We start from the raw sequence: 288,358 nt of genomic DNA, 5'->3' as shown, positions 1-288,358 counted from the left end.
AAGTAAATTAATTAAATTTTTAAATGATACAAATTTATATAGAACTATTTATGTTTTTCCTTAATTCAGTTTATATATGTCTATTTAAATAAATTGCTTAATTATCTAGTATATGATTTAATAGTCCTAACATAGTAGCATCCAATATAGCACACGCCTTTTTAAAATTTTTATATAATATACTCTATTTTTAATGTAAAATAAAAGAATTGTGAAAATTTTCACGAGATAAAAATATAAAATTTTTAAAACTTTTGAGTAATGAAATTTTGAATTATTATTGCATTAATATTTCCGCCCGTACTCTAATTGCATTATATATTTTCTGTTTTGTTTTATAGAATCAATAAATTTAAATATAATTTGGTGTGCTACCATAACTAGATTTTTAAAGCATTATGAAAGCCCACAACATTATTGATCATATAGTTGTTAGGATATCATTGAGTTCTTCGGTCTTCTATTTTATTATCAATAAAATATAAATAATTGTTTACTTGGAACATTTTTAATTATTTTTGAATGTTAACTTTAAATTATTTCAAATTATACTTGAATACAAAAATAATATATTTATTTTGGTTGATTTCGTCTAATAAATCCCCAACTGGGTTTATTTTTAAGCCAATTAAATAGTTCATATTTGCTATTTCTAAGTAATACGTGTATCAGCTTAAACCTTTAAGTGTTGAGAAGAAACATAGCTATGCTAGGTTTTCCTCAAATCCATCAAACTGGATGTTTAATACAGAGGGAAAAATTAGAAGTACTTCACACGTTTGTGGGCAAGCCATATAAGTGTATGTATAATTTAAAGGACAACGATTTTAGAGATTAAATTGAAATTTAAAAATCATCTGCTTTAAAATTTTAATATAAAATAGAAAAGATTATAAATGCCATTCGAAATTGTTTTAAAGTAGCTATCTGCTATGTTTTCACTTGTTTTTTGACAGAATGCCAATCTTCTAGTTTTTGAAAATCCGCATATTCTGATTATTTATTGGACCAGGAAACCATTCACCCTTAGGTTATAATACAAAAACGTAATATATTATTAATTTAAAAAAAAATTATTTAAATAAATAATAAGATTTTATTTTTTAGGAAGTCATTATTAGATTAAATTTATTATGTACTGCTAAAATTTATTTTATTTTTATTATATTAATATAATAAATAAAAATAATGGATCATATTCATTATATACTGTATAAGTATCGCTGTATATAAACCTTTTTACTAATTATTTATGTAATTATAGGTTTTTATAGAATTTAAATTGTAATAATTTTTATTATATTATACATAAGCTTAAATTTGCTACAAAAAATTGATTTAATCAGATATACATAATGGTTTATATTAAGTCATTATTTAATAGTCCCTTCAATTCAAAATAATTAATCAAACTTAACATTTATTTAATCAAAATATTTACAATCTTCTCCCCCTTTCTTTTTATAGGGTTTGTTCAATAGGCTTATTATAAAATTAATTTACAAAAGAGATTGAACTGTTATTTTTCATATTTCTATACATTGTTTTAACATAAATTTTTTCCCAATTGTTTATTTTTAATAAAAATAATTATGTGAAATATTTTTTTGAGTAAAACATTTTTGAATATATGACCTATGAAGGTTTTTTTAGGAAATATGTATTATATGTTATGAAAGACATATCAAAATTGGAGGTTTTTACTAAAATTATTTTAAGTGAAAAAATTAAACATGGCTAAATATTGCTGTTACTAACTTGTGAATTATATATTGAGCTAATATGAATAAAACCAACCAAAAATCATTATCTAAAAATTTTTTATCCCTCTTTATATGAAAAATTATTAATTTTATTGTTAAAAAGACAATATTGAGGCACTCTACAAAGTTCCATTGAGTATATCTAGAAAATGACATTACCAAAAGTGCTTATCCAAGCAAACAATCAATTTGGATTTGAAACATTATGTACTTATGATAATTTCCAAATATCATCAATACAAAAAAGGACTGTCAAAATCATCAATAGTGCCGTAAAGTAATGTATTTACTAATGTCATTACTTTTTTATAAGAAGAACACCATTTGTTACCTTCTTCTAGGGGTAATGGTTACATGTTTCTTTTTTGTGATTCAAATTTTTCTTATAAAATATGGAAAAAAGAATCCTGGAAAAAAAAGGAAAAAATCCCCAGTAAAAAAAACCCCTGAAAAAAACTCCTGGATTTTTTTTCATATTTATAGAATATACTTAAGACCTAATAATATAGATATATTTTTATTTAAATTATAAAAGATATACTCATATTTATAATTCTTTTTTTCTCTTTAGCTTTCACCTTTTCTGGTGGAGAACCTTCATCTCTCTCAACTTTATGTTATTCATACAATCTCTTTTATCTAATTTATACTTCTTTATATTGGCTCTAAATTTATGGCCCCATTGAAGTTTTGGCCTTCCTCTTTTACGTTTGCTCATCACTAACAAACTCTCAACCTTATTTCCTATGTAGTTCATAGGCCTTCTCATTGTGTGCCCATACCACCTAAGTCTGTTTACCATTAACTTAGTCTTAATACAATCATCCTCAGCATTCTCATCTCTATAGTTTGTAGACTTCTCTCGTCTAATTCCTTGGTTGGCCATGTTTCCGAACTATATAGAATAGTTGATTGTACTATGGAACTGTAAATTTTTCCCTTTAATTTGTGTAGGATTCTTTTGTCAAATAGCACTCCAGATAAAGATATCCACTTTAGCCACCCTTGATTAATCTTACTCTTTATCTCTTTTTCTATTGTACCATTTGTTTCTATAGTGGAGCCCAAATATTTGCAGCTTTCAATTTCCGATATCTGCCATTCATTTATATCAATACTCTCTGTTTCATCTCCTCCTATCACCATATATTTTTCATTTCTCTATTTACTTTTAGTCTGTGCTTTTCTTCTAGTTTATTTATCCAACTCACTAATCTTTCTTTCATTTCATCCTTGGATTCGGCAAGTATCACAATATCATCTGCAAATATCATATTCCATGGGACTGTTTGAAGTATAGACTGTGCTAATACATCTATTACTGTAATGAAGAGAAGAGGGCTTAGAGCCGACCCTTGATGAACTCCTTTGGCTATTGTGAAACCTGCTGAAGTACCTGTTGTGCTATGGACCATTGTTGTATGGTCCATATACATATATCGTATTATTCTTGTATATTTTTCGGGAACCTTTTTGTGGCGTAGCGCCCACCAGATAAGTTTTCTTGGGATTTTATCAAAGGCCTTTTCTAGATCGAGAAACACCATGTGTAGCTTTTTGTTCTTTTCCCTGTATTTTTCACTCATTTGCCTAATTACGTGGATATCATCAGTTGTTGATCTTCCAGGCATAAATCCAAACTGAGTATCTCCTATTTCGATTATGTCTCTTAATCTTTTTTCTATTATTTTTTCGTATAGGTTTAGGCAGTGTGACATTAGTTTTATGCCCCTGTAATTTTGACAATTGTGTGGGTCCCCTTTATTTTTGAAGATAGGAACTAGATAGCTCTGCCATTTTTGAGGAACCTCTTCATTTCCAAGTATTTTATTGTATAGATTTGTGAGAAAATGTATTCCATCATCTCCTAGTGCTTTAAGGCTTTTTATTGGAATATCGTCTGGACCCCTAGCTTATGATTATCTCTTGTTCTGTTATTGGATAAGGTTTTGACATGGGGAATGTTCATCTAAATGTAGTATGTGGGGATTAAAGTTGAGAAGCTCCTGAAAATATTCTTTCCATCTATTTATTATTTCTTTTTCCTTTATTATCAATTTGCCATCTTTATTCTTGATTACTTTTGGAGCTCCGTTTATAACCCTAGAATTCATTTCTCGCTGTTTGGCTAATCTGTATATTTTATTTTGCCCTTCTTTGGTATGTAGTTCTTCATACATGTCATCGTATGGCATAGCTTTGGCCCTAGCCACCGCCTTTTTAGCTATTCTCTTGGATTTTTTGTAATTTGTCTTGTCATCTGGGTTTTTGGATTTGTACCATATTAAAGGGCTTTTTTCTCCTGTATAGTGATTAGTACCTCTTCATTCCACCACCATAGTTCTTTGTATGATTTGTTACCTCCCCTTGTCAAGCCTAGTGTTGATTTGGCAGTGTCATTAATCTGGATGAAAGGTCTGTCCACATTTTTTCACTGACTTGTGAGGAATATATTGTTTGAATGTTTGCATTCATTGCAAAGGCATCTGTCATTGTTTTTAATCTACCCCATTTGATGCATGGTTCCAGTTTTATCTTGTTTTGAGTGGATTTAATTGTGATGTGTAAATCCATGACTAGTAGCTTGTGTTGCACGGCTATATCTTCTCCTGGGATGAATTTGCAGTCTATTACATCTTTTAAACTTCTGCGAGAGATAATTATGTAATCTATCTGTGTTTTCCTTGTACTACTTTCATATGTTATTAAATGACTGTCTTTTTATCTATAGTAGGTGTTGGTTAAGGCAAGGTCGAAGACTTGCACAAATTTCAGTACATGCTCTCCTTCATCATTCCTTTCTCCATATCCAAAACCACCATGATGCCTTTTGTAGCTATCTCTTGTTTTTCCCACATGCACATTTAAGTCACCACCTATTATGACTTGGTCATCCTTAGGGATTTCCATTACAGCTTCATCGAGGATAGCTCTAAAATCATCTTTCTCTTCTTCCTTGCAACCCGTTTGAGGAGCATATACTGAAAGGATGTGTAGTATTGATTGACCAATGCATAGTTTTATCTTCATTAATCTATCAGAGATCCTGTTGACTTCTACAACTGAGGAGGTTAGATCTTGACTGAGGATGATGCCGACACCGTTCCTATTGCTAACAATTCCATTATAGTACAATTTATACCCATCCCCAATCATTAAAGTCTTCTGACCTTTCCATTTCGTCTCTTGTATGCACGCTATATCAACTTTTCTCTTGTTCAACATTGATGCCAATTCTCTCGTTTTACCTTTAAGTGTCCCAACATTCAAACTTGCTAACCTTGTCTTCTTTGCTTTGGCCTTTATTTTACTTTTCGCAGGATGGAGGTCTACACCCTGCACGTCGCTTGGAGAGAACGCCCAAGCTTTCATATTCATATTTTCATTTGTTTCATTCATTTTGTTTAATGGACAAGTATCCTTAGCACCCGGCTGTTCAGACCTGTCAGTGACCGGGGTGTCATCTCTAAGCTCCAAAATTCATCTTACCATATGTCTTTACACATCAGTCATCGAAGAAAAACCTGAAAGTTTTTATGCTCCTTGCCAGGATTGAACTTTGCATCCTTCTGTTTCCAAGCATACATCTAACCCATTAGGCCACCCCGATTTATAATATATAGATAAATTAATCTTTTTAAAAAAAAATATATTAATGAGCTAAATTTTTTTAGGCCCTAGTGTGCACAAATTGAACGTTAAGAGCGTTTCAAAACGCATATAAAAAAATGTAAACCCAGCCATGTTTAAATTGATGTGTTAAGTTTTATTTTTTCAATATGAAGCATTTAAATTTAAAACATTAAGACAAAAAATCACTATAAAACCTTTCTTGCATAGCAGGGAAAATAATTCTACTTCAAAGGAATCAAAAATTCTTTAGACAAATTTAAAAATTTTATAAATTAATAAATTTTTATATTTGGGTGATTCCACGTCAAATCGACCAAAAAATGAGATTTTCGGCCGACCATCTCAAAAATGAATGAAACTTGGCATGTTAGTTATTTATGTTGTAAATGTTAATAAAATTAAAATTTTAGAGTGCTAGCTAAACCAAAGATATACACCTTCAAAGATGAAAATCGCGAAGTGCGTGATTTCATTAAATCTTGTTATTTTAAAAAATACTTAAGATAGAGTTACAATTATATATCATTTTATAGCCCTTAAAATTTTACGTTGGAAAATATTAAAAAATTTCAAGTGTTTTCTTATTTCCGGTAAAAATAAAAAATTAACATTTTTAGGAAGGGATTTTTTTTGGGTGTTAATATTCACTAAAAATATTTATTACCTTTATATTAAACGTATTAATAAAAAATCTCGATAGCCATTTTTGTTTTTTTAATTTTATTTGAATTTTTATTATTTTTATAAATAAAAAATGCAATATAGATGGCGTTATATCCAAGCTTCATTCATTTTTGAGATGGTCGGCCTAATCGCTGGTCGATTTATCATGGAATTACCCATTTATATTGTATTAAATTTATTTATGGAAAGATTTTATATTAAATTATGTTACATATTTAATTTTTATAGACAATTATGTTATTAAATGTTATAAATAAATTGAATATTAAGAAAAATTTAATTGATATATCACTTAATTTCTATTGTTAATTTGAACACTATTCTAGATGTAGCCCATTGAGCTATTTTAAAGCTTGTGGAATGAACTTCAAACTTAAAATAATATTAATTCTATTCTCTTATAACTTGATACAATTGAAATTTTCATAGAAATTAAGACATATAATTTATATAGTGTAAAAACTATACCTAAATAAGATTTATCTGTAGCTTTTATAAATATATTTTCAATATCAACCATAGTAATTAAAAGATATAACTAAATTAACTGAATATTAAGAAAAATTAAATTGATATATCTAGTAAACATGAAAATAGAGACAAATATAAATATATAAAAATTATATTAAAAGAATATAATGTCAATATAAAATACAAAATATATTTTTATAATAAATAAATAATTTATATAATGCTATTAAATATGTCAATGCATATTTATTTGTAGGGGTTGGTAAGGTACCATTTGTCTTCAGATAGTGTAGAAATTTTAAAACCTCAGTTATAAACAGCACTTAGTTGTTAAACTTAAGATTTCAGCATCCTCTACAAGGCTATCCATAAAAAGTCTAAATAAAATATTAATAAATTATAGATAAAAATTAGCTTTACTGAACCTATATGGCTTTTCTTCCAAAATTTATAACCTATTAAATTCATTCAGTACTTTAGGTTTTTTTGTTGTTGAGAGTTCCACATGAAAATTAACATTTCAAATATTTTAAATGAGGAAATTAACTTTTTGAGAATAAATAAAACAAAATACACTTATAATTTTAAAAATCAATATAAATTTTGGATCAGTATTGGATAGGCTTTGTAGTATTATCAGAACAGAATTTGTGGATTGGCAGAGCCCTACTCTTTATTTTCCAAGTAGTTATTATCAATTTACCAATAAAATAAATAACATGTTAATTAAGTAGGTTTTCCTAATTAATCTAATATATATAATCTCCATAATCAATCCAAGTAGTTATTATCAATTTACCAATAAAATAAATAACATGAATATTTAATTAAGTAGGTTTTCCTAATTAATCTAATATATATAATCTCCATAATCAAAACATGATCGTTTTCAAATGTATTTAAAATTTAAGGAGACTATAGTGTAATGTTATTTTTTTTGCTCTCTACGAGAGTCGAACCACAAACCTCCCGTTTCAAAGTCGTATGTTTTAAGCAAGTACCTACTTGAATATAATTAAATTTAAAATATTAATTATATATATATTTAAAAAGAGGCGGTGAAACTGTTATCCATTTTTCGATCAAATTGAAAAGTATTTGCTCGCTGATATTTTTAAAATTCTGCCGTTTATTACCATATTAGCTGACGGGGTTGAAGGGTAATGATTTAGCTTGTGTGTATGGTACTAAATATACTTTATTAAAATTTTTATATAAATATTAAAATTTAGGAGAAAAAGAGGTAAAATTGTTGCAATGTATACCGTGAGCATATATTAGATATCATAATTTAAATTTGTGATGGAAATCATAATGGATAAAATTTAAAATAGAGATGCTTTAAGATTTTTGAATTTTAAATATGGGTTATACATTGGCCTGAAAATTTTTTTTTGCAATAGCCAGGCCTGATCAAGAAACCAAGTCCATGCAACTTTCATATTCTGATTTTATTTTTAAATGAATTATGACTTATATATTTTATTTCAGTTCTCTACTAACAAAATTATTATGGTCTTTGGCGGCCTTGAGAAAATTTTCCCAACAATATGGTTTTCAGATATTTACCTATCTATAGACTTGGGAAAAAATTACAAAATTATTATAGGTTGGCCAGGTTCGAGAAAAAAAAATTTCAGGCCAATGTCTGGTCCATATTAAAAATTAAAAAATTTTCAAGCATATCCTTTTAAATTTTACCCAATATGATTTCTATCACAAATTTAAATTTTATTCTAAATATAAAATTAAATTTAAGATATTGTTTAAATTACAAATTCTATATTTCTAATATTAAATTGATATCGGCCGATTACCGATCCGATCCGATATCATATCTAATTCTGTATTCTGTAAAGATATCAATGGTTTTAATTTTTTATACTTTTTATTATTATAACATCTATAATTTAACTATAACATAACTTATGTCATTTAAATATATTATAATGATCAGTTATAGTTTATATTCAATTCAATTGCAATTCTAAAAGTGTATAAAATATTTTTATTGTTAAATCACTTTTATATAATAAGTAGTACATTAATCTATATACATAATAAGTAATAAACAAATTTATATGAAATTAGAAATAAATATTTAAAATAATATTTAACATTAATATATCGAAGATTTCTTTTTAGAAATACCAAAATTTCCAATTTATCAGAGGTCAGCCTTCGGCGAAGGTAACTGTCAATATCACCAGCTTCACTAAAATCTGATTCTGAAGAGATTATCGCACAATTTTATAAACAGAATGCGCAAAAAAATAATAATAATTATTATTTAAAAAATATAAATAAAAATGGATTTCGATTTTATAAAAATAAATGATTTTAGATAAACATTTTTAAAATTTTTACATTTTATTTTTGTTATAGAGGCCATTTTATGTCGGGGAAATTTTTTCAGGGTTTAACATTTGCTCAAAATTAAAAAATCTTCATAGATCGTAGCTCTTTTGAAGATCAAAAAATGCGAAGATTTTTTCGCTAAAAAAATTTTGAGCTTGCTCAAAGAAAAAGAAAATTTTTGAGCAAAATAAAAAATGTTTTTTTGTAATAAAATCTTCATTTGAGAAATAATTTTTGGAATTTTATAATATGATAAAATCTTTATTATAATAAAACATTTTTGATCCAAAAATTTTTTGTACAAATATTTTGTGATTTTTTAAAAATAAAATTTTTGAGATTGCTTTTATTTTATTTTTTGATCTAAGAAAAATATTATTTTTCATAAGTTGTAAATGTGAGAATTTAACGATTACATATTTTTTAATAATTAGTGTTTTGTCATAATTAATTTATATTTAATGTAAAGTATAAAAGTGACATACTCATCTCAGAACCTTTAAAAATAATTTTTTAAAATAAGCTAGTTGAGCATGTTTCAAGATAGTTTCAGTGATTGTAAAGGATATAAAGGTGACAATTGTCATAATCGTTAATTATCAACATTTTTAAATTTTTTTTAAAGCAAATAAATAAAAATATGTTTTGTAAACATGTTAAATTAAAATTTCAGTGAAGATGTACCATAGAAAAGAGACAATTGTCATAATCGATAATTATCAACATTTTTAAATTTTTTTAAAGCAAATAAGTAAAATGTTTTGTAAACATGTTAAATTAAAATTTCAATGAAGATGTACCATAGAAAAGTGAAAATTGTCATAATCGTTAATTATCAACATTTTTAAATTTTTTTAAAGCAAATAAGTAAAAATATGTTTTGTAAACATGTTAAATTAAAATTTCAGTGAAGATGTACCATAGAAAAGTGACAATTGTCATAATCGTTAATTATCAACAAATTTTTTTAAAGCAAATAAGTAAAAATATGTTTTGTAAACATGTTAAATTAAAATTTCAGTGAAGATGTACCATAGAACAGTGACAATTGTCATAATCCATAATTATGAATATTTTTTAAAAGTAAATAGGTAAAAATATTTTTTATAAGTGACATTGTTATTATTAAGCTTTTTCTAATTTTTGGTAGTAATGAGCTTACTACCTATAAAGGTGACAATTGTCTTATTACTCATTTTATATATTTTTAATTAAACAAACGTAAAAATATTTTGATATAATTTTAAACTAGATAATTATCTAATTCTCAACTCCATTGCAGATGATAATAGTATTATATATGTTAAATTTTTAGATGCTAGAATGGAGTTCAACTAAAAAGATGCACTAAATAAACATATCTTTACGACAAAAACATTTAAAAATATTAAATAAATTTTTGATCTTAGAAATTACTATTTGGATAATTCTAGTAAAATATGCCCCATCTGATTATACTAATCGTACAAAAAATCTATTTATTTTGTTATCATCCAAATCAATCCTTTTATATGAATTTTTATTTATTAAAATTTCAATGTAAATTATAACTATGTAATGAAATAGGTTATATAAATAATAATTTAAAATATCACATTATTTAACAATGTACGATTTAGTTTTATTATTAAAATATCATCAAGTGTATCTTTATCTAATCTTGTCCTTAGAGAGGTTACAGTTATGCTAATGCACTAAATGCTCTCTCAACTGAGACCTGAGCGCAAGGAGCAGCGAGAATTACTTGAGACAATTTAAATAAATCTGTATCTTGGTGTTTTCGTGAAAGCCAATATTGTAAAATATCTTGGTTGGATAGTAGTCTTTTGTTGTATAAGAGAGACTCTATTTTAAGTTTGATATCACTATTCCCCTCTTCATAATAAACAGGCACTTTTTTGCAATCACGCTCGATATAGAGATCAAGTTTGGTTTTTTTATAATCTTTTGTAGGAGGCAAAATCAAGGTTGGATGTTCTTTATATGGGTCAATAATTTGCAATTGTTTCCAGGTTGCAAATATATGTTCCTAAAATAAAAAAGATGTATATTATAAGTTTATTAATTTACCCTGGCCAATACTTTATCGTCTTTCGAAAAATATTTCCCATTTTCATAATGGAATCTTGGATCCATATAAATAGCACTTCGAAATGCATCATTTTGAAAGAGAAAACTTTCTCTCATGTTCAAACACTCTAACATATTTTTAGATAACTGATTATCCATTTCTTCAGTTCCATTTTGCATTCTAGCCAAGAAGCAAAATAATCACCAATTACAATATTTTTTTTGTAATTTCAGATTAAATAAGTATAATGGCATTAGTATAGAAGTGCCAAATTGAATTATATCCCATAAATCCAAACTAATCAAAGTTTCTGGGTATAACTCACCCATTTTAACATAAAATTCTTTATTATCTATAAGATTTTTTAACATGAGATATGTACTATTCCACCTAGTAATAGTATCTAGAGTGGGTTTGGTAACTTTATCCATTATAAATAAATTTTTATATTTTTGAGATTTTATTTATTTTATGATGTCCCGAATTTTGACTAAATCCAATTTTAAATATGTTTTTTAGTATGAGCTGAACATCTTATACAGCTTAGACCAAAGCTTTTGCTCATATCATCTAATATTTTGTCTGTATTATCATAATATTCGTCAATACCCTCTGGTATTTCTTCATCAGAGAAAACTGAAATGTTTTCATCAATACATATATCAGAGACCTGCAGAGGCACCATTTGCACGGCCCGGCCCGGTTTTAAATTTTTAGGCCCGGCCCGGATATTTTTTAAAAAATTTTTTTACGGCCCGGCCCGGCCCGGATTTATAGATTTAAGGCCCGGCCCGGATAAATTTAAAAAAAAATTTTTACGGCCAGGCCCGGCCCGGATTTAAAAATTTAAGGCCCGGCCCGGATATTTAAAAAAAAAATTTCAGGCCCGGCTCGGAATTTTTTAAAATTATATTCGACCTGGTATATAAAAAAATTCACCTATGAGGTATTTTACCAAATTTTTCAGCGAGTATTATCGCTTATTATTTAAAAAATACATGAAAAAAGCTAATATTTTGAGAATATTATATTGAATTTATAAAAATTATAAAACTGTTATTTATAAAAATGGATATTTTGAGCATATAACTATATTTTTTGCATTTTCTATAAAAATAAAACTAATATTCATAAAAATGGTAATAATATTTTGAGCATATACTATATTTTATATTGCATTTAAAAAAAATAAAACTAATATTTAATTTATAAAAATGGAAAATATTTTGAGAATATAATATATTGTATTTAATTTACTATTTAATTTATAAAATAAAAATAAATCGCTATTTAAAAAAATGCATGTATAATAAATAGTATTTTGAAAATATAATCTAATTGCACAATATTAATATAATTTATTTTATAATTTTTAAATATTTTATATTACATTTATAGGTTGGTTTTTCAGGTGTAAAAATTTTTTATTAATTTTCATGGATTTACCATCACATTTATGTCTTTTTAGATGTGATGTACCATGTTTATAATTATAAGATAATATACTTGAACAATTCTTACATTGTACGTAGCCAATGTTTTTTTTATTTTCATCTATGATGATGTTAAATTTAGCCCATATTTCAGATTTTAAATTATTATTTGTATTTCTAAAAGAATAAATATTATATTTAATTTTATTAATTATATCATTAGTAATTTGTGCCATGATATTCCTTTATTTGATTGTTTTGGTAAATATTCTAAAAATTTAGATATGAATTATAAAAAATATATTATTAATACTTGAATATTGGGGCTTATTTAAGATATTCCTTTATTTAATTGTTTTGGTAAAATATGTTGTAAAAATTTAGATATGAATTATAAAAAAATATATTAATACTTTGAATAAATTTGCAGGAAATTAATAATTAGATCGATCTGTGGGTGTTAGGTGTGTTAACCATTACCCAATATTATATTAATCATAACTATAATATAATATAATCTTATAACCATTAACTCATAATGTTAAAATTTTTATAAAAAATATTAAGGCCCGGCCCGGCCTTAACAATCTTAGGCCCGGCCCGGATATATTTAAAAAAAAATTTTTAGGCCTAGCCCGGCCCGGATATATTTAAAAAAAAAATTTTTTAGGCCCGGCCCGGGTATATTTAAAAAATTTAAAATACGGCCCGGGCCGGGCCGGGCCTGCAGGTCTCTGACATATATTATCTTCACCACTTACACTAGTATCAAAAATATCGCTGAATTTGTTTTCATCAACATTTGATAAATCATTTTGATCTTTTGCAATAATATTAACCATTTTAATCATATTCGCGCCGTTATCCACTGTAATGCTATAAATTTGTTTTAAATCAAGTTGGTATTTTTTTTAAATTGTATGTATCTCTTCTTTTAGGTTAGCACCTGTATGATTTTTAAGAAGTTCTATCATTCCAAGTGTTCACACTTCTATATGGCCATCTTTTATATACTGAACATTTATGCCTAATATTGATTTATTATATCTGGTAGCTGTATCAATTTTGAAAGAAATCAGCTTGTTTTTTAATTCGTGTATAATTTGTAATCTAATTTCGGATGCGGTATATTTTATTTTGTCGACCACTGAACGAGTATTTATTTTTATTTGAAGAGAATGACATATGGGGTCTAGTAATACGGAAGCCCTCATAATTGACCATATTAATGGGTAAATTATTAACTTTAGTCAACCGTACTATGGATTCAAAAACCTAAAAAATAAATATTGATTTTTATTGTATCATTTAAATATTTTGAAATACTTTTGATTTATCTATTTTAATTTTTTAGAATTTTTCTTTTGCTGTATTTCTAGCATTGAATGACGAATAACTATTAGATTCATCTGCTTTCATTATGGTCGGGTGCTGAGACGTTATGTGCCTTTTAAGATTTGCTAGAAAAATATATTAAATAATTTATCATACATGGTATCGACTTCATCTTTTTGTCACACATGCTGCAAGTCGCTAAATTTTTAGAGGAATCTATTAAAAAAATGCTCCTTTAGGATATCTTTAAGAATATTTTTTTTATTTTGGCTTGAAAGCATTATATAAAATTAAAATAAAAATTTTGCTATCTTTAACTTTTATGTTTTCCTTTTAAATTTTTATTTATATTTTAACTTGTTTATTATATTTTGAAAAAAAAATCAGGAATTAATGCGCAAGGTCTAAAAGTCGAAAGGCTGCATGATACGAAAGGCTAAAAAATAATATTAAAAATAAAAATAACAAAGAAAATGATTAATGTGTAATTTGATTGATTTATTGCTTTTTTTACGAGAAAAATATTATAATAACATTACATTATAATATATTAAAAAAATGGAAATTTTAAGATCTTTTCAATTTTTTTATTAATTCTTTAAAATAAATTACGGTTTTAATTTTATTTAATTTTATTAATTTTTAATTTATATTTTTAATTAAATTATATTTATTTATTTAAAAAAAATGGAATATAATATATTAAAAAAAATGGAAATTTTAAGATCTTTTCAATTTTTTTATTAATTCTTTGAAATAAATTGCGGTTTTATTTTTATTTTTATTTAATTTTTATTTTTAATTAAATTATATTTGGTTATTTTAAAAAAATGGATTATAATATTTCAATTTTTTTATTAATTCTTTGAAATAAATTGCGATTATAATTTTATTTAATTTCATTAATTTTTAATTTATATTTTTAATTAAATTATTTGGTTATTTTAAAATAATGGAATTTTTAAATTATATGTATATTCTATTTAAGTTTTTTTTCAAAACTAAATTGATAGTAAGTATAACGATATTGTGAGTACTGGATTAGGGAAAAGGCTAACATCTTATATGCAATTTTGAATATTTTTATATCATTCTACTCAGAATTAAATTTCCTATCTAAATATGCTTTGATGTATTTTTTTACGTTTCCGGTTCAAAAATAACATTTTTGTCGCGAAAACGTTCGAAGGGAAAAGGCTAACATCTTTAGTTTAATTCTATAAATTTTTATATCATTGAACTCAGAATTAAATTTCCTATCTAAATATGCTTTGATGTAATTTTTTACGTTATCGGTTCAAAAAATAAATTTTAATAATTTTTTTGTGGTAAAAACGTTGGAAGGGAAAAGGCTAACATCTTATATGCAATTTTGAATATTTTTATATCATTCTACTCAGAATTAAATTTCCTATCCAATTATGCTTAGATGTATTCTTTTACGTTTCCGGTTCAAAAAATAACATTTTTGTCGCGAAAACGTTCGAAGGGAAAATTCTAACATCTTTAGTTTAATTTTATAAATTTTTATATCATTGAACTCAGAATTAAATTTCCTATCTAAATATGCTTTGATGTATTTTTTTACGTTATTGGTTCAAAAAATAAATTTTAAAAAATTTTTTGTGGTAAAAACGTTGGAAGGGAAAAGGCTAACATCTTATATGCAATTTTGAATATTTTTATATCATTCTACTCAGAATTAAATTTCCTATCCAATTATGCTTAGATGTATTTTTTTACGTTTTCGGTTCAAAAAATAACATTTTTGTCGCGAAAACGTTCGAAGGGAAAAGGCAAACATCTTTAGTTTAATTCTATAAATTTTTATATCATTGAACTCAGAATTAAATTTCCTATCTAAATATGCTTTGATGTAATTTTTTACGTTATTGGTTCAAAAAATAAATTTTAAAAATTTTTTTGTGGTAAAAACGTTGGAAGGGAAAAGGCTAACATCTTATATGCAATTTTGAATATTTTTATATCATTCTACTCAGAATTAAATTTCCTATCCAATTATGCTTAGATGTATTTTTTTACGTTTTCGGTTCAAAAAATAACATTTTTGTCGCGAAAACGTTCGAAGGGAAAAGGCTAACATCTTTAGTTTAATTTTATAAATTTTTATATCATTGAACTCAGAATTAAATTTCCTATCTAAATATGCTTTGATGTAATTTTTTACGTTATCGGTTCAAAAAATAAATTTTAATAATTTTTTTGTGGTAAAAACGTTGGAAGGGAAAAGGCTAACATCTTATATGCAATTTTGAATATTTTTATATCATTTTACTCAGAATTAAATTTCCTATCCAGTTATGCTTAGAGGTATTTTTTTACGTTTCCGGTTCAAAAAATAACATTTTTGTCGCGAAAACGTTCGAAGAGAAAAGGCTAACATCTTAAGTTTAATTTTATAAATTTTTATATCATTGAACTCAGAATTAAATTTCCTATCTAAATATGCTTTGATGTAATTTTTTACGTTATCGGTTCAAAAAATAAATTTTAAAAATTTTTTTGTGGTAAAAACGTTGGAAGGGAAAAGGCTAACATCTTATATGCAATTTTTAATATTTTTATATCATTCTACTCAGAATTAAATTTCCTATCCAATTATGCTTAGATGTATTTTTTTACGTTTCCGGTTCAAAAAATAACATTTTTGTCGCGAAAACGTTCGAAGGGAAAAGGCTAACATCTTAAGTTTAATTTTATAAATTTTTATATCATTGAACTCAGAATTAAATTTTCTATCTAAATATGCTTTGATTTGATGTATTTTTTTACGTTATTGGTTCAAAAAATAAATTTAAAAAATTTTTTTGTGGTAAAAACGTTGGAAGGGAAAAGACTAACATCTTATATGCAATTTTGAATATTTTTATATCATTCTACTCAGAATTAAATTTCCTATCCAATTATGCTTAGATGTATTTTTTTACGTTTCCGGTTCAAAAAATAACATTTTTGTCGCGAAAACGTTCGAAGGGAAAAGGCTAACATCTTTAGTTTAATTTTATAAATTTTTATATCATTGAACTCAGAATTAAATTTCCTATCTAAATATGCTTTGATGTAATTTTTTACGTTATCGGTTCAAAAAATAAATTTTAATAATTTTTTTGTGGTAAAAACGTTGGAAGGGAAAAGGCTAACATCTTATATGCAATTTTGAATATTTTTATATCATTCTACTCAGAATTAAATTTCCTATCCAATTATGCTTAGAGGTATTTTTTTACGTTTCCGGTTCAAAAAATAACATTTTTGTCGCGAAAACGTTCGAAGGGAAAAGGCTAACATCTTAAGTTTAATTTTATAAATTTTTATATCATTGAACTCAGAATTAAATTTCCTATATAAATATGCTTTGATGTAATTTTTTACGTTATCGGTTCAAAAAATAAATTTTAAAAATTTTTTTGTGGTAAAAACGTTGGAAGGGAAAAGACTAACATCTTATATGCAATTTTAAATATTTTTATATCATTCTACTCAGAATTAAATTTCCTATCCAATTATGCTTAGATGTATTTTTTTACGTTTCCGGTTCAAAAAATAACATTTTTGTCGCGAAAACGTTCGAAGGGAAAAGGCTAACATCTTAAGTTTAATTTTATAAATTTTTATATCATTGAACTCAGAATTAAATTTCCTATCTAAATATGCTTTGATGTATTTTTTTACGTTATTGGTTCAAAAAATAAATTTAAAAAATTTTTTTGTGGTAAAAACGTTGGAAGGGAAAAGACTAACATCTTATATGCAATTTTGAATATTTTTATATCATTCTACTCAGAATTAAATTTCCTATCCAATTATGCTTAGATGTATTTTTTTACGTTTCCGGTTCAAAAAATAACATTTTTGTCGCGAAAACGTTCGAAGGGAAAAGGCTAACATCTTTAGTTTAATTTTATAAATTTTTATATCATTGAATTCAGAATTAAATTTCCTATCTAAATATGCTTTGATGTAATTTTTTACGTTATCGGTTCAAAAAATAAATTTTAATAATTTTTTTGTGATAAAAACGTTGGAAGGGAAAAGGCTAACATCTTATATGCAATTTTGAATATTTTTATATCATTCTACTCAGAATTAAATTTCCTATCCAATTATGCTTAGATGTATTTTTTTACGTTTCCGGTTCAAAAAATAACATTTTTGTCGCGAAAACGTTCGAAGGGAAAAGGCTAACATCTTAAGTTTAATTTTATAAATTTTTATATCATTGAACTCAGAATTAAATTTCCTATCTAAATATGCTTTGATGTAATTTTATACGTTATCGGTTCAAAAAATAAATTTTAATAATTTTTTTGTGATAAAAACGTTGGAAGGGAAAAGGCTAACATCTTATATGCAATTTTGAATATTTTTATATCATTCTACTCAGAATTAAATTTCCTATCCAATTATGCTTAGATGTATTTTTTTACGTTTCCGGTTCAAAAAATAACATTTTTGTCGCGAAAACGTTCGAAGGGAAAAGGCTAACATCTTAAGTTTAATTTTATAAATTTTTATATCATTGAACTCAGAATTAAATTTCCTATATAAATATGCTTTGATGTAATTTTTTACGTTATCGGTTCAAAAAATAAATTTTAAAAATTTTTTTGTGGTAAAAACGTTGGAAGGGAAAAGACTAACATCTTATATGCAATTTTAAATATTTTTATATCATTCTACTCAGAATTAAATTTCCTATCCAATTATGCTTAGATGTATTTTTTTACGTTTCCGGTTCAAAAAATAACATTTTTGTCGCGAAAACGTTCGAAGGGAAAAGGCTAACATCTTAAGTTTAATTTTATAAATTTTTATATCATTGAACTCAGAATTAAATTTCCTATCTAAATATGCTTTGATGTATTTTTTTACGTTATTGGTTCAAAAAATAAATTTAAAAAATTTTTTTGTGGTAAAAACGTTGGAAGGGAAAAGACTAACATCTTATATGCAATTTTGAATATTTTTATATCATTCTACTCAGAATTAAATTTCCTATCCAATTATGCTTAGATGTATTTTTTTACGTTTCCGGTTTAAAAAATAACATTTTTGTCGCGAAAACGTTCGAAGGGAAAAGGCTAACATCTTTAGTTTAATTTTATAAATTTTTATATCATTGAATTCAGAATTAAATTTCCTATTTAAATATGCTTTGATGTAATTTTTTACGTTATCGGTTCAAAAAATAAATTTTAATAATTTTTTTGTGATAAAAACGTTGGAAGGGAAAAGGCTAACATCTTATATGCAATTTTGAATATTTTTATATCATTCTACTCAGAATTAAATTTCCTATCCAATTATGCTTAGATGTATTTTTTTACGTTTCCGGTTCAAAAAATAACATTTTTGTCGCGAAAACGTTCGAAGGGAAAAGGCTAACATCTTAAGTTTAATTTTATAAATTTTTATATCATTGAACTCAGAATTAAATTTCCTATCTAAATATGCTTTGATGTAATTTTTTACGTTATCGGTTCAAAAAATAAATTTTAATAATTTTTTTGTGATAAAAACGTTGGAAGGGAAAAGGCTAACATCTTATATGCAATTTTGAATATTTTTATATCATTCTACTCAGAATTAAATTTCCTATCCAATTATGCTTAGATGTATTTTTTTACGTTTCCGGTTCAAAAAATAACATTTTTGTCGCGAAAACGTTCGAAGGGAAAAGGCTAACATCTTAAGTTTAATTTTATAAATTTTTATATCATTGAACTCAGAATTAAATTTCCTATCTAAATATGCTTTGATGTAATTTTTTACGTTATCGGTTCAAAAAATAAATTTTAATAATTTTTTTGTGATAAAAACGTTGGAAGGGAAAAGGCTAACATCTTATATGCAATTTTGAATATTTTTATATCATTCTACTCAGAATTAAATTTCCTATCCAATTATGCTTAGATGTATTCTTTTACGTTTCCGGTTCAAAAAATAACATTTTTGTCGCGAAAACGTTCGAAGGGAAAATTCTAACATCTTTAGTTTAATTTTATAAATTTTTATATCATTGAACTCAGAATTAAATTTCCTATCTAAATATGCTTTGATGTATTTTTTTACGTTATTGGTTCAAAAAATAAATTTTAAAAAATTTTTTGTGGTAAAAACGTTGGAAGGGAAAAGGCTAACATCTTATATGCAATTTTGAATATTTTTATATCATTCTACTCAGAATTAAATTTCCTATCCAATTATGCTTAGATGTATTTTTTTACGTTTTCGGTTCAAAAAATAACATTTTTGTCGCGAAAACGTTCGAAGGGAAAAGGCTAACATCTTTAGTTTAATTTTATAAATTTTTATATCATTGAACTCAGAATTAAATTTCCTATCTAAATATGATTTGATGTATTTTTTTACGTTATTGGTTCAAAAAATAAATTTTAAAAATTTTTTTGTGGTAAAAACGTTGGAAGGGAAAAGGCTAACATCTTATATGCAATTTTGAATATTTTTATATCATTCTACTCAGATGTTAGCCTTTTCCCTTCCAACGTTTTTACCACAAAAAAATTATTAAAATTTATTTTTTGAACCGATAACGTAAAAAATTACATCAACGCATATTTAGATAGGAAATTTAATTCTGAGTAGAATGATATAAAAATATTCAAAATTGCATATAAGATGTTAGCCTTTTCCCTTCCAACGTTTTTACCACAAAAAAATTATTAAAATTTATTTTTTGAACCGATAACGTAAAAAATTACATCAAAGCATATTTAGATAGGAAATTTAATTCTGAGTTCAATGATATAAAAATTTATAGAATTAAACTAAAGATGTTAGCCTTTTCCCTTCGAACGTTTTCGCGACAAAAATGTTATTTTTGAACCGGAAACGTAAAAAAATACATCTAAGCATAATTGGATAGGAAATTTAATTCTGAGTAGAATGATAATATTCAAAATTGCATATAAGATGTTAGCCTTTTCCCTTCCAACGTTTTTACCACAAAAAAATTTTTAAAATTTATTTTTTGAAACAATAACATAAAAAAATACATCAAAGCATATTTAGATAGTAAATTTAATTCTGAGTTCAATGATATAAAAATTTATAAAATTAAACTAAAGATGTTAGCCTTTTCCCTTCGAACGTTTTCGCGACAAAAATGTTATTTTTTGAACCGAAAACGTAAAAAAATACATCTAAGCATAATTGGATAGGAAATTTAATTCTGAGTAGAATGATATAAAAATATTCAAAATTGCATATAAGATGTTAGCCTTTTCCCTTCCAACGTTTTTACCACAAAAAAATTTTTAAATCTTATTTTTTGAACCGATAACGTAAAAAATTACATCAAAGCATATTTAGATAGGAAATTTAATTCTGAGTTCAATGATATAAAAATTTATAAAATTAAACTTAAGATGTTAGCCTTTTCCCTTCGAACGTTTTCGCGACAAAAATGTTATTTTTTGAACCGGAAACGTAAAAAAATACATCTAAGCATAATTGTATAGGAAATTTAATTCTGAGTAGAATGATATAAAAATATTCAAAATTGCATATAAGATGTTAGCCTTTTCCCTTCCAACGTTTTACCACAAAAAAATTTTTAAAATTTATTTTTTGAACCAATAACGTAAAAAAATACATCAAAGCATATTTAGATAGGAAATTTAATTCTGAGTTCAATGATATAAAAATTTATAAAATTAAACTTAAGATGTTAGCCTTTTCCCTTCGAACGTTTTCGCGACAAAAATGTTATTTTTTGAACCGGAAACGTAAAAAAATACATCTAAGCATAATTGGATAGGAAATTTAATTCTGAGTAGAATGATATAAAAATATTCAAAATTGCATATAAGATGCTAGCCTTTTCCCTTCCAACGTTTTAACCACAAAAAAATTATTAAAATTTATTTTTTGAACCGATAACGTAAAAAATTACATCAAAGCATATTTAGATAGGAAATTTAATTCTGAGTTCAATGATATAAAAATTTATAGAATTAAACTAAAGATGTTTGCCTTCCCTTCGAACGTTTTCGCGACAAAAATGTTATTTTTTGAACCGTAAACGTAAAAAAATACATCTAAACATAATTGTATAGGAAATTTAATTCTGAGTAGAATGATATAAAAATATTCAAAATTGCATATAAGATGTTAGCCTTTTCCCTTCCAACGTTTTTACCACAAAAAAATTTTTAAAATTTATTTTTTGAACCAATAACGTAAAAAATTACATCAAAGCATATTTAGATAGGAAATTTAATTCTGAGTTCAATGATATAAAAATTTATAGAATTAAACTAAAGATGTTTGCCTTCCCTTCGAACGTTTTCGCGACAAAAATGTTATTTTTTGAACAGTAAACGTAAAAAAATACATCTAAACATAATTGGATAGGAAATTTAATTCTGAGTAGAATGATATAAAAATATTCAAAATTGCATATAAGATGTTAGCCTTTTCCCTTCCAACGTTTTTACCACAAAAAAATTATTAAAATTTATTTTTTGAACCGATAACGTAAAAAATTACATCAAAGCATATTTAGATAGGAAATTTAATTCTGAGTTCAATGATATAAAAATTTATAGAATTAAACTAAAGATGTTAGCCTTTTCCCTTCGAACGTTTTCGCGACAAAAATGTTATTTTTGAACCGGAAACGTAAAAAAATACATCTAAGCATAATTGGATAGGAAATTTAATTCTGAGTAGAATGATATAAAAATATTCAAAATTGCATATAAGATGTTAGCATTTTCCCTTCCAACGTTTTTACCACAAAAAAATTTTTAAAATTTATTTTTTGAACCAATAACATAAAAAAATACATCAAAGCATATTTAGATAGGAAATTTAATTCTGAGTTCAATGATATAAAAATTTATAAAATTAAACTAAAGATGTTAGCCTTTTCCCTTCGAACGTTTTCGCGACAAAAATGTTATTTTTTGAACCGAAAACGTAAAAAAATACATCTAAGCATAATTGGATAGGAAATTTAATTCTGAGTAGAATGATATAAAAATATTCAAAATTGCATATAAGATGTTAGTCTTTTCCCTTCCAACGTTTTTACCACAAAAAAATTTTTAAAATTTATTTTTTGAACCAATAACGTAAAAAAATACATCAAAGCATATTTAGATAGGAAATTTAATTCTGAGTTCAATGATATAAAAATTTATAAAATTAAACTTAAGATGTTAGCCTTTTCCCTTCGAACGTTTTCGCGACAAAAATGTTATTTTTTGAACCGGAAACGTAAAAAAATACATCTAAGCATAATTGGATAGGAAATTTAATTCTGAGTAGAATGATATAAAAATATTTAAAATTGCATATAAGATGTTAGCCTTTTCCCTTCCAACGTTTTTACCACAAAAAAATTTTTAAAATTTATTTTTTGAACCGATAACGTAAAAAATTACATCAAAGCATATTTAGATAGGAAATTTAATTCTGAGTTCAATGATATAAAAATTTATAAAATTAAACTTAAGATGTTAGCCTTTTCCCTTCGAACGTTTTCGCGACAAAAATGTTATTTTTTGAACCGGAAACGTGAAAAAATACATCAAAGCATATTTAGATAGGAAATTTAATTCTGAGTAGAATGATATAAAAATATTCAAAATTGCATATAAGATGTTAGCCTTTTCCCTAATCCAGTACTCACAATATCGTTATACTTACTATCAATTTAGTTTTGAAAAAAAACTTAAATAGAATATACATATAATTTTAAAAATTCCATTATTTTAAAATAACCAAATAATTTAAATAAATTAAAAATTAATGAAATTAAATAAAATTATAATCGCAATTTATTTCAAAGAATTAATAAAAAAATTGAAATATTATAATCCATTTTTTTAAAATAACCAAATATAATTTAATTAAAAATAAAAATTAAATAAAAATAAAAATAAAACCGCAATTTATTTCAAAGAATTAATAAAAAAATTGAAAAGATCTTAAAATTTCCATTTTTTTAATATATTATATTCCATTTTTTTTAAATAAATAAATATAATTTAATTAAAAATATAAATTAAAAATATAAATTAAAAATTAATAAAATTAAATAAAATTAAAACCGTAATTTATTTCAAAGAATTAATAAAAAAATTGAAAAGATCTTAAAATTTCCATTTTTTTAATATATTATAATGTAATGTTATTATAATATTTTTCTCGTAAAAAAAGCAATAAATCAATCAAATTACACATTAATCATTTTCTTTGTTATTTTTATTTTCAATATTATTTTTTAGCCTTTCGTATCATGCAGCCTTTCGACTTATAGACCTACCCGAATTAATGTTATAGAAGAAAAATGAATAAAAAATAAAATATAAAACCCCCCTTTTTATAAATTTGGGATACATTTATTTATTATTTAATGTTTTTTTATTTATATTTATAAAAAAAAATCAAATGTTAAGGTATAAAAAATGTATTTCCCAGATGGAGGTCCGTGAAGTTGGCCCCGCAATTTTTGATTTTCAATGGTTTATTAGTTGGTGTGATTAGTACCCGATTTGTACCGTTTTCAGTTCGATTTGTACCATCACCGTTTTTGAGATATTCAAAGAACAAAATGTTGGGCCAACTTCACGACAGCCCCCCAACTTTTGAACTTAAAAATAAAAAGTGAATAGGTCGATAGAGAATGATTTGTACCGTTTTCAGTTCGATTTGTACCATCACCGTTTTCCAGCTATTGACCGTTGAAAATATGGCGCCAAAAATTAAAAACACTCAACATTTATTTTTTTAAAAATTTTTTTAACGTACAACGGTAGAGAATTTTTTTCTCTTCCTAATGATGCCTCAAATTAAGCTTTATCTTCATTATTTATTTCGGAAATCAAATTTTAAACCTTATATTATAGCGTGAAGTTAGCCCCCCCCCCCCCCCCAATATTCAAAATTTGAGATTTTTCAAATTTTTAAAACGGGATTGATTTGTACCCGATTTGTACCGTTTCAAACCCGATTTGTACCAATACCGTTTTCCAGCTATTGACTGTTAAAGATATGGCGCTAAAAATAAAAAACTCTTAACATTTATTTTTTTAAAAAATTTTTTTAACGCACAACGGTAGAGAATTTTTTTCTCTTCCTAATGATTCCTCAAATTAAGCTTTATCTTCATTATTTATTTCGGAAATCAAATTTTAAACCTTATATTATAGCGTAAAGTTAGCCCCCCCCCCCATATTCAAAATTTGAGATTTTTTAAATTTTTAAAACGGGATTGATTTGTACCCGATTTGTACCGTTTCAAACTCGATTTGTACTATTATCGTTTTCCAGCATTGACCGTTAAAGATATGGCGTCAAGGTTTAAAATTTGATTTCCGAAATAAATAATAAAGATAAAGCATAATTTGAGGCATCATTAGGAAGATAAAAAAATTCTCTACCGTTGTACGTTAAAAAATTTAAAAAAAATAAATGTTGAGTGTAAAAGATCATTTTTATTTAGTGCATCTTTTTAGTTGAACTCCATTCTTGCATCTAAACATTTAACATATATAATACTAATATCATCTGCACAGAAATTTAAGTGTTTTCCAACAAAATATTATATTAATATAATTTAAAAATAATGGAAAGTAATATGATAATTTCAAAAAATATATATGTCGTATGCGGTTTCGGAATCGGTGGGGATTCGGCATCTCTCACTTTTAAATCATTTACTATGGACGATTTTTGGATTTTAAAAATCTGATTTTACAGGAATTGAATTTCAGCATGTGTAGAGTATTTACCCTATAAATTTCAGCCAATTTCAGCGATAGACATTTAGGTATTTTTTTAATTTATATGAAAAATCCATATAAAAATTAATATAAATTAGAAGTAGTTCTAAAGTTCATGGCAAAATTGTTTGAAATTTACAATTTGGGTATTCTACCCATGCTAGAATACATTTCCGGTTAAAATCGAACTTTAAAATGTTTTAAATCGCTCTCGATAAAGGATTTAAAATCAAAAGATTCCGAATCCCCACTGATTCCGAATCCCAATACGACATATATACTAAAATAATTTCAAAAGGGAGTTGAGAATTTGATAATTGTCTAGTTTTAAATTATATCAGAACATTTTTACTTATGTTTAATTTAAAAATATATAAAATGAGTTATAAGACAATTGTCACCTTTATAGGTAGTAAGCTCATTACTACAAAAAAATTAGAAAATGCTTAAAAATAACAATAGTCACTTTTCTATGGTATATCTTCACTGAAATTTAAAATGTTTACAATATATAATTTTACCTATTAGCTTTAAAAAAATTCAAAAATAATGATTATGACAATTGTAACTTTTCTATGATACATATTTCATGAAATTTAAATATTTACAATTACAAAACATATTTTTATCTGTTTACTTTAAAAAACTCAAAAAAGTTCAAAAATAATGATTATGACAATTGTCACTTTTCTATGATACATCTTCATTTTAATTTAATAGGTTTATAAAACATATTTTTACCTATTTACTTTTAAAAAACTCAAAAAGTTCAAAAATAATGATTATGACAATTGTCACTTTTCTATCATACATCTTCACTGAAATTTTAATTTAACTTGTTTATAAAACATATTTTTTACTTATTTGCTTAAAAAAATTTAAAAATGTTGATAATTAACGATTATGACTATTGTCACTTCTCTTTTTATATCTTCACTGAAATTTTAATTTAAAATGTTTACAAAACATATTTTTACTTATTTGCTTTAAAAAAATTAAAAAATGTTGATAATTAACGATTATAACAATTGTCACTTTTCTACGGTACATCTTCACTGAAATTTTAATTTAACATGTTTACAAAAAACATATTTTTACTTATTTGCTTTAAAAAAATTTAAAAATGTTGATAATTATTGATTATGACAATTGTCACTTTTCTATGGTAACATCTTCACTGAAATTTTAATTTAACATGTTTACAAAACATATTTTTATTTATTTGCTTTAAAAAAATTTAATAATGTTGATAATTAACAATTATGACAATTGTCACCTTTATATCCTTTACAATCACTGAAACCATCTTGAAACATACTCAACTAGCTTATTTTAATAAAAATTATTTTTAAAGGTTCTGAGACGAGTATGTCACTTTTATACTTTACATTAAATAAAACACCAAATATTAAAAAATATGTAATCGTTAAATTCTCACATTTACAACTTATGAAAAATAATATTTTTCTAAGATCAAAAAATAAAATAAAAACATATATCTCAAAAATTTTATTTTTAAAAAATCACAAAATATTTGTACAAAATATTTTAGGATCAAAAATGTTTTATTATAATAAAGATTTTCTTACTAAAGATTTTAGTATATTATAAAATTAAAAAAAATTTTCTCAAAATCATAGAAGATTTTTTTACAAAAAATTTAGCTCAAATTTATTTTAGCCAAAAAATTTTCGTAAAATTTAATCTTCAAAGATTTTTTCCTCAAAATTTTGGGCTTGTTAAATTTTTTTTAATATTGGCCTATAACAGATATTTTAAAATGGATGAAATATCGGCCCGATCCGATCCTATAAAAAATATCGGTATATCCCTAATTTTAATTGAGATTTTATAATATTTTCAAATTTCCAATTAAGTGAAGTGTTAATAATTTTTAAACAACTTAATTCATTTACGCCAGTTTAAAATTTTTTAAATTTATTCTCAAAGATTCCTATCCTATTAAAGTGTTAATAAATTTTAAACAATTAAATTCATTTACGCTATTTATTTTTAATTTTTAACTTATTCTTAATTATTAATTAGAGGAAAATAAAAGTGAACAAGTCAAAGTAAAAATTTTTATATTGGATAATGTTAAATTAAAGAAATATGTCTAAATAAAAATTTTAAAATTGATACATGACTGCTTTGTATTTTTAACTATATTTTGCTTATAAATAAAATAAAAAAAATTTTTTTTATACCAAATTTCTTCTAGTTTTTTAATTGATTTAAATATAGAATTTTTTTATATCAATTCAAAAATCTTAAACCCGAACTAAACCCGGGTTCAAAAATATTTCCCTGAACCGAATCCGAACCAAACTTACCTATTTTTTTTACCTTAAACCGAGCCGAAGCATCCCTGGTTACAAATAATATATCATTTTATAGCCCTAATGGAAAATATCGAAAAAAAATTGAAAAATTCCAAGTGTTTTCGTAATTCCGTTAAAAATAAATTAGGAAGGGATTTTTTTGGGTGTTGTTAAATATCTATTTCTTTTTTCATATATGTGGTTCACACCCATTGTTCAAAAACAACTGTAATAAATATATTTTATGTTCTTCTTTTTCGTTCACTCTCGTTTTTGAAAAACAACTGACTTATTTTCTCACAAGTCTCGCACTCGTGGTTAAAAAACAACTCAATTATGTTTATCATCAATTCTCTCCCAAAATTATGGTTCTCATAATTATAGCATAATCAATTATGTCTATCATCAATTTGGAAACAAAAAATTTTGATTCTCATAACTAACACGACATCAATTATGTCTATCAATATTTAAACACAAAATTATGATTCTCATAATTCTAACACGACTTGTAAAAATCAAATCAATTATGTCTATCATCAATTTTCAAACACACAAAATTAAGATTTTCATAATTCTAACACAATTTGTTAAAAAACAAATCAATTACGTCTATTATCGATTTTCAAACACACGAATTATGATTCTCATAATTCTAACACAACTTATTAAACAACAACTTTATTTAATTTCCTCACACCTGTTCTTGACAAACATTTAACAATTATTTATCCCGTTTTGGCCACCCATTCTTCTTTTTTAAAACCCTATAATTCTCTGATTTTTTTTTAATTTTTACACTCTTGTAACTATTCTTATTTTAAATAAATATCACACAATTTTTCTTTTCCTCTTCACAGGTATTTCGTATCCATATCAACAATTCAAAAAAAGACAATATTTCTTCATTCTGCTTGGATCTTTTATCTACTAGCTCTATAGTAATTGATTCTCTATTTTATTTCTTCTATTATTAGAATAATATTGCATAATTGACATCAAATCTTATTAATGATCCGAAATAAAAATCATATCTCTAATTGAGCACGATTCCAACATGAATTTTCTAATGATGAAAGCCGTTTCTCTTTATGAAGATTTTGATTAATCAACAACCTAATATTTTACTAAATATTATCAACTTAAAACGTAAACGCAAATCTTTAATAAGAATTTAATTTCAACATCAACTATTTTCTAACACTTAGGCATCTCGCTTAGACCCAGAGGCGATTTTATATATCAAAATAAAATTATATATAAGAATCTATAATCATAACTTTTTAATATATATATTTATATATCAGACCTGCAGAGGCACGATTGTCATTAAAAAATAAAATCATTTTTTCGCTTAACATTATTCCTTTTCATTCATTATGTATATGCCTTATTTTATTTTTATACTATTTATTTTTTTGACATTCTCTTTATTTATTTTTTTCCTTTTAGATTTCACCTTTTCTGGTGGTAAGCTCCTTCAATCTCTCTCCACTTTATTACTCATACTATTTATTTTTATATTTCTTATCGATTCCATTTGGATCATTTACCAGACATTGAGTTAGCCGTTTATAAAAATCGACTTAAATGGAGCCGTTTTACAATACATGTAAAAAAATAAATATCAAATATTATAATTTACTTATAAATAAATTTAAAAAAATTGAGCCGGCTCAGCTAGTCGACTAAGTTAACTAACTAAGCGAACCGACTAAGCCAGCTGATTAAGTGAACCCACTAAGTTAGCTGACTGATCTAGTTAACTCATACTACTCCTTGATCGGCTTGAGTCGGAGCCGTTTTTACGACTACGACTCGATTTTCAAGTCATAGGAAATCTATTTGTCAACACTACTTGAGTGCAATGATTCATTTAAGTATCTAAGATTTAAAAAAATGTGTCTAATATTATTATTTATTTCAAAAAAATCATCTATAGTAAATGGCGTTTTTGGAGCAGTCTAAAATTATAATAGTAATATTTAGAATAAATTGGGGATAAATCACCATGTTTGCTGACTGGGTAGGCCTCCACCCAGGCGCGTACGCACGAATTTGGTTTGGGGGGGGGATAATAAAATTTTTAAAGAAATATTATTGTTTTTTAAAAATATCAAGCATAAATTTATTAGGACTAATATTCTAATACACAATTTAAATTAATGTGAATTATAAAAAAATTATATGTATAGAATCACTTAAATGACCCAAAATAGAAATTTGAATTTTTTGAGCCTTTACACAAAAAGTTTCTTAGAAATAATTGCATTTTGTATGTTATACATTTACAATGTAAAATCCAATCTTCGTTGTGAGTGAGCTAATTTTTCAATTATCTCATCCTTGCTTGTCGTCAAATGCCTATGAATATTCAAAAGATCCAAATCTTTCAATCTACTTTCAGATTTTGTACTTCTTGGTATGTTTTTCAGAGACCTGCAGGCCCGGCCCCCAGGCCGGACATTATTTTAATTTGTTTTAAATATACCCGGGCCGGGCCCGAAATTTTTTTAAAAAAACACCCAATCCGGGCTGTATTTTTTAAAACAGCCTATATTTGAAATCGTTATTATTAGTTATAAAAATCAAAAATAAATATAATTTATTTTAAAAAAATCCGGGCCGGGCCTAAAATTTTTTTAAAAAAAGCCGAGTCGGGCCTAAATATTTTTTTAAAAAAAGTCAGGCCGGGCCTGAAATTTTTTTAAGAAAAACCTAGGCCAGGCCGTAAAAAATCTTTAAAAAAAATCCGGGCCGTGCCCTGCAAATGGTACTTCTCCAGGCCTCTGTTATTCTTCTTAAAAAAGAGAATGTTCTCTCATTAGTTTACCAATGGGAAGAGTTTATAAACCCTTTTAATACATTGGGAATTTAATCTAAAATGTGTTTGAAATAATGCAGAGCATCCATAGCATTTTTGGGACTATATCAACCATAGTTAATTTTATAAATATAGTTATTCAGCTAATAAGGCATCATAAGATACTTAACATCTTCATGATAAAAATCTAACAAAATTATATTTTTTCTATCACCATCTGAAAAAGGTTGGTAAGGCTTTTATGGAAGTATTATCTGCAGATAAGTGCTGCATGATGAATTAAAATAATTCATTTATTTGGGTTATAATTGTATCTAAGAGAGGAGACATTTGTTTTATAATAATCTTCTACTCATCCTATATTAATGTTTTAACGATGAGCTTGCCTTGCTGCAAGTCGAAGGATACAAATATTAAACACATATAGCTCTGCTTTTGACTCAGCAATAACATATAAGATATGAAATTCTTCATCAACATTAGCCCTAATTTCCTTGAGCTCTGATAAAATGCTCTCCGCTATTCTCATTTTCTTAATCAAGTCAATGTCATGTTTTTGAAAAGTAATATTTAAAATAGTTGTATAATTAAATAATACATTCTAATGAGAAAAAAAATTTGGAATAAGCATTGTATCCAATAATTTTCTTGCTTCTGAGGAAATATTTCTTTCAGGCCATTGTGATATTTCAGTAATAGCAAATAATTGGCTCTTCTAACTCCTTAAGCTGTTACTGCTTGATGGGAGAGACTCTATCTCGTTGGACTTGCAATTTCTTTTTCCTTGTTGGACAAGTTTCAGAAATAATTATTATTTGACTAGAAATTTAAAAATAGGAGATAAATATTACGCCACTAAAAATTTGAAAATAATAAGTAAATATTACGCCGGAAAACTTAAAATCGAATTTAATTGATAAAATAACTTAGTAGATAAATGTGAAAATAAATGTAATTAAATATATATTTAATATGACGAATAAATATTAACAAATATAAATTAATATAAACAATAATATTTTTGAAAAATATATCAGGCATCTGCATTTTTGGCTTTGGGGGGGGGATTTGTCCCCCGCCCCCCGCTGCGTACGCCAATGCCTCCACCTATTAACTTTTTATCTATTTAACCAATTTCTCTTGTGAAAGGTTGAAATAAGTATTGATAAAATTAATAATGGAATAATTTATAACATAATATTACTAAATAGATGTGTTTGATGATTGTCGTAGTTTTATATAGTGAAGGTCAACGGTCCGGTCCTATCGGTCTTAGACCGGGACCGGACCGGACCGATATTTTTGTTGAGGACCGTGGTCCGGACCGGTCTTTTATTAATATTTAAGTTTACTTTACTATTCAATTAAAAAAAATTTTGGTATATTTTATTTTATGATATTTTTCTAGAGGAGTTATTTTAGATTTTGTTAATTTTTTTTTTACAATATGAAAACCATAAGTTTGTCCAAGAAACATTTTACTTATAGTCCTAATAAAAAACATAGAATATGTGTTCACTGTAATACCAAATTTAACATATCGTCAGCAACAAGTAACAAAATAATTGTTTATAATTTTTTAAGCAATAAATTAATCAAAATAAGCAGCAGTATTATTATTAAAATATTTTGGTTATTATTTATATATCTATTTTTTCTTAAGAAACTGTCTGAATAATTCATTGTCAAAATAATTTAACCTTATTCTTAATAAAATAATTAGGTATCTTAAGCAGACATTTGATAAAACATAAAATTTATACTTCTAATAATGAAAATGAAAATATCTCAAAAACACAATCTACTCTTAATTTAAATATGCCCTCCACAAGTACAAAATCACTTTCTTCAATACCATTGGATAAATTCCAAACAGATCATATGAACCAACTCATTATAAAATGGGTAATAATGGACTCTCTGCCAATGAAGACTTTTGAAAGTTCAGGTCTTCATAATTTAATCAAATATTTAAACTCAACTGCTACAATTTGGTCAAAAAACAAAGTTAAAAATTTTTATACAGCTAATTTTGAGAAACTAAGAAATTCTCTAAAAGATATTTTAAATAAAAATATTTCTTTAATAAGCTTTACCACAGATATGTGGAGCAATATAAATAAAATTTCATTTATAGCCATTACTGCACATTATATTGATTCTTCTTTTACATTATAAAATATTTTACTTGATATAAATCATATCCCATTTCCTCATACTTCTGAAGAAATATCCTTAGCTATAAAAGAAGTAATTGATGTATATCAATTGGAGGAGAATATACTGGCCTGTACTACAGATAATGCCAATAACATCCTAAAAAGCATGGATATTTTACAGAATATTTATAAGGAACACAAATTTAAAGGCTTTAGATGCTGTGCCCATATTCTAAACCTAATATCTCAGTAAGGTTTATCATATATTACAACTATCCTAGAAAAGTGTAGAGACATAGCCTTTTCTATAAATAAATCACCCAAAATAAATCAAGCATATGTATAAATATGTGAAAATAAGGGTATTACAAAATTTAAAATCCCTTCTGATATCCCTATTAGATGGAATAGCATTTTTATCCAATTATTTTTAAAAAATATTTAATTTTTAGAACATGGATGCTATAGAAGAAGTACTTTTTTTGAATTACAAACAATTTAAAGGGGTTTTCTTTACTGAGTGTGAAAAAGAAGACCTTAAAGAGGCTGTAGATTTTCTAAGGCCCTTCTATAAAACCACACTTGATTTATCAGGATCCAAATATCCTACAGTTGGGATTTCCATGTTATATATGGAGAATATAAATAATGAAATTTTAAATAATATAAAAAAGGATAATAACAATACAAGAAAAGAAATTCTTAATAACATGCTGGTTAAAATGCAGAAATATCTCAAAGAATTATTTTGCTATGAATCATATGTCTCAACATTATTGGATTTATTGGATCCGAGATTAAAACAAGTTTACATGCCTAATACTCTTAATAGAATTGAGTATATAACCAAATTTTCAAAATATTTAAGGAAAATAGAAAATAAAAAAAAATACAACAAATTCTCAGGTATATTTTTAATATTTATTTATTAAATCCTAATTTTCAAACATTTGTGCCAGGAGGAAATCAATGAATTTAGTTTTTAGAAAGAATTTTATCCCAAAAAAGAAATTCAGAAGGGGATTATATATCGGCAGAAATCATTGAAGAAAATATATCAGAACTTCACACCTATTTGAATGAACCTCTTGTTTCATTAAAGCATGACATATTAGTATGGTGGAAAGACAATAGTGAAAGGTCTTTTATATTTTTTAAATAGTCAATATAGTTTATTATATAGATTTCCAGTCCTCTCTTTAGCAGCTAGAAATTTTTTAGCAATTCAAGCAACATCTGTCCCCTGTGAACAAATATTTTCGCAGGAGATCTTGTCAGGCTTTCAAACAAAACAATACAAGCTTTGATGTGTATGGGCTCTTGGTTAAAGAATGGAATAGATCTACCGCCTCCATTAAGTCCCTCTTCTAATTCCTTCCAAGGAAGTTCTACAAACAAAGACATTAGCATTTATTTAAATTAAATATTTGTATTAATTATTATATTATTCATAATTAATTTTATATTGTTTATATAATACTCTTATATTTAATAAAATGATAAAACAAATTAAATTAGGTTAAAAAAAATATGTTTTTTAAACAAATAAAAAGACCGGTCCTGGACCGGTCTTTTTATTTAAGATCACGGTCTGGATCGATCTTTTTTAAAGACCGTGGCCCGGTCCGAGGGTATCGGTCCGGACCGAAGACCGGACCGTGACCTTCACAATTTATATTAATTTTTGCATAATGCCAATCAACCAAAATAAATAAGGTTGATTGGATTATAATTATTATAGAAGAACACGTGATATTAATATATTTTTTTGTGTTCGAAAAAAAATTGTAGATCATTATTATTCTTTCTTATAAAATGGTATTATTAAAAAATTACTATGAAATGTTTCGTTTCTGATATTTTTGACGATTATAAAATTAGTTTTTTTTATACAAAATTGTTGAAATTAAATAAATAAAATTAACATCATCCAATCTTTTCAATTTAATTGCAGAGTATGTTTATGAAAGGGTAGAAGTAAGGGGTGTGTAATCTTTTTTAGATGATAAAATAAAATGTTAATATATTTATTGTAATTTTTGATTTATAATATAATATCTTAGGGTCAGTAGAAATATAACATGTTTGGACTAGGCCAGAAAATCAACTTTCATATAAATCTAGTTCAAAAACGACATCAGAGACCTTCATGGGCCGTGTCGGCCCGCAGGCCCATAGTCGGGTATGGGTCTAATATTATATTTTTAGCAGGCCTGGGCCGGGCCTGGATTAATAAATTTTTCTTAATGGACTTGGGCTGGGCTTGGCCTAAAATTATTAATTTAAATTTAGATTATTACTAATTTAAAGAAATATTGCCTTTTTTTCTTCTAATAATAATAAATTTCAGTATTGTCAACAAAATGATTGCCTAAATATATTTAAATATTTTTTATTTTTATTAAAAAATAATTAAATTTGGATATGGGCTTGGGCTTGGTTTGGGAAATTTTTTTGAAACTCATCATGGGCTTGGGCCGGGCTTGGGAATTTTTTAACATTAGATATGGACCGGGCCAGGCTTGGGCCTAAAAATATTTTTTACTGCTGGCCTGGGCCTGGCTTAGTCAAAAGATAAAGGCCCATGAAGGTCTCTGCTATAGATGCAGATTTGATTCAAATTTTATTTTATTGGGCTACACGTTGATATTAAATTTGTTTGATATATACTTTAATTGTTTCCTCGTTGAGTTACTAGTCATGTTTGATTATGAAACCTTCCGGTACATCTTATAATATGTCCTGTGTTAATCATTTTTTTTTATCAAGATTAAAATATTTTCTGAATTCAGAAGAAGGATCATTTTCCAGGGAAATTACTTTGTCGATATGATCTGTGCCAAAATTATAAGGCTGTGCCGATCCACTAATTTTTCATCGATGGGTCAGCCCATATAAAATCAATCACTTTAAACCTGTCCAACTCAGATTTGGTATATAAGTTAATGAAGTGTTTTGTAATTGGTCAATCCAAAATATTAGCCCCTTAACTATACTGGAACCGCGGAAAGATAGGGTCTCAAAGAGTGGCTCTGTTTGATCATTTTTCCAAAAAAATGATTTTTTAGAATTAGATGCAATTATGGCTCATTTTATAGACCTAAGTAAATTCTTAACAAATTTTGAATAAATTAATTTTTTAATATATATATATTTTTTTAGAATGCGGCTAAAATTATAATTAATTTTTTAAAATGTTAGTATAAATTTTTTTTTCCAAATTTCAGATATTTTGTAAAAATTTTCAGAATGGTAAAATAAAAGTTAGGTAGAAGAAATGCTTAAAATAAAAATATCTTTAAATGGCGTTAATAATTTAAAAGGTCCTTTTCGAATTTTTGCTGACCCAAGGATCTTTTGCTCTAATATTTTTAAAAATATAAGCCTATCTACATTTTTTTATATCATTTTTGCATATCATTTTTGCACAAATATAAAATTTCCGCTAGATAGTGCAAGTGATTTAAAATAGCTAAAATATAATTTTTATAAAATTTGTCTCGAAGTTTTTATTTATTCGATAATATTTATTGAATTAGTTCATAGTTAAATTACTTATAGTATAGATGCGTAGTTATATTATTTCCTAAAATTTAATTTGTATATGGCTATTTCAGATTCTTCACCAGTTAATATATAAGTTTTTCCCTTAGTGGTCAAATGGTTAAATACAGTTAGAATATCATATTTCGGAAGAATAGCAATATCAGATATTGGTGGATAATAAAAAGACTGAGAAGATCCATTGGGGTAAATATAGTACCTTTACTTTACAGCACTAATAATTGCTAGAATATATACTACCTACCATTCATTATCATAAAAACATGGTATATACCTATTAATTGGTTGATATTTCGCTTTTTAAATATTTTGTGTTATAGTTTGAACAACACTGGAATATATTTTTGTAATTATTTGTCATAAGCTAACACCATAAACTGCATGAATTTTTTTTGAGTTCTTGGATTGAAAAGAGCTTTTGAAAACCAACCTTTAAAAGTTCTCGCTCCTCTTGGTATTTTTTATAGGGTATATAGGAAAAATGAATATTTTTTATAATTTCATAAGCGAATTTAAAGAAATGGCCCACGCACCCAGGCCTCTGACAGTTTCCCCTATTCCATCGCAAGCACTTTCCCACGCGCAGTAACAAAGAAATGCCATTCTGCTGGAATAGCGAAGTCTATTTCATGATTATATATTGAGCCACCGACCCAACGGAATAATATTAATTGTACTTAGGCTCCGATAAAGAATAAATATTTGGAAAATTTAATAATTTCTTTTGAAATTGTTGTGTTCTCCACTTAAAAAGCTCTTATAATACTACCTCTTTCAAAACCTCCCCACTATATTTGTCCCTTATAAATTTTTACTTGTAAATTATAACAGCAAAAAAGATCATTATTATATATTTTTTACTTAAAACTATATTATTCTTTCCTTTGTTTTACCTGATTGTAAATTATAAAAAGAGCTTTTTTTTATATTTTATTCACTGAAACTGGTCTTAGCCAGTTTAAGGATGGCCAATATGATAAAATCTTTATAGAAATACGCCGATTTTTTTTGTAAACAAAATTTTTATTATATAAGAACAAAAAATATATAATCGTGATCAGTAAATAATTATGATTTTATTTTGTAATTTTATTTTCGTCGAATTGTATTATACCTAATTGTTACGGCTAAAAGTCTAGATTCAACAATCAAAATTTTTCTGCATAAATCCTGTTTGTATGATGACCAAATTGCCTGCTAAGTCCGGTCCCACTTCTACAATCCTTGACTATCAAATGCCGTCGACCCCTCCCCTTCCCCGATGGTTGAATAGCCAACGTACAGAAATTTTTGGAAAGCTTGTTAATTTTTTTTTAAATAAATGGAATAAGCACGTATTATGTTCCAGCTACTCCGATATGGCGATATAACTTATAATTTAAATCATAAGTTATTTTAAATTACTTGCTCTATCTAGCTGAAATTTTATTTTTATGCCAAAATATTATTTTATTCAATAAATATTATATTATGGAATATAAAATAATGTAGATTAACTTATATTTCCAAAATTAAGTCTTTAAGCTATTGAAAATTATAAGAATCATCTAGTGGTAATTTTATTTTAATCATTTTTCCTACTTAACTTTTTTTTACCACTCTGAAAAAATTTATAGAAACAGTTCTTGGTACTCTTTACAAAATATCTGAAATTGGAAAAAAAAATTATACGAACATTTTAAAAAATTAATAACAAATTTTTAACCAATTTAATAAAATATATAAATTAAAAATTAATTTTATTCAGAATACATGCAAGAGTTGACTATAAGATGAGCCATAATAGATATATATAGTGCTTCGAATATTAAAGTTATCACAATTTGAAAAAAACAATTTTTTTGGAAAATGACCAAGCAGAGACCCTATATATCCGGTTCTAGTAGAGTTAAAGAGCTAATAATTTGGATTTGTCAATAACAAATTGCTAAATTATACCAAATTTTAATAAAATCTGAGATATCCGTTATTTTCCGATATTATAAAACACCGATTCCATCCGATATTTATGTTTACCATTTATATTTGAATAGTTATAAAAATATAAATATTTTCTATTTAAAAACAACTAACTTTCACGAATGATTAAATGTAATATGTTTTTTTATTCTCCAAATGTTAATAATCTCATTTAAAATATTTGCAATGTTTATGGGTGAATGTGTTGTTAAACAGCTTCATTTGACCGATTTTTAAAAGGGCTAAATCATAATTTTATCCAAAATATTATTACCTAAACCTCGAAATTTCGTCAATTTTCAGCCATATGCGAATAAGCTTGATTTCCGGCCAAATTCTTAAGTCAATTGCTTTAAAGGCTAAATCGAGCTGTTTACAACACTAGCTGAATGTGACTCGTTAGATATTTTAAAATCATTTTCTTGTTCAGATAATTTAACAATAAAATGTTTGACTATTTTTTTAAACATTGTAACAAGTATTTTATTACTTTCATTAATTTATTGTTATCAAATTATTTATAAATTAAAAATTATTACAATCATAAAATAACCAAAAAAAATAAAAAATATCCGATTCGGTTTTTTAAAAAAGATAGGGCCTATCCTATAATTGGAAGTGCTAAATATCGGTGCCGATCCTTTAATATCGGCACAACCCTTAAAATTATCTTCAAAATAAGTTTCTATCGCTGGCATTTTAAATTATTTTGGAAACTTGATTTAGAATGTAGACTACTGAATATAAATTTCAAAAGTAAATAAAATAAAAAGATTATGACTTTATAATTAGCTATAAATATATTTTAATATTTTTTATGTGTATTTATTATATAAAATTAAATTATAAATAAGTGGTGAGTTACCGCTACCGCTATTTTTTTAAAAAAGTCATGCGCTAGAGCTACCCTTACTAAAAAAGTAACGCGATTGCGCTACTTTAACAACACTGCTACAAAGGCTACCACTCATTGCATTGCAAGTGCTGTAGAAACAGATTCATTAGACATTTAAAGTAGAGACATCGGGTCTAAATATCATTAGGCCCAGCCCAAAATTTTTTGGTAATAGCCCGACCCAAAATTATTTTCAAAAGTTAAGTTCACCTAAGACTAAAGTAAATTCGTACTTCTGTGGAGGATCGCGACGGGCTTTGAAGATCACTAATTCTTAGTGCAATTATACTATAGCCAGGGCCTAAAAATCTTCTGGCATCCGTCAACACTCGAATCCACTGGTCTTTTACCTTCCGTGGAATTTCTCATATATTGATCTTCTTGCCCCTTCCAATATAAATAGGGATGCTCTAATAGACTACGAGCGAATAAACTCGCAAAATATTTGCCCCTACTACCTACCAACTACGCCACGACTTTAACGTCTATCGACTCTCACGCCTTAGCATTTTTAAAGTCATGGTGCACCGGATCTCTACTATTACCGAGGATCCCAACGAGGATTACTATCTACGTCAGAAGTTGTCTCTAAACATAATAAAGAGTGATTATTCTAAACTTTATAATTATCATTGAACGAGGCCCCATGTGTCAACATCCTATGTTTGGGATACTCTTAGACTACTCAGCTCGCGATTGAAATAATATATAAATTACTTGACCAAAACATGTCCAACCTGCCCATCGAGTTTTTGCTAGGTAGGATCGTTTAAATGCTATAGTTGAGTAGAAGCAGAGAATAAGCATATATATGCTGCAGATTATATATTACATTTATATACAATTATTTACTGCTGTAAACATTTTTTAAAAAATCGAACGCGTTCACGTCCGTTCAAAATTTTATTTATTATAAATAAATGTCTTACATTTTTTATGTTATAAAATTATTTTGATAAAAGATATTTTTATTTATAAAAAATTTTTCTTATTAATTTTTAATAACAATTGTTTTGCAAGATTTTCATCTGATAAACAGGAACGCTTGGCAGTTAATAAGACATTATCTATACTAAAAACGCGCTCTACAGGGAGGATTGCGGTATTATATATAATAAAAACTCTTTTAACTTGGGGAATTTATTAAAAATATTTATTGTTTTGTCCTCTATAGTGTTGTATAATCGGCTAAAAACCACGCCTAAGTCTAATTAGGCTTAGCCTAAATATCGGTTATAACTAAATTAGTCGAAAATTATCCGGCTAATCATTCGTCAGCGTTCCATAAAATTCCTAGCATTAATTATTATTTATTTATTTGGTAAAATAATTTATTTATTTTATTTATATTTAATGCTAAATATTATTATCAACATATGAACATATTTATATGATTTAATATTTTTTATTTAAATTTAGGACTGTGCCTATATTAAATCGTAAAAATCGATCCGATCCGATCTTTTTACTTTTCTTTTTTTTTGTTATTTTATGTATATTTATTTTACATTAATAATATTTTCTAAATAATTATTTTTAAACAATGCAAATGCACAACACCACTAAAATTTTATTTATTTTTTTAAATAGATTTATAGTATTTTAAAAGTCTTTTTTTATAAAAATAGAAAGTAACACCCCAAGTTTTATTTATTTTAAATCTTTTTAAATAATAACGCCAATTTTATTATTTATACTTTAAATAAAAGAATTTTTTTAAATATGATATCTGAATTCATTTAATACTACCAATATCCATAAACTTTTTTTAATTAATGTAGAAATAAAAAAATTAAATGCATAATTCGATTTTTTGCATAAAAAATATTGATTTCTTAATTACATTTGTTTCAAAAGAGGGCTGTGAAAAATCAATATAAATATCGGATCGGGTTTGAACAAATATCTGATCGTATCGGATCTGTGAAAAATATGTGAATCAGCACAGCCCTATTTAAATTATTATATTATGAAATGATATTATGAAAATTGATATATTTATTTGATGTTTTTAATAAAAAAATGATATGCTGCTTTGTAAGTTATTTTTGTTACAATTTATTCACGCCCAAAATTTTAAGCAAAAAATTTATTTTGAAGTTCAAAAGGATTTGCATATTTTGATTTGATAAGAATTTTAAATCTTCTTTCTAAATAAATCTTTTTTGAGGAGTTCTTTAACAATCTTTTAGGTAAAATCTTTTATAATATTTTTTTATACCTTTTTTTTAAAATTATCTATAAGTATATTAAAAGAGGTCTTTTTTATAAATATTTTTTTTAAAATATTTATATTCAACTTTTTTATGTTATTTTATATGATCTTTTTAATGATAATATTTTAATGTGACAATTGTCATATTCGTTATTTTAAGATTTTTGACACAAAAGTGTAAAAATATAATTTATATTGTTAATATGTTAAATTATAAATTCAATGAAGATGTTCCTTGGAAACAATTATCATATTCGGTATTTTTAAACATTAGATTTATTTTGACGCTAATGGGCAAATATTTATTTTTAACATGTTAAATTAAAATTTCAATTTGGATGTATCATATAAAATTACAATTGTCATAATCATTATTTTTAAAGTTTATTAAATTTTTTTGATATAAATGGGCTAAAATAAGTATATCTATCATGTTTAATTAAACTTCAGTGAATATGTACCCTAGATTAGTGAGAATTGTCATAATCGTTATTTTTAAAGTTTCTTTACGTAATTTGGCTATAATAAGTATTGCTAACATGTTTAAATAAAACTATAGTGAAGATGTATTCTAGATAAGTGACAATTGTCATAATCGTTATTTTTAATTTTTTTGACGCAAATGGGTAAACATATAGATTGTAAACATGTTAAATTAAAATTTCATGAAGATGGACCATATAAGAGTGACAATTGTCATAATCGTTATATTTAAAGTTTTTTGAATTTTTTTGACGCAAATGGGCTGTAAAATATAGATTGAAATCTATTTTTACCATGTGTATATAAAATTCAAAATCTTTAGATAAAATTTATAGGATGCTGATTGTATCATATTGATGAAAAATATTCATAAGGTTTTTAATTCTTTTCATAAAAATCTTACCCTGAATTAAGACTCAGCATGATTCGCCGTGAGTATACAAAATTTTGGCTAACTGAATGCAGGATTTTACATTTTAATAGATGTAGAATTAAAATTTATTAATTGAAGGAATAAGATTGTGAATCCATATCTTAAAAGTTTAGAATTTAACAGAGTTACAAACCTATTTTGTAATCACTTTGCATATTTTTATCAAATTTTAAGCAGGATAAAAGGTACCATTATGAGCATGAAAATTTTCATTTGTTTTTTGTTTCGCCAAATGGTATCAACACATTTCTCAAAAATAAGAAAGTTAAAGAACGAAGATTGTGATAATTGGCACTTTTCTGAATTATTCCAATAAAATTTAAACACAATTTCTTTTTTAAAATGATTTCTCAAAAAATATTGGAAAATGTTTAAAAATAACGATTATAACAATTGTCACTTTTCCATGCAACATTTTCATGAAATTTTAATTTGACATATTTACAATATATATTTTTGCCCATTTGTGTCAAAAAACTTTAAAAATAACGATTATGACAATTGTCACTTATCTAGGGTACGTCTTCATTGAAATTTAAACATGTTAGCAATACTTATTTTAGCCCATACGTCAAAAAAAACTTTAATAATACGATAAGAATTGACACTTTTTTATGGTGATGTTTACAATCTATATTTTTACCCATTTGCGTCAAAAAACTTTAAAAATAACGATTATGACAATTGTCACGTAACTAGGGTACATCTTCACTAAAGTTTTAATCAAACATGTTAGCAATATTTATTTTAGCCCATTTACGTCCAAAAACTTTAAAACTATTATGACAATTGTCACTTATCTAGAGTACATCTTCACTAAAATTTTATTTAAACATGATAACAATACTTATTTTAGCCCCTTTACGGCAAAAAACTTTAAAAATAACGATTATGGCAATTGTCACTTTTATATGGTACATCTTAATTGAAATTTTAATTATAAAAAGTTTAAAATAAATATTTAGAAAAAACCACCTCTTTTGATATACTTAAAAAAATTAATAATTATACATAAATGATAAAAAAATTTTATAAAAGATTTCACCTAAAAGATTGTTCATTTATAATAAAATTCACAAAAGAATTCCTCAAAAAAGATCAAAGAAAATTAAATTCATCAAATCAAAATATGTTCAAAAATCTTTTTGAAATTCAAAAAATATTTTTTCCTCTAATTCCTCGTCAAAATAAATGGATATCTCGTAATTAACAGTTCTTGTATCATCATTTCTAGGGCTTTCAATGCATTTTTTCAATAACACTAGTGTTCAAATCTTTAAAAAAATAAACTATATGTAATTAATTTGATAGTGATAGGTTTAATACCTTTTATTAATCCTATTTAATACTGCATCTATCAATAGTTGTTCATATTTTAGACCACTATTTTTTTTAATGTTAACATAACTATCGTTATTGTTGGAGTTAAATAGCCCAAATGCATTTTTTATTCAAATTTAATGATTTTATCTAGTTATATTATATAAATAAAATTATTAATAATTAAATGTCTTTTTAAATATTGAAGAAAACTCATGTACTTTTTGGGTACATTTTACATGTGTTAAGTATTGAGTTAGTTCCTTCAATATAAGATGCTACTGTAAATATTTATCATATTTGGACCATGGTAATGTTAATTCATCTAATTTTGAATTTTCATAATCAGATGATGATGAAATAATAATAACCATGCTTATGCTAATCTATTAAATGAAAATACAAACAATAATATTCAAATTAATAAACTATAATAATGGCGCGTTAAAAAAATTGTAATGTGAAAAAGGAAAAACAGCGATTAAAAAATTGAAGACTTTTTTTAAATAAATAAAAATAAAAAATGTTTTTAAAATTGAACGAACGTTAAATTCCAACGCGTTCGTCAAAAAAATAAATGCATTCTCGTTCAAAGTTTGTCAAAAATAAAAGGAACGCAGTTCATCATTTTTTTCAAAAAAACGTACTTCGTTGACCAACACGTTTAAAATGAACGCGTTCATTTACAACACTACAATTATTATATATTTGAGACACATTTATAGATGTAAAATTCCCGGGAAAATTGGTTCAGGGGAAATTTCACCGAGAAAATTAAAAAACGGGAAATAACGGAAAATTAAAAAATAACCACAAAATATACTTTAAACCTTCATTTTTTTTATTGAATAACTTTATTAAATTTGGGGAACTAAGGGAAAATAATATAATTAAACAATAAAGACAAAAATAAATACCCTATAAACATCATTTTTTGAATAACTTTATTAATCACAAAAAGCATGTATCAGAAATTACATTTAAAATTCTTGGGATGCTAATGAAATAGCATCAATATCTTCATGGGATGAAATTGAAATATCATCATTATCACTTGGTATTGATAAATCGGAATCTGAACTCTTTTGATGATATCCCGAACTTGATGTATTTGTATGATCCTTTAAATATATGTTATGCCTTATTGATATTAATTTTTCGACTCTTTCATTCTTTATTCTATTTCTCGTTTTAAAATGAATTTTTTCAAATGCTGACCAGACTCTTTCTGATGAGGCACTTGAGGGTGGTATCGAAAGACATCTTACTGCCACTTGACAAAGGGGTTGATTTGTACACAACCCTTTCCACCATATGAGTGGTTTTGTAGGGATTGAGCTCTCCCATATGCCAGCTCCTTTATAGAAACCTTGTTTTGAACGATATTCTGCTAAATTACCAATAATTTTTCCAATACCGCAATTAATTTGGCCTGAAATAATATTTATTATATTTAAAGCTGCTGTCAATTCACGGTCTGTGAATTTCACACCGTAATATCGAGGATCCAGAAGATTTGTTGCATAATGATATTCTCGGCAACAAAATTTCTTTCGTTTTTTAATATGCATCTTAACACTTTTCAAATCATTTTCATTAAAAATAAAGGTTGATGAATTGAGTTTATCTTTTATGTCCCAAAATATTTCTGGAACGTCAGATAATACCGCTGAATCCGATTCTACAAATATAATTTTCTTATAAATAAATTCCAAAAAGGTCAGTACAGACTCTAATTTATCCCAGTATCCTTCTTTGTCTAATATAATAAGCCTTCTTTGTTTGTTTGTAAATAAACTAGAAATTACAATTTCTTGCAAAACTTCCTTATTTTTCACAACACTTTGCAACATTATAACAAAACCTCCCCATCTTGTCGGACTTGGAATTTTTAAGGAAGATTTATATCCTTTCAATATTTGCCGTTCTTTAAAAGTTGCTAATAAAATACCATGAAATTTTATATATTTAATTATTTGCTTGGTTTTTTTGATGATCTTTTCAATAAAAGGTATTTGGCATAAATCTTTAATAAGCAGATTCAACCCATGTGCGGCACATCCAAAGCATTCAATATAATTATATTTTGCCTTAACAAGACTCCAGGCCTTTTTCAGATTCTTTGCATTATCAGTTACTAGTGAGATAAATTTTTGACAACCAATTTATTCTTTACCTTGATCAACTCAGATGCGATATATTCATCAGTGTGAGCACTACAACCTGTGTCAATGGATTTAAAAAAAATTGGTTCTGGAGTCATTATTATAAAATTAATAATAGACTCTCCGCGAATATTTGTCCAGCCATCGCTTATGAGAGTAAAATCTTTTAAATTATTGAATTTATTGTTAATAATATTTTTCACTTTAATAATCTAGTAATGTTTTACTAATTGCATGTCTAGAAGGAATTTTATAGGCTGGACGCATTAATTTTAAAAAATTGATGAAATATTTATTTTCAACTAAATTAAAAGGGCAATTTGACATAAAAATAGCCAATGCCAAAGCACTGTCAACTTGCGTTTGATTTTGTTCGGTTATAGTGTCGAAAAAATTTTTAATTTTAGATGTGCCAGCATTAAAATTATTGGTATTTTCTTTAAAAGTATTTAGAATGGTTTTATTTATGTTTTTTTGGGATATAATTTTATTAGGATTACTGGAATCTGGTAAACATAGTACAACATCCTCTTCAGTAGAATTATTATTATCACGATCAACTTAATAAATTGTAAACTGTTAATATACCCTTATCATTTTTTGATATGCTGAGACATCTTTGTTGAATTTGGGAAATTATATGTTAATTGACAATATTTGTATATTGATATATATCCTTTCTTGTTATTAGCTCTATCTTTAATAAAATGTTTCCAGATATTGGAAGATTTCCGAGGCATCTATAAAATATTGCAATCATATTAATTTAAATTAAACATCAATAAATCATTATACCAGTTATATAGTATGATTAAAATATATTAAACATCATAAATCATTATATCAGTTATATAGTATGATTAACATATAATGATACTTATAGTGCGCACAAATTGAGCGTTGCAACTCTTCGTTTTAAAAGCTAATATGGTAGAGTGTAGCTTGGATTTTTTTACGGCAAACGTTAATAAAAAAGCAAACTGGTTAGATTTTTTCTATGCTTTTATAATTTTGCGCTAAAATTTAAAAATGGATACAAATTGTAGGTATAATTTATTTCATACATTAATTGATATTATATTATTTAGAATATATTAATTGATATTTATATAATTTTAGAAATGATTATTTATATAATTTTGGAATTTATATTTATATAATTTTAGGATACATATTATAATTTTAGAAGGGATGATAAGGTTACTAAAAAATTTTGTACCTTACTGGAAACTCAACAAATGGTCCGACCAGACCATAAGAATTCTATATTAGTATTAGATGGTTTATTAACCAGTAGTTTAAGGTAAATATATATAAATAATGATAAATTATATTTTTAATAGCTTGGGGATGGAATTTCCATTGCATGATACAACTGTAGCATGCATAAAGAAGAAGTTGAAAAACTTTAAAGACCAAGATAATTGTAGTGTTGTTAAACGGCTCATTTTGAGCCGATTTTTAAGAACGGCTAACTCAATATTTTAGCCTGAAAAATATAGCCTAAGCCGATATTTCGCTAACAGATGTCCTAACCTTGGTTCCTTCTACAAGCAAAATCTTCAGGCTTGAGTTATATTATTCTGGATGAAATAGTGAGTTAGCCGTTTTTAAAAATCGGCTCAAAACGAGCCGTTTAACGTTAGATAATTGTGCAAGGTTTCAGGAGCTTCTGGCTCTAAACTCTCATACAGATGGTATGATTACATTAAATTCATGGAGCCAACAATAGAGGATAGTTTTAGTCCTAAAGAAATTATACCAAAGGAAGGCAAGTGGGTTAAAATTAAATGCATTGTTGGATATATTGACTCTTTTGGAAAGGGTGCCTTGAGAGCCAGTAAAATATATATTTATCTATAAATTTAACATTATTATAGAATGTTTCTCTATAAAATATAAATCAAACAAATATTTTTTCAAAAATGAAGTATCTCCATTGTATTATACTTTAATGGAAAATTGAATTGTGGCCTCCAAATTCAACAGATATACCTGCAAATCAAACCTCATTATTTAATGAAATTATATCAATGAAAATTGATTTGTTTTTTTTTGTAATTCTATTTATTTATATATAATAAAGTTATATTATTCCATATTCTAGTGTCCATTTTTGAAAAATATCATTTTATTAAATAAGACATTTAATACTCTTATTATGGTGTACATTTTCATAATTAAAGATTGAAAAATGTAGTAATTTAAATTATTTTGTAAAATATATATAAATAAGCAACTATTCAAAATTTATTTAGCAATTATTAGATAGATTTAATCAAATTATATCATAAATTTGAAATTTGATTAGCAATATTTCTAAATCTATTTATTTTTATATCTAGTGTCTTGAAAAAAATATAAAATATATAAATATGCAAACTATTCAAAATTTATTTCACATTTTTATTAAAATATAGAGATTATTATAAATATATAAATTAAGGTAGGATAAACAAAGAAACATTTATATACATATGATTTGCATCCAAGGCCACAAAAAAATTTGAAAACCCTGATTGAATCATAAATTCTTAGGAAATCTAAATAAACAAATATAATTAAACTTCCTTATTTTACCTTAAGGTAAGAAGAAATAAACTCTTTTTGTTTAAGAAATTATAAAAAAAACTTTAATAAAAAACATACTGCTTTCAATCTAAACAAAGATGCCTTACATTAACAAACATACTGCAAACGCTCAATTTGTGCGCACTATTATATATCAAATCTAAATATATCATTGATTATTAATAATTCTATATCACATTAATATTATGTATGAGAATATAATGTGAAACATTTTACCTTTATTTTTGTACTTTTAAAATTATAGATTTGAAAAATTGCACTCAATGATTGCACTAATAAAAAAAAATGAGTTTAAAGACTCACGAGGAAAATAAAAATTATTTATAAATTAAATTATAAATCATAATTTTTGAAATAAAATATTATATTTTATAAAATATAAATCATAATTTTTGCAAATAAATAATATATTTATATTAAGGGAAAATTCGGGAAATTTCCCGGGAAAATATGAATGTTCCCGGGAAATTTGCGTTATTTCCCGGAAAATTTCCCTACCTTTACATCTCTAGCACACATTTATAATTTACTACTAATTTAATATACATGCCAATATCCATAAAATAAACTAAATCTAAAGAATTATATTATCATTAATGTAAATCTATTTTTTCAATTTCCTTCCGACATATTCATTTTTTTCAAAAATTAAAATTTTTATTCGAATAAAATAGATGGAGCTATACGAAACTACAAATTTTGATAAAAATTTTGTAGCTAATTTACCAATGACATAATATTTTGATTTTTTTATACTAAAATTTTGAATTTCTGGGTCATTACCTGCAAATCGATCAAAAAGTCCATTTTCGGCGGACCCTTTTTAAAATGGTTAAAAATTGCTAGAATTATTAAGGTCCGTAAAAATGTGAGAGCTGTTTATTTTACCGCGCTAGCACACCTAGTTCTCGAGATACTGTTCATTGTTCCATTTTATAACGGATAATTTTTATATAGAATTTTTAAAAATTATTTATTTTCCTTTTATATAATATACCTCTAAATACGCCAATAATAAAATATATTTTATTTTATATAGATACAATGCATATCAAATTTTATTCGGCGAGAAAGCCATGAAGTTTTACCTGATTCTAAATGCAGTTCTCAAACATTTCAACATCAATGTATATAAAAGTCATAAAATATTCCAGTCAATTTTATATTAATTTAGTCAACCACAAGGAATACCCATTTTAATCCTTCATACTCATTTCAATTATTTAAATTAAATTTTATTCCCCTCCTCTGAAAAGAACATTGTTAACAAAAACATAACAAAATACAATAATTAAAAAATATATAATAATATACAATAGCAATAGCAATATACATATATAACAAATTAAAGCAAAATATATAATATATATTAAATTTATCATTTTTTAAAAAATAAATACTCTTGCTCAAAAAATTACAAATAATTATCATTTTCTATGGCCGACATATACGGAAAATATAGACCATCTATCCTAGTCGAATAGAGCGCCGTCGAAATGTTTTTAACAACGTCTTGTTCTATACCTTTTTTTAAATTATCCTAATTAACTATTTTGATTTAAATTTAATCCAATAATTAATATATTGTAAAAAAAGTTATATATATTCGCGAAAATAAATAAATACTAAACTTCCCTGTGTTACATTAGTATATTAAATTGTCATGAACCTCGAAAATCAAATCACTAAGCCCAAGTCGGGTTCCTTGGTGAATTGGGAACCCGTAATCGATAAAGCTGCACATATTAATTACCCACTTTTGGACGAACAAGAGATTGAAGGTATGTATATAATTATTTATATATAATAATATATTTTTGAACGATTTCGCCGGGTAAAAATACGTATGTAATCGACTGGATTTATCAAAATTCGAATCTAAACAATTATTTTATATACTTGTTTACTAAGGATTTAAAAAGTTATTTTTATTGTTATATATATATTGGGGGGGGGGGGTGTACAATAAGGTATGCTAGTCTTAGTTTCTAAACTTTTGATCAAAGTTTACAAATTCCATCAAAAATAGGACTCAATTTAGTATTTTTTTCTTGTTTTTAAAAAATATGTTTTTTGGCCAGGCATTTATCTTTATAAAATTTAACTTATTGGATATCTACAATTATCTCGTTTAAATAATAATTGATTAGTCAATTTTGAATATCACATGAAAATAGGGTTTAACTAATTTTTACTAGGTGTATTTATATATTATATAAATATTATATAATATAATACTTAACAGTGTTAGTACTGATTTGTTAATTTTATATCGATTTAAATTACGATCTAATCTATCTTTTCTCTTTATATAAAATATTGTTTTTTCAAAAAATATCTATTCTATATCTTATCTTCAATTTAGTATCACAGTTCATCCAAAATTGATAGCATTTCCCATCTCTTTTGAGCCATTCGCATTAAAAATCACAATTACATTTTGAAACTGCCTAATTTGATTGCAATGGGGAGACAAGATATTTAGATTAAGCTTGTAGTATGACCCCTTTAAAAAAAGATATTTCTAACTCTTTTTCTTATAAAATTATCAAATAAAAGTTTCTTTCCGTTATTGGTTATGGGGGTGTGAACCTTCTTTTTAAGGGTTAAGATTTGAGTTCAGTGAAAAATCTCTGAACCAAGTTTGGGTTCAGGCAGCATCAGGGTTTAGTATCCAGAAAAATAAGGATATATAAAATTTAGTTATAATAACAGAAACAATTTTTTTTTAATTAATGAAATTTATAGTAACTATCCAACAGTTGTATTTTTTTCTAAATCTAATAAGTAAAATCAGTTAAAAACCACTTAAAATAACATTATATTCACTCTAATCTAATATCATCTTAAAAATAATTTCAATCAAATAAATTTGGGATTCTAAATTGCACAATCACCCAAATTAATCACAAATTTATATGTTAAATAAGTGCCTTTGCTCTTTTTGAAGCGGATTATACTGCTCTATTGCATCGAGGTATTCAAATATACAAACTCTTCACTATCAGTATTCCTCCCTCTCCATCACAAATCCCTACAATTCTGTTATAGATCAATTACCCTATGAAACCATCTTTTTAATTAAAGCTTTCATACCATGATCTCACATAATACACTCATTTGAGAATAGAGTATCAAATGCCTATTTGATATTGGGATTGGCAATATAATGGCCATTGATAGAATTAACTCCATATAGAGGGTTTTGAATTTATTAGTAGATGTACTTAGTGTTGTTAATTTGCTTGGTCGTAAAATTTACGAACCTTTTATGTGCTCAGGCCGACCCGGGGTACCCGGGGGAGGGTGTATAAAATATTTTTTTTGATATGGGTATCAAATAAAAGGTAATTAAAATATTTTTTTATTGTAATAATAATAATCACTCATAGAGGGCGGGTCTAGGTCTTGGGGGGTCAGGAATATTTTTATCAACATAAAATATCGATATGGGTATCAAATAAAATCTAATTTAAATATCTTTAGATTAAAAGTTGTCTTGATGGGTATGACTTGGTCTGGGGGGTGGTTGGAGGGGGTGTCTAAAAAATATTTAATTTGATATGGGTATCAAATAAAAGGTAAATAAAATTTTTTATTATTGTAATAATAATAATCACTCATAGATGGCGGGCTAGGTTTTGAGGGGTTAGAATATTTTTATCAACACAAAATATCGAAGTGGGTATCAAATAAATCTAGTATAAATATCTCTTGATTGTAATAATTATACTCTAAGTAGGCGGGATGTCTTAGTTAGTCAGGAATATTTATAGAAACACAAAATATTGACATAGGAATCAAGTAAATGGTATTTTAAATATCTTTTGGAGGGTAAAAAAATATTTTTTTATTATGGGCATTAAATAATAGGTTACTAAAATATTTTTTATTGTAATAAAATTAAACTCTTAATGGTCTAGGTTTTGTAGGGCCAGGAAATTTTTTATCAACACAAAATATTAATATGACTATAAAATAGAAGCCAATTAAAATATTTTTCTACTAAAATAACCTTATTCACTCTTGATCTCTTAATGGTAGTGTTGTTAATTGGTTGGTTGTGTAAAACCCAGACCCGAGGTTCAGACCCGGTGTCCAGATGAATAATGTTCTTTCAAATATTTCAAATCAAGCAACTCAGCTTATGGTTATTTAATCGGGACCACTTAGGGCTTATAAATCAAATAGGATTAAAATGAATTATTATGTAGGTTAGCTGAGAGATTATCTCCAGCTATACCATCCTGATCCTAGTTAGAATTAGATACGAACTTGAGTTTGTTTAATTTCATCACCTAGAGGACGAATATTTCATAATATACTTTATTAAAAAATAATTTTTATTTTCGGTTTTTTTGATAATAAAATTAAATATCTGTAGCTAATTTTTTGAATAGAATACCATGTTTTCTTATGTGATAAAAAAAATTAAATTATATATTTGCACATGATTTTAAAATCTAAAATATAGATGTGATATTAAAGCCTCTAGTTTTTATAATCATAATCAAATATTTTTATTTTACATTAAAAATTCAACATAAAATTGATAAATTTAGATAAATTTAAAAAAAATTTCGTGGCTTACCCGACCAGGCTGAAATTTTTTAAAAGACAGCCCGAAGCTGATTTTTTTTAAAAAAATGCCCAGTCTCTAATGTATTATTCCATCATTCCCGTTGAAAACAGGTATAATTATGAAAATTTTATTTTTTCCTTCTTTTAAAAAAATTTTGGAAGAAAAGGAAAACACATTGGTTTTTAATTATGATGTTCAAAACTCTTATTCTAATATCAAAAAAATATTCGTAATCGTAAATAACATCAGCATCGCTTTTCTTATTTATATAAATAACCATATTAAAACTGAAACAGAATATAAAAATTATTAAAAAACATAATATAATACTTAATATTATATAATCATTTATTTTTAATTCTCAAAGATATTACATAATTAGAGGAAAATAGAAGTGAACAAGTCAAAGTAAAAATTATTATATTGAATATTTTTTTATAGACAAATTACCACCCCCACTTAATTTACCATTTTACAGTGAATAAAGTGAAACGAAACAAATCCGTGAAGTTGGCCCCACACTTTTTGATTTTCAATGGTTTATCAGTTAGACTGATTTGTACCGTTTTCAGTTCGATTTGTACCATCACCGTTTTTGACATATTCAAAGAACAAAATGGGGGGTCAACTTCACGACAGCCCCCCCCCCCACTTTTGAACTTAAAAATAAAAAGTGCATAGATCGATAGAGAATGATTTGTACCGTTTTCAGATCGATTTGTACCATCACCGTTTTCCAGCTATTGACCGTTAAAGATATGGCGCCAAAAATAAAAAACACTAAATATTTTTTTTTAAATTTTTTAACGTACAACGATAGAGAATTTTTTTCTCTTCCTAATGCCTCAAATTAAGCTTTATCTTCATTATTTATTTCGGAGATCAAAATTTAAACCTTATATTATAGCGTGAAGTTAGCCCTCCCCCCCCCCCCCCGATATTCAAAATTTGAGATTTTTATAACGGGATTGATTTGTACCCGATTTGTACCGTTTCAAACTCGATTTGTACTATAACTGTTTTCCAGCTATTGACCGTTAAAGATATGGCGCCAAAAATAAAAAACACTCAAAATTTATTTTTTTTAAAAAAATTTTTTACAACGATAGAGAGAATTTTTTTCTCTTCCTAATGATGCCTCTAATAAGCTTTATCTTCATTATTTATTTCGGAAATCAAAATTTAAACCTTATATTATAGCGTGAAGTTAGCCCCCCCCCCCCCCGATATTCAAAATTTGAGATTTTTCAAATTTTTAAAACGGGATTGATTTGTACCCGATTTGTACCGTTTCAAACTCGATTTGTACTATCACCGTTTTACAGCTATTGACCGTTAAAAATATGGCGCCAAAAATAAAAAACACTCAAAAATTTAAAAAAAATTTTTTTTAACGTACAACGGTAGAGAATTTTTTCTCTTCCTAATGATGCCTCAAATTAAGCTTTATCTTCATTATTTATTTCGGAAATCAAATTTTAAACCTTATATTATAGCGTGAAGTTAGCCCCCCCCCCTCCCCCGATATTCAAAATTTGATAGAAACCTTTGGTATAATTTCTTTTATCATTGTTCATAAATATTTACTAATTTTTTGATAACCTTATCCTATATTCTAAAATGATATAATATCAATTAATATATTATAAAATGATATAATATAAATTACTATATTCTAAAATTATATATATAAATTAATCGGTCAATAGCTGGAAAACGGTTATAGTACAAATCGAGTTTGAAACGGTACAAATCAGGTACAAATCAATCTAGTTTTAAAAATTTGAAAAATCTCAAATTTTGAATATCGGAGGGAGGGGGGGGGGCTAACTTCACGCTATAATATAAGGTTTATAATTTGATTTCCGAAATAAATAATGAAGATAAAGCTTAATTTGAGGCATCATTGGGAAGAGAAAAAAATTTTCTACCGTTGTACGTTAAAAAATTTTAAAAAATAAATAAATGTTGAGTGTTTTTATTTTGTCGCCATATTTTTAACGGTCAATAGCTGGAAAACGGTGATGGTACAAATCGAACTGAAAACGGTACAAATCATTCTTTATCGACCTATGTACTTTTTATTTTTTAATTCAAAAGTTGGGGGTTGTCGTGAGGTCCCCCCCCCCCCCCATATTTTGTTCTTTGTATATCTCAAAAACGGTGATGGTACAAATCGAACTGGAAACGGTACAAATCATACCAACTGATAAACCATTGAATTTTTAAATTCGGCAACAAACGTGATTGAAACACTAACCTCTACTAACGAAGCAAATTGTGGGGCCAACTTCACGGACCTAAACGAAACGCAACAAACGAGTATTATTATTATTCTATATAAAATAAAAGGGGGTAACAAAATATTACATATTGAAATTAAATAAAATAAAATAAAGATTCATTTAAATAATAAAAAGATATTTATGTTGTAAATTTATAATTTGTGATGAAAATATCATAGTACATCTCACATGCGTTTTTTAATATTAATATGTTTTATAAAAATATTAAAATTTAGGAGAAAATGGTAAACCTCATAAGATATTCTTAATTTCTGATTTATCTATCAGCATTGCTGAGATCGTTAAAAATAACGGGGAATGAGAATTTTCTCCTTACTTTTATAATAAATAATATCCAATTTTTATTCGTTATAATCCCCTCCCCCCCTTCAGGACAGGTTCAATCCATTAAAACTAAGTGTAAATTATGTCCTGAGTCAAAATATATTTAAAGCATTGATATATCAATATTATTTGTTAACATATTACTGATCAACTAAGCCTAATATTTAATATTAAAAAATTTCTAGCAAAGTCCAAGGCCATATTAATTTTTAAAAAATTTCCTCAAGCCCAACCAAAAATCATAAGAATTTTGATTGAGAACTGGAATAAAATATTTTTAAAAAATAAAGAATTTTAAAATACAATCAAAATCAAATTTTATGAGCCTTAGTTTTTAGATAAAGCCGAGCCCAGGCCTGCAAAAATTTTTGTTTTAGGTCAATGTCTGATCCATAGTTAATAATAAAAAAATCCCAAACATTCAAACTTATAATAATTTTGAAAATATCCCCAAGCCTAGCCCAATATAATTTATAAAAATATTTTCCAAGCCCAGTCCGACCCATTATAATTTTAAAAAAATTTTCTCAAACCTTCCCTCGACAAATACAGCAGATAGAAATATTGAAATTCCTATTTTCAAAAATCATAGGATTTTCCACCCTTAGCTGAGCCTATTATTTTTTTCACCCAATATGATTATTATCACAAATTTAAATTTATTCTAAATATTTCAATAGAAATAAATGGAAAATAAGATTAAATTTAAGACTGTTGTTAAATTACAATAAAAATAAATGGCAAAATTTTATGAAAATTGCATGGGAATTGGTTTTTTGATCAGGCCTGGTTATTTCAGCAAAAAAATTTTCAGATAGATACTACTCAACGTATAGGGATTTTCTAAATACCAACCTGATTTGCTAAATAACGACCAAAATTTATTAAAATATAATAAGACCCCTTATTTATAAAAATAAATAGTGCTGTAAAAATTTTTAAAAAAATCGAACGCGTTCAACGTTCATTGACAAAAATCGAACGCGTTCACGTTCAAATTCAAAAAAGGAACGCGGAACGCGTTCATACGTTCAAGTTCATGAACGCGTTCATACGTTCAAAATTTTATGATAAATTTTTTTTTAAATTTAATTTAATATAAATAAATGCCTTATATTTTTCAACACAATATATTAGCCATGATAAAAAATAATAGTTTTATTTTGATAATATAATTATAAATACAATATAATAGAGCGATAAAAAAATAAATTTATAAAAAAATTTTCTTATTAATTTTTAATAATAATTGCTTTTCAAAATTTTCATCTGATAGGCATGAACGCTTGTTAATACAGCGTTAGCTATACTAAAAACTCGCTCAACAGGGGCAGATGAAGGGATTGCGGTGTTATACTTGATAAACAATTCTTTTAAAAGGGAGAATTTATTAAAAACATTTAATGTTTTATCCATTGTTTCAAAAAATTGAGCTATGTTATCATCCTCCAATCTGCCCTCTTCTTCCTCGTCAAAAAAAAGGATATCTCGGAATTGATTTTAAAACAGTGAAATATTTTTGATATTTGGGCCATGGTAATTCTAATTCATCCAATATTGAATTTTGATTTTCAGAATCTGATGATGAAATATTTATATCCATGCAAATGCTAATCTATTAAATTAAAATATAAAATATTCAAATTAATAAACTTTAATCTTATCTTCTCTAGCAGTAGCACTATGGTACGTTAATTGCAATATGAAAAAGGAAAAAGTAAAAACAGCTGATTATTAATTTTTCAAATAAATAAAAATATAAGACTTTTTTGTTAAAAAATGCGGATTAATATTAATTTTTCAAATAAATAAAAATAAAAAGTGTTTTTAAAATTGAACGAACGTAAAATTGAACGCGTTCATCAAAGAAAAGGCACGCGTTCACGTTCAAAGTTCGTCAAAAAAAAGGAACGCCGTTCATCACCTTTTTTCAAAAAAACGAATTTCGTTTTCGTTTACAACACTAAAAATAAATGATTTTAGATATAACTTTTTTAAAAAAAATTTTAACATTTTATTTTTGTTAAATATGCCATTTTATATCGGATCGGATCGGCAAATTTTATAATATTGGCCGATAACCGATATTTAAAATAGGTGAAATATCGTTTTACCCTCCAAAAGATAAAAATACCATTTATTTGATTTCTATATCAATATTTTGTGTTTATATAAATATTCCTGACTAACTAAGACATCCCGCCTACTTAGGGTATAATTATTACAATCAAGAGATATTTATACTAGCATTTATTTGATACCCACATCTATATTTTTTGTTGATAAAAATATTCTGACCCCTCAAAACCTAACCCGCCATCTATGAGTGATTATTATTATTACAATAAAAAAAATTTTTAATTACCTTTTATTTGATACCCCATATCCAAAAAAAATATTTTTTACATCCCCCCCCCCTATCATCCACCCCCAGAACAAGTCATACCCATCAAGACAGAAAATGAATACTTTCAATCTAAAGATATTTAAATTAGATTTTATTTGATACCCATATCGATATTTTATGTTGATAAATATTCTTGACCCCCCAAGACCTAGACACGCCCTCTATGAGTGATTATTATCTTTTATTTGATACCCATATCAAAAAAAAATTTTTTTACACCCCCCCCTCCCCTTCATCCACCTCCAAACCAAGTCACACCCATCAAGATAAAAAATGAATACTTTCAATCTGAAGATATTTAAATTAGATTTTATTTGATACCCATATCGATATTTTTTGTTGATAAATTCCTGACCCCCTAAGACCTAGACCTGCCCTCTATAGTTATTATTATTATTACAATAAAAAAATATTTTAATTACCTTTTATTTGATACCTATATCAAAAAATTATTTTATACACCCCCCCCCCCCCGGGTACCCCGGGTCTGGATTCCGAGTCTAAACCCCGGGTCTGTGCTCGGGGTTCGTCCTCAGAGCTGGTTTGGTCGATTTTTCAAACCCAAACCCCGGGTCTGGGTTTTACACAACCAACCAATTAACAACACTAGATTTACTCCACAATTGATAGGTCACTGTCAACATCAAAAATTTTATTACATTTTTATTAGATGAATTTTAATTTACAACAATACAGACATTTAGCTATAAATACAATAGTGAATTTTAACAATAATGATATTCATCTTCACCCTGATAAAAATTTTCCATTTACAAGATGGGACAACTACCATATCTATATTGTACCATTCCAGATCAAGGGATTTAAGTCAAAGTTTTGCAAAATAATTTCTGCCATCGCTTCCATCCAGTGCTCCCTCATGAGAAGGATTATTTGCCATACAACTCTAATTACAATAACATATTTTCAAGCTATCTATTACTTGATAATAAAAAAGATTATTTACTATACAACTGTTAATATCAATAACATATTTATTCAGTAGCGTCACTAGGGAGGCGTAGGGGCTATAGCCCCCTGAAAAGTTTGAATAGCCCCTTGAAGCGAAAAAAATATTTTCTTAATGGCTTCCTAATATCTCCATGAACTAAAAATAAATTTTTTGATAGCCTTCTGAATTCTATTAAGTATTATATATAGATTTTATTTTATTATTTAAATATTATTTAGACTCTAAATTTTTATTAAATGAGTGCTATTTTAATTATTAGATTAGGTTAATACATATAATTTATATTTTATTATTTAAAAATTAATAATACTATATTTTTTAGATTAGATGCATACATATAAATTACCTTATAGTTGATTAATGATAGATACTGCCTCAAGTTAGCCTATCAAATTTGTATTTTGTTTATTTTTTATTTGGATAGGTACTACCAAATTTATTATAAATTATACTATATATTTGAAAAAGCGAAATTTTTCTAAAACGTCTGTGACCTAGTCGGCAAGAGCGTCGCTTACCAATCCTGTTCTGTGTTCGAATCCCAAACTTTTTTCTTACCCAACTTGGGGGTTCCGTCCTGGAGGTGGGGGACCACGTGATTCCGTTATAATATATGTTATAATAGGAGTCTATTTAGCAAATTAGGTTGGTTTTTATAAAATTGCTATACGTTGATTTGGCAGTATCTATCATTAGCCCATATAGTCTTATGGTTTAGATTACTCGTTTATATTATCCTCTTTAAGAATTATTGATTAGGTTAGGCCTGCAAATTTTTCCATATTAGTCAATTCTATAAAATATTGTCCAAAATGGTAACATAACGTTATATTAGTGTAATGACCTTTTGACAATGTAGGTTGCTATAAAAATTATATCGCCGCCCTGTGTGGTTTTTAAAAACCATTATCAATTGAGGCTAACCTTTTTTATTAGTAATTCTTTAGACTAATATTTTTTTTTATATTCGCAATCGAAAATATATAATATTGAATAAATGGATTAAATTTTGTGATAAAAAATATTATATTTAGAAATGTCTTGTATTAAATAATTGTTCAAAGGTTGCAAAATTAAAAAAGTATAATATATTAATATAAAACCCGGGCCGAAGGCCCGCAAAATAAAATTTTTTTTAGTTGAGCCCCCTGAGATTGTAAAGGCTAGTGACCTGCATTTATTTTCAAAATACCAATTCTACCAAATTTAAATAGTAACTTACCGAAACCCAACAAATAGACAGCTCATTTGGTATGCTACTAATGCATATAGTAGATCGAACGTGATTCCATTAATAAATACTAGAAAATAAATAGGCCTTATTACATTTTTTTAAATAATTGGTTGTTGTTTAGTAATTTTTATATTAGACCATGTTATATCTAACATTAACCTTAGCCAAATAAATATGATGGTAGATCCGGTAACTGGGTCATCCCGTTACAAATCAATCAGTGTCTTGGATGACCGTCTCAAAAATGAATGAAGCTTGTCATGTTTATAAAATTGAAAGTTTGAACACTATTGTAGAAGATGATATATTGAATAATGAAGGGTATGAAGATTGAAACAAAAATGTTAACCTAAAATAGACAAAATTATTAAATACTCTAACAATAATTGCTGTCATAATTTATGTTTTCCTTTATTCATCTCCATTCAATATATATTAATAAATTATAAAGTAAAAATATATTTTAAATTAACATTATAAAAACATTACAGTAAAAAAATTATAAAAAATTTCAGTTAAAAATAAAAATTTAAATTATTTTACAAAATGAAAAAGTGGCGAGTACAAAAACAAAATTTCAAATTATAAAAAAATATAAAACTTTACTTTAAAATTAACATATTCGAAATATCCTCATTTACATAGATAATATGAAATTAATAATATCACATGTAATATCGTAATAATTTTTCTAATTTGCATAAGAAAATATTTATGTAAAAATATTAATTTGAATATCACAACAACAATGTTAGTTATTTATGTTGTAAATATCAATAAAATCAAAATTTATTTTGCTAGCTCAACTAGATTCAAAGATATACACCTTCAAACTGGAAAATCGCGCAATGCGTGATTTTATTAAATTTTGTTTTTATTAAAAAATATTAGATAGAGTTACAAATTATATATCATTTTATAGTCCTTAAAATTCTATATTGGTATATATCTAAAAAATTAAAAAAATTTTAAGTGTTTCCATTTCTGGTAAATATATAAAATTAACATTGTTGAGAAGGAATTTTTTTTTTGTGTTGATATTCCCTAAGAGTGTTTATTCCATTCATATTTAACTGTATTCAAAAATTACGATTGCCATTTTTGATTTTAGTTAAATTTTATCATTTTTAAATAAAAATATTTAATATAGATGGCGCTATATTTAAAAATTACTATATTATAATATATTTAAAATATGTATTGTATTGGTATTAAATAAAAAAATCTATTGAGTATAACCAAAATTATGTCTTGGGACGATATGCCAGCAAGCTGCCCATACATTTATGATTATTAGGACGCTATATTGCAAAATAAACATATTTTAAAATTTCATATACAAAATAGAGATTTGCCCGGGCCTAATATTTTTTAAGAAAATTTGGGCATTGAAATTTTTGTTAAATATATCTAAATTTATGTTGAATTTTTTATGTAAAATAAGAATATTTTATTTTATTTATAAAAACTAGACGCCATATAGCATATATCTTTTATTTTGAATAATTATAAAAATGAATTTCTATATTTAAATAAATTCAGGCCAGGCCTGCAAATTTTAAAATTTAGCGAATTCAGAGGGCGGCAAGACTTTTTTGAAAAAATTTCGGGCCGGGCTTGAAATTAGATCCGATGTAAATCAGTAATAAAATTATAATAAAAAAATACCGCATGTTTTTTATCATATTCCATTTTATACTTATTAATAAAATTTCCTGAGGCGATAATTTGTAAGTACATCCAGTCGCTGTTATGGGATTTACTATCGTTATTACTGCGTTGTGCAGATTTGATTAAAACATATTTTTTTAAATTTATTTGCAAATCAAAACAATAACATATTTAAATATTATATTCAATTTTTACATGTTAAATAATTTTATTTACAAACGAATTAAAAAATGTTTGCCATTAAATCTGCACTTGATTAATGGGCAGCCCTCTCTTTTCTTCAATTGTGGAGTAAAAGAAGTATGACGATGCTCCATGGGAATGTAAAAAAGAGTATATATCCCTCAGTAATTTCATTCTTTTTTATTACTTTAACCATCATAAATACATGTGATCGGTCTTTTCATTTTGGGGGTCCGGACCTTTCTAAACACATCTTTAGGCCAATTTTGTTGGTTATCCACAGTACTAAAATAGAATGTAATAATTAGGGTTGCGTCGATCCACATATTTTTCACCGATTCGATCCGATATTAATTCAAAACCGATCCGATATTTATATTGATTTTTCACTACTCCCCTTTGAACCAAATGTAATTAAGAAACCAATATTTTTTATGCAAAAACCGAATTATGTATTTAATTTAATTTTTTTATTTCTACATTAATTTAAAAAAGTTTGCGGATATTGGTAGTATTAAATGAATTTTTCATTATTCCTCCCCGTGAAATTAGAATTCCGCAGATAACGCATTTTGAAAAATTATCTTTGTCTTTTGTAAAATATTTCCATAATTCAGATACCATATTTAAAAAAAAATTCTTTTATTTAAGGTATAAATAATAAAATTGGGTTATTATTTAAAAAGATTTAAAATAAATAAAACTTTGGGTGTTCCTTTCTATATTTTTATAAAGAAACTTTTAAAATACTATAAATCTATTTAAAAAATAAATAAAATTAAGGGTTGTTGTGCATATGCATTGTTAAAAAAAATTATTTAGAAAATATTATTGATGTAAAATAAATATACATAAATAATAAAAAAAAGATAAGTAAAAAGATCTGATCGGGGTTTTACAGGTATCGGCCCGATCCGATATTTCTGGAAAACGCTAAATATCGGTGCCAATTTGATCCGATAAATATCGGCACAGCCCTAGTAAATATTTAGTAGATATACCAAAATCCCCATAACCACATCTCTTACCCCACAAGTGACATCAAATAATAACGATAATAGATACACAACACCTTACAGGATATATTTATAAAATTATGGCCTTAGGAAATTCTATTAATAAGCATAAAATGGAAATGCGATATAGATGAGATATTTTTATAATAGTTTTTATAAAATTTTAAAATATGTTTATTTTACAATTTAGCGTCCTACGCCCCAGGACATCATATTGGTTATACTTAATGAATGTGTTTTATTTTTACTATCTCAATACAGATTTTTATTAAATATATTATATTATAATGATTTTTAAATATAACGCCATCTAAAGCATAACAAAAATTTTAATAAAATTAAAAAAACAAAAATGGCTTTCTAAATTTATGGTTAAACAGTTATATATGAAGATAATAAACATTCCTAGCGAATATCAACACCCAAAAAAATACCTTCTCAACAATGTTAATATTTTATTTTACCGAAAATATATATAATTTTTTAATTTTTTTTATATTTTCCAATATAGAATTTTAAGGGCTATAAAATGATATATAATTTATAACTCTAATAAGTATTTTAAAAAATAAGATTTAAGGAAATAACGCAATAGGTCAATTCTGACTTTAAAGACGTATATCTTTGGATCTGATTGAGTAATGTTCCAAAATTTTGATTTTACTATATACAGCATAAATAACTATTACGCTAAGTTTCATTTGGTTGTTCAAAATTTCGTTTTTTTGATCGATTTGACATACCCAACTACTAAAGCTCATACATATTATTTACCACCACAAAAAATCTATCCATATTCACAGATAAAATATGACGAAAAAAAAGATTTTATACATAAATATTAGTGATCTGCATCGAGCCTAATTTTTCAAGCCCGGCCCGAAATTTTTAAAAGGTTTAGCCCCGCCCGGGTTACTTTCAATCATTGGGTTGTGGAGGTTGAATATCCATTGCCTATAATTGAAGAGATTTTAGCCAACTTACAGCGAATGAATTATAGCAAATGTATCATAGCGAAAGCATTTTTTCGAATGCATTGCAGCAAAAGCTTTACTGCGAATGCATTATAGCGAATAAATTATCGCGAAAATTTTAAAGCGAATGTATTAACGCAAATGTATGATCGCGAATGCATTATCTTATATGAATTACATCAGTTTCAATATCATAAATTGTGTTTGATGAAAATTACAATTTTATATTTATCGGCCTTTAGACAGAATTAGTTGAACCTGGAAATTAAGTTAAAGTCGGGCTTGGGTCTTAAAAAAAATTTTTTTTGAAAATAGGGCTAGAGCTTTTGATTTTTTTGACTCAAAAGATATAAAAAAGATTCTAATATTAATTGATTGTTTAAATATGCGTTGAGTTATATTTTTCAATTAAATTTGTGACAGGACAAGCTCAGGCCTAAAATTTAAAATAATGGCTAGGCTCAAGCCTAAAAGTTGATAAAGATTTTGGATGGAATTTTGGCTGAAATAAATTAAATTTTTAAGGCGCTAAGAAAAGTCTTATTTAAAACATTGAGCCAAACAGATAATTAGTCCACGGAAATCATTTATATTATTCTTTGACAAAACATGTTTTAATTAGTGAGGGATTTAGTATTGACTTGTTAAACATTTTTTGATAATAAATTTGTATAAAGTTCTCTTATTGCTTAATCAAAAAGATAAGCTTATCACAACAAGACATAAAACAATATTCAGCATCATAGGTATATTGTCGAATTGAATGGCTACATCTCAGAACCTTATTCATGTAATCTCTGATAATGAAATGACTATTGTGACTCAGGAATTGGGAAAAACATTAGAATATGATTTCCTTAATTGATTCTTGTTAAGTTCTTGCTTCCTGACGAGTCTTTTTTTAGTTATATGATTGACAAAATTGTAAAAAAATGTATATAGAAACATATTAAATATAAGTTTAGCTAAAATTGAATGAATTGAACATACCTATTAAAAATAACTTAGCTATTTTGAAAACAAATTATTATATATTTCCATTTCAGTTCAGATATATTTTATTAATCTGGCGAATGTCATAAATTTAAAGTGGCGATAATGGTGATTTTTCATTACTATCATCGTTTTGTTCTGAAGATGAGAAAATTTCATAGAATAAAATATTTACCTTGTGAGTGCAATCTTTGTTCTCGCAAAACAATTGCTTACTTCTAGGAATAGATGTACAACCTTTGAAAGGCTGTAAATATTTCTTTTAACTTTAGGTAAGTGTTTGTTGGACTATCTCATAGTATTTTATAAATTCAATTACAACAATTATTTTCAAGCGTATGACGATTTTGACATAAACGCCGACTAGCCCTTGTCCCTTGGAAGAAAGTTTATCATGAGATCAAAAATTGGACCGGGTAGCTAAAACCGTCGCGTTTTGAAATTTTTATAACTCTGAAACGCGTCATTCGTTTTTTTATGAAATCTATTTTATTGTGTCTTAATATTCTCAAGATATTTTAAATTTTTTTAAAGTATGTTTTCAGAAAATTAAGATAAAAAAATGTAGTCGGGACACTCATCTTTTTAAAAATTTCTCCTAAATCATAAACTATAACACAAAATATTTCTGTATTTTAACAAATCTCAGTATTAAATGCCACTAACAATATAAACATACGATAATTTTGTAAATGAAGTATATTTTATCATTGATAAAATTATGCCATGAGAAGAAAAATTGGAATGAAGTTCAATTCCTGAAATCTCTATGAAAAAGTGGAATAGTTCAGTTAAACAAGCTTTAAAGAGACAAAATACGGGTTCCATATACCGAAAAATTATCAAATAGGCTACAAACCTTTTGAATCTTACAAACATAAAAGAAAAATTTGTAAAATATAGCCCTTAATTTCACAAGAATTAAAAACATTAATGATGAACTCCTTATTAGAAAATAAGTGGATAAGTAGCAAAAATTTTAATACTTTTATTAATTATATCAACCATTTGTTAAAGTTAAATCACCATTGCATACTTGATAATGCATCGCAATAATGCATTCGCGGTTATGTATTCGCGCTAATACATTCGCTATGATGCATTCGCGATTACATTCGCGGTAATGCATTCGCTATATGTTTTCGCGATAAAGCATCCTGGAAAAAGTTTCGCGGTATTGACGTGATACGAAATAAATACCATATATTTTTTAACACAATATATTATCCATATTTTAAATTGATAGTTTTAAGTGATAATAATATATAAAAATAATTTATATATCATATAAAATTTAATTATTTATAAAATATATAAATTTAGAATACTTTAGATTGTGTTGAACTATTGAAATATAAAACCCTTGATAAAAACACTTTTCAAGTAATCTCACTAAAATAAATAAATTCTAAAAGATATGAACTATTTCATATCTATGTATATTATATTATTATTTAATGATTTTTACTTTATGTATCTATTATAATTATTTAATAACCTATGAATTACAACAATCTAAAATAAATTATTAATAGGATACTTATAGTTATATATATTATATATAATAATAAATTATACAATCAAGTATTTCTTTTAATTATAACTTGAAGATTTTGAAACGATATTATGCTTTTTGAACACATTTACATTTGCTTAGGATCGAATTAGTTTATTGAATATATTATATTACTGCTACTTGCTATGAATTCAGAATCGGATGATGAAATAACAACATCCATGCTTCCGCTAATTTATAAATAATAATTCAAATTATTAAATATTGACAGAAATACTGGTTAAAAATTCAAATGTGGCAAAGGAAACAGCTGATTATAAAATAATCCTTTTTTTTAAAGGATTAATATTTTTTATTTCAAATCAATAAAAATAAAAAAAAATTCTAAAATTGAACAAACGTAAAAAACAAACAAACGCATTTGTCAAAAAAAAAGTGTTCACGTTCAAAGTTTGTCAAAAATAAAGAACACCGTTCATCATTTTTTTTAAAAAACGAACCTTCACTAAACGCGTTCGTTTTTTATAATATAAAAATAATAGTAATCAATTTATTCGAATAAGATAAGAGTATAAAAAATATTCATTTTTTACGTTTTTATCGATTTTGTATATGAAGTCTTAAAGCAATACGCAGTTTGCCTATACATTCACAGTTTTTTTTATCATTACTCAAATTTCTGTCAATTAATAGCATGTTTAATTATAATAACTGCCTCGACCTATACCTTTATTTAGTCAAATTGTCTTTTCTTTCCTTTGCAAAGGACAAAATTTTACCAACTATAAATTTTAAATAATAGTTGTCTTTTTTCCCCATCATCATCAACTGCGTTTTCCTATCAAAGTATCTCTACTCCTGACTGCATCCCCAGCCACAGTCCCTTTCCGAGCGGGATGCTGAGTAAAAGCGCAGCGCTTGTGAAAATAATTTCATTATTATTAATTATATATTTTAAAATATAACAAAGTAAAATAATTTTTCGGAGATTATTTGAATATAATAAATTGGATATCATTTTATCTAATATTATTTAACTTTATTCTCACAAGATTATGTTTTGAATTTATAAAGAAAAGCTGTAAACTTTTTTGTGAAGGTGAATGAAAGCATCCAATTTTAGGACATCGAAAATCCTATCTAAAATTATCATTTATGAAATGTTCTGCCACCAGTTCCCTATTCTATAATAAAATTTAAAATATAGTTTATTTTTATAAGAAAAATATACAACATAATAAATATTTTACCAGGTCATCGAGCTGGTCATTACTATTACATAGACCTAGGGTGGGCCGTCGCTCCACATCGAAAACAACGCGGTAAACGTGAGCACGACAAGAACTCCGCTCCTTCATCTGCCAGTCCTCCAGCCCCTGTATCAGCTAACGAGGCTAGTAAGATTTCGCGAAGACGGAGACGTAAAAGCAGGGCTACTTCTAATGTGTATGACCGTTTCGAAACTCAGCCACTAGCCGATTTGGGTAATTAATATTTTCAATCATAGGATATATGGTTTTCACTTTAAAATATACTCACTAAGAATGATTGTTTTACGATTCTTGAATTTTATACAAACATATAGAATTAGAAGTTTAATTCGTTAAGTATTTATAAATTATTTCCAAAATAATATACTAACCTCAAATCAACCAATAACTTTTGGCAAAGTAAATGAGAGCGGCGAATGGAATTGAAATCATTAGAAATTTAGTTTTGACGAGGATTTTGTTTGGATTTCTTTGGAGATGTATACAAGTAGTGTTTGTGACTATTTCACAAGCACCAACGATACCAAAACCAACTTGGTTGGGTGTTAAAATTAAGGCTTGAGTTTCGCAACAAGACGGTGAAATATGGTCCCAATTGATTCCTTGTTTAGCGATTCGACTGCTATTTATTTAACGCCGGAAGGAATAAGCCCATGTTATATTATGACAGAATGTTGTCAAATTTTGTAGGATACTTGGGGGTTATGTAAGATCCTGGAGGAAGATACGACAGAACCCATTATAGCCTTATTTTAATTGTATATTTTTCCAAATTTTAACCATATGAAACTTGAAGTATATTTTTGAAGTAATTCTTTTAGTATAACTTTTTATTTTCTTATAAAATCGCATATTTCTTGTATCAAAAAAATCCAAAATAAACATGTGATTTCTCAGTTAAATTCTACTTATATATATATTCATTAAAGATTTCCCTTTAATTTTCAATTTAGCCTTTTATTTTATCCTAAATTACATTTATTACAATTATGATATTGAATATATCTATAATTTCATTAGAATTTTCTTTTAATTTCCAATTTGGCCTATTTTATTCAATCCGAAATTGCATTTATATTCCTTTACCTATTCGATGTATTTGAGCGACATCTCCCAATAATATGATCCAATATATCTACTCCATTTATTCCTAGAGTACTGGACTTTGCAATTCATTTCTAAATATTCATTTCAATATTTAAGTAATCTCGTATTATACGATATAATTCAAAATATTCATTTTCATATTTAAATAATCCATTTCCTTATTCGTTCATGATGCCGAATCTATTCCGAGTTACCCTCGAACCTGATGCTATTAAGTTTATTCCCCAAATATTCTATAATCATCCTTTATCTTATTTTTTTGGAGTCTCATACATTCTAACCCATGCATATTCTAACTCCGCAATTGGTTATATCCTGTTTTATCTTTATCGGCCTTTTAACATATCTAATAATATTCTAGCTCTCCGGCCGAGGAACTCTTCCACTGGGGCCACCCTCCTACTTTTAGGCTCTACGAGATGGAAACCCTTATTTCACCATTATTATCTTTTGTTAGCCAATTATTAACTACCGCTATCATCATTCCTGTTTGTCCATTCGAACTAGGGTAACAAGTTGGTGCTAACATGGTTTGCACTGTTTCTTTTGCAGAATTTTTAAATCCTTGGCTAATGAATGCAGGTCTCTCATCGGAAACTAATGTTTTCGCAATACCGAATTTATCCCACTTTACTATTTCTTCAATTTCTTCACATTTGGAACCAAGAATTTTCTCTAATTTGAAAAAATCTACATGAATACTTCTCATGGTTGATATACTTTTGGCCATGTACTACCAATATCTATAGTTGGCATATTCGACTACACATTACAGGTCTCACAGCTTTTACCTAAATTTTCAATTTCATTCTTTATACCAGGCCATTAGACATATTATCTGAATACTGTTTCTTCCAAAAAAAATTCCCTCAATTTCCGAGGAATATCTATTACCGCGTAATATGCAGCCGCCCACAACGGTTATCTTCATCAATTAAATATTTCCACCGCACCACGGTTATCTTCTACAACTAAAATATTTCCACTGTCTTTCCACGGTTGTTTACCCATTAACCACGATTTTAACAACTCCAATTCCCTACAATTCAAGGATTCTTGAGCCCCTCCCACGTAGTGAGGATACATTATGAATTAAAGTTTCTTAATTATTCTGTTTTACCCCTGGATATCTCTTCAGTTGTATCAACTGATACCAGTCTCGATTAAATATCTAGTAAATGATTCACTTCGATATTAATTACACATCAAAACTGACAACGATTAACACTAATAACCACCTTTGTAATCTGGAAGATAACAAGAATTCTCTATTATCCTTTAAAAAAGAAATACCAAGGGTTGTGATCCGTATAAATGATAATTTTCTACCAATTGGCCTGACATTTGTTAATCCAAGAGAGATTCTTACTTTATAACTGAATATCTCGTTTCCACATCTCGGAAAACCATCGAAATAAATATTATCGGGCGTTCTAAGCCTTATATTCAGTGTAACAATGCTCCTCCAATACCTTTATTGGTAGCTTCCAAATATAAAATAACCTCTAGTTCGTTATTAAACACACCAAAATGGGTTCATCCTCTACTTTTCTTAAAAATTCAAACGTTATTTATTGTTAGTCCTCCCATTTAAATTTTCAGGGAGAACCCCCTTTATTTACATACCATTTTGGTATGCTATATCAATTTCAATATTGAGATTTCTTTTCACAAAATATATAGCTTTTCATTAATTTTACAATTTTTTATTTTTTATTTACAATACATCCGCCCATAAGATTCAACAGAATTATTTGCGTTATTATTTTTGCAATCCACCCTTCCATATATTTCATCAAAATTATTTTCTTTATTTTTACAATCCACCCTTCCATAGGATTCAACAATATTATTATCATTGCTCTTACAATCCACCCTTTCATGCTATTTCTCTAAGTTTTTTTTCCTTTGCCATCCACACTACATAATTATTTCTACTTACTTATCAAATATCCACAATTTGAGAAACTGTTTCGCTGCTTTAACAAGATCTTCAAGTATAGCTTTCCTAAGACAGCCATTTCGTAGCCATCAAACTGCTGAATTACCATACTGTCTTCTATTATTTTACTTGGCCATAAACTCCGATATTTCTCATATCCCATGATTGATATCTTTTCCCTTCCTCTTCTTCTTTGCTTTTACAAATTTTTTAATGGGGTGGGCACTTTCCCACCATTTGGTTACTCATATTGCCTACCTACAAGCCACAAAATGGCCCTAAACTGACTCCTATGCGTTTGCACTAATGAATCCCTAATCTAGTATTAAATACATCATTGGGATGAATATTTATGAAGCTTGATAATATGTGCAGAGGACCTTCCTCACATAAGAGCCCCGATTTTTTGACACATGGCAATGGAAAAACATTTTTGAATATCTATTAATATGGCGAACAATACAAAAACCTTAACTTAAATATCTAAATTATTCGGGGAATTTTTGCTTGATTATTAACAAATTATAAGTATAAGACAATATTTATTACAAATGATAACTCAAAAATTTTAGGAAAGGTCACTTCAATAACTCATTTTTTATTAACTCTGGCCAAAAAAATAAATATTGAAAATTTCATTTTTAAACTCTGGATTAAGGTGCATTTTGCGATATCAATATTTAAAATAATGGAAATAAAAAAATTCCTTAATTCAGTTAATTAACCCTGAGGCTAATTATTTTAAAATTTTTACGATATCGTTTTAAAAAAAATAATATATTCAAATACATATTATAGAAAATAAAGGTATAAATGCGAATATATTTTAGAAAATAATTTCGTTAAATTATAAAATGTTAAAAACTTGTACCTGAGGAAATTCCTTTATTACTATTTTATTAACGTTCTTTTGATCTGAACTAGGCCTCCGTTTTTATATCGTTCGATTTCATCTTTTTTTTAAAATAGCTTATACGAATTAAATATATTTTTCATAAATTGCATATCATATTGTCAAACATTGATAATTGAATTAGATGAATAATCTCATTTCAATTATTAGGTATCTAGACGCTATCCCATTGTAAAGGCCATTAATTTATAATCACTTTAAATGGTTATTGCTGGCGAAATTTGACTTGCCTATTAGCTAATTACTTCACTAGTTTCAATGCGCATTTAAAATTACCACGCCCTTTATTTATTTTTATTATACTACAATAGCCAAACCCTACAAAATCGAGTATTTTTAGCCCCTCCTATAGCTCGGTGGTAAAAAGCGGTAGGATACGCCAATCGACTTTATTATAAATCGGATTAGAAAATATAAGCTAAAACTAAAAATATTCATTGTTATGCATTGATTTATAATATTTCTCAATCATTGGGTAATTATTTATTTTTCTTATAAAATGGAACATTTAGGAAATTAAATGAAACTAATTTAAACCAATTTCTAATCGTTATATATAAATAATTAAGAATCGTATATCAGAATTTAGAAGATATACGTTCTTTTTTTTCAAAAATACGGCTGGCATTTGAAAAAGTTTATTCACTGTTTGCCGAAGAAGTCGGTATAGCAAATTCAACTTCACCATCTGATTTTTTAAATTCTTATCCTTTTATTAATCATTTTTTTAATAAAAATATTGATTGTTGATGTTGCGAGCCGATATTAGAGTTTATCTTTCCTAAATAGTTTACTCCTCTATTTAAAAAAATTGCCAAGGTAACTTGTAAATCTATTTTCAGTAATTACATCGATTTTGATTATATAACTCTACCTTATAAGTACCATGCCAAAAAAATTTTAAACATAAAAAAAGAAACCAATAAATTAAGAATGATTTCTTTTAATCTTCCAATAAGCAAAACAAAATTAATTTTTTTTGAAATATTAATATTATAAACATCTCGTATAATTATTTTTGATGGTTGTTTGTCAGAAAATAGTATTTTTGTTTAAAAATTATTTTTTGTTTTATATAATATTTGCAGTTTTTTTACGAATTATGTTAATTATTAAAATTAAGAAACCTTATTTCTTATACAACATATAAAAAAAATAATTTGCTCTATAATAATATTATATATCGAGTATGCGCAAGAATTCTAATTCTAATTTGATCCATGTTCTGTTGGTCTGGGGCTTGCCGTATTCTTAATTCACAAGAGGGTCAATTAAATATCTTATTATCCCATACATTATCTCAATTTATTAATGACTATTCTGAATGCTTTAACTTTTTAAATTAAAATATAATAATATTGATTTACCTCTAACATTTGATTTTAAAATGATGACATCAAAACGCCTATATATATCTATCTTGATCCCTCAAATTAAAAAAACGATCTCTGAAGGGACGTTCTTTTTATTACATCATTTCATATTTATTTTCCTGTTTTAATCTCACCCAGAAGGCTTTTTAAAAAAGAAACTCATATATATATAATGCATCTACTTCCTTCATTTATCTCCGACAAAATAAACTCCATTCGTCATCGAAAGATTAGTAAAACCACTATCCGCGTTAATCGCACACTTTCTTGTGATCGCTCTGAAGGCGGGCGCGGATCTTATGTGAGAAATCCTCCTACACGGCCCGACCCTCGAGCCTTCCCCTCTCTTGCTTCGCCCTTTTTCGAGACCAACTTTTTTGGCCGATCCCCCTCTCCCATTAATAAAACCAACTCTCGTTATAAAACTCTCAAAAAGGGATTTTCTCACGATGCTCTCTTTTGTAACACCGATTTTGATTACTTTACACGTCGTAATAGCGATGAAAATGATTACGATTACAATTTTAACCGCAATTTATTATACCACAACCCCTGCATAGTCGATCCGGCTGAGCATGTCCATTTGATATTGGGTGGGAGTGGCGTGGCTAACTCGGATCAAGAATTTGAGCGCTTGTTTATCCAGATGGACGAGCTGCGTTTCATCAATTCTTCCCTTCCAATTTCTCCTGTTAATTTCAGCGGTCCTAACGATCTTTCCAATGCCCAGTCGACCATAGGCGGTAATGATATACCTTTGTGGGAGGAGGTCGCCAGGTTTAATTTTTAATTTTTTACATTATTAACGAAAGTAATAATGATAGTCCTTTAAATGAATTTTCATCCTGGTTTTCTTTGAATTGAGACACTTTTTGTTTTTGTATTGTATTAATAAAAATAAAAGATTTAGGCTATTCGAGTGATTATAAATCTGCAATTTTTTTAAAATAAACTTTTACGGGTATGATTTATTAATGAAAACATAAAATTATAACATACATTATCATTTAGTTTGAAATAAAATCTTGATATCATTGTTGTTCTCTGACCAGGTATTTATATTAGTATATGGACGGTCCTCTAAGGTCAAAATAATGGGGCATTTTGATTAAAATGCTCCCCCGTTAATTTTGGATATAATTGAGCTAGGAACGTCTGCTTAATTTTCTTTATATAGAATAATGGTAGGCCTTGAAAGTTTTATAATGTTAAATATTGTTTAAAACTAAATGTTCATAACCTGATCATAAAATCCAATCGGCATTTTATTTTCCTATCAAATTTATCTATATTAAGACTAATTAATAAATGCATAATTTCAAATTGATCCGAGCTCAGGTTTAGGAGATGTGGCATTTTAATCATTAGTCAATTAGAGAAATTCGCAATATATTTGATAAATTATTAATTGTAATATACTTAATCTAAAAATTTTAAAATATTTTATTATTCTATGTATTTAAATAAAGTGGAGGGGGTGGGGGATTGTTAATTTATGTAATTTATATACTTTGCTCCTAAAATTTGCACAATTTGGATAAACATATACGTTGCGGAGGCCTAAGAAATGTACTTCCTTGTATGATTAACCATAATAAATTATTAATGATAAAATTTCATTATCTGAAATTTTTTTTATTTACGATGAATGTGAAATCATTTTAAAAAATATTGAAACAACATATTCTCGAAATGAAAAAATTCAAATATTGACGGTTTTACTAACTTCTTGGACCTTAAATACAAGTAGAATTTTCTACGACTGAATCCATGGCAAGAATAGCAAAAAATTTGTTCAAGAAATAGAATGTTTTATCCAATGCAAATATCATAAAGACTGGAAGTATTTTTCGAATTAGATATTAATGAAAAATTTTATAATTCTGATATGAATTTTATTAAAATTAAAAATTTATCAAAAATGTTTTGTTTCTGATGGTGTAGTACTCGGTTTATGAATAAAGTTCATAATCTAAGCCATCATGAAATTATTTTGGAATCTAAGCTGAATGACATTTTTCGTAACAGCCCATCGCAAACATTACCAAAAGCTTAGCAGAAAGAGTTAACTTCAGCGTCCATAATCTAATATCAAACACCTTAGATTCAATTAATTTTTATAAAGCATATATACTGGAATTAATTACTCATATGTAAAAGATGATGAATATGTAAAAAATATTTTGTTCAAAAGGCTAAACCCATTCCCGGAACACAAATTTTCATACCCCATGGGAAAAATTTAAGTTGAATTATTTTCATATTGTGAAAATAATTGAATTTACAATATATAAAAATTGATTTTTATTTTTAAATATTTTTATAAGGAGAGAAATTCAATTTATCAAATAAATTAACCAAAGCATGAGCTCGGCCCAACTTGAAAATTTGCTTATATATTCATTAATCCTATATCCGTACATAAAAAAAATTTGAGAAAAAAAAAGGCCGATTGGATTTTAAGACCATTTCTGGTTTTTTATTACCGGTTTTTGACATTTAAATTTTTTTTAACAATGTTTAACATATAACTTTAAAGATCTACAATTAGGCTATATAGAAATTTAAATGAGGCTTCTAGCTTAATTATATCCAAAGATATTTAAAATTAAATGGAGTTTATCTTGCTCAAAATGGCCCATTTTTCGACATTTAGAGGCCCATATCTCAGCCGATGTTGGCGGGTGAAAATTTTTTTTTCAAAATTAAAATATATAGAAACTCTTATAGAAATTTTAGAAAAATCTGAGGGGATCGGGTTGTAAATGAGCTTTTTTGTTGATTTGTCAGGAATTGACCACTTATATATTACAGTCAATTCGTGTAATCAGCCAGTATATAAATAAAAATTTCAAAAGTTCATGATCAAATTATCTGAAATTTATAGAATAGGTATTTTATACATAATGGATTCTAATTATTGCAAAATCAGATTATTAACATGTAAAAAACACTTTGAACAAATGATTGTTCTATTTACCAACTATAAATTATTTGTTTAGAACATCCCGGAAATAAAATTCTAGTATGTATAGAATACCTTTATATCAAACATATTAAACGACTTGACTAAGGCAATACGTGTATTAACTGATTACGTCAATAACATATATACAATACGACGATTAAAATAAAACTTTAATTCTAGTCAAGGGGACTTAAATTTTCTGTTAAACTATCTAAAAAAAATTTTCACTTAAATAACCTTGAATGAAAAATAACTCGAATTAGGGGGTTAACCTTCTAACTCCCTCAGTAAAATTATAATTTTCGTGATTCAAATGCCAATTATTTAGACAAACATCGATATTTTTTAACATACAGATGGGTCAAGTTTGAAGAGGACGTGGAGCCAGGCAGCAACCGGTGGTCCAAGCCCAGGGTTGCCACGCTAGCCTTACACTCTCTCCTTGAACTTAGAAGTTGCATCCTCAACGGGATGCTCATATTGGACATGGAGGGATCCTGCCCTCTTGACATTGAAAGTTATAGATCATCTTTTATTTATTTTTCATTCATTAAAACTTTCGCATAGTCATCACATTAATTCTACAGATCTGGTCATAGTTAGATATAAATTTATCTACTGATTATTAATATTGTTATATATTTTTATTAATAGAAAGAGGTGGCACGGGCGGTGGTTTAAATTATTAGGCGTGACTGCCCTTCTTAAAATTTTTGCCGGACGTGATTGGGCGTGAACATATATTTTACGTGAATCACGTAATTTTTATATTGTTTTTTATGAATATAAATTTGTAATTTTATAATTATAAAATATATATTTTCGAATTTAATTTCAAAAAAATATTATTTGAATACAAAAAACTTCCGCATTTATAAACCCTATCTTATAAAATTTCAATCTAATGAAAAATAATAAATCTCTCAACTCTCGTTCACCAACGGAATTTAATAATAAATTAATTAATTTAAATATGTTTTATTTTCATTTATCTTTACTATTTATACTAATCATTCGCATTCAAATTATAATCAGTCAAAATTTATAGGAAGATTAAACATCTTAATAACTTATTGTTTCAAATTTCTCGTATTTACCTACAAATCTAAAATATTCAATTATAATTATTTAATATATGTATAAATAACAATAATTTTTCCTTTAAATTTAGTTTGACAAGTTTCTAAAAAATATGTACATTTTAATATTAATTTGTCTTTTCTGATGTATCTGTTCTTGGGATATTATTTTTAAAGCTTTTTCATTGCCTTCCAATTGTTTGAGTATATATTAAAGGGTCTGACCTTAATACAAATTTTTTTGAATGATTTACCACATAATGATCATAATAAATATACTTAGCACGGTGATTGTAAAGTCTTATGTACATACTTAAATTTTTATCAATATTCAAAGAATGCTCAAACAAAAATTAGTAAAATTTTGTCAACCTTCTAAAGGTGATACAGTAATAATCAAAATCCTAAAAAAACGGCATTTTTAAAGGAAAAATTTATTATGCAGTCACTACATAATGTATACTTCCGAATAAAGTCTTAAGTTTTTAATAGACGAAGAAAAGTTAAAAAAAATATATAACAATTTTAAAAATGCTAAATGATATTTTATGTATAAGTCATTGCCAATTAACATTTATAGCTTTTCTAATTCATCCTACACCTAAAAACCGTCATTTAGAGAATTTCTAGATGATTCTGATCAAGTATCAATCGTTCATAAAATAAACAACAATGCCAGTATTTTGAAATTTGGAAGCAGGAAAATTATTTCCTTTTTTGAGAAAATTAGCTAGTAAAATTTTATCCGCGCTGGAAAGTTCCGCTTCTAGTGAAAGGCTATTTTCTATAGCTAATCGCTTATTAGAGAAAAAGAGGACACAATTAAAATAAAACATAGACAATCTTCTTTTTCTAAATGAAAATTTTGATTTATAAGTTGTAATTATTTTGTGTTATTAATATGGAATTAGAGAAATAAACACTATGATAGAATAAATTCATAAATTCAAAAGAGCCTAAAGGTGTAGCAATAAAGGTTTGTAAAATTTTTAAACACCGTGAATTTTCGGGCGTGTGAGCGGGCGGGTCAAAAATATAAAATTAGACCCGCTCCCACCTCTAGTAGAAGTAGTAATAAGCTTCTTCTTCACCCTGCCCGTAGCCAGAAATTTCTAGTTGAGAGCCAACTGTTTATATGGGAGGGCCAACATTTTTTGAAATAAAACAATAGTTAGGCACTTAGAAATATTTTGCTATTTTTATTGAAATTTGTAAAAATAAATATAAACAACTATTTTGAAATTTAAATGTTAACATAAATAAATTAAATTTTGGGTTATTTTTTTTTCATATGGTATTAAAACCAAATTTTGTTTTCTTCTAACTTTTAGTGACTCTCTAAGCAATTGGAAGCACAATGTCAAAAATGAAAATATTAAATAATTTGCTTTATACTCAAATATTATGGATGGAATAAGTAATTATATTGTGAGATGTTTGCCTGAGGGTGATTCAGTTACACTCCACTAAAAATTGCCACTTTAAAAGAATATTCGTCTTCTTCTTAGTAAAATGCTTTTTGTAAAAATCTTCGTTCTCTTTATTTTTTTAAAATATTTTATATGTATTCATTTATAATTAATGTTTAAGTATGATAGCTTGATAGGCAAGAAGTATTTTTCATTTTTTAAATATTAAACTTAATATATTCGTACACCTCATGTAAGGATCGCACTCTTGCAATTTTTTTAAAATATTATATTAATAGTTGACATGTAATGGTCTAATTAACGTTTAAGTATCGCATGATAGCAGAAAGTAGTTTTCAATGACTATAATTTATCTTAATTGTTAAATTAATTTAATCTCGCAAATGACTTACTATGTTCACGGAATGGTTGAGAAAAATCATCAAGATAACTGACGAATTCACCAACACTAGTGTCTTTTTGCCGAGGAATAAAAAGGCGGATATTATTTTTTTTTCCATCTAATGATTAATGAGTGAATGGATTAACTAATTTATAAATATTGTTTATCCAATTAATTCGGTTTAATAAAATTGTTATTTCATTTAGATTTAATTGTTAATGGCTAATTAAAATTGAATAATTAATGCAATTTTTTTAAATTTGGAGGCTGGAAAAATTTTTATGGACCATTTTTAGTTCAAAAATTTTATCGAGGGGCCAAGTTTTTGGGTCGTTAATTTTTTTTGGGGGGGGGGGGTAGGCGTGTTACCTCCCTGTTTGCTACGGGCTTGTTCTTCATTTAATTTCAATTTTAGAAATATTTTCTTTCCTATCCTAATAATAATTATATTCCTTCGCAAACTTTTCGAAATTAATTCCTTGCATTTATAGGATAAGAAGGATAATTTATAAATTGGGCTAATCAGTTAAAAAAATTTTATCTTTGAATGGTAAACCCGGGCTAGAAATCTGTGTGCCGGGTGGAGCAAATTTTTTAATAAATTATAATGAGCCGGTCATTTAAAAAATTTGACAACCTCGCAAATCTCAGATTTTTCATAAAATTTAAATATATTTTTTCGTATTTTAAGCTATTATCTTTATGAATATTATTTAAAAATAAATTTCAATTTACTTATTTCTTTATATTTTAAGAGCTGTGTAACTAAAATACGAAGTCTATTAATAATATAGTAAATAAACTAAAAATTAAACAAGTTATTTATGATTATGATCAATCACAAATACACAATGCATAAAATGAATTTATTTTAAACGAAGAAAATTATATACGTTTATATATAATATAATAAAAACTATCTCTTATTTTTCCAAAAGTCATTAATTAATTTAGTAATATATGTATTTTTCAATATCATAAATTAATTTTAAATTTTGGTAAACTTGCTAAAATTTTATAAATTCATAAAGATAGTCAATTAAACATTGAATTATAAATAATGCTTAAGTTTACTATTAAATATTCAGATATAGATGCTTTTTAAAATTTTGTATTTAAGATACAAGTTACATAGCAACAATTTCTAAAATACTTTTATCTTATATTTTTTAAACTTTAAATAGTAGTAGAATGTTGGAAATACATGATTTTTTTATATTTACTATCAAATCTTTTCTGCTACAACCATGTTGGAAACACATGGTGGCAAACTAGAATTAAGAAAACTATTTTATTATATTAAAAAGAATAATATTATAATTCTATATATAATTTCCACTTTATAATATATTATTTTAAGATATAAATTTGAATACTATCAATATAATAAAAATGAAATAAGTAAAAGTAAAAATATTAATTGCGAAAAGGTCATTCTATTATTATAACTAGATCTACGGCCTAGCCTGGCCTTCGGCCGGGGAGAGTGTAGTCTGGGAATCATAAATGGCGCGCGGAATCAGAAACTCCCATGACTCACAAATAGTGGTGAGTAACAAAAGGCGATGAATCACAAATCATGATATATTAATTTTTGAATATAATATAGGTATGGGGCTCATCAGCAGGAATGAAGGGGGATAATGTTAGTTGCGGTGAAATGTTCAGCTTAAAAAATGTTGGATTCAGAATATATATATTATTTCAATGAGATTCTATATTTATTCGCAAAGATCATAGATTTTTTTTTGAGTTTTCCAATTCGTCTCTCCTAACAATATTCCTTTTTATCCAAGCTGATTATTTTATATAATTCACTAAAAATTTAAATATTCTTCTTTATTTTATAATAATCAGAACGAGATAACAATTTATAGAGGGAATAAGAAAAATTAAAAGGGAAGGAAAAGAGGAAAGGGGAAGGTAATAAGAGAAATTAAATGAGGAAGGAAGGAAAAGAGATAGAAAAAGAAGAAAGAATATGGAAAAGAAATTAAAAGGGAAGAGAGGAAGGGGAGAAAGAAAAAGAAAGGGGAAATTGTAAAGAAAAGAAGTAAGCGAAAGGAGATAGAAAAGAAAAAGGAAAGAGGGAGAAGAAATATGTAAAGGATAAGAGAAAAGCAAAAGGGGAAATGAAAAGAAAAAAGGGGGAAGGAAAAGAGAAGATAATAATCGAAAATTAAAAGGGAAAGGAAGGAGTATATTAAAAAGGAAATAGGGAAAAGGGAAATAAAAAGTAAGAAAAAAGGGGAACGCGACAGGAAAAAAAAGAGGGAAAAAGACAGTCGGAGAAGAAAGGGGGAAAGGAAAAGATAAGGGAAAATAAAATTAGAAAAAAGGAATAGGGAAAGAATAAGTGAATGGATAGAAAAGAAAAAGGGAAGGGGAAATAAAATGGCAAAACAAAAGGATAAGGGAAAAATGGAGAGAGAAGGAAAACGTAGAAGGGAAAGAAAAGATAAAGGGAAATGTAAAGGAAAAGGAAATAAAAATGAAAATGAGAAGAAAAATATTTTGTATGGTTGATATAATTTGTTGGGTTTCACGATCTCTGGAACGTTAATTGTTGATTAACCTGCCACTTTCTTTGTTTGGAGATGAGAGATAAATCAACATCTGTACAATCATTAAGAGATGTTAAGACAGGGCCACTGAACCCCCAAAGGAGTCATCATTAGATGTGTCTTTCTAATTGATATCTAATATATATATATATAATTTACTTCAAATCACTATTATTAAAATTTCACGTGCGACTCATTAGTTCGAATTTTACTTGAATATTATATTTTACTTCAAATCTGCACAACACTGTAATTAATATTTTATGTGACCCATTAGAAATGAATCTTGAATACTATTGAGTTGAATTTAGAATAGAAAGATTTGAAGAAATACTGCATACAAAACATGATAAAATATTTATTTTTATTATCTTTTTGATATTTTTAAATGTCATTAATTTTTTTAATTCTTTTTTAAATAAAAATAAATAAATACTTACCGATGACATGACATAGCGAGGACATCAGAAAATTATAATATAGAATTATTTTAATTAATATTATAATATCCTAATCACTATTAAAATAATATTTTTTGACATCTATAACTAAGTCTAAATATCAGCAATATTCTTTGCAAATATCTTCAAGATAATAGTTCTAATAAATTGACAGGAGAAGATAAGGAAAGAAAACTATAATATTAAATTTACCTTCCATCATTTTTACTAATGTTAAAAGGGTTCGGGTTCAGGGAACAAAAAAAATGACTCAAAATAAGACATTTTTTTCATTCATTTATTAATAAACTTTAATATAACATTCATAATTTACAAATAAAAATTTTTTAAAATGAAATAAATTATATTTTAGATGTTTTATTCAATCGCACAATCATAATATCTTCTAAATATCACCTTTGAGCCACATAAATTAGACAATACATATTTCAAAGATGAAAATCCACGTTCTACTGTTACCTAAAATAGATAGTTATCTTTTTAATACATAAATTATTGTACTTGTGTCGCCGGTACAGCCATGACGATTAGACAAGATATATAATTCTGGATATATTTAATTTTCTTCCCAGAATTTTAAAATATATGTATCCTTATTTATTCTCTTCTATTAAAGATGCAATAGACTTTTTGATCCTCCTTTCTATCTATTGAATATTTTTTTTCTCTATCTAAAAATAAAATTTCAAGATCATCAATGTTGCTATCATTATTATCACTACAACCAGTAGGTATTATTGTCGTAGCCTACAATATATTGTAAATAATGGAATTTTGCGTATGTCATTAATCCGTATAACGGACTTTAGCCATTTGTTTTTGCTTAATACTCAAGAAAACTTGATATCGACTAAATATATAGAAGCGTATATAACACTATTTTGCAAATATTATTGCTCTCGAATTTCATGTCTTCTAATATTTCGTATGAAAAAGGACTAGTAAATCTTTCTAAATCTAAGCATCTAATCCACATGCCATAAAAATCAAATAAACATAATTGTTCTGATTGTAATCTTAATGTTATTATTTTTAAAGGAACTAATACACTAGTAAGGTCCTTTATTTGGCACCAATCATCTTCCGACAAAATGACTTCACATGATCCTATAATAAAATCATTACAGAAATCTTTCAAACTTAATAATCATTCTAGCATCATACAAATTGAGGACCAACGTGTACAATCTCACTTTTCATTGATTTTAATATTCTTACAATTGTGGGAGTTCTTAAATATTTTGCAACATACCTTGCTTTATCAATGATAGTTAAATGATTATTTTTTTAGGCAAACATTAATAGCCAATTGTAGAGTATAGACTGCAAATCTGATGTAATATATATTTGCGAGGAAATCTATGAATAAATTTACATAGTAAAATATTATTACCTGCACTAGAAAATAATTTATGATATCAATCTCTAAATAAAATGGAAGCCCAAGAAGAAATTGAAAGAAAACCGCGAAGATAAAATAAATGATTTTACGAAAAAAAATTAAAATTAAAAAATATTTTTATTTTTAAAAAATTTTCATGACACCTAGAACCTTTGGACCCTCCACTTTTAAAAAGGGTCCGGATTCGGCTACAGTCAAAATACTAGGGTTCGGGTTCACATCCCTGGTTAAAAGACGAATTATTTTTATTTTATCATTTTTTTAATAATGAAATTTTGTACTGAATATAATTTATAAAATTCATTCTTTATATACATTTTATAAAATAATAAAAAAATAAATAAAATGATAAAATATATTACACAAAATGAAAGTTATTTTTTGAATAGTTTTAATAAGTTTTAATTATAAAAAAAAATAAGAATAAAATGAATAATTCTTATCTAAAAAATATAAAAGCTAGTTAAATAAAATATAAAAATGTGTTGCTTCGTTTGAATAAGCTGAAATTTTAAGCTAAGGAAAATTAATATAAAAAGAAACTAGTTATACGAAAATATGAATATATAAAAAAATTTTAACTTGATGCAAAATTATAAATTTTCATTTATCAACATTCCACCGTCACATAGTTGTTCTTCATAGTTCGTCTTCTTGGTCTAGCATGAATGTTGTTCATCCGGCAGTTTCCATTCATAACATATGTTTTGTATATATTAATTTCAATTCGCAAATAATCTAAGATAAGTCAATATAATCATATTTCGCGCATTTATGTTTTATAAGAATTTTACAATTTATGTTTTGCGTTTTATATTTCCTTCGATTTATTTATAGCCTTTTAATTAATTTTTGGATTTCTCTATATCGTTGTAAGTCGTCTTTTATATCCATAATGTAATTCTCAAGTTTCTGTAAAGTTTTATTTCTGATAGGACTTGCATAGTTTGATCTTGAACTTATATAATTTGATCTTTAACTTGAACAATTTGATACTGAACTTGTGCATCACCTCTTTTCCTTCTAAAAAAAAGTTCAAAATTATCAATATTTATTTTTTTCGTTCGATGATTTTTTTTAGCTGATCATAATGTCTTTTTATCTTATTTCTGGTATTTATTTGGATAAATTTCCTTCTTTTTTTTATAATGACACCTTTGTCCCACATGTTTTCTTTGAAAGTTTTATACCATACTTTATCACCTATTTTGATATTTCTATTTGACCATATTTTACGATTTAATTTATTCTCTTTATTCTCCAAGGTTTTATTAAGTCCTACTTTGTTCTAATTGATTTTGAACACATTAATTGGTTAGGTATCATATTTGCAACACATATGGTGTGTTTTGATAATTAAATATTTTCCATATTTCTTTTTATACTCATTTTCATAGTTTTTAGTTTTCTTGGTCGTAAAATTTACGGGCTCTGAGCACGAACCCGGGGCTCAAATAAAAAATATTTACTAAAAATAAAGAAACAGCAATTCAGCTTAGGGGTAAAAAAATTAAAAAAAAATAGTATTAAAATGAGTTATTATGTTGGTTAGCCTAACAAATATTTCCAGCTATACCATCCTAGTTCAGAATTAAATACGAAATTTCTGGCGGATTTATTTAATTTTTTATGGGGGCCTATCTATAGAGGAAAGGCGAAAGAGCATTTCAAATGCAATATAGAAATAATATAGTATTTAATAAGTCTTTTTCCTCTTTGTTTCATTTTTGGATGAGATATAATAATTCATCGAATTTTTATAGGGTACAACCCCCATAAAAATTTATGAATGGGAGCGAGAACCCCGCTGCCCTAATGAAGTCAGCGCCTATGAAATGAAGGATATAATATTATATCATTATAAATGTTTTAATAAAATTATATAATATACACTTTAAGATAGTTGACGAAATTAGATGACGCATCTATTGTGCACTAATTTTATGATTTGTATTGGTATGTTCGTGTTGGGCATTTTCAAAAAATTTTCCATTTAATATGGTTATTTTATATTTGTAATTGTATTTTCCTTGTGTAGCATCATTGTTTCACTTTCCGATTCTATTATTATATCTTCTATAACTTGGTTCATAATATTTAAGGTAATGATGTATGTATGACGATTTTACTAAAATATGGGAGTTGTTTAATAACATATAACATTACCCTATCATAGAATATCTAAACTAGGATTAAATTTTTCATTTAAATTTTAAATAATATCATTTTTAATTTTAATATAAAAGTAGTACTTTGTTTAAAATACAGATATTTTAAAGTTTATATCTTGGATACAAGATCTTTTCGAATTTATTTTGTATCTTAGATACCCTGTAAATAGTATATAATTTTTATTAATAATCTTTGAATGTAAGATAGTATCCAACTATAATATTTGGACATGTAAAATTTTACCTTAAAAACAACTAATATAAATAAAATAATCTAATTTAAAAAAAGAAAATAGGATTTTTTGATTTTTTTAAAATTAATGTTTTAAATGCACCTTACCCAAAATAAATAATTGCTTCTATCTTATATTAAAAAATTTAAAGATAATCTTATCAGCTCTCTTCTCTCTTCTAATCAAATAACGACGGAAATAGAGGCCGATGTCCGTGGGATACTCAAAGCACCCCACGTTTCTCAATATATGAAGAACGCTAATTTTAGGAACGTCGCTTCTAAGAGTCATTTTCCTAACATAGCTTCGCTACCCGTTATAGGACCCGGTATAGGATTGCACGGTTTTAAAAAATTAATCGAAAAAAGAAAGATATATAAGGGAATGATGCAAAAAGAATGTGCTCGCAAACTGGGCCATACCCTGACCCGTAGCCTGCAAAATATTCATTTTATATTTCCCATTCTTTTTTGAAATTTGTATAAGTAGTAATTTATTTATATTTTAAAAATTTCTATCATTATATTTAAAACACTATAAAATACAATTTTAAAAATGTGATACCAAAAAGTAACCACAATTATATGTAAAAATTTATATCTTAATTTTTTGAAGTATATATAAAAATTCTTTAGCTTTGATTGTAAAACGGGCCTAGATTTTTTAAAAACTTATAGGTTAATGGCAAAAAATGGTCGTTTGTCTATCTCTTATTTTATAAGAATAATAAAATCTATTGAGAAAAATATCATGGTATTTTATATAATTAAGTGTTAAAAAACCTTGAATTAAAAAAATTGATTAGGAAAGAACTTCTCATATTTAGAGCACAGATAATGAATTATATAAATTTCTCTCGTAAAATTGGAAAAAGTGGAGATAAAATAACCAATTCTTACGTGATGATATAAATAAAATATATCCAAAATACCACAGTTGAAATTAAAATCCTTGTTTCCCAACCTTGTAGATTTTTTATCTTAAGTTTATCATTTTTTCTGTGTATATACATTATATATATAATTTTATGTATAATATAATCAGCCAAATTCTACAACGTAACGTCTCGCAACGTCCCTTTTTCAAACAATTACTCTAACCAACCATCGCAGTTGGAACCTTCCCCCACAAACAAGGCTCTCGCTTCGAACGGAGAGCTAACTAAGGTTAAGCGAATTAAAAAGATTTCTATGCGTCAAAGCAAGACTTCCCCCGGTCCACTGTCTCCCACTCACAATTTGATGGATAAACTTGAATCATCTGACAACGGCTCCAAAAAAATATCACTCGCGGTAAATATATACGAGTGAAGAGTGCGATGCTATTAACTTTTCTTGCTCTCCTATTTTATTTAAAAATAATAATGTTAATATAATTAAGTTTTCTAATTATTGTAGGGCTTCATCGGATCGATCTACCAATTTTTTTAAACCGATATTTGTCGATCGATATTTTTTTAAATTGATTTATAATTTTTATCCCACTTATTGGGTAAGATCAAGAAATAATAAAAGAAAAATTTATGCATACTGATATAAAATTCTAAATAATTAGGAGCAGGCGCGTAAGCAGAGGGGGGGGGGGCAGGGGGACAAATCCCCCCTACAAAGCTAAAAAATACAGATGCTGGATATATATTTTTTATATTGATTTATATTTGTTAACATTTATTCCTATCTCATATAAATATTTAATTACATTTATTTATCACATTCATCTACTAAGTTATTTTATCAATTAATTTCGATTTCAAGTTTTCCGTGACATTTACTTATTATTTTCAAATTTTTAGTGGCGTAATATTTATCTACCATTTTCAAATTTCTAGTCAAATAATAATTATTTTTGAAATTCCTTGTCCAACAGGGAGAAAGAAATTGCAAGCTTGTCCAACGAGATAGTGTCTTCGCCATCAAACAGTAACAGCTTTAATGGGGTTAGAAGAGCCGATTATTTGCTATTACTGAAATATCACAATGGCCTGAAAGAAATATTTCCTCAGAAGCAAGAAAATTATTGGATTCAATGCTTATTCCAAATTTTTTTTCTCATTAGAATGTATTATTTAATTATGTAATACTTTTCAAAAACATGACATTGACTTGATTAAGAAGATGAGAATGGCGGAGAGCATTTTATTAGAACTCAAGGAAATTATGTTGATGAAGAATTTTATATGTTATTGTTGAGTCAAAAGCAGAGCTATACGTGTTTAATATTTGTCTCCTTCGACTTGCAGCAAGGCAAGCTCATCGTTAAAACATTAATATAGGATCAGTAGTAGAGTATTATAAAACAAATGTCTCCTCTCTTTCATACATTTATAACCCAAATAAATTAATGGTTTTTAATTCATCATGCAGCACTTACCAATCTGCAGATATTACTTCCACAAAAGACTTATCAAATATTTGTTAGATTTTTATCATGAAGATGTTAAAGTATCTTATGATGCCTTATTAGCTGAATAACTATGTTTATAAAATTAACTATGGTTGATATAGTCCCAAAATATGCTATGGATGCTTTGCATTTTAAACACATTTAAATTATATTCCCAATGTTTTAAAAGGGTTTATATATGTCGTATTGGGATATTGAATCATGTGGGATTCGGAATCCCAACATGGAGATTTAATCTTGAATCCCCACGTTTTATTCGGGGTCTTTTTTTAAATATTTTTTTAAAAAAATATTCCGAATCCCCATAAAAAAAATATAAAATAATATAATTACTTTTTCTTCTCTTTTTTTGCGGCTGGTACCATATAATTAAAAGGCCAAAATAAGGGATTTAAAAAGAGAATTTATAAAAAAGTAAATAGTATAAAATTAAGGCATATAATAAATGAAAAGGGATGATGTTAAGACATTTTTGTTTAAAAAATATTAAAATATATTACCTTTTCTTCTCTTTTTTTTGCAGCTGGCACCATATAATTAAAAGGCCAAAATAAGGGATTTAAAAAGAGAATTTAAAAAAAAAGTAAATATTATAAAATTAAAACATATAATGAATGAAAAGGGATGAGGTTATGACTTTTTTGTTTTGAAAAATTTTAAAAAAATATATTTATAAAAAATCCGAATTATTGAAACAATTATTCAATGCAATATGGCATTTCGTTGAAGATTTAAGCAGGCCCGAGCCGTTATTTATAACGGTTCAGTTTGGTTACGGTTCAGTATGTAAAAAATTATAATGGTTACGTTTTGGTTACGGTTCTTGAGAAGAAATTTATAAAGGTTCGGTTCGTTCAGCTAATTATAAAGGTTCATTACGGTTAGAAATTTTTTTTTATTGAAGCAACACCATCTTCTAATTTATTTTTATTACAAGCATCTATGAATTATATATAAAAAAATATATAAGATTCAAAATAACTCATTTTTAATATATTATTTGAACTTATAAGTAATATATTTTCAAGTATAAATGGATTCCTTTTTGTTCGTGACGATAACACAAATTTTAGCCCCGAAAAAGCCCTTTCTACAGAAACTTGTGTTGCGGGAACCGCCAGTACTATAAGAGCACGTTTATATAATTCTGGATATTCAAATTATTTCTAGTTCTAAAATATAAAAACTGAACCGGTTTAAACCAGTTTAACCGTTTTTTATAAAGGTTCTTTTTACTCCTTCAAAAAATAATTATATCGGTTCGGCTACGGTTATGGTTCAGATATTTATAACAAAAATAAATTTTTTAAAAAAAATATTTAAGGGGATTAGGAATCTTTTTTAAAAAAAACAATTAAATAATATTTTTTGCCGCCCTGGATGGCACCAGAAAATTTTATTTTTTAGAGATATTTAATATGTATTACTTATATGCTTTATTAATACTCGAAAAAATGGTTTTAATATAAATTAAATGTAAAAAAATAAATGTGGCAATGAAAATATTCACGCTTACCACTAAAAAATTCACGAAAGCAATATTTTGATTCACGCCCGAAAATTCATTGTGTTTTTAAATTTTTCAAAACTTTAATGCTATAATTTTTTAAACTTTTTTGAATTTATTCTATTTATTTCTAACCTTATTAAAATTAAAAGTACTTTTTCATTTTTAATAAAAAATATCTCATTCTGTTCAGCTCTATTAGTTTTATAGAAGTTTTAAATTTCAAAAATATATATCAATACTTTTTTCAAATGTTATTTTTTCTGGAATTTTTTTTGGGAACGAGTGAACTCTACCCGGGCAACAGTGGCCCCTACAACGGTGAAGCTCCGAAGTAACTGCTTCTAAAAATTTGAATGGGGGTACTTAAAAAAAAATTTAATTCTTTTATTGTTTTATTATACCCATTCATAACCAAGTGATTTCTGGTTTATGATATAGGACTCGACCTCGTGATTCCGTATACATATTAAATTAAATAATAAATGGGAAATGGGGGGTCTTATTAGGTAGATTTCTTGTCATAAAATTATTTTTCTAATTTCAAAATATGCCTAAAAATTTAACCATCAAAATAATACAAATGCTTATTTAATAATTGCACATGGCATAATATAAGAGATGATAAATTCTTACTACCTCATATACTGCCAAGACTTTTTAATACCATGAAAGATCCATTTCTTAATAATTTAACCATTTTATCAATTAAAATTTTTTTTATTTAAACAATTAAATAATGATGATTAGAGGTGGGCGCGGGCCGTGAAATTACACGTGACCCATCGTGTAACGGTGGGCCACGGTTTGAGTGAATAAATTTTAAATTATTAGGCATGACTGGGCGTGACGAGCCTTCCCAAAATTTTTCCCGGGCGTGAACATGAATTTTCCGTGAATCACGGAAATTTTAATTTTTTTATAAATATCAATTTGCAATTTTATATTTAAAAATACATATTTTATGATTTAATTTAGTTCTTTTTTATAAAAAATTTTTTTTTGAAAACAAAAAATATTCCGGCATTTTATAAACAACATCTGGTGTCACGCTCCTAGTTCTATTTTCTTTTTATGTTTAGGTGTTTTGTCGCGAGATTTTTTACTTAAACTAAATTTATTCTCAAGCACTTAAGGTAGGCTTAATTCTAGATCCTTTCAAAAGCCTTAAGTTTTAGACGATATTTACAAAACAATCTTAAAAATGTGAAATGATATAAAATAGATTATATGCATAAGTCAATGCCAACTGTCATTTATAACTTTCCTAATTCATCCTGCATTCATAAAAAACCACATATTCTAAATGAAACATATTTTTAGATGAATCTACCGATGAAAGCTGTGTGAATTTATAAGATTTTAAAATTATACCAATATCAATATTATCAAAATAAAATTTTAAAAAATAAAACAAATAACAATAGCAATATTTTGAAGTTTTGGAAGCAGGAAAATTTATTTCCATTTTTGAGAACATTAGAGAGTAAAATTTTGTCAGCCCTGGCAAATTCGGCTTCTAGTGAAAGGTTATTTTCTGTAGCCAATCGCCTATTAGAGGAAAGGGGTACACAATTGAAATAAAAAAAAATAGACATTCATCTTTTTCCAAGTAAAAATTTGGATTTATAATATGTATATAATTTTTTTATTATGGATTATGGAATTAACGAAATAAATAGAATAAATTAAAAAAGTGTAAAAAATTATAGCATTAGTTTTGAAAAAAAAACACCATGAATTTTCGGGCGTAAATCAAAATATTGCCTTTCGTGAGCGGGCGGGTCGGGTCGAAAATTTCATAGTGGTAAGCGTGAATGGGCGTGAATATTTTCATTGCCACATTTATTTTTTTACATTTAATTTATATAAAACCATTTTTTCGAGTATTTAATGATTTAAAAAATATAAAAGCAATACATAATAAATATCTCTAAAAAATAAAATTTTCTGGTGTCAGCCAGGCGGCAAAAAAATATAATTCAATTGCTTTTTAAAAAAAAAATTCCGAATCCCCTTAAATATTTTTTTTAAAAAAAATTATTTTTGTTATAAATATCTGAACCATAACCGTAACCGAACATATATAATTATTTTTTGAAGGAGTAAAAAGAACCTTTATAAAAAACGGTTATTTAAACAGGTTCAGTTTTTATATTTTAGAAATGGAAATAATTTGAATATCCAGAATTATATAAACGTGCTCTTATAGTACTGGCGGTTCCCGCAACAAGTTTCTGTAGAAAGGGCTTTTTTGGGGCTAAAATTTGTTTTATCGTCACGAACAAAAAGGAATCTTTTTATACTTGAAAATATATTACTTATAAGTTTAAATAATATATTAAAAATGAGTTATTTTGAATCTTATATATTTTTTTTATATATAATTCATAGATGCTTGTAATAAAAATAAATTAGAAAATGGTGTTGCTTCAATAAAAAAAAAATTTCTAACCGTAATGAACCTTTATAAACCTTTATAATTAGCTGAACGAACCGAACCTTTATAAATTTCTTCTCAAGAACCGTAACCAAACTGAACCGTTATAAATAACGTTTCGGGTCTCTGCATAAATCTTCAACGAAATGTCTGCCATATTGCATTGAATAATTGTTGCAATAATTCGGATATTTTATAATTATATTTTTTAAAACAAAAAAGCTTAACCTCATCCCTTTTCATTTATTATATGCCTTAATTTTATACTATTTAGTTTTTTATAAATTCTTTTTTTAAATCCCTTATTTTGGCCTTTTAATATAGTGCCAACCGCAAAAAAGAGAAGAAAAAGTAATATATTCTAATATTTTTTAAAACCTCATCCCTTTTCATTTATTATATGCCTTAATTTTATACTATTTACTTTTTTTTAAATTCTTTTTTTAAATCCCTTATTTTGGCCTTTTAATTATATGCTGCCAGCCGCAAGAAAAGAGAAGAAAAAGTAATTATATTATTTATTTATTTTTCATGGGGATTGGGAATATTTTTAAAAATTTTTTAAAAAAATATTTTAAAAAAAAGATCCCGAATTAAACGTGGGGATTCAAGATCTTGAATCTTCACGTTGGGATTTCTAATCCCACGTGATTCCATATCCCAATACGACATATATATTAGCAACTCTTCCCATTAGTAAACTAATGAGAGAACATTCTCTTTTTAAGAAGAATAACAGCCCTGCAGAGGTACCATTTGCAGGGCACGGCCCGGATTTTTTTTAAAAATATTTTACAGCCCGATTCAGGGGTTTTTATTTTAAATTTTCAGGCCCTCCCCGGCTTTGTTTTAAATAAAATTTTAGGCCAGGCCCAATTTTTTAAAAATAAATTATATTACTTTTTGATTTTTATAGCTAATAATAACGATTTCAATTATAGGCTGTTTTAAAATAACAATCTGGCCCGGATATTTTTTTTAAAAAAATTTCAGACCTCGCCCGGGTGTTTTTTTTAAAAAAAATGGCCCCGGCCCTGGTATATTTAAAAAATTACCCAGGCCTGCAGGTCTCTGAAAAACATACCAAGAAGTACAACTTTTGAAAGTAAATTGAAAGGTTTGGATCTTTTGAATATTCATAGGCATTTGACGACAAGCAAGGATGAGATAATTGAAAAATTAGCTCAATCCCAACGAGATTGGATTTTACATGTAAATATATAACATACAAAATCCAATTATTCCTAAGAAACTCTTTATGTATTAATTTATATTTCCAAAATTTAAATTTTTTATGTATGTAAATTTTAAGGGCTCTAAAAATTCAAATTTCTATTTTGGGTCATTTAAGTGATTCATATAATGGTTATATTCACTTTATATTTTATAATTCACATTTATTTTATAGTTATACCGCCAGTTATATTGGTTTAATATTTTTTAATTCACATTTATTTTATAGTTTTTTATTGACAGTTTATACATATAATTTTTTTGTAATTCACATTAATTTAAAATTGTATATTAGAATTAGTTATTAGTTCTAATAATTTTATGCTTGATATTATTAAAAAACAATATTTCTTAAAAATTTTTATTATCCCCCCCCCCTCCCCCCCAGACAAAATTCCTGCGTACGCGCCTGATTGGGAAAATGAGTATTTATTGTGATCTAATCTTGCCTTTTTAATAATTTTCTTTTCAAATGGATTCAAATTTTAAAAATAAAAAATCTTATCCTATAAAAATAGTTATTTTTATAAAAAGGGATCCCAAAATTTATATCGGTGTCCATCTTGACATTCATATAATCCATATATAGAATTCTGGTTTGTAATTTTTTTACTTCCCCAAAAATTTTAAAATAATTTACTTTATGTATCTCCATTTCGTTTAAAATTACTGACTTAGCGATAAAAAAAATATATATAGAACTTGCGATAAGATAATTATAAAATAAGTGATTTTTAAAAATACATTAAAACATTTGTACTTAATCAATTGAAATATCGACCTATCTTAAATCGAATTATTGACTAATATCGGCACCAATCCGATACCGATATTAGTAAAGGTATAACTCAAAGTAAATAAAAGTATGTGAAGAACAATTTCTATTTTCTCTTACATAAATATTAGTGTTGTTAAAAGTTACTTAGAAATATAACTAGTTACAGTTATTAGTTACATTGGTAAAAATGTAACTAGCTTTTAGTTACAGTTATATTTCAAAAGTAACTAGTGACATAATAGTTACTTTATACATCATTCATAAACACATTATTTACTTACTGAACGCATTTATTTAATATAAAAAAATTAGGATATAATAATTAATCAATTATTTGAAAAAATATACAATTTATTTATATAAAAAAATAATTAAACCAAAAAAAATATCGGAAAATTGAATATATTTATTAGAGACCTGCAGGTCCGCCCCTAAGCCCGGTCCGGGTACACAGGCTGGGACTTATTTTAATTTTTTTAATATACTCAGATCGGGCTTGAAATTTAAAAAAAAATATCCAGGCCAGGCCGTATATTTTAAAACCAAATATTTGAAATCGCTATTATTAGCTATAAAAATCAAAAATAAATATAATATTTATAAAAAATCCGGGCCGGGTCTAAAAACTTTTCTTATTAGTAAGTAATGATTACTAATTTAGTAGTTTATTCAAAAAATATTTAATTTTTAAATAAGCTAAGTCTTTGTCATTCCTTATACTAAGTTCTATGATCGAATTTAGTAAAATTTAAAAAAAAATACATTTATATGTAATTCCATAAATATTACCAGCAACTTGAGGGCAAAGAATATAGAATATGGAATATATTGTGCTAAATAGGTAAAGAAATATAATATTAAAAAATAGGTTTATTAAAAGCAATATAACAATTTAAGAAATGAAAATCTATTTGGACGGGAAATTATATTATTGTTGCATATCCTTTGTGAACACAATCAAACATTTAAACAAAATTTTAAATTAATATATTTTTAAAAAAAATTAATTTCCTTGAATCGGACTGCCCACATGAAAATTTTATTGTAGTGGACAAAATTAGCTTTACCCACCTAGGTTCACCCATTGGAGGTGAAAGTGCTATATTTCATTTCATATATGAATTTCTTGTCAAATTCAATAGAATGAAAAATATTTTAAAACATTTACCTCTGATCAGGCTTTTTATTTATTCAAATATTTTTTATTCATTCCTAAAATTTTACATGCCTTTCGTTTAAAATAATTTTCATGTACCTTTAAATATTATTTTGAGGTTCATTATAAAAAATACTCGAATCTATTTTAAATATCAAATTCTCTTAACTCTTCAGTATAGCTGCCCTTCCACCAAAGCTAGGTGGTATAGGTATCCATTCCCCATATCTTTAAGCATTTCAGCCTTTTTATCCTCAGTTGCTAAATTTCCATACACACTTGGAGACTTGGAGATTATCGGATCCACATCATATGGTAACATCAAACCTCTGGAGCAAAATTTCTCCAAGCCGCTCATATCCAAATTTAAGACAAATAGACTGGAATTTGCCATTGATACAGCATTGCGTTGAATACTTACACTTCAAAGCTGTCATAGAAAATCTCCATCGCTCTTTCTCCCCTAAAACCCAACCCCGATATACAGAATGAAAACAATACGACTCTTTTGCTAGATCAAATAATTCCAGCCTCAGCCATATGCCATCTTGGCTACGAATGGTTAGAAACTATATCTAGTTCTAATTTAGGCTTGTTTAGAAGATATTAGAATAGCTATAGGTCTTCGTTTTGTGAAATCGTAACGCCCACATTATGTGTCCCTTGTGAAACTCATATCGAAAGACTTAGACACCCCCCCACTCGTTTTTCAAGCAAATTATCCAGGCACTATGCCATCGATTTGATCATCAATATAATCTGGAAATTCGCAAATATTCCTTCTACACTGGAACCTTCTGGCTTCAGCCCTGATAGAATGACAATAGTCCCGTGGAATCAATGTATGCCCCTCGCTTGGGATTATACATGTGTAGATCGTTTTGCCAGATCTTTTTATTTCAACTCTATCACAAAGCTGAAAATACAAAAACAAATAAATATAACCACCTTAAATCTTTTGTTCGTTCAGGTAGTCTCAGACACTTGTGGATCATTTGGACCCCAAGCCCTAAAATTATTCAAAACAATATGGCAAAGGTTACGTTTAATCACAGATGATCCAAAAAGGCATCTATCTACGACAAAGAATAAATCAAAATTTGTCGATCCAAATGTATATCTATACATATGGGTCATTAAGCCCCGCCGACCAAACCTAAATACATTATTTTATTTTATTTCTCTTCTTTTAATTATATATTTTTACATAGAATATAGATATAGTATAATAATTTTAATTAATAGTTATGTTATTTTTAAAAAAAACATTAAAAATAAAATTAATTACTGGAATAAATTATTTAGATTTATACATATATATTTTTTTTAAAGTAACTAGTTACTTTTGGCAGTTACATTTCAAAAAAGATAAGTTACAATTTTTAAAATATAACTAGTTATAGTTATTTTTTAGCAAAAATGTAACTAGTTACTTTAACAACACTAATAAATATATATAGTCTGCAAAACAAGTCCGATAAATCGAACTTCTCCAATACAAAAATTTTAAGTTGAAAAATAATTATGATAGGGTTAGGTCCCATATTAAGTTTTTGCTAATAAAATTTATAATTCGGCTTATTGTTGCGAAATCTGCTAAATAATTTTGCTTTAATTTCAAAGTTTATGCCAAATAACTGTTCAGCCTCTAGGTTAAACTAAAAATCTCCGTTAAAACTTGGGTTTACTCTAAAAATTAATCTCGGTTTCACTAAAATGGCTTAAACCTCTGTTAAATATTTTTGAAGTTGGTTCGAGTTAGGTCATTTACTAACACCAAACGGGCCCCACACTATCCAATTTTTAAAAATGATTATACTTGGGCCGATGTTGCAGTCCTGTTCTATTAGCCCTTGTTTTGATTATATGTTCTACATATTTTTTTATATGGTTAGGTCAATTCCAGCGAAGAAAACCAACCGTCTTTAGCCCAACAGCAGCCTAAGGTTAACCCAATAACACTATTTAATCATATTTTTAAAATATAATCGAGTTGAGAAAACGAATATTTTTTTAAAAAAAATATTGAAACCACCATTTAACATTTATTTATAACCATTGGTACAGCCAGGATTTATTCAAGAAGTGTGTGGGGGGGGGGGGGGGGTGTTATCAATTTTTTTTTGAGGCTTAGCTTCCAAAACCCTAGTTGCATGACCCTTCGAAAATTCTGATTAGGTAATTTTTGTTTAAATATTTCTTATTTATCTTTAGTTATTTTATTTTTGCCTTTTAAAATATGTAAAATCTTTTTATGATCTCCATGAAGTTGGCCGAATAATTGGAAGCACTAAATCTAAAATCTATGGCAATATTTCGTGTTTTAATGTCTGTGAGTACTATAACCAGTATAAAGAAAAATTATTAGCAATATAATTTTTCCCAACCTTATGATTAAAAATAGACTGAATCATATTTAGTGCTTACTATTATCTTGATCTGTTTGGTAGATATATAAAGGAAAATGTTATTAAAGAAATTAGAAAAATTGGCATCATCACATAATGGAAAATATACATTAATAACCCTTCATTGCGCGTATCAATAAATGATATAATTTTTTTTTAAAAACTTATTTTTGTAAAAACAATTTTTAAACCGTAAAAACAATTTCAGTGTGTGTATTTAAATACACAATGCCTGTAAAAAATATAATATTTTTTTTCAATTTTAAACCTATTACAAAATAAAGACATATTTTATTATTTGATAAATAATATAATAAAACAAATTTATATTAATTTTCATGAAATAATTTAAAACAATCGTTTTTTGAAGTAAAATATAATAACACCTTGGTACAAATCACTTTAATAACCAATTTATACCCAGGGTTTTTACATCGAGTCTTTTTACTATATTTTGTCCAATGTGCTATTAAATCCTGTCTTATTTCTTTACGCGGAATAACTTGTCGGCTCCTTGCGAGAATTTTCTTTATATTTGGTGTCAATTGTCTACCCTAGCATTCATATTTTTGTTACATTTATAGAGTATCTCTGTAATTGAAATTTTAAATGTTAATAATGGCATCTGTTCTTTTACCTGTAACTTTAAAGCTACAAAATCTCGTCTATACATTAACAAAGAATTTATTAGCATCATGTCAAGTATATGGAATACTATACGGTGATATCATTTACGTGATCTTATGTGAATTATATTTAAAGCTATCAATGAATCCATTAAATCTACACCTCCCATATTTTTATTGTAAACTTTTATAGCTTCCGGACATGGAATTTTAATTTTCCGTCGCCTTTCTAAACCTTTCACAATCTCCAACAGGGTAACTACCTATATACGTAATTAGAATTATTACACACCTATTATGATGCCATTAAGTAGTAATTCTATACCATTTATTGTTGCCTTCTCGATAAAAGATCCACGCTCCATCTTTATGAATTCTTTTTCAGTTAAAACTGACAAAGCTCTCGCTGTAGCAATACTATAAATTTCTTTTTGGGCTAGTAATATTTGAAGTTCCATATGACAGAAACAATTATCAAAACATAATTTAAAATTGGAATGTAGTGGTATATTTACCAATAGTTGAAATAACGCATTTTCGCTTGCCCCGATATCATCCATTTACATATTCAATTTTTCCCGTTTATTTTATAAAATTATAAACTAGCCCTTCATCATTGTATAATAGAAATGCTCTATATCCCCATTTTTTTGGATTTTGTGGATTGTATTGTTTTATACTCCGTTATATGGTATAATTTGTTCGTCCACACAAAGCTCCTTCATAGGAATTTCTTTTAAAAAAAAATCGGAAATAAGAAGAGGCCGGATTTTAAAAGGATCATAATTTGTTGAATCTGGAGTTGGTGTAAAGGCATTATCATTAAAATGGAGCGAAGCTATTATTTGTTCCCATCTTTTCTGGCACATTACATTAGCAACTGATGATTGCCTTGTATTTGCTCACTAATATATATTGATCTTGGAAGCTTTATATAAAAAATAATACCTATAAATTGCTCTAGTTCATTTTTATTTATATTTTGAGGAGAGTTAGGATTTTTTTGAATGGCATTCAAGTTGGATTGCTTAACTATTATATCAATTACCTTCTCCAGAAATTTTATATAGTAGGAGGTTGGGTTCATAATATTTACTGACATATTCTTTTTATGGGAATCATCATGGGCTTATTGTTTTAGAATCTTTTCATTTAATTTTTCTATAATCTTTCTGAGTCATTATTGTTTGCTCATCACAATCACCTAAATATATATATATAAATTATATTTTATAATTTACCTATACACTCTCCCAAAATCCTATTTCAGCCTCATCGTGGCGGGGGAGTGGCAACGTTTGGCGGCTAATGGCTAAAAGGTTCCCTATGAGCTGGGTCTAGAATAGGATCACCGTCTCCTTGACGGGGTGTAAAAACCACTTAAAGAGGTTGATGTCAGGAAGGGCATCCGATTGTAAAAACCTTGCTACAAAATTTCCCTATGGTTACAACAAAGCATGGGCGGGGTGCAGCCCAAAGTACCCCGTAGGCCTCCTCATCCGCCTACGACAAAAAGAAGGATGGGAAACCTGGTGGAACCAATATTCATGAAAATGAAACTTATGACGGCCATAAACGACCTGATAAAAAGTGGAGAAACCAGTTTACGGGTGATCGAGTTAGGGTCGCGATGGAATGTTGGGAGTATGACGGGAAGAGCAGGAGAAGTCGTCGATGTATTGCACAGAAGGCATATAGATGTGTGCTGCATATAGGAGACTAGATGGAAAGGAGATGGGACCAGAATTATTCGCAAGACTAGCGAAAGTATAAATTCTTTTGGCAAGGAGGTAATGATGGTAAGGCTGGACTTGGGGTATTGGTTGCGGAGAAATTGGTAGACAAAGTAGTCGAAGTGATAAGGCTAGACAACCAGATAATGGTTATCAAGATGATTTTTGGTAGAAAACTATATAATATTATCTCGGCATATGTTTCTCAGATTGGAAGAAGAGAAAGATATATTTTGGGACAGTCTATTGGGGGTGACATCGAGACTGGCAAATAAAGAGGGGATTATCCTGGCTGGTGATCTTAATGGACATATGGGAGCGAGTAGTAAGGGTTATGAAGGAGTACATGGAGGGTGCAGTTACGGCATGAGAAATTTGGAAGGAGAGAGGATTTTAGATTTTAGTGATACTATGGATATGATTGTCTGTAATACAATGTTTAAGAAAGAATCAGAAAAGCTGGTGACTTATAAGTCGGGTAGTACCAAAAGTGCAGTGGATTACTTGTTATTAAGGAGATGTGATCGATGTATAGTAAAAAATGTGAAAGTGATACCGGGAGAGGAATGTATAAATCAGCATCGACTAGTTGCAAGAGATCTCACTCTTAAAGGTGCCAGGATCACTAAAATAAAGTTTGTCCCAAGGCTGAAGGTTTGGAAATTGAAGGAGGAGAGTGCTAGACGTCAATTCAATATGGCATTGGTGATTAGGGAGGCGGAGGTGGCACAAGCATCTGGGGTGAATGACAAGTGGGAAGCCATGAAAAAGCCTGGGTAATGACAACTGAGGAGGTATGTGGATGGACAAAAGGGCCGCCTAGACATAAGGAGACTTGGTGGTGGAACCCGGAGGTAGCGAAAGCCGTGGATGAGAAACGGAGGTGTTTCAAAGTATGGTATAATAGCAAAGAAAATAGTGATAATGATATTTACAAGATGGCTAAAAGAAATGCTAAAAAATTAATAGCGAAGGCTCAAGAAGAAAAAAGACATGAGTTTGCTAAAGAAATGGAATGCGCTAATTGAATTGGAAATATGGTTCAAATGGCAAAACAGATGTCAAAAAAAAGATATAGGAAAAATGGCGATTGATGGTAGTGGTATTAAGAACACCTGGAAGATTTACATGAAAGGACTTTTGAATGAAGAAAATGAATGGGATAATAATAATATTAGTTGTGCAAAGGTAGAAGGTCCAGGGTGTAAATTTGGCAAGGACGAGATAAAGAGAGCATTGAAAAAGATGAAGAAAGAGAAGGCATCGGGTCTAACGATGGTGGTATCAGAGATGTTTAAAGGTTCTGGTGATTTAGGGATTGAATGGTTAATGAATTTAGCCAATCAAATTGTCACAGAAGGTACTATTCCCGAGGACTGGCTAAGAAGTATAATTATCCCAGTATACAAGAAAGGTGATCCTTTAGATTGCGGGTCTTACAGAGCTATTAAACTCTTGGAACATGCAATGAAAGTATTTGAGAGAGCATTAGAGAAGCGGTTAAGGGTACAAATTAAAATTGATGAAATGCAGTTTGGTTTTGCATCGGGAAAATGCACGACAGATGCAATTTTTGTGGTGAAACAAATTCAGGAGAAGTATCTTGCGAAGGAAAAGAAACTCTATTATGCGTTTGTTGATTTGGATAAAGCATTTGATAGGGTGCCGCGTGAGATTACTAGATGGGCCTTGAGAAAATCAGGTGTGGAGGAATGGTCGGTTACCGCAGTGATGGCAATGTATGTTAGAGCACAAACAGCAGTACGGGCGGATTATGGTGATAGTGACAGCTTTGAGGTGAAGGTAGGACTTCATCAAGGATCCTTGCTGAGTCCATTATTATTTATCTTAGTAATGGATGTGGTGGCTAGAGAAATGCATGAAGGACTTCCCTTGGAGATATTATATGCAGATGACCTTGTATTAATGGCAAACAGTGAGGGAGAATTGAGGGATAAAGTTAGTAAATGGAAGATGACTATGGAAGCAAAGGGCCTGAAAATGAATGCATCAAAAACAAAGGTGATGATTGGTGGGGAAAATCTAAAGATGGAGGAATCCGGTAAGTGGCCTTGTGGTGTATGTGGGAAAGGAGTTGCTAGAAATTCTATCCATTGCACCAGATGCCAGAAATGGGTACATAAAAGATGTAGCGGGAAAAAAGGTAGTTTGATGTTAGAAAGAATGACCTTTATTTGTAGAACATGCATGAAAGGAATACATAATAATGATAACCTAGAAAATGGTGGTCTGGATATTGGCAATGGGTTAACCCTAGAAAAAGTGGATAAGTTTTGTTATTTAGGTGATATGCTAAACGCAGATGGTGTCGATTCTGCCGTTGTTGCAAGAATCAAACAAGCTTGGAAAAAGTTCAGAGAGATGTCGTCTATTCTTACAAATAAAAAAGTTTCTCTGAAGTTATAGGGGAAAGTTTACGTAAGCTGTGTGAGGAGTTGTTTAGTTTATGGCGGTGAAACATGGGCAATGAAAGCGTCTCACGAAGCCAAATTAGAAAGAACAGAGATGAGGATGGTTTAATGGATGTGTGGGGTATCTCTGAGAGAGATAAAAACTAGCAAGTAATTGCGAGCAAAATTAGGTATAGAAATGATTGGTATGGTAATGCGACGAAATAGACAGATGGTTTGGGCATGTGGAACGTATGACAAGAGATGACTGGGTAAAGAGATGCACAATGATGGAAGTTGGAGGGTCAAGACTTATAGGAAGACCAAGATGACGTGGACAAATGTGATAGCGGCGATGAGAAGCATGAATCTTACAAGTATTGATGCTCAGGACCGTCAAAAATGGAAAAGAAAATCAGAGGGAAAACTGGCCTACCCGGGTAACCTGGAAATCGCCATAAAACGGAGAAGAAGAAGAAGAATAATTTACCTATACAATCAACATATGCTGATCTTGAATCAAGAATTTTCTAACTGATGAACCACTAAGGTTAGAATTAGAACTATCTTCTGGAATACAGTACATTTTGACTATAGATATAAAGTAAAGAACATTTATTAATATAAAAAATATATTCGAAAAACTCAAATTCATTAGTATTTGTGAGCATTATGTATCATACCTACCTTAAATTTTAAATCTATTTATGAATATAACAATATATTTATATATAAAACATATTTTACCTTTATTTAATAGGAATATTAACTTCCTGTTCCTTAATCTATACAAGAGAAATATTATTTTAACTTATCCTTCACTGGGGAAGCACCCAATTAAGTGGCTTCCACTACCTAGCAGAGGGCGTCTCCAGTGCAGGGAGTTTGCATCCACTGATTGGAGGTAATTTACCTTATTGTCAGGGCCCATTCAATTAAAGAGTGATGATGGTACCTCTTGTGGATAAGCCAGGATCCACTTAATGACAGTAATTTACCCTACTGTCAGGGTTCCTTTAATTTAAGAGGACTGTAGAGAGTAAGTATAAATTAAGAAGTATTATATACTAATATTTTTATTTTTTTGTTTTATTTTTATTTATTTATTTATTTTATTGTTATTTTTTTATATATATATTAATAATTTATTAACAATATTGATTTAAATCGTATTGAACATTTATATATACACTATTGAATTAAAAATATATATTAAAAAACAAATAAGGTTATATTAAAAATTAAATTTAAAAATAATATGTATATAATCTATGAAAAAAAACATAAAAATGAACTAAGCGAAAATAAAAATAAGGGTACATATCTCTCTAGAGAAGAGTGAATACTTAAAAAGGGAAATCTGCTGGCGAGTAAAATCTTTCATTGGGATCCCTGAGATCACTCTCATTTTTTTTCCTATGAATTTAATGAAATTGAGGGCCTCACTTTCAAACATGCCTAGGGTATTAGTAACGATTGGTAAGAACACAGTTTTGGTGAGACCAGCATATTTGTTTTTTTAAGGATTCCTGCACTTTTGATGGCCGAAAATGAGAGGTTAGACTTTGCTGCAAAATCGAAAAAGATAAAGTCCCAAGCGAGTTTGAAACCATTAATCCAGGGGATGAGGGATATACCATAAGGGCGTATGGCATTTTCGTTTGGCCCACTGGTTCGAGGGTTGATGGAATATTAACTTTTTAGGGCAGTTAGGAGAATGTTGTTTTAGATTTATGACAAGGTTGTCGTCTATGGGAGAACTTGCAGTGCAAGGTATGGTAAGCTTTCGATTCGATGGGCTGGCTAAGACGATGAAAATGAGGGGAACTACAGCTTTACAGCTTAGAAGAGGGCTGTGGAAATACATAGCTGCTCATCAGTCATGAGGAGGCAACCATTCATAGTTATCAGGCAGCGTCTACATGACAGGATTTTCACTGGATGCAAACCTAATTCAAAAATCTATGCCTACCCCCCCCCCCCCCGTTTATAATGATAACTTATGCAAGTTATATATTATTTTAAGAGAGGTGTCATAGGTAGACAAATATATAAATTAAGTTTGATGTGAGCAACTGAAGGTTTATTGTTACCTGGGCACATAAGCATTATAACAGTATGAGCAGTTTTTCCATTTGATAAAGATTTTGTTGACTTAAGAATATTATTGTATTTAAAAGTTATTAATTTTATGTATTTTGCTGTAATTTTGGCTGGGCATATAACATCTCTAAGACCATGTTTAATAATGAGATTATTATTTATAGTATGAATTGGCCTATAAAAATATGAAAAGTTTTTCCATTTGATAAAGGTTTTATAGTCTTAAAAATATCATTATATTTAAAAGTTATTTATTTTGATCTCCAATTTTGGCTTCATAAATTTAATTTTTTTAAATATTTATTATAAACAAGTTTAAATATATAAAAAAAATCAATCTTAATTAATTAACATTCCCCTTCTTCTGAAAATACCTTCTCATAATCCATCTGAGCTGTCATAAAAATTTTTCATTCAAATCTGTTCATTTTTATTGTTCAAGTCATCGTAATCGTTGGCTTGATTCTATCACGTTGGTTTGTTAATATCGTTTCGAGTAGGGGAGACCGGGGATGGTTGGGACACTTTTCGTTCAAACCTTAATAATTTTAATATTAGTAGACTAATCTGAATAACTAAAATATCTTCTGAATCCCAAAAGTATAGGCTATTTGAAATAATCAATATATATTTTATGAAGATTATATTTTTTTAGAATATTAAATTTAAAAAAAAAATTTTTTTTGTCCCAACTATGACAGACTCTGTGTACGTTGGGACACACATATGTGATAGTTGGGACACTCGTGAAATAGAGGTCTAAATAAATTTAAAATCAGTAATCCAGTAAGACTAGAGACTATGACACATATGATTTTATTGATAATATTATAATTCATAATCAATAACTATATAAAAAAAATTTTAGCAAAATTTAGGAAATTAATTTTGGCGAAAAAAAAATTGTAAAGAAAAAAATGTAAAAAAATTTTTTTTTAATCATAAACATAGTGAAAGATAAGTATTTAATTATTTATTATTCACAATACTAAATTAATAATAAAATTATAAAATTGTTTATAAAATGAGCTAAAATGGCGTGTCCCAACTATACTATGACCGAGCCCACTAACTTTATAAATATCATCCAAAATCATATTAATTCATGTTTATTGATTCTGAAAGTTTGCCAGATTGGAAAATAGGGTTTAGGCTTTCCTAAAATCTATTTATTATGATTTTTGAAGCTTTATTTATAAATATAAACGATAAAGTTTGCAAATATTTTTTATTACTTTTGGTATGCCAAAACACATTTTCTTCTGTAAAAATTAAAATACTAAATATTTTTCAAATCTTTTTTAGCCAATCATGTATGACAAAATTATCTATGTTAGGCTCAAATTTCCAGTCTTATAAAATAATAGCTCAAATTATAATTAGAATGTCCTAACGTTCCCCTGTACTCAATGTACCCCGGTCTCCCCTACGTAGACTTGTCGTCAATCTCCGTCGTTATCATTATCAATTTTACAAGATTGTTATTATCACCAGTTGTAAAATTATTATTATTAAATAGGATGTTGGAATGTAGGAATAATTAGAGAATTGATATGTTAGAATAATAAAAGGATCATAAATCAACAAGATTATTATATAATATTTTTAGCGTTTTCATCTTTTTTTTTATTTTTGCATTTTAGTATTTAAATTATTTTTATATTTTGCGTTTTATTTATATTTTAGTTTGGCGTTTGAATATATTTTTTAATAGAATGTAGTATTTATTAAGTACTTTTCCAAGTGTTTTATGTACTGAAATCTTATACATGTCTCATCTATGGTCATGATAAAATCTTTATACCTCTCGGGTTTTTTTGATGCTCGAACCGGTCTTGGCGGTATTCGAATAAGACTCGGTGTTGAAGTACTGACAACATCCTTTCCCTTGAAAAAATCCTCCTGAACGTGATCATTAATGGTCGTGTCATATGATCTTTTTTTTATTTGATCCAGATGCCGACTTAGGATGCGGATACCTGTGCCCACTTCATATAAAAGGTCGCTATACTTTCGTTTTATAGTACCTTTATCCCATTTGTTTTCGCCAAATACTTTGAACCATACTTTATCCCTTGAGTTAATGATCCTATTCGGAGAAATAAATGGTCTTAGTTTTAATATCGTCATTAATAATAGACATAGACTTCAATAAATCCCACTTGGTTCTAGTCTCGTAATTGAACATTAATTTGGTGGGTGGAATGCCCGTAGTCGTATTAGGTGTGTTTCTGTAATTGAACAAAAACTTCTCTAGCGCTATATCAGCACCTGTGTTCTTGTCCTCCATATTGCATTTCATACTCAATTTGAATACACCTGTCCATTTGATTGTTGGTGGTAAGCTGATGTTAGTACATGCTTTATACCGTGATCATAACAAAAATTTTTAAATAATTTGCTGGTAAAATTAGTGCCGTTGTCTGTAACGATGGTTTCTGGTATCCCAAACAAGCTTATTATTTTCATGAGCTCTTTTAATGTTCTCTCGGGGGTTATAGATTTCATCGAGGTGATAATGGGATATTTACTGTATGTATCCACTATTACTAACCAATATCTTTGAAAAAATGGACCTGCGTAATCTATATGTAATCTTTCGAGTGGTTTAAGTGTTGAAGCCCATAAATGTTGTATGGTTTTCGGGTTATCTGACCACATATTGATAATTCACAGTTTTTACCTTTAAATCTATTTCAACATTTATGCCATGCCGTGGTTTTTCCTGCTCCCAAGTGTCCGGCATGTAGATCCTGCAGTATAATTTTTCTCATATTATTAGGAATCTCTCTTTTTTCTGCCTTGTAGAGACGATTTTTTACTATACTTAGTTCATTTTCTATTTTTTTTATAAGTCGTGTTCTTTATTGAATCGCTTTTCCTCACATCGTTTATAACCTGCGATAGTACCTTGTCATGCATGGTACCCGCTGCTATTTTTTCGAAGTTCAACGGTACATCCCATAAATTGTTTTTGTCCACTTCTTCTAGCTCGTGTATTGTTTCCTCAATGTCTTTCAAGGGTAATCGCGATAGGCAATCAATCAGGTACTATATTGTGTTTACACGCCCTATGTTTTATATCAAAATTGTACGCTCCTAATGCTATATTCCATTTCTGCGGCCTCACATTGACGTATCTTCAAAGGCCTCTTGAAAAAATGTATACTAGCGGTTTATGATCTGTTATAATTGTAAAAATCGTTCCGATCAAATATTCTTGGAATTTTTTTATGGCAAAGATAATAGCTAATGCCTCACGTTCGATATTAGTGTAATTAAACTCTGCTTTTAATAATGCTCTTGATGCAAATGCGATGGGTTTCTCTTTTCCATCGGTATCTAAGTGAAACAGAACTGCTCCTAATCCCTTCTTAGAGGCATCGGCAGCTATGCCAATAGGCAATTTAGGATTAAAAAAAAGCTAATGTCGGAGGTTGAAATATCAATAGTTTTGATAGCTTTTCTTGTGTTTGTCATTCCATGACTACTCTTTTATATTTATCATCTTGTATAGTGGATCGGCTAAATGCGCGAAATTGTTTAAGAATTTTCTGTAGTAACTGGCCATGCCTAGAAATGTTACGAGTTCATCATGTGATTTTATAGTTTTAATTTTGTCACGATTAGGGTGTATACCCTCTGCATCGATATCATGTCCAAGAAACCTAACGTTGGTTTGCATAAATTGCTTTTTGCAAAATTTTGCGTGAGACAATATTTTTATATTCTTTCAAAAACTTCTTCTATATTTTTTTATGTGTGTTTTATTGTTCTCACCTGTTATTAAAAGATCATCAATGTAAAACACATCCTTCATATCTCCGAATATATTATCCATAGTCTGCTGAAATATTGCAGATGCGGTTTTGAGACCGAAGGGCAGTCTGGTAAATCTGAAATACCCTTTATGTGTAGATTTGGTTAGTGTGTCCCTTGACTTTTTGTCTATCGGCAATTACAGAAATGCTTGCTTGAAATCAATTTTGCTAAACTTCTTCCTTTTTGACAATTTCACAATAATCATTTATCCTCGGTATGGGATACTTGAAATCTTCGAGCGCCGGATTGACAGTGTCTTTGAAGTCGGCACACAGCCTGAGACTTCCGTCATCCTTAGACTGGGGTTAACGGACTAGCCCAGCTTACATCTTTTGCAGGCTCAATTATTTTATCTTGTATCCGACCAAAATTTATTAAAATGTAATAAGATCCCCCATTTATTATTTAATTTAATATGTTTACGGAATCACTAGTAGTGTTGTTAATTGGTTGATTGTGTAAAACCGGAGTTTGGGTCTAAAAAATCGACTAAACCAGCTCTGAGCACGAACCCCGAGCACATACCCAGGGTTCAGACACGGGGGGGGGGGGGGTGTATAAAATATTTTTTTGATATGGGTATCAAAAAAAAGGTAATTAAAATATTTTTTTATTGCAATAATAATAATCACTCATAGAGGGCAAGTCTAAGTCTTGGGGGGGTCAGGAATATTTTTATCAACACAAAATATCGATATGGGTATCAAATAAAATCTAATTTAAATATCTTTAGATTGAAAGTATTCATTTTTTATCTTGATGGGTGTGACTTGGTCTGGGGGTGGATGAAGGGGGGGGGGGTGTAAAAAATATTTTTTTTTGATATGGGTATCAAATAAAAGGTAATTAAAATATTTTTTATTGTAATCATAATAATCACTCATAGAGGGCGGGTCTAGGTCTTGGGGGGTCAGGAATATTTTTATCAAATCAAAATATCGATATGGGTATCAAATAAAATCTAATTTAAATATCTTTAAATTGAAAGTTTTTATTATTTATCTTGATGGGTGTGACTGGGTGGATGAAGGGGGGGAGGGTGTAAAAAATATATTTTTTTGATATGGGTATCAAATAAAAGGTAATTAAATTATTGTAATAATAATAGTCACTCATAGAGGGCGGGTCTAGGTCTTGGGGGGGGTCATGAATAACTTTATAACACAAAATATCGATATGGGTATCAAATAAAATCTAATTTAAATATCTTTAGATTGAAAGTATTCATTTTCTGTCTTGATAGGTATGACTTGTTCTGGGGGTGGATGAAGGGGGGGGGGGGGTGTAAAAAATATATTTTTTGGATATGGGGTATCAAATAAAAAGTAATTAAAATATTTTTGGTTTTGGGTGGTCAGGAATATTTTTATCAACACAAAATATCGATGTGGGTATCAAAAGCTAGTAAAAATATCTCTTGATTGTAATAATTATACTCTAAGTAGGCGGGATGTCTTAGTTAGTCAGGAATATTTATATAAACACAAAATATTGATATAGGAATCAAATAAATGGTATTTTAAATATCTTTAGGAGGGTAAAATTATATTTATCCTATTTTAAATATCGGTTATCGGCCAATATTATAAAATTTGCCGATCCTATATAAAATGGCATATTTAACAAAAATGAAATGTTAAAAATTTTTTAAAAAAAGTTATATCTAAAATCATTTATTTTTATAAATAAGGGTCTTATTATATTTTAATGAATTTTGGTCGTTATTTAGCAAATCAGGTTGGTATTTAGAAAATCCCTATACGTTGAGTAGTATCTATCTGAAAATTTTTTTTGCTGACATAACCAGGCCTGATCAAAAAACCAAGTCCCATGCAATTTTCATAAAATTTTGCCATTTATTTTTCTTGTAATTTAACAACAGCCTTATATTTAATCTTATATTCCATTTATTTCTATTGTAATATTTAGAATAAATTTAAATTTCTGATAATAATCATATTGGGTGAAAAGAATAATAGGCTCAGCTCAGGGTGGAAAATCCTATGATTTCTGAAAATAGGAATTTCAATATTTCTATCTGCTGTATTTGTCGAGGGAAGGTTTGAGAAAATTTTTATATAAATTATATTGGGCTAGGCTTGGGGATATTTTCAAAATTATTATAAGTCTGAATGTTTGGGATTTTTTTATTATTAACTATGGATAGACATTGACCTAAAACAAAAATTTTTGCAGGCCTGGGCTCGGCTTTACAAAAAACTAAGGCTCATAAAATTTGATTTTGATTGTATTTTATAATTCATTATTTTTTAAAAATATTTTATTCCAGTTCTCAATCAAAATTCTTAAGATTTTTGGTTGGGCTTGATTAAATTTTTTAAAAATTAATATGGCCTTGGACTTTGCTTGGGAATTTTTTTAATATTAAATATTAGGTCTAGTTGATCAGTAATATTTTAACAAAGAATATTGATATACAGGGTTGCCAGGTCAAAATTTTCAAATTGTGGGAGAAATTCGGTATTTTGTGGGAGTAATATAAAAATGGTGGGAGAAATATGAAAATTTAAAAAAAATTTTTTTTATTATTTTTTATAAATATAAAATCGAATCTATTTTCTAATATAAAATAGGTAATTATTTTTCAAAATAAAATAGCCAACTATTTTTCAAAATAAAATATCCAACTCTTTTTCAAAATAAAATAGGTAACTATTTTTCAAAATAGGTAATTATAGTACGACACAAAATTTCTTAAATACTGTCTTTATTATTAAAATAACATATTGATTTATTATAATATATTAATTTTGTTTAAAAATAATAACCAACGATCTTTTTTAAATACAAAAGAATGTAAACAAGATAATAAAAAAATTGTAATTTTATAATGTAAAAAAATATATTTTATGCTAATGTATAAATAAGATTTAAAAAAAAAAAACAATTTTAAATTTACAATGTAAAAAATAATTATAATCAGTGCGGGGAAGTTGTTCTACAGTATTTAGTTAATACAATGGGGGAAGGGAATATGATATTTTGAGGCATCAAAAATCTTCAAAGCATAAATCAGTACAGGGCAGTCTATCAACATCTATTGCAAAACAATATTCTTCAAAAATAAGAAATAATACAGATGCAACTACAGTTGCGGAAATGGTAAATACCTATCATGCAGTACAACATTCAGAGAGCTACTTAACATCACAATGTTGGTAGAATCTTTCCCCATAATATTTAACGACTAATATAAATGAAAAGTATACTTTGTAGAACACAAATAGCAAGGTTATCATCAATGTTTTAGGATTAAATCCAGAAGGTCAATTCTTGACGATTTGAAAGATGTGCAAACATATGCAATTCTAACAGATGCATCTAATAAGGAGATATCAAAACATTTCCCTTGATCCTCCCCCTATTTCCACAAAATTAATGTCATTTCAATAAAACTATCAAAAAAAATTTCTCCAGATATGAAATATCCAAAGACATAGCTAACCATATATAATGGTAAATATGGCAGATTTGGCATTACCAATGAATTGCATGGCAGCTTTCTGATCTGATAATTCCTCATAAATTTGGCAAAAACCAGAGTGTATTTACAGAATTGAGTCAGCATAATGTTGGTTGACAGGTTCCTCCTAATAAGCGCCATCGTAGAATTTTAAAATTTTACAAACCTTTAAAAAATAAATAGATTATAAAAGCTGTCCTAATATTTTGAAAAAAATTTTCAAAAATAAATGGCAGAAGTATATTTAGGAATTTTACATATAGGAAATCTACTATATGCTGTTAATATGCAGTTGCAATCAGAAGAATATAATTTAATAAAGGTTCACTAAATTATGCTGCAGAAATACCAAAGTAAAAATATTATTACTATTATCGGATAATTATTAATAAGATTTAATATGATGTCATGTTTGAGGAGATTGTAATGCTTCTTTATTTTTATGATTTGCCAAAATATTCAAAATATTAATTTTACAATGTAAAAAATAAATTTATTTGGTTTTATGCAAATGTATAAATAAGATTTTATAAAATATAGAAAGTCAAATAGTTATAGTTAATTATATTTTATTTGAGATTTAAATAATGGAACCAAAAGTTTACCGTCGTTATTAAGATATTTATAAAATTCCTGGCATGACATTTTATAATTTTGTTTAACCATAACTCGGCCTCTAATGTTGTTAAAGCAATTCGATTTCTCTCCTTTCTCCAGTCAGTCCTCATCAGGCTAAAAATGCGCTCCGATGAGGCATTAGAATGAGGTAAGGAGAAAACATACTCGCAGATTTTTTCAAGCATGGGGTTTTTCGTTATTACGAAAAAATTCCACCCATTTCTCCTCTGCTTTTAGACCATCTAACTATAAGTATTCTGGCGAATCATAAAAAATGGAAAAAATTACAATCTCTTCAAACAAGGCTTCAATGTCTATCGGTAATTTTAATATATTTATTAAATTACAAAAACCATCAAATGATGGTTTCTGTTCCAAGGTCATAATATTTAAACATTTCTAAATAGAGTTATTAAAATCAAATTTTGATTGTAAATATTCTAAAATTGTCTTAATAAAAATATCTGCTTCATTTAAAAATTTTTTAATTAGAGTATTATTTGAACATTTTAATATAATATTTTTAGCAATAGCGCCATAAAATTTATTATCTATTTTTAACTGTAGAGATGAACAGAGCTGTAGCATGATTTTGTGAATATCAATAAAGAATCTTCTGATTGCAACTGAATATTAACTACATGAAGTAGATTTCCTGCATGTGAAATTAATCCCAAATATGCTTCTGACATTTCATCCTCGAAAAAATTTTTCAAAATTTTAGGACAGCTTATAAAATCTTTATTTAATAAGTATTTCTTTAAGGGTTCGTAAAATTTTAAAATTCTCTCTATGGCAGGTATTAATGATAACCACCTGATAGGTACATATCGCAACAACTCACACCATTCCAAATCAGACCACTCCACCAATTCTTTTAATTTAGTGACTCTTTTAGTTGATGAACTAAATTCGTTAAACATTTCATCACAATTACTTCGACATCTACAGATAGTACATTCATTGCCTTCAATAATTATGCAGTATATGGCATATACAGCCAATTGGTATTAATTCATTATTGTGCTGCCTCAATTCGGTAAATACACTTTGATTTTTAGCTATTGTTGAATAATATATCAATTATATTTATAATCTTTTGCTTGACATATACTTTATGGAATAGTATAAAAGTAAGTAGTGAAAAATTATTTAATCAATATTATTCATCCACTAACTTTATTTAAAAGAATTAGAGATTAGAATAATATCCACTTCTAAAAGTTCTATTCTTCTAACACAAAAATTTTGAAAATGTCGAGTGGCAATGCAATTCTAGATAACGATATAAAATATATTAAGTAATTTAAAATATATTTATAATAATTATACATACTGTTCTAACTTCTATTCTTTCTAACACAAAAATTATGTCGAATGGAGAATTGGAGAATTTTATAAAAAATATATTTTAGAGCGGAATAATAAAATAAAAAAACTAGACATATTTTTCAAATAAATATTTAAAATTTATTTTAAAAATAATCAAATACTGTCTCTCAAAATTATTATTTATATTTTAAAAACATTAAAATGCTAAAAAAAAAATTGTGGGAGAAATTAAAAAATTGTGGGAGTGAGATGTATGTGGATAAACTAAAAAATTGTGGGAGACTCCCACTGATGGGGGGGGGGGAGACATGGCAACCCTGTTGATATATCAGTGCTTTAAATATATTTTGACTCAGGACATAATTTACACTTAGTTTTAATGGATTGAACCTGTCCTAAAGGTGGGAGGGGATTATAACAAATAAAAATTGGATATTATTTTCAAATATCCAGTAACAACTATTATAAAATTAAGGAAAAAATTCTCATTCCCCGTCATTTTTAACGATCTCAGCAATGCTGATAGATGAATTAGAAATTAAGAATATCTTATGAGGTTTACCATTTTCTCCTAAATTTTAATATTTTTATAAAATATATTAATATAAAAAAAACGTATGTGAGATGTACTTTGATATTTTCATCACAAATTATAAATTTACAACATAAATATCTTTTTATTATTTAAACATGAATCTTTATTTTATTTAATTTCAATATGTATTATTTTGTTTACCCCATTATATTTTATATTTAAGAATAATAATAATACTCGTTTGTTGCGTTTCGTTTCACTTTATTCACTGTAAAATAGTAAATTAGGTGGGGGTGGTAATTTGTTTATAAAAAAATATTCAATATAATAATTTTTACTTTGACTTGTTCACTTCTATTTTCCTCTAATTATGTAATATCTTTGAGAATTAAAAATAAATGATTATACAATATTAAGTATTATATTATGTTTTTGATTTAATTTTTATATTCTCTTTCAGTTTTAATATGGTTATTTTTATAATTATAAGAAAAGCGATGCTGATGTTATTTACGATTACGAATATTTTTTTGATATTAGAATAAGAGTTTTGAACATCGTAATTAAAAACATATGTGTTTTCCTTTTCTTCCGAAATTTTTTTAAAAGAAGGAAAAAATAAAATTTTCATAATTATACCTGTTTTCAACGGGAATGTTGGAATAATACATTAGAGACTGGGCATTTTTTTTAAAAAAATCAGCTTCGGGCTGTCTTTTAAAAAATTTCAGCCTGGTCAGGTAAGCCACGAAATTTTTTTTAAATATATCTAAATTTATCAATTTTATGTTGAATTTTTAATGTAAAATAAAAATATTTGATTATGTTTATAGAAACTAGAGGCTATAATATCACATCTATATTTTAGATTTTAAAATCATGTGCAAATATATAATTTAATTTTTTACCACATAAGAAAACATGATATTTTATTCAAAAAATTAGCTACAGATACTAAATGGTTTAGAATTACTACTTAATGGCATGATAATAGGTCTGTAATAATTCTAATTACGTATATAGGTAGTTACCCTGTTGGAGATTGTGAACGGTTTAGAAAGGAACGATGGAAAATTAAAATTCCGTGTCCAGCAGCTATAAAAGTTTACAATAAAAATATGGGAGATGTAGATTTAATGAATTCATTGATGGCTTTATATAGAATTTACATAAGATTAGTGTTGTTAAACGGCTAAGCCGAGTCGACTTAGCTGCGACTCGAGCCTAGTTTCTAGTCGATAAAATGACGTTGACTCGAGTCGACTAAATGAGCCGCATTGGTCGGCTCGTGTACTTGACTCGTTGGGTCTGCTCAATTTTTTTGTTTTTTTTATAAAATCTGGTAAATTGCTAAATTTTGGGAAAATGATTAATGTGAACAAAACTATAATAAGAATATGTTGTTTTTAAAGTTTTTCGAATTTTTTTGGCATAAATGGGCTAAAATAAGCATTGCTAACATGTTTAAATAAAATTTTAGTGAAGATGTACAGTAGAAAAGTGACAATTGTCATAATCGTTGTTTTTAAAGTTTTTGAATTTTTTTGGCATAAATGGGTTAAAATAAGTATTGCTAACGTGTTTAAATAAAATTTTAGTGAAGATGTACCCTAGATAAGTGACAATTGTCATAATCGTTGTTTTTAAAGTTTTTCGAATTTTTTTGACGTAAATGGGCTAAAATAAGCATTGCTAACATATTTAATTAAAATTTTAGTGAAGATGTACAGTAGAAAAGTGACAATTGTTATAATCGTTGTTTTTAAAGTTTTTGAATTTTTTTGACGTAATTGGGCTAAAATAAGCATTGCTAACATGTTTAAATAAAATTTTAGTGAAGATGTACCCTAGATAAGTGACAATTGTCATAATCGTTGTTTTTAAAGTTTTTCGAATTTTTTTGACGTAAATGGGCTAAAATAAGCATTGCTAACATATTTAATTAAAATTTTAGTGAAGATGTACCCTAGATAAATGACAATTGTCATAATCGTTGTTTTTAAAGTTTTTCGAATTTTTTTAACGTAAATGGGCTAAAATAAGCATTGCTAACATGTTTAAATAAAATTTTAGTGAAGATGTACCCTAGATAAGTGACAATTGTCTTAATCGTTGTTTTTAAAGTTTTTCGAATTTTTTTACCGTAAATGGGCTAAAATAAGCATTGCTAACATGTTTAAATAAAATTTTAGTGAAGATGTACCTAGATAAGTGACAATTGTCATAATCGTTGTTTTTAAAGTTTTTCGAATTTTTTTGACGTAAATGGGCTAAAATAAGCATTGCTAACATGTTTAAATAAAATTTTAGTGAAGATGTACCCTAGATAAGTGACAATTGTCATAATCGTTGTTTTTTAAAGTTTTTCGAATTTTTTTGACGTAAATGGGCTAAAATAAGCATTGCTAATATGTTTAAATAAAATTTTAGTGAAGATGTACCCTAGATAAGTGACCATTGTCATAATCGTGGTTTTAAAGTTTTTCGAATTTTTTTGACGTAAATGGGCTAAAATAAGAATTGCTAACATGTTTAAATAAAATTTTAGTGAAGATATACCCTAGATACAGGGTTTCCCATTCTAAATAAGAAAATCCAAATATATTTTTAATTTTTTGTCAATTTTTCTTAAACTTTTATTTTAGTTATTCCTTTTTAATTTATTTCTAAATTTTTGCGATTTCTTTACGTTTTTTTTCTTATTGTATCTTTTCTCAATTTATTTCTAACCTTTTGCGATTTTCTTCACTTTTATTTTTCTTACTATATCTTATCTCAATTTATTTTTCTTCATTTATAAATTTAGGTCCATTTTTTTAACAATTTACGTTTTTTATCATCATACATACAGATATAATATTCTTTTTATGATTTATACAATTTCTTGTTGGGACTGTGATGATTGCACAACTGAATATAAATAACTCGAATTAAAATCCATGGAAATATACTTGAAAAATATTAATTTTATTTAGTCTGTCTTCCCTATAATTTTCTAATGCGTTTTAAAAATAAGAATTTAAAAATGATTATTTTTTATTTTTAAATATCGTTTGGTATTACAGTTAAGGTAAACCAAACGATTAATGTATAATTTAGCAATTGTAATTATATTGTCTGCCAAAAACTTTAAATATAAATTTAAAAAATAATTATCAAAAATGAGAAGAAATAATAGATAAATGCTCAAAAAAATAAAGATTAAAAATGACCAGATTGAAAAGGTTAAAAATGTATGTAAAAGATTAAAATGTATAAATCATAATTTATTTTGAATGGGAAACCCTGTATCTAGGGTACATCTTCACTAAAATTTTATTTAAACATGTTAGCAATGCTTATTTTAGCCCATTTATGTCAAAAAAATTCGAAAAACTTTAAAAACAACTATTATGACAATTATCACTTTTCTACTGTACATCTTCACTAAATTTTTATTTAAACATGTTAGCAATGCTTATTTTAGCCCATTTACGTCAAAAAAATTCGAAAAACTTTAAAAACAACGATTATGACAATTGTCACTTATCTAGGGTACATCTTCACTAAATTTTTAATTAAATATGTTAGCAATGCTTATTTTAGCCCATTTACGTCAAAAAAATTCAAAAAACTTTAAAAACAACGATTATGACAATTGTCACTTTTCTACTGTACATCTCTACTAAATTTTTATTTAAACATGTTATAGCAATGCTTATTTTAGCCCATTTACGTCAAAAAAATATGAAAAACTTAAAAAAAACGATTATGACAATTGTCACTTATCTAGGGTACATCTTCACTAAAATTTTATTTAAACATGTTAGCAATGCTTATTTTAGCCAATTTAAGTCAAAAAAATTCGAAAAACTTTAAAAACAACGATTATGACAATTGTCACTTATCTAGGATACATCTTCACTAAAATTTTATTTAAACATGTTAGCAATGCTTATTTTAGCCAATTTAAGTCAAAAAAATTTGAAAAACTTTAAAAACAACGATTATGACAATTGTCACTTTTCTACTGTACATCTTCACTAAATTTTTATTTAAACATGTTAGCAATGCTTATTTTAGCCCATTTACATCAAAAAAATTCGAAAAACTTTAAAAACAACGATTATGACAATTGTCACTTATCTAGGGTACATCTTCACTAAAATTTTATTTAAACATGTTAGCATGCCAAAAAAATACGAAAAACTAAAACAACATATTCTTATTATAATTTTGTTCACATTAATCATTTTCCAAAAATTTAGTAATTTACCAGATTTTATAAAAAAACAAAAAAATTGAGCAGACCCAACGAGTTGAATACACGAGCCTACTAAGTGAGTCGGCTCATTCGGCTCCTTGATCGGCTTGAGTCGGAGCCGTTTCTTACGACTACGACTCCAGTCCCAAATCATAAGAACTCGACTTTTTAACAACACTACATAAGATCACGTAAATGATATCACTTGATCACCGTATAGTATTCCAAATACTTGACATGATTCTCATAAATTCTTTGTTAATGTATAGACGAGATTTTATAGCTTTAAAGTTACCGGTAAAAGAACAGATACCATTATTACATTTAAAATTTCAATAGCAGAGATATGTAAATGTAACATAAATAGGAACGCTAGCGTAAAAAAACTATTAACAATTGGCACCAAATATAAATAAAAATCTCGCAAGGAGCCAACAAATTTTATTCCGCAGAAAGAAATAAGACAGGATTTAATAGCACATTGGCCAAAATATAGTAAAAAGACGTGTTTAACCCTGGGTGTAAATTGGTTACGAAAGTGATTTGTACCAAATGTGATGTTATTATGTTTTACAGTAAAAATATGATTTGTTGTAACACATTTCCATAATGTGAAAAATATTCTTATATAGTTAAATAATTTCCATAATTATCGGAAAAACTTGTTGAGATTTTTTAAAAAACCTTTAAAAACTTGAAAATAAATGTTGAGAAAAAAATTAATATTTTTAAAAACTTCCGGTAATTTAAATTAAATTAAAACTTTTGCCACAATTTTAATTTTAAACTTCTAATAATTTTTCATAAATAATAATTTTTTCCCGATTAAAAACTATATTTCTATTTTTTTTAAATGTCAAATTTTACGATCGCTAGTATTTTGAAGCTATCAGTTTCAGGTTTGTTAATATAATATTCGATTATTTACTAACTTTATATATATAATTTTGGATACACCTATCCAAATATCATATTTTTACCACCCCCTATTCGCCAAAATTAAATTCGATCGAAAATTTATTCGAAATTATTAAAAATTAATACCGATCGAATTCTCCTAAACCCATTAACCGAATAGAAGTTATTGCAATTGTTAAGAGGATTTTAAGCAGTTATTTTACATATAATTTTTCGAATTTTTATTCTCACACCACAAACTTCAATGAAGATGGAATTCGATGCATTCCTTTAAAAATGGTTTTTTTTATTTTCGTGTCTCGAATTGATCATAAAAAAATCTAAACAAATAAGAATTATCTGAAAACCCTAAATTCCACATTTCACTCATGTTTATTAAGAAATTATTCAAATTTATCCTGATTTTCATTCTTTAGATAACTAAAAGTAAAATTAATATATTGTAATAATATTTTAAATTTTAAAAAATTTATATATTTTTAAAAATAAATTATTGTAAAAATATTAGAAATTTTTTTTAAAAAATTCTCATTTTCCCACTTAAACTTGTGTCCAAAACATAAAAAAACTTTATTCGATTCATAACTTTGACGTTATAGCCTTCATTGAAGTTTAAAAACTTTTATTATTAAAAAAATTTTTTTTTAATTTATATCAAAATTATTTTTTAAAAAATTTATATAAAATATTTTTTAAAAAATTTATATAAAATATTTTTAAAAAAATTTTATCAAAATGTTTTTTACAATAATTATGGAAAGTTATTTAACTATATAAGAAAGTTTTTTCACATTTGGAAATGTGCTTACAACAAATCATATTATTACTGTACTTCAAAAACGATTGTTTTAAATAATTTCATGAAAATTAATATAAATATTCCTTTTATTACTACTATCAAATAAAATTATATTAAAATTAACATATCAAATATAAAATAAAATAAAACATTATTTTATAAAAACGGAGGTTACAAGTTCCCAAGAAACATGAATAGTTATATTTTAAAATAGTTATTTGTAGATTTTATTTTAAAAAATAGTATTCTTTTGGTTCTGATGTAAGGGCTCTTATCTTATCGCCTATATTTTTTAAGAATTTTAAAGTTCCGCTTGGCATATGTCCAAGGGAAGAGATAACGATCGGTGTAAAAATATAATTTGTGAATTTGGAATATTTCATTGTTTTTTTTCTCGGCTATATCAACTGGATTAGAATTTAAATTTTTTGGGAAAGAAGATACGCATGTGAAGTCCTAAATTAAGGATTTCCCTAAAGATCAAGGCACGGAAGTTAAGCCATCTGGTCTTAAACCATCATCTAATGAGAAATTTGTAGGCTCCAGGATGTTTGGTATTCGGGCACTGGTAAGAGAACGGCTAATGTGAAAAAATTTTTCGAAGGCTTATTAGGACTTGAAAATATTTTAAAAGAAATTCCTTCACACCAGAGCTTTTTTCTTTTAAAAAAATATTTATTTTTACCAAATTTTTACATATTTTTAGATCTTCTTCCTTTTTTTAAAATAATGAAATTATTAATCGTGTTCATGAATTTTTTAGAAGTTTTTTAGAAAATATTTTAAATATTAATTTGGAAGATTTTAATTGGGGTTTCTCACAATTACCCTCGAAAATGTTAGATTTATATCCTTTAAATCTTATATCTCTTTCCTCATTTTTGGCATCGCGTTTGATGAATAACGCCATGATCTCTTCTTTTATCTCTCCTAAAGATAACCTTTTAAACTCAGCCTTGACAGCTTGGGTATCTTTAGCTCCACCTGAAGCTGTTTTAAATCTTAACACACCAATCTATTTTCGAACCTTTAATTGAAAAATTTTTTTAAATAATCTCATCAAACCCCCCTTTGGAGTATATTCAACTATTACAGAATGCTGTCTGTACTAGTGGTTTTGAATGGTTGGAAGCATTACCAGTCGTAACCTAGGTAACCTCTTATCAGGAACAATTAAGAGTTGCCATAGGCCATCGACTTGGATGTAACATTGTTTAACCACATACATGCATCAAATGTAAAATATTAGTTGACTCCAAAGGGAGACATGGTCTAAATTGTATATATAGTCAAGGCAGGCATGCAATTATATATATATATAAGCAGAGGACATTATTTGGTGGAATATTTAGGTTTAAAAAAAAAAATTTGAAAATATTTGTATCTAATCCCATGTTCAATAATTAATTTATCATAAAGATCAATCTCAATTTGTTCTATATCTTGCATTGGGTGGGCATTGATTGAAAAACCATCATAGTCCTAGAGTCTTCAAAAAGAGTGTTCCAACTTATATTCTTCAATGTTGTTTGGAAAAAAAATTATACTGGCCTTTATATAAATCTTGGCATATCACTTAGACTGTATCATTTGTTAAAGAATTAGGGTTATAGGCATCTTCTCGATGAAAGATTAAAATTGATTCATTTTTTGATTTAATATCCTGAATAAGTTGCATCATCATATAATCACACAGACATAATTTAGGAATATTTTTTTTTATGTTAGAATTGTAAGAATAGCATCGTGAAAGAATGGCATCACATTGAAAATTTTAAATATAAGTTTTACTTTTTATTTAATCTGCCATATAATTTTGGTAAGTTTATGGTTTTAGAGTCATAATTACCGTGTTATTTTTAAAATATTTTTTATTATTTATTCATTTCTTCTTTATATTGGATATTTTACTATTTAAGATTGTCATACGAAACAATATTAGAATATTTTTATTTATGTCAGAATCATTTAATTCACGAGATTTGGAGAGACATTATATTATTTATCAAATAATAAAATATGTCTTTATTTAGTAATAGGTTTGAAATTGAAAAAATATAATACTTTATACTAGAGATCTGCAAAGTTAGGCCCGGCTCGTACCCGCCCGAGTCCGGCCCGAAGCCCGAATTATATTTAAAATAATCGGGTTCGGGCCGGGCCTAATATTTTAAAAAAAATTCGGGCCGGGTCGGATTTTGGAATTTTTTTAAAATATATCTTAATTTATCAATTTTATATTGAATTTTTTATGTAAAATAATAATATTTCATTTTATTTATTGAAACTAAACGACATATAACATATGTCTTTTATTTTGAGTAATTATAAAAATTAATTGGTAAATTTTTTTAAAAAAATTTCGGGTTCGGGCCGGGCTTGAAAAATTAGGCCCGATGCAGATCACTACTTTATACACGCCGCATTGTGTATTTAAATACACATACTGAAATTTTTTTTACGGTTTAAAAAAAAAATTTTTTAAATTATTTTTAGTTTATCTAGTTAGATATACAATTTTTATTATAATTTTCGAAGTGATCTAATAAATTGTTGAGCCGATAAATCTATATACAAAAAAAATATATAATTAAAATAATTATGTTTTTTATTTGCTAAAAACATTAAAGGTTGGCAATTGGCATTTTATGAAAAAGTTGCCTGAAAACGTTGAGGCCGCTCACGTTTTGATAGGGGAAGCCCCCTTTTTGCAGAACCCTATAATCACCTTCGTTCGTTTGCGAGATGCAGTTTATTTAGCCGATGCAACCGAAGTACCTATTCCTTCGAGGTTTCATTCCATCTTATTTTTTCGTTTTTTTATTTCCTCCATTTCCTTTATATACAACAATTATCAAATTTTCATAATTTGAGTGAACTCTATACTTTTCATTATGGTGAGAATTTTTATAAATTATTTTAAGATTATATCGTTGCTTGAAAACATAATTATACAAATATGGTGATCACATAAATTATTTTCAAATTGAATCGAAATTTTACAATAGACAAGAAGAATAGATTACCCGATGATTTTAAATATAATTGGTATATTTGACTATTATTGAATAATTTATTATATTTTTATCTGCTTTAATATATTTTGTACTTCAGTTTATATATCTTTTACAAATCAATCTAAATATATTAATTAACATCATACATAATTAACAATATATTTGAATACAATTAATCATATTATCAATTGCCTTTTAGGTTAATGGATTCTATTACACCTATTCTCTTTTTTAGACTTTCGATTTGGAACGGTATAAATTGTTTTCTTGTCCGTTTAAGGATAACGGCTACTTGTACCTTCGTTCTCTACTACTGGTTGATTTCAATCTTTTCATTTATGATGGTTTTTTATATTATTGAGTCTTGTATAGGATATATGTCTTTGATCATCAAGTCGTGTATATAATCAATGTCTTTGGTAATCGAATCTTGTATAGGATTAATGTCTTTGGCTATCGAGTTTTGTATAGGAGTAATTTCATTCATTAGTGGTGTATTTTGCATCGCTTCCCCTTCTCTTCCTTCCTTTCTATTTTTTAAATCGATTCGTCGAACCTATGTTTTAACTGATTAATATGTCATCTTTATAAAAACCTCATTAAGTCTCAGCTAAAAATGTCATTGGTCCTGTTCTTTAACGATGATACCTGGTATCCAAATATCTTTTTTTTTAAATCTTTTGCATATATTTTCTCATTTATATTAAAAAAACCAGGTAACTGGGGTATGTATGGGTAATTCCATACCAAATCGATAACTTTTCGGTCCGACCTTTTTATAAAATTTTGCATACTGAGAGAATATCATTAAAAAGCATCGAATCCAAAATTTTAACCTCCTAGTACTCATAGTTCCTGAGATATCAATGGTCAAAAGTACCAAAAATGGCCTTTTTCGAAAAATACGATTTTTAAAAATTGAGATAAGTTAAAAAATAATGATTTTAAAAATATAAGTTATATGTCATTTTGTAAATCTATTAAAGGCCTTTTATTAAATATTAAGGATTATTTTGAAATAATATTGCGGTTTTTATTTAAGTTATAAATTTTAAACACAAAAACTCCAGGTGTTTCGCTTTTCAAATTTTTGAATTTAATATTTTCTTATTCTCTAACCTTATATCTATTCATTAAAAAAATTCATGGTTGGGACAACCATGGGTTTTTTAGTTATTGGAATTTAAAAAATTAAAAAATAAATATTTTTTCAAAAATAGACGGCGCTCCTTTATAAAATAACGCGTTTTGTTAAGATTATTATTTTTTTAAACTTTTTTCTATTTCTAAACATAAATAGCAAGATTTTCTATCATTAATCGAAATGAGATTATTTAGCTGCGGTTATAATCATTTTTTTCTTATAAAAAATTTTAATTTTTGTTAATTTTATAAATTTTGTAGATATAATAGATAAATTAAAATTCATGAAAGATATTACCTACTTTTGGTTTATCATTAAATTTAGTTTTTTTGACGCCATGATAATTTCGTGTTGCTATAAATTATACGCCCAGTAGCCGTTGATAGGCTAACTATTGTTAAAATATTATTTTTTGGGATGAAAAGGATATCCTATGCAGCTGGATAAACAAAAGAATTTGCTGGTCCTTTAGGGTGAAGAAAATTAATTTTTACTTCATCTCTAATTACATTCACTTTTGCACAAATCCTAACCACCAATCGTTTTCATATGCACATATTACATATCCTCTAATCTCATCGATTAATTGATCCACAATCAAAGGATCCTCACATGGATATACTATATTCTCCACAATAAATGTCTGCGAATTAGAATATAGTTTAGTGTTGATTTTAGGTAAACAATTACTCGCCTTAAAATATTTATATAATTCTTTCAAATTATTAAGAACTAACCTTTTTTGAGCGTTCCCCCTTTTCAATGCTAGATTATGCAATCTTTTTTCCTGGTAATACCCTACTAACTTCATCACTGCAAATTTTTTTTTAACAATATCAAATGTTTTTTGATTGAGATATTTTTGCAGGCTTTCGATTTTGAGTTGAAAGAATCCCCTTTTCTTCTAAAACGATTTTGGAATTATATGCCATATGATTATATAGCGTAGAATGTCGTTTTTATTTTATTCGCGCTCCAATTAGGAGGCAGAATGGTAACAATTGATATTTTTTTATTTTAGATAAATTAGGATATTGTGATTTCATATTATTGAGTAATATCATTATTATCTTTTGTACCCGATTCTGGATTGTTAATTATTATATCTGAAATAAGCTTTTTATATTTTCGCTTTCCTTTTTTTTGGATAATTTTTTTCGGTTAGTTTTTTATCTTAATAGGAGATATTCCAATTTCGTTTAAAGTTATATTGATTGTATCTATTGATGTTGATGATGTGTTGATGTTATTTGCATATTAACTATCAGAATAGTTATATTTTCAATATTTTTTTGTGATAACCGTTTATCACAAATATAATGTTCTGCCTCAATGTTTGAATATTGTGTCATCCACGTCATGACTTTACGCAAGTTCTTTTTATAATTAAAGTGTTTAGATTCTTTAAAAAGATTTAACGCATTTATATTTATACATTATAAATAATTTTAAAAAGAAAAATAATTAATATCAAAATATTTGTAAAATAAAAATTAATTAATATTAGGGCAGGTGCATGAGAACTTGTTTTTATCTTTCAACAATTAATTATTATATTTTCTTGTAGGAGATATCGGAATCTTAACTATCTTTTTAGGAAAATTTTTACAAGTTATCAATATAATAATAATAATAAGTAAGCCTATCAAACGATCTATATAATATTTTTTCATGATAGTAATGCGGAAAATCTTATTATTTATGTTAAAAAATGAAAAAAAGTTTAAAAAAATAATCATCTTAACAAAACACGTTATTTTATAAAGGTGCGCCATCTTATTTTTGAAAAAAATATTTATTTTTCGATTTTTTAAATCGTAATAACTAAAAAACCCATGGCTATTGGTTATAATAATTGTAAATGTTCTATGGGTTGAAAAGCATAATTGAACTTGGTTGGCGTATTTCGATAATTAAACAGAAAATCTTGTATTTTATTATATTCATTATGTTTTTTTTATTTTAGTCCATGTTGAGACACGGCAATAGCTAAAATTAGGTTTTTCGGATTATAATGTGTTAAAATTGGTGTTCTGATATTAATTTTTTAAATTTATTAATTACTTTTCCCATTTCCATGGCACATTTTTCCTTAAAATTCTTAGTAAATAATGATGAAATTTTTTTTTCAATATTATCCCCCCCCAAATCTCATTAACTGTGTTACATTGATTTATTATTATTAAATTTCTGCCTATTTCCAATATAAATTCATGATATATAATTTTATTTTTATAATTAATGGGTAATATACATAGATTTACCTAAAATATCGATCATTACATGTTGTAATCATTAGGATATTTTAAACCAAGGTTTTTATAATCGTATGCCCTTCCTGACATCAACCCTTTTAAGTGGTTTTTACACCCCGCCGAAGAGACGGTGATCCTATTCTAAACCCAGATCACAGGAAACCTTTTAGGCCTCCATTAGCCGCCAAAAGACATTGCTAATCCCCCGCCATTAATCCGTGCTGAGTCCATTATTATTTATCTTATTAATAGATGTAGTGGCTAGAGGAATGCATGAAGGGCTTCCCTGGGAGCTATTATGTGCAGATGACATTGTATTAATGGCAAATAGTAGTGTTGTTAAATAGTGGAGTTCTACCGACTTCGACTGCAATCGACAGCGAGTTCTAAGTCGATTAGTCGACTCATTTTTACAACTCTAGTTCTGAACTTGAGTCGTGAACTCAAGTCGCGACTCGAGTTATGAACTTGAGTCGTTAACTCAAGTCGCAACTCGAGTTATGAATTTGAGTCGTGAACTCAGGTTAACTTAAATTTTATCAAACTCGATTACTTATATTAGTGTTGTTAATTGTTGGTTGTTTAATACCCAGACCTGGCACTTGGCTCTAAAATCGACTAAATCAGCTATGGCATGAACCCCGAGCACAGACACATATATTTTAATATTTCTCATTGAACTTATTATAGTATATAAATATATGGTTATTAGAGGTATCAATCGATAGATAATTTAAAAAACCTATTAAGTCGTTATACGAGTTTTATATTTTAGTCGACTAGAAGACGAATATTTGGGTCCTTTTTTCGACTCAGACTCAAACATCGGATCGTTTTTTACGACTTCAACTCATTTTATTCGATCCGATCTAAAATATGGGTCGTTTTTTAAAGGCCTATCTAAGGTTTGGGTTACTTTTTTTCATCTGACCCAATATCCAGATCATTTTTTCGCAAAAGGCTTTTAGGGTTGACTCCAATAAATATAATAACAACATTTAGTAGATATTCTATCATTTGCGGAGGTTAATTGCGAGAGAACATTTAGTAAATTAAAAAATTATAAAAAATAGGCTGAGCTAATATAGACCAAGAAAAATTAGAAGCGTTTTTAATTATGTCAGTTGAACGAGAAGTATTAGCGCAGGTTGAACTATTGGTTAATTATTCAATTAAATAATCTACAAATTCGTCAGCAGATTTTGTCAGTGTTTCAAGGGTAGTTCGATCAACTGCTATCCATTGTTTGGATGTTTTATAATCTGTAGAATTCTCGTCAAATAATATATTAAGCCTTTCTTTTAATTTTGAATTTATGGGGGAAAATTTATTGTTGAATTTCAATTTTGGTAGATTATTTTATGCTAAAAATAAAATATTTAAAATTATTTTATCAACTAATTTTAATTTCGAGATAAAATTTAACTAAAGTTTTAAACAGCTCATTATCCCAGCCACTTCTCAAAACATTTTTATAAAGATAAAAAAAAGTAAGGGCCTATCATTTAGACATAATTTTTAAATTACATTATTTCATAACTATTCATTAAAATATGATGATATTAATGTTAAATTTGTTCAATTTTAGCCACATAAAGAGTGATTACTCCTAAACCCATGTTCATCCCAGTCTAGGATTTTGTACAAATATAAAGCGGTGTAATATCTATCTATAAAAAAAAAAATTTCCGGTTTTACACATCCGGTTTTCGATATTAATAAAATGTCCATCATATTTATTTTTATGTCATTTTAAAGAACTTTTATTAAGCTACAAAATAAAATTTAAATTATTTTTCCAACATAATTATTTCTCGAGATATTTGAAAATAAATGAGGTGCATCTTGTAAAAAATATACCATTTTTCCGCGCTTCCCGTTACTGGTTAACGGTGCATATATGCACCACCTCCTATATACCTTATTTTAACATAGTAGTTTTTTTTTTAAAAATAATAAAAAAGATTTTTATATAGTTCAGACATTGTACTTCAAAACTGGAAAAGAAAAATATGAAAAAAATATTTTTTTATGCCCCTAAGAAACCCTCAAACTTTGCGAATTTATGAGGTCTAAAATGCAAAATTTTCTAAGTGATCTCACGAGCATATTATAAAATTTTTTCGATGAAAACTAGTGTGTATATATTCTTTATAGATATATCAATATTTATCAATCATTTTTGAATTTTTAAATAATTAATATTTTAGTAGGTAACCACATAAAGTTGACTGGTGCATATATGCACCGTTAACCATCTAGCAGTATATATTATTTAAAAAAATTCAAACAAATGAAATTTAACATAATAAATTATAATTTTTTATATTATACTTAAAACCACTACCGTCACTAAGGGTGGGAAGGGGAGGGGTGGGTAGCTCGAGCCCCTTAAGAATTTTTAAAAAAAATTTTATACCCAAAAAAGACCTTTTGAAAATAATTTAAAAAAATTTTTTTCCCCTGAGATTAAATCGAATAATATATTGTTCCTATTATAATTTTTTATCCCGATCAAATTATATGAAATTATTAGGTTCATAAATATTCAAAAGTTTAAAATTATTTTTAGCCTCTTCCTTTCTGAAGATTTTATTTTATTTATATAAAATATTATGCACCTGTTTTGTCAATTCAATCAAAATTATCAAAATAATAGATGACTAATAAAAAAATCAAGATTCTACGAAAATAATTTGTCTAGATATTTAATTTTTAATAAATTTTTTTAATGAAACGTTTTCTAACAATTGAACAAGCGCTTGCTCAACTTTTTGAAGAGAAACCAATTGAAGAAAGAGATATGGTTATAATTCCGCCAAACCCCTCTGCAGTTAGTGATGAAGAAGATTTCGATGAAAATGACTTAACAAATGTCGGAGTTTTGCCTTCAGATACAGCTGGAGAATTGGAGATTCATAATTCAGTTGATGACGACCTTCCAGAACCATATTCTACAAGAAGCTATTCTCGAATTTCTCACAATTTAAAATGGAGAAAAACGGATGCAATATATTCTTCAAGCCCTTTCAATGGAGAAAAGGAAGATGTAATAAAACTTGAAAATGATTTACATGGTAAAAGTCCATCAGATATATTTTGTTTAATTTTCGACGAAGACTTATATTCCCTAATTGTAGAACAAAGTAATATTTATGCTAAACAAATGAATAGACCTAACATATGCATAACCATCCAAGATATTTAGAGATTTATTGGAATTCTATTATTTACTGGATATCATTCTCTCCCACAAGAAAGAATGTACTGGTCTAATGACAGCGATATTTCTATTCCAATAATCCGGGATACAATGACCCAATTACAATTTCGAAATTTGAAATATAATATCCAGTTGGCAGACAATACTAAAATAGATATACATGATAGATTTTATAAAGTTAGGCCTTACATTAATATATTGAATAATAAATTTCAGCAATTCGGAATTTTTAAACATCATTTATCAATAGATGAACAGATGATACCATATCGAGGAAGACATTCTTGCAAAATGTTCATAAAAGGAAAACCAATTAGATTCGGATACAAGTCTTGGATATTGGCCTCTTCCGACGGTTACGTATTCTCATTTGATATATATCAAGGAAAAAGCGAAAATAAATATGAATATGGATTAGGTGGAAATGTAATCATAAAATTATTAAAGGCATTGCAAAAACCAAATTATCATAAAATATATTTTGATAATTTCTTTACATCATTTAAACTCTTGTCATACTTAAAACAAATGGGATATTTTGCAACTGGAACTGTGAGGGACAATAGAATAGAGCATTGCCCAGTTGAATCTATAAAGGTTGTAGCAAAAAAAGAAAGAGGATATTATGATTATAGGTTTGAAAAATTAAACGAAATATTTGTAGTTCGTTGGAATGATAATTCGGTGGTGACCGTTGCATCGACATGCCACACTATCTCTTTGCTTTCTAATGTTTCAAGGTATTCTAAGAAAATATCTTCTAAAATAAAAATTCCTCAGCCAAATATGGTAACTGCTTATAACAAACACATGGGTGGAGTTGATCTATGTGATAATCTAATATCTACATATAGAATAAAAATAAGAGGAAAAAAATGGTGGTGGCCAATATTCACCAATTTTATTGATGTAGCTTTGGTAAATTCATGGAAAATCTGGAAATTCGTGAATCGAGATGACAAGAAGAGTTTGCTTGCATTTAGACGAGAAGTTACTAACTACCTCCTTCGAACGCCAGTAAAAATTGAAAAAAATTCAAGTACAGGTCACGCCAGCCAGTTTGCATTACAGTGTGAAAACCCTATTGATTCATCTGGACATTATTTATCCAAAATTATAGATGGAAAAAGACGAAGATGCAGATATTGCCATACGCACTCAAGATATATGTGCCAAACATGTCAAATCGCACTCCATATTAAATGTTTCAAGGATTTTCATAATATATAAACATTTTCTCGTTTTTATTATAAATTACAAAAAAAGAATAAAGATATTTGTTGTTTTTTTAATCTTATAGTATTTTATATAATTTTTATCTTTTTTAACCTCTTAATGGTTAACGGTGCATATATGCACCAGGCTAGATTTTCTATTTAGGATTATTTTTTTTGGCTGATTTTTTTAGAATATCATATTTGAGCATTAATCAATATAATTTGAAAAAATTGAGCATTTTTATCCACTAGAAAAATCTTGACCATTAATGGGTTAAACGGCCACATCTTAGCGGGTAAACAGTGTTGGAAGGTAAAAAAAAAAATTTTTCTTAGTTATAGTATATATATACTACCAGTATACAAAATTTAAGAAAAATTGAACGGGGTCGGGTTGAAACCTTGGTTGATTTGATATGGAATTCACCATATATTTACAATATGATCGGTGCCTGATTTCATAAGTGCAGCAATTTTATTTTCTGTTCTGTAATTGATTTTATATATTGATATTGAATATGTATTCTTTTATATTTAACAAAATCATTTGTAATTATTAAAAAAAAAATTCTTTAAAAGAAATAATGGTAAAAAAACAAAAAAATTTCGCAAGGTCTATAAGTCGAAAGGCTTGGTAATACGAAAGGCTAAAAAATAATATTGAAAATAAAAATAACAAAGAAAATGTTTAATGAGATATTTGATTGATTTATTGCTTTTTTTAGAGAAAAAAATAACATTACATTATAATATATTAAAAATATAGAAATTTTAAGATCTTTTCAATTTTTTCATTAATTCTTTGAAATAATTTGCGGTTTTTAAAAATTAATTTTATTATATTACTTTTTCAATTGTTTTTATTATTTTTTTTTATAATCAAAATCCTTTATTTTCAATTTTCAAATAATAAATAATATAAAGTATTAAAAAAACGAAAATATAATATTTTATGTTTTAATATATATTTTAAAATGTTTGAAAAATATATAATAATACTATAAAAAAAAAGAACGGAGATGGTGTGACGCAGGGAAACAAAAATGAAAAAGGGACATAAGTGTTGTCTAGGATAGCTCTTTGGCTAGAAGACTACCATTGAAACTGATATAATTAGCTTTGAGAATCGATATGGATAATCTTTGACGAAGAAAAAAACCCTCTCGAGGTTCTTCTGAGAGTTTGCTGATTTGTGATCCTAAGTTTTTGAAAAATGCTAAGGCGAGTTTGCCGAAGGTGCCAAGAGTGGTTGATATGATTGGGATGAAGCAATGATCGTTCATTATTTCTGTGTATTTAGAAGTTTTAAGTTGTTCCTTCTGGTCAAGGATGTTGATGGCGTGGTTGGATGGGGCCAAGGGGTCAATACAGGAATAGTCCCATACCAAAAGTTGGTCTCTCCTCCATGGGATTTGAGAGATCCCGTCAGGACGTTTACCGTCAGATCTAAATAGACCCTGTGGTTCTAGAGTGGAAGGAATTTGGGCGGATTTCAGTGCATGTTGGATGATTGTATTACATTGCTTGTGTCTGATGAATCGTCCATTGCAGGAGCGACAATGTAAACTATGTCTACCCTTCGAATCAACTGGCGAGTTGCACCCTGAGCAGATGTGAGGGTGAGTGATGGAACAATTTAGACGAATGCCGATGGCGTGGGTAAATTCATTGTTGGATAGTTGAAGCTGAAGATTGGTAGATGGGATGGCCTTAAGAAACTCATGTCCCGTACCATTGAGCAGGGAAGAGAATAGGGTGCGGTCGGTAGATTGCATGCTAGATAAGAGAGTTTCAACGCAGCGAGCAACCACTGGTGCATCCCAGTCTTTCTGTCTATGGGTTGTGGGGGGATGAGAATCAGCATTGATCCTTGTTTTCCAAATATCCATAGCCACGATTAAGGAAAGGTCATCTTTAGAATTATTGGCGGTGGTTATTGGCTTTGCCAAGAGACTACTCGATATGAAAGTAGTTATTGCTAAGTCATGTGGAGATCTGATGCCGAGACCACCAAATTTGGTTGGAAGAGTTGCTTGGGCCCAAGCGGTTTCGTTGAATCTGATATTTACTATTTTTCGGTTAAGTCCTTTATTCCTTTTTCGTAAGTTTGGAGAGGAATAGGATATTTAAAAATTGGTGTTGACCGAAGTGCCTAAAGAATCCTTGGTATAAAAAAGAAATTTTTTAGCAAAAAAAAGGACTTGTGTGATGGAAGAAGTGTAAAGATGTCCTCCAGTTTAAGGAGTATGTCAAGTGTGGAATGAAGAAAGGTGCTTATTGCCTCGTGTCCTCCTACAGGCGATCCTAGATGTGTTAATTCAACGCTTGATGTGAATTTGAAATCGTGATTGTTGGGAACATTAGAATTTAAATGTGAGAATTCAGATTTGCTCTGGTTAAGCGAAAGTCCAATGGCTGTGCCCATTTCTTTAATTATGTTGACTGCTTTGGCGATTTCACTACAGGGACCACTCAAGATTCCATCATCAATATACCAAGCGTGGAGCGATAGAGTACATGAAGAGTTTATTGATTTTATCATGTCATTGATTCCAAGACTAAAGAGAAGGGATCCGAGAGGGTCACCCTGTTGGATACCCTCGACAGAAAGTATCTTTTCTTTGTTGAATTGTAAGATTGTTGGTGATTGGTAGCAAGAGAAAAGAAATTTGGTGTAAGCGGGGAAATGGAAGCAAGTTGAATGTAGGAACGTGTTGCGCGAAAGAGTGTTGTAGGCGTTAGAGAAGTCAATTTTTACTAGAGATTCGTTTTTTGGGTTATTTTCAAGGTGAATTCTTGTTAAGTGCACAGCAGCTTCACACCCACCAGGTATCCTTACACCAAGTTGTTAGGGGCTTAGAATGTGTGCGGCATCGTGTTTGATTCTAGATGCGATTAATTTAGCGACCAATCTACGGTAAGTTGAACCAATGGCGATGGGCCAAATGTCCTTGTTTGGTTTTTGGAGTGCGATGAGTCTGGCACCGAAGATTAAGGGGGTAATAAAGCTGGGTACGTCTCCATTTAGGATTTTGTTGACTAAGTTTGTGATTTTAGTAAGAATTGAAACCTGTGTACAGATCACAGGAGAGGTAATGTCCTGTAAAAAAAATTGGTCTAATCCCATCTAGACCATGAGCCGAATCCCGATGAAAAGATAGGATTGCTTTCCTTACTTCTTCCTGTGTGAAGTCTACTGCACAATGGGAGTAGGGTTGGGGCAATATTGGCATAAATATTGTTGTGGGATGCTTTGATCGATGCTTAATTAAGGTATCTAAATTGGATTCCGCCAGAGTGTCATTGGTTGAAATGAGTTTGAGGGCCCCTTTGATATTAAGACTGTCAATTTTCTTCGAAATTAATGAGGCTTTTGTTGAAGTGGGGTTATTTTTTTTTGTTTTTGGGATGTCTGGTGATTTGGGACTCATGAAGATGAGTGTTGATGTTTAAACAGGCATCTTTTATTTGTTGAGTTAAGGATTTTTGGAGTGATATGTCAGGTATTTTGAAACTATTGTACCCGAAGTTTAGAAATTTTAACCATTCTTCTTCATTGTTAAAGTTTTGCAAAAGAGAAGATATGCAGTTGCTGAGAGATTTAGCTACTTGTATTATCGCTCCTTTGTGTATTCTCCTTATGATACTTGGTTTTGTGGAGTTAAGAAAAATATCTGAGAATGAGGCACCAATTACTTGGTTTAGGGGGGGGGGGATCTATGAGAGGGAGGGGAAGCGAGTAAGTGATCTGAGAAAGTAATTTTTAAATTAATATTTTTAATTAAATTAATAATTGGTTATGAATTTATATATTGAGTAAGTATAAATATATTGTAATTACTTGATAAAGAAGTAAATGAGAAACATAAATTTTTTAAGGTATTTTTAATTTGAGAAAGCATTTAAGAGGGGAAAGGCTAACATCTTAAACGTAATTTTGAATATAATTATATCATTAAACTCAGAATTTAACCGCTTAGATGTATTTTTTAACGTTTCCGGTTCACAAAATAAATTTTTTGTCGCGTATAGGGGAAAGGCTAACATCTTAAACGTAATTTTTATAATATTTATATCATTGAACTCAGAATTTAATTCTCTATCCAAAACCGCTTAGATGTATTTTTTTAAGTTTCCGGTTCACATAATAAATATTTTGTCGCGAAAGACATTTACAGGGGAAAGGCTAACATTTTAAAAGTAATTTTTATAATATTTATATCATTGAACTGAATTTAATTCTCTATCCAAAACTCCTTAGATGTATTTTTTTACGTTTCCGGTTCACAAAATAAATTTTTTGTCGCGAAAGACATTTATAGGGGATAAATAATTTATTTTTAAATATTTATATTAAACTTTTATAAGTTATTTTACATGATCGTCTTTGTGATAATTGTCATGTTATTTTTTAACATTTATGAAATCTTTGACAGTAAAGGATAAAAATATAATTTATATTATTAAAATGTTAAATTATAAATTCAATGGTGATGTTCCTTTCTAAAAATGACAATTATAAACATAAATTGTAAATATGTTAAATTAAAATTTTAGTAAAGATGTACACTAGATAAGTGACAATTGTCATAATCGTTATTTCTAAAGTTTTTTGAAATTTTTTGACGCATATAGGTAAAAATATAGATTTACGTTTAATTAAAAATTCAGTGAAGTTGTACCATAGATATATGTGACAATTGTCATAATCGTTATTTGTAAAGTTTTTTGAATTTTTTTGACGGAAATAGGTAAAAATATATAGTGTAAATATGTTAAATTAAAATTTCAGTGAAGATGTACCCTAGATAAGTGACAATTGTCATAATCGTTATTACTAAAGTTTTTTGAATTTTTTTGACGCAAATAGGTAAAAATATAGATTGTAAATATGTTAAATTAAAATTTCAGTGATAGATAGCTGACAATTGTCAAAATCGTTATTTCTACAGTTTTTTGAAATTTTTTTGACGCACATAGGTAAAAATATAGATTGTAAATACGTTTAATTAAAAATTCGATGAAGATATATCATAGATAAGTGACAATTGTCATAATCGTTATTTCTAAAGTTTTGAAATTTTTTGACGCATATAGGTAAAAATTTAGATTGTAAATACGTTTAATTAAAAATTCGATGAAGATGTATCATAGATAAGTGACAATTGTCATAATCGTTATTTCTAAAGTTTTTTGAAATTTTTTGACGCAATAGATATGTGACAATTGTCATAATCGTTATTTTTTAACTTTTTTGAATTTTTTTAAATAAATAGGTAAAAATATATATTGTAAAGATATTAAAATATATTCAGTGAAGATGTACCATAGAAGAGTGACAATAAGTGATCTGCATCGGGCCTTTTTTTTCAAGCCCTGCCCTAAATTTTTTTTAGAAAAGTTTTTCCGGCCCGGCCCAAATCAGAAATTTTTTAATAAGTTTTGCCGGCTCGGTCCGAACCCGAATTTTTTTTTAAAAAATTTACCTACCCAGCCCGGCCCGAATTTATTTAAATATAGAAATTAATCTTTATAATTACTCAAAATAAAAGACATATGCTATATGTAGTTTAGTTTCAATAAATAAAATCAAATATTTTTATTTTACATAAAAAATTCAATATATAATTGATAAATTTAGATATATTTAAAAAAATATCCAAGGTCCGACTCGACCCGGCATGAATTTTTTTTAAAATATTAGGCCCGGCCTGAACCCGATTATTTTAAATAGAATTAAACGGGCTTCGGGCCGGGCCTAACTTTGCAGATCTCTAGTGACAATTGTCATTAACGTTATTTTTGAACTTTTTTGAAGCAAATGGGTAAAAATATATATTGTAGTTAAATTAAAATTTCAGTGAAGATGTACCATAGAAAAGTGACAATTGTCATAATCGTTATTTTTGAACTTTTTTGAATTTTTTTAAAGTAAATCGGTAAAAATATATATTGTAAAAATGTTAAATTAAAATTTCAGTGAAGATGTACCATAGAAAAGTGAGAATTGTTATAATCGTTATTTGGAACTTTTTTTAATTTTTTCAAAGAGAATAAGTAAAAATATATATTATAAACATGTTATATTAAAATTTCAGTGAAGATGACCATAAAAAAGTGTCAATTGTCATAATCATTATTTGTAAACCTTTTTGAAAATTTTTAAAGCAAACTTGTAAATATATATATTGTACATGTTAAATTACAATTTCAGTTAATCGTTATTTAAAATATTTTTAAATTTTTTTGCCCAAATGCTGGTTTTTAGCCCACGCCCTTCTATCAAATTGGGCTGGCTAGCTAAATAAGTTAAAAAGTGCTAACGGACCTTTGAAAAATTTTAACAATGAGCAGGCTAATAAACAACTTTTATTTGTTATTTAAAATTTATTAGGTAAATATTAAAAAATATATTCTTCATAACTTTTTTTTAAATACCAGATTATCGTAAACTGTTGTAGATGTTATCGTCAGAAAAATTAATGAGATAGTTATAAACATCAGAACGGTTTTCTGCAAAAAGAGAGTTTATTTTGATGTGCAATGTAATCCTAGGCATTTTGATAAAAATAATAGTAAAGGTATTTCTGAAAAGGCCTTGGAAAAATTGACACAACAAATATATTGAATGTTAAATAACGTAACGAATTGTGTTCATTTGCCTGTGAAATCAAAGATTTAATAGCAGAATTAAATGAAACGGACGATGATATCGTATGAGCAGGTGAGGAGTCTAATGAAAAAGTAGAATAAGATAATAACTCAGAATGTGAATTGTGATAATAAATGTAACAATTGTTTAATATGCCTGTATGAAATTCTTAAAAGATACAATATGCACACAAGTGCATACACTAATTTATTTTTCACATTTGAATACATTTCTTTATCATTTACTCAAGTTAATTGCGAGAGAACATTTAGTAAATTATAAAAAAATAGGCTGAGAAATAATATAGACGAAGAAAAATTAGGATCGTTTTTAATGTTAGTTGTATGAGAACTTTTAGTGGAGATTGAACTAAAAGATATTCTTGTTTATTTGCGCAAAGGTTCAAATGAGAGTTATCAACGTAAAATTATATATTATCTTAATTCTTTTATTTAAAAATCATGTAATACATATAAAAAAACATTTAAAAAATAAATAAATATTGTTATTTTAAAATTTTTTAAATGGTATTTTAAAAAAAATAGGAACGCTTTTGAACACAAAAAAATTGGATTCATTTTGCATGATAATAAGAATAACAAATAATATGAGTAAATAATAAAAAAATTTTTTTATATTATCATAAATATTTTTATCATAATTTAAATCGAATATTTTTTTATGCTTACTAAATTATGAAATTATTAGTAAGGGTGTAGCGTTGAGACTGAACCATTTATTAAAATAAGAATTTTTTTTAAAAAAAACTTACTGGTGCCATCAAGGCGCTATAAGCATTTAAATTTAAGAATAAATAATACATTTTAAATTGAAATAATTTAAAGAACCAAAAAATCTTACTATTGTTACAATATTTAAATAACAATGGGAGAGAGAGACGGGGGAGGGGTTGGTCATTTATCTATTTTAATCTTTATTTTTCGGATCTTTTCTCAATTTTTTTCTTCTCAATTTACATTTAATTTTTTTAGTATAACCTAGCAATAATTAATTTTGATAAATAAATTTATAAGAGTGCTCATGGCATAGGTGGAAATTTTATGTCCCCAAAAAATTTTCTGCAATTATATATACCCCCACCCCCAAAACACAAAATCTTACGAAAAAATATTCGAAATAATATTATCTAAATGTCAAGAAAGGGATTTATTTCCTGATCCATTATATATATATATATATATACATGGATTTCGAAAAATTTGCTATGAGCTAGGTTAAAACTGTCATTGGTATGATCATTAATATGTTAAATTATTTATATTTGTTTTTTCAATTAGTGGATCATATTATAATCAGAGGATGATTTACCATTTGTGTCAAAGTACCCATAGAAAACTACAAAAGCTAGGTCTGGAACGCCAATACAGAACCAATGAAGCCCTAAGCTTCTTTTGTGGCATGAGGGACAGCTTAGCATTTGTTCCTTTATGTGATATGGGCAATGCAATGGCATTCCTGAGATCAGTTACTCCGACCAATGGTAAAGATATTCTTGAATATTTCGATAAAAATTACATCAATGGAGCCAAGGGAGGTCACAAGAAGCAATTCTCAATCCCAGACACGTCGAATTTGGCCTCGATTTCCTCCAGAAACTTGGAACGTGATGAAACCCACAAATAATCAATGCGAAGGTTGGGATCATCATTTTTCATATCTGGTTGGGAATAAACGCCCATCAATTTGGGTATTGATTAATAAAATGAAATGCGAGGTTGCTGCCGATAAACCAAACTTGAACGATGGCGTGTAGGTAGTTGGACATCAAATCAAAATCGCAGAGTTATAATACCCAGATTCGGTTAAGGAAACTTTGCGAGGAATACCGTGATAGGGTGCAAAGTCTTCCAGATTAGATTTTATGAGGGCAATTTTCACCTTTATTTGATGTCAACCGATATAATTATTATTCTAAATTATTAAATTTGTATATACATAATGATTTTTCAATAAAATAAACAGATCTTATTGCAAATTTTGTCAAATTTATTCTACTTAATATAGTAATTAAGGATGGATATTGTATTTATTACTATAGTAAATAATTTTTACGAAAATTAGTAATACATGGGTTATTTTACTGGGGTATTTTTTTGTCCCAGTACCAATTTGAGAGCATTTTTCATGGAGGGTATATGAGTAATCTTTAAGTAATGAATTGGGGCCTAAAAAAATTTATTATTAAATTATATTTCTATAATAATTTTTTCTAAAATACTAATTTGTATGTACTTTATTAAATCCAAATAAAAATATACCGATATTATTAGGTCCTAACAGGAGGTTTTTATTCCGAGGTTTTTTCGGGGGTTTTTTTCCGGGATTCGATATTTTATTATATGAAATTAAAAATAATATTGACATTATAGGGGAAATGTGCCATGAATGGCTATGTTTTTGCCTTTTTGAAAAAAATTATTAAAAGAGGAAAAGATTTGTTTTGACTTTTAAAGAAAACATGGTACGTCTGATCAATTGCGAGAAAAATTTTTTTTGAGGAAGAATTATGAAATCTATTTTGCGGAAAAAGGTTTAGTTAATCCCCCCCCTCTTAAATACTTTATATAAATAATAACAAATTCAGTATCGTTTTGTAATATTTTTTAAAGAAAATACATGTTCGCATTTTTTAGGCGTGGCGATTAAGTGTGTGAACCCCGGGTCTTTTCCATAGGCTCGTGATCAGAGCTGGTTTAGTCAATTTTTAGACCCAAATCACGGGTCTGGGGGTTACACAACTAACCAATTAGTAAAACTTAATCTTTTTTTTTATTTAAATAGTTTTCAAATCATTTATTTATACGTGTAGATTTACAAATCAATCTCCTTACTTTCAAATTTAAATAGTTATGTAATTATAAAGTGTGCTCTCCTCCTCGCCTAATAAGATAAACGGGCGTAGGCTAAAAGTCACCTCGTTTTAACAAAAAAGTTCGAAAATAACGGTTATGACTATTGTCACTTTCTATGGTACATCTTCACTGAAATTTCAATTTAACATGTTTACAATATATATTTTTACCTATTTGCTTTAAAAAAATTCAAAAAACTTTATAAATAACGATTATGACAATTATCACTTATCTAGGGGAAATCTTCACTGAAATTTTAATTTAACATATTTACAATCTATATTTTTACCCATTAGCGTCAAAAATAAACTAATATGTTTTAAAATACAGATTATGATATTTGTCATTTTTACAAAGAAACATCATCATTGAATTAATAATTTAACATATTTATAATATAAATTATATTTTTACCCTTTTGTTCCAAAAATTTCAAAAATGTTAAAAAATATCATGACAATTGTCACATTAAAATATTATAAGACGATCATGTAAAATAACATAAAAATTTTATACATGTAAAATAACATAAAAATTTTATATAAATATTTATAAATTATTTAAACTAGTTCTTTTAATATACTAAAAAAATTTTTACAAAAATGATAAAAAAAAACTAAAAGATTAATAATTCACAAAAAAATTAATTAAAAAAGAAGATTTTAAATTCTTATCAATTCAAATTTTGCTTAAAATTTTTGCATGAAAACCACAAATTAATTGTAACAAAAATAATATTATACACCTATTCGAAATATTCGTCCTCTAGTCGACTTAAGTTCATGACTCAAGTGGAAAACTCATGTTCTCGACTCAAGTCGACTTAATTTAATGACTCTGTTGACTGGAGTTCACGACTCGAGTCGACTTGAGTTTACGACTCGAGTTCACGACTTCAGTCAGTCGACTAATTCGACTAACGACCCTGAGTCAGAATCGGGTGAACTCGACTTTTTAACAACACTACAACCATATTTATTTTTTACCCCCCTCCCAAGTCAAACTTATATACACCATATTTAGGTTGAACTAGACTTATTTGATACCAATCCATCATATCAATATTTGGTGCCGATAATAATCCTAACCTACGTAGTAATTGCCATAGAGAGGTGGCGTTTGGTTTGCTAATTATTCAATAGTTCTAATTAGCTATCGATTGATGCCTCTAATAATCATATATTTATATACCTTATTAAGGTCAAGAAAAAACAACTTAAAATATATTGGTTGTGCTTGTGATTTGTGCTCATTGCTAGTTTAGTCGATTCTTAGACTTAAGTTACGGATCTGGGTTTTACACAATTAACCAATTATAATCAATTGAGTTTCATAAAATTTAATAAACTATTTTTTGAGAAGAGTCGATTTTTTTTACTAAAAACTCAACTTGACGTAGTTAAGCCGACTCGGCTGAGTCGTTTAACAACACTAGCAAATAGTGAGGAAGAATTGAGGGATAAAACTAGTAAATGGAAAATGGCTATGGAAGCAAAGGGTCTGAAAATGAATGCCGCAAAGACAAAGGTGATGATTGGTGGGGAAAATCGAAAGATGGATGAATCCGGTAAGTCACCTTGTGGTATATGTTGGAAAGGAGTTGCAAGCGATTCAATTCAATGCACCAGATGCCCGAAATGGGTACATAATAGATGTAACGGGAAAAGGGAAGTTTGATGTTAGAGAAAAGAGATGAGAATGATTAGATGGATGTGTGGGGTATCTCTGAGAGAGAGAGAAACTAGCAAGGAATTGCGAGCAAGATTGGGTATAGAAATTATTAGAGTGATAATGCGACGATATAGACTAAGATGGTTTGGGCATGTAGAACGTATGCCAAAAGATGACTGGGTAAAAAGATGCACCTTCATGGAAGTAGGAGGATCAAAACATAGAGGAAGGCTGACCTGGACAAATGTGATAGCGACGGATATGAAAAGCATGAATCTTACAAATATTGATTCTCAGGACCGCTAAAAATTGAAAAGAAAAATCAGAGGGAAAACTGGCCTACCTGAATAAACATGGAAATCGCCATAAAACGGAGAAGAAAATAAATCATTACATTATTATAAGATTTTAAAATAATATCCCTTTTTGTTACTGGTATTTTTAAACGGACGTCTTTTATTCAAAATGGAGACTGCCGATCCTTTGTCAATTAAAAAATTAATATATATTTTATCTATCCATCTCAAATTTTTTTTGCGACTCCTCTAAAAAACCCCAATCCTTAAAACTTTCTCGCTCCTTTTCTGGGACATCTATCGTTTGAACATATTCTTTCTTACCACTATTTTTTCTGCATATTTTCTCTAAATGTCTTTTTATTTTACAATTATGGTAAATTGCATTCAAATTGGTAAGCGGAAAATAATTCCTCGGAAAAAAAATCCCCATTAATAATTCTTAGAAAATAATTCTCCGGAATTGATTTTCTTAATATTTTTAAATATATTATTTGAGGATTTTTATTCCATGGATATATTTATAGGGAATTTTTTCTCCTAATTTATTAATTTTGTAATTTTTAATATATTATAAAAAGGAGATTTATTTCCCGGGGAATTATTTTCCTAGATTCACTTGTCATACTGCTCTCTTGTAACTGTTTTTGCAATTTTATTTATCTCCTTTCCTGCATATAATTTTCCTACGAAATCATTTCCGTTATCTCCATTGAAATCGCGATTTAAACAACCCTTTCCCATGTCAAGTCTGGAGTGTTGATTAATTTCATTATATTTTTTCATTCGTAATTTCCGACACTAATTTATCCCGCAATACTGCATTATATATATCTCTTTAAAATCACACTTATTTGTTTTTATCTTTAATTTATTTATATATTCTGTAATCTTTCTCCCTTTTCATGTTCTATTTTGGAAAAATAATATCTAGCATAAAATTAGTTTTTTTCGAGTAATATTTTTTTTAAATTTAATTATATCATCATATGATATTTCATCTAACATCTTCAGTAAAACACAAAGTAAATAATTTTGAATAAACCTCTAATCCAATATTTGCTAATAAAAACGATTTGTTGTCTCCTATTTTGGCGATTTTAAAAATGAATTCCATCTTTGATAAATAAACTTCTATTCGCACTCCTTTATATTAGATTTCTCCATTTGAAACTGCGCCAACGACATATTTGACTCTTATTGAACAATTTATATTTTTAACTGCTTTCATATATTTTGTACTGTTTATATATATTTTACAAATAATACATCAATTAATCATCATAGAGAATATAATTAATCATATTACAGTTGCCTTTAAGGTAATGGATTATATTACAATAATAAACTAGACTGACAATTGTATGATTAAAATATGAAATTTGGGACGGGACTAATTGAATGCAAGTTTAATTTACTTAATAATATAAAGTAGGTGGGGATTGGATCAATGAAAGTGATTCGATCATAAAAAATTAAATTTAGAAACGTAAAGCTAAATTTTATTTTTTGATTCAAGCTCCGACTAAATCTTATTCCGATGACTCTACTTTATATTATCAAATAAATAAAAACAGGGTTCATCCTTTTTTAAAGCTTTGATTGTCAGTTTCATGTTATAATATTACATGTGATTAATATTATCATTACAGAATCTAAATTCCTTGATTTCCATTTACTTTATGCCTTAAAATCAATTTTTTAGGCATTATTTTAAGGAAAACATATATTAATAGTTAATCGGGATTAAACTCCGATTCCACCATATAAATCTGTTTATTCATACCTAGGCCACCGTCCTTCTTGACGTGCTATATTCTTTGTTATCCCTGTTATAAATCAGTTTGCTTTACCAATTCATTATCAATATCTTGTATTCGCTTAATCAATCATATCACCATATATTTAATGATTTTTAAAATATATTGCACAGGTCCAAATTTGTCTATCATAGCAAAAAAATTTCTAATTGAATTTATAAATAGAATTCATTAGTTAAACTTTATTTTAATTTAAAAAATTAGTTATTTAACACTTAAAAATATTTGATGTGACACTCTAACTATTAGTATGCGTTTTTTTTAAGATAATGAAATAAATTTAAAAGGCGCTCAACATATTATTGTTGCAGGTTTAATTTTATTTAGCACGTTTTTTAAATTAATATGAGAGATGTATCGCAGCATATTTAGAATACCTACTCTATAAATTTCAGACTAATTTTGTAAGATATTACTTTCCTGAGCAATACTAATGTTGTCCAAATCGATTTAACCGATTTTTTTTTAAAAATTTTTTGATTTATCCGTTTTATAAAAATTGGCGAAATCGAGTTTATTTTCCTATTGAGCACATTGCCGATAAAAGTTATACTCATTAAAATTGTATTTTATTTACGAAATATTTTTTAAAATTTGTTACTTCACTTATTTAGATTTATATTTTTGCTCATCGGTCCCATTGGATACGTTGACAGGTACCACGAAATTGGGCGATGTCTGGCTACTTTGATGTCGGATGAAGTATTCTTAAATTATATGTAAAACAATTGCAAAAGAGTGAAAGAAAGAGAGATAGAAAAGAAAAAGAAAAACGAAAGGGGATATAATAATAATTAATTCATTTTGAATAACGTTTTATTCAATGGTGCTTAAAATTAATCTAGGTGTTCCACGACGTAGCTTACAAGGCCAAGAATATCCAAGATATTTTGGCGGGGGTAGACGAATTTTTAGACCAAGTCATAGTCCTTCCTCCAGGAGAGTGGGATCCTACCATAAGAATACAACCACCTTTGAATATCCCATCCCAGGTTTTATTCCTCTTTTTTAAATCTAATTCATGCTATAATTTATTTTCCTTTATCTCCAGAAAAAATAATATATTTCAAATAATGAAAAATTTTTATTTATAACAAAGTACATATTCTTGTGTTAATTAGAAATCTATTTTTCACTTAATTATAGGCCCCCACTCCTCATAGAAATACAAAATAAGCAATCTATTATTATTTCGGCTGCACAAAGACAGTCAACCCTAGGGCTAAATTAATTCCTTCAAATGTTTGAAAGAAAAATAATTACAGCAATGCATCCTTTTCTATGTATTACTAGTTAATTTTTAAGCATATCGTTGAATTGATGTGCTCTAATTTTAAAATTTTTCTAATTATAACTTTATATTAACAGAATAAATCATGTATTTTTTTAGTGCTGACGTTTTTTTGAAGAAAGGGAACGCCATTTGTTACCTTCTTCTAGAAGTAACGAGTAACACCATTCATTTTTTTAGTAACCGTACTCGTTACTTTAAATTTTTTCTTAAAAATATGCAAAAAACATATATTATTATATTATAAAATTATTTTTTAAATTTTATAAATAATTTAAGCCTAGTTTTTAAGTTAGATCAATCACCAAATTCCTTCTTTTTATTTTAAATTTTCGTTATTAACTTTTCAGCCAAGAATTTAATCTAATTAACATCAAATCAATCAAGATATGCTAAATTATATTCTTATTCTCTAATATTATAATTTATTTTATATAGAATATTATGTCAATTGTATATATTTCTTCAGATGAAGATGATTTTACCTGCCCTGGCCCAAATATGAACATTTTTACACCAATAAAGAAAATTAAGGGTATAAAGTCTACATTTCGTAAAATTTTGTCCCAATTCATACATTTCCTCAATTGTGGAATAAACATGGACAGTCTTGAAAATGTGCAGCCATTTATAAGGAAAAAATAGGAAGATATCTGATTAAACCGTGTGTAAAAGATGGAACTCCTTTTATAACTCCGTGAAATTAATAGTCTTTTTAAGGAGAATTGTCAATTTGACGAAGATAAATCAAAATTGCAAATATTTTTATATAATCACAAGTCGTGTATTGTATGTTAGTGCTTATTAAAAAATAAGATATATTTATATATGATTTTCTATGTTATGGAATCTGTTGCTACGGCTCTTTCTATTTTAGAACTGTCGAAATCCAGGATTAGAATTAAACGAACAGTAAAGTATATTTTCAAATGATAATCATGATAATTAACTTTTATAAAATTAAGTCTTTTATATAAATATTAGTGCTGTTCCGATCCTATCCGATACCTATTTTTTATTTCTACAATTAAGACTATAATTTAAAAAAAATGATAAAAATTATTATTTAGGATAAAAATTTTCGAAATATTAGTTTTATTAAGAATGTGATATTGTTGGCTGACTTTCAGAGCTATTTTTTTAAATTTGATTTGTTTTTCCTAATATTTCTCCTTCTTTTTGTATTAGCTCTTCGAATGCCGTTTGATGGAATCGCTTTAAATGTTTACGGATATTGGTAGTATTAAATAAATTTTTCGTTATTCCTCCCCGTTAAATTAGAATTCCGCAGATAACTCATTTTTCAAAATTATCTTTATCTTATTAAAATATTTCCATAATTCTGATACCATATTTTAAGATACTCTTTTATTTAAATTATAAATACAGGGTTTCCCATTCAAAAAAGGAAAAGTTTCAATCATAAAAGGAAAAGGTCCGATCAAAAAAGGAAAGAGGCCTATCATTAAAAGGAAAAGTCAATCAAAAAAGGAAAATTTCATTCAAAAAAGGAAAATCGTAATTTTTTTTGTCAATTTTTGTTATTCCTTCATATTTTATTTCTAACTTTTTGCGATTTCTTTAGTTTATTTTTCTTACTATAACTTAACTCAATTTATTTTTCTTCTCATTTTTGATAATCCTTTTGTCTTTTAAAAATAATTTATAATAATTCCGTTAATTTTCTTTACATCTTTGCTTCCATTTTTTTAACAATTCTTTACATTTTTTTCATCATACATACAATATTCTTTTTATAATTTTTTCTCCTTATATTGTAATCTTTTACATACATTTCTAACCTTTTCAATCTCTGTAAGTCATTTTTAATCTTTATTTTTTTGACCTTTTCTCAATTTATTTTCTTCTCATTTTTGATGGAAGACAATTTTTTATAACAAATTATTTAATTACAATTAAATTAAATTAATCGTTTGGTTATTATGTACCTTTTTAAAATTAAATAAGCTTGAACTGTAATATCTAGCGATAAGTAAATTATAAAATATAATCATTTTAAAATTCTTATTTTTAAAATTTTAATATTTATGCAAGACACATTTATACTTTTGATCAAGTAAGTAATTTTTTTATAGTTTTATTTAAGCCTATATTCTTTAATTTATGAATAATTAAACATAAAAATTAGGTAAATGTTATATAATTTCAGTCTTTTTTGTCATTCATTCTATTTAATTAGTAAATATTTTAAAAAGAAATTTTTTTTTGTTTTAAAAAATAAATGGTAAAAACAAGGGGAAAAATATTAACAGTGAAACAAAAGCTCTAATAATTGACGCGTTAAAAAAGGGTTCAATGTCAATTCAGCGAAACTTTTATCGCGAATGAAGTTTATAGCGAAACTTTTATCGCGAATCCACATTAGCGAATATTTTTCCGCGAAAACAATATAGCGAAACAAATATCGCGAATTTTTTATAGCGAAACTCTTATCGCGAAATCTTTAAAGCGAATACATTAGAGCGAAATTTTTATCGCGAATCAATAATCGCAAAAATTTTATAGCGAAGTCAATATCGCGAAACATAAATCGCGAAGACAATATAGCAAAAACTATTTTACGAAATATAACGCGGCCTATTATTATTTTTTTATTTTTATTAAAATAATTTATTTTATTTATTTTAATGTTAATATTTTATTTATCAACAAATAAACATATTATATGATATATATTTTTTATTTATATTATTATATTATGAAATGAAAAATGGATTTCTTTTATTTGATATTTTTTTAATAAAAAAAATGATATGCTTGCTACTATTGTAATATTATTTTTGTTACAATTTATTAGTGATTTTCACACGCCCAAAATTTTAAGCAAAAAATATTTTTTGAAGTTCAAAAAGATTTTTAAACAAATTTTGATAAAAATTTTAAATCTTTTTTGAGAAATTCTTTTGCGAATTTTATTACTTTTAGGTGAAATCTTTTATAGTTTTTTTTTTATCATTTTTGTAAAGTTATCTATTTTTTAAATATATTAAAAGAGGTGGGTTTTCTAAATAATATTTTTTAAAAATATTTTTATTTAACTTATTTATGTATATGATCTTTTTAAGGATAATAATTTAATCTGACAATTTTTATATTCGTATTAAAGATGTTACTTGGAAAAATGACAATTATCATAATCGGTATTTTTAAACATATTAGATTTTTTTTACGGTAAAATATGTATTTTTAACATGTTAAATTAAAATTTTAATTAAGATGCACCATATAAAAGTGACAATTATCATAATCGTTATTTTTAAAGTTTTTTAAATTTTTTTGACGTAAATCGGTTAAAATAAGTGTTAACATGTTTTAATAAAACTTCAGTGAAGATATACCCTAGATAAGTGACAATTGTAATCCTTATTTTTAAAGTTTTTTGAATTTTTTTGACGCAAATGGGCAAAAAATAAATTGCTAACATGTTTAAATAAAACTTCAGTGAAGATGTGCTTTAGATAAGTGACAATTGTCATAATCGTTATTTTTAAAGTTTTCTGAATTTTTTTGAAGCAAATGGGCAAAATAGAAATTGCTAACATGTTAAAATAAAATATCATTGAAGATGTACCATAGATAAGTGACAATTGTCATTATTTGTTTTTAAAGTTTTTTAAAATTTTTTGATACAAAAGGGTAAAAATATAGATTGTAAAAATTTCAAATTAAAATTCATGAATATGTACCATATAAAAATGACAATTGTCATAATCGTTTATTTTAAAAGTTTTTAAATTTTTTTGAAGCAAATGGGTTAAAATATAAATTGCTAACATGTTAAAATAATATTTCAGGGAAGATGTACCCTAGATAAGTGATAATAGTCATAATCGTTATTTTTTAAAGTTTTTGAATAGTTTGACACAATTGGACAAAAATATAAATTGTTAACTTGTTAAAATAAAATTTCAGTCCAAACAAAAAAAACAAATCGATATTTTCATTCTCATAATTGTTGTTCCTTTTATCCTGCTTAAAATTTGATAAAAATATGCAAAGTGATTATTAAAGATAGTTGTAACCTATGTTAAATTCTAAACTTTTAAGATATGGATTCGCAATCTTATTCCTTTAATTAATAAATTTTAATTCTACATTATAAAAATGTATAACCTTGCATTCACAGTTAGCAAATATTTTTGTATACTCGTGGCAAAATAGTGCTGAGTCTGAATTCAGGGTAGGATTTTTATAGAAAGAACTTAAAAACCATATGAATATTATTTAGTAATATGATACAATCAACATCCTATAAATTTAATGTTAAGATTTTATTATGGTTAAAATGGATTACAATCTATATTTTAACACATTTACATCAAAGAACTTTAAAAATAACGATTATAAAAATTGTCACTTTTCAAAGGTATATCTTCATGAAATTTTAATTTAGCATTTTTACAATCTATATTTTAACCCATTTGCAACAAAAATATTCAAAAAAACCTTATTAACAACGATTATGACAATTGTAACTTATCTATGGTACATCTTCACTGAAATTTTATATTAACATGTAAGCAATTTATATTTTTGCCCATTTGCGTCTAAAAAATTCAAATAATTTTAAAAATAACGATTATGACAATTGTCACCTTTCTATGGTGCATCCTCATGTAATTTTGATTTAACATGTTTACAACCTATATTTTTACCCATTTGCGTCAAAAATATTCAAAAAAGTTTAAAAATAACGATTATGACAATTGTCACTTATCTAGGGTACATCTTCACTGAAATTTTATTTAAACATTTTTGCAATACTTATTATAGCCCATTTACGTCAAAAAAATTTAAAAAGTTATAAAATAACGATTATGACAATTGTCACTTTTCTATGGTACATCTTCATGAAATTTTAATTTAACATGTTTACAATCTATATTTTTACCCATTTACATTAAAAAAGTTTAAGAATAATGATTATGATAATTGTCACTTATCTAGGGTACATCTTCACTTAAGTTTTATTTAAACATACTAGAAATACTTATTTTAACGCATTTTGCTCAAAAAAATTCAAAAACTTTAAAAATAACGATTATAACAATTGTCACTTTTCAATGGTAGATCTTCATGAAATTTTAATTTAGCATGTTTACACAATCTATATTTTTACCCATTTGCAACAAAAAAATTCAAAAAACTTTATAAACAACGATTATGACAATTGTCACTTTTCAATGGTAGATCTTCATGAAATTTTAATTAAGCATGTTTACAATCTATATTTTTACCCATTTACAACAAAAAAATTCAAAAAACTTTATAAACAACGATTATGACAATTTTAACTTATATATATGTACATCTTTACTGAAATTTTATTTTAACATATAACAACTTATATTTTTGCCCATTTACGTCAAAAAATTGTAAAAAAACTTTAAAAATAATGATTATGACTATTGTCGCTTTTATATGGTACATCCTAATTGAAATTATAATTTAACATGTTAAAAATACATATTTTTGCCCATTAGCATTAAAAAAATCTAATATGTTTAAAAATACCGATTATGATAATTGCCATATTTCCAAGGAACATCTTCATTGAATTTATAATTTAACATCTTTACAATATAAATGATATCTTTACCCTTTTGAGTCAAAAAATTTCAAAAATCTTAAAAATAATGAATATGACAATTGTCACATTAAAATATTATCCTTAAAAAGATCATAAAATAACATAAATAAGTTAAATATATATATTTTTAAAAAAATTATTTAGAAAACCCACCTCTTTTAATATGCTTAAGAAATAGATAATTTTACAAAAATGATAAAAAAAACTACAAAAGATTTCACCTAAAAATTGTATATTTATAATAAATTTCACAAAAGAATTCCTCAAAAAAGATATATTTACAAAGATTTAAAATTTTTATCAAAATATGTTCAAAAATCTTTTTGAACTTCAAGAAATATTTTTTACTTAAAATCTTGGGCATGAAAATCACTAATAAATTGTAACAAAAATAATATTACAATAGTAGCATATCATTTTTTATTAAAAAACATCAAATAATAAATAATATGTTGTTTTCTTTTAAATAAATGCATTCGCAATATATTTATTGTTTCGCGGTAATGCGCTCGCGATAATGACTTCGCGCAAACATATTCGCGATAAAAAATTCGCTGTAAAGTGTTCGCGTAGTGTTTATCATTGATCTTCTCCTGTAGTTTGAATCTAAAATATCTATTATAATTATTTTACCTTTATTTATGTTCTTTCTTCAATAATTTTTAATTTTTTTCTTTTAATAGATGGAGTAGGAATCTTTTTATTAATATTTATAAAGTTTTCATTTTCTTTATTAGCAATATCTTGACCTAGCTATTATTCAATAATAAATATCAAATAATAGAATAAAAAATACAGAAATTATAGTATCCTCAAATGAAGCAATTTCAATATTTTGATCAAGTGGGTTTTCAATTTCATTAAGGTATTGTGCTGCCTATTAAAATATATAATTTTATAAATAAAAAACTATTTTATATTTTTGTCTTTAAATATTTTACATTTGTCTGTGTCAATTTAAAACTTGACTCAGAATATTTGGTAATATTTTCAACATTCTTTTTTAGCCATAAATATTCCTCAATTGTAAATCTTTGCTTTTTATTGCTCTTGCACCTATTAAAATTTAATTTAATATAATATAAAAAAAATTTTACCTGATTTTTGTAGTGCTAGAGAATATAATTTGTTGAATTTAGTTTTTACAGCCAATAATTTATTTTTCACTTGATCATAATTCAAGTTATAAGTTTTTCCTATTTTTTCTCAAATTTTCCTATTTTATATGGAATCTCTAAATTTTAAATCATTTTTGCACCAGAGGTTCCTGTGCACTCTTATGCTTTCCATAAAATTATATTCTGACACTAAAAAATATATTAATATAAAAGGCTATAATCGTTTGGTTACTATTTTACTTAGTATTTTTTTATAAAAATTTTAAAAATAAATAAATTTTGAATAAATTTTTATTCGAATTTTGTTTTTTTATTATTATTTTTATAAAAAAATAAATTTTTATAAATACCGAAAAATGAAATTGGACACCATTTTATTTTTACATTAAAAATAGCTTATGTTATTTTTTTATGATTTTGGACCCTATCATATATATCGTAATTGTAATTAAATAATTTGATATGTAAAAAAATTCTAATAAAATAAAATTTAGTGAAAATTAAATATAATTCCTAAAAAGAATTATCAAAAATGAGAAGAAAAAAAATTAAGATTAAAAATGACTTAAAAAGAGATTGAAAAGGTTAGAAATGTATGTAAAAGATTACAATATAAAGAGAAAAAATAAAAAGAATATTGTATGTATGATAAAAAAAAGTAATGAATTGTTAAAAAAAATGGAGCAGAGAGAGGTGAAGAAAAATAACGGAAAATTTATAAATTATTTTTAAAACAAAAAGAATTATCAAAAATAAGAAGTAAAATAAAGTAAAGAAATCGCAAAAAGTTAGAAATAAAAAGAAAAATTCACAAGAAAATAAAATTACGATTTTCCTTTTTTGATGAGAATTTTTCTTTTTTGATTGACACTTTTCATTTTTTGATTGAACCTTTCCTTTTATGATTGACTCTTTTCGTTTTTTCATTGTACTTTTCTTTTATGATTGAAACTTTTCCTTTTTTGATTGGGACTTTTCCTTTTTTGAATGGGAAACCTTGTAATAAAATTACGTTATTATTTAAAAAGATTAAATAAATAAAACTTTGGGTGTTCCTTTCTATTTTTACAAAAAAAATTTTAAAATACTATAAATCCATTTTAAAATTAATAAAATTTAAGGGGTGGCATTTGTTTAAAAAAAAATTATTTAGAAAGTATTATAATGTAAAATATCATAACATAAAATAACAAAGAAAAGTAAAAAGATCTGATCGGATCGGGTTTTTTATAGGTATCGGTCCGATCCGATATTTTTGAAAAATGCGAAATATCGGTGCCGATCCGATATTAATATCGGCACAGCCCTAATAAATTATAGCCATAAACAATTATTTAAATAGTATTATATAAAATAATATATAAAACTCATAAAAATTAACAATTTAAAGATAATATAATATTATAAATTAAGGCATTTAAATATAAACTCGGAGATTAAAAATAAACAATATACTACAAGAACATTTGGGGTATTTCACACCCACGTTCTGTGAAAATTAAAACTTAAAAAATTGCTTTAAATAATTTCAAGCTTTGTAAGCCACTTATTATTGCAAACCTGCAAGACATAGATAAAAGGTATACAATTGAAATATTTTTTACAATTTATATTTTAATTATATTTATCTTCAGTAGATTTGAACACATCTATAAAGATGAATATATCTTATCACTAATAACTCACCCGCTATTTGAATTGGATTGGCTCTGGATAAAGTTATAGGTTACAAAGGTAAAAAGCTCGAACTTATTTCCAGTTCTGAAAATAGCTTGACAAAGAAAAAGCAGACTTTTATTCCTTTAAAACTATTTCTGATAAAGATAAAAAAAATTTAAAGACGTTGAAAATTCTTTTTAAGATGATCAATTAAACTTTTTTCAAAATAATTTTTAATAAATTTCCCCAATTAAAATTTTTATTTATTAAATATAATACAACCCTCCCATCCTCTGCGCCAGTTGAACGTATTATTAGCAGAGCTAAATATATGTGCACTCTCTTGTTTATCTGATCAAAATTTTGAAATCATTTGTTAAAAATAAATAAATAATTATTATAAAAATACCTTATTATAATATATTATTTTTATATACTTTTATTTAAATTATTTATAGGAAAAGTATAGATATAATATTTAATTGTTCAAGTAATGAATCACGCGTTACTTTCTGAATAGCAAGTAACGCGCGATCCTTTTTTAAACGCAGTCTGACGTAACCAGTAACGCGTCTATTTTTTGAAGTAACGTTTACAGCACTAATTTTTTGGTCTCCTGATATTAAAGGCTAGGGCGCAACCGGTTAGGAACCGGAACATACATGATGATTTGATTTATGAGAAAAAAAAATTTTTTATCTTAAATTTATATTGATTTTAATGAATCATAAATTAAAGATTAAAAACTTTAGCTCCTTTTTTCTTAAAGATACAATCTGGTTAAGCACTTCAATTCTCTAAACCGACGATAAAGACTTTATTTTTCAGGGAAAGGTTTTTTACACATGGTTTGATCATGGAAATAAATGATAATTTCCCTTTTTTTATTTAAGCTGAATCGAATTAGCAAAAAATGCTATAAAAACGGTTCTGAAAAGGACGAATTCAAGGTTCTCGAGCACGACGACAAGACTCTCGTTAAGACTGGCAAGTAATGAAAACACCAAATATTTTACTATATATCCTTTATTTGGTATCGCGTCAATTCGGCGCGTATCTAATACAGTTGCAATTTATTATATATTACTTAGTATAAAAAAATAAGGATGATTAGATAGAAATCATTTTGAATGTTGGTCCTATTAATTATTTCTTCATAAAATGTATCAAAAAAAACAATATTTATACCTATTTCTTTGGTTGACCAATTTACCACATAAAGTATGTAGATTAGTAGCCAATGTTATGTTAGCCGAGATTTAAGCATAGAAGAAAGAGAGAAAAAGAAAGGTTTGGACCTCTATCTCGAATCTTACATATTATTTTGGCTAGAATTTAAATCGACCGTTTTTAAAAATAGACCCAGCCATGATCCAAAAAAAATCAAATTAAAACTGACTCATTTTTTAGATTTATTAAAATTCCTTAAATTCTATTAATCCTTTTAAAAAAATATATTATGCTTAGGCTAATTTTTTCCATTATATAAATCAAATTATAGAATATAGAAAATATAAATATACTATACAAAACATGCTATTAAAAAAACATTATATTTGTAAATTAAAATTATATGCGATCCCCCTTAAATAATCATTAATCGGGCGATTTACATAGTCAGATACATTTAATATAATATTTTCAGACGTATCCCGATACCTCTTTCTTGATCTCGGGGGTTGCGTACCAGAAATATATTGTTTAATTTGCTTCGGTTAACGATTGTTCTAACCGTAGAGCATCTAAAAATTTCCAAATAGAGGGATGGTGCGATGATAGAGATGAGAATGCTCTATGCCAACCTATAGTAAAAAATTGCAAAGTTATAAAAAATGATTGTGTAATAATGATTAAAAAGATAACAAATTTTTTAAAAAATTACCTTCAACTGCATTATTTGTTTTTAAAATTCCCTCCAATGTAGCAGCATATTGATTCTATAGGGGAATTGAAAACCTTGGTGGTTGTCTTTCTCCATTACGAAGAATTTCCCCAATTCAATTTGCTTCATAATATGTTATAAGATTATATAAGACCCTTTCATTATCTGTGTAAGTCCATAAAAAGCATCAACTACATCATCCATGGGAACAAATGCAAGAGAGAGCATTTGTCTAATTTTTATAGACCACTCATATCCTCCATCTTTATCTAAATAATGTGCTAATAACTCGCCATCACTCTGTATATGTCTCCAAATCGCTTGGGTCATATGAAAAAAACACCCTCTTACAGTTATTGACGGAAATGAATGTGTAAAGGCATCTATTTCCGCCTGCTCAAAATCGATCATTACCGATATAGGATTTAGATTATTTTTTAATCTTTTTATCTCATCCAAGACCCTTATACATTTAATCTGGGTTTTATTCGGTAATAGCACAAAAATTGTGGGTACAATCGTTTTATGATATAAGACATCAGGGGAGTATATTATTTTTTTTTAATTTTTATAAATTTTTTTTTATTGTCTAAAATTAGGCGTGAAAAGGGGATTCATTATAGTACTTATCAGGGGGGTATTTTGGGTCTATTTTTAAAAACGGTTGATCAAGAATGTAGCCAAAATAATATATAAGATTAGAGATAGAGGTCAAATCTTTCTTTTTCTTTCTTCCTTCTTTGCGCAAAATCTCCAGGCTTGCATAATATTGGCTACTAATCCACATACCTTATAATGTGGTAAATTGGCCCATTAAAGAAATAGGTATAAATGTTAGTTAATTTTTTTCTATATTACACATTTCGTAAATAAAATTGAGATTTTTGTAAAAATAAATATGAATTGAAAGAGATTGAGAATGTTGCATTAGCAAGGCGTTCTAAGAACTCAAATTAAATTTAGTGGTTGGTTTGTCTTATATTAACAAACCTTAATTTCAAATATTTGGCCCCTTTACCTGGATTCTTACCATTGATGGTAATCAATCTTTTTTAAAAATAAATATTACTTTCCAAATTTGCTCTAAAAATTTGAGCAAAATATTATTGACTATCTATATAAATATTACATAGTTAACCTTAAAGCAGACGATTCATGATAAAACTGCTGCATAGATCTTGCCAGGATCACCTTAAATTTGAAATCTATTTTAATATACTAATTTAATTCTTTTTAAAAAAGTCAATAACACTGATAACTTTTAAGCTAAAATGCTTTACATATTAATACACATATTTTGTATGGATATATTAAACGACCAACAACTTCCACACAGGTTTTGTGGCGGCCTTAAACAAGACATAAAGCGCAAACTGCCTTGGTACTTTTGGAGCGACATAACTGACGGACTTTCAATGCAATGTCTAGCATCCTTCTTTTTCCTCTATTTCGCTTGCTTGGCGCCGATCGTGACCTTCGGCGGCCTCCTAGGTGATGCTACTGGACATAATTTGGTACGTAACATATCTTTCTATCTGGTTTAAATTTAACTACAAAAGAGAATATATTCATGATCAAATATATAAATAAAGAAATTAAATAATGGAAGAGATAATATGAAATGAAAGAAAATAATGGTTAACAAATATGGTTATTTGCGAAGAATAACCTATCGAGAGTTTACGAATAAAAGTATTCTTACGCCTCGTTGAATGACCCCCTAACCTTATTTAGTCTTTTTTTATCTACTTCGTTACGTCTATCTTTATTTTTGGAGACCTTTTAAATCGGAGACAAAGTTTTGTCAGTTTAGTTTTTTTAAGAGTTTTTAAAGTGTATTAGAGATTATCTTTTATGTCTTTCTTATAAAAAAATTTTTATAGGAATTGTGAACGGAACTGTTCAAAAATTCAATTGTCTAATTTTTAAGACTATTTGTTACTTTAATACAATAAGCAATCGTTGTAAGGCTGCAACATCTTGCTATTCTGTTATTGGTTCCAAACTATGTTTTACCCAACTAGAAATTAGTTGTTTAGCTGATGGCTAGATAAAATAAACAATTAATTCCATTATAATAAGTGCGCATCTTAACAACAAAAATTAACTTTATATTTAATGAGGATGTAAACCTTTTCTTTTCTCTCTACTAATCTAAATTTTCATTTGTTATCAATCGAAGATCTAAGAAAATGATAGATTAACAAATGTTAGGCAGAATGTAATAAAAGAAAATAAGTAAACATGCATTGTCAAGATTGTGCAATATTCCTTTGATTTTTTTCCAGCCCAAGCCCGGCCCGCCCCCGATGTTATAAAACTTTCGACTGTTATATAAATGGAATTATGGAATATATTATTTTAATTTTATTCTCTAATAACTTTCTTTATTATAATTGATGCAATTGTAAAAGATAATGTATTCATTTTATTTATTTTGTTATTATATAGATAATTCTTTTGTTTTATGGAATCTTTAGTGTTGTTATCTTTTTAAACCAAAGCCTGGCAGCCAGTTGCCCCTACAACGGGGGGGGGGGGGGTCCGAAGCAACTGCTTCAGTAAATTTGAGTGGGGGTACTTTTTTTTAAAATTTTTTATTTTAAAATTTTGAGTAGGGGGTACTTTTTTTAAAAAAATTTTTATTTTAATATTTAAAAATTTTTTTTTTATTGTTTTGCTACATCCATCCATAACCAATTGATTTCTGGTTTATGTATGTAATAATAAGACCCCCCCCCCCCCCACTTATTTATTAATTTAATATATATTGACGGAAATTTTAGATCGATGTTTAGTAAATTAGGTTGTTATCCGAGATTTCTTGTCATAAATTATTTTTCCAATTTCAAAATATGCCTAAAAATATTAACCAAAAATAATAAAATTTGTTAGAAAAAAATATAATATCTGACTCTTTTAATGATCATGAAATTTAATAGTGATATTATTGTGCATGAATATACACAGACACATATGATGGCCGATTATGGAAAGCTTTCACACAACAAAAATTCCATATTACTATTTATAGTACCCCAGAAAGAATGTGTGGATAATAACCGTTCTATCATAAGAATATTAATGAGTCTAGGTTATTTAATATCTCGTAACCAAGCCTTCTGGGGAACAGGCTACAAGAAGGCAATATGACGGGCCTTATTAAACTCATTGCAGATTCTGAACCTGTACTGGGAGAAAAACAATAAGGGATTAAAAACGAAATAATATGCAAATCTATTAACATATAATAACATAAATATTCTCATTAAACCATGAAAAATATGGTTATAAAAAAAATTCAAAATGAGATTGAATTTAACAGGTGCTTTTCAATCATAGTTGATGGCACATATGATGTTTCGAAATCAGAAGCAAGAGCTTTGACTAAGATATGTTGAAAATAGTGAGACGCCGAATCCTGTTGAAAGACTGATTGACATATATTGTATGGGAAATACCACAGGTCTCGATATTAAGCATAATATTATATCCAGGCTCGATGAATTTACCCCTTTAATTCATAGTTGGGTAAAGTTATGATGGCGCCTCATACATAAGTGGAAGATTCAATGGTGTGCAGGCCTTGATTAGAGCAGAGGCGCCAAAGGCAGCTTTTATTTGGTGTTATTGTCATTGATTAAATTTAATCATTGTTCAATTATGCCAATCAATTAAGGAACTTCAAATGTTCTAGGAATACTAGATGAGATTTATATCTATTTTAATGGTGTAAAAAAATATGAGGTACTCAAAAAATTTCAGTGTAATGATCTGAAAAAATCGCAACGATTTCTACGCATCAAGAATACCACTCGGTAATAGTACCTTATTTATTTATATTGAAAATGTTTTTTTATTTAGAAGCTGGCTATCGTCAAGCTATTGTAAATTTTTTTCTACTTTATGATGCCTTGAGGGCAGCTTTAACAAATTTAAAGGATTCTGAAGATCCTGCCACTTCTTCCACTATGGATAGTGCTATAGTCTTTAGAATAGAAAAATTTGATTTTATCTTATCACTTAGTGTTTTGGATAAAATATTGTTGATAAAAGTTTGGCTTGTACAAAATTGCAAACCATTTCGAAGGATATAGGGTTTGCAATAAATCAAATTCAATTGGCAAAAGATTGCTTGATTAATTTGAGAAGTATAATATAAATTATTGTCTTAATTATTTTTCAATCTAATAGATAATAACACTGAATTTTTGGATGTTTTTTCAAAGGCACAAGATTTTATAAAGGAGAGAAATCTACCTTTTGATTTTGAAAGTTCTAGACTTCAAACATTACAATCCAAAAAGGAGAAGAGGTATATATACTTTCATCATTAAATATAGAAATTTTTTTTAGCTTTAAAATAGGTGTGTTTTATGCTGCACTCGATTTAATTATTATGCAGTTTAACGAAAGATTTAATGATGATTCGATGAAATTTTTACATCAAACATCATTTTTTACGCCAAATAATGTGGCAGAAAAATCAATTATTAAAGATATAGAGGATATCTGTGAATTTTACAATTTAAATTCAAGTCAAATTTTCGAAGAAATGTTGAAGTTTAGAAATATTTATAAGATGGCCAAAATAGGGAATGTAATTATTACTCATAACCTAGAGGTTCAAGAATCTAAAGATTTGTCAGATTCTGAGAATTGTAAATTTATTTAATTAAAATATTTTTACCAATACATTATTTAGCTTCTTCTTCTGATGATGATAATTCAGGGACTTACGATTCAGATTGGAAAAACTATTCATTTATTTTACATTGTCGTCTACTTTTAAATTTTTCTGCTTTCTCTAATTTAAGAATTTTATATAAATATTTATTAACCATTCCTACAACCTCATGTACTGCCGAAAGAGTCATGAGTAAAATTAAATTAATTAAAACAAGACTTCGTAGTACCATGGAAGATTCATTTCTCAATAATTTAACCATATTATCAATGGAAAAAAATTTATTTAAACAATTAAATATTGAGGAAATTATAAATTCTTTCGCTTTCTCTTTCCCTAATTTATCTAAATTACTAATTTAAAAATAATATTTATAAAGTATATATTTTTTGCATTTTATTTATATATATTAAAAATTGATGCAATAAAAATTATTTTTGAAATTTATGGGTGTCATAAAATAATTATCATTTTTTCGAAGGGGGGGGGGGGGGTACTTTTCAGGGGGGTATTCTGCTTCATTCGCTCAGAAAGTGTAGGGGCCACTGCTGGCAGCCCAAAATTTTTAATATAATATATATATATAAATTAAACTCATTTTTATGAAGTTAAATCAAGTAAAAATCCCTAATCTCACCTTATTAAAGAGAAATTCTAATTTTAATAAGTTATCTTGATAAAAGAAGTGATACATGATTTTTATTATAATTTTTTAAGTTCGGCCCGATGTCTATATTTTTTTGACTTGAGCCCGACTTCAGTTAATACTTTTTTTAAAAATATTATTAAAAATATATAATATTTAAAACACTATTAACATAAAAATACTATTTCATAAGTGTGTTCATTGTTTCTACCCCCTTTGTACTGGAAAAATGTGTAAAAAATTATTTTTATTCGTTAATTTATTATAGTCATAATTTAATTTGTAATTTATAATAAATTATTCAAAACTCTTTTTTGCTAATATAGTTTTATAAATATATTATGCATAAAATTAAAATTATTACCATCACTCGGACGATTTTATGATATTAGGTTTATTTTATTATATTAATTATATGAAAAATGAAACATTTAAGAAATCTAACCAAACTATTCAAACCAATTTTAAAGTATGATGAAAAAATAATAATGAGTCTAATATATCAGGACATAGGTAACCAGGATTTTGCTAAAGGGGTGGGGGGAAGCACTATTAGATAAATTTTTTACCCATGAATTTTATTAGAGATTTTTAGGTTCACTTATTGTAGGCGTTTGGCTATATTAGATTTTTATAAAATTTTGGGTTTTCACTTTTTTTTATATTAAAATCCTTTTTTAAAAAAAAATTTGAATTATACTCGTTTATTTTTAAATGTTACTAAACTAATACTAATTTTTCAAATCCTTCCTTATAATGGTATATTGCATACATTCTTGGGAGAGAGAGGGGGCGCGGGGTGTGTAGGATGAAATTTTTTATTGGCTTAAAATGATATTTACGAGAACACGCAAATTTGCTCTTTACGCGCTTGCATCAGGATGTGGTTTTTTTATTCATTTAATACCATGAGAGAATAAAAATTAATATTTTTTCGGACTTGGGCCAAAGGTTGGCCCTGCAGGATTCTAGTATGCATCCCTCCTATATAATCGCTATAATAAACGGGATAATTATACATAGGATAATTCATAACACATTCATTTATTCATACAGCGATGATCATTCATGCATATAACAATAATGGCCAGATATATAATTATAATAGATATTTCTACATAGCAATAATGTTAGACAGTTAAACATTACTACCCGATTTTATTATGCATATATAATAATTATAAAACATTTAATAAACGAATATACTAATTCATAATATATAAATAAAATAATACCATATATTCATTCATGTATTTCCATTATATCAATATTATCTATATGTGTTTATAATGCAATTATTCATGTAATTTCTACATTACTACAATTACCACATGCAGAGATTAATTGTATTTTAAAAACATTCAGGCTACGATAGAAAGCTTATTATCTGGAGCCATATGTGGTATAACATGGTCACTCTTTGCTGGTCAGCCTCTCACCATAATGGGTAGTACTGGACCTATACTCGTATTTGAATCCATCGTATTTTCCTTTTGCAGGTACTAGGAATTTAATTTAAATGATTTCTAATTATCTTCGTTTTATCCTTATAAGATTATATTAACAAATATAAAGAAAATAAAAGTGAGAATCAAGTTTGCCAATTATAAGTCTAAATTCCACTGCTTACTACGATTAGTATATAATTGCTGCAAAATATTTTTTATTAAATATGTATTCTTCTAACCCTCTTATTACATATCGATCTTACCCTAATCCCAAATTTCGGATCCAACTCATTATTGTAATGTAAGGTTAAGATCGGGCTTAACCTTAGACTTACAATATGATATACATCGGAACCTGGGGAGATTAAATTAGTCTTTCTGGATTTAATTCATTTCCATTTTTAAGCCGGGTCCAGTTTGATTTTTAAATTTATTTTTACCAGGCTATCCTGTTTTTTTATTTATTTTTTTCAAAATTGAAATATTCATAGGTAAACAATTCAATAATCTGGCCACCATTTTATGATTAAAATTTTGAATTCCACTTTTAATGCACTATTTAATTATCTTGTTTAAATAAAATCCCAAAATAATCATCGTATTGATCATCTCTTCAAACTTCTAAAAAGAACCCTTCATTATACCTATATTACGAATTATATTTAATTTAACTAAAAAAAATTTGACATTATAAATACCAGGGTTAGCGACCGGGGGAGTATTTGATTTGGTCAAATACGGTCAAATACTCTAAAAAAATCTGAAAAAAAAATGTTTGAATAAATAAAATAAACGATATAAATGCATGTGATCACAATTCTTCTTATTTATTGGGTCCTCAATTTCGGGAGGGAGCATCTTACTAATAGAATTCAATGAAATATGTTATATAATACAAAAATTAATCGTTTTACAAAGTGGTGATGATCAAAATATTTCAAGTGATATTAAAAATTTCAGTAGTAAAAGTGGCATGTTTAATAGCAAATAATATTATAAGCAGTAACTTTTTTAAAAAATATATCAAATTTTGGCCTCAAGTTAGTGGAATGAGCTTTGCCCACCATGCCCATTAAGAGAAATAACAATTAGTTCTACTTCTTCAGAAAGAAATTGGTCGATTTCGGTTAATATTTTTACTAAAACATAAATCGATTGGAGATCTCGACAACAGAAAAATGGATTAAAAATATTAAGGAAAATGAATAAGAACAAGACTCTGCCATGGAGAGTGAAACGTCAATTATTGAATGACAATGAATTTAAAAAATATTATTAAATTAATATTATAGACTCATTTTACTATTATATACAAAATAAAGTATACATTGACTTAAAACACATTTATTTGAATTTGACCGGTCAAATATCGGTCAATTGACCAAAGCATAATTGGCTGGTCAAATACACAATTTTGATAAAAACTATATTAAAATGAAATTAAAAAAGCATAAATGTTTAATTAATTAATTATGGATTTAACAATTATAAGGAAAATTATATTTAAAAATTTCGATTTATATTTTTGTCTAATAAATAAAAATTCTTTCGCTTTCTTGGTGATATGTCTAATTTTACCCCAAAAACTTTTTAAAAACATAAATGTTAAAAAAACGAGCCGTTAGTGGATGTTACTATTGAAATGAAAATAAAATTGTTGAAGTCCTTATATTTTTTTATTTTTTTTAACCTGGATAAGCGGATTGATTGTTAGTGTGGGGAATGAAGAGACACAAGTATAGTCCCATATTTAAGATCTACCGAGGGCCCAAGAGAGGGTTTTCAACCCATCAGATCTTAATTGTTTACTTGTGATAAAGATGGTTGGGTATGTGAGCGAATTATCCGTTTGAAATAATTACAAATTTATAATAATTTTTAAGAGATCAAGGCCTAAATTATCTATCCTTCCGTTGCTGTATAGGCCTATGGACCTGCCTCATACTACTCGTAATAGTAGCTACAGATGCTAGCGTGCTGGTTAAATACGTTACTCGATTCACAGAAGAACTCTTCGCTTCTCTCATAAGTCTTATTTTTGTGTACCAAGCTCTTAAAAACATTTACCATATTAGCAAGGAATATCCTGTCATTAGACGGAACCCCTTACCTCTGGGGCGATCTTTGCTAACCCCTTCCAACGTAATACACATCTTTATTATTAAATGAAATATATCTATGCTGCTTAAAATTTAAATTTTTGTAATTTTGTTCATATTTTAAACACGGTTTTTTTTGAGAATTATAAATATTGAAAATGAGAGTTCATATTAAAAACAAAATAAACATCTCAATATTTTTTTAAGTAAAAATTTTTTTGGTTTAATATTTTTCTTTCTTTCGTAAATATATAGAAAGGTCCGAGCCCTATTTACTTAATTTTTTTTTAATTATTATTTAAATTTAACCAATAAATCCAAAATTTCACAAGATATCCACTTTAATGTCGAATTATTCTAAAGCCATTGCTGATTTTACGGATGCCGATGGCGATCACGGGTATCCTCATGTTTCCGACGTTTTTTTCTTATCCGTCATTCTCTTCCTCGGCACCTTTTTGTTGAGCCTTGTTTTTAAATCTCTCCGAAATACTACATATTTCCCCATGATAGTAAATGAATTAAAACGATATAACATTCCCTTAAATTTTCTATAATATAAAACGAGCGTATAAAAAGTTGAGACTATGAGTAAATCATCCGAATAGAGATGTGGTAAAAAGAAGAGAATATAAATAAGGTTAATGTTATATCGACATAATTTCATTACATTGTTTGTTATGTCAACATAATTTCATTAAATTGAATTTTAAAATTATTTCTTAACATCATGATTTTCCGATAATTAAACGTTATTATATAACACCTAACAGATTAGGTACACTATAAGCGATTTCTCCGTCCTATTTGCAGTACTACTAATGCTTGGACTAGATTTCTATTACGGATTGGCTACACCTAAGTTATTGGTCCCTCGCAATTTTAGGGTAATTTCTTAACACGTTGTATTATATCATCCATCCTGGCTTTCTCTTTAAATTGACTGAATATAGGTATTTAATTATAAGTTTTTGATCTTTTATGTATATAGTTCTTGATATTTGTAGTTATTTATTTATCCATTTCATTTTTTTTAATAGAAAGAATTAATATTTAACTTTTCAAAAATTGATATATTTTGAATTAAAAAAATTTTTTAAGCCCACTTCTCCTCTGAGAAAAGGGTGGTTTGTTAACCCTCTAAGCGAAAATCCTTGGTGGACGTCCTTAGTTACAGTGTTCCCGGCACTTTTGGCAACCATCCTCATTTTTATGGACCAACAAATTACAGCTGTTATTATTAATCGGAAGGAAAATTTACTCAAGGTGCTATGCTATTGTTATCTTTTTTAAATTAAGAGAATTATGCTGCTTCCTATTGAGATAAGGTAGGTTATAGGAAATCTAGAGCTAAGGAGGAAATATTTTGAAAAACGTACTCTTTTTAACATAAACTTATTCGCCATTTTTTTGAATCATTTAATCTATTCTGTAATTATTTTCTTACTATTTTTTAAATATATGACATGATGAATTATATATAGAAAGGATGTGGTTACCATCTAGATCTACTTGTCGTGTCCCTATTAGTGGCTATATGTTCCTTGCTTGGAATTCCTTGGTTTGTGGCCGCCACCGTACTCTCCATAACACACGTCAACAGCCTCCGGGAGGAAACAGAATGTTCGGCCCCAGGAGAGAGACCCAAATTCCTTGGTGTCAGGTCCCTATTAATTAAATTTATGTTATTTTTTTTTCAAGGATAGAAGAAAAAAATTGTTATAAGAGAATTTTAAAAGTCTAGGAGTGTATTTATTGATTACCATTAAAAGGATAATGTTTATCGATTCTTCAAAACATATTCCACTTTATATTTTCAGTAATTTCATAAACATCATCCCTTAGAACTTTTCAATCACAGTTTAGACAGATTTTTTAATTAATCAGATTCGAATCACGATCTTTTCTAAAAATATAGATCAAAATCCATAATAAAAGTTTTTTTAAAAAAAGAATCATTCACTCAAAGCTTTCATGAATAATGCACATATTTTTATAATCTGGATCACTTATTTTATAAAATCTTGAAAATATATGCCCGATCCAAAATATACCAATAAAAAAAAATTTATGGTGTTGATTTATTGTAAACAATATTTTATAATTATATAACTGCACCAACAATTTTAAAATTATATAACAACTGCACAGTGGCGTAGCATGTATTAAAGAGGGGAGATTAGGAATTTATTAGGAGGAATGGGGGGAGGGGGTTCGATCCCTAAAACTTATTTACTTGGCCCACCTTTAAATGATCTTAGTTATTTTTGATTTGCATGTGGTTATTATTTTTTTCTTTTTTAAATATGTAATATCTATATTAGTGGGCATTATTAAAAAAAGTTTAAAATAAGAAAAAATTGGCATCATGCTATAGAATGGAAAATATAGAAGAATGTACTATTTACGCTTATATTTATTGCCTAAACTAGTAATCATTTAGTTTTGCGATCCCAAAAAGAAACGAGTTTTGAACAAAATGCTATATAACGTCACTTTTTAATTGTGAAATGAACCAAGATTTTCAAACATTAATTCTGAAACTTCAAATTCTGTAGTACTTAATACATTTTATTACTTTAATCCGTTTTGTAGATGGTTTAAAGAGAAACAAATAATTAGAAGAATGAGTGGGAGAGATCAGGAAGAAATTGTGAAGTTATTTTTAATTCGCAACAGATAAAGGTCACATTTAAGACAACTCTTGCTTACTTAGGCAATAATTTAAAAGCCTGTAAATATATATTGAATATGTTATTTTTCTTTTAATAAATGCATTCGCAATATATGCATGGATTCGCGGTAATGCTCTCGTTAATAAATTCGCACAAATAATTTTGTGGTAAAAAAAATTGCTATGAAGGCGCGATAAAAGTTTCGCTATAAAAGTTCCACTAAAATGTATTCACTCCAAAGTTTTCGCGCAGATCAATTCACGATATTGCCTTCGCATTAAATGTTTCGCGGAATTGGTTTCGCGATATTACATTCGCTCTACTTCTCGATAAACAACATTTTTAATCAAAGTTTCGCGGAATTGACATGATACGAGATTTTACTCTATTTTCTTAAATTTTTACAGCTTCTGTTTGGCTAGAAAAATATATCTGTATTATCTCATTAAAACCTGCTGCGGATGTGACTATTTTCTAGTGAGCTGTCCAGTGATTTTATCAATTCACTTGAATTAAAGTTTTAAAAATTTAATTTGACTTAATATCGGCTCAATTTTTTAAGTATAGTTTTGACGAATTTATATATTTTTTTAGGCCGGAACCCAAAATTTTAATTGAGAATATAAAATATTAATTTTTTTTGTCTTAATTATTTTATTTTAATAATGAGAAGGTATCGTTTTTACAAAATTAATTTTTAGCCCGTTTTTTCTAGGCCCCGAGCAGCAAGGGATTCTAATCTGAATCAACTAAAATTGTTATCACGGCATTCAAATATGCTTATCTCATATGAATATAATTACATATATTTTATTTTTTATATCCTTTACAGGGAACAAAGACTTACTGGATTTCTCATATTCGTATTCATTGGCTTATCTGTTACGATGACTAAATTATTGCAAGTTTACCTTTTTGTTATTTTAATAAAATTTAGGAGGCAGATTTTTTTTAAATAAATTGGATAGAAGATGTTTTAGAATTTTTCGTAACCTTTTAAATGAGAAATTTATTTAGGAATGAAGTTGCTTTATTATTGTCTTTCATCTTAAATTTTAATGTAAAACTGCATGGATCCCCAAACCTGCGGAAACTCTTTTCTGATTCGGAAGTTTGAAAATGGATGATATGTGAAAACCTTTATTTTATAAATGTAAAAATTAAGATAATCAAATATCCAAATATTATGATGATTCTTCACAATTCGTTCTTTTTATATCTTAACGATTTTATAATTTAAGTGCACAAATTATCTTTGTTATCTCAAAAAACATTTAAGTTATATTATTGATCTGATTTCAATAATATAAATATACCTTTAACCACTTGATAATAAAAATTGAATTATCCAAATATCAGATCTTAAGCTTTAGTGATAGGTAAAAGTTAACATTAAGCTACATAACATTACTATTTTTATTAAGAATTTTATGGTAGCTAAACCATGGATTATACAAAATTTTTTAAAAAAATATACGAATAAAGTACATACCTATGCCCGTTCTTTACGGCGTGTTCCTATATATGGGGATTTCTTCCTTGAAAGGTGTTCAAGTAAAAAAATATATAATATTTAATTTTAAATTAAAAACTAATTATCGATTCCACGTCTTCATGTGAAAAAATAATTTGGAGAAAAAGATCAAGATTTATCTCGTCCAAAATATTTTCTTTAACCCTTTAGAAGCCTCCCTCCCCCTATGAAATATACATGAGGCCGCATTCTATTATCGCGCTGTCTTCCATTTATATAGACATTGGCTTTACATTCCGCTTAAGATATATTTTAAAAATTTTTAAACAGAATCATTCATTAATACATTATAAATTGAATAAACCATTCATTAAAATTAAATTCAATCTTTTAAATGGGGTTGTTTATCTAACTCCTATCAAATATTGGAACAGTGTTACATTTTTTTAACAACTTGAAAAAAGTAAACAAAATTTTTGTGATCCAGACCTAAACCGAACCGCGGGTATCAAACGTTATTATTTCAGAACCTAAACAGTTAAAAAGTTTGTCTGAACCTAACCTCAAAAAAGATTTATAAGGTTTCTTTCGATATCTTAATTCTTAAAGATTATTAATAAATTTTGATTGATAAATATCAGTAAATATTTTTAGATATTCTTGTATTGTTATTTGAAGGTGCAGATATCTAAATTAGCATATGTGTTCTCAACCATATAATTTATTCTTTCTTTATATATATATGGTGAATTCCATATCAAATCAACAAAAAAAAGTCGATTTTCAACCCGACCCCCTTCAATTTTTCTTAAATTTTGTATATTGGTAGTATATACTATAACTAATAAAAAAATGAAATTTTACCTTCCAACACTGTTTACCCGCTAAGATATGGCCGCTTAAAGCGCGGAAAAATGGTACATTTTTGACAAAATGCACTTCATTTATTTTCAAATATCTCGAGAAATAATTATGTTAGAAAAACAATTTATTATATTGTAGCTTAATAAAAGTTCTTTAAAATTACATAAAAATAAATATGATGGACATTTTATTAATATCGAAAACCGGATGTGTAAAACCGGAAATGGCCATAGAAAACAAAAGGTTTTTTTCAAATTTTTTTTTCTGTAGATAGATATCACACCGCTTTATATTTGTACAAAATCCTAGACTGGGATGAACATGGGTTTAAGAGTTATCACTCTTTATATGGCTAAAATTGAACAAATTTAACATTAATATACTTTTTAAAATTCAATTTAAATGTTGGCGAATTCTTAGTTATTGCAGACTTTTCAGAAAACTGTATTTGTAGTGCAGAACCATGCACAAGGATGTAATCAGACCAATAATCAAGCCACTATCAACTCTTTTATAATTTATTACCCTAAGAACAACATAATAAAACATGTAAATTTAGTGGTTATATCAGATTGTTTAAAGCACAACGCATGTGCATTTTATTTATTTTAAAAATTAATCGTATTCTTGAAGGAAAGATTTAATAGAGTTGCTAAAATTTATTATTTTTCTGATGGAGCAAACCAATATAAAAATAAAGATTTCATTAATCTCTACAATCATGAAAATGATTTTGGGATAAAGGCTGAGTGACATTTTTTAAAATCGCACAAGGTAGAAGTCCATGCGACTTGAGGGCCGTTACTAAACGATTAGCAGCTCGAGCAAGCTTGCAACGTCCATATGAACATCACATAGCAAGAAATAATATCTATGGGGTAAATTATATATTTGTGAGCAATAATGAATATATGAACATAGAAAGTCATCTTGAAAGCAGGTTTTTGAGAGCAAAGAGAATTTCTGGAACACAAAGTTCCAAGCTTTTATTCCCCTAGACGAAAACAAAAGTCATGATTTATTAAAATTCCTTGGATGATTATAATATATGATATATTTTAATTATAAATTTTTGATTGCATTATATGTAATGCAATTTGAGGCAAATAAAGTTATAAATATGTTTAGAATTATTTTATCAAGTAACTTCGAGACAAAATTTAACTAAAGTGTTAAACAAAGCTCATTATTCTAGCCACTTCTCAAAAATTTTGATAAAGAGAAAAAAAAGTAAGGATCTGTCATTTAGACATAATTTTTAATTAACATTATTTCATAACTATTCATTAAATTAAAATATGATGATATTAATGTTAAATTTGTTCAATTTTAGCCATATAAAGAGTGATAACTCGTAAACCCATGTTCATCCCAGTCTAGGATTTTGAACAAATATAAAGCAGTGTGATATCTATCTACAGAAAAAAAAATTTGAAAAAAAATACCTTTTTTTTCTATGGCCATTTCCTGTTTTACACATCCGGTTTTCGATATTAATAAAATGTTTATCATATTTATTTTTATGTCATTTTAAAGAACTTTTATTAAGCTACAAAATAAAATTTAAATTATTTTTTTAACATGATTATTTCTCGAGATTGAAAATAAATGAGGTGCATTTTGTAAACGCTTTAAACGGCCATATCTTAGCGGGTAAACAGTGTTAGAAGGTAAAATTTCATTTTTTTCTTAGTTATAGCATATACTACCAATATACAAAATTTAAGAAAAATTGAAGGGGGTCGGGTTGAAACCTTGGTTGATTTGATATGGAATTCACCATATATATATCCTATACCTATAAATAGGCAAGTCAAAGGGTAAACAATTGTTTTTCGATATTTTTATCATTATCATACGAAATAAATTGTTCTACCCCTTGACCACTTGATCCCCAAAAATTTTTCCCCGGACGTCAATCATACAATTACATAAATAAATAAATAAATATATAAACACATTATCATATCAATCCGCGATTGTAAATTACACCGCCATTGTTGAATATATATCAATTATAATCATTAAATAAAATAGTTAGACGGCCTGGCATGGCCTCAGGGTTCTCCAGCACTTCTTGTGCTGGGGAGCCCTGCAAATATTGTTTCCCAGTCTTGATCTACGTGGTTTCGTAATTTTTGGGGATCAAGTGGTCAAGGGGTAGAACAATTTATTTCGTATGATAATGATAAAAATATCGAAAAACAATTGTTTACCCTTTGACTTGCCTATTTATAGGTATATCGAAACGCAATATCCCTAGCGGATATATATATATATAATTTGTCAGAAAAGAAGTTTGGAAATATTTTAATTATATACGACTCATTGTTTTTTAGTGATAAAATTTTAAAAATATGCTTCTCTTACATAGTTCTAATAATTTTATATGCGAAAAGGTTCAAACGATATTATTTTTTTTACTATTTTTTATATTAAGATCCCTGATCCTTTTATAATATTTTCAAACTTAGTTATTATTAATTTTATTTTTTATAATATATTCAGGATTGGGTAGTATCGCGAATATCGATTACTGAGAAAAGTTAATATAATATCCCAAAATTTATAAATCGAATACATTTGCGCGAAAATATGACGAATGTAGAGCCGCGAAAGCATTATCGCGAACATAAGAAATGCAATATCGAATATATTATCGCGAAATATTAATGCGAATGCATTATCGCAATTGAAGTAACTCAGTTGCAATATCGGGAGTACAGTTTAGTGAAAATTATATTTTAAAATTCATCGGCCTTTAGACAGACTTAGTAGAACGGAAGAATGGGCCTAAGTGGTTTGGGCTAAAAACTATTTGAATATTTTGGAATTATAATACCTGCAATTAATTCCAATTAATATTCAGAAAAAACAAATCCTATCCCTTCTTCTATTGGGCTTTATTTTTAAAATATAATCAAATATAAAAAAAATTTCCTTAATATCAAAGAAGTAAAATAAATATAGTAAAGTTGTTATAGCGATAAATTTTGCTAATGGGGAAGAAAATAAATAGAAAAGACCAGGGCTAGTCGCTACAAGAGGCTTGTCTTTAACGGATTTTATTTTAAAATCAGAAATGTTTAGAAACACAAATTTAATTATGTGCATTTTATAATGTGTATATTTGAGGCAAAAAAATTATATAACCTTAAGTTATTTAAAAAAATTTATGATAAAAATATGTTTTTTAGTCAAAAATTAATATGTTTTTACACAACAATATAAAGCCAATGACATATAATAATACCTAGACTGACAATTCATTCATTAAAAGTGTACATCAATACAAATCAGCTAGAGACGCCATCTTGGTTACTGTAATAAATATTAAAATTTTAAACGAGAGCCTAATTTTATATTATATCTGATGCAAACTTTATTAAAGAATTGCCTGATCATCGAGATAATAAGAAAGTAAGTTATCAATTTAATTTTAGTTTTTAACATGAAAATAATTATTATAAAGGTTACCAAAATGGCTGGTCCATTAACGACGCTTAAAAATGCATTTTAATGAATGAATCGTCAGTCTAGGTATTATTATATGTCATTGTATAAAGCGGTATAAAAATATGAAGAGTTTTTAAATAATAAAATTGGCATTATATGAAATTTAAAACTCTTTTCCTATTTCAGAAAGTTTAATAATCATATCATGTTTAAATATATATTTAGAGAGTATTAATCATATTGGTAGCTAGTAAAATCAGGGCTAAGTGGTTAAATTAGATTTAGTCGTTGTTTTGTAAATTCTTATATTTGTATTAATTAAATTATGTAAAAATATGATATATTTTTATAATGATATAAAATAAGTATTCATTGGCTACTATGATAGATTTAAATCAATTCTACATGATAATGTAATAGAATTATAAAATAAATATAAAAAAATTTTAACATTTTAAAATTTTAAAATTCAAAAAATATCATATTTTGTTCATTTCCATGTCAAATCAACCATCTTTCTACCGACCCCTTTAGATTTCGATTTTTGATGAAAATTTGTAGGCTCTATATATATATGTTGGCATAGATCATAATTTTAGCGCATTAGCAACTATATTAACGAAGCTAATTAAGATCGAATATTGAATCTCATATTAATAGCTAAGTTAATAATTGATCATTATGGCGGAAACATCAAAATTAATTTTTTTTTAAAAAATATGGGTCATCCTATAGTCAGTAGAAAATTTGAAATTAATATTTCGAAATGAATATGATCTCTAATTTTTAATTTTTTAAAAAATTATTATCCGTTTATTATTTTTATAATAATTTATTCAACAAATCGATATTTATTTTAAAAATATAGCAATTTTTATACTTTAAGAATAATAGATGGTCATATATAATAGTTTTAATCTGATAAAAGTCATTTTTTTTATTGCTTATAAATATTTTATTGTATAACCACAAAGTATGTGAACCGAGTAGAACCTCGTGATTTTGTGCTTATTAAATAGTATGTAAGTTATTACTAGTATATTGCTAAGATTCTAATTTATATTCGAATTGTTTTAAAGATTATTATCAATTAATTGATAATATTTTCAATATTTTTCGCTTATAAAACCTATAGATAAATTGAATCCAATATAAATTATTTACATCAAAATTTAATATTACTGATTGTGACACAACTATGAAGGGGCATAACCGAGTAAGTCTTGAGCGTCACTAGAAAATAAACCATTCTCTAGAACTCAATAAAATCAAATATTCTATATAAAACATATAATTCTGTAGGTTTGTATACAAAAGTGATCAAACCGATTTTTAGAGGTTCGAACAGAACCGATTTTTAGAGGTTCGAACCGAACCGATATTCGTTTCGATTCGGATCCCTAGATAAAAGTCATTTTTTTATTGATTTAAAATATTTAAGTGTGTATATTAGAGATCTGCAAAAGTAGGTTCGGCGCCTATATTTTTAAAAAAAATCGGGTTCGGGCTGTGTCGGGCTTAATTTTTAAGAAAATTCGGGTCTGGTGGCAAAACTTTTTTAAAAAAAATTTCGGGTTTTGCTGGGCTGAGTATTGTGGCTGGGCTTAAAAAATTAGGCCCGATGCAGCTCACTAGTGTATATATTATATACTAAATCAATCACTATGCATTATTATTCGTGAAATTTTTAAAATCTTTACAAATTTTGTCTAAAAATGGTTTATAAATAATTAAATTTATTTCATAAAGGAATACAAAGCCTATCTATCTCGTGAGAATTCTTGGGAGATGATATATGTTCTACTGGTGGGATTAAAGAATTGACCAGTGTTGGGCAAAACTAAAATATCATCTATCAGAGGAAATTTAAATTAGGCTGAAGGTCGACAGGGGTGTAAAAATCCGATTTTTATTTCTTCATTAGTATCAATTATAAATTATAACCATCATTTGTCATCATATAGACATGATACATATCCATTAATACTTTTAAATATAATTTCCTCATTTAAAAACGAAACTTGATTTATGTTGGTTTTTTTGAAATTTGATGTATTTGTTTTTTTAGTCTATTTTGATTAATGGGAATAATCCCGTCCCCTGTGTACTTTCAGTTTCATTTAAATTTCCTCATAGATGATATTTTAGTTTTGATCATATCTCATATTATCTCGCTGATCAATCCTTCTACCCCTCCGGACGAACATATATATATTATCTCCTGAAGAAATCTCACAAGCTAGCCATGCTTTGTATTCTTTTAGATAAAGTAAAATTAAATTAAATTATATCTATCATAATTAGGAAAAATTTGTGAAGATTTCAAAAATTTCATGATCTTAATTACAAATTAATATATATATATGATGGATTCGATAAAAAAATACCGGTTTAAGTTTGGTTTGAATCCCTGCTTTTATTAGCTTAAAACTATTATATAAAGCACCATCTATTTTTTTAAATAAATATCCAGCCGCCCTAATTTTTGAAGAAATTATCAAAAAATAGTTATGACAAATAAAAAATAGTTTTAATGTTTCCCCATAATTATCAACTATTGACTTAGCTATTAATAAATATTAGATTCAATATTCGATCTTATTTAGTTTTAAATTAAAAACTAGTTATTTAACATCAGTAAAAAGCAAAAAATACATTTTTTGGTCCTTTAACCCCAATTTGTCCGTTAACAAGTTGCTAATACGCTAACGTTTTGCTTATGATCTTATGTGAATATATATAACCAGTCTACAAATTTTTATCGCAATTAAAAGGGGTCATCTGAATTTATATGCAAATGGTATATTATACCCAATAAAATATTGTCCTTGAAAATAATGGAATAATAATATAAATTATTTATATAGGAGACTTAATAAACCATTTGAATCTACAAGCCCCGGTTGTGGCAAAAATTTACTTTTACATGGATCAATCTTGAGAATAAAATAAAATATTTTAAAAAATTTATCAATTAGGTAAGTGTTTGGGCTATCTCATGGTATTTTATAAATTCAAATACAATAATTATTTTAAGATTTAGGTTATTTCCAAACAACGTTTTTTTAAAGCGGTTGAGACATGTTTTCAGTAATTTTTTATTTCCAAACAAAGAATAATAATTGATCGAATTGATTTTTTATATAGTATAATATTTGTAAATAAACGTAAAGCTAAATGTATTTCCATTTAAAAGTTATATTCACATACTTTTTTTAGAAATGTATTTATATATATATTCTAGTACATTTTTATAATATTTGCCCAACTCGGAATATATTTTCAGCCATTAATTTTTTTTTCCAGTTCATACAAAGGATATCGATATTCTTCATGCCTCAAAAATATCAACCCGACTACATGTTTTTGCGGTCCGTTAAAACATATCGCGTTCACATATTTACAGCCATACAATTGTTATCACTAGCTGCGCTCTGGGCCATTAAATCATACAAGTCCATTTCCATATGCTTCCCCATTATGGTAGATACTTATAAATATGTCCTAATTTTTAAGCAATATGACACACAGGTAGTCGCACTGGTTGGCATTCGGAAGTTGATGGAGAAAATATTTACCCCCAGAGAACTCAGCATTTTGGACGACGTAATGCCCGAGGCAGAAAAAAAGCGAAAAAGTATGGATGTTTCTTTGATAAACGACAATAATGGTTCTTCTGACCCACGATTTACTCAAAAGTCCGCCAAAAATCGAGTTGGTTTGAGACACAAAGGTCGGCGATCTGTAAATAGCGGATTGATGGGCAGGATTCTCAGCCTTTTCCGATCTGAAACCGGTGTTTGTAAATATGAGCCCGTTAAAGCCGACGCAGCTACCCATGATGGGGACCGTGATGCTGTTAATTTATATATATTTTTCTAATTCTACTTTTTATGTAACGGGAGGGCTATTCGATAAGTTTTTTTTTCAGACGACCTTTTTATGGTTCATAAACATTTAATTACAAAGTTTAACTAATAGTTTGCATAGAATGTTTAGATTGATATCAAGACATAATATTGTTTTTTTCTCTTAATATTTTAATACATATATTGAACTGAATGAGATCGGATATTATGAGAAGGTGTTTGGGCGTTAAAAATTATTTATTACACCAATTTATAGGACAATGCCCTTATAAAAGTTTCAATAAGGCCTCAGAATTTAGATATTGAATCGAACAATTTTGACGAAGAGACCAAACATTTTGATAAAGACAGTGATGCTGAAGTAGAGATTTATATATTGTTTAAGATATAAAATGGCATTTCAAATATTATTTTATTCAATTTTTATATTGCACAGATGCCTCATTTTGTGAAATTTCTTAATCTATAGGTAGTGTGTTTAAATTGCTTGGTTGGGCCGAATTGGCATGATTTTTGGTCGAAAAAATGAACTAGAACCAACCCATCCAAATAGATCGATCTGTCCACCAAATGCATGGACCCGAGCACCAACCCAAACTAACTTATTAATATGATATTTTTGAATTTTTTGCTCAATCATATTTTTATGCATAGAGGACGAGTATTTCAATATTAGTATAGAAATAAATATCTTTAGAATTATTTTTTTTAAATTGTTCTCTTATATTTATTTGATAATTTTTACTTAGAACTCTAGTTGATTCGAGTTTTGATCGAATTTAAAAACTAGAGGACAAGTAGTTCAATTCAATATTAATTAAATATTTTGCATCGAATTCGAAATAATTATCTTCCAGGACCGGGCTAACTTTATTATAGGAATTTATCGGTTTTAGATATTTATAATACATAAATCATCAAAAAAATGTAAGTAATATATGTTTATTTAATTAATAATTTTCGAGGTCTGACCTAAAGTCGTAAAAATTGGCTTAGGCTCAAGCCGACTAGATGAGGTGGCTTTGGTTCGAATCGGCTCAGGAGTTGGATTCTTCTTAATATTTTTCTTTAGTTAGTTGGCTCAAGTTTAATTTTGAGTCAATATGTATTTATGTTTTTAACCCTAATTCGCTATTGGATATTACGACAAAAATTAATTGCTTATTATATAACGAAAAATTGCCTTCCCATCAAAATATTTTGCAATGTTGGCTATCAAAAAAATTTCAATGACCTGTATTATATACCCTCTAGCGAATAGTTCTAGCCGATTCTTTCTAGCAAGTATCGATGGAAAGATGCTTCGCACTACGATTAAGTAACCCCATTACGAACTCGATTAGACAAAGATACTTTATACGATATTTTAATCATCACACTTAATAAAAATTTGTTAAGGTTATCTTTTGATTTTTGATATTCATTTATCCATTATTAATATTTGTGAATAATTATATATAGTCTTAAAATAAATAAAATAATTTTAATGAAATTGTTACAATAAGGGGTACTAATTTTGAAATGACATCATCAAAAAAGGTGGGGCAGACATTTTTCGAACTCCTTAATTTAAAAGAATTTTTTAATGCGACTAGCATTTCGGTAATAATTATATTTTTTGCTTAAAACTAATAATATAGAGAGTTACAAAATGTCAATAATGATAAAATCAGAAAATATCGTAATTTTTACCACTCTAAATAAATTATTTTGGATTGGATCTATAAAAAAAAAACTTCTCCGATCATTGCATAAGACGAAATAGAAATTTTAAAAAATATTTTTTTTTATAAAAACATAAATTTATTATTAGGTATAACATTGTTATCCTATCCTTATAAGAACACTATACCTTTCCAAAATCTTATGATTTTGATAGTTTTGATAGAATTTTTACCGGCCATTTAAAAATAAATAAAAAATAGATCTTATCATTTGACAACCATAATATTTTTTTTAACAAAACAATTATTTATTTTAAGATAATTAGAAATATTAAAACAAAATTGGACAGATCTTGTACAAAATACTAGTTTGATTTAAATCTTATTTAATTCTAATAAATTTAATAGTAATTGGTTGGGTATTTTCTGGTTCATTTTTTCTACCAAAAACCAGGGTCGTGGTGGTGTAAAACCAACTATTTAACCATACATAGGTATTATTATATAAAAATTTTGCATCAACTAATCTAAAAATTGTCCATCTTAGAACAATAGGAAAAGACATAATTAATCATTTTTTTAAAAAATAATCTTCATAAATTATTAGAACACTACCCATGTTGTAACGAATTCTTTAAATGGCGGATCAAGTGATACTAAAATCTTATTGTCACCGCATATAGATGTTAAAGTTTCATTATTGGGAAACGTCAACTCAGGTTTAAAATTCGCAAAATGAATATAAATAATTTATAAACTCCAATATTTTATTTCAAATTTAACCTAAAATTTCCAAAATAATTTTTTATAAGTAATTATTTTGTAATTTCCATCAAAGCTAAAAGAGACTTATTACAAGTAACCCCGGCGAAGGATTCTACCTTCGTCAGCAGATTTCTCTCGAAATTTGCATACACTATTTCTTAAGCATTCACTCCTCTTTAGTATGATGGTTTTCTTTTTTAAATTTTTTTTTTATTTTGATATCAATTATAAAAAAATCTTTCAAGGTGAAATCACAATTTTTTTTATAAAAAATATTTTTGCTTAGAAAAATTTTCAACTTTGATTTATAGTTTTTTTATCCTAAGGTTGTGTCCTGGTTCGACTTATTTCTAAACAGTCTAAAATGTAAAAGACTATTTTGATTTAATTATGCCACTCATTTAATTTTATAGATAAAGACTGTATATATGATATATCAATATAGTAAAAGGAGAAACTATGAGGGATGGAAATAACCAAAAAATTTAACAAAAAAAGATATTTAAAAACAACAGAAAAAAAATTGAAAAATAAACAAAACAATGCCACTAAAAACAAACTAAAATAGGGTACCCTAGTTACAAAGCTGTTTAGTCTGGGCCAAATAGCAAAGAAGGAAATTTCGATTTTGGACACTACTGCTTTAAAAACTATATTTTTTTTTATTAAAATATTTTTCTCCTCTCAATAATAAAAATGACAGTCAGAAATAAATTACCCCAGGTGTCATCCTTGACCGACACCATGAATATTACCCGTGAAGTTGAACGAACGGCAGTGTGGAAATCACTAGCTAAGGAAAAGTTCATAACAAACGCGTCAGCTTCCGCTATCAACGTATTGGAGAATCAAATGATCCCAGTTTCGGGCACCAATCCAAAGATCCACCAACATTATCATAAACACCATCATAAACAACATCATTCTCATCAAAATCATTCAGATAAATGGGGAGTTCAAGATTACGAGTAAAAAAATATATTTAGTTATTATTTTTTTTTATCGCCCTTCCCGAAATTATTGATTAAAAAAATATATACTAAACGCATTTTTATAAAGTTAAATAAAATAAATATTCCTAATCGTCTTAATCTGGGTTCTGAACCCAACAAAATTTACACCTATTTGGTATAGGTCCAGATTTGAAATTTTAAAAAAAGAATTTGGTACGTGTCCAGGTTCTAAAATAATTTAAAATGGGAACTTTTGCCAAGTCCAGGCAGACATAATCCAGATTAAGTTCGATCGAGGTCCGGGATAATTAAGTATTAATCAGGTTTTTAGGTAAGGGTTCGATACATGCTCATGATGTTGATATTAGAAGTAAAATGTCATTTTCTTCTTGAAAATTTATTCATCCTGCACGGTTTAATGATAATTTAGACTGCTGTTACTTGGAGAAAAAAAAATGTTTTGAGCAAAATTTACATTCATAAATTCCAATATTTCCCTTTTTCTCAAGTTATAAAAGTTGTATACATGATGAGATTTGTATCATGGCATATTTTAATTTAAAGAATAAAGAATTAAATTAACTGAAAATTTTTTAGTTAAAAATAATTGCTAATTTTTTAATTTCCTTTGTTTATTAAACATCCTCACCCACCCCTTACTTAACTATTTTATAGTATTATAAACGAACGCGTTTCATGAACGAAGTTTGTTTTTTTGACAAAAATGATGAACGGCGTTCCTTTTATTTTTGACGAACTTAGAGCGTGAACGCGTTCCTTTTTTATGACGAACGCGTTCGAATTTAACGTTCGTTCAATTTTAAATATACTATTTATTTGAAAAATTTAATATTAATTGATTTTTTTAAGAAAAAATCTTATATTTTATAATCAGTTTTCCTTTTTCACATTTCAATTTTTTTGACACGCCATTATTATAGTTTATTAATTTGAATATTATTGTTTATATTTTAATTTAATAGATTAGCATAAGCTTGGATATTATTATTTCATCATCATCTGATTCTGAAAATTCAAAATCAGATGAATTAACATTACCATAGCCCAAACATGATAATTATTTACAGTAACTAATTCAATACTTACCAAATGTAAAATATGTCCAAAAAGTATTATATCAGTTTCAAAATCTTCAAGTTCCAATTTAAATCGGTTGTAATATTAATTATTTCATTTTATATAATATAGCTATGTAAAATCATTAAATTTGAAGAAAAAATCTTTTTAGAAATTTGACCCCAACAATAACGATAGTTATTTTAAAATTAAAAAAAAATTAGTGGCCTAAAATATTGTCAATATTTATAGACGCAGTCAGTGGCGTAGACAGGGAGGGAGGGGGCGTTTGGGCGTGAAACCCCTCCCTCCCTCATAGCCTCCGAAAAAAAAATTTTAGAAAATTATTTTAAATTTTTTTCCCATTGCCAATAACTTTATTTATAAAACGGTTTCAATTTGTAAATAAAATTATATACGATATCAAAATGAAATATTTTTTAAAAAAAACAAATAAGAATTTTCAATTATAAATGATAACATGGTTTAAATATATATATTAAAAACTATATGTAAAATATTAAATAACAATAAAAATATATTTTAAATTTTTTCTGGCATAGTTAAATTAGATATTTATAAATTTAATAATAAAATTTATATTGTTTAACTAATAAGATAGTTTTAAAAATTTTAATTAAGAATTTTTTTTACTTACTACACCGAATGGATTGAATTAATTTACAATTTACTAAACATTGATAAAATTTTCAGAATAATGCTGAGTTTTAAAAATATTTTGCGGAGAATCATAAATTTGTCCAAAATTTTGTTACTAATTTTTTTTTCATTTATGCTGGCTACTATAGTGGTTAGACACTAATAACCCATAAAATATTGGCATCTCCAAAGAATGATGAAAAAAATAGATGGCACTTTATAAATTACAAATTATCGGTAAAATTTTGCTGCTAACTTATCAATAACCGGATATTTTCACTTTTTATACTAAAAAATTTGAATTTCTATTAAATATACTAATTAAACTGAGGAGCAGAGTGGGCATATGCCCATTAAACACTTAATAATGTAACAAATTTCCAATAATAAATATCTTTCATATAATTTTTAAGGTATCTAGAATTTCATCGAATTTTTCATATTTTGATGAAGATAATGGTATAATTTTAGTCGTTAAAACTTTTATTAATCTAGATATTTTTTTCATCGAATATTGCTTTTCACATAAGCTATTTCTTTTAATGAGATTCCCCATTTGATTGTAAGGATATATTAATGTTATCAATAGCCTCTTGATTAATTATATGAGGTGGAGAATCAATATCTACATTGTCATTTGAAGTATAAGGAATGTTTGCTAATTTTGTTATACATTATCGAGCTAATAAGTCATTCGCTATAGTATCAAATTAGAGGTCTAAAAAATGTAAAACATTTTAAGGAAAGTGGGAGGGGGGGCAGAACTGAAAAATTTTATCACATAGTATTTTTCAACCATTAGCGTCATCTACTTTTTTCTTCAATTTTTGATAAAAATGTATTTCGGAAAAGTCGATAGCGTCGCTAATGTTTTGACATCATATATATATTAATAAAAGGTGTCTAAATAAAAAGCAAAAAAAAATTCGAAAACAAACTCCCTTTTTTGCTTAAAAATACAGGTGAAGCAAGATAGGTAAACCGGAAGTTAAAGACTCGAATTGGCGCCAATTTATATTATATTTTTGATAGCCCTTTAGAAATTTATTTTATCTACAATATGATATATTATACATTTTTTTACTATAAATAGTTTTTGAGATATAAGCATTATAAAAATTTTACAGATTCCAAAGTGGCTCTTTTTTGTACTTTTGAAACCCTGTATCTCGGGAACCAGGTGTGCTAGCTAGCTAAAATAAACGGCTTTCTCATTTATATACCTATCTAAATAATTCCAGAAATTTTTAACAATTTTAAAAGGGGTCGGCCGAAAATGTGCCTTTTTTGATCGATTTGACATGGAATGACTAATCAAGTTAATCAGATGTATTATAATGCATTAGGAGTAAAATAAAAAATCAAGTTTGGATGTAACCTAACAGTTTTTACTTTTGTTAGAAATTAATCGTAAAATGACCAATTCTTGAAATCGAGTTCGATCTTGGATGGAAAAATGGGATTCGGGTTCGACCTTGAACCCCGATCCTAATACTAGTGAACTTTTTATTTTAATGAAAAAAGGTATCTAATTTTAGAAATTTTTTATATTTGTTCTAAGCATGGTCCTGTTTGCATACATTTTTAAAAAAATAGGCTCGAGCCCGGTCCAATTTTTAAAATGTGGAACTATAGACTTAATAAGAATCGATTAGTGTATTATTGGTATTGATACGAATATATAAAATTTACTGTTTATATTTGATTCGGAATTCGTTTTTTAAATATAAAATATTTCACACGGAAATATATTGACAGAATTTTTTTTATTACGCGTCTAATTTTAAACAGAAAAAATTATTATAATATTATTATGAACGAATTAAAATGCATATTTATTTATGATTCCAGCCAATTTTTTAGGCAGTTTATCTTATTTCCTATTTTTTTTATTTTTCACAAACCGTGTCCCCCTTTTTTAAAATATTTTTATTTGAATAGATAAATACTTTATTTAAAACAAATTTTCACAAATTATTCTTTTACAAATTATAATTAAAAAAATATATATAAAAGAACTGAGGGAAAAAAAAATTTTAAAAAAAGGGTACAAATCACCCTAGAGAAGAGTGAATGCTTAAAAAATTGGACGGCAGATTTCCAGGGAAATCTGTAAAATCCTTCATTGGGGTCCCCTGAGATCTGTCTCATTTTTTTTCCTATTGAGAGCATCACTTCCGAACATGCCTAGGGTATTGATAACGATTGGGATAAACAAGGTGTTGGTAAGGCAAGCATATTTGTTTTTTTTTATAATTTCGGCCTTTTCGATGGCAGAAAATGAGAGGTTGGACTTGGCGGCAAAATCAACACAGGTATAGTCCCAAGCAAGTGGGAGACCATTGGTCCAGGAAATGAGATATGCCATCAGGGCCTATGGCGCTTTCGTTTGAGAGGCCCACTGGTTCGAGGGTGGATGGAATATAACTTTTTTAAGAGCAGCTAGGAGAATATTGTTAATAGATATATGACGCGGTTGTCGTCCATGGGAGAACTTGCAGTGCAAGGGATGGTAAGCTTTCGATGGGATGGCCGCAGTCGATGCAGATGGAGGGAACCAGAGTTTTACAGCCAAGGCGGAGGGCTATGGAAATGCGTAGCTGTTCGCCAGTCAAGAGGAGGCCAAGATTGAAACTGGGGATGGCTTCCAGCCATTCGTAACCTGAGCTTGCATATAATACTAAATTATTGGGATTGTCCTCAAAGGGCCTGTTCAAAATAAGGTATTCAACGGAACGGGCGATTAGAGGAGCATCTCAGTCTTTTTGAATGCTGGAAGCGGGACGACAAAGGGTGGGTGAGCAGTTGCTGTCCCAAAAGGTGAAGGCCTGGGAGTGGGTCCATTATCGATGATAGATTTAGCAGCAAGACGAGATGAGATAAAGGCTGAGAGGGAAAGTTATATCGGGGATCGGATACCAATACCACCAGACTTGCTGGGAAGGGTGGCCTGAAGCCAAGATGAATTGGAAAATTTAAGGTTTAATATGTTTTCAAGAAGACCCTTAATTTGGGTTTCATGGGAAACGATGCAAGTCGCGGCATTACTATGTAGCTTAGTATTATTATTTGAAAAATCTATACATTTCCTAATTAACTATAATCTCTATTTATTTTATTTTAATGTATTACTTATACTTATAAAATATGCAAATAGATATATAATATAGGCATAATAAGTGTAGTAATGTTTATTGTATTACAAGTAGAAAAATGTAATGTAAATTATAAAACAATAATATGGAATTGCAGTCTAGAAAAACTAGAAATAAATTGTATATAATAATTTTTGTGATATATAAGAAAGCATTGTAATATTAGTAAAAATATAAATGTTTAATGAATAAATATTAAATTTAAATCACAAATTTTAAACATAGCTAATATATTGTTTTTAAAAAAATACAAGGCATTTATTTATCTTAGGTTACGGGTGAGGCAAAATAATTTGGTCTCCAAACCAGGCCCCTCAAAAATAAAAATTTACCCCCAAATTTGAAAATAAATATTTCGTTTTATTTTAAGATTAAATCAAAATAAAAATACAACAAAATTATATAGAAAACATTATTTAATTTATACAAATTAAAAAACAAGTTGTGAAAATATGACCATAATTTTCATTATATTTTTTTGTAGAGAAATCCAAAATATTTAATAGGAACCATTAATTCACATTTCAAAACAACTTATTGAATTAAGTGTCAATTCATAGAATATAATAAACGAGGCATATGATGTGCAAACGTCATGTCTGGCCGAAATGGAAAAGTACAAACCCTGCTTCAAAAAACCCTAACAAAAAAGTAAAGTGTTTCAAGATTTCAATATGAGTTTTTTGTTTGAGAGAGGCAAATAAAGTTTTTTAAATGCACATTGAAACATAGGATATTGAGCTCTTTATATGGCTGGAAACGGAGTCGTCGGAACCCTGGAGAACTAACGTAAGCCAAGATAGTTTAGCCGTATCTAGAAGTGGATCGTTTAACTCAGTAAGCGACGAAATGAGTCAAAATATGCTAGATGAAAGGAAACAAGCAATTGCCATTTCCGGGGGGGTTTAAATCCAAGTCTCCCTTGAAAGCTTACAAAATGGACCAATTAAAATAAGAAAGCTTTAGGACTAGATAGGATTTGATGAAATGTTTAAATTTTAATTTTAAAGACTTAAAAGGCCAAGGAAGATTTAAAGATGTGCAAGAATTTCGGTAAGAAAAAGCATTTTTAGGTTATGAAGATTCTTTAGCGATTAAAAAGTGAATCAAAAAATTTTGACAAAAGGAATTTGAAAACCAGATAGGAGAGCCTAAAAGACAGTTCCTCTTGGGGAATGATTTTAAAATCTGGGGGAGGGAATATCCTCATTGTTAATGAAGGATATTTCGCATTTTTTTTTTATTTAAGGAAAGATTAATTTTCGAAACTTCCATCTTAACGTACTCGATCCCCAAAATCTATTTGAAATCATCCTTTAGATTTTTGATCAAATCATGAATACATACAATAAAGAGCAAGGGACCTAGTGAATCGCCTTGCTGCATCCCTTCCCGTGAAGGAAAACATCTTAAATTTGAGTAACGAGGGAAATCAGAAAATTTTCATATTTGGGTTGTCATTAAATGATATATTGGTTGCATTGCTATAATTTACTTTAATTATTTGTTTATACATAAATGTTTATAATAAATTATCACTAATAATAATGATTATTTATATTGCATTAAAATAAAACAAATTTATACCACTTACTTATTTCAATACTTTTTCTGTTAATAAATGAAAAATAATCTTAATTTATCGTTTTAAAATAAAGTTTTATAGTATTAAATGATATATTAGCTGAAAAACGAACCGTAAAATGCCAAATACGTATAATTTTTTTTAATCCAACCTGATTTTTTACAATAAACCCGAGCCCTGAACATTTTTATAACCCCGGGCCGTAAAATTCTTTTTAAAGTATTCGGGCCGGGCTTGAAAATATAAAACCTGGACCGGGCCAAAAAAATTTACAAGGCCGGGCCATGATATTAGTACTTCCGCTGGTCTCTGCCTTTTACCAAAAAATTGCAGAAACATTTACAGGGAGTCGTTAAAAAGATTTTAAAGTATGTTTAAATATATCAAAGCTCTAAATCGGAAAATAAACCCTTCTTTCAAGCACCCGATAAATTCAGCATTAGAATAGGATCTGACGATGAAGATGATGGGGTTGTCATGATCGGCCAAAGATATCGTACCAATGAAGAAGCCATTTTAGATGTAATCCATAATTATTTTATCTTTTTTAATTCATTTTCAATTTTGATGATGCTCTAAAGAAAAAATATTTGCTTAGTAAAAGTAAATAAGCAATAATTTATAAAAAAAATATAGAACAGTGCATCAAGACACGATATATTTTACTTTGCTATTTAAATATCATTTTATTGTATCATGTTATTACAAGCCCGCTAAAATATCAATCAATAATCAAATTTCATACGAACCTGACACTTGTTTACATAATCAAAGATACCCGGATCAAACTCCATTGGTGCAATTACACTCGAAAAATAAAAATAGTTTCACATTAAATGGCAAAAAAGGCGCGTCTAGAGATGAGGGAAATAACGAAAATTTTGATCATTCTAGGGTTACTGACCCGAAGAATATTTCATTGTTGCCCTAGGCCCTATAAATTAGATTTTGTACCTATCGCTATCAAAACTTAAGCATCCGTGTTTATATAATTAGCCAAATAATATTTTACTTGATTTTAACGTTGTTTAGTTATATTCTTGTTATCCTCATAATACTTCCTTCGTATTTAATTTCATACTCGCTTATAAAAAAATTTATTTAAATAATATAATATCTTATGTGATTTTAATTATTCAATTTTTTCGAATATCTACCTATTTTTAAGTATACATAATATTATATAAGTTTTCGCGTATCCATATATTTTCTAAAAAATTAACAAATTCATTGAAAGTTTTATGCACTCAATTTTTCCAAACCTCGATGCTAGAATTATATAGCTATCAAAAAAGATGAATAATAGTTTTTTTCAAAATATTTATCGTGCAATTTATTGGATCAAAACGATTTTTCTAATTGATATTTATTTAAAAAATTGTTTTTTTTAAATTTCTTATAAATAAAATCATAGTCTTTGTTATTGTTATTGTATTTTTATCATTTATAAAAATTGGGTATCGAAAATCAATAAAAAAATGGATAAATAATAGAGGGTTCAATTTTATAAAATATATAAATAACTTTTATTTTATTTAAAGTGATAACAATAAAGATCAAAATGATAAAATCAACAATTATTTTTTCGAACAACGTGAAAAACTGGCACTATTTGATATACATCTTAACGTAGGCTTCAACTAAAGCTAATATTTTGGTAGGGTTGATTTTTCCACTTCTGCAAATCTAATAGAAAAAAAGAATGAAATATTTTGTTATAAATCTATCAGCATCATTATCAATATATATGATTATGTAGTTACTAGCGCGTACGCAGCGCCCCTCCCCCTTATCAAAGCCAAAAAATGCAGATGCCGGATATATATCAAAAATAAATATTTATTCCTATCTCTTTCTTTTTAAATATATATTTAATTAATCACATTCATTTACTAAGTTATTTTATCAATTAATTTCGATTTCAAGTCTTCCTTGGCGTAATATTTACCTATTATTTTCAAATTTCTAGTCAAATAATAATTAAGGACATAAGAAATTGTTTTAAACATATTGATGATAATGAAAATCCTAGTCATCTTACAAAAAAGCACAAATAATTTTATAACATTTATTATTAACCTAGAAGAAAGACATATACTTCTTAAAAAGGTATTAAGATACCTATGATAAATATTTTATTTAATAATAGAATTACATTCAACCTCTCAATTTCCAATATCCACAAACTTTATGTGCTAATCGAAAGTTAAAATTTCAAAACAGCTATTTTACTAGATGGCTAACATACTCTATCCGAGACATTGGAGCTTATTTCAAGATATGTATCCTGTTTGGCCTAAGATATGATGGAAGAAATTTATTTAATAACCGTCTTGTTAAAACTATTAAACAAGTACAAAGATGCTGGAGAAATCTTAACAAATTATCACAAAAGCTGTGAAATGATTTCTTCAAATTCAAAGTAGGGATATGATTCCCATTTCATCACATATTGATAAAAATAGAATTAAAATAACAAAAGAAAATAGATGTAAGATCAAACTAACTATTGAGGCCATTCTTTATTGTGGAATGCAGGGCATAGAATTACGTGGCAATTTGGATTCAGGAAGCTTGAATTTATAATGAAGGTAATTTTCGTGGTTTCGTAAAATTTAAAGAATTAGGGGATTCTGCATTAATGGAATATTCCAAGCGACAAAATATTTTAAACAAAATTATTTCTCAAACTCCTTGTCCAACAAGGAGAAAGAAATTGCAAAAAGATTGTCCAGCAAGATGAAGTCTTCGCCATCAAGCAGTAACAGCTTTTATGAAGTTAGAAGAACAGATTATTAATGCTCTTACTGAAATATCACAATGGCCTGAAATAGATATTTCCTTAAAGTAAATTATTGGATTCAATACTTATACCAAATTTTTCCTCATTAGAATGTAATAATAAATTAATTAATTACACTTATTTTATTTAATACTTTTCAAAAACAAGACATTGGCTTGATTGAGACTATGAGGATAGCGGGGAGCATTTTATTAGAACTCAAGGAAATTAGGTCTATTGTTGATGAAGAATTTCATATTTTATGTTATTGTTGAGTCAAAAGTAGAGCTATACGAGTTTAATTGTCTCCCTCGACTTGCAGCAAGGCATGTTCATCGTCCAAACATTAATATAGGGTCAGTAGAAGAGTATTATAAAATAAATGACTTTATTCCTTTCTTAGATACATTTATAACCCATATAAATGAACGGTTTTAAATTCATCGGGCAGCACTTACCAATCTGCAGATATTACTTCGACAAAAACCTTCCCAACCTTTTTCAGATGGTGATAGAAAAAAATATATATATTTAGCAGATTTTTATCAAGAAGAAAGTATCTCATGATGCCTTATTAGCTGAATGCCAACTATGGTGATCGATTCCCAAAAAAGGCTATGGATGCTTTGCATCATTTCAAACATCTTTTAGATTATTTTCCCAATGTATTAAAATTATTATATATATATATATTAGCAACTCTTCCCATTAGTACTGCAACTAATGAGAGAACATTCTCTTTTTAAGAAGAATAAAAACATACCTAAGAAGTACAACTTCTGAAAGTAGATCGAATAGTTTGGCCCTTTTAAATATTCGTAAATATTTGACGCCAAGCACGGATAAGAAAATTGAAAAATTAACTCAATCCCAACGAAGATTGGATTTTACATTATAAATATATAATAGGCTTCAATATTATTTGTGCACATTTATTTTTTAATGTGTTATATATTTCTTCATGAATACTTTATAAGTTATTACATACAAAATACAATTATTCCTAAGAAACTTGTGTATTATTTTATATTACCAACATTTAAATTTTTTATACTTTATATTTAAAGGCTAAAAATTAAGTTTCTATTGGGTCATTTATTTTATAGTGATATGCTGGTTATATCCACTTAATATTTTATAATTCACATTTATTTTGTAGTTTTTTATATGCCGGTTTATATATTTAATTTTTTATAATTCACATTAATTTAAAATTGTATATTAGAAATAGTTATCAGTCCTAATAAATTTATGTTTGATATTTTTAAATAACAATAATTTTATCTTAAAAAAATTTAATTATCCCCCTCCCCTACAGCAAATTCATGCGTACGCGCCTGTGTAGTTAAGTGGTTTAATCTGAACCTCACTAATTTGGTTCTAAATGTGCGAAATCAAACATTAGGGTTCTGTTAAAAACACATTTGATTAAAAAATCGGTATTTATTACTTAGGATGAGATGGTTTTTTAAAATATTTTGTACCTTGATTACAGCTCGTTTCATAATATCTTTGTATTGTTGTTTATCGATCTCACCTTTATTGTAAAAAGGCTTTAACGCTACTTTAACTTCTTCGGCAACTCGTTGTTGGTGATTCAATTTTTGAAAATACTTCAATATTAAACAATTCGTTTATTTAGCAGTAATTGAGTTTTTATTTATTAAAAAAACTTTCTTTACATTTCTGACATAAATTATAATTATAAGTTTTAAATATAGGTGAATAATTAAAAGCTCCAATATTTTTATGAAATGTTAACTATTTTTTGATATCATATATTTTTTTAATTTTTAGTAGTATAAAATTAATATTTAGTCAAAATAAATAATAGAATATGAGTATTAAAGTTTTTGATTAGTAAAAAAATCTATTTTTATAACTAATAATAATTTGACTAGTGATGGAGCTCTAATATGTAATTACGAAAAAATCGTGGTTTGAGTGGAACCTGTGGCTAAGAGATTTTTTATCCTGTAAAGTTTTATATTAATCTCGACGAGGTTAAGGTAGGAATAATATGTTAGAAATATATGTAGTAAGATAATATAAGAAGGGCTCATATTTAATCGGTCAGAATTAAAATTGAAATACTAAGAATAAAAAAACTTTAAACGCTCAGAATAAATACTGAATACTCAGAATTAAAACGTAGCCTCACTGATAAAATTAATAAAATACCTACTATTTTGTTATTATACTGAGAAAATATTTTTGAAAATACTGGAGAAATAAATAATAGTCATTACATACTTCGGATACAATTAAAATTAATAAATATAAGCACGTGAATCAAATTTGACCTTTTCTCTTTTCCATAAATGGGTAGCAGAATCGGGAACTTCTTCGTTTCTAGCCAAATTAATATTTCGATTAACCGTTCTGTCATTATTATTCTCAACTTCAATTACGTTATCTACCACGTCTAATAAACTCGTGTTCGATATTTCGGCTAAAAAAATATAAAGAAATATATCGAAAAACTTGAAAACATCTTAATTAAACATTTCAAAATTTGCATTTATTGTTTATAAATATAAGAGAACTGGAAGCCCGCGCCAAGGCCGCTCGGATGTAAAATACTTTTTAAAAATATTCAAAACGCCCAAAGCACATAGCTAATAAATTTATATAAAATTTGTGCATATTTATTCTGTTGTATTTCTATTCAACTGGCTTAACAAAATAAATATAAAACTCATCTTGAAAATTTGTATAAAATTTATTAAGAAAATGTTTTAATTAATTAAAATTACTATCCCACCCAGTTTGCTCTCCATTACAACTTTCTCTTCGATGTCTGTAAATTGCTTTCACCCGGCCCGATTCCGATTTTTCGTTAAATTTGTCCGGCCCAATTATTTAAAAATTTACGTGAAAAATTGGGATAAAATTAAAATTCAAGATTATGATCAAATGTAATCCTTATTTGGTTAAATTTTTTGTCAAGCCCGCTCTTATATTCTTCCACCGGTCTTACCACAAATTAACTTTTTCTGGTTTTGCCCGGCGCGGCACTAGCTTGCCCATATGAAGAAAATACAAATATTTTATTTGAAGTATAGATAAATATATGGTGAATTCCATATCAAATCAACCAAGGTTTCAACCCTACCCCTTCAATATTATTTAAATTTTGATGATTTTATTATAGGAGCATGTGAAGTCATTTTGTCGGAAGATGATTGGTGCCAAATAAAGGGCCTTACTAGTGTATTAGTTCCTTTAAAAATAACAATATTAAGATTACAATCGGAACAATTATGTTTATTTGATTTTAAGGCATATGAATTAGATGACAATTAGATTTAGAAAAATTTACAGTCCTTTTTTTATATACGAAATATTAGAAAACATGAAAATTAGAGAGCAACAATATTTCCAAAATAGTATTGCATATACTTCCATTTTAGACCCTCGATAACAAGTTTTATTGAGTATTGAGCAAAAACAAATGGCTAAAGATCATCTTAAGGATTTATGGCATAAGCAAAACTCCATTATTTACAATATATTGGAAACTACGACAATACCTATTGGTTGTAGTGTTAATAACAATAATGATAGCAGCATTGATGATCTTGATATTTTATTTTAGATAGAGAAAAAAAAATCAAATTATCATCAGATAGAAAGGAGGATCTTAATAGTAAAGTTCTCAGAAGTTAAGAAAATAAATAAGGATATAAATATTTTAAAATTCTGGGAAGAAAATTTTTCAATATATCCAGAATTATATATCTTATCTAGAATCTTCATGGCTGTACCGGCGACACAAGTACAATAATTTTATAAAGATAACTATCTATTTTAGGTAAGGGTAGAACGTGAATTTTCATATTTGAAATATATATTGTCTACTTTACGTGGAAATCCTCAAGGATGACATATATAAGATATTATGATTGTGCGAGAATAAAACATTTAAATTTATGCTTATAAAATCATGTGTAAGTTATTACTAGTATATTGCAAAAATTTTAATTATATTCGAATTGTTTTGAAGATTATTATCAATCACATTTGATTGATAAGTGTCCGTCATAATTTTTATAAATATAGTATATTGCTAATTTATTTTTTAAATATTTTAAGCTTATGAATTATAATGCCTAAATTAAATCCAATATATAAAATATTTACATATAGTATTATAAATGACACATCAAAATGTAATATTACTGATTGTCAAATAAATGTGAAAAGCCACCATGGAGCAAATCTTGAGCGCCAAAAGAACCACTCTTCTAGATTTAGATAAAATTAACAAAATATCACAACAAAAGCCTAATAAAATAAAAAAGTTAGATCTCATCAACTCAACAGACGATAGAAGAAACATTAAAAGAACAAACAATAAATCTAAATAAAGAAATAATAGAAGCTTGTACTGAGTTGGTCATTTTTAACAGCAGACCACTCAAGTATCATAATGAACTTTATTTTACAGCTTTGGAATGGGAAGCAATTATAAGGTTTATAAACATCCTATAACCAAAAGTAGCTATACGAGCTACTTAAGCTAACTTTAAGGGATTTTTATGGCATATGGCTAAAAACTAAATTAGAAATTTCTATTTTTATTTCACACTATGTTCAATAATAGATATGAATTTTAGAGAAACAACTTTTAAACAACAATGCCTTTTTGTCATACTTATATCTAGATTTAAGATATTAATAATATTATATTATATCTTATAAATTTAATTAATACTTTTATTTTACTTTATATAATTTTCCATCTATTCATAAAAAATAATAAGATCTTTTTAATGATATTTTTAATTTCAATTATATGGATATAAAATGCTTCTGACTGAAGAAGAAAAAACCAGGCTAGAGAGCATATTATTAAAATATGGCATAACATGGAATTAAACTTTATTATGAGTAGAATTCTAGTAAAGGTGAATCAAAGCCGGTTAATATATCTTCATATGAAGAGGATTTAGTAGAAACTCTTCTAAAAAAAAAAGATAGTAACAAACAAAATCTGTTACAAAAATCGGAGATTATTAGAAATGTTTTAGTTAATTATTCTAAATAACCTAGGATTTTAGACTATTGGAGAAATCAGAGTAATTGATACTCAGAATTATGTAAATCGTCTGATATCATACTAGTGCCGGCTACCCAAGTTAGTGTGAAAATATGTTTTTCAACCATTAAATTTATACTATCTCCCTATAGATATAATTTGAGTGAGATGAATCTTGAAAATATATTAATTGTGCGGCTTAATAAAAAAATTTTAAGTAAATAAAGTTAAATATTGTTCATATTAAAATTAATCATTGATATTTATTTGTTATATTTAAAAATTAAATATTATTTTATAATGTGCAATTAATAAAAATGAAGGTTTTACGTGTGTTTTTTATTTTAATGATGAAATAATAAAAAAATTCTTCCCTATACATAATTCAAATGTAGGTTTGAATACAAAAGTTTTCAAACCGGTTTTTAGAGGTTCAAACCGAACCGATATTTTTATTTTTTATGAACCGAACCTTGAACCGTTATTTTTATGCGATACTGAACCGATATTCGTTTCGGTTTGGATCCCTGGTTATAAGAGCCCTTTGTTATATTTTATAAATAGAATTAGAGCGTCATTTGTAGAGAAATAGAGAAGGAATAATGGCCAATTCAAATTTATTAAATATAAGGGTAAAATTACTTATTCAGAGGTTGGAAATGCTTTAAATCTGGATAATTTATTCTATAAGAAGTTTAGAGATTTTTTTTATTTATAATGTTCACTGAATACATATTCTTCCGAGAAGATAGTGTCGAATCAGAAATAGAAGTATCTGGTGATTTTTCTGTTTGCAAAACTAATATTCAAAAACAAATGTGGAGAATTTCTAAGGAAAATACTTCGAAACATTCTCCGTAGATAGATTCAATTTTTAAATATCTCCCCAAATTTTATATTATTACTTTATCTTGTATTCTTAACCATCCAAAGTAAAAGGCGCTTTTAGATACTCAAATTTATATTAACATCATCGCATACATATAAAAAACAATCTTTTGAGAATGGTGAATATTTAGTTGAAATAATTGATATATAAAAAAATCAAAACAAACAGTTATTTTTTTTTAATAATTCTAAACAAAAAATTAACATTCAAAAACAAATATTATAAATTTTTTAAAGTAAATTAAGAATCTAATTTTTTTTTACCATTCATCCGTTTGACCTTGAAAAGTAGTTTTTCTTTGACTGAGCAAACTGGCTTCAATCGCTCTACTAGACCTTCCTCCCGCTCAACCTTTTCAGCCAAATCTAATATTATTCCAGGTTCCAGCTCATTTTTTATGGCGAAAGATAGGGGGGGTTTGTTATATTGTTGCAGCGATTTCTTGTTTTGGTGGTAGTTGGGGGACGTTTGAGTGCGATATTTAGAAGAGTTATGACGATTCGAGTGATTATTGTGATTGGAAGATTTTTTCTTAGTTATTTTTCGTGTCAGTTTTTCGATTGCTAGGGATAATGCTTGATTGAGATCGTCTGGCCTGGTGGATTTATCCTGTACAGGAAGGAGGACGGGTTTTAATTTAATAGGATATGATTCGTCTTCTGGATGTACTTTGGAGGAGGTGTCCCCTTGATTATCTGATAAATAAGAGTTATGGTATTATAGTTATTCCTTCTATTTTCGATATATATGATTAATTTAAAACTTTCTGATTTATAGGGCTTTCAAAAAAATTAAAAATTATATATTTCCTAACCTTCCCATACTTTAACAAAAAGTTACCTTAGCCTCAAACATCCTAATAATTAAAGAAAAAATGTAAATTGTGATTAGAGGTGAGTGCGAGAATAATTATTTATTCACGACCTGCTAACTCATGCTTTAACCAAAAAAATTCACGAGTCACTTAATTGCTAAGATATATTTTTTTCTTAGTATTATTAATCTTAAGAATTTGTATAAATTTTAAAAAATTTACCACTTGAGATTCCCCCCTAGCAAATCACAAGGTTCTATTTAAAAAAGTGAATCATATATTTTATTAATGATTAATTATTTTATGATAAAAAAAAATTGAAATATTATAACTCCTCTGAAAACCTTTTTAAAATATATATAAAATAAATATCAATTTAGTTTTATTTAAAATTTGTCAATAAATGCGTCAAAATTTAAAAAATAATAAATATTAAATCCATGAAAATTTCACCTATTTTGTCAATTTTATTATTAATTTCTATATAAATGGTCCCATTCATATAAAAGTTACATAGATTTAGTCCAAAATTCTTGTTTATTTATATTTTGGCTATTTCTTTTAGAATATATTAATAGGGTAATTCCAAATCACGATAACTTTTCAGTCCGATCTTTTTAATTTTGATAAAATTTCGAATACTAAGAAAACGTTATTAGAAGGTATCGTAAATATTTCCTGAGATTTCAAGCGTCAAAAGTGACAAAAATGACTTTTTTCGAAAAATATGCTTTTTTTTAAATTTGAGAAAAGTTAAAAAATAAATATGCTAAAAATAAAAATTAGGTGTCATCTTGTAACTCTATTAATGACTCTTTAATAATAATTTTGTCGTTTTTATTTAGGTTATAAACCTTAAGCATGAAAGCTCCATGCTTGCTTTAAGAAGCAGGCTTCATTAATTTGGCTTTGCGAATTTCTTTAAATTTAATATTCGGCTTCCTGAATTTCCTAAAATTTAATATTTTATTATTCACTTACATTATATCTATTTGTAGAAAAATTAAAATTGGGCAGAGTAAGGTTAGAGAAATTGAGGGTTTATTAGTTATAAATAAAAATATATTAAATAATAAAGCAGATGATAAATTACAAATAGTAAGCAGATGATAAAATTAATAGAAAAAAATAGAAATATACAATTATATTACAATTTAGATTTAACAAATAAATTTAAATTATTTACCACCCCAAAATATGGCAGTAAAAAAAATTTTTCTCAACCACAGTACGGGATTCTGCAAATAGTATAAAATACCTATTTATCAATATCTTCCCATGCCAGAAAATTAACCTCCCTCACTAATCCTAAGTACTTATTACATTTAACAAATAAATTTAAATTACATTTAGCCAATTGAAAAATAAACATTTATCTCATATTACCACCCCAAAATATGCCAGTATAAAAATTTTATCTCAACAATATTTAAACTCTGGAAATGACATACAATACCAATTTATCAATATCTACCCTATATTTTTGATTACAATTTCATATATTTTATATTAGATTTAATAAAATGAATAAATAATCACTAAAATTTGTCATTTAATTTATATAAAAAAATGTATTTAAAAAAAATTTCATATAACAGTTCAAGATTTTATTATTCCCGTCATTCTTGACGGGTTATCAACTAGTTTTTTAATATTTAGCAAAGTTCGATTTTTTATTGATATCTACTGACCTTATGAGCTCAAAAGGTCTGGTATGGCCATTAAGTTGATTTTATACTTAAATCTATCTTTTTTCATTAAAATACAAAAAAAATTTTAAAAACTGAATGAATATTATAAATAAAAAATTAAGCACATTCTATAAGAAATAAATTCAACAAAAAAATAATTGGAATGGAAATGTTACAATCAGGAAAAACAAGGGCATATCACATCGGTAAAGCGTCTAATAAAATAATATTTAATTATCTTTTTTCAATTTAAAATATAAAAAAAATATTTAAAAACTGAATGAATATTATAAATAAAAAATTAAGCACATTCTAAGAAATAAATTCAACAAAAAAATAATTGGAATGGAAATGTTACAATCAGGAAAAACAAGGGCATGTCACATAGGTAAAGTTTCTTGTAACTAATAAAATAATATTTAATTAAATTTGTTGATGTGCTCATTTTATCTAAAAATAAATAGAAGTGTATATGGAATATCATAAATATTATGAAAGAAATATATATAAGTAACTTAAAAGTAACGTGTTTGTAATAGAAACAATTAGCCTCAAAGGCAATTAAATATATGATGAATTTTAAATATATATATTATTAATTGTGTACGACGATTAATTGTTTGTTTTGTAAAATATATATATACTGCGGTACAAAAGGTAAAAAGTTGTTAAATTTATAATAAAAATTGATTTCATCACAATGGCGCAGTCGTTTCAAATGGAGAAATATAATATAAAGGAGTGCAATATGAAAGTTTATTTATCAAAAATGGAATTCATTTTTAAAATCGCAAAAATAGAAGATAAAAAAACATTTTTATTAGCGAATATAGGATTAGAGATTCTAAATTATTTAATTTGTGTTTGACAAAGACATTAAAGAAAATATCATATGATGACATAATTAAACTTTTAAAAAATTATTATATGAAGAAGACAAACTTCCTATTAGAAAGATATTATTTTTTTAAAATGGAACAAGAAAAAGATGAAACCATCGTAGAGTATATTAATAAATTAAAGATAAGGGCAAAGACGTGTGAATTTAAAGATATGTATAATACAGTATTGCGAGACAAATTAGTGTCAGGAATTAATAATGGAAAAATATTAATGAAATTATTTAACACGCAGGACTTGACATGGGAAAGTGTAATACAAATCGCAACCGCAATGGAGACTACAGAAATGATGTCGTATGAAAAATTATCTGCAGGGAAGGAGATAAATAAAATCTCAAAAACAGTAACAAGGGAGCATGACAAGTACAAATCAGTACCAAAAATTATTTGCTATTGTTGCGGATTAGGAGATCACATAAAACCTAAGTGCCCTAATTTGAATGCCATCTGCCATAATTGTGGGATAAAAGGACATTTACAAAAAGTATGCAGAAGGAATCGTGGAAAGAAGGAATATATTCGAACGATAGGTGTTCCAGAAAATGAGCGAGAAAGTTTTGAGGATTGGGAATTTCCAGAGGAGTCTCGAAAAAAATTTGAGGTGAAATTATTGATAGATAAAATTTATATTAAATTTTTAATTGACACAGGATCGGCAGTCTCCATTTTGAATATAGAAGACGTTTACTGTTTAAAAATACCAGTAACAAAAACGGATATTATTTTAAAATCTTATAATAATGTAATGATCAATATTAAAGGTAAGTGTATATTACCCGTTAATTATATGAATAAAGTTATATATCATGAATTTATTATTGTAAACAATGGGATTAACTTGATAGGTAGAAACCTAATAAACAAATTAAAATTAATAAAAATAAATCAATGTAATATAGTTAATGAGGTTTGGGAGGATAATATTGTACATAAATTTTCCTTATTATTCACTAAAGGTTTACTAAGAGGTTTTAAGGCCAGTTTAGCAGTAAAATCTAACCCAGAGTTTCAATGTATGAAAAGTAGACCGATACCATTTGCGTGGAAGGCAAAACTCGAAACGGAATTACAACGACTGGAATCCATGGGAGTTTTAGAAAGACTAAAATACTCGAATATCGCTTCTCCGATTGTACCCGTATTGAAGAAAGATGGATCTTTACGAATTTGCGGTGATTTCAGACAAACGGTTAATGCAAATATTTTGATAGATAAATATCCTTTACCCAGAATTAATGAATTATTAGTCACACTAGGTAATGGGTGTAAATATACAGTATTAGATTTATCCGAAGCGTATTTTCAAATAGAGCTAGATGAGGAGGCAAAAAAGCTGTTAGTAATCAACACGCCTAGTGGATTGTATCGTTTCACACGACTTCCGTTTGGGGTAGCCTCAGCGCCAGCGATTTTTCAACAAGCAAAGATTCATTATTAAAGGGATTACCTGGAGTAGCGGTATATTTGGACAATATAATAATTACGGGGGAATCAATTGAGAGTCATAAGAAAAATTTGATAAATGTATTAAAGACGTTAGCAATAAACGGTATGAAATTAAATCTAAAAAAATGTGATTTTTTTAAAGAAAAGATTGAATTCTTAGGTCATACCGTTAGCGAAGAGGGAATTACGACAACAAATAAGAATGTCAATGCAATTTTAGACGCACCATTACCAAAAAACGTCAAAGAATTACAAGCCTTTATCGGTATAATAAATTATTATCAAAAATTTATAAACAATTTTTCGACTATTGCCGCTCCATTATATAGGCTTTTAAGGAAAGATGTGCCATAGAAATAGACAAATAATGAAACAATTGTGATTAATAAATTTAAAAAATTAATATCAGAAGCACCAATTTTAACACATTATAATCCGAAAAAACTGATAATTCTAGCTGCTGATGCGTCTCAACATGGAATAGGATCAGTTATATCTCATATCATTAACAACGAGGAAAAACCGATTGGATACGCGTCTCGAACATTAAATGCTGCCGAACGAAATTACAGTCAGATAGAGCGTGAGGCTTTAGCAATTATATTTGGATTAATTAAATTTAAACAATATTTAATTGGCAGACATTTCATTATCATTACTGACCATAAACCCCTAATATCGTTACTTAATCCACATAAAAGAATAACAGATATGTCATCAAGATTAGTAAGATGGTCATTACTACTAGCAAATTATGATTATGAATTGCAACTTCGAGGGACGAAAAAAAATAGTAATGCGGATATGCTTTCCCGGTTTCCAATTGACGGTAAACCATCTGCTTGGGAAGTTAGATATTAATTTAATAGTATCGGATGCTCCACAATTTATTTCAGCGTTAGATATAAAAGCACACACATAAAATGACCCGGTATTATCAAAGGTTTCACGTTACCTTACAACTGGATGGCCAAAGATGATAGAGGAAAATCTTAAACCGTTTTTCCAGCGCCGAAATGAACTCACGATGGAGGCAGGGTGTATATTATGGGGCTTAAGAACCATAATTCCAAAAAAATTACAAGTAAATATTTTGTCTTTTTTACATATGGGGCATCAGGGTTATACTAAAACAAAATTATTGGCACAAGAGAACGTTTGGTGGCCGAATATTAACGAAGATATCGAATTACACGGTAAGAATTGTGAATTATGTCAAAGAAATAATCCTGGCAATAAAACGATCATAGGGAAATGGCCCTCAGCAAATAAACCATGGGGAAGAATTTATTTAGATTTTGCCGGACCAATTAACGGAGATATATACCTAGTAATAATAGATAGTTTTAGTAAATGGCCTGAAATACAAAAAATGACGACGAATAATTTTACTGAAGTAAGAAAATTGTTGTTAAAACTTTTTGCTATTTTCGGTTACCCCAATACGATTGTTACGGAAAATTACCCCCCATTTCAAAGTAGAGAATTTAGTTTATTTTGCAAACAATTATCAATTAAAAATTGTATATAGTGCCCCATACCACCCTAGAACCAACGGAGAAGCGGAGCGATTAGTACAAACTTTTAAAATTTTTTTAAAAAAACATAATGATTATAATAAAATAAGATTTTTTGTTTAATTATCTACGCCACAAATAACCACAAAACAATCACCAAGTTCAATTATGCTTAAATTTCAACCCATAGGACCTTTACAATTAATAAAACCAGTTTATCCTCATCCATATATACCTCAGTTACCAGGTTTTTTTAATATAAATGAAAAAATATATGCAAAGGATTTTAAAAAAGATAATTGGATACCAGGTATCATCGTTAAAAGAACAGGACCAATGACGTTTTTAGTTGAAACTAAATTAGGGGTATGGAGAAGACATATTAATCAGTTAAAACATAGGTTCGACAACTCAGAATTAAAAAATAGAGAGGGGAGAGAAGAAGAAACGATGCAAACTACACCACAAATGAATGAAAATGAGCCCATACAAAACTCAATGACTAAAGACATTGATCCTATACACGAATTGGTGACCAAAGACATTGACCCAATACAAGACTCAATAAACAAAGACACCATCATAAATGATAAGATGAAAATCGACAGTAATGAGCAAACGGTGGTAGAGAACGAAAGTACAAGCAGCCGTTATCCAAAACGGATAAGAAAACAATTTATACCGTTTCAAATCGAGAGCCCAAAAAAGGAGAGAATAGATGTGATAGAAACAATTAGCCTCAAAGGCAATTAAATATATGATGAATTTTAAATATATATATTATTAATTGTGTACGACGATTAATTGCTTGTTTTGTAAAATACATATATACTGCGGTACAAAAGGTAAAAAGTTGTTAAATTTATAATAAAAATTGATTTCATCACAGTGTTAATTTGGTTATTAAATTTTTAAAAAATTATTTTGAACGGCTTTAAATTTCTGTTAGGTAGCGGAAAACATTTTTTGGGATATATGAATGAAAGCTTCCGATATTATTCAGAAATTAAATGATTTAAACTTCTTGTAATAAATCACAAAAGGACAAATGATAACTTGCGCTTTACAGTGAAATCCTTGTACTTCATCTTGAACCACAAGGCATAATTTTCAGAAAAATCTGCCTAGACGATATATTTATTCTCTTTTTAAATTTATTTTAATAGAATTCATGCCTTAAAAAGTTTTTGAGATAAAAGCAATTAAAAATTTCAGGTGCGAAAATCTTCATTATTCGCACCTTTCGACCTGTATCTCGGGAACTAGGTGTGGAGAGAGAAAATAAACGGCTCTCATTTTTTTACTTATCTAAATAATTCCAGAAATTTTTAACAATTTTAAAAGGGGCCGACTGAAAATGTGCCTTTTTTGTAGCGGTAATATATTCGCAACATTCGCAATGATATTTTAAAGGTATTAAATTCCCTGAAATAATTTACTGTAATATATTCTTGTAATTCAATTCTACGCATCGAATAATTCATTTATTCCAATATTATTCATGAACCGGAAATAAGCCATTCGAAATTTCCGAACCGTTACAAGAAATAATTAAAAAGATAGAACCAAACGGTTATCCATATATTCGAACGCTTCATAACAGTTTTTAAAATTATATTTATTTATGTTTGGCATAACACATATTTTTTCAAATAGTATAAATATGACATATTAAGTTATTTGATATTTATAATTCACTTATTCTTCTTTAATTATTATTGGTTTTAATTTTTAGTTTAGTTTTTATTCATCTTTTAAAAATATTTTTATCCGATTATTATGAATCAATTAATAAAATATATTATGATAAATTTAAAATATCTTTAACTTATAAAAACCGGGACTGAAAAGGCCGATAAGAATTTCTAAATCAAAATTCGCGGATATAAAGTTGTTCAAAAATAACTGGAATGGAACTAAACTGTAAAGTATAAACCGAAAAGTAACTGAATTGCAATATCTATCGGTTCGACACATTGTTCTTGAATACCCATTTATATTATTCGAATAAATTAATAATAATTTTAGTTCTTATTATGATTACTCTAGAAGTTTTTAAATTTTTTAGTCATATGGCAATTATATATCTTTTTTATAATGGTAATAAATAAATAAATAAGAGTCCTTAAAATTATTTGTTCAAATTAATAGATTAATAGATATTAACGACTCGAATGATATTCGAATCGTGAAAATATCACTTCATTCATTGAAATGAATATTAATTTGAACGATTAATATTCAAATAATTTTATAACTTTTAATCCCATTCATTCATTACCATTATAAAAAAATTATTGCAATAATGGTAAGAGAATCTAAATTACTATTAGTGATGAACATAGTATACTCGAATATATTTTAACATTAATAATACAGCCATATATTTATATAAATTAGTACATAAAGTTATAATAAAAATTAAATATTGCCCCTAAAAATTAAGGTATTTTTCACTAAAAACAGATATAATTTAGATTCATAAAAAAAAAACTACAAAATTTTATATGGAAATATTAATATTTAAAAATATTATTATAATAAATACTTTTTACTATTTGAATAATATTCGCGAATATTAAAATATATTCAAACAAAAAATTATTCGTCTCAAATATAATCTAAAATATTCGAATCCGATTTAAATATGGAATATTAGTTAGGAGTATTAATTCTAGGAAATATATCGACCGAAGTGTTTTCGCGGAAATATTTCTTAGGGTAATCGACATTGGCGGTAATGCTAGAACGGAAATTATAACATTACCGTGGAGCTTAATATTCCAAAATAATATTTGAATAATTAATATTAAGTTAATATTTCATGCTTTTTATCTCGCAATAATATTTCGTTTTAAGTTATTGCAGCCTATATTACTAGCTGTTTAATTTTTTTTTTAAATTCTAAATTAATAAAATGTATTTTATATATTAAATTGTATATTTGTGATTTTTTGCAATATGACAATACTTTAATATTTTCAACAAAATATTCTAAAAAAGTATAATTTCATATAGAATGACTTTGACATCAAAAATAAAAATTAGGTTTACCATAAATATTCATTTCTAATAATTTGATTATCTATATTATAAATTTACTTTGAACGTTGGTAACTGAGGAGGCTAAAGTATCAATAACTTTGATGATGTTGGAATTTACGTCTTTCTCTTTTACGAAAAATGGAGGATCAAGATTTGTCTTATAAATATAAAATATCAGTCTTATATATATTTTTAAAGAATATAATTCAAATCATCGTCCATTATCAAAAAATACTAAAATATCGATCCGATAAAATGACGATTTCAATAACTGCCGTTAATCATTTTTTTATATTAGTAGTAAGCAGAAATCCAGGACAAGTGCATTTTCCCGTTCGGTATTACTATTTCCCGTTTCTTTTCAATTAGGTTTATTGAAACGTTTCAAGAATTCATAATGATTTATGAGAACCTGAAATATTCAGAAACATTATAAATCCATATGATTCTAATCATGTTTCCGAGTTCCTCAACTCTAGCACTACTTTTCAGTCTCCTGGAATCCCAGTCTCGGTGGTAAGACTTACTTTTACGACTTCAGTTAATTATGCTAATATTTAACTTGATGAGTATAAAATATCGATAAATAAAGAAAGAAAGCTAGAGTAAACTTAATAATTTAGTTGGGGTGCAAAATACGAGAAAATCTAGTATAAAAAACAAAAAAATAAAAACTTGGGCTGCGTTCGCGAAACCGTTATCTTGCTCAATTATATTTTTGACCGACGATAAAGACTTTGAAAAAGGTATAATTGCTTCGAATTCTTTGGATAAAGCTTCAGATCGAAAGGCAAGACACGAATAATCCTTCATATTAAAACGTGAAGCTATACTGATACGACAAAGGCTAAGGGGAGCTGGAATGGTGGTAATCCTCATTGGTTCAATAAATGTAGGCGGTACATATAACGGAAAAGAGTTAGTGGGTAAAGGAATAGAATCACTATCGTTGTGTAGTAAGATTGTGGCGGGAAGGTTATTTAGGTCGTAACTAGATGGTTTTAAGAAGGGGATAGGCAGGGAGGTTAGTGATAATTGGAATATAGGGATAGGCGGAGGAGCCAGGTGAGGTAAAGGGGAAATTCTGGCATAATAGGAGCGAGGTGGACTAAGAGGGGGGGAGGTAGACGTAGGATAGAAGGGATCGTATGGGAGAGGGATAGTGTCTAAAGGATCATCAAAATAGGGTTCATCATCGAGCGTTATGATTTCTGTAGTTTGAGAAACATGCGGAGAAACGAATACTACCTCATCCAACAGCACGTCTATATCAGGATTAGCCTTTAATTCGGTGGTCTCTTGTAAAATTTTGGAGTTTATATTGGTATGACCCTCTTTAGATAGAGTGATGGAATGAAGGATAGCTTTCGATATTTTGGGCCATTTGTGCTGCGTTTTGCCCAATATTTTTGAACTATCTTCTCTCAAAGATTCGAGGGTTTTCTGACTAAACGGTTTATTTATGTTAGCTGGAGACTTGGTTTTATGTACGAAGTTATTTGGTTCGTGAGACCTGGAATGGTGAGTGTTGAATTTATTGAATGAAATAGCATTTTTGTCTTTATTATCCTTGCAAGATTCACTTTCGGTATTTTTTAAGCATGTAGATTCGGGCTGCGTCGACAACGGTGTTTTTAGCTGGTGCGATGATTTCGGTTCGTTCTCACTGATTCGGCTTTTCTTGTGAGATTTGATAGATTTCAATTCAGCTATTTCATTATTGCGCTTCAAATTAGCCCCTTCCGTGGGATCAATTTTTTGAGAAGAAAATGTGGTGGTTGACAAAATCGTTTGTTTATTAGGGGATTTTGAGACTTTTAAAAAAAATGAGAAAATAATAGGGTTGACAAAAATTATAATTCATTTATAAAAGATTAAAAAATCGATTTATTTGATTAGATCGCTATTTTTTATTTAAATCAAAGTTTATTATATAATTTTAAACAATATGCTCTAGAGCTAGACGAAAAATACACCGTGACGATTTATTCGAACATTTTATTTTTCTGTGGAATATACGAACTCTAAAAGTATTTTATCATGTTATCAATAAAAATATTGGCCCATTTATAACAATTTCACTTTGATTATAGTAAATGAATTTTAATTTTTACAATATTATTTTGAAATTAAATTAATATTTATAAACTAGAATTGAAATTGATAGTTATAGTTATAAACTGCATCTGGATTAATCTTACTATTAGCAAAATATTCAATCAATATATATATTAAACAGCCCTAAAATAATTATAACGATTCTTTAATATCTTCTTATTTAACAATATCTATATTATAATTTTCCGATTATATACCCCATTTCATCGCTACCATACTTATTTATTTTTAAATATTGGCAGTCACATTTTGCGAAAAGGTGCAACAATATAGTTAGATGCTAACTGGAACTGGAGACTAAATACCACTTCTAAACGTTTGTTGCACCTGCTTACCAATAAACCCTCATGATCATATGTCTCTTTGTTTAAATATTTACTTTTTCTTTTACAATTTTTTTTTATTGATTAATTTTTATTTAACCGATATTTTCATATTTTTTTATATCGATGAATCTAAAGAGGGCACATTTATTTTCATATCTCATGAGATAAGCCTAGTTTGAGATTAAAATTTTTATCATCATACTCATTTTTAACAAAAATCGAAGGGGGTGGGATTGAGAATCGAGAGAGTTGATTTAATATGGAACACAACATATACTAAAATTTATGCATATAAATTTATTTATCTTGAGTTATATAATATTTTTAATATTTTTTCATTATACTTTACTATATTTTAGATGATATCTATTTTAGATCCTTTGTCAATATGTGATAATAGCCACGCCATCCCTAGAGATGCACTTGATATTGACGCAAGTTCAGTATTTTTAAAAAAAATTCTCTTTTGTTTTTTAGGTAACTGGCTGTCTTCCTCTTAATGATGGTAACATTAAGATTTCATGGGTTCTTATGAAATGTCTTTTTTTATATTTATTTTACAATTTTTTTTATATGTATTATAAAATTTACGAAAGGCAATAATAGACGATAGAAAATTTACGAATAAAATTTAGAACAAATTATTTTTTAAACATTTTATTATCTTTTTTTACGTTAAAATTTTAAAGTATATATACATTTTGTACAAAATAAAAAGTATAATTATAATGACCTTTTACGGTTAAAAGAAACTTTTTATAAAATTTAAGTTAAGTAAAAAATTACATTTTGAATAACCTTTTGTAAAAATGATTTCAGAAAATATAAGGAATATTTTTAAGGTAAAAATCAAAAATAATTTAAATAAAATAAATATACACTTGTGAATAACCTTAAAATATAAAAAATAAAAAAATATATCCTTTTTTTTATATTTTAATTTCATTTAAAATTTTATTTGACTATTTAACATTCCCTCTTTTTTTTAAAAGTTTTTCCTCTCTCGACTTCGGTCCTAAGCTAATCGTCATGTACTTGCGAGTTACTCGTGAGTTTGTTTGTTCCAATTTTCCATTATTCGTCCATTGCCAAAAAAATCATTACATGTATATTTTATGTAATCAAAAAAATTTTAATTTGTTTTTATTTATAATTAAAAATCTTTTCAGGTCTTAGATAATATTTTCGATCTTGATTATTGAACTTGATTTTGTTCTCCACTTCTTCCCCCTCTAAAAACTTGTGTATTTGTTGTAGAATTTTTATATGAGATTATGTTCGTTGATCTTTTCTTTATCTGATTAAATGTCTTCTAATAGTGTTGTATCCAGTATTTACTTTTATATGACAAATTCCTATCTTTATGTATCACGATTCCTTTGTCCCATATATTTTTTTTGAACGTTTTGTACCAAATTTTATCTCCTACTTCTATGTCTCTTTTTCCAAAGCTGTATCTAACTCTATTTTAGTGTTGTTTTCCATATTTCTTTTCATACTCATCTTCATGGATCTTAGCAATTAGTATGTGTTTTATACCATGATCTTCACAAAATTTTTTAAATAGGTAGCTAGTAAAGTTAGTTCCATTATCAGTCCCTATATTGTGTGGTATTCCGAATAAGCTAATAATTCTCATCAATTCTTTTACAGTTGATTCTGTTGATATGTTCTACATTCTTTTAATTATCGGGAACTTGCTATAAGCGTCGACAAATACCATGTAATTGGTATCTTCGAATTGGGCAAAATCTATGTGTACGCGTTCAAATATTTTTGTTGCTATTCTCGATGGATTTTGTACATTATGTGGATTATCCACCCATTTGTTGTATGCATCACAATTTTTACCTCTTGATCTATTTTGGTGTTATTACCAGGCCACCATAAATAATCTTTAGCTAATAGTTTCGTTTTTCCTGCACCTAGATGTCCCTTGTGTAACTCTTGTAACATCTCGTTTCTCATTTTCCGTGGTATTATGATTCCATTATCTTTGAAAAGACAATCTTTCATCAAGCTTAATTCTACCTCCATATTTTTGTACGTTTTGTTTTTGATTGCTTCTAATATTATTATTAATTTCCATCAATTCATTCTCAGCACTTGTTACTTTCATTATTCATTTTAAATTTATTGGTATATATCATAAATCATTTCTATATCTTGTATCATTTCAGTATTCATCTATGGTAATCTTGATAAGCAATCTGTACTATATTGCGTTTACCGGGTCTGTGAATTATTGAGAAATCATGTGCTTCCATTGTCAAATTCCATTTTTGAAGTCGCATCGATATGGAAATGTTATCCTTTAGTTCTTTTGTAAAAATATATACGAGTGGTTTATGGTCTGTAATTGTAAATTTTGTTCCAATGATATATTCTTAAAATTTCTTTATAGCATATATTATAGACAAGGCTTCTCTTTCAATGTTCATGTAATTTGTTCCTAATTTTAATAAAGTTCTTGATGAGAACGCAATAGGTTTTTCTTTACCATCTCCTTCAATATGAAATAACACTGCACCTAAACCTTTTTTCGAACGTCAGTTGCAATACCTATAGGTAAATCTGGGTTGTAAAAATTTAATGTTGGAGGAGTACTTATCAATTTTTTCAAATCATTAAAGGTTTTCTCATGTGTATTTTTCCATAACCATTTTTCTTTGTTGACTATTCTATATAAAGGATCAGCTATGTCCACAACATAAAAATTTTCGATAACTAGCCATGCCCATAAATGTTGCTAATTCCTCTTTTGTTGTAGGTTCTGACATGTTTGTAATAGCTTTCATTTTGTCTCCATTTGGATGTATGCTTTTATCATCTATGTCGTGCCCTAGGAATTGTATTTCTTTTTTAAAAAATATACTTTTGACAAAATTGGGTATAAGTCAATGTTTTAATATCTTGTCGAAGACTTTTTTGTATTGTTCAAATGAGCCTCATCATCATCACCATTTATAAGTAGATCATCGATGTAAAATATGGCATCCTTCATATCCCCGAAATGTTGTCCACTGACGCCGTTTTTGATCGAAAAGGGAGTCTTGTAAATCTGTAGTAACCCTTGTACGTTGATATTGTGAGTAGATCTCGAGAATCTTTATGTATTGGTACTTGCAGGAATGCGTGTTTGAAATCAATTTTGTAAATTTCATGCCTTTTGATAATTTTAAAATTAAATCATTAATACGTGGTATCGGATATTTAAAATCTTCTAAAGCTGAATTTATAGTATTTTTAAAATCTGCGCAAAGTCTAATTGAACCGTCACTTTAAGTGTGAGTGGACTTGCCCAGCGAACATCTTCAACTGGCTAAATTATTTTATCATCAATCCATTTTTGCAATTCTCAAGCTCGTTGTCGTAATAGGGAAAGACAAAAGCAAAAAAAATATACATTCTACACTATTTTTATTAATTAAATAAGATTTAATATGGATCCTATCTTGACGCTTGTCAATTGATCTCTCTGAACAATATTCCATTCTATTCAAGCGGATTATTTTGTAAAACTCATAAAAAGCGATACTTAGCTTTAAATAGGATTTTATATCTATTTCGAAAGGGCAATACACAATACAAATTATGCTATTTTTATTTAAATAAAATTTTATGTCTCTTAAAATTTGTCAATTAATCATCCCGAACAATATTCCGTTCTATTCATGCTGAATATTTGGTAAAACTCCCTAAAAAACAATACACAGTTCACTTAGATAGGATTTTATATCAATTTCGAAAGGACAATACAGTGTGCGCTATCTTTATTATTTAAATAAGCTTTTATGTCTATTCTTAAGATTCCTACTTTTTTGAAGATTGCCAATTGGTCTCCCCAAACAATACTCCATTCCATTTATGCTGATTATTTTATAAAAACAAGATGGCTAAAAGAAATGCTAAGAAATTAATAGCTAAGGCGCAAGAAGAAAAAGGAGTTTGCTAAAGAAATGGAATGCGCTGATTGAATGGGAAATATAGTTCGAATGATAAAGCAGATGTCAAAAAAGAGGTAGGATGTGATAGATGTAAAATGTTTGAAAAATATGGAAGGAAATGGTGATTGATAGTAGTGGTATTAAGAACACATGGAAGATCTACATGAAAGGACTTTTGAATGAAGAAAATGAATGGGATAATAATGTTAGTTGTGCAAAGGTAGAAGGTCCAGGGTGTAAATTTGGCAAGATCGAGATAAAGAGAGCAGTGAAAAAATGAAAAAAGGGAAGGCAACGATGGTGGTATCAGAGATGTTTAAAGGTTCTGATGATTTAGGGATTGATTGGTTAATGAATTTAGCCAATCAAATTGTCACAGGAGGAACTATTCCAGAGGACTGGCGAAGAAGTATAATTATCCCAGTATACAAAGGGAAAGGTGATCCTTTAGATTGCGTGTCTTACAGAGCTATTAAACTCTTGGCACATGCAATGAGAGTATTTGAGAGGGTGTTAGAGAAGCGGATAAGGGAACAAACTAAAATTGATGAAATGCAGTTTGGTATTACATCGGGAAAAGGCACAACAGATACAATTTTTGCGGTGAGTGCAGAAGTATCTTGCGAAGGAAAAGAAACTCTATTATGCGTTTGTTGATTTGGAGAAAGCATTTGATAGAGTGCCGCGTGAGATTACTAGATGGGCCTTGAGAAAATCAGGTGTGGAGGAATGGTTGGTTATCGCAGTGATGGCAATGTATGTTGAGGCACAAACATCAGTACGGACGGATTGTGGTGATAGTGGCAGCTTTGAGGTAAAGGTAGGACTTCATCAAGGATCCGTGCTGAGTCCACTATTATTTATCTTAGTAATGGACGTGGTGGCTAGAGAAATGCGTGAAGGACTTCCCTGGGATCTATTATATGCAAATGACCTTGTATATTGAGGGATAAAATTAGTAAATGGAAGATGACCATGGAAGCAAAGGGCCTGAATTTGAATGCATCAATTTCAAAGGTAAGGTGATGATTGGTGGGGAAGATCTAAAGATGGAGGAATCCGGTAAGTGTCCTTGTGGTGTATGTGGGAAATGAGTTGCTAGAAATTCTATTCAATGCACCCGATGCCAGAAATGGGTACATAATAGATGTAGCAGGAAAAAGGGAAGTTTGATGTTAGGAAGAATGACCTTTATTGTAGAACATGCATGAAAGGGATACATAATAATGATAACCTAGAAAATGGTGGTCTGGATATTGGCAATGGGTTAACCCTAGAAAACGTGGATAAGTTTTGTTATTTAGGTGATATGCTAAACGCAGATGGTGGTGTAGATTCTGCTGTTGTTGCAAGGATCAGACAAGCTTAGAAGAAGTTCAGAGAGATGTCATCTATTCTTATAAATAAAAAGGTCTCTTTGAAGTGCTGTGTGAGGAGTTGTTTAGTTTATGGCGGCGAAACATGGCAATGAAAGCTACTCACGAAGCCAACTTAGAAAGAACAGAGATGAGGATGATTAGATGGATGTGTGGGGTATCTCTGAGAGAGAGAAAAACTAGCAAGGAATTGCGAGCAAGAGATGGTTTGGGCATGTGGAACGTATCACAAAAGATGACTGGATAAAGAGATGCACCTAGATGGAAGGAGGATCAAGACCTAGAGGAAGACCCAAGATGACGTGGACAAATGTGATAGCGGCGGATATGAGAAGCATGAATCTTACAAATATTGATGCTCAGGACCGTCAAAAATGGAAAAGAAAAATCAGAAGGAAAACTGGCCTACCCGGGTAAACCTAGAAATCGTCATAAAACGGAGAAGATTAAAAAATACGTGGTTCGCTTTAAATAGGATTTTATATCTATTCCAAGAGAACAATATAGAGTAGGCTTTATTTATTATTTAAATAAGCAATTGGTTCCCTGAACAATCGTCTCTATTCAGGATATAGTAAAATATTTAAATAATTTTTACTCTCATTTGCTCCTGATCAACAAAATTAGCTATATAAAATACACTCATTTATACTAAGGCAATATATAAATTAATATTTTTTAAATATACCTCCTAAGCCCAATACCTATATTATATTTTACTTTTTTTAAACTCTGCTATCTCATTTATGATCCATCGCCATTGTTGTTCATCACTATTTGTGATTCATGGGAATTTCTGATTCTGCGCCATTTGTGATTCCTAAGCCACACTCCCCCCAGCCGAAAAGGTCGGACTAGGGCGAAGCCTTAGTTAAAAATAATTTTTATAAGAGTTCATTGTACCAAAATAAATAATTTTTATATTAGCGCAGCATATAAAATCATTTATAATAATAAAATAATGTTCATATTTGAAAACAAAACCTAATAATAATTTTAAAATATAAGTAAAGAAAATAAGATTTCAAATCAAGCTTTTATTTATATAAATTATTGATTTAATCATACCAACCCTAGGAAATATATATTACCTCTTTTATAAAATTTAAATAAATCAAAATACTTAAATAATTTATTTGTAGCATTTTTGATTTTGAACATATGTAAATACCCCCCTAAATCAATGAAGATATTACTCCCCTACCAAATCAAAATTAGCAACAAAAAAATGAAGAACGAAATTAGAAAAAAAAGTTCAACATTCATTTGCCTTCTACAATTTTATTTTAATGATGAATAACTTCACAATTCTCTACCCCCACCCTTCAATTTTAATGACTTCGTCCTACCATCCCCCTCCCCCCGTAGACGGGTCTGATAATACTTATTATGCATAACTTATTTAAAATATAGAAAAATAATATGCCCACTTATTCAAATTTGATCAAGATAATTATTTTATTTTAAAAAATAAAAATTAAAATTAAATCAAATTGTTTACTTTTGTTGATTTGGACTTCTTCTTCCTCCAAAGCTTGAGATGCCACCGATTTAATTTTATTGATAGGGATCTTTCTATCATTTTTTATCTTTCGGTATTGTGGTATAAAATTTATAAAAATATTTTTTTTAATATCTTAATTAGATATCGTTTTTGCTAAACACGTTACCATAAAAAAAATATTACCCCAAATTAATATCCTTGTCCCAAAAATATTACAATGCATTGTTGAGAATGCATTATCACGAAAAGACAACTTATCTTAATTTAATTTTTGGGAATTTTTTTATTTGACCTTCTTAACTTGCTACCCTCGCATAAATCATTCTTCCTCCTAAACTTCATAAACATTCCATGCATTCTTTATACTCTGCGCTAAACTCCTATTTTTAAATTTTCCATCTTAGCATTTAAAAAGGGAATCTAAGATCTAGCCTAAAAATTCAATGAAACAGCATGGGCTCAAGCCTCATTACTAATGTTGTTAAGGTAATTACCTACATTTTGCAAAAAAAGCTAAGGTAACTTACACCTGAAAATTGTAACTAATATAACTGTAGCTAGTTATATTTTTTTGGAATAATATTCATATATCTAATATATATAATCTCCATAATCAAAACATGATCGTTTGGTATCTTCCTAATGTATTTAGAATTTAAGGATACTATATAGTGTAATGTTATTTTTTTGCTCTCTACGAGAGTAGAACCACAAACCTCCCGTTTCAAAGGCGTATGTTTTAAGGATACACCAACTTGAATATAATTAAATTTTAAATATTAATTATATATATATTAATTAATAGCTGATATTTTTAAAATTTTGCCGTTTATTACCATAATAGGTGACGGAGTTGAAGGGTAATTATTTAGTTTGTGTGTATGGTACTAAATATACTTTATATATTAAAATTTAGGAGAAAAAGAGGTAAAATTGTTGCAATGTATACCGCATGTATTAGAAATATCAATTTAATTTTTGATGGAAATCATATTGGATAAAATTTTAAATAGAGAAGCTTTAAGATTTTTGAATTTTAAATATGGGTTATACATTGGCCAGAAAATTTTTTTTTGCAATAGCCAGGCCTGATCAAGAAACCAAGTCCCATACAACTTTCATAAAATTTTGCCATTTATTTTTATTGTAATTTAAAAAAAATGTCTTAAATTTAATTTTATATTTAGAATAAAATTTAGATTTGTGATAGAAATCATATTGGGTAAAATATAAAATGGAAATGCTTAAAAATTTTTTAATTTTAAATATGGGCTAGACATTGGCCTGAAAATTTTTTTTTGCAGAAATCGCCAGGCTTGATTAAAAAACCAAGCCCATGCAACTTTCATATTCTGATTTTATTTTAAAATGAATTATGACTTTTATATATTTTATTTCAGTTCTCAACTAACAATATGGTCTTTGGCGGGCTTGAGAAATTTTTCCCAACAATATGGTTTTCAGAGATTTACCTAACTCCAGGCTTGGGAAAAACTTACAAAATTATTATGGGTTGGCCAGGTTTGAAAAAAAAAATTTCAGGCCAATGTCTGGTCCATATTTAAAATTAAAAAATTTTCAAGCATATCTATTTTAAATTTTACCCAATATGATTTCTATCACAAATTTAAATTTTATTCTAAATATAAAATTAAATTTAAGATATTTTTATTAATTTAGAATAGAAATAAATGTAATATAAAATTAAATTTAAGACATTGTTATATAGAAATAAATGGCAAAATTTTATAAAAGTTGCATGGGACTTGGTTTTTGATCAGGCCTGGCTATGTCTGCAAAAAAAAATTCCAGACCAATCTACCCCATATTTAAAATTAAAAAATTTCCAAGCATCTCTATTTTAAATTTTATTCAATATGATTTTTATCACAAATTTAAATTTTATTCTAAATATAAAATTAAATTTAAGACATTATTATTAAATTACAATAGAAATAAATAGCAAAATTTTGGGAAAGTTGCATGGGACGTGGTTTTTTGATCAGGCCTAGCTGTGTCTGCTAAACAAAATTTTGAGACCAATGTCTAGCCCATATTTAAAATTCAACAATTTTGAAGCATCTCTATTTTTAATTTTACCCAATATGATTCCTATCACAAATTCAAATTTTGATATTTCTAATACCCTTAATGCTGACGGGTTACATTGCAACAATATCTCTTTTTCTCCTAAATTTTAATATAAAGATATTTAGTACCATATTCACAAACTAACTAATTACCCCTCAACCCCGTCATTCTTGACGGGTTATTAGCTAGTATTGTTATAAATATATTCAAATAATTAATTTTATTAATTATGTTATATTATAATAAATTAATTTTAAATTAAACTTACTAATTTAAAATTTTGATTAAATATCTAATTCTGTATGCGGGTCTTTTTATGAAGTTAAAATTGATAAATAAAAACAGATACAAAATCATAGGTGTAGCTATGGTTTTGCTATGGGGAAAGCACTATAATGTGGAGTTTTCCCGATTAATTTTATTGATAGGTCCACTTATTGTAGGCCGTTGGCTATGTTATATTTATATAAAAATAATTTTGGTTCTTCACTTTTTTAAAAAATTTTGAATTATAGTCGTTATTTAAAAAAATTAACTTTTCTTATTTTTCTTTCAAATTCTTGTTTAGTGTAATATATTGAATTTTGGGGGGAGAGGGTGATGATGTATATGGGGGGAAATGTTAATTAGTTTAGGATATTTGTGAGAACAGATAATTTGATAAGAGGATTTTATCCCTATCCCCTCCAGCTATGCCTATGTGCAGAATTTAATATGAATTCTGACTCATTATTTAATGAGTATTAAAATAAATTGTACCATCTCATTCTACAAGTATTACCAAACAAAAAACTTAAATGTTAAAATACCTTGGCTAAGCTTAAAAAAAATTTTGAATTTCACATAGAGAAGGCTGGTTAGTACATACAATATTAGTGATAAGTGCCTCTTATGTAGTGTGTTATATTAAATGACCCGATTTGGGTAAAAAGGGTCCGATTACGATCTTAGCCAAAATAATCTTATATAAGCCTGGAGATTTTGCTCATAGGTGGCAAAAAGGTTTGGACTTCTATTTGTCAAATCTTGCTTACATAATATTATTTTACTAAAATCATAATCGGCCCGTTTTTAAAAATTTCTATGCCTTGCAAAAAATATTGCAGCATCTTGGTCATCCAAAGCCAAGCTATGGGAACATATCTCTGTACGATTATTTTCTGATAACTTGTTTAAATAATTATACTTAATTATTAGATATGCAGGTAATAAGATTTTTGTTTAGCTAAATATTAAAATTATCAATTAAATTAAACTAACTTAATAGTTAAAATGACTTTGACTACCTTCCCACGGAATATGTTCTGGTCATACATTAAACTTAGTAGAAACACAAAATGCCAACAAGAGCATTTTAGAGAATGATCATTCTAAGAAACCATATAATATTGCCATATCAAAATGTCAATTTGTGGAATTTACAAAATAAATCTGGGTCATCATCTGAACTAATAAAAAAAGATTAATTATTACTTTTTATTAAATATATTCTTATACTTACACCAAATGCTCCAGTATAACGTTTGCTCAGTCTATGGAGGCTTATTTTTGAAGAGAAACAAGTGTCCTTTAGACAGAAATTTTGAAAATGGTTTATTGTTAAAGGCAAAAAATTTACTAGCCCGAATTTTAATCAAAATAATCAGTGCATAATATATATGATATTCTTATATTTTATTTGGTGTAAATATATTATATTCTTCAGATTTTTTTTCTTTTTAAATACCTTTGATTAAGATTTGTAAATAGTAATTTTTTTATAAATAAAAAATGATGCGCTATATAAAAGATTTATAAAGTAACTTATAATTAATTAGTTACTTTTGAAATATAGAAGTGTAAATTCGTAACTAGTTACATCTAAAAAACTGTAACTAGTATCTAGTATAACTTTTAACAACACTACTCATTAGTCCTTACTGTTTTATTTCAAGCCATCTACTCTTTAAGCCATAATCATTTCCCACACCTCAAAAAATAATTTTTCCTAGATGATGCTACTTTTTTATGGAGGATAAGTGTTGTTAATGTCCTTTCTCTTGAATCCAACAGGCAGAAGGATTGGGATACGATAGTTGTAGCTCGCTGCGTTGAATCTCTATTATTAATTATGTTACCAACCGACACTCTAATCACTTCTTTAATTAATGGATTCGGGCAGATTTTTTAAAAGTTATACCTTCTATTAAGCTCCAACTCCCCAACAATGAGCTTACCCATGACAGCGGAATCCGCTTTAATTGTACAATAACCTTTCCTCACATCTGCTCTAACTGCAGAAATCTTACAGAGGGGCACTATTTACACTGCAGATCGTATAATGGCCAAACCAATAATTTTCTTGATCCAATAAGCTTTAAAATCGGCCCAAATACCTGCAATATTTGAATCACCAGGAGTTTTTAGTTCCAATGGAAAGCGACATGATGGAACTACCCAGATTCCATAGCATGGAAACCAATTTCCCGTTGGGATTATTCTTGAATAGATCTATTAGCCCTATCCAGCTAGACTCCAACCTTACTCGGGCAAAAAGAACAGCTTAAAATTTTAAATACTCGGTCGGATGATCATATTTATATATATTTCTTATTTGACCAAAAATGATCAATAAATAATGATATTTCAAAATTTACTTATCAAAATAAATACCAAATTTTATATTTATATTATTTAAGCAAAATTATTAAGCTACTAAAAACCGGATCAAAATAATAAATATTTTTATTTTTATTGTAAAGAGAGTGGGATCATATAAACCCCGCCTAGTTAACAAAGAATTTAAATTATTTATAATACCTTTTTTTAATTAAGAATTATAATGATATACCCCGCTAAATTTATTACACCTTCCAGGAGTTACAACCCCCCAATCGAGTTTGCCGTTAATCGATACGCTCACGTCAGAATAATTTATGTCAGGCGTTATTCCGGTCAATAAATTATTTTGGCTTTCAAATATCGAATCAAGTAAATCCTTGCCATTGTGGGGAACCCGTTTAATTGCGCTTTTTAATCTGCCATATTTTATTTTAAAAAATTTCGTTATTTTGGTTTTAAAAAAACTACTAGAAAATTCATAGTATGCCTGGTCATATTGACTAAATTAAGAGGAAAATAATAAAATTAGCACCTCCTTATAGATAATTTAGGCCATATAGATTAGAGATCTGGAAATCCCGACCTAACCTGAGCCTTTTTAAAAATAATTTCGATTCAGGCTAGGTCGGGCCTATTTTTTCAAAAATTCGAGCCATGCCAGGTCGAGCTAAAAATTTTAAATATATCATTCAATTTTGTGAAATAATTGATATAAAATTCTACAAGGCGCTAAAAATATTAAATTTTTCTATATTTAAATACATTCGGGCCGGATTGGATAGACAAATAATTTTTACTTTGGGTAGGCAAACAAATAAAAAAAAATTGGTTAAGGATTAGGCCAGGCAAATTTTTTTAAAAAAATAGGCCGAGCTGGGCTTGAAAAATTAGGCAATGCAGATCACTAATATAGATATTTTAGCATCACTTTTGTCTTTTTGAATTGAAAAAATCCCTCCTGAAATTATTTTAAATGTTATGAAAAAATCCCTCCTAAAATCATTTTAAATGTTATGAAAAAATTAATAACTTTCTTTCATCAACAGTAGGTGAAGCACTGGAACTGGGTGAAAAGAGTGGGCTAAAGCGAATGACCCCTACCAAGGACATCGTTTTAAATTTTTCGGATTCGTGACCAAATGCCTTGATTTCGTTATCAACTCGCCGCTGTCATCGAATTTGTTTTTGATAAAATATAATTAGTTAATGTTTGATGGGTCTAACCAATAATTAAAGAGACAATATGGACTAAAAGATAAACATAGTCGATAATGGTCACACAGAGAATAAAATTTTAAAAGAATAGGCAACTGCATTCATAAAAATATTGGTAAAATGAACTTAAACCAGTTTTAACCGTTATTATTTAGTGAACCTAAACCAAATAGCCTAAAAATAATTTCACCCATCTAAAAAGGTACGTGAACCGGTTTAATATTTAACTGTTTTATAAACGATAGTTCATTTTATGTCTAGCTATAAGTTTTAATAAAATTTGAAAAATGTTTATCCATATACATAACTAGAAAAAGTTGAAGAAAACATTTGAGCGGTTTATAAGGTTCAAACCTAAAGGATAATATTCTTTTTTATGATAGAGCTAAGTTAAGAGTGATGCCCAACGAAACAAAGGACCAAACCAGTCAGATTGAAGATAGATGTTATGCATTAACTTAACATAGTATATAAATATTTAATTTTATTTTTATGATTATTAGCCGTATATTTTTTTATATTTTCGTAGTTTTAAGGTTAATTATATAACTTGAATGTACAATGGAAATTTCAGGTATAAATATTTTTGCTCTACGAAAAAACACTTTTTATTTTATTAAAAATTCGAGTCAAGACTTGCAACTTGCAATAACTTTACATTTTTACCACAATTACAATATACAATATGCAACAATAACGGTTCGAATCCTTGTTGTACATTATTAAATAGAAAGGTCGTCTAAAATTATAGTACACTCCTTTATATAAAAAACTGAAAAATATGTATTTTCCTTTAGCATATTAGAATTATCATGAAAAAAAGTGGGACGTGTTTCAGTAAAAAAATAACCACCAGATATTTAGAAATTTAAAGCTTTTATAAGTCTTAAAATTTAGTTATGTCACTTTTGGTAAAAATAATTCAAATTATACTAACGGAAAAGAGAGTACTTTAGAAAAGTGGCTGATGCTAAGTTATGCGACATCTGTTAATATTTTATCTGTCAAATCTGCTTTTGTATACGAACGACGCTTTTATAGCTTTCTTCATTATTCCACTTTCATTTTTCTTTGAATTCATCATTAACTCATTAATGAGTAAATGCCTTTCAACGATGTCATTAGAGACCAGTTAAATGAACAAATAAGAAAATTTAATAATGCATTTATATAGTATTAAAATAGAAAATGATTTTAAAACTTTTACTTATTTTAAAAAAATATATTAAAAATAACATATATAAAAACGATAATAAAATAAAAAAAACACATAAGATGGGAAAACATACAAGACCGGAAAACCCATACAAGACTGGAAAACCCATATTAAGACGGAAGAAAAGCATGACGGGAAAAGCAAGAATTTAAAAAAGGAAAAAGAAGGTTCTCATTAGCAATATGGGTTAATTGCAATTTTATAAACTAAGTATAGATTTGCTAGAAGTTCATTATACAGTTCCACTTTATATTTCTGTCATCGTTCTGAAATTGGGAGTAAGAAAAATATTTTAAAATCTTTTATATATGAAAAGGTTGTATATTATGTGTTAAAAATTCATTTAAAAAAATTAACACCTTTATATATATTTATTTTTAAATAATGATCCAAAAAAAAAAATTAAGGTAGTTGTTTTTAATTGAGGCAGAGTAATATTATTAATTAAAATTTCTAAAAATCATTGATAAATTTTAATTAATAATATAGAAATATGCCAACTTCCTTTTTGATTTGGGACTTTCTCTTTTTGGCTAGTGCCAGAACCTTCTCGTAACGCTCTTTAAGTCGATTCTTTCTATCTCGGCCTCTGAAGCTCTCCCTATTCTTAAAACGTCGCTTGGGTTTGATCCTGATTCTCTTGCCATTTTTCTTCCTTTTTCTCTTCGTTTTTAGTCTTAGCGCCGTTTTTTTCCGCCTATCCTTTAAGGCTTGCAGCAAACGTATGACTTCTCCGCCTTCTTCAGCACTGTTACTAAGGTCGTTATCGCCTAGAGAGGCAACGGAAGCTGATTTACACAATGATGTGGTGAGGGGCAAGTTAGATTCGACAATAGTATGGAATGGAAAGGACTGAAAATTCAAGTTTGTTTAAAAACATAATTTTTTATTAAAAAATTTGCGGGTAGCAAGAATATTTATTTGGTATTGGCGTTGCTTTAAAATAAAAAGTTTTCATGTAAAAAATTAAAAGATGAATTTGCAAAAATACTTGCGCATGTAATTATTAAATAAAATATAGGCCTAATATTGAATTTCCAACCTCAAGTCAAATATCCTTTCACACTTGTCAAGAACTTTCCAAGTTTAGAAAATAATAAGCTATGGGGGTTGGGGGGGGGGGGGGGGTTAAATTTAAAATATCTTATTATCTCCTCTAAAAAATGTTTTACTATTACTTGTCCGATATTATTTGGGGCCAACCTAATTGCCATTATTACACCTAATAAAAATAACCGTCTTTGCAAGACTCGCCGCAAAAATTATTTTGCCCGGTTTACTAATGTTGGTTCTATTCTTCTGGCTCCTACGGATGTTGGTAATAAAGGTGATTGTAAAGCAGCGAATCATTCTACGAATATATCACCAAAATAATCTATCGAATGTATATCTAGAAATCGTATACTACAATGCCAATAATACACTTCATGAGAAACATTTCCTCGTCTAATTTATCAAGGCGTTTCTAAACTTTGCTGACTAATATAGTCCTGCTACTAACCCTTCCTTTTCCAATTTGGAGAACTATATCAATAGTTAAGACATTCAGCCGGAAGACCCTCTTGGCTCACGAGGATTATTATCCCTAAACTTCTCAATGCCTTAAGAGTCACTGAAATCTTTAAATTCGATGGAAAACTCTAAATATATGAGTTAAAATAAAAAAAATTGCCAATCATAGTAATGACTCATGCTATACGAAACACTATCTCAATTGAGGATTCGGGATTCTGTCCCCAATCACATTCCCGATTTACGGATTCGAATCATTCAGGCTTACAAATATTGCCATCCTAGGTGCTCATTCCTCTTTTTCAGACAATTTGCTACATGAAGTTTTCTCTTTATGGTTCAATATAGATGCATCTAATATTTCCTCTTCTCTTAAACTAGGAAAAAAGATTTGGATATGCCCATGATTTTAGATGTCATTGATCACCTTTATGCCACTCTGCAATCTGTCGACCTTTCTTCCTTTACTGAACCTTGGCTTGAAATCCAACGATTAAAAAATTAAGCTTTACATTGGCTACATATAAACATTAACTTAATCATGTCATAAAATTGTGCTCTCACAAACGGGCCTATTCGGGTAGACAATGCCTCAATTGCATTGTAAGAAATGGGCGAGCTCTCTGATACATACTATGTAATAAGCTGACTGGGAAGCTTCCATAATGGAACCCACAGGAATGTTCCCTTACCATGAGAAAATAGCAAGATAATTACATGGGATTGAGTTCGATCCATTCAATTCCAAATTAGGATGGGTTGACTAGGACAAGTCCATGCATGACTTGAGTTTAAACATGGAGATAAAACTTCAACAGCTTTTTCCCTAGTATTGCCATAAAATTAAATTTTAATTTTATTTCCCCTTTAAAAAAATGGATTTGTTATGAAACAGCTAAATCAAAATTTTTTGGCCCGATTTTACCCGATGGTACAAATTATTGGGCTCTAGGAGCCCAACGCTTAGCTCTCGAATATAAGCTTACAGGGAAGAAATTTGATACCTATAATATTCACTTTATTCAGACCTGCAGGCACAGGGCGGGATAATATAATTTTAAAAATCAGGTCTAGATTAAAAAAATTATGGGTCTGGTTAAAAAACAATTAAATTACCAGGCTGGAACGTATTTTAATAAATATAAAATTATATTAGCACATCTGTTGACTATATATGTTCCGAGTAAATAATGAACTATCACGTCAAATCGATCAGAAAAACAAGATTTTCGGACGACCATCTTAAAAATGAACGAAACTTGGCATGGTAATTATTATGTTGTATATGTTAATAAAATCAAAATTTTAGAGTGCCAGCTCAACCAGATTCAAGGATATGCGCCTTCAAAGTCGAAAATAGTGCAATGCGTGATTACATTAAATCTTTTTTTTTTAAATACTTAAGATAGAGTTACAAATTATATATCATTTTATAGTCTTAAAATTTTACATTGAAAGATTTCAAGTGTTTTCTTATTTATGCTAAAAATAAAAAATTAACATTGTTAGAAAGGAATTTTTTTGGGTGTTGATATTCTCTAAAAATGTTTATTACCTTTATATTAAACGATTTAGTTCGATACCCATTTTGGATTTTTAATTTTTATTTGAATTTTTATTGTTTATATAAATAAAAAAAGATAATATAGATGGCGTTATATTCAAAAATCATTATAATAAAAATATTGGTATTAAAATTTAAAAAATCGATTAAGCATAACCAATATGATGTCCTGGGGCAATAAGTAAGGAAGCAGCCGATAAAGATATGATTGTTATTAAGACTCTATATTGTAAAATAAACATTTTAATTATATTCAAACAATTATAAATATATATCTCTTATTTTTATCGTATTCCATTTTGCGCTTATTAATAGAAATTCCTGAGGCCATAATTTGTAGATATATCCTTTCACTTGTGTATAAACTATCGTTTTTTTTTGACCAATCAATTAAGCAACCAAGTAAAATATTACTGCCTCTAACGTTTTAGCTACGCATAAAAAGCAAAAATTTTTATAAATCTGTGTTATCATGAATCAGATTTTGGTGTAGCAGCTGAATAACCTTTTCAATTCATCCCATGGAAAAGGTCCATATGACGGCCTTGGCGGAACATTAAAAGATTAGCAGCACCAAGCCTTCAGCGCACCAATTCTGGACACATTTTAACGCCTGATAATTTATATCAGTTTTCAAAACAAAACATGCCATCAGTAAATTTTACATATATAACCAACAAACAATACAATTTAGAAGAGATTAAACTCCTTGAAAGATTCAATTTACCTTGCTCCATTCCAGGAACTCGAACTTAAATCAAAAATATATTCATAATAAGAGGAATTTCAAATTAACAATATTTCAAATGCCGATAATTTCTCTTTTGCTAATATTAAAAGATTTGTAACATGTGTTTATGACGATTTTTGGTGGTTATCCACAGTACTAAAAGAATGAAATTACTGAGTAAATATATATTTTCTTTTTACACCCCATGAACCAACACCATTCTTTTACCCCACAAATGAGGAAGAGATATGGATGTCCATTAATCAAATAATAACGATTATAAATCCCATAACATTGACAGGACGTGCCTACAAATTATCGCCTCAGGAAATTCTATTAAAAAGCGCGAAATGGGATAATATTAAAACAAGTGATTTTTTTATAATTGTTTGCATATAAAATTTTAAAATATGTTTATTTTAAAATATATTGTCCTAATAACTATATCTATATGGGCTGCTTCCTTACTTATCGTCCTAGGATAGTTATAATTAATTTTAATACCAATATAATATATATTTTAATTAAAAATAATATATTTTAAAATCTTTTTAATACAACGCCATCTATAATACCTATTTTATTTAATAATAAAAATTTTTAAAAAATTATAAAAACATAAATGGCTATCGAGATTTTTTATTAAATAGTTTAATATAAAGGTAATAAACATTTTAAAGAATTTCAACACCCAAAAAAGATTCCTTCCTAAACAATGTTAATTTTTTATTTTTATCGTAAATAATAAAATACTTGGAATTTTTTAATTTTTTTCAATATTTTCCAACGTAAAATTTTAAGGGCTATAAAATGATATATAATTTGTAACTCTATCTTAAGTATTTTTTTAAAAAACAAGATTTAATGGAATCACGCACTTCGCGATTTTCGATTTTGAAGGCGTATACCTTTGGATCTGGTTGAGCTAGCACTCTAATATTTTGATTTTATTAACATTTACAACATAAATAACTAACATGCCAAGTTTCATTCGTTTTTGAGATGGTCGGCCGAATCACTGGTAGATTAAAAGTATAAATGGTCATTCTGATTTAAGATGCCACAAGTCTGTTAATGAACGAATTATTATCTATCCCACTAAATATATGTAATTATAACTAAATAATTTCTAATTTAAATAAAGCGCTTAATATTTATTCATTGCTCATTTTAATTTTCCTTTTGAAACAACTTGCATATAATTCTAAATAACAAAAATCCGAGTCTGGTTAAAAAATTCCCAAGCTAGGCTTGAAAATAAAAAATTATTAAATTCCGAGCAAAGCTTGAAAATAAAAATTTTTCAAAAGGCTAGGCTTATTAATTTTTATGCAAATCTCTGGGCTTGAAATTGTAGCCTCTTCAAGGTTTCTGACTTTTTTTCTAGATTTTAAAGTTTTGTATTAAATTTAAATTTCAGAAATAACTTTGATAATTGAAAATTTATCTATTTTATTATATTTATTTCAAATTGTTACAAGAAAATTATGGCCTTTAGATAAATCCTTAATTTGGGACTTCATATGTGTCACTTCCTTTCCAAAAAATTTAATTCGTTTCCAGTTGATATAGCTGAGAAAGAAATATTCTAAATTAACAAAATTTGTTTTTTTACCAATCATTATCTCTTCCTTTGGACATATGTCAAGCGGAAATTAAATTTTTTAAAAAATATAGGGGAAAAATAAGACTCATTACACGAGCGTCAATATGAGCGTGGAGTAGGAACAGTTTTCTTATAATTTTTTTAAGGAATAGGCATTTAAAGGGGGTAGGCTAGGGGTAAGATAAATTTATTGGGGGGGGGGGGGGGGGGGGTATCTATTAAATTTTTAAATGAAATAGGGCAATGCTGTAAAAATTAATACTTTTATTATAGACCAATCTATATATTGCATACAATCAAGACATTATTTTCCAAATAAAACTTTCTGAATCAGACATTCTAACAATATACCATAATATCATTGTAATTGAGGTTTTTAATTGAATTCATGTTCTAAAAAATAACTATTATGCATTCACAATATTTTGATATTTTTGGACCACGGGCCAGGCCTATAGGTTACTGATGATCTTATCCCGAGCCGGGCCCGGTAAATAGATATATCTAAAATTTATATTTAAAAAAATTATCTAAATATCTCAGTTTCACCAAAGAGAATTGTGTTTTTAAAAATTATGTGAAATTGATCTGAGTGGAGTGGCGTTACTTAATTGCCCAGAAAAATTACTATATGATCAGGTATAAAATTAAATGCTCAGATTAAAAGATGAACTCAGAAAAATTTATTAAATGCTCAAAAAATCATCTTGTTCTGAAATCTGTGAAATCAGTAAAAATTCTGAGCTATAATTATTTTTCAATTCTAAGCAATTAAGGAAAAAAATTCCGAGGTTTCATTTAATTCTGAGCGAAATAATCTCAAAGTATTAAATGTGTTAAAGTTTCTCTGGTAATTATATTATGTTTATTTTTTCAAATAAACTTTAATATCAAAAAGGGAGTCGTAAAAGCATTATAAAATTTTGAAATAAACCCCAAAAAATTTAAAGGACCTTACTTGAACTAATATTAATATTTGATAAATAAATATAGCAATAACCCTGCAAAGATGTACAAGTCGTTTATGAAAACCCGTTATGTTAGAGTGTGTAAGAATGTAAGCCATGTATTAGTCACTATCCAAGTCCGAATAAATTAATGATAAGCAATAATTACTTACAGGAAATGGTGGATTCCCTAAATTTAAAAGGGATAGGGGTAGAAATAAAAACTGTTTATTCGCTCCTCACTGGATTATTCCGGGGTTTGCAGTTTCGGGCTCGGTTTTGAATTATCCTAGCTCTTACCCTTTCGCTAACCCCTGTCCGAGGTATGGCGAGCCCCCTTCCGACATGTCTCGATGTTGAAGCCGTTTCTTCGTTGAATTGAAGCGTGAACCTAGAGAATAAGTAGCCAAGTATATTGTGATTTATTTTAAAGTATTTCTAATTTTTGAGTTATTTACGCTATTCGTGTAGGTATATTTTTTTCAAAGATAAACCATCTATTGCACCTTGTAGACTATCGTTCATAACCAATATAAACTATAAATTGGTTGATAAAATATTATAAGCGATATTTCAAAGTAGTAATTATAGAGAACATACTATATATTAATATAAATATGAATTAGTTTATCCATGGTATAATATACATATTTAAGAATATTTAAAAATTTGGTTATTGGAAAAATGTAAATATGACTAGAAAAAAAAATTTTTTTATAATAAATGCTATAATTTTCAAAATAAAAATTCATAGTATCTCTAAAAAAAATAATACTTATTTATTCGCTTTTACAATAGTTTTTAATCATTGTGAAAAAAATAATAAGATAAATTTTGTTCTTAGAAGATCGGGTAAAATATAAGGCTTGATATCCATTGATATAGTGCAATAGAGGGTTAAAAGATAATCTTATTTAATTTTGGAGAAAAAAATTATGGTCTTACTAAATATTAAAAATGGAGATTTATAGTACTTCTTACTTACGAATTTAAAGTATTAATGAACAAACAAAAACTATTACTTTATGTAATACTTCTAGGTGCTGTATACAACTCATTTGAGAGAATTTTATTTATTTATATAACAAACTAACCTGCTTGAGCCTTGGGGTTGTTCAAGTTTGATTAAACGTTTCGATTTTCTTAGTCCATCTTCAAATAAATTGAATTTTTAATGAAAATAGTAATATGTAATCTCTATTAGAAATCTAAGATCATGATGGTTTAGGCAATATCCTTACTCAGTCAGTAATTAATTTTGTACATATTAGCGGCCCTTAATAATTTCTAATGAATGAAAAATTCAAGACATAAATTTGCCTGATTCTAAGCCAATATGCAAAATATTCCCATTTTACAGTAATATAACGCAAATCAGATCTTCTTAATTTAATCATTATCAAACAAACTATTATGATATTTTTTTTAATTTGATGAAAATGTAAAGAAAAGATTCTGATGAGAAAATTTTTTTTAAATTTTAAATTTTGATTATTTTTCGAGAAAATTTTAAAAAAAATTAAAAATATATTTTAATTCATTAAAATATTAGCCACAAAGCTATTCATTTCCCGAAGATATAGGGCTGCGTCCAAAATCATAAAAATATAAATAAATAAATTTTGAAGAAAAAAATAACAAGCAATTTTTAATATAAAAATAAAATGGTGCAATTTCATTTTTCGGTATTTATAAAAATTTATTTTTTTAAAAAAATAATAAAAAAAAATAAATTCGAATAAAAATTTATTCAAAATTTATTTATTTAAATTTTTATAAAAAAATAGTATGTACAATTTTTAATGCTGTTAATTTTTATAAATTTACTAGCCCAAATGATTATAGCCTTTTATATTAATATATTTTTTGGTCTTTATTTCATTCAAATATGTTAGAAATATAATTAAAAGTTTCCACGTGATGTGAAATGTCTCACGGAATTTATCAGGATAATAAGTATAATATCAAATATTTTAAAAAAGTCTTTGATCTCTATAATGAATAATATATTTTCTAATTATAATTACACATGAATTCCAAATATCTATGCCTATTTCTATGTTCATCGTATCTTCAAATATTATATAATTAACTAATAATTGAATCATGTCAAGCATTTAAAATATTTTAATTATTATTTTTTTGAAACGTTTTGTTAATAATTTGTGAAAATTTGAAAATTTTAAGGATTTTTTAAAAACATTTTGGACGCACTAAGGTAAAATATTTTTATTTTCCATTTTTTATACATTGGTAAATAACGATATCTAAATTTCAATTTTTAATAATTTTTTAGATTTTTTATTGCAGCATGAAATTCGCTCATTTAAAAACAGCTTTAAGCGCATTATTAGAAAATTCGGATGAAGATGAACATGAAATTATTGTATTACCACCAGATAATATAGGAGACGTCACAGATGAAGAAGGTAACGTCGATATATATCGTCAGAACAATTAGAAGATGTCGCGGGAAATTTTGAAATAAATAGTCAGAATATGAAAAATAATATACAACCATCTAAGAAAATAAAAATTTCAAATATTAAATAGAAAAAAAATATTGAAAACTCATTTAGAAAATATTTTACCTGATATAAATATAAAATCCTCTTTAGAATTATTTCGTATGTTTTTTGATGAATACATGTATCCACTTATGTAAATCAAACGTAATTATATGCTAATCAAAAATTAAATTATTCATTTGCCATTCAAGATTTGGATTTGGACAAGGTATTATATTATAGTGGATATCTTTATATTTTTCAAGATGAAGATGCAGGTTCACATTTTATATCCAAAAAAATGTTTAGAAATCGTTTCCAAGAAATAAAAAAATATTTAAGATCCCATATTATGGAAACCAAACTATAAAGATGTATATATGAGGAAACCCAGTAAAATTTGGCGTAAAAGTTTGGGTTTTGTCTTCATCTTGTTGATATCCTTTTGCTTCTGAAATTTATATTGGGAAGGATGACAATGAAACTAGCACTCTTGAGAAAGAGTGGTGACTAAATTAACCGTGTTATTTCTAAAATTCAAGAACATGCACAATTCTTTGATAATTTTTTTTAATTCCACAAATTTATGCAGAATTCTAGGAGAATCCACATAAATCGAACCGAAAAATGTCCTTATATCAAAAACTAATTAAAAAAAGTCAAAGAAGATCTTATAAAATCTTCAGTGATGAAAAGATTGCTGTGTTATTGGATTGATAGTCATCCTGTAACAGTGGTGAGAAATTATTGAGGAATATATCTTCATAAAGTCAAGCGATGGAGTTCTAAACATAAGGTATATATTGATATCGATCAACTAAATATTATCACTTTATATAATCAACATATGAGATGTTTATTTATTGGATAGATTTTTGAATTATTATTGACCTCTACTGCGCAGCAAATAGTGGTGATCATTCTCTAACTTTCTTAATTTATGTGTTATAACCGTTTGGAGAATACTTATTACATCTGGTGGGAATATGTCTCACCTTCTTATCAGAAAATTTATTGTAAGATCTTTGATTGGAAATGCACCTAAAAAACGATACAGTCCTGGCCCATCAGATGCCCAATTGATTCAATCCGAGAGGTAGAGATAAGTCATATGCCAATTAAAGCCAATCGTTAAGGTCGTTGCAAATAGTACAATATAAATACGATAAATAGTGTGATAAATGTGACGTACTTATTCATATAAAATGCTCCAAATTATTTCACCAAAGAATGAACTTGTTAACTCCCTAATGTTTGATTTTAGAAACATTCAAATAATCATATAATACTTTTTTTGAAATTGTGATATATAAACATGTTTTTTATAATGTATTTAAAGAAAATTAAATTTTTTTATGTTGGTAATTAACGCATAAGGTATAAATTTAAATAAAATATTTAATTCTATAATTTCTTAGGGATCTTCTAGATAGGACTTTCGAGTAAAAATAAACAGTTAATTTAAGTTTCGTGTGTTTATTATTTTTCCATCGTCAAAAAAACGACTAGTTTGGAAAAGGCTTATGTTAATTACCTGACAAAAAAACATATACCCTATTATAAGGCCCGCGAGTATTGGATTTCACTTAAGATCGACCAAAACCCAATATGATTTTCCAAGATAAGAAGCCTGGAAAACAGCTATAAGTCATTAATAAATTACTTAAGTATAATAAACAGGCAACCAGCCATATTTTACCATCGCTATTCACGTAAAAGAAAATTTCACTTAGATCGTAATATCTTGTGATACGGTTATACGGAGAATATTTTATTAAATAGTGCTATAAATGTAACTAGATTCTAGTATATTTATAATATTTAGTGTAAAGTCCAGAATCCAAACAAATATCTGGATATCATATTGAAATACAAACAGTCAATAAGGAGAACGGAGCTATACACAGGCAGGGTTGCCATGTCTCCCCCCATCAGCGGGAGACTCCCGCAATTTTTTAGTTTACATGCAGACATCTCTCTCCCGCAAAACTACCGCAATTGAAAATCTCCCGCAAAAATCTACTGCAATTTTTAAATTTCTCCCGCTAATTTTTTTAGTATTTTAACGTTTCTATTATATAAATAATAATTTTGAGACATTAATTGATTATTTTTATATTTTTAAAATAAATTTTAAATATTTATTCGAAAAACATGTCTAGTTTGTAAATTTCTTTCTATCCTGTTTTATTTTTATCCATAAATAAATCCACATCATTTCATTCATATAAGTCAGTACAGGGGAGTATATCAACATCGATTGCAATACAAAAATATTCTCAAAAATAATGAATAATACAGATGCAACTACATTTGCGGAAATCGTATACATCTATCATGTAGTTCAACATTCACAGAGCTATATCATCACAATATGAGTTGAATCTTTTTCTCATGATATTTAGCGACTCCAATATAAGTGCAAACCTTACTTGTGGTAGAACAAAAATGAGCAAGACTATCACAAGTGTTTTAGTAGCTCAATCCTAGAGGTTAATTCTAGACGATTTGAAAGATGGGCATCCATATGCAATTATAACAGATGCATCTAATAAGAGAAATATTAAAACATTTCCCTCGATCCTTCGCTATTTCAACAAGAATAAAGATTAATAATGGTCTTTTTAAATGAGAGAATTTCATGCTGGCTAAAAAAATAAATAATTAAAACTAAAAATTGAAATTTAGATTATTTGCCATTTGAAAAATGGAAGATAAAAATATTTAACATTTGGGAAATGGATACCTATGAGGCTAATATTTAAAATGGTTATAAAGGATATGAGTTATTAGAATATATTATTTTTTGAATTAAAATTTTATTTAAGCTAAAAGGTTTTTAAAGTTTTATTTGCTTGAAAAAATCATAAAATTTGCAAATTTTAAAAGCAAAGATATAGTGATAGGCCAGAACATTTTTTAATTTATAAATCAAAAACAAAAACAAAAGAAATATCTAACGCCAAGGTTGATGTACCAATAATCAAACATTGACCATTAATGAGTGTTAAAACATAATTAGAAATTAACTAATTTTCACATCATATTTCAGAGATCAATACAGTCCCATTTCAAACTAAAAAAATATCTGGCAGTGCAATTTTTGTACAAAATATTTTATTGAACTGAGCAGCCAAATTCATGTATTTTAAACTTAAAATAGTGCAAATTTAAGACTTTTCTTTCACAATAAATCATCATTGGTCAGGCCCAGAGTTGCTGCGAGCTATCTTTTTTAGTAACTATAACTAATAGCGCGCTACGTAGCTACTTTTTAAAAATATAATGAATATAACTATAAACATGAAAATTTAAATATAATATCATAATTAATTATAATTTTTATGATTTATTATTTAATTTTAATATTGAAATATATTTCCAATTTATAATTTATATCTTGAATTTGTATTATAAACCTAAATCACGTGTAAATTAATTAAAATGTCATAGCAAATGGATATCCAAAACGTTGAAAGTTAGTTAAACGATGATATTAATGAAATGGAAGATACCCGTGAAGAAAATGTTCTTAATAACAATAATACAAATTTCCCATTTCCAAAATTAGAAAAATATTTTGATATTAATATAAAAGTCAAAACTGGCTACAAATTTATTTGCTAAAAATGTAAAAGAAATATATCCTCAAATCAATCCATTAGCTATAACCTCAAAAAACACCTAAAGGTAATTGTCATTTTTAAATTCTAATAGTATTTATTTTATAAAAATGTTCATGCCAACAGTTTTAAGGAAATAGAAAAACATTTAAATAATAATTCAATTCAAACCAAATATTAATAATGCACATGCCAATATTTTCCAGAAACTGGCTGATAAAGTTATTGTTGATTTTATAACTGATACAGTTCAGCCAATGTCCTTGATTGATAATCCATCCTTTACTATGATGATTAAAACTCTATCACCTGGTACAACAATTTTATGTCGCCAGACACTAATGAATAAGATAGCAGATAACTTTAAAGTGATGAAAAATGCTCTAATGCCTAGCCATCAGATGCTCATGCCATAATCTAATTTTGATAGCAACAGTGAATGCTGAAGGAGCCCTAAGAAATGAAGATTTTAAAAGGGTATCAGGATCCACTTTATATAAATGTCAAACTCTATGTAATAGGCTCAGACATATTTTTAAAAAAATTAGGAAGGTATTTGTTAACTCCTAACCCACTAGATGGAACTCAGTATGCCATGCAATCTAATTAATAGCATTTTAAGACTAGAAATGAATTTTCTCTGTGATGTTGGAATTCAATATATTAACGATGAAGAGCATACTTTTATAAAAGAGTATACAGAAGTAATACTAATTAATATTTATTCAATTTCATATCATTTTAATTTTTTAGGTTATGCAATAATTGGCTCTTTCCCTTGAAATTTTGGAAAGTGATTTATTGATTATCAATATCTAACAAGAAAAATTAGAATAATAAAGATTAAGAAAGAAGATGGGGTATTATGTTCCCGCAATAAGAATCCTAATTACAAAATTACAGAGATTGAATAATCTAATCTTATGCCAGCCCCTAATAGACTCTATGTTAAAAGGCATTGAGAGAAGGTAAGTAAAATTAATTACTTAAAGTTAAAAGCTGTTGGGTTTGGTTTGACAGTTGTATGAATTGAGAATACAATAGAACAAATAGTTTAAATATGTAAACCTGAAGATGAGATGCTCAAATGTCATTATTATGTGATCAATATTATTGAAAGAAATAACCTAACATTTATGCAACATTATAATATTAATATATAGAATTTAACTACATTACAATATTAATAATTTTTAATGAAACTAACTTAATACATGAATGTTATTCTTGTGTATGTAATCAGTATTAATGAAAGTATTATAGATTCTTATGCAACATATGCTTGCATTCAAAGAAGTAGGTGTTCAGTTTATTTTCTGATGATATGATAAAAATATTAATAGATGATCATCAGTTTGTAATACCCAATGGTAGACGCGCATATTATGTTGGATAGAAGTTTATGTTTCAATGTAGAAACTCTATTTTAATACTTGGGAATTGCCGTTTAAGAACCCATAGTGTGAATGGACAAAGATGCTTCCTTTCTGGCCCAGTCCCTCTATTCCTCTCCTAACAATCCCCCACAGTTCCCTCTTGAATCCTGTAACACAGTCATCTGTCCATCTACATCAAATCATGATAATATTGCAACATCAAGCATTCTCGAATCTAATATCCCTGATGTTATGTGTATTGTTTTTTTATGTAAAGTGTGGAGTCATTTTTCTGATAAGTAAAGTCATATTTTTTTAGTGATTAATTATTTTTTGATTTTTTTGCGCATTCATTCTTTTAATATGTCGTATTGGGATATGGAATCATGTGGGATTCGGAATCCCAACGTTTGTATTCGAGATCTTGAATCCCCACGTTTTATTCGGAATCTTTTTTTAAAAGAATATTTAAAACCCATGGGGATTCGGAATACTTTTTTTTAAAACAATTAAATAATATTTTTTTTTCTTCCTTTTTTGCCACCTGACTGGCACCAGAAAATTTTATTTTTTAGAGATATTTTGTTATAATTAATAAATTATCAAAAAGGAAAAGAGAATGTTTAAAAATGTAAATAGTATAAAATTAAGGTATATAATGATTGAAAAGAAGGTAAAAAGAAATTTTTTTGTAAATTTATATAAAATCATAAATATTTTCACGAATATATATTTCAAAAAAAATCCGAAAACATTTGATGTTGTTCTTGAAACACTCGCACCTTTTATTCATGCAACCCATTTTGCAATTGCATAATGATGTTTTCCCAAGTGTTGTGACATTCGGGGAAGCTCCTAAATATTTTTATCAGTTTAGATAAAAAATTAATATATTTTATTTACATGAATTAATTTGAGTATATGTGATTACTATAAAAATAGTTTATATTACCTATGATTGATATATCTTTGTTGGGAACTTCAAAATATTTAATTTTATAGTTTTATATAGACTAGAGGCAATAAATGGTGCTGAAATTCTTCCAGCACACGTTCATACCCATATTTTGTTCAATTTTTAATACTTTCCCTTCTAAATTTTTAGGAATAAAATAACTCAGAGACCTGCAGAGGTACCATATGCACGGCCGGCCCGTATTTTTTTTTAAAAATGTTATTTTTAATGGCGATTTAAAATATTTGGTTTTAAAATATACGGTCCAGCCTGGGTATTATTAAAAAAAATTAAAATACATGACCCTTGTATACCCGGACCGGGCTTAGGGCCGGACCTGCAGGTTTCTGAAATAACTGATATGAATTATCAATAAATTTAATTTTAATATAAATTAGTAATTGTATTGGGCGAGATTTTTTTCATAGAATTTCTAAATTATTACATTTTGAAATGAAAATTTATTTTTAAAATGAATTAAGGATCTTATTGGGCGGGATTTTTTTTCATGGAATATCTAAATTATTACATTTTGAAAATTTATATTAATACAATATTTTTAATATTAGTTTAAAATTTTTTTTTAATGCCTCAAAATTTTTTACCCAAAATAGTTTAAAGAATATAATTTATATAAAACCATTAAAACAATCAAATACAAATCTATTCAAAATATACGGAAGGAAATGTAGATAATATTTTTAACGATTCCTTTTTTTTTATTGTTAGCAAAATTATGTGAAAGATATATACATTTCTACTAAAATAGCAAAGGTTTCAATCAAAGATTCACGCTTTCAAATTGTCCATAATATTACTAATAGTCCTTGTTCCAAAAATGTTGGCCATAAATGGAAAAATAGTTGTGATAATATTGGGTATAGTATTTTTAATATTTTAAAAAGAGCCCCTTCTTTTATTTTATATTTAAATGATCGTGGGCGTCAAAACATAATTTATTCTCAAATAATTGGACAGAATAACTTTATCTTAGGTCATCACTTGTTATTACCTAAGTACAGATAGAACAAATTGTCCTAAAAATTTAGAAAGGAAAGTATTAAAATTGAACAAAACAAAATAAAATAAGGGTAGGGTGTGCTGGAAGAATTTCAGCACCATTTATTGCCTCTATCTATATAAAACTATAAAATTAAATATTTTGAAGTTCCCAACAAAGATATATCAATCGTAGGTAATTTAAGTTATTTTTATAGTAACCACATATACTCAAATTAATTCATATATATTAAATATATTAATTTTTTATCTAAACTGCTAAAAATATTTAGGAGCTTCCCCGAATGTCACAACATTTGGGAAAACATCGTTATGCAATTGCAAAATTGGTTGCATGAATAAAAGGTGCGAGTGTTTCAAGAACAACCTTAAATTTCAACGAAATGTCATATAGCATTGAAGATATGTTGCAATAAATAAATTTTTTTTCATGTGAAAATTTTCATATAAATTTACAAAAACAAAAATGTTTTACCTTATTTTTCATTCATTATATGCCTTAATTTTATACTATTTACTTTTTTTTTAATTTTCTTTTTAAATCCCTTATTTTGGCCTTTTAATTATATGGTGCCAGCCAGACGGCAAAAAGGTGAAGAAAAAGTAATTATTTAATTTTTTTCATGGGGATTTGGAATATTTTTAAATAAAATATTTTTAAAAAAAGATTCCGTATAAAACGTGGGGATTCAAGATCTCGAATCTCCACGTTGGGATTCCGAATCCCACATGATTCCATATCCCAATACGACATATATATATATATAGATATAAAAATAAATAAAAGGAGTTGTCGTTTTTCCAGATTTTTTTTAGCATTTGATTATAGGAGTGCGTAGATTGGTGGATAATTATCAGGAGATTTTCGATGAAGGGTTAGGATGTCTGAGAGATTATGAAGTGGATATTAAAATGAAGGAGGGTTGTGTGCCAAAATTCTGTGGATTGCGAAGAGTACCATTCGAGTGGCGAAGAAGTTGAAATAGAATTGGATCAATTGGTAAAGAACGGAATTGTATGTCCTGTGGAATATAGCGAGTGGGCAACGCCGCTAGTTCCAATAAAGAAGGCCAATGTAAAACTCCGTTTATGTGCAGATTTTCGAGTCACGTTAAATCCGTGTGTTGTGGAGGTCAAATATCCATTGCCAAGAATTGAAGAAATACTAGCTAGTTTAAAGGGAAGCATTTATTTTTCAAATGTAGATATCTCTAATGCATATCTCCAACTATGTGTAAAACTGGAGAAAATGAAATTAATAACTATTACTACGCCTAAGGGATTATTCACATTCTGTAGATTACCATTTGAACTTAGTGTCTCAGGTCCTATTTTCAACGTACAATGGCTGCTGTTTTCCAGGGAATGGAGGGAGTTTTCTACTATATGGATGATGTGTTGGTGACTGGAAGAACTTCCGAACAACATAAGTGGTGATTAGAAGAAGTATTTCGGAGAATCAAAGAGGATTGAGGGCAATCGCGGAGAAAAGTGTGTTGGGGGTTATGGAAGTGACATATCTTGGGAACAAAATTACGGTAAAGGAGGTGAGACCCTTGGACAAGAATATGACAGGAATTAATATATGATAAGACCTAATAATAAAGCAGAAGTGCAGGCTTTTTTAAGGAAAATATTATCATCGTTTGTGGAAGAATTTGCTCAGATAGCAGCGCCATTATATCAATTATTAAAGAAAGGGGAGAAATTTTATTGGACAGATGAGCAAGAGGAGTCATTCAAAGAATTGAAATGTGGAATTGGAAAAGAACCGGTTTTAATGTGTTTTAATAATGAATTGGAAGTGATATTAGCGGTGGATGCATCTAATAAAAATTCAGGAAGTGCTTTGTTGAATTATATTGATGAAGTAGAGAGGCCTGTGTTATTTTACAAGAATATTTAGAGCAGCAGAAACCTGGTATTCCGTGATTGAGCAAGAAGCGTTAGCTGTCATTTGGATTAACAAGTGTCGTGAATATCTAATTGGACGAAGATTTGTTATTTACATGGACCATAAGCCGCTTGATCTTTTCAAAAAGGACAATAATGATATAATGCTATCGCCCTGGTTACAAAGATGGTTACTGCTGGTTGGGAGTTTTGACGTACAAGTGAAATATCGCCGAGGAAAGGAAAATTATTTACCGGATATTCTTTCTAGATGTGAAGCGGGAAAAGGATTCGAGGATAGTGAGTCAAAGGGTATGGAGGAGGAGGGTGAACATTGATTCGGGCTATGGTAGGAATAATGTCACATTAATGGATGACGAATTAACTCGTATCAAAGCATGCATAAAGGGGCGGAAGACATGGCGAGATGGAGACAAAACTTTCAAATATATAGAAAAAGATTTGGCCAGATGAATGTGTGGTACGAAGGAATAGAGGTGTAGTACCGCTCAAATTAAGGGATGCTGTGTTAACAATGATTCATGCGGGGCATCAAGGTGTGGAGAGGATGAAGCAATGGGGCCAAGAATATGTGTGGTGGCCAGGGATGAACAGAGATATCAAAAATATCAGTAAGAGTTGTTTGATGTGCAATACGTAGGCCAAGATGCTCCATAAAGACAAGAAAAGTGTTTGGCCAAAGGCTACTCAGCCGTGGGAGCGGATACACGTTGACTTCTTTGACTTTGAAAATAAGATTTATATACTTGTGGTAGATACTTACTCAAAGTGGGTGGAATATGAAGAAGTAAGGGGGCTAACGACGCAAGTGGTAATGAAAACGTTGAAAAATCTATGGGGCAAGTTTGGAGTAGCTCGAAAGATAGTATCTGACAGAGGTCCAGCTTTTATCAGTGAACAGTTTAAGGTTTTGCGTGAAAACCGGGGTAAAGCATATTTTAGCACCGCCCTATCATCCAAGTTCAAATGGTCAGGCGGATAGGATGGTGTTAATTGTCAAAAACTGGTTAAGAAAATCAAAGTATGGAGGTGGGGAAATTTGGATAGCCGTGGCATATCACAATAGTCGCAAAGGAGAAGAACAGTCTCCGGCAGAGAAGTTTTTAGGGCGGCGAACCAGGATATAATTGGATTTATTAAAGCCGAAGCCACATCAAGGGGTGGAAAGGTAGATAATGGAAACGCCTGAGTTTGTATTGGGACAAACCGTGTGGGCAAGAATATAAGAAGGTACAAGAAGGTGGGAATCCAGGGTCATCAAGGAAAACATGGGACAAAAATTAACTCGAGTATAATTCACCGACGGAAGAGAGGGAGTACGGCATCGAAATCAATTAAAAAGGCGCGTGGAAACTGGGAGGTTACGATCGGGATTAGTGATCTGCATCGGGCCTAATTTTTCAAGCCCGGCCCGGCCCGAACCAGAAATTTATTTTTAAAAAATTTACCGGCCCGGCCAGGTCCGAATGTATTTAAATATAGAAATTAATTTTTATAATTACTTAAAATAAAAGACATATGTTAAATAGCGTTTAGTTTCAATAAATTAAATTAAAATTTTTTATTTTACATAAAAAATTCAATATAAAATTGATAAATTTAGATATATTTCATAAAATTTCCAAGGTCCGACCCGACCCGGCCCGAAATTTTTTTAAAAATATTAGGCCCGGCCTAAACCCGATTATTTTAAATCCGGGCCTAAATTTTTGCAGATTTCTACTCGGGATTATGAATAGGAGGATATAATTGATCGAAAATTCATGGTGTAAAAATATTCATCTTAGTATGGTGCTCAATATATCCAAGTAAAATTGAAGGGGACGGTTAAAACAGAGGTATGCTAACTCAATACTGGGGTGATTGATAATAATAATAAAAAGGGAATAAACCATATAAGGGTTAATGGGACAAAATAGTTAATGGAATGTGCAAATGATAAATGAAGCCAGGTCGAACTAAGATGATTTCTACAAGGAATCGACAATAGCGAAACACAAAGGGGGTAGAAGACTCAAGAAGCTAACCACCGTTTAAATTCGTGAAAACACCATAGAGGGACGATAATTATGCCGGGTGCGAGGTGAAGTGCGAAGTTTGATTTTCAATTAGTGGGGGAGTGTTATCATTTTTATGATAAGCAAAGCATGTTTTTTTAGTGATTAATTTTTTTTTTATTTTTTTTACGCATTCATTCTTTTAATATATTATTAAAAAGGATTTATATAAAAATTGATATTTTTAGATTAATTATATTATTAATCCATTTATATTTATTTAGTAGTTGATATATTATATATAGATAAAAAAACGAAATAAAAAGGAGTTGTCGTTTTTCCAGATTTTTTTAGCATTTGATTATGTAAGATTTTTTTTGTTGGATTTTTTTTTGAGATGTTGAAAGCAAACAATTAAAAGGTGAAAGAAAAATACTTATGTAAAATATATCAATAAGGTAAAAACCAATATGCTTTTTGATTAAAATTTAACATTTAATTATATATAGTAATTAATATTTTAAATAAAAATTTAATATTTAAATTTATAATTAATAAAGTTCTGTTGTAAACTTTATACCTGATATTCATCACCAATTCCTTCATTGACCAATTCCTTGGACTGCCCAAACCTCGTTTGATTTCCAGAATTCCAAGAGATGCCAGACAAGTTGTTTAAACCAATTAAGCTCAATGCATTGATAGGCTGTTAAAAAAATTCTCCTCTAAGGATGTATGGACAGCCTTTCTTTTATTCAGCCACAAATCTTTCCAAATTCCTGCTGTGAATGGTAATTTTTCACTACAAATATTAAACTAGTATCTTCTAATATCAATTATGAACCCCTTGATATCCTAATTCACACCTGCAACAAAAAACAAGACGATTTAAATTTCAAGGAAAAGCTAATCGATAATAAAATAAACAATTTGGACATAAATGGTGCTCTCAAACTATGTATCTCCTTTGACACACTTGCTCTTGTGGACATGATGTCATACCAAAGACTACTAGACAAGCATCCCCAGACACTGGAAGCTATAATGATTTATGAAACCAAGAACCTTTCTCCGATTTTCACTTCGGAAGAAGTATTTAAATCAGTGAGATTTTTTCGGAAGGACGCGGCTCCTGGATTTGAAGGTATCAAACCTTTATTTCTTCAAGATTTAACTACTCCCATCCTCAACAGTCAAACTTCTTTGATAAAATAACTCAATTAAGCAACAAAGTCATTAATGGTGAGGTCCCAGATTTCGCAAGGGCCCTTTTTTTGGAGCCAAACTTGTCGCCCTGAGAAAAAAGAATGGTGATATTAGGACTATTGTCGTTGGTGCTGTATATAGGAGATTATGTTCCAAGCTTATAGCTAGCAGGATTTCTGCACAAGTTTCTAATATACTTCTTCTACTTCAATTAGGTGTTGGAACGAGTTCAGGATGTGAAGCGACTGCACATATAACTCGTATTCTCTGAATGCTACAATCGCTCAACACCTTGTTAAATTCGACTTTAGAAATGCTTAGAATAGCATTCACAGAAAAGTAATCATTTCACAATTTATAAAACATTTCCCAGCTTTTACAAACTATATCTTTTCATCCTATAAAAACCATCCCATTTGGTATTTCGCCATTATATCTTAACCTCTTCTGAAGGTATTCAACAGGGTGATCCCCTAGACTCCATATGATTTTGTCTGGATATCCATGATTTGATCCCTAAAATAAAAAATGACTGCAAAGCTCGTTTTATGAGAGCATTGCATCTGTTATGCCAGATTGAGCGTCCACGGCTAAAGATGCATTGGAGGCAATGATGACCAGTTTGACTTACTGGCTTCTTGCACTTGGTGCACTTATATAAAACTGAGATTGTCACATTTAAGCGAATGGCTACAGCAAAACTGAATTCTTGATTTGAAAGTTCAAGGTCAAGATTTTTAGAGGGGATGGCGTCCAAGTATTCATGTCCTGAACCTTGGTTGAGGGAAGCTAATAGGGCATGATCTTCAGGTAGCAGGGTCGAGAGGTAATCAACTGACCTTGCAATTATCGGATTATCACAATCCTTTTGTTTATGGGAGGCTGGTGGTTGACATTCATCTCCGACTGAGGCTTTGCATATGATATAGGCTATCATGCAGTGCATCTGGCAAGGACAGGTGATCAGTTATTATTTTGGAGCTTGTCAATATGGACGAGATTAAACCACTAATTGATAAGGCTATGGGTGATCGTCCTCCTTTATTGCAGGGGAGAGTGGCTTGATGACACGAATTGGAGTTAAATTTGAGATTAATTATTTTTTCCATGATTATGGATTCATATGCTTTTAAGGATTTAGGATGTTTAAAAACAGCAGTTCGCAAAGCATATAAGATCTTTGGTATATTGAAGAAATTTTAAATTAAGAAGAAAGATTTAAATGTGGGAAGTTGTATGAGTAGTTCCTCCATATCGTTTAAATTATTTGAAGTAGCTTGGAAAAAGGTTTCAACCGCTAACAACTGATGAGCCAAGATGTGTTAGTTCTTCGGCCATAACGTCTTTAAAGGCGTGGCAGTTGGGAGATTGAGAGGTGAGCTGACAGAATTCTGTTTTGTCGACGTTTATGAGAGCCTATGGGTACATCCTTTTGCAAAATTTCTAGGGCTTTGTCTATCTCTTCTGGGCTGTCACTTATAATCCCATCATCTATGTACCAGAGATGAAGATCTAACAAGGCAGCTTCTTTTAATTTTTTTAAGATTGTCTATTCCTAGACAGAATAATATCGACACTGGGGAATCACCCTGTTGAATTCCTTCTGAAGAAGAAAGTCTATATTCACCATATTGTAAAATGGAGGGATTCGCATAGCAGTTTAAGCATGGGGTGATATTGATGAAGGATTTTAGGAAGAAACACCTTTAATTGTGTTGTATGCATTGTTAAAGTCAATTTTAATTAGGTATTTATTAAGAGGATTATTTTGAAGATAGATGCGGGTTATTTGAGCGGCAGACTCACAGCCCCCTTTGGCACCAACCTCTAGTTGAGTTGAAGTGAGAATTGTAGACTTTCTTATTGATTCGAGCAGAAATTAATTTTGATAATAATCTCCTAAAGAGGGTGTCTATGGCAATTGGGCGTAGGTCTTTGTTGGGTTTTGTAAGAGCGATTAGTTTCGCTCCAAACATAATTGGCTGGACGAAGATAGGAACGTCATCATGTAAGGTCCTGTTACAAAGGAGAGTTATACTGTTGAATAGGATAGTTTGAGAATTTAGGAGAGGGATGGTTGTCTTGAAGGTATATCGGTCTCATGCCCAAAACCTGCAGAAGATTGCTTTTCTCACTTCCTCTGAGGTAAATTCTATTGGATAAGATGTGGGATTTACACCAGGTTCAGTTGTAGATGCCTGATGTGGGCAGGGGGGGGGGGGGGTGCTTCATAGTCAATCGGGTATAGGTTTGAAAATTAAAGGGGCCAGTGTGTCTGAGGAAGAAGCCAGACGAAGTGTCCCTTTTATATTTAAATTGTCGATTTTTTCCCCACTAAATTTACTTATCTTAAAAGGATTTATGGATAACTTAGGTGTGGTGGTTATGTTGAAATGTTGTCTAGATCATTTAACCTGTTCTTAATTTTGAGTGATGGACAGTTTGCTTTTGTCAATTGGAACCGGAAGCTTGGAAGCCAAATAAAAATAATATATATTATATAATATTTAAAAAAAATATTAAATCTTATCAAAATATTTAAATATAAATAAAATAAATTATTTTACTAAATATAAATAAATATTAATTAATGCTAGGCATATCTTGCAGGGTGATAATATAATTAAGCAAAGTCTTTCATGATCTGTTATATAAGTAACTATATCAAATATTTTTTTACCTCACCCTAGTAATAGTTTCACCTATCAAGAGGTAGTGCTTGGTTTGTTACCTATTCAATAGGTCTTTTAATTATCTATCGATTGATACCTCTAATTACCATATATTTATATACTTTAATAAGTTCAATAAGAAATGTTAGATATGGGTCTGAACCCCTGTTATGCTCGGGATTTATGCTTATAGCGATTTAGTCGATTTTTAGAGCCAAGCGCCAGGTCTGGGTATTACACAACCAACCAATTAACAACACTAATATAAGTAATCTCGAGTTTTGAGTCAATTTTTTGACTAAAAACTCGACTTGTGTCGTAGTTAAGCCGATTCGGCTGAGTCGTTTAACAACACTACTTAAGGCAAAGGATCGCAATAGCTATTCTTAAGGCTAATTATGTTTGTTTTAAATTCCATCTCTCCCGATGATTAGAGGAAGAGGATTTTGAATATTGTGCTGGTTTCGCTTTTATTTATTTTATATTTTACATTATTTTATTTTAATATTATTTTAAATACACTATTTTTGTAACTTTTAAATTCCCCAACCTATACAATGATGATAATGTATTAGTTGCATTGATTCATCCGAATTTTAAACTAAACTGCCCATATATCAATTTACCATATATCAATTCCGATGATGCTTAAGATCAACGTAATAGACTAATGGTAAAGTTGAATAGTCTCATACCAATAAAGATGGCCTAGTTACAACCACAAAAATGACTTCCACTGGTAATTTTTTTGAAATAAAAGATAGTATAATAGAAAATCCCCTCGAGGCGTTTTTTAAACCTAATAATACTCAAATGAGTATTTTTGATAATCTTTCTTATATTACAAATATGTATATAAAATTAAATACTGCATTGCCCTCAAGTGCTAGTGTTAAGAGATTATTTAATAAGGCGAAACTTATACTTTCTGATCGTCACCTTGGGGGATAATATTGAAATGATTTTATTATTATAATGCAACAAAATAAATAAAAAATGAATATTACCATAAATATTTATTTTTATTACTAAATATTTTTATAATCAAAACTAACTAAATTTAAATATTTGTTAATTTATATATTATTTAATACATAAAAAGTAGCTTAAAAGTAGCTAAAGCTATTTTTAAAAAATAGTAGCTAATAGTGTGCTACCTTTTTTGATGGGTAGCAATAGTGGTAGCGAGCTACTTTTTATGACAATTAGCAGTAGCGGTAGCGTGCTTTAAAAGTAGTGTTTAACAACTCTGTTAAAAAAATTTTATTGGCAGTTTAAAAAATTTTTTTAAATTCTTGACGGACTGATTCATGCCAAGTTTATCTCTAACATATTGTTTGTCCTGATGTTGTAATAATTCTACAATTATTTTTTATTTATTTTTTGATAAGTATGATAGATGGTAATGTGTAGAAATTGACCCTTTTATTATTATTTTGAAGACTGCCTATATATCCTGTCCTTAATGGGGTAATAAAAATAAAATTTATTAAAACACCCATCATAAAGGGGTCATTCGAGAGCGTTATGGTCAGTATATGAATTTAACTCCTTTTAACGTTTCATTTCAACTGTATTCATGCAAATTTTTGATGGTATTAATTATATTGCTATTTTTTATTTTAAAATAATTTAAGCCTACCAGCATCGCTTTTAGATATGCTGGGGGAGTAAAAGGAGGATTCCGAAGAAGTTGGTCTATCACATTCTGGGCAGAACCATTCGGCTATTGGAACTTCCACCAAAATGGGAGTCAAGCAATCCATGTGATACCTTTTTTGTATAATAAAAGAGAAGAAAAGGTTTATATGTCTAAAAGTGAATCTTTGTGATTTTTTGTTTTATTTAGGTTAGTGTGATACTTAAAATCAGAATTGGATTGGCGACTCTCTAATTTTTATGTTACTCTATACTGATTTCTCCTTACATATTTGGCTATGTCAATTGTCCTTTCTAAGACCTATTCTAAAATATTAACAAAATTATCACTCCAAGGTGTTAATGCTAACTGCAGCTCCACCAGACCCAAGGGGAGTGTATAGGGCAGGATTCCCAAAATTGGTTTATTTTGGTCTTAGCTTTATACTAAGTTAAAATTCCAAGGATTCATTCATCTCTCATTATAAATATTAATTATATAATCTAGCCTTTATATAAATTTAAAAAAAGGTCAATTTTTAAATAGTTTTGGTTATAAAAAATACCCATTATTGCATATATCACATAATAAAAGAATTTCTTCTCTGTCCCCCGAATGGCAAACTTCACAATGGGTTGTATCTTCTAAATTATCTTCAAATATGTCCTCTATTTTTTTGATATCAACCATTATCTAGTTCAGAATCATAAAAAATATACATCAACACTATTTTTCATTATAAATGATGTAAAAGATCCAGAGTTGTTAAAGTTTCGAGATTGATAACTATATATTTTAATTAAATATTATTTTTCTTGTTATATTTATGAAAAAAAAAAATATTAAAATCTGCTATAGCATTTTATTCTGAAACTTAACGATCATGAAAAAATAATAGGTAACGATATTCCCTTTTTTGGTCAATAACGTAAAAGTTACATTTTTATAGTAATGGTTACCTTAATGCATTTTTTTATGTTATAGTATTTAAAATTTAAAGCTCTGACAACATGAGGATATTACATATTTATAGCTTAATATTAAAGTAATACAATAAATAATAAGTGCTATCTCATTCGCTATCTTTATATGATTTCCCAAATTTAAAATTATTGTTTATTAATAATGTTACATTTATTATATTTAGCTAAAAAGTTTGCTTAATATGGAAGCATATTTTTGGAGGAAAATGAGCATGCCTTTAAACATTTGAAAATAGTATATTGATAATTATGTCAAAAAAAAATTTTATTAAGCATAAATTCTTTTTTAAATATCTAGTTATTTATATATTTTTTTGGTGTAAAAATATTTTTTTCTGAAATTTGGTGTGAATATCTCCTTATTTATATATTTTTTAGGTGTAAAAAATATTTTTCTGAAATTTGGTGTGTTGGTTGTGTTCTAATATAATAATCTAACATTTAAAACTCTAGTAAATGAATTCATGAGATCTCAAAATCCAATACAGGTGAGGTCTAAGTTTATGAATCTCAAATTACTTGATGTATATTTTCAAATGTATAAAATATATATTTATAGCCCTTAAAATTTAGTAAAAATATTTTTTTTAAATTCATCAGTGTAAATGTATTTCTGGTAAAACAAACATAAGTTATTTTGAGCTAGCCTTACTTTGTGGCGATTAAACCAAACAAGTATGTTATTTATCAATAGATTTAAATATTTAAGAAGGAATTAAAATGGATGAAATAAGAATTTGAATATTATTTTGCTTTTCATTATTTTGGGAATAAAAAAAACTTAATATGGAGGACACTAGCACTAAGAAATAATTGTAATGAAAATTTTTATATAAAAATACACATTTTATAACAAATAATGATTATATACATTAAAATAAAACATCAAACATTAATATAAAAATTATATAAAATAACTCTTTTTAGAGCAATTTAATATTGTAAACACCTATTACAATTTCTTGATATTATGTGTATACCCATAGACTTATGAGCAGGGTTAGGCATTATAGTAAATATTTATATTTAAAAAACCCACAAATATTTTTTGTATTTGTGTTTAGAATTTTTTTGAAAAATTATTAATTTAGTCAGTCTTATTGAAACTTTTTTCTAACACCATATTTTGGGGTGTTTTAAGTATGTACATTAAATAATTATTATGACTAAGAGCTAGTTATATTTTTTGGAATAATAATCATATATCTAATATATATAATCTCCATAATCAAAACATGATCGTTTTCATATCATCTTAACTTTATTAAAATTTAAGGAGACTATATAGTGCAATGTTAATTTTTTGCCATCTACCAGTATTGAACCACAAACTTCCCATTTAGAAAGTACAGCTTTAAGCATGCACCAACTTGAATTATAATGCATTTAAAATAAATTATATATTTTTTTTAAAATTTTGCCGTTTTTTACCATACTAGCTAATAACCCGTAAAGAATGACGGGGTTGAGGGATCCATCGATATTGATTCTCCGGTGGGAGATCAAGGCATAACGGCTCTATAACGATTCTCCGGTGGGAGATCCATCGATATTGATAATCGGGTGGGAGATCAATCAACAAGGGAAACGATATTGATATTCTAGGTGAGATCAATCTACAAGGGAAACGATATTGATACTCTAGGTGAGCAATCAACAAGGAAAACGATATTGATACTCTAGAAGAGATTAATCAACAAGGAAAACGATATTGATCAACAAGGAATACGATATTGATACTCTAGGCGATATCAATCTTACCAAGGCAGCGGTAAATGGAGACCAAAGACTAGGATGTTTTAGGAGAAATTTTAAGTTGTGTTTCCTTTCAATTAATGAAGGGTAAAGGAGTAATTTATTGTAATATTTTATTTACATATTATGTGTTATATTTGTCAGTTACTAATGATAATATATATGGATATTTTATTATGTTTTATAATGTATGATGAGTATAATAATTATGTACGATAAATTTCCTAACATTATATATATGCATTTATCCATATATATTTTCTATTGTGAAAATGGAGGAATAAAATGTCAGAAAGCCAATTAGTGGCGACGGAGAAAAAAGAAAAGAATATATAATGTGAAGCCATTGGGTTTTATCAAATTAACTAAGGGAAATCATTGGAAAATATCATTTTAATGGTAATAAACTATGGTATTATTTGGAAAATACATTAATGGTATATGGATTTATTATTATGCAATCTTGTCTTGAAATATGAATTATGGAAAACAATAATTGATTATACTATGAAATTCCAGAAGAATGAATGACACAATTATTAAAAATGAGAAGGATAAAATTATGAATATGTAGATCTGTTAATAATAATTTAACAATCATTTGGATGTATATGATAAAATGGTATAATCTATTACTTATGGAAATATGGTTTGTGGAAATCTGTTGATAATAATTTAACAATCATTTGGATATATATAATAATATGGTATAATCTATTACTTATGAAAATATTATGGTACAATCTTTTACTTACTTATAAAAATTGATTACTATTTGTAAAATGGACATTATTGGAAAAATTAATTAATAAAAATTTGATGTTTGAAATAAAAAGTAGTAGTTGTATTATTACAAATTATTAGTTAGTTTGTGTATATGGTACTAAATATACTTTATTAATATATTTTATAAGAATATAAAAATTTAGGAGAATAAAAGGTAAAATTGTTGCAATGTAACCTGTGAGCATTAATGGTATTAGGAATATTTAAATTTGTGATAGAAATCATATTGGGTAAAATTTAAAATAGAGATGCCTGAAAATTTTTCATTTTAAATATGGGTTAGACATTTGTCTGAAAATTTTAAGACATAGCCAGGCTGATCAAAAAACCAAGTCTCATGCAATTTTATAAAATTTTGCCATTATTTTTATTATAATTTAATAACAGTCTTAAATTTAATTTTTTAGATGCTTGAAAATTTTTTAATTTTAAATAGGCTAGACATTGGCCTGGAAATTTTTTTTTGCAGACATGGCCAGGCCTGATCAAAAACCAAGGCCCATGTAACTTTCATATTATGATTCTATTTTTAAATGAATATGATTTTTATATATTTTATTTCAGTAGTCAACTACCAAAATTATTATGGTCTTTGGTGGGCTTGAGAATTTTTTCTAGGGATATACCGATATTTTTATCGGATCGTGCCGATATTTCACCCATTTTTAAATATCGGTTATCGGCCAATATTATAAAATTTTCCGATCCGATATAAAATGGCGTCTTTAATCAAAAATAAAATGTTATAAAATTTTTTAAAAAAGTTATATCTAAAATCATTTATTTTTATAAATAAAATCGAAATCCATTTATGTATGTTTTTTTAATAATAATTTAATTAATAAACATTCTGCCATATTGTTATTTTTTTGCGCATTCTGTTTATAAAAGTGTGCGATAATCTCTTCAGAATCTGTTTTTAGGAAGCTGGTGATATTGACAGTTACCAACGCCGCAGGCTGACCTCTGATAAATTGGAAATTTTGGTATTTCTAAAAAGAAATCTTCGATATATTAATGTTAAATATTATTTTTAATATTTACTTCAAATTTCATAATATATTTGTTTATTACTTATTATGTATATAGATTATTGTTATTATTTATTAAATAAAAGTGATTTAACAATAAAAATATTTATACTTTTAGAATTGCAACTAAATATAAACTATAACTGATCATTGATTATGGTATAGTTAAATTATAGATGTTATACTAATAAAAAGTATATTAAAAATTAAAACCATTAGTATCTTTACAGAATACAAAATAAGATATGATATCGGATAGGCAATCGGCCGATATCAATTTAATATCAAGAATATCGGATCGGATCGGCCTCGAAAAAGTGCTATCAGTACACCCCTAATTTTTTCCCAACATTATGATGTGCATGAACCTGGCTTGGGAATTTTTTTAATATTAGAAATTAGGCATAGGTGTAATATTTAACACCGAATATTTATATGTGGCTCAGGTAAAAGCTAATTTAAATATATTTTTACTCAAAAAATAGCATTCACTCTTAGTCTTAATGGGTTGGCCTTGGTCTGAAGTAGGATTGAGCGGGATTAAAAAGTACCAAAAATAGATATGGTTTTAAGAGATTTGCCTATCTCCAGGCTTGGGAAAAAAATTCAAAAATATTATGGGTTGGCCAGGTTTGAGAAAAAATTTTTAAAATTAATATGGTACGGACTGGGCTTGGAAAATATTTTTATAAATATTATTGGACTGGGCTTGAGGAAAATTATTCATTATTATCAACTTGGACACTTGGAAATTTTTTTATTATTAATTATGGGTCAGACATTGGCCTAAATTTTTTTGCAGGCCTGGGCTCGGCCTGATCAAAAAATCAAGGCTCATGAAAATCTGATTTTGATTGTATTTTTATTCATTGTGATTTTTTAAATATTTTATTCCAGTTCTCAACTACCAAAATTATCTGATCTTTGGTTAGTTTTAGGGAAATATTTTCAAAATTATTATAGCCTTGGACCTTGCTTGGGAATTTTATTCATATTAAATATTAGGTAAAGACCTGTGCGCCGGCCGGCCGTTGACCGGCCGCCGATCTTTTTTGATTACGCCGAAAACGACGCCGTTTAAGAAAATCACGCAAAAATTACTTTCATATTTTATATTTTTTTATTCTAATAATTGGTCAACATCACTATTGTAATTTTTTTATTGTCAATCATGACTTTGATGAATTTTTATTTTCTACTATTTTAAAATCATAATTATATTGACGTCATTATAGATTCAATCAATCAAAAATCTAAAATTCTAAAAGTTACCATAATTTTACATATTTTTAAAATGGATTGTATCTACATTTTATAATTCTATAAATAATTTTAATATCCTAACTCTGGGAAATAAAAAATCCATAGTCTGGAAATATTTCGGATATTTACGTTTAAAAATTAATAACAAAACAATTTCCATAACCGACAAATTTTACTGCAATTGTTGCTTAGAAAAGGCTATTGGAGACGATGATGATTCAAATAAGCCATTTTCACAGTATATTTTTTTTAAATATTATTTTCTCATATTAGCCAAAATCTTTACTAAATTAAAATATATTTTTTGTAAAATATAATCTAGCTATAAAATTCAAAACTGAAATTTGTTAAAACACTTGACTTCTGAACATAATATTAAAGCAGATACTTTATCAAAATCGCAAGATTTAAAAAAATATTTTATATCCAAACCAAAATTCCAGACAAATTCTAAAACCTCTAAAAAATGGCTTCTAGCAAGAAATTATGTGTTATTATGTTGTGCTGACTTATTACCTTTTCAATCAATTGATAATATAGGGATGAAATATATTTTGAAGGTATCAAATTTTTAGATATATTATTTATTATAATAATAGATCTATCTTTATGTCTTTTCTGTTCTTTTAAAATAGCATTGGCTAATGAGGAAGTTTTATAATAGTTGAATTTTATAGCCATGCCAACATATTATTACACATTGATTTAAATAATATTGGATAATTGCATATACATTTGTTTTAATCATCTTTGTTTTTGAGCTTTGCAACCCAGAATAAATTTTTAACAAATTTATTTCTTCTTGAAAAATTCTCCCTAATTTGTTGTCTAATATAAATTAAAGATATAATGATTTCCTGTTATAAATTTCAAAATACTTATTTTAGAAATATCAAGTTATCAATTCTAATGCTGATTTGCCAGACTGGACAACACTAAGCCGTACTGCTCTTAATGATGTTTATCAATCAATGAAAGCATATGTACAAGAACAAATTAACTCAGGGCCAAAATTTTGCTCAATTACATTTGATATGTGGACAGATCAATATAGAAGAAGATTCTATATCACATTTACATTTCATTTGATAAATGATAATTTTGAAATGATATATACTTTAGCAACTCATTATATTACCCAAAAACACACAGCTGAGACTATACTAACTGAAATTGATAAAATAGAGGAAGAATTTAATTTAAAAAAGAAAAAAATACAAATGGTAACAGATGCTAAGCCGAATGTTAGAAAAGGTGTTCGATTAGGTGAATATGAACACCACCTATGTTTGGGTCATGGTTTACACAATCTGGTTACAGTAGATGGTATTAAGAAGGTACCTTTTGTTGAAAATCTCATCAAAAGAATTAGAGAAATTAATACTGCTCTAAGATATAAAACTGCAGAGGTTGAATTTGAAGAAGATCAAATAAAATGCTTAAGTACAATGGATTTAACATCAGACATGTTAGATCTTGACAGCACTGATCCATACCCGGATACCCGTTTTCAAATTGGCAATTCCAATGATAATAATAACAATAATTCCACGCATATGAAAACCTTAAAATTAAATGTCCCAACACGTTGGAGTATATTAATTATGCTAGAAAGCATATCTGGATTAAATAAAAATTTAATTAATAAAGTTTTGAAGAGAATTGGGAAGCACTTTCTCAAATTATCACATTTCTTTCAAAATTTAAAGAAACTGTCGAATTTCTTTCAGTACAAAAGGGGCCTATTTTAAACTTAGCGTTACTTTTTGAAGTGAAATTGAAACACATTTAATAGTAAATGATAGTGATAGTTCTGAAATCATTTCACTTAAGGAAAATATGCTAAATAAACTTGCGCTACGATTTCCGATTTGTAATTTGCAAGTAATAATATATAAGTATATTCTTTTATTTTTTATTTAAAATTATCTAGGTATTGGTTTCTCTTTTAGATCCAAGATTTCAAAAATTGACAATTGTGTCAAAGTATTTCATAGAGCAAAATTGCTCAGCTTCAGAATTTATAATAAAACATCTTAAACTTATAGAGAATGATGATAATCAGGTAGTAAATATAGCTAATGAGAATCAAGAGGAATTATTAAATTCAAGTTATTTTACAAAATTAGCAAATAAACATTCAACAAATAAAATGATTCCAAGTTAGGTGACTTAGAACAAGAATGCTACAGTTTTCTTGGAAAACGATATTCACAAGATGTGGACGTTCTAAAATTTTGGAGAGAAAAGAAAAGTGAACTTCCCAATCTTTCCAAGCTCGCCAAAAAAATTCTTTGCATTCCGGCGACCAGCACACCTAGTGAAAGAGTTTTCTCTACCGCTGGATTGATGTTAAATTCAAGAAGATCATCATTATGTCCCGACAATTTAAATAAAATATTTTTATACATGATAATTATAAAATTATGAAATCGATTTTGGATTTATATTAGTTTTCTATTAGATAAATATTAAAAATTATGCCGAGATATCTGTAGTGTTATTTGTTTTTTTTAAAAAAAAAATTATTTAGCAATTAAAAATATTTATATGTTATAAAAATTTATAACTGCGCCATTTTTGAAAATTGCGCAGGCCGCCAATAGTTTCGTCGGCGCACAGGTCTAGGTATAGATGATCAGTAATATTTTAACAAATAACATTGATATGGGTATCAAGTAAAAGCTCTAAATAAATTTTGACTCAAAATATAGCATTTACACTTGGTTTTAATGGATTAGACATGGCCTGAAGAGGGGAGGAGGTTATAAAGAAAAAAATTTGGATATTATTTTCAAATAACTAGTAACCATCATAAAAGTAAGAAAAAAAAATCTCATTCTTAATCATTTTTGACAGGCTATCTACTAGTAAAATTAAATTGTCATGAATAAATAGTATTTTATCAATATTCCTGGGACATAGAAAGTCCTTTCTGCATCGAGTATTAATCCAGCGATAAAAAAATTCTTTGAGTGTACTAGTTGCATGTATACAAAAAGCCTTCCTACCTAAATTAGCAAGCCTAAGAAGTTCCAGTCGCTTTTTTCCAAAAAGTTAACACATCTTCTTCTAGTATACTATGTTACCTAAGTAAAATATGACATTCTTGCTAATGTTGATATAATCGTTGTGGAGGGGAATATTAATGAGTTATTTTAGCAACATATGGACTAAATATTTGCCCATTTTCTTCAACTTGACTCTCCTCTGTGCATTTCTATCATGCTCTAAAAGTTTTAAATTTATAATTAAAAATTGTGTGTGAGAAATCGAATTTATAAATTCTAGAACAATTTTAAGATTTTGAAATCTTGAATCAAGTAATGTTGTTATCGAATTTTTAAAATATAATTTTATTAATAAAAATATATATTACCTCATTTTCACATTCCAAATTGGATACTCGATATCTGAGGATTGACTACTTTAATATTTTTTAATCAGAATATTAATACTTGCAACGTTTTTTATGCCATCAATTGTAACTAAATTATGGGTATAGATGATGTCATAATCCCCCAATCTGACGCTTCTTTTGACATTTTCCCCAGCATAAGTTACCATCTGTATTCTTTTGTTATTAAAATTCCTCTTCTATACTATAGATATCAGATAATATGGCTTCACCAGTATGTTTTTGCGTCACGTTTATAGTAGCCAGGGTAAAATATTTCAAATATAAATTTTCATTTAAATGATGAAAATTAAACTTGATATAATTCTAAAAATTTTGCTGCCACACTGCCACCATAAAAAAATCAATGGAGCCTGGCCACGCCACTCATTCAATCGCCGACTTTTCAGGCGTAAATAAAATTGCTGGCAGTACAGGCGTGAGCTGGCGGTGCTCAGGTGTAGCCAGAACATGGCCTTTGTATTTATATTTTAAATACTAAAAGTTAACAATATTTTGCATTTATTACGAGTTCAAATATATAGAAATACAAATACTTTTAATTTTTTTATTGTAAATTGGATAAATGTAAAATCCCCAATTTACTTATTTAAATATTAATTTTGTGATAGGAGTTTGAGAAAAAAAATTTATCATCATATCTGGTTCATCCAATTTTATTATAATCACACTTGAAAATGAAAATGAAAAATGAAAAATTTTTGAAGGTAAGAGAACTAAAAAATATCGATTCCAGTTCCATAGAGTATAATCATATTCATTTATTTAATAAAGACGATAAATTATTTGGGCAATTTTTTAATAAGAAATTGGTTGTTATATTAATCAAAATGGCAGTATTTAATTAAATGGGCAGTAAAAAAAATTCCGTTGTAGTTATTTTAAATTTTTGGACAGTTGACAATAAATTTCTAAATTTTTATTGATTTTGACATTATTTAAATTTATTAGCATTTAAAAATCAATTGATAGGTATATATTTAGAAAAAATAATATATTATATTTTTTATTTGTGAAAATAAGATACGTAAAAAATATTTTTAAAAAATTCTAAAACAATGTAAAAATAGCTTTGCTGCTTTTTTTGTAAAATGTGGTAGCAATAGCGAACTACTATGTAGCGTAAAACAACACTGCTGAAAAATTCATATAGAAAATTTAGAAGACCATGCTAACCTTTACTGAAATTTTAAATGTCAGAACCTGATTTTTCTTAAAATTTTTATGGACCAGGCTAATTTTTTATAATAAAACTATATTGGGCCAGGCATGACCAAAAAAAATTTGGGCTGGACCAGACAACTTGTGTCAATTAATAGGCCAAATGGACTAATTAGGGCCAGGCTTTGCAGACCTCTAATTCAAAAAAAAGAATTTTGATTCATTTGTTCCCCATCAATCTGACCAGTAATGTTATTAACAAAGTATAAGGTAACTGATTGTGAAAGGCTTTCCTTAGTTGAAACTAAGGCTGCGCCAATATTTTTGTAAATATTGAAATGACCGAATTATAAATGTGTATATCTCAGAATTGGCACAAGATTGTCAGTTAATTTTTTTTATGCATAAACATCTTGGAATATTATATAACATCACAACTTGTTATAAAACAAAATTATTTTTAGGAAGAATTTAAAATTGGCTAATTTAAAATTTGTTCGAAATTGAATCAGTTTGGTTGATCCAAACCTGATTCAAAACATAGGCTGATTTTATTTGCTGCTACCAACCCCTCCTTAAAATATTTATGTTTGATAATATATTTTAAAATTTATCAACATTCCAAAATGTATGTATAAATATCTGTCAATTTTGTGCCAATTTAAAATATACACATTTATAACCTGGTCCTAATGGTAAACAATAAGTGCAGCCCTAGTTGGAACTAATCTATGCCAAAAAATCATATGTCTTATAATAAAGAAACAATAAAAATTAAAAGTTGGCATCAACACTAAAGAACTTTCAAAAAAAAAAATTTCTCTAAAGAATTTTAAGGGCAACAAAATGATATTGGTCTAAATATTTATCAAGTAATTTGAGCTTATTAAAATTGTGCTTGTGTTAGACTTTGAAAGTCCATAATTATGGATCTATCTTAGGTAAAAATTAAAATTTTATTAATTTTAAGTTTAACTCTATATAGATCATCATCTAAAGTTTCATCAAATTTTATATTATTAAATTATTATAAATAGTGACAAAGAGAGGCTATTATAATATATTATATATTTTTTTCTTTTATTGAAATTTATAAATTTATTTTGTATAATAAAATGATTTTAGAAAGTCTCACTTGATATAACTAGTTAATTTTGAAATGATATTTATTAAAAATGCAACTAGTAGTAGCTAGTTGCTTTTTAAAAGTAACTTTTAACAACAAATAGTAGATATCGATAAGTTTATAATAAAGGAAATTTATTTCAAGAATTAATTTCCATTAATTGAAATTTTACTTTTTTATATATAGTGCCTTCAAATGAGTGTCTAGCATATATATATTCAAAAGGCTTCCGGTCAATTGGGCAGGTTGTTACATTCTTTTTTAAAAATAAATATTTAAAATTTGATTAGGCTTTACTTTGGACCATTCGGTTAAACATTCTAAACAAAAACTATGATCACAATTATTTGGTGATGCAGTATCTTGATCTATAAATCTGATTAAACATATAGGACATTGTTCATAATCTTCTGATGAAGATTCAATTAGATTTAAATTATCATCCAACTTTAAATTTTGGTCATTGCTGCCACTGAGCTCATGCTCACCTACATTTTTTATAAATATTATTTCAAAAACAATAATAACTTTGCAAAGCTTTTTCTAGAATTTCTTTTTCAAGAAACAACTTTATTAATTCATCATCATATTCCTCCAGTGTATTAATTTGACTAGCTATGGGCATTTTATTTTTTAAATCATTGATGTATTTTATTACCGAAGTTTTTTACAAGTTCCTTGTTAGAGGCTTTATAAATATCCTCATTACTATCATTAAAATCGCCTTTATAAAAACATAATTGTAAATTTAAAAATATATTCATCTACTGTTATCTGTTACAATAGCTAAGAAATTTTTCTCCCTGCTTGAATAAGAATTAGCATCATCATCTGACATAGTTATTTAAACCTAATCTAAAATTATAGAAATAGTTTAAGATAATAGTGAAATCCAAGATTAATAATTTATTTGTGATGATATTTTGATATGATATAATCTTAAGATTGAGGGACAAATTATTGTTACGAAAAAATATGATAAATAAATAGATCTAACTGAAATAAATTGACAGATAAATAACATCTGAATGAATTTAATGCCTAATGGTAGTGTTGTTAAACAGCTCGAGCCTATTTTTTAAAACGGCTGACTCAATATTTTAACCAGAAAAATATTGCCTGCCTCGAGATTTCGTTAATATATGTATAGACCTTTGTTCCTTCTATGAGCAAAATCTTCAGGCTTGAATGGTATTTTTCTGGATGAAATATTGAGTTAGCCATTTTTAAAAATCTTCTCAAAACGAGCCGTTTAACAACACTACTTAATGACATAAAGCATTATTTAATATCATATTCGATTAAAAATGTTTTTGGGAAAAATCTGCATAATTTATAAATTACTAGAGGTTCTTTATACTCGAAAGCCTTGATATTGATACAAAACGTGTACTCTTTTTTGAAATTCTTTCTATGGCATGTCCAGTATTGTTAAAAAGTAAGTCAGTTCACCCTACTCCGACTCATGTAGTCATTATCGAATTAGTCGACTAACTCAAGTCGTGAAATCGAGTCGTAAACTTAAGCCGCAGGGGTGTCAGCCTTTACAACCTCAGGGGCTAAACTAAAAAAAATTATGGGGGTGGGGAGGCGATATTGTATTATTTATTATGGATACGATTAAAAATAGTGAAAGAAAAAATACAACACATTACCAAAGATAATATTTTTTATTGCAAAATATTCATCCATTTATTACATTATTAAATATTTTTGATTATCAAAATAAAAAAAATATCTGTCTCAAGAATTACAAGTTATAAAAAAGGTTAATTAATTTATACACTACCTCAATAGATAGTGGTTTTTAAAAACCACACAAGGCAATATAATTCTTAGTAACCTACATTGACAAGGTCATGAAATTAATATAACGTTGTCTTACCATTTTAGACAATCATCGAATGGACTAATAAGGAAAAATTTGTAGGTCTAATTAAAATAAATAATCTCGAAGAAGATAATATAAATTAGATATATGGTGGTTATCTTCCTCTTAGATGACATTATGGAAGCTAGATAAGTTAAGCGCAATGACATATATATCATTGTTCAATGGCGTAGGCATGGGAAAGGGGGGGGGGGGTCCCCCCTCATGAAAAATGAAAAAAAAATTTTTAATTTTTTAATTTAATAAATTCTTAATAAACGCTTGATTTTTATGTTTTAATTTTATAGATATACACATTTGATTATTTTTATATTTATTTTTGGTTTGCAGCTATTTCACACCACCCAAAAAAAGATAGTTATTTATTCAAACGTATCATGATATTGACTCAAAAAATCAAAAAAAAACTAAAAAGATTTTGTCCGACCAGATTCATCGAAAGACAAGAGTCGGTGAAACTCTTTAATGAACTATATGATGTTGTCTTTGCAGCACTATAATTTTATATATCAAGCAAGGAAAAAGATTCAGTATATGCCGAAAATCTTTTGCAGGCTATTATTAAGCCACAGTTTTTAATTTCAATTCAATGTGTTTATTTTTTATTTATTTATACATATGATTTTAGCAAAATGCTACAAAAAAATTGATTTGGATTTAAGGTAGATTATGAATAGAACAAAGGATATTGTTGAAATATTAACAAATATCAGAGAGAATGTGGATGAAAAATTTCATGAAATATATGAAAAAGTAAAGGAGATTGCTAATAAGCTTGGAATTGAAATTTTTAAACCTAGAGTAGTCTCTAGACAATCCAATCGATCAAATAATGGCATCTACGATTGAGGATTTTTATAAAATAAGCATTTTTATTCCCCTTATTGATACATTTTTATTTCAATTAAAAGAAAGATTTATTAGTCATAATTATATTTTAAAAAGCTTTTATTTTCTTTTGCCGGTTGAGTCTAAACCGTTGATTACACATGAAACACGAGAGGATATTAAAAAAATCTCAGAGTTTTATGCTGATGATTTAGTAGGTTCATATGATAAGTTACTTTGTGATGTCGAATTTTGGTATAAAAATCGACAGAATAGGGTATTTTTTGACCAAAAAATGCTCTGCAGGCCCTTTCCATGTGTATTTGCATTTTAGATTCCCTGCCTAATATCAAAACATTATTAATTATTTTGGCTACCTTGCCAATTAGTACCTGAACTAATGAAAGGTCTTTTTCAACTTTAAAAAGGTTAAAAACCTATTTAAGAAACACAACCGGTGAAAAACGTTTAAATGGATTAGCCCTATTGAAAATTTATAAGGAGATTATTTTAGATAAAAATTTGATTCGAGGTGAATTAGCAAAATCTCAGAGAAAAGTAGATCTCTCTTTCTAAATTCAAATCAAAAAATAGCAATAAAATTTTATTAGTTTTAATATATAATCAATTTTTTTTTGTAAAAAAAGTATTATTTATAAGATTATCATCATATTTTTTTAAATACCATTATTTGCATAAGAATTACCAGAGACCTGCAGAGGCACCATTTGCACGGCCCCGCCCGGTTTTAAATTATTTAAGCCCAGCCCGGCCCGGATATTTTTTAAAAAAATTTTTTTACGGCCCGGCCCGGATTTAAAGATTTAAGGCCCGGCCCGGCCCGGCCCGGATAAATTAAAAAAAAATTTTTTACGGCAGGCCCGGATTTAAAAATTTCAGGCCCGGCTCGAAATTTTTTAAAATTATATTCGACCTGGTATATACAAAAATTTACCTATGAGGTATTTTACCATATTTTTCAGCTAGTAGTATCGCTTATTACTTAAAAAATACATGAAAAAAGCTAATATTTTGAGAATATTATATTGAATTTATAAAAATTATAAAACTATTATTTATAAAACTATTATTTATAAAAATGGATATTTTGAGCATATACTATATTTTTTGCATTTATAAAAATAAAACTAATATTCATAAAAATAGTAATAATATTTTGAGCATATATTATATTTTATATTGCATTTAAAAAAAATAAAACTAATATTTAATATATAAAAATGGAAAATATTTTGAGAATATAATATATTGTATTTAATTTACTATTTAATTTATAAAATAAAAATAAATCTCTATTTAAAAAAATGCATGTATAATAAATAGTATTTTGAAAATATAATCTAATTGCACAATATTAATATAATTTATTTTATAATTTTTAAATATTTTATATTACATTTATAGGTTGGTTTTTCAGGTGTAAAAAAAAATTATTAATTTTTATGGATTTACCATCACATTTATGTCTTTTTAGATGTGATGTACCATGTTTATAATTATAAGATAATATACTTGAACAATTCTTACATTGTACGTAGCCAATGTTTTTTTTATTTTCATCTATGATGATGTTAAATTTAGCCCATATTTCAGATTTTAAATTATTATTTGTATTTCTAAAAGAATAAATATTATTTTTAATTTTATTAATTATATCATTAGTATTTTGTGCCATGATATTCCTTTATTTGATTGTTTTGGTAAATATTCTAAAAATTTAGATATGAATTATAAAAAATATATTATTAATACTTGAATATTGGGGCTTATTTAAGATATTCCTTTATTTGATTGTTTTGGTAAAATATGTTGTAAAAATTTAGATATGAATTATAAAAAAATATATTAATACTTTGAATAAATTTGCAGGAAATTAATAATTAGATCGATCTATGTGTGTTAGTTGTGTTAACCATCACCCAATTTTATATTAATCATAACTATAATATAATATAATCTTATAACCATTAACTCATAATGTAAAAATTTTTATAAAAAATATTAAGGCCCGGCCCGGCCCGGATATATTTTAAAAAAAATTTTTTAGGCCCGGCCCGGGTATATTTAAAAAATTTTAAATACGGTCCGGCCCTGCCCGGGCCGGGCTTAGGGCCGGGCCTGCAGGTCTCTGAGAATTACACATATTTTATATAATTGTTTACTTTTTTTTAAATAGAGTCTTTATACATTATAATTTTTAGTATTAAGATCTGTATGAAAATATTTTAATTAATAAAAATATTATTTTATTTTTTTTCTCTTTTAGCTTTCACCTTTTCTGGTGGTAAGCTTCTTCAGCATCTCTCTCCACTTTATGTTATTCATACAATCTCTTTTATCTATTTTATACTTATTTATATTGGCTCTAACTTTATGGCCCCATTGAAGTTTTGGCCTTACACTTTTACGTTTGCCCATCACTTCCAAACTTTCAACTTTTTTCCTATGTAGTTCATAGGCCTTCTCATTGTGTGCCCATACCACCTAAGTCTGTTTACCATTAACTAAGTCTTAATGGGCACTACCTTTAAACTATTTAGTATTCTTGTACTGCGCACCTTATCTTTTCTTGTTACCCCAGCAATCATCCTCAGCATTCTCATCTCCATAGTTTGTAGACTTCTCTCGTCTGATTCTTTGGTTGGCCATGTTTCCGAACTATATAGAACAGTTGATTGTACTATGGAACTGTAAATTTTTCCCTTTAATTTGTGTGGGATTCTTTTGTCAAATAGCACTCCAGATAAAGATCTCCACTTTAACCACCCTTGATTAATCTTATTCTTTATCTCTTTTTCTATTGTGCCGTTTGTTTGTATAGTGGAGCCCAAATATTTGCAGCTTTCAATTGCGGATGGTATAGACTGTGCTAATACATCTATTACTATAATGAAGAGAAGTGGGCTGAGAGCCGACCCTTGATGAACTCCTTCGGCTATTGTGAAGCCTGCTGAAGTACCTGTTGTGCTACGGACCATTGTTGCCCATACATATCCTCTATTATTCTTATATATTTTTCGGGAACTTTTTTGTGGCGTAGCGCCCACCAGATAAGTTTTCTTGAGATTCTATCGAAAGCCTTTTCTAGATCGAGAAAGACCATGTGTAGCTTTTTGTTCTTTTCCCTGTATTTTTCACTCATTTGCCTAATTGCATGGATAGCATCGGTTGTTGATCTTCCAGGCATAAAGCCAAACTGTGTCTCTCCTATTTCGATTATATCTCTTAATCTTTTTTCTATTATTTTTTCGTATAGTTTTAGACAGTGTGACATTAGTTTTATGCCCCTGTAATTTTGGCAATTGTGTGGATCCCCTTTATTTTTGAAGATAGGAACTAGATAGCTCTGCCTCTATTTTTGGGGGACCTCTTCATTTCCAAGTATTTTATTGTACAGATTTGTGAGAAGATGTATTCCATCATCTCCTAGTGCTTTAAGGCTTTCTATTGGAATATCGTCTCGACCCCTAGCTTTGTTGTTTTTCATATGCTTGAGGCATGTGATTATTTCTTGTTCTGTTATAGGTACAAGGTTTTTAAGGGATGCAATATGTGGGAATTAAAGTTGAGAAGCTCCTGAAAATATTCTTTCCATCTATTCATTATTTCTTTTTCCTTTATTATATCAATTTCCCATCTTTATTTTTTCTCGCTTTTGGCAAATCTGTATATTTTATTTTGCCCTTCTTTGGTATGTAGATCATCATACATGTCATCGTATGCCATAGATTGGCCCTAGCCACGGCCTTTTTAGCTAATATCTTGGATTTTTTGTATCTTGACTTGTCTTCTGCATTTTTGGATTTTTCTCCTGTATAGTGGTTTGTACCTCTTGATTCCACCACCATAGTACCTCCTCTTGTCAAGCCTAGCGTCGATTTTGCAGTGTCTATTAATCTGGATGAAAGGTCTGTCCAGATTTTTTCACTGATTTGTGAGCAATTTATTGTTTCAATGTTTGCACATTGTTTTTAATTTGCCCCATTTGATGCATGGTTCCCGTTTTATCTTATTTTGAGTGGATTTATTTGAGATTTGTAAATCCTTGACTAGTGGCTTGTGTTGTGCGGCGATACAGTCTATTACATTTTTTAATCTTCTGCGAGAGATTAGCATGCCTTGTACCACTTTCGTATGTTATAAAATGGTCTTTTCTCCTATAGTAAGTGTTGGTTAAGGCAAGGTCAAAGGCTTGTACATGTTCTCCTTCATCATTTCTTTCTCCATATCCAAAACTACTATGATGCCTTTTGTAGCTATCTCTTGCTTTCCCCACATGTGCCTTTATGTAACCACCAATTATGACTAGGTCATCCTTAAGGATTTCCATTACAGCTACATCAAGGATAGCTCTAAAGTCATCTTTCTCTTCTTCCTTGCAACCTGTTTGAGGAGCATATACTGAAGGATGTGTAGTATTGATTGACCAATGCAGAGTTTTATCTTCATTAGTCTATCAGAGATCCTGTTGACTTCTACTACTGAAGAGGTTAGGTCTTGGCTGAGGATGATGCCGACACCGTTCCTATTGCTAACAAGTCCATTATAGTACAATTTATACCCATCTCCAATCATCAAAGTTTTCTGTCCTTTCCATTTCGTCTCTTGTATACACGCTATATCAACTTTTCTCTTGTTCAACATTGATGCCAATTCTCTCGTCTTACCTTTAAGCGTCCCAATATTCAAACTTGCCAGTCTTGTCTTCTTTGCTTTGACCTTTATTTTATTTTCCACAGGATGGAGATCTACACCCTGCGCGTCGCATGGAGGGAACGCCTTAGCTTTCATATTCATATTTTCATATGTGTCCTTCATTTTGTTTATTGGACAGGTATCCTTAGCACCCGGCTGTCCAGACCTGTCGGTGATCGGGGTGTCATCTCTAAGCTCCGAAATTCATCATACCATATGTCTTTACACATCAGTCATCGAAGAAAAACTTGAAAGTTTTTATGGTTCTAACCAGGATTGAACCCGCGTCCTTGTTCATACTCGTGTTTCCAAGCCTACATCTTACCCATTAGGCCACCCCAGCGATTAATTAATAAAAATATATACATGATTAAATAAAGGAATGTAAAATGTATAATAAAATACCCTAAAATTTTGTTATATGAAAATATAAAACAATTTTAACAAATACAAAAATAAGCAATCAAGTGTTCAAAAAAAATGGGAGGTCATTGATTAAGCGAAAAAATTATGAGGTATTAAATTAAAAGATTATCCTCCATTTTTAATGGTATATAAACGACTAGAGAGTTCACTATTATTGCTCATCTAAATCAGGGGCTTCGCTAGCCTTTACAATCTCAGAGGGCTCAACTAAAAAAAATTAATGGGGGGCCTAGCCCCCCCCCCTTATATTAATATATTATACTTTTTAAAATTTGCTAACTCTGAACAATTATTCCGAATTTCATATTTTGTCATTTATTATATTATGCATACAAAATAAACTAGCATATAAATAATTAAAACAATATAAGACATTTTTAAAAATAATATTTTTTAATACAAAATCTATTTATTACAGTATAAAATATTTTCGTTAGCTGATATAAAAAAATTTTGCGTCTAAAGAATTACAAGTAATGTTGTTAAATGGCTCGTTTTAAGCCGATTTTTAAAAACGGCTAACTCAATATTTCGTCCAAAAAAATATTACATAAGCCTCAAGATTTTGCTCATAGAAGTAACAAAGGTCTAGGCATATATTATCGAAATCTCGAGACTTAGACAATATTTTTCTGGCTAAAATACTGAGTTAGCCGTTTTAAAAAATCGGCTCAAAATGAGCCGTTTAACAACACTAATTACAAGTGATAAAAAAGGTTAATTAATTCATACATATGCCTCAATTAATAATGGTTTTTAAAAACTACATAATATAATACAATTCTTAACAACTTATATTGATAAAAGGTCATGAAACTAATATAACTCTCAATTACCATTTTAGACAATGTTTTATAGAACGAACTAATAAGGAAAAATTTATTGGCCTATCCAAATCAACAATTCTTGAAGAAGAGATTATAAACGACCAATCCAAATCAAACTATATGGTGGTTAGAACTTCCTCTTAGATGATATGATGGAAGCTAGATAAGTAATCGAGAAAATTATTGTGAGATATTAAATTTCTAAAATATCATCATTTTTAATAATATATAAACGACTACACAGTTGACCATTATTGCTTATCTAAAATAAGCAACCATATGCACTCAGCAGCTGTAGTGATAATCTTAACTTATATTGCCACACAATAATAGATGCTGGTTAATTTGCAGTCATTGCCATGACACTCACGATGTTAACTCATATCAGAATTTTGTTAGATAAATTGATAAAACAAAAACACTAAAAATCTTTAGAAGAAATTATGTAAATATAGTGAAGCCTTAAGTTATTTACACGGCAAGGATGCCATATTAAAAATGAAAATTTTTAACCAGAGTTATATGATGAAAGCAATTAAGATTTTATGCATTATTATGGCACCTCGAGTTGATATATTATATCTTAAAATAATAGTAGTTTATAATAACATTAAAAATATACTTGTATTAAAAATTTAACTCAAAACTCTTTTTCAAATAAAAAAAAATAGATTTCCCTAAAACACGTAAAAAAAAAGAAGAAAGTACATCCATTGTGGGGTGAATAATAATATGTTAATCTTTAATATTATTTTTAAATTGATGACGTTAAAGAATTAAATGCAAATTGATACTTATATTTATTATCAAAAGCATTTATTAATTAAATTTATTAAAATATTAATTTTAATAGGCCATGACTAAAATACGAATTGCTATAAACTACGAATTGCCAGGTAAATTGCGAATTGCCATACTAAACCACGAATTGCCGTATATATTGATAAATTATCATAAAATGCTGTAAAATAGGATGACTAAACTACGAATAGCCGTATTTAATGTTAAAATAAAGTGACTTAATTACGAATTGCCGTATTTTATGTTAAATTAAAATGACTAAACTGCGAATTGTCGTATTTAATGTTAAAATTAAGTGACTAAACTAGGAATTGCCGTATTTAATGTTAAATTTAAACTATGATTGCCGTATTTAATGTTAAAATAAAGTGACTAAACTACGAATTGCCGTATTTAATGTTAAAATTAAGTGACTAAACTACGAATTGCCGTATTTAATATTAAAATAAAATGACTAAACTACGAATTGCCGTATTTAAGATTAAAATGAAGTGACTAAACTACGAATTGCATTATATAATGTTAAATTAAAATGATTAAACTACGAATTGCGGTAACTAATTTTAATTTATAATGACTAAACTGCGAATTGCCGTATATAATGTTAAATTATAATGACTAAACTACGAATTGCGGTAAATAATGTTAAATTATAATGACTAAACTACGAATTGCGGTAAATAATGTTAAAGTAAAATGACTAAACTAAGAATTGGCACATATAATGTTAAATTATAATGACTAAGCTACGACATGCGATAAATAATGTTAAATTAAAATGCCTAAACTACGAATTGCCATATATAATAAACTACAAATTGCAGTATTCATTGTTAAAATAAAGTGACTTAACTACGAATTGCCGTATTTAATGTTAAATTAAATTAAACACGAATTGCTGTATATAATGTTAAATTAAAATGAATAAAGTACGAATTGTAGTATATATTGTTAAATTTAAACTACGAATTGCCGTATATAAAGTTAAATTAAAATGATTAAACTACGAATTGCGGTAAATAATGTTTAATTAAAATGACTAAACTACAAATTGCCATATATAATGGTAATTTAAACTACGAATTGCCATATTTAATGTTAAAATAAAGTGACTAAACTACGAGCTGCTGTATATAATGTTAAATTATAATGACTAAACTACGAATTGCGGTAAAAAATGTTAAATTAAAATGATTAAACTACGAATTGCCATATATAATGCTAAATTTAAATTACGAATTGTCGTATTTAATGTTAAAATAAAGTGACTAAACTGCGAATTGCCGTACATAATGTTAAATTATAATGACTAAACTACGAATTGCTGTATATAATGTTAAATTAAAATGACTAAACTGCGAATTGACATATTTAATGTTAAAATTAAGTGACTAAACTACGAATTGCCGTATTTTATGTTAAATAAAAATGACTAAACTGCGAATTGCTGTATTTAATGTTAAAATTAAGTGACTAACTACAAATTGCCGTATTTTATGTTAAATTAAAATGCTCGAGTTTGTTCTCCTCATAAATTAAATGTTATAACCAATGATAAAACAAAAACTACAACCAATGTGGTATATCATGAGGTTATATCCGATTAATCCCGGTTTATACGAATAAGAATGAACATTACTTAGTATGATATTATTTTATAATTTAAACAATTTTATATTTAAGCATCCTTTTGTCGGGCCGCTCAATATGCCCTTTTATCTCTGATGAATATTTTGTCTAATTGAAAATTATAACAAAGTACATTTTTAAAATTTAACTAAATTAATATAACAATTTTTAAGGATCCTACTTTTTTAAAAGCTTACCATTTTGTCGGATCCACCATTGCTCTATTATCCCTGCTGATTATTTTGTATAACGCACAAAAAATATACATAGTACATTATTTTTATTATAAATAATATTATATATGATTTTATATATATTCCAAAAAATCTTCATTATTTTTCAATAATAATGTTTATTTATATTTTTGCCATATTTCTTTATTTGCCTAGGCTAACCCAACCTTAATCCCTCACATTGCCACAAAACTTGATGAATCTATTAAAGATAAGCTAAGAAAATAATGACGAATAAACAAACGCCTTGCCATTTCTAGAGTTACTGGTAGCCAAAATAATAAAAAACTACGCATGAAATTAACTCATTTATTTTTTTTATCTTATATTTTATATATATATAATGTGCATATAAGTTTCATTAGTGTTTAATGGCACTTTTATTTAAATAGATAACATTTTTTTTTAATTTAAAATAAAATATAGACAAATAATTTGAGAAATGCAAGACATACATTAAATTTATCCGAAAAGCTACAATAACCCTATATAATAAACAAAAATTTATTTTTTATATATAATTATAATTGATCATATTACCAAAAAGTATAAGAGTTGGTTATTTTTTATTTTATTTGTCATAATTCTCTAATAAGTAATTTGCCCTTCCCAGTTTCCCTTAATACGGAATTCACATGTTTTTTTTTTACATCTTAAACTTATTGGTAAATCATATAATTCTCCTTCATGTGATTATAAATCAATTAAAAATTTAACTATCTTCTAGGTGGGAAAAAATTTTCATAATTATATTGGATACGACTGGGCTTGGAACCTCAAAATTTATATTAGCTTGCACTTGACATGGGAATATCTTTAACAAATTATTAAGGGTTGAGCTGGGCTGGATAAACTTTTATAATTATATGCTTCCTAATATTGTGAGGGATCTGGCATGACATCTATCGTAAAAAAATGAATAAAAATCTCATTCCCCTTCATTTTTGACGGGCTTTCTAATAGTTTTGTTAATCTTAATACTTTTATTAGTTTCTAACTTCATATAACAAGAATAAATCTTAATACTTTTTATTAGTTTTTAAAGTGTTTTAAACTTCATATAACAAGAATATTTTGTTAATATACATTATTACATTAATTACGTTGTAGTTCCTTGCCTTAATATATTCATTAGTTCCCTTTCAGCTTCACACAATAAGTTCATCTCGTTAGCATATATTATAATATTAATTATATTTTGACTTTTCTAGTCAAGTATATATTTATTACATCATATATATATATTAGTTAAAATTAGATATTTCTTTAGCTTATAAATGTATTTAGTTCACATTGGTTAAATTTAGTCGAATTTAGATAATTTATTAGCTTTTAAATATTTTTAGCCTCACATAACAAATATATTAACGTTAGCATATTGTAACATTATACCACATTATTTATATATTCTACATGGCATATATTTTGGTTTCTGACATCATATGTACATTATATTATATATATATTAGTTTATTTATATATTACATTATATATATTATTAGTTTGACTTTAATCATCATACTAGTAGAACGTCAAAAATGACGGGGAATGAGATTTTTATTCATTTTTTACGATAGATGTCATGCCAGGTTCAAGCTCACAATATTAGGAAGCATCCAAGATCTTATAATCTTAAAAAAGTTTATCAAGCCCAGCTCAACTCTTAATAATTTGTAAAAGATATTCCCAAGTCAGGTGCAAGCTAATATTAATTTTGAGGTTCCAAGCCCAGTCCTACCCATTTTAATTTTGAAAATTTTTTCCCGCCTCGGAGATAGTTAAATTTTTAATATCATCACATGAACGGGAAATATCTGATTTACCAATTAGTCTAATATGGAAAACATGTAAATTCCGTATTAAGGTAAACTGGGAAGACCTGGGCAATCACTTATTAGAGAATCACGACAAATAAAATTAAAATAACCTACATATATACTTTTTTGTAATATGATCATTTAAAATTATATCTAAAAAATATGTTGTTTATTATATAGGGTTATTGTTGTTTTTCAGATATATTTAATGTATGTCTTGCATTTCTGAAATTATTTGTCAAAGAATTTGATAAGGGATATATATATTTTATGTTAAGTAAAAATAAAATGCTGTCTATTTAAATTACAAAAATGCCATAAACACTAATGAAACTTATATGCAAATTATTTATATATTTTTTAAGATATTTTTTTTATTGACATATAAATTTAGGATAATTTTTAAAAAAAATAATGAGAATTATTTATTATGTATTTGATAAAATTAAGAGCAAATCCTTGTTGACATTTTAGTTTTTGATGGAAAAAGCGACAAAATAAGTCTGGGCGGTTGTCTGGAGAGGAAATAATTAATATATAATTTTATATCATTTAGGGTTGCAGATGAAAGTGATGACGGATTAACAAAGCAGTGTACAAAACACATTACGTCCTGATAAAGATGATATGCCTATGCCTTGGGATACTGGTAAAAGAAGAACGCAAAACGATATTTCTGTCAATGTCAGCATTGGTATCCCCCTCTAAAATAGAATCATGAACGACAATGTTAACTCAACCATAAAACGGTCGTAAGTATTGTTTTAAAGGCCACGACAGAACTACTGCATATTTTTCCATTAATAAAGTTGATGAAATTGGCCGTACTGTACATTCAAGTTTGAACACGCAAAACGATATTTCTATCAATGTCAGCATTGGTATCCCCTTATAAAATAGAATCATGAACAACAATGTTAACTCAACCATAAAACGGTCGTAAGTATCGTTTTAAAGGCCACGACAGAACTACTGCATATTTTTCCATTAATAAAGTTGATGAAATTGGCAGTACTGTACATTCAAGTTATTTTGGGAGACTTATCAAGTCTATTATGATATTCTAGATAAAAAATAACATGATGAATGTAATGTTATTAAGATTGAGGTTAATTAATTGTAAGGTAATTAAAAAATAAGATTAAAAAAGGGGGGAAAAGAAGGTATAAATTATTATATTATAAAAATTAAATTAAAGGAATTGATAAGGTTTGGCTATCATCAAAAATAATTTTTTTGGGACTTATCAAGCCTATTATGATATTCTAAAAGTTAAGAAATAACATGATGAATGTAATGTTATTAAGATTAAGGTTAATTAATTGTAAGGTAATTAAAAAATAAGATTAAAAAAGGGGGGAAAAAAGAAGGTATAAATTATTATATTATAAAAATAATAAAAATTAAATTAAAGGAAATGATAAGGTTAAAGTGATTAATAAATAATAGAGATATAAAGAAAAAAATAAGATAATAAAATTTAGTGATAAATAAATTAATTAAGGGAGGGGGAAAAATAAAGAAAGAGTTATTTATAAGGATATAGGTTAGGATAAGAATTTTTAAATATTTGAATATACTTGGTTATTTTCTTAATTATTGGTTATGAAAGAAAAATATGAGTATAAAAAATTGTAATGTAAGTACTGACAAAAATTGTGAGTATGTTCAAAACAAATATACAAGTTGAGTATCTTGTAGAGATTTTATTAATGTGTAATTGATAATATGAGATGAAAATTGATAAGGTAATCTAAAAAATAAAGAAAGGATTAAGTGAAATAAAAAGTTTCATATTTACAAAGTTGAGGGAATATTGTTTTTATCAATTCAAAGACCATTTTTCAAATCTCTCAATCCATGTTAGGTATGTGTACAACATCAATTCTTGAAATTCCATTCATCTGTAAAATAAATAAATAAAATCCACAAATAAAAAAAATAAAAATAAATACGTAGCGATGACATGACGTAGCGATGACATGACGTCAAGATGACGTAGTGAGACATCGGAAAATTATAATAGAGATATCTTCCATTTTAAATGTATCAAGTATATCAATTTCACTTGATATAATAATAAATTTTCTAAAAAAGCATCAGAAATTTTATTTCTTATACCCGTTTTAACAATTTTAACTTTACTCATAGCTCTTTCAGCAGAGCTTGAGGTAGTTGGTAGAGTTATGAGATATTTATATAATGTTTTTAGAGAAGGAAAGAAACTCAATTTTATTAGTAATTGGTATGGTAGAATAAATGATTATTTGAGCCATCTTTTTGTATCGGTTGTTTTACTATCGTTTACGTTTTCATCTGTAAACATATATAAAAATTAAGTTATAATATAATTATTTACTTTCATCATATTCATTTTTTCTAATATTCATTAGATCATTACTATAAATAATGGATAAGGAATTTAAGTATAGTGGTCTGAAATTGGAAAATTCATCTACAATTTTATGTGCATCAAAACCATATAAAGAAGCAATTTCAGATATCTGAGAAATTTATATAATCTCATTCTCTACTAATCCAGTAGGAGGGAAAATAGAAATTAGATTTAAAAAATTAAGTGATTCATAATCAAATCTTTCATTTAAATGTTTAATGATCATATTACTGGGTAAAAATTTTCATTTTTATATCTAAAAAATTAAATATTTCTTAACTTCTCTTTTTGTTGTTCAATAAAATTATGAAACTCTGTTTGATCTAGCTTAAATATTGATTTAATATTATAAATATCTGTTACATTATTTTCATCCATAAAGGATTTAACAACTTTATGTAATTTAGAGAAAATATTATCACCATTTGCTTAATTAAAAAATATAATTTAAATATATCGATAATAATTTACCCCTTAATCTTTGGAACTTATTTTTTGTATGTTGAATCAACTTATTCACCATGGCTAAATTATTTCCTATAGACTGCATTTCAATACAGGATTCATGTGTGCATTTTAGGATTATTCTCAAAATAAATAAACTTAAAATAAAATAAAATTATTTTATTCTTAACAACAATCCTTCAGCACCTGAAAATGTGATTGGGTCATCAGAATTGCTTAGCTCATTCAAAGAGGCTATAATATATTCATTAACATTTAAAAAATATTTCAATGCTTTGAAGGATGAGGACCAATTTCTGAAAATAAATAATTTCTTAGAAAAATTATATTTATTTACCTTGTTGTATTTTTTATTCTTTTGAGAGATTTCTTGGTTTTTTGCATCTGAAATTTCACAAAAACACCCTGACGTTTAACTCCATTCATAAAATTATAAAGCTTATCTTAAATCCCCCGTTGTATTTTTAATTTCATTTCCATATCCAAATATACGAATAACAATTAAATTTAGTCTATGTGCATGGCACCACACATAAATCGCGTTAGGAGCGACTTTTAATATTAGAGCTTGTACTCCCTTGTTAACACCTCTCATATTACTGGCACCATCCATACTTTGCCCAATCAGGTATTCTAGTGGAAGGTGTAACGCTTTTAATTTAGATAGAACATTATTTTTAATATTTTCTCCTGTTGTATCAGAAGTTGTAAAAATATTTATAATTCTTTCCACTGGATGTGGGTGTGGATAATCTTCAATATATCTTATAATTAAGGTAACATATTCTTTTTTTTTGAAATATCATATGTACCATCTATTAAGTTAAAGGCACAATTTGATATAATTTGTTTAACTATTTGATTCAATATACTTATTTTCATTATCTTAGCTAATTTTTTTACATGGCCATAGGATATAAAGTTTATATGTGGCCTCAATATTTTATTGTCATTTTTTTCCCCGTGAAGTACAATTTTTCTCTAGATATGCCCTTAATACTGGGACATTCTTTGATATCAAAGTTATAAGTCTTGAAAAATTACCATCTTTAGAGTTGCTTCCCCAAAAAGCAGTATTGCCCCGTATTAAATATACAATAGCATCAATTATATTATGGATAATATAACGATTTTGGGATATAATTTCTTCTCGGTTGAATAAAAAGTGGTCATCAATACGCTTCCAAAAAATTCATGCCATATGTGCATATTCACAATCTGCATGAACAGGGGATGTTTCATGTCTCTCTATATCCCGAACTAAATTATTCCAGCTATCTGTGCCTTTTTGAGTCCACTTATGCTTGCTTGAAGATTCCCAAACATAATACAAAAATTACAGAATACTTTATCTAAATTAGAGCTATAGGATAGCCATATCTTTGTGAAAACGATTTATCATTGTTGATTTTTTTTATAATACATATCATTCATGCTCCTACATATAAAATAAAAGCAATATATGAATTATATAAATGTTGAATAATTAATACCAGAGACCTGCAGGCCCGGCCCTAAGCCCTGGCCGCTTCGGGTACCAGGGCCGAGCCGTATTTAAAATTTTTAAAATATACCCGGGCTGGGTTGGGTCTGAAATTTTTTTAAAAAAAAAACACCCGGGCCGGGCCAGGCCTTAAATTTTTTTTTTAAATATTAACCTTATTTTTTTTTAGTTATATTGACATATATATGATTGAATTGGGAGTTCGTTTAAATCAGATTTATGAAGAGTTATCAAGATCAATTGTAAATATTGCTGGCTTACAAAGTAATTGTATATTATTATTGTATTATTTATATATATTTGATAGCATTATAACAACGTTTAATTTATAAACTGACATAAAAACCTATTATTATACCAATACTCAACTTTGCAAAGTAGTAATTAATATATCTTTCTAATTTAATTAATCAATTTTAGATAAAGTATAATCAATTTTAGATAAAGTATATTAAAACATAGCCAATTGCTGGCATACAAAGTAATTGTATATTATTATTGAATTATTTATATATATTTAATAGCATTATAACAACGATTAACTTATAAACTGGCATAAAAACCTATTATTCTACCAATACTCAACTTTGCAAAGTAAATGATTGTAAATTTTTCTAATAATAAATTTTATCAATTTTAATAGAATATTTATTTATTTTGAGTATACCTACTAATTTTTTATTTCAATTAAGCTTATTTAAATCTTTGCTAACTTAAAAAATATTACAAATTTACAATAAATTAAATTTTTGGATATGATCTTGGGCCTGATAATTTTTCATTCCAATTAAATTCTTTGCTAACATAAAAAATATTGCAAATTTTTTCTATATGATAAATTTTAGTATTGCAAGCAAAATGATTGCCTAAATACACTGAAATATTCTTTATTTACATTGAATAATATATTATTTATTGTGATTAAGTTTATTTAAATCTTTGCTAACTTAAAAAAATATTGCAAATTTTTTCTATAAAATAATTTTTCAGTTTGCAAACAAAATGATTGCCTAAATACACTGAAATATTCTTTATTTTCACTGAATTCTATAAATTAAATTTTTGGATATGGACTTGGGCCATTTATTATATATATTATTTTTTTATTCATTTCAACAGTTATTTTTGATACCAAAATTAGCCTTCGTTTCCCCAATCAAATGACGAAAGACGATAAATTAAGTATATAAATTTTGTTTAGTATATTCATTTCATTTTAATAGAATTCGATGAGATACAGGATTATATTCTTTACCAAAAATATCCATCATCTATGTCTTCCAAAAAAGGCTTAAAACGCAATCTGCGAGTTCAGGCCTCGAGATATAAAATTTGTAATGGTAAAATGCATCACCATTCTCATAATAGTGAAGTCGTTTTAGACCTTGACCGAAGAATTTAATCTTCAAATGGTTCACAGTGGATGTGATACTAATGTGTCAGCAATATCTCTTGCTGCCCATTTTGGTATCACCAAGACTTACAGCAAATTGGCTGATAGGTAAAATATATAAAAATTATTATATTATATGATCAATAATAATATATTTTTAAATATAATATACAATAATAAATTGTTTCACCATTTTTATAATAGTGAAACAATTTTAGATTATAACAGAAGAGTTTAACTTCTTTAAAAAGTTATAGTGGAGTGGATGTAATACTAATGAGGCAAAATCTTTAGCTGACCATTTTTGTATCACCAAGACTCACAGCAATTTGACTAGTAGGTAAAATATTTCTGCATAATAAATCTATTTATTATATCATGTATTATATTTTTAGCTTCTGGTGGCCAAATATGAAATTGGATGTTTTTAATTTTGTAAAATATTGTGACATTTGCCAGCGTAGCAACACAAGATTTGACAAAACTAACAATGAGTTGCATTCAATTCCTATTCCAACAAAGGTATTAAAGTTGATTATAACAAATCCTTAATTTGAAAATTTTTATAGTTTGGTCATTATAATTGTATCTAATTTTTGTTTATGTATTTTATATTTTTCATTTGTAGCCTTATTAATTATCTCTCTATTATAGCTTATATATATATGGCACTTGTTTTTATTAGTTATGTTGGTTTCATATATTGAACTATTTAAATTTTATTGATTTTTTTACAATAAATATATCATATATTCATTTTTAGTTTCTTTAAGGTTAATATAACAGTCTAAAATAAAAATATAATTTGCATATAATCTAATAATTAAAACTTGAAAATATAATAAATAAAATTAACATAGTCCTCTTCAATCTAGGTAAAAATTGATATATATATATATCATAATTTCATTTTTTAGCTAATTTAGATTTTACCTCATTCTTTATTATTATGTTTTTTTCAGCTGCAATCATAAATAATGGTAAGCAGCTTTACTTTATTACATGACATCCTACCTCTAATGGAGTATATAATATAACAACAATCTTTTATTTTACAAAAGGTATGGACACAAATAGGTGTTGATTTAAGTGCTTTGCCTGAAAGTGAGGATGGCTTAAATACATTGCTGTAGCAGTTGATTATTTCAGCAAATATATTGTAGCCATGTCTTTAAAAGATAAAACAGCAAAATCGGTATCGCGCTTCCTTTACTCGTTACTATGCACACATGGTAGGTAAAAGTATAATAAATTTGGTAATAAAATATTAATATTATGTATAGATTCAAATTATTGATCAAGGACGTGTGTTTGTGAATGAAATAAGCAATCATTTTCACAAACTCGTAGGGATCATGCAGACGGTGACAAGTGCTTATCACCCTCAAGCAAATGGCATGGTTGAAAGAGTGAATAGGACAATATAAATGCACTACTAAAGTGTATTAAGGATGATCAATTAATTTGGACAGATGCCTTGCCTGGCATAATATTTGCCTATAACACTTCTCTACACGAATCTTCGAAATTTACACCTTATGAGGATGTATGGTAGAAAAGCAAAACAAGCTTATGGGGTATGATAAATCTCATTTTATAATCATATACTATATATCATGTCTCTATTTAAAATTGACGAGGAAGAGGCTATTAATCCTGACAATGTACCTGAAGCAGATTTGGAATCTTGTTTTCAAGATACAGTTTCCAGGATGAATGATATTCATGAGATAGCTGCTGGCAATATAGATCTTGCTCGGTAATAGGAAAAAAAACCCCTGGAAAAAAAACCTCCGGAAAAAAACCCCCAGGAAATAAAACCCCCGGGAAAAAACCCCCAGAAAATAAAACCCCCAGGAAAAAAACCCCTTGGGATTATTTTTATACACTCTTATATTTAAGTATATTCTCGCAATAATTTATAATGAATTGGTATTTAGACAATTGCAAGTTAATATTGTTAAAAATATTATTGTTCAGCAACTAGTTAAATGAACAGATATTAAAATGTATTATGATCATTATGTTTTAAAATGTATTTTTAATCAAAAGAATAAAAATTGTTAATAAATTAAAAACGCTATAATTGGTAATTAGACAATTGCAATTTGCAAGTTTTCAGCAACTAGTTAAATGAACAGATATTAAAATGTATTATGATCATTATGTTTTAAAATGTATTTTTAATCAAAAGAATAAAAATTGTTTATCAATTGAAAACGCTATAATTGGTATTTATTTATAAAATTAAACAATAATAATTTGGATCTTTATGCCGTATATAAAGACAAAAAAAAAATTAAATTTACAAAAATATTTTATTCATAAAATTTATATTTTATAAAAAAAATTTAATGGATCTTATTCATCCTGGAAAGCTCATATTTGAAGGATATTCTTATACCATACATAAAAAATGCTCAAACAAGATTAGATGGCGCTGCTCAAAGTAATTTTCTTCTAAATGCCGAGCAATACTTTTTTCAACACTCGATAATCAAGACCCGGTTCTTGATGCAGCTCATAATCATCCATCAAATATTGATGTACTAGTAGCAATGAAATCCATTGCTAACATGAAGAAGCGATGTGCAGACTCTTTGGCAAAACCTCTTCAAATTTATGCAGAGGAAATTGTAAAATTAGACCAAAGAGTTCAGTCGCATATGTTATCGGAAGATTCTATAAAAAGAACTCTAAGGAATCACAAAGCAATGCAACACCCTTCAAATCTTGAGAATTTGGAAGGCCTAGTTATTGAAGGTATTAGTTTAAATATAATTATATTTCCATAAAAATTGAAATATTATAGATGAATGGGCAAATTGTGGCTCCCAGAATTCAAAACGATATTTGCCCACAAGCTGAAGAACGCATAATAATGTTCGCAACAGATGATTCCTTGAATCTAATATCTAATAGGACAGAGTGGTATATGGATGGTAATTTTGCCATGTCCCCAAAAAATTTTCTACAATTATATGTGATTAGAGTAGCAATAAACAATATTTTTATCACAGCGGTTTATTGTGTACTTCAGAAAAAAACTCAAAATACTTATGAAATAATATTTCAAACAATATTGTCTAAATATCAGGAAAGGGATTTATTTCCTGATCCATTATATATATACATGGATTTCGAAAAGTCTACCATGACCGCGGTTAAGAGTATCATTGGTATGATTATTAATATGTTTGATAATTTATATTTATTTTTTCAATTAGGGGATCACATCGTAATTAGAGGATGTTTTTACCATTTGTGTCAAAGTACCCATAGAAAAATTCAGAAGCTGGGTCTGGAAAGCAAATACAGGACCGATGAAGCTCTAAGTTTTCTTGTGGCATGATAAACGGCTTAGCATTCGTTCCGTTATGTGATATGGGCAATGCAATGACATTCCTGAGATCGGTTACTCCGAGCAATGGTAAGGATATTCTTGATTATTTCGATAAAAATTATGTCGGGAGGTCAAGAGAAGCAATTCTCAATCCCAAACACGTCGAATTGAGCCTCGATTTCCTCCAGAAACCTGGAACGTGAATCAGAGCACTCTCTCAAGAACGAACAAATAATCAATGCGAAGGTTGGAATCATCGTTTTTCTAATCTGGTTGGGAATAAACACCCATCAATTTGGGTACTCATTAAAAAAATGAAATGCGAGGTGGCTGCCGATGAAACCAAGCTTGAAAGATGGCGCGTAGGTAGTTGGACATCGAAAACAAAATTGCAGAGTTCTAACAACTAGATTCGGCTAAAGAAACTTTGCGAAGAATACCGTGATGGGGTGCGAAGCCTTCCAGATTTTATAAGAGCGATTTCCTTCAATATTCGATGTCAACCCATATAATTTTTATTAAAAAATTTGTATATATATAATCATGATTTACCAATAAAATAAACATTTCTTATTTCTAAGTTTTGTCAAATTTAGTCTATTTAATATCATATTTAAAGATGGTATTGTATTTTTACAATACATAGTTATTTTTTCCCAGTACCAATTTAAACATCAGTTTTTCTTATTTAAGCATTTTTTTATGGAGAGTAGGCCAAATAAAAATATACCTATATTATTAGGTCTTAAGTAAATTCTCCGGGGGGTTTTTTTCCTGGGGGTTTATTTTCCGGGGTTTTTTTTCCGGGATTCATCTTGCTCAGTTTAAACAGCAGAGGGATTATAGAAGTCGTAATGCTTGTAGAAATAACCATTATTTAGACAATGATCAAGTGCTTATTTGGAACAGCCGTTGGGCTTATAGGAAAGGTGGTAAAATGACCAGACCTTAGATGGGTCCTTATGCAATAGTTAGGATTCTTAAAAGTAAAATTTATCATTATTATTAAATTATTTTTAATATTTAGGCAATGTTGAGCTCATGAATGCTAGCGGTAGCATTTTAAAGAGCAAAGCAAATATATGTAATATAAAACATTACTTTGCAAGAAAAGGTATATAATTGTCTCAATTACTTAGTAATATACATATTTTTTAGATGATAAAAACTCTGAGGTAGTGAGTTATAATGAGGAGTTAAATGCTCAAGAAAATCACTTGAACGGTATCTATTATAATAATCCTCAAAAAACGTCAATCAAGTTTAACCAATAGTGTTCTTTATAAAAATATTTTCCCAATGATAATTTTAAGCCATTAGTAATTCCCATGTGATATATAATATGGCGAAACACAATATCCATATCAAATTTGCCATTGCAGGTAAAATATTCTTTTTTCAACAAAATTTTTGAAATATTAGCTCAACACCAAATTAAACACGGTATGACTAAATACTGTCTTGCTAAAAAGCAATTAATCATAATCAATCATATTTGATGATATAATATCTTTTAAAAAAAAATTTTCAAAAATATTTTTTTTATTTTACATATTTCAATTTTTAATTAATTAAAAAATTGATATTAAATATCAAATAATTTAAAATTTAAAATATATTTACTAGCTTATTACAACTTAAATTTTATTTTTCAATTTCAATATTTAACAAATTTATATCCATAAGAGGGCGTTAAATACATAAATATGAAAATATATTCATAGGAAACCAGAATAAATATTGGATAGCGCTTTTTTTTGTATTTGGGTGTAAATACATGTGAAAAACCTAAAAAAAAATTAAAAAATAGAGGTTTCTTTGAGATTTAATTAATGAGTAGGTTTAGAATCGAAAAATAGTAGAAAGTTTGTAAGGAACATATTGCTGGCGTTATTGATCAAAATCTATTCATTTATGGTTTATACGTGTATATTTAGGTGTTAAACATTATCCTTAAAAATATTTTGAAAATATTATGATTTGACCGAATGCCGAGCTTAAAACCGACCACTTACTAAATATTCGATCTACCAAATTTGGTAGTAATATTATTTGGAAAATGTTCATTTTTGGTTTAGATATCTATATATACGTGTAAATCATTATCCCAAAAAATATTTTAAAAATATCGTCATTTGACAGAAAACCGATTTGAAACCTGCCCAATGACTAAATACTGTCTTGCTGGCGTTATACATGGAAAATTCTTTATTTTTGGTTTATACGTGTACAATAACGTGTTAAGCATTATCCTAATTAATTTTTTGAAAATATTATGATTTAACCGAATGGCGAGCTCAAAACCGACCACTTACTAAATATTCGATCTACCAAATTTGGTAGTAATATTATTTAGAAAATGTTCATTTTTGGTTTAAATATCTATATATAAGTGTAAATCATTATCCCAAAAAAATATTTTAAAAATATCGTGATTTGACCGATAACCGATTTGAAACCGAAATACTGCCTTGCTGGCGTTATAAATAGAAAATTCTTCATTTTTGGTTTATACGTGAACAATAACGTGTTAAGCATTATCCTAATTATTTTTTTGAAAATATTATGATTTGACCGAATGCCGAGCTCAAAACCGACCACTTACTAAATATTCGATCTACCAAATTTGGTAGTAATATTATTTGGAAAATGTTCATTTTTGGTTAATTTGAAACCGAAATACTGCGTTGCTAAGGGGTTAATCATTATCCTAAATTTTTTTTTGAAAATATTAAGATATGACCGAATACCGAGCTTAGATAATCTTAATTATAATAAATTTTTAATCTCCAAAAAAAATAATTTCTCTAAAAAATCATCCCTCCCCTCACCTCCATCGAAAATTATCAGGTTCCTGTTATTTTTTTATTTCATAAAAATTAAAAATTTATACAAAATTATAATTTGTTTTAAAAAAAATAATTTTTTAAAAAATAATTTGGCATATTCCTAAAAAAAATAAAAATTAATGTGCATAAAAAAATAATAAACAAATAAATAAATAATTTTAAATATTTTCCGTTAAAATTTATTATTATTATATAATTATAAATATTCTTTTTGTAATAAAATGCCTGATGTCCTGCCCTATATGAATGTAAATTTTATAAAATTATAAATATAAAATTTTTTTTATATTAGATTAATAGAGAAGCCATCTCCTGAGGTGACTCTCGAAATTCTTAAAGAGATAAAAAGTGAAGATATTGTGCCTATGATGTATCATTCTTCAAATGGATTAGTCGGGTATGTTGATGTAATTACTAAGCATATATTAGAGAGAATTCAACCAACAATATTGTTGAAGTAAATATAAATATATATATATATTACAAAAACAATCAGAGACTTTTAACCTTGGCCCCGGGTATATGTAGCAGGCCATGTTTTAATTTTTTAAAATATAAAAAAGACAATGGCCGCACCAAAAAATTTTGTAAAATAAAAATTCTACCCGGGTTGGTATTTTTTTTAAAAAATTCGGCCAGGCCGTTTAAAAGTAAAATCTGCTTTTATATGAATATTGATTAGATAATATGAACTATATTAAACTTTTATTTGAATCATTTTTAATTGTTTAAAAAATAATGAATATTTTTTTAAAAACAAACTATATTATTAAGATTTTCACCAAGGAAAACGATTGGTGATGGAAATTGCCATATCGTGCTGTGTCATTAGCAATTTTCGGTGAAGAAACGTACCACATTTATTTACGTATTATAGCCGCAATCGAGGTCATACTCAATAGAGACTTTTATGATTTACAAAATGTTAATTATATTGTAACAGTTTCCATGAGAGAACGTATTTTATTTTCTTCTTATAATCATACTTTAAATAACATACTTAAAATAGGGGATTGGTCGGGCATGATTATTATTTTTGTTTTAAGTGGTGCTTTAAATACGCCTATTAAATCTTTTTGTCCCCCTTTATCATTTAATTTATTAAGCCCAAGTCCTTATACCCTTGATATATATGGTCGGGATGTTAGCAGATGTTCTGATATAAAAATTAACATAATGTGGACATCTTGTAGTATACCCGATGTTATTTTAAATATTTCTATAAATCATTTTATTTATTTACAAAAGCTTAATTTCAACCTACATGATAAAATAGTTAATATTGATAGTTCATTTGATACTATATCTATTAATGAATCCCATGATTTTATAACTATTACGGATAATGTTAAAAAATCGAATTTAAATTATATAAACTCTTCCCCATTTAATGATATCAGAGGTAATTATGATAAAAAATCTATTAATGAATCGCCTAAATTTATAACTATAAAATCAAATTTAAATAATATAAAATTTTCCCCAATTAATGATAATTATGATATAAAATCTATTAACGAATCGCCTAAATTTATACCTATAAAATCAAATTTACATTATATAAACTCTTCACCAATTAATGATATCAGCGGTAATTATGATAATAAATCTATTAACGAATCGTATGAATTTACACCTATAAAATCAAATTCGGTTTTGTGTTCGCCATTCGGTCAAATCTTAACATTTTCAAAATTTTATTTAGGATAATGCTTAACACCTTATTATTCACTATGGAACCAAAAATGAAAAATTTTCCATGTAGATCGCCAGCAAGGCAGTATTTCGGTTTCAAATCGGTTATCGGTCAAATCACGATATTTTTAAAATCTTTTTTGGGATGATGATTTGCACGTATTTACAGATAAATTAACCAAAAATGAACATTTTCCAAATAATTACCAAATTTGATAGATCGAATATTTAGAAGTGGTCGGTTTTGAGCTCGCCATTCGGTTAAATCATAATATTTTCAAAAAATCAATTAGGATAATGCTTAACACGTTATTGTTCACGTATAAACCAAAAATGAAGAATTTTCCACCTATAACGCCAGCAAGGCAGTATATCGGTTTCAAATCGGTTATCGGTCAAATCTTAAAATCTTTTTTGGGATAATGATTTGCATGTATTTACAGATAAATTAACCAAAAATGAACATTTTCCAAATAATATTACTACCAAATTTGATAGATCGAATATTTAGTAAGTGGTCGGTTTTGAGCTCGCCATTCGGTTAAATCATAATATTTTAAAAAAATTAATTATGATAATGCTTAACACGTTATTGTTTACGTATAAACCTCTATGTATAACGCCAGCAAGGCAGTATTTCGGTTTCAAATCGGTTATCGGTCAAATCACGATATTTTTAAAATATTTTTTGGGATAATGATTTACACGTATATATAGATATTTAAACCGAAAAAGAACAATTTCTAAATAATATTACTACCAAATGGTAGATCGAATATTTAGTAAGTGGTCGGTTTTGAGCTCGCCATTCGGTTAAATCATAATATTTTCAAAATATTAATTTGGATAATGCTTAACACGTTATTGTACACGTATAAACCAAAAATATAACGCCAGCAAGACAATATTTAGTCATTGGGCCGGTTTCAAATCGGTTTTCTGTCAAATGATGATATTTTTAAAATATTTTTAGGGATAATGATTTACACGTATATATAGATATCTAAACCAAAAATGAATATTTTCCAAATAATATTACTACCAAATTAGGTACATTGAATATTTAGTAAGTGGTCGGTTTTAAGCTCGGCATTCGGCCAAATCATAATATTTTCAAAAAATTAATTAGGATAATGCTTAACACGTTATTGTTCACGTATAAAACAAAAATGAAGAATTTTCCATGTATAACGCCAGCAAGGTAGTATTTCGGTTTCAAGTCGGTTATCGGTCAAATCACGATATTTTTAGAATATTTTTTGGGATAATGATTTACACGTTTAGATAGATATTTAAACCAAAAATGAACATTTTCCAAATAATATTACTACCAAATTTGGTAGATCGAATATTTAGTAAGTGGTCGGTTTTGAGCTCGCCATTCTGTCAAATCTTAATATTTTCAAAAAATTAATTAGGATAATGCTTACCACGTTTTTGTTCACATATAAACCAAAAATAAAGAATTTTCCATGTATAACGCCAGCAAGACAGTATTTAGTCATTGGGCCGGTTTCAAATCGGTTTTCTGTTAAATCACGATATTTTTAAAATATTTATAGGAATAATGATTTACACGTATATATAGATTATTAAACCAAAAATGAACATTTTCCAAATAATATTACTACCAAATTTTGTAGATCGAATATTTAGTAAGTGGTCGGTTTTGAGCTCGCCATTCGGTCAAATCATAATATTTTCAAAAAATTAATTAGAATAATTCTTACCACGTTATTGTTCACATATAAACCAAAAATGAACATTTTCCAAATAATATTACTACCAAATTTGGTAGATCGAATATTTAGTAAGTGATCGGTTTTGAGCTCGCCCTTCGGTCAAATCATAATATTTTCAAAAAATTAATTAGGATAATGCTTAACACGTTATTGTTCACGTATAAACCAAAAATAAAGAATTTTCTATGTATAACGCCAGCAAGGCAGTATTTCGGTTTCAAATCGGTTATCGGTCAAATCACGATATTTTTAAAATATTTTTTGGGATAATGATTTACACGTATATATAGATATTTAAACCGAAAAAGAACAATTTCTAAATAATATTACTACCAAATTTGGTAGATCGAATATTTAGTAAGTGGTCGGTTTTGAGCTCGCCATTCGGTTAAAACATAATATTTTCAAAATATTAATTTGGATAATGCTTAACACGTTATTGTACACGTATAAACCAAAAATATAACGCCAGCAAGACAGTATTTAGTCATTGCGCCGGTTTCAAATCGGTTTTCTGTCAAATGACGATATTTTTAAAATATTTTTTGGGATAATGATTTACACGTATATATAGATATCTAAACCAAAAATGAACATTTTCCAAATAATATTACTACCAAATTAGGTAGATCGAATATTTAGTAAGTGGTCGGTTTTAAGCTCGGCATTCGGCCAAATCATAATATTTTCAAAATATTTTTTAGGATAATGTTTAACACTTAAATATACACGTATAAACCAAAAATGAAGAGATTTTGATCAATAACACCAGCAATATGTTCCTTACAAACTTTCTACCATTTTTCGATTCTAAACCTACTCATTAATTAAATCTCAAAGAAACCTCTATTTTTTAAATTTTTTTTAGGTTTTTCATATGTATTTACACCCAAATACAAGAAAAGCGCTATCCAATATTTATTCTGGTTTCCTAAGAATATATTTTCATATTTATGTATTTAACGCCCTTTTATGGATATAAATTTGTTAAATTTTGTAATTGAAAAATAAAATTTAAGTTGTAATAAGCTAGTAAATATATTTTTTTTCCAATAATATTAAGTAAAAATAGAATTTTAAATTATTTGATATTTAATATCAATTTTTTAATTAATTAAAAATTGATTTATATAAAATAAAAAAAAATTTTTGAAAAATTTTTTTTAAAGATATTATATCATCAAATTATGATTGATTATGATTAATTGCT

General features: G+C 27.4%; 3 protein-coding genes across 10 annotated transcripts; 1 reads left to right on the top strand and 2 right to left on the bottom strand.

Moving 5' to 3' along the window:
• Positions 1-3,697: 3,697 nt before the first annotated feature.
• LOC135927095 (uncharacterized) lies at positions 3,698-5,162 on the bottom strand. The gene is made up of 3 exons (XM_065463035.1): positions 4,906-5,162; positions 4,271-4,410; positions 3,698-4,023 (listed from the first exon to the last, which is right to left on the bottom strand). The coding sequence occupies exons 1-3, from the start codon at positions 5,160-5,162 to the stop codon at positions 3,698-3,700; spliced, it is 723 nt and encodes a 240-aa protein (XP_065319107.1).
• A 44,602-nt stretch (positions 5,163-49,764) lies between these two features.
• On the top strand, positions 49,765-188,509 carry LOC135922250 (electroneutral sodium bicarbonate exchanger 1-like). 6 transcript variants are annotated; one of them, XM_065456660.1, is made up of 27 exons: positions 49,765-50,233; positions 67,885-68,115; positions 73,798-74,014; positions 76,562-76,722; positions 86,079-86,270; positions 86,972-87,219; positions 97,340-97,390; positions 123,107-123,267; positions 145,259-145,346; positions 145,490-145,636; positions 155,217-155,314; positions 157,542-157,719; positions 162,904-163,037; positions 164,870-165,128; positions 165,418-165,597; positions 165,859-165,972; positions 166,187-166,351; positions 166,570-166,748; positions 168,593-168,665; positions 169,246-169,314; positions 176,861-177,037; positions 177,086-177,412; positions 177,680-177,784; positions 179,695-179,806; positions 180,556-180,820; positions 187,672-187,804; positions 187,992-188,509. In XM_065456660.1, exons 1-27 carry the CDS (start codon positions 50,116-50,118, stop codon positions 188,211-188,213), a joined length of 4,404 nt encoding a protein of 1,467 aa, XP_065312732.1. In that variant the 5' UTR covers positions 49,765-50,115; the 3' UTR covers positions 188,214-188,509. The 6 variants fall into 6 exon arrangements, 5 of the variants coding, with proteins under 5 accessions (XP_065312732.1, XP_065312735.1, XP_065312731.1 ...); XM_065456663.1 differs by lacking the exons at positions 49,765-50,233; positions 67,885-68,115 and having other exon boundaries at positions 72,943-74,014; positions 86,972-87,093; positions 187,992-188,504; XM_065456659.1 differs by lacking the exons at positions 49,765-50,233; positions 67,885-68,115 and having other exon boundaries at positions 72,943-74,014; positions 187,992-188,502.
• Positions 188,510-188,707: 198 nt separating this feature from the next.
• On the bottom strand, positions 188,708-259,498 carry LOC135922251 (uncharacterized). Of its 3 annotated transcripts, XM_065456664.1 has the most exons (19): positions 259,363-259,498; positions 259,253-259,318; positions 259,123-259,209; positions 258,892-259,082; positions 258,767-258,850; positions 247,637-247,764; positions 247,075-247,205; positions 229,257-229,314; positions 228,406-228,553; positions 222,305-222,655; positions 220,403-220,539; positions 219,602-219,788; positions 214,678-214,765; positions 206,085-207,223; positions 205,467-205,566; positions 196,258-196,689; positions 192,368-192,516; positions 191,549-191,677; positions 188,711-188,968 (listed from the first exon to the last, which is right to left on the bottom strand). In XM_065456664.1, the coding sequence occupies exons 1-19, from the start codon at positions 259,430-259,432 to the stop codon at positions 188,891-188,893; spliced, it is 3,753 nt and encodes a 1,250-aa protein (XP_065312736.1). In that variant the 5' UTR covers positions 259,433-259,498; the 3' UTR covers positions 188,711-188,890. The 3 variants fall into 3 exon arrangements, with proteins under 3 accessions (XP_065312737.1, XP_065312736.1, XP_065312738.1); XM_065456665.1 differs by lacking the exon at positions 222,305-222,655 and having other exon boundaries at positions 188,708-188,968; XM_065456666.1 differs by lacking the exons at positions 258,892-259,082; positions 259,123-259,209; positions 259,253-259,318; positions 259,363-259,498 and having other exon boundaries at positions 188,714-188,968; positions 247,637-247,797; positions 258,767-258,820.
• Between the last annotated feature and the right edge of the window lie 28,860 nt (positions 259,499-288,358).

This window comes from Gordionus sp. m RMFG-2023, chromosome 1 (assembly GCF_954871325.1).
Source record: "Gordionus sp. m RMFG-2023 chromosome 1, tfGorSpeb1-WG-v2, whole genome shotgun sequence".
Lineage (NCBI taxonomy): Eukaryota > Metazoa > Nematomorpha > Gordioida > Chordodea > Parachordodidae > Gordionus > Gordionus sp. m RMFG-2023.
The sequence above is the reverse complement of the archived record's forward strand: the minus strand, read 5'-3'. Positions and strand labels throughout refer to the sequence as shown.

Excerpts from the sequence above, each read along its gene's own strand:
- LOC135927095 (XM_065463035.1), bottom strand. The coding sequence starts at position 5,162 with ATGAATGAAACAAATGAAAATATGAATATGAAAGCTTGGGCGTTCTCT. Across the intron at positions 4,411-4,905 it reads ACTTTAATGATTGGGGATGG|AAGTTTAAAAGATGTAATAG; the intron begins GTATAAATTGTA and ends TATCTCTCGCAG. Across the intron at positions 4,024-4,270 it reads GGAACCATGCATCAAATGGG|ATGACAAGACAAATTACAAA; the intron begins GTAGATTAAAAA and ends CCAAAAACCCAG.
- LOC135922250 (XM_065456659.1), top strand. The coding sequence starts at position 73,410 with ATGCATCTACTTCCTTCATTTATCTCCGACAAAATAAACTCCATTCGT. Across the intron at positions 157,720-162,903 it reads ATGCTACTGGACATAATTTG|GCTACGATAGAAAGCTTATT; the intron begins GTACGTAACATA and ends AAAAACATTCAG. Across the intron at positions 165,129-165,417 it reads CTTTGCTAACCCCTTCCAAC|ATATCCACTTTAATGTCGAA; the intron begins GTAATACACATC and ends AAATTTCACAAG.
- LOC135922251 (XM_065456664.1), bottom strand. The coding sequence starts at position 259,432 with ATGTCAGATGATGATGCTAATTCTTATTCAAGCAGGGAGAAAAATTTC. Across the intron at positions 222,656-228,405 it reads GCAAACCCCGGAATAATCCA|TCCTTTCCATTCCATACTAT; the intron begins GTGAGGAGCGAA and ends TTGAATTTTCAG. Across the intron at positions 188,969-191,548 it reads TGAAACGAGCTGTAATCAAG|ATTTGCAGAAGTGGAAAAAT; the intron begins GTACAAAATATT and ends TTTTTCTATTAG.